Source organism: Macrosteles quadrilineatus, unplaced genomic scaffold (genome assembly GCF_028750875.1).
Source record: "Macrosteles quadrilineatus isolate MER2022 unplaced genomic scaffold, UCM_ALF_1.0 Scaffold_9__3_contigs__length_116548681, whole genome shotgun sequence".
Taxonomy (NCBI): Eukaryota; Metazoa; Arthropoda; class Insecta; order Hemiptera; family Cicadellidae; genus Macrosteles; species Macrosteles quadrilineatus.
This window is the reverse complement of record NW_026542602.1, coordinates 54,964,385-55,201,604: the sequence shown is the minus strand read 5'-3', so window position 1 is coordinate 55,201,604 and position 237,220 is coordinate 54,964,385. Positions and strand designations below refer to the sequence as shown.

The 237,220-nt window shown below is 36.0% G+C and overlaps 8 protein-coding genes across 12 annotated transcripts; 5 read left to right on the top strand and 3 right to left on the bottom strand.

Moving 5' to 3' along the window:
- The first annotated feature begins 4,079 nt into the window (after positions 1-4,079).
- LOC129002855 (tubulin polyglutamylase TTLL13-like) lies at positions 4,080-23,057 on the top strand. Its single transcript, XM_054430951.1, has 17 exons — positions 4,080-4,219; positions 5,362-5,573; positions 7,042-7,183; positions 8,150-8,306; positions 9,346-9,476; positions 10,935-11,091; positions 11,392-11,492; positions 12,196-12,324; positions 13,114-13,339; positions 14,223-14,413; positions 15,417-15,612; positions 15,787-15,888; positions 16,103-16,225; positions 20,793-20,963; positions 21,130-21,199; positions 21,878-21,994; positions 22,800-23,057. Exons 2-17 carry the CDS (start codon positions 5,393-5,395, stop codon positions 22,979-22,981), a joined length of 2,376 nt encoding a protein of 791 aa, XP_054286926.1. The 5' UTR covers positions 4,080-4,219; positions 5,362-5,392; the 3' UTR covers positions 22,982-23,057.
- A 1,412-nt stretch (positions 23,058-24,469) lies between these two features.
- Positions 24,470-35,045, top strand: LOC129004210 (solute carrier family 2, facilitated glucose transporter member 5-like). 2 transcript variants are annotated; one of them, XM_054432692.1, is made up of 13 exons: positions 24,470-24,534; positions 25,395-25,478; positions 25,914-26,018; positions 26,184-26,293; positions 28,743-28,867; positions 29,611-29,751; positions 30,586-30,723; positions 31,537-31,694; positions 32,107-32,310; positions 32,898-33,000; positions 33,558-33,714; positions 33,940-34,033; positions 34,940-35,045. In XM_054432692.1, the coding sequence occupies exons 1-12, from the start codon at positions 24,496-24,498 to the stop codon at positions 34,019-34,021; spliced, it is 1,446 nt and encodes a 481-aa protein (XP_054288667.1). In that variant the 5' UTR covers positions 24,470-24,495; the 3' UTR covers positions 34,022-34,033; positions 34,940-35,045. The 2 variants fall into 2 exon arrangements, with proteins under 2 accessions (XP_054288667.1, XP_054288668.1); XM_054432693.1 differs by lacking the exon at positions 24,470-24,534 and adding an exon at positions 24,623-24,660.
- A 1,677-nt stretch (positions 35,046-36,722) lies between these two features.
- LOC129002971 (arrestin domain-containing protein 17-like) lies at positions 36,723-49,209 on the bottom strand. 2 transcript variants are annotated; one of them, XM_054431126.1, is made up of 7 exons: positions 48,837-49,209; positions 47,676-47,831; positions 46,344-46,552; positions 45,637-45,819; positions 44,317-44,505; positions 42,905-43,106; positions 36,723-39,118 (listed from the first exon to the last, which is right to left on the bottom strand). In XM_054431126.1, exons 1-7 carry the CDS (start codon positions 48,949-48,951, stop codon positions 39,075-39,077), a joined length of 1,098 nt encoding a protein of 365 aa, XP_054287101.1. In that variant the 5' UTR covers positions 48,952-49,209; the 3' UTR covers positions 36,723-39,074. The 2 variants fall into 2 exon arrangements, with proteins under 2 accessions (XP_054287101.1, XP_054287100.1); XM_054431125.1 differs by lacking the exon at positions 36,723-39,118 and adding an exon at positions 41,659-41,823.
- A 4,840-nt stretch (positions 49,210-54,049) lies between these two features.
- On the top strand, positions 54,050-136,148 carry LOC129002512 (formin-like protein). Of its 3 annotated transcripts, none has more exons than XM_054430375.1 (21): positions 54,050-54,443; positions 78,514-78,597; positions 107,682-107,768; positions 111,192-111,271; positions 114,011-114,150; positions 115,307-115,500; positions 116,298-116,374; positions 119,629-119,800; positions 120,281-120,424; positions 122,470-122,586; positions 122,833-123,061; positions 123,637-123,899; positions 125,032-125,254; positions 125,791-125,918; positions 126,470-126,634; positions 127,439-127,546; positions 128,029-128,200; positions 128,630-128,898; positions 129,188-129,307; positions 132,312-132,525; positions 134,523-136,148. In XM_054430375.1, the coding sequence occupies exons 1-20, from the start codon at positions 54,297-54,299 to the stop codon at positions 132,522-132,524; spliced, it is 3,132 nt and encodes a 1,043-aa protein (XP_054286350.1). In that variant the 5' UTR covers positions 54,050-54,296; the 3' UTR covers position 132,525; positions 134,523-136,148. The 3 variants fall into 3 exon arrangements, with proteins under 3 accessions (XP_054286350.1, XP_054286349.1, XP_054286348.1); XM_054430374.1 differs by having other exon boundaries at positions 120,281-120,484; positions 132,357-132,525; XM_054430373.1 differs by having other exon boundaries at positions 120,281-120,484.
- A 1,934-nt stretch (positions 136,149-138,082) lies between these two features.
- Positions 138,083-143,913, top strand: LOC129002986 (uncharacterized). The gene is made up of 4 exons (XM_054431150.1): positions 138,083-138,177; positions 139,887-140,002; positions 141,025-141,091; positions 142,638-143,913. Exons 1-4 carry the CDS (start codon positions 138,147-138,149, stop codon positions 143,843-143,845), a joined length of 1,422 nt encoding a protein of 473 aa, XP_054287125.1. The 5' UTR covers positions 138,083-138,146; the 3' UTR covers positions 143,846-143,913.
- Positions 143,914-150,497: 6,584 nt separating this feature from the next.
- LOC129002890 (ras-related protein M-Ras-like) lies at positions 150,498-158,184 on the bottom strand. The gene is made up of 5 exons (XM_054431001.1): positions 158,067-158,184; positions 156,353-156,603; positions 154,576-154,729; positions 153,967-154,132; positions 150,498-151,680 (listed from the first exon to the last, which is right to left on the bottom strand). Exons 2-5 carry the CDS (start codon positions 156,540-156,542, stop codon positions 151,594-151,596), a joined length of 597 nt encoding a protein of 198 aa, XP_054286976.1. The 5' UTR covers positions 156,543-156,603; positions 158,067-158,184; the 3' UTR covers positions 150,498-151,593.
- A 29,463-nt stretch (positions 158,185-187,647) lies between these two features.
- Positions 187,648-189,036, top strand: LOC129003462 (uncharacterized protein K02A2.6-like). The gene has a single exon (XM_054431757.1). The coding sequence runs from the start codon at positions 187,648-187,650 to the stop codon at positions 189,034-189,036; it is 1,389 nt and encodes a 462-aa protein (XP_054287732.1).
- A 2,194-nt stretch (positions 189,037-191,230) lies between these two features.
- LOC129003461 (polycystic kidney disease protein 1-like 2) lies at positions 191,231-194,146 on the bottom strand. The gene has a single exon (XM_054431755.1). The coding sequence runs from the start codon at positions 194,144-194,146 to the stop codon at positions 191,231-191,233; it is 2,916 nt and encodes a 971-aa protein (XP_054287730.1).
- Positions 194,147-237,220: the final 43,074 nt, after the last annotated feature.

Below are 237,220 nucleotides of genomic sequence, written 5' to 3'. Positions count from 1 at the left end.
AATTTGATTCGTGACTTAACCACAGCAATAGGTACATGCCAAATTCTAAGTAGTGCTTTCACACCACAAGTAAATGGACAAGTAGAAAACTTTAATAACACGTTGATAAATATGATTTCTCATTATGTAGCTGAAAAACCAAACGCATGGTCACAATACATTGACTATGTACTTTTTGCTTACAATAACAGTAAACACCAGACAACCAAGTACAAATCTTCGTACTTATTTTTAGGCTTTGAGCCAAGTTTTCCAAGTGATACTTTGTTTGTAAATCCAAATGTAGAAAAAGATCTGTTAGAAAACTTAAGAATTGTAAATGAAATTAGGGACACAATACCTTCTATCATAGCTAGTGAACAAAAGAAACAAAAAATGTATTACGATAGGAATAGGAGAGACTTAATCTTACACCCAGGAGACCAAGTTCTCATATGGTACCCTAAAAATTTGAGGGAAAATCAAACCAAATTTTCTTACCGCTACAAAGGTCCTTATACTGTATTAAAACAAGTTACACCAGTCTCATATCTAGTGGAAATCTTAAAAAATGGAAAACTTGTCAAAGAAGTAATTCATGTCTCCCGAATGAAAGTTTTTCAAACAAGACTTGTAAATTAAAAATATTTAGTTACATTAGGTCAATAGATACTATGTTTATTTTATAAGATAATTTTGGTAACATACAATAATTCATAAAAATATTTCACAAGTTAGCTATTTAACTGATTTTGATTTATTGCTACACAAAATAATTAACCACAATACATATATGATTCATATGCTTTGACCTTACCTAGTATTCACTTAGGTTTAGTTAGTCATACGTAAGCAATGTGTATTCTAAGAAACAATTAGTACGTCTACTCCCGAAGCACACGCACTCCCGCAAACTTGTGTAAATATTATGTAAATAATGTGTAGCTACACAAAACTCAAGTGTTAAGTCGACTTTTAATACAAAGATATCGCGTGGCCACGCAGACACACACAGACAATCGTAATCAAGTATACCATTGTGACTGTATTTTTAGTTCTTATTACAAGCAACTAACTTACACGTTGGACACTTGTGATTTTACTAGTGCGCGTAAGAAGAATGATAGTTAGTGACATTTAGTGACAAACAAGCTGGTTTGGTGTACAGCACAAGGACAAACTCCACTCAACGAGAAGTAATTAAGGATTGATCACCCTTAGTTATTCACTCAAAAATGTCTTTACAACTCTCTAGATTATTAAGGAAAGAAAGGACTTTCACGCAAGAATTCATAAATAATTAAAATAAAACATTTATGTTCAAAACTCCTATAACAAAGTGTCGTCTTAAAGTAATTGTGAACCAAATACCATTTTGAACATTATGTGTCTAACAACATCAGGTATCATACAAGTGTCATATTTTAAGTTCCATGTAACATACATTTCAAACAACTAAATATTCATTACAATAAGTAGATAGATAGTCTTATTAGGGAAAGCATATGAATCGATTAAAATTGTATGTTACCAAGTACCAACATTTGTGAATAAAACTATTTCAACATGTAATAATTCCACTGTTAAGTAAGTTTCAGCAGTTAAAGAGTCCCTGAAGCCAACACCAAGTACAAGGTCACCGCAACACGACATGACTTCATCGCCATCGCATAGTCAGCACTCGCCGTCCATTCAACCCCGACGCCGTGATGCTGCCCATTTCACCGTCCCAGCTCTGCTCGCCGCTATCCTTCTCATATGGCAACCTACTCTATCAGCTGGCGCGGAAATTCCAACGCATATCGTGACCGGAATAATTTAATGAAGTCTCATAAATCGTAACTCCATATCATTCTGTTGCGCCACTAAAATAACCCAATCGATCCCTAAATCTCATAAAACATTTTATTAGTCTGGATAATAATATTAACAATCTTATTCATTATTTCAGCATATTTCATCCACAAACTCAATATTAAAATGAATCTAATCACAAAACCTCAAACCCCTCAGAAAGACTATTAATGTAACAAAGTGTTACCCAGAATAAACCATAAATAATCTCAACATCAAAAAATAATTTATAATAATAAATGTAAAAAAATAAAAACATCTTAACAAACAGCTAATATTTAAATAGTTCAAAATTAATGAAACAAACAATTAACTTAAGGAGACTCGATGGGGCGAAAGAAGACGTGAGCGACTATGAGCTATACACCACCAGCTCATTCTACCGCGTCGCTGGAAGGGTCGCGAAACAAGAAAATGCGCCGATCCTCAAGATCGCGTCGCGTCGCAGGAAGGGGGGAAGAAGAGTCGGAACGCACATCAAGATATCCGTTCGATTCCCACCTTCGCGATTGATGTTTCCGCGTATCTCCTTAAGTTGTTTTTTTTTTCTTTTTTATTGTCAACCGGTGGTAGGTTGACGTTTTAACCAGGGGGGTGTAAGAAAGGGGATTAACCCCGTACCCACGGTGCTCATCTATGCAGACACTCTGTTCACATTACACTTAGTCGACCAGTTGGTGTGAACAGAGTTGAACAGTAGCATGAGCATCGATTTACAAATTCCTTTCCCAGCTGATGTGAGCTAGGCGATGACCGGTAGGGCTGACTTCCAAGAAACACCGTTAACCTATTAGCCACACACCCTATCGGTAATCAGCCAATGAGAAGGGCTAATGATGAAGATGGAGGGGTCAAGACTCTTGGAGCTGGAGGATCTGAAGGAAAACATCGGGGAGATCACCACGGGCCACCGGAGAAAGAAGATCGGGAGTTTGGGAGTGCGTGTATCGGTGTGTGTGCTTCTGGGACAATAGACAGTATGTAGAAAGAATAAAATATCTAACTAACACTTTGTCAAACATAAAAGTCATATAATTTGTCAGTAACTAATTCTTTTATATTTTCAATTGATTTTCTTTTCTTGTAAATTTAACGTTGCAAATTAATTTATCTTATTATTGTTGTTTTTTGCATTTTCAAAGTTTTCTTTTGCTGTTGTAACACTTTTAACTTTTGTTGTTTTCGTAATTTAAATTTTTGTTCATTACACGTTGAGTAACACCCTTAAGCAGTCTTATGTCTCATTAACCTAACACCTCTTGACTAAGCTAAGCGAGTGAATCATTTTAGGTAACTTAAACTTAAAAGTGAGGCATGGGACTCGCAATATATATATATTGTACACAGAATTTGTATACAAGAAAAGGATAAATAATAAAAAACTAGTTTACAAGATAAATATATACAAAACGATACAGTGTATGAAAAATTAATGCACGCATATATCACGCGTTCAGTTTGCACGTTAAAAATGTAGGAAATTAATTAAGAGGCAATAGGTTAAAGAACTAAAATAGAGTATGTTTGAGTCGCTAGATTTGAGAATAAAGTGTCCAAAAATAAAATCTTTAACAGTTTCATGGTTTACTAACACTTAAATAATTTTTATTTTCATAAATTGATGTATTAACAAAATAATAGTAAAATATTCAGATCTTTCCTGAATGTCTGGGTAACATCAATCTTAGATTTAGTGGGTGAGCGCCATCAACGGATTGAAAATTATAATAGACCTAATCTGTTGGTGTTGTGGCTCATAAAATTACGATAAATAATAAAGGAAGTGGACAGTCAATGTAGGTATATTTCGATATGATTTATGCCTACTGTATTTGGGTTTTGTAAGATGTGAATCAAAATTTGAAAGTCCATGTATTACGTCCGTTTTAGGAATGAGATTATGGTTGTGCATTATGTGGCGTCTCCATATTAAATAATTGATTGATTGATTGTGCCTTTTCACGTCAGATTAAAAAGGTATAGGGCTTGGTGAAGTGCTTTACAATATTTCACAGCAGAGGGTTAGGATAAATAACGTAATTGAAAAACCAAGTTGTGCTATGGTAAACGATGAGTTGATTAGGTCGTTTTACAAGAAAGCAAGTTTATATACAGTAAGTGCATGTACTCTTTAGTTGAAACTTTCTTACTTTAACTTTTCTTTTGGTCTGTCTAACCTGCACGATTGTTTGATCGATCAGCTGGGCTGTGGCTTGTTTGGTTTGGTTGGATTTGTCATTGCCCAGGCCCAAACCCAAACAAACAAATTCAAACCGGAGAAATTAGAATGATAATTTTATTTTCTTTCCAAAATATTTAATTTATTATTGTATACAGAAATCGTAATCCAAGTTTTTTAGTTGTACAAACACAGAATACGATTTTGGTAAGTTGATATGGAACTGTTTTATGGAAATATGATCCCATCCTAGTTCTATCTGAAAGCCTAGTCTAGTCTGCTAAGTTAACAATAATAAACTATAAGTTAAGCTAAATGTACATAACTTTTTAAACATTGTGCTACTATCGAATGTTCATAAAACAGATTAGGAAAACAAGAGGCAGGAAACTAATCCAATTGGCCTAATTAGGAAGTACTAGGCCTAAGTACTCATCGCGTTCAATTATTGCTAACTTATTGCAATGCAATTTGTTTGTTAGTTCAATTCCTGGATAGGCAATTAAAGTCTAGGCCTAATGAGCACTTATGTTCTGTTACGGTTTACCTTTATTATACATGGTATTCGAGGTTAAATTTCTGCAAATTGATAGAACATGACTAAAACCTACTGAAAACTATTACCCATCCTCTCATTTTATGAAATAGGCCGAACTTATCATTTTCCCTAATCATAGACAATTTGAGCTAGGCCTATAGCACAACAAATAGGAGTTAAACAGAAGTTATGACTACATATACAGTACTTAGTATTCAATTAGTATTTGGAATGCACCTTCTGAGTAGCTGTTAACTGCACCTACTTAAATAGGTCCTAGCTATTTAAGTAAATTACGGTAAGTTACATTCCTAAAATAGGCTTATTCCAAGCAAAAATAATTTTATAATTTTTATGTGTGATATAAAATTTAATGTAGGCTACTTAATGGCAAAATAATTTGACAACCATATTTTGCTAGTGTTGAAAGCTAGGCCGTGCTTTAAATTACCGGTATATATGCACAGTAGAACCTCTCTCAGGACTAGGAGCGTGATGGTTAAGGGAATAGACAAACATCCCGTTAAGTAAGTTAGGTTTAACATAGATTTAAAAGGTTTTAGAAAAAATTAAACCCTGGTCATTAAGCTCAAGGTAATTACGGTAACCGCGGACAGTCAAGTTCAACCACAATGGTGTATTCACTTTCTGCTGTGCTGTGCACACATTAAGTGCTGTGGCAGGGTGACGGATTTAACAAAGAGACGGTTAAAAGGGTTACGGTTGAACAAGTTTCTACTGAACTTTTCAGATCATCTTTTCCACACTGAACCTTGTTGATTATAAGTTAGCCTACTGTTATTTGTTTAAGATTTGATGGAGAGTTAATATGGAGAGGTACAATGAGTACGGAGTCAACTTGTGATGAAACAACCAGCTCGAGCCAGCAGTCTACTACCGCTTCTACTTGCACCTCACCCAGCTTCCTACAAGAGTCATACTCGTACAGCTCCTCCAGCCAGGCTACTCCAGTGTCTGGGTCTTTACAATGCTACAGCAATATCAGCACTAGCAGGGAAAATGGTAAGTTAAGATGATTCATTCTAATAGGCCTAAGTTAAAGTCTCCTAACATTTTTATGCGGTTAAAATATGCTTTGCCTGAAGGTCACTCATCGCTCATGGTACTCTCGGTTGAATTGGCTTGTGCGATCATGGTGGAGGGTGTGGGCAACTGGGACTGCTGGTCGCAAGCTCAGAACGGTCTTTCTAGCTAAAAATAATTAGGTCTAAGTTACCTAGATCGATTTGCAGTCAATATCATACTAGAAATGAATGGTGAAAATTGAGTGAGCCCTGTAGGTCTTGGCAAACTCGGTCTAGTTATGATGAAGTGTGACAAGTGTTCCCAGGCTAGTAAGTATGATGTAAATATAAAACTATCCGGATACCATGCAAATGATATAGAAATATCTTCTTTTATAAAACTTAATGCAATCCAACAACATTTAGCTGATTTAAACATTTTATTAAATAAACAAAAAACTAAATATAGGTATTAATTTTTCCGCTTCAAATAGGAAAAGTGGGTCTGTGGTAAAGAATGTTTGTCTTAATGATTCCTTTATTGATGAAGTTAAGGAAACAAAATTCCTTGGTTTAACTGTTGATAGACTTCTTAGCTGGAACACTCATGTATCTCAAGTTTGTAAAAAAATGTCAACAGGTATTTTCATCCTTAAAAAGTTATCACCATTTTGTGATATTAAAACCCTTAAAGCAGTTTATTTTGCTTTTGTGCACTCTCATGTCTCTTTTGGTTTGTCGGTTTATGGTAACACCTCTAATGAAAATTTAAACATGATACTTATATTACAAAAAAAAAGCAATAAGAATAATAATGAAACTTAAGTGGTTTGAGTCAGCCAGAGAACATTTTTCAAATTTAGGAATAATGACAGTTTACAACCAATTAATCTATGATCTGATTCTGTGGATAAAAAAAAATCAAAATAGTCATTGTTGTTTTAATAGACATAAGCTAACATTTTATGAGAAGAAGCCAACATATTCAGGCATCGAATTTTATAATTCATTACCAGAAAACATAAAATGTATAACTGATTTTGGGTCCTTCAAAAAGAAATTGAAGTCATTTATTATTGTTAAACCTTTGTACAGTTTTAATGAATTTTTTTAAGCATATGTCGTCTGTAACAGTTAATTTAATTTCTTACAGTGATTATAATTTTAATTTATTATTGTATTATATATACTTGTACTTACTAGTTTATAATAGTACTTGTTGACGCCATTCTGTACTCTATGTGTACATAATGAATAAAGAAAATTTTGATTTGATTTGATTTGATTTGATTAAGTTAGTAGGCCTATCTGAATACCAGATGAGGTTTTTAGTGAATCGTCTACGGGTTGCTATGTCCATTCATCGAATATTCCTAAACAAAGCGTCTAGCTCATGAAATTGAAGCAATACTGTGAGTTTATTAAAACTAATTTTGTAATATTTAACTTGTTTTGTTTTGTTACAGAAATTTATGTGACTCTAAATAAGATCAAAAGTCCCAACCTCCTTGGACATGATGAGGAAAACAAACTCAAGCCCAAAAAGTCAGCGGCGTCGAGCAAATGTCCGAGTGCTGTGGCGCAGAGGAAAAAAAGGAAGAAGAAAAAGTATGTCTAAAAAGCTGTTCATATGCCAATTTTTCTTTTAAGGGTTTATGTAATGGTGTGCGATATTTTATATTTTTGTATACCGTACAGTATTATAATGGTATTATTTAAGATGATCAGTTCTATTGAAATATGTGTCTGTTTGTGACAGAAAAATTACATTGCTATTATTTAAGGGACCTTTATATCTTTTCAAAGTATTTTAAGACTTTTAAAATCAGAATTATTAATGTCAACTGTAGGGTTTTTGTGTAAAACTCAGCGAAACGTTGATTGTATTGGAATGTTTTACAGGGGCCCTACACGTATATATTTAACCTCAAATGTGACAGTAACATCAGTGGTTGTTGTTTCAAGTATGTAGCGTTTTTGGCTTGCTTGGTTTTCAGTAGGCAATAGAAATATCAGGAAAAATGCAACGTGTTGTACTTAGTACATCTGACAAACTTAAAATATAAATCAGCTGAAAAACAAGTGGTTCAAGCTTTGCTCGTGAGTTTGGTGTTGGGAACTTGACAATTACTGACGTAAAAAACAGTGCAGACAAAGCTATTGCCTGTGCTAGACAGTGAGGATAGAAGCCTGCACATTATACTAGCATAGGCCTACTATGCTTAACGCTTAGCTTATATGCAATACTGAGTGTGCTATGCTAATAAAGCTCTATGTAGGCCCTATCTAATCATGGTGATATGGTCATATATATTAAAGATCTTGATCACAGAAGCATTGCAGTAAATTAAAGTTTCTACAATGATCACAATTTTTGTTTTGTTTGTAGCTCAAATAATACACTTTATGCCAAGATTAAGAGATTGTAATTACGCTTAATGTATGACTATCCGAACAATTTATTATCCGAACATCCCTCTGTCCCAATTGTTTCGGATAACCGTCGCTCTACTGTAATACATCCCTGCCTATTACTAGTTCAATAAAGGAATGATGACCTAACACTTGTTTCAGAGCTACAATATGCACATCCTACTGCAAGTACGACATTATACGAAGGATCGCATCCAGCCTGGGCATGAGGGAAGTAGGAGAACGAGACCTATGGAACCTTATGTGGACTGACAGCTTCATATCTGTAGAACGAGCTAAGGAAATGAGGAGATTCCAGGTTATACATACAAATATGTGTAGAAGGGTAAAAGGGATACTGGGTAATTTTTAGCAAAACCAATCACTGTTTCAGAAACCCGAGAAATGACAACTTTGTTTCTTGCCTATCATGGACTAGAATGAATTTTTATATTATACTAGTTAGGGTCCACAGATTGGAATAGTTCTTTTTACCCTATTGTATATCTAAGTGTCCTGCCATTTTGACTGTTTAACTTTCCTTTGGGATATAAACCTACTGTAACGTTTCGTTAATAAATAGTTTGACAAGCGTAAAATTTTTTAGTTCTAAGTTTTAAGTTGTATTTGCTACACCTGATGTGACAACACCAATGTAATAGAAGTTAGTCAAATAATGATAACATAGGCCACATTTTTGACTTGTAAAGGAAGAGACATGTATCAGTATTCAGATTCGTAAATCCAGCTTTAAGCTCGTAAATTGTGGCACCAATAGGACCAAACGTAGTAAAATTTACACAAGGTTCTATATTAAGTCGTAGGTACACGTTTATTCCATGTTAGTTTTGTAAAACTAAAAACCATTACACAAATCCTTGTAGTATTATCAAATTGAAATCATTGTGCAAAGTAACTGCACTTGTGGAATAATGCGTAGAATCCTGCTTTGAAACAAAATCATCAACAAACAGCACAAGATGTCATAGAACACAACCACCTACCATTTCATCCACACACAAACATATTGTATATTGCTGTCAATCATAAACCATTCGTTGCTTAAATAAAAAATAAATTAATTTAACACCAAACACATTTTATTTTTTTACAGTGAGTACATTTTGGAAGTTTTTTTTTAGGTGAAAGGAACCTACACATATTTAATACACGGTCGTAACTCGGAAGATATTAAAATATCTTCCATTATAATGTTTTTATTTGACAATTTCCCTGTTGAAAGTAATTTCAACAAATTCATATTTAAAATTGAAATAGTTGTTAAAATTAGTTTTTGTTTAGTGAATATCATATTTTGAAAACTTCAACAATATCTGTACAGCTACTGATTTTTTCAGAAAGTAAATCATTTTCCTGGAATGTCCGAAATTTGTCGCAAAGATCTGCTCGCACGAAATCTTAATCGCATGCTCAAATTCTTTCCAAAAGAATATAACTTCTTTCCCAAAACTTGGTGTCTTCCTTCTGAGTAAGTTTTTGTAGGTCCAGAATTATTGTTTTATTTAGATTTTCAGATTTATTGCACATTTTCTAATCTTTTACATTTTGTAAATTTAGCTCTCACCCTTTGCAACCCATTTCATATTGCACCAGCTGTTCATTTTTAGTTTGATTGCGATTAGCAGAAAGTTATAACTTATAACATAATCGGTTTTTACGATTATGGCTAAAAAGTCCTACGATGTGAAGGAAAAACAATAAAAATGCTATTCCTCATATTTTCAATATTCTTATTGTTAACCTGATTTTTTCAAAATTTTAATCAAAATTCTGCTCACTATGCGACGGTTGAGAAGATATAAAACAGGTTATTTTCAGTAGGTATAAAAGAGGACTTTGAGCAGTTTTAGGGTTGTTTAAATCACAGAATGAAATAGCTCTGTTGCCTTGGTTAGGTTTGTAGTAACAATTTCTTAAAGTAAAAATATTAAATGATCGACAATCCTAGGCAATGGATTTTTTGCTCAAGAAACAATCTTGTTTTTCTAATCCAAATACTGATGATTTAAAAAATATTCATGCTTTTGCAATCTAATTTTGAAATTTAAGGATCGTTTAGAAAATAGTCTTCATGCTTAGATAGCTACATAATTGTTTGTGCTTGTGTTGTACAGTTCTGTAGATATGCACAGTATTGGATTTAATATGTAAGCTAGAACATACTAGTGTAGGCTTATATTAGTTAAATATTTGTTATTTATAAGCTCGGAAATGGTAAGTCATTTTGAAGTTCTCACTTTTTTTCATTAATATTTCAATTCCTGCATTGTTAAATTCTTCGTATTTTTAGTGTTTTTAAATAAGAAACATTTTATTATTCTATTTTAGTCTACTGTAAGTGCTTCCTTGAGAATACAAGAGGTCAACACAAATCTGATTAAAACTCACTTTGCACTTGGTTAGTTGTGGGTTCATAAACCTATACATATTTACTTACCCTTATTTAGTAGTTTCCAACAACGAAGGTCTTCTTGCAAACCGCTTTGGACTTCGATCCACTGCAACTTGTACTATCCACATTTGCTGGTGTACAAATAGTTTTACGGCTTCTATAGATTATTTTATAGTTTAAGCTGTAATGCTAAATACTTTTATCCTGTTGCTATCGTTTTCCGATCTGAAACAGCACCCTATCTTCCAACAATGGAATGTGGTCCAAACAATATTTGAGTGTTTGCAAAAGAATCGCTATTCTTAAAATAGGTTTCCACACCAAAACCACAGCATTAATAACCTCATACCACTATTGTTACTAAAATAGCATAGTTTGATTGAAATTTTAAGCACAGCTGATTCATTGTTGCATGACTATCATGTGACAACAATAAATGGGGTCTCAATGCCTCACCCTGTCTAATGACTTTGTTTTACTAATTCTCATCTCTTTCTTAACTAATTTTCAACTTGGATTGACTCGTGGTTTCAGCCTAGGAGAAGTGTTGCAGTATTCTAGATCACATCGCAACAAGACCTTCATTTTGAAGCCAGACTTGGGCTGTCGAGGACGAGGCATCTTCCTAACACGCAACTTGAAAGACGTCAAGCCATTTGAGAGGATGATTTGTCAAGTGTACATATCAAAGGTAAGAAGATCTTAGGTGAACTTTATATCAACGTTGAAGGAATATTTTGTGTCTCTCCAGTTAGTTGTGAAATTTAATTTCAAAAGATTTTGTAGGTTACAAGAGACATACTATGATTTTGCTTCATGGAATTGATACAGTTTTGCTAAACAAAGATGTTTGAAGGTTTTATTTATCCTTAAGTTATATATACGTTAAGTCAGCTTCGACTACCAATGGACTACCGTAGTTGCGTCTTTCCCGTTATACTTTAGTTAAGGAGTGTACCTATAATTATTTTACAAAAGTTTTCATTTCCAGCCGTTCCTAGTCGATGGTTTCAAGTTCGACATGAGAGTTTACACACTTATTTCTTCTGTGGACCCTCTGAGAATTTACGTATACAATGACGGACTTGCAAGGTAGGTTGGCTTTAAAAGTTAGAATAAATTAATTAATACATTTTGCCACAAGTTAAAGCCTTGAGTGCTGCCTCACGGTATCTGAATAAGTATATGCATGTTAATCAATTACAATTTGTTAAAAAATTAGTGTTTATATAAAATCAGATGTTCTAACAGAGATACAAATAATTTTTTTATCGATTATAGTTATTACATAAAGTAAGATGGTGACTTGGGCTTATTGGTGCACTAGGCTACTTACTCATGCCCTGTTTTTTCATCTTGATGGTAGCTAATTTTTTTTTTGTGTATCCACATCTTTGGCATGTTTAACATTTGTGTTAGGGAATAGTCCAAACCCTGATCTTGTTACTACCTAACGTCAGGAAGCGAGCTGGTCTAGTGGCAGATCGTGGGACTTTGGTTCCCTCGGTCCTAGGTTTAAATCCCGCCAACCACCAACGGATACCGTGACTCCCTCTAGACCTAGCCTGAAGTAACGTTGAAAACAATTATAGATTTGAACCTAGAGGAATTAAAAACAAGTTATCTATTGCTAGATGGTATTATTCATTGACGGCCCAATGACGGATGGCACATTCAGATTTGAAAGCGAGCACTATATCGGCTCAACTTCTAAATATTTCTTTACATGAGCTTCCATGCTGAGTGTTATGGCTCTTGAAAAATATAATCGCTCTTCCACTGTTGTCTATCGCAGGTTCGCCACCAGCAGATATTGTGACCCAGCGCCTCACAACATCACCAACATGTACATGCATCTGACCAACTACTCGGTCAACAAACACAGCAGGACCTACGTTGTGGACGAAGAGGCTGGCAGTAAAAGGTAAAAGCTTGAAAAAGTTGTAAATGCAGTTTTGTTGCGAGGAAAGCGAAAGATTGTCTTTGATCATTAAAAAAACTAAAATGCTCAAAAATCTTTTACTTGGATTATTAAAAAAAAATTCTGGCTTCTCATATACATAAGCATATACAGGGTATTCAGTAACAGTAGGCCTAAGTATCAAACTCCTAGAAATAATTTCAATGGGTCAAAATATAAAGATAGTTAGTAAATTATTCATACAACCTAGATTTCTACATTGACATTTGGATTCCACATTTTATCTGCAATTACAGGAAATTTAACTCACTCAACCACAAGTCATGTTACCTTCCAACTCTCCCGCATTATGCGGGAGTCTCCCGTGTTCTGATGTCCACTCCCGCTTTCAGTAGAAATACTCCCGCATATCTGATCCTATACAAATTTTACATACACAATAGGGAAATTTTTTGAAAAATCTGGAATTTTTTATCGCGTTAACGTTAGGTTGGTAGCTCTGCAGACTCGAAGTCTGCCCGGGCGGGACTGTCGTCTCACTCGTCTATCGTTCTGGCAAAATAGCCAAGTGAGTAGTCTGTTAGTGTTATCTAGTTAGTGTTAGTTTTGTTTTGTCGGTTAAGAAGTAGAGTAGTAAGTGTGTAATGGAGAGTGATTTGGATGAACTGGAACCAAAGGTAAAGCAACTAAGTAAAGTGAATCTTTCAAATACAAAACAAGATATGAAAATGAATGGACTGTTGAATGGCTGAAAGGTCTGTGTTAGATTTTTAGACGTCTGTTACTTTCTAGACGTATATCGACGTTGAACAACTGGTTAGAGCGTAAGCAGTACAACGTTTCCCAGATCTGGGCGAGTATTGACGACATCATAATCAAGACTGTGATAGCTGGACATCCCACTCTCAAACACTCGTATCACGCCTGCTTTCCTTGCCACGACTTTACCTTTGCGTGCTTTGAGATCCTCGGCTTTGACATCATACTCGACTACAAGCTCAAACCTTACTTGCTAGAGGTAAGGAAATATTGTAAGCAAGTGTTTGTTTCAAGTAAAAGTAAGGTTCTAAAGTTGTTTTGAAAGAATGTAACTCTCATGAGCATAGAGATATTCATGTTTTAGACCCAAACCACGGCTTCTTGTTTGAAGTCGTTCTCGTAATATCAAATTTAACATCATCAAATCATAAAAACTGTACAGATGCTTTATATTGATGTATTGTCATCAAGTTTCGAGATTGAAAACTTAAAACTGAAACTGGGAGCATATTTTAACCTCAAATATTGGGCAGTTAATCAGTGTTTTGATCTCATATTCATGCCATTACGTCAGTGTCAAAAGTTTAATTTTTTCAGTATTTGTTTTTTATTAAACTTGATGTTTTTTTTTAGGTTTAAGTGTAATAGTGAAATATTCATGTTATTGTGTCAGAATCAGGAGTCCAATTTATTTCAGATTTGACAGCATAACAAACTTAATTGGCCTGTATATTTTTGTAACCTTAACGAGGAAAGTAAAACAGTCATGTTGGGTTTAAAATTCAAGATTTGCAATTCAATTTTTTCATGTTTCGGTTTTGAGATTACAAATTTCGGGTTTCGACAATCAATAGTGCTTTTATTTCTAAGCTAGACTGGCAGTTTTACGTTTTTATAAGGGAAACGCTCCAAACCATGGTCTTTTTACTATCAAACCTCGACCTGTAGTTAGAAAGCATCATTATTTTTTTAATAAACAAATCTTTATTTTTCTTCGTTGTACATACAAAAACTACATAGATATAATACAATACAGTATTGAAAGCCCTATGACAATGGCATCTTGGTCTGTTAACGATCTCACTTGGTATTGAACCAGCGACCAGATTTGCGCAGCACTATAATGGCGATGCTGTGTACAGGTGAACCACTCACCGAGCTACCACACAGACGCGGAGCTGGATAAGGAGGTGAAGGAGAGTTTGTTGAAGGACACCTTCACTATACTCAACTTGACCAGGTGTGACAAGAGGCGGGTGATGGAGGAAGACAGGCAGAGGGTGAGGGACAGGTTGATGCAAGCTATCGCTACAAGGGCTAATTTACCTGACATGTGAGTATAAAATGTCCCAAGCTGTGGAAGTCTAGGCTTGCTTACATTGTTAGCACAATGTTGCAGTAAACGTCGGCTAATTCGGTGTATGATGGTCCGGTACCATCGGTCTGAAGGTGCAATTGGCAGACGTTGGGGTGGGATCTTCACAGACTTATGTAAAGATTAGCAGAATCAGGTGCGATCGTTCAGTTGTTGATAGCGATCTTTCCGACGTCGAGAGTGATTGTTCAGAGGACCTTAGCAATCGTTCGCAGGTCAGGATCAATAGTTCGGACGTCTGAAGCGATTGTTCAGACATCGGTCGAATTCTTTTTTCAGCAGTACTGTATTTCCACTTCTTTCGTAACAGCGGTAGTGTTTAGAAGACGTTCAACAGTCCAACCATGCCAGTGTACGGAATGTGCCGGATTAGCGTGTGTCTACTTTACCTTTAATTATTATTATGCTAGCCGTGATGAGATCTAGTAGACAGTCGATACCCGATTATCCACAATAATGAGTTGTGAGTGGTCCTGGATAATGCACACCTAACCTAAAATGAATAGGAATTAACTAACATTGACTATGAATAGTTTAGTAGTAAAGCATGATTAGTTAGGCCCTAAATACTAATTTAATGTAATGTAAATATTAATAAATGTAATGTATTGAAACCTTCACATTTACTCATCCTGTACATTTTCAACTTTCTTCCTCTTTATTGGTTCAACTTATTTACTTAGACCTATGTTGTGAGCTTGTGAATAAGAAATTCTTTCTGAGTGTCAAGTCAAAGGACTCTTTCCCGCAGCCAGTCCTTGTTTTTTACCAGTGGCTGGTTCATTATAAAATCATTAATCAAGTAACTATTTTAAGGATTTGTATATTTTTTCTGGTAATAAAAGTCTTGAAACTTACCTCCGATTTTTATACTGTTTTATTAATCTAGAACCTGTGTTAACTTACAAACATTTCCAAGGTCCAAACTGTTGTAAAACATGCGTGACCGTTGTGTGTGCAGGAACCCGCTCGACTCGCTGGCTACACAGATCAAGTGGGAAGAGAGTCACTTGGGCAACTACAGGCAAATCTACCCTTCACCCTCTGACTCCAAATACCAGGTGTTCTTCACACAGACACAGAGCTCGCTGTTCCAGGAGACATTCGCGTCACGGGCCAGGGAGGAGGCAGGGCGGCTGCACAGGGAGGAGTTTGAGGTAACAGACCTTGTGATTGGCAGAGTAGATTGAGTTTAATTTCGTATTACCAGCCATTAATGAAGCCATATTGTACAGCAAAATCTTGTAATAAGCTTTAAAACTTAACCCAATTTAGATATCGACACAGATTTATATTTAACTGCAAAGTTATAGTTAAGTTTGTCATTTCAGATGAAACTGCGAGGCGAAGCCAACTTGCGCATTGGAAACAAGGAGAAACAACCAAACCCAGAGTCTCCGCTGACAAAGCCTAAGATAAAAAAGATCCCAGTGGTGAGTGTATTTAATCGTACCTAGGTTAAAACCATCTTTAACAATGGCCTGGATATCAAGTACATCTCGACAGAGAAAACACTTTTCACTCTGACTTTGCGATTTAAAAAACTATTTTGAAAGTAATAAAACTTGATAAGAAAAGAATTCCTTGATATCAAGTTTCATGACTTCTCAGGTACCTGTATTTTGAGTATCTTTTTGTTTATTTTAGAAAAAGAAAGCTCCCTGCAATTCCTTTGATCCGGTGCCAATCATTGAGGAGGAAGAAAAGGAAAGACAAGCGTTGATGGCTCAAAGAGACTTTCTAGTCAGGAGTTTCAGAGTTGAGGATCAGGTGAGTGGTGCTTTCAGTAATGCTGCCATTACAGATAAGGCTTGTTTTCATTACTACCTACTTACTCCCATGACCATGGATACCCTAGTAGTACGGTGCAATTAGACCTAAACCGGGACATCCAAAAAAAAAGTTTCAAACCAGCGCCAAATTGTTGAATAGACTTCCCTCAATGTGTAAAAAAAAGTTACACTGATTTGAGTGTCGGGTTTGGGGGGGAGGGGGTAAAAATGGGGTTAAAATATGACTTTTTTTACTTTTTCACAAATACCTCAATAACTGTGCGTTTTTCTTCAAATACAATGAATTACAAAAAAAATCTACATTAAATTTCGAACAAAATGATACCATACAATACCTATCTACTATGAACGGGTCAGGAGATATTGGGGGGTAAATGTGATTTTTCCTTAAATTTCTAAAAAAATTTGGTTTTTAAATAGTGAAAAACCATGGACACCCATAGAAAAAGTTTCTAATGAGTGCCAAATTGTTAAATAGACCTCCCTTAATATGTGTAAAAAAGTTACACTGATTTGAGTGTCGGATTTGGGAAGTAGGGTTTAAAGAAAATGGGGCAAAAATAGGACTTTTTTTACTTATTCGCAAATACCTCAAAAACGGTGCGTTTTTCTTAAAATACAATGAATTACAAAAATAACCTACATTAAATTTCGAACAAAATGATACCATACAATACCTATCTACTATGAACGGTTCAGGAGATATGGGGGAATAAATGTGATTTATCCTTAAAATTATAAAAAAATTTGTTTTTAAATGGTGAAAAACCATGGACACCCAGAGAAAAAGTTTCTAATGAGTGCCAAATTGTTGAATACACTTCCTTAAATATGTAAAAAAAAGTTACACTGATTTGAGTGTCGGGTTTGGGGGGGAGGGGGTGAAAATGGCGTGAAAATAGGACTTTTTTACTTTTTCGCAAATACCTCAAAATCAGTGCGTTTTTCTTAAAATACAATGAATTACAAAAATAATCTACATTAAATTTCGAACAAAATGATACCATACATACCTATCTACTATGAACGGTTCAGGAAATATTGGGGAGTAAATGTGATTTTTTTCTTAAAATAAAAAAATTGTTTTTTTGGTTTTTAAATAGTAAAAAACCATGGACACCCATAGAACAAGTTTCTAATGAGTGCCAAATTGTTCAATAGACCTCCCTTAATATGTGTAAAAAAGTTACACTGATTTGAGTGTCGGATTTGGGAAGTAGGGTTTAATGAAAATGGGGTGAAAATTGGACTTTTTTTACTTTTTCGCAAATACCTCAAAAACGGTGCGTTTTTCTTAAAATACAATGAATTACAAAAATAATTTACCGTAAATTTCGAACAAATTGATACCATACAATACCTATCTACTATGATCGGTTCAGGAGATATAGAGGGCTAAATGTGATTTTTTCTGATGCAATAAAAAATTGGCTTTTTTAAATGGAGGAAACCCACGGACACCCATTAAAAAAGTTTGTAATTGGTGCCAAATCGCTAAGTAAACCTGCCTTAACATGTGTAAAAAAGTTACACTGATTTTCCTGCCGGTTGCGGGTAGGAGGGTGTGAAAACGGTGTAGGGAATTTTATTCATAAGTAATTTTGTAAATTTTTGAAGTAACACTTTTTATTTTCCTTTTTAACACATATATAGCGACAATTTAACTAATGACTTACCTACCTGAAACAACAAATCTACCTAGATACGTGAACACAGTGAACTTTCTACCGTTTGATTCATAAGTGTGTTTTATCATTGATTATTTATTAAGTAAAAATATCCGTGTTACAATAGTTATTTTCCTACAGTCACCCGACAAAGTGGGCTTCCTTGCACATATTATATTTAGCAGATTATAGTACAGAAAGCTGCTAATTGTTGCATATACTTACTTTTGTCGCAGTTTTTACGTTGTCGTACGGTTTTTTCCTTTGTCGCACACCAGTATTCCAACCAAACAACACAAAACAGCGTGCTTTTATTATTCACGTTTTATTTTATTAGTAAGCGTGTACGCTTGGAAATAGACTAGCAACACTTATACAAATTTGTAAAATTTTGTGTTTTTAGGGTCAAAAATGGGAAAACCTATCTTTACCCCATAAAACCCCCCATAAACCCCTGTTCCCATAGTCCGATCATGCTGGTTCGCGAACTCGTTCGAATAAATGTAGGTTTACACGTTTGTACCAAATTTCATCAAAATCGGATCATTTTTGAGTTTTAAAAATAAAAATAATTTCAGGGTACTGAGTTAGTATGCTTTCTTTATTATTTATAATAGTAGCCCTTTATCCAAACAATTGTGTGTATATATATATATATATGAATTTGAACGGATGGTGTTTTTTGCCTCTAGGGACCTCAAAACGAAAAAATAAATCGGTCCCGGGTCCAGGTCTTACAATGAGGACCACGGTAATAGCTTATTCCCTATATGGGAAATTCGCTAAAAAAACAACTTTTTTGAATTGAAAGAAAAAATCACATTTACCCTTTAATATCTCCTTACCCGTTAATGGTAGATAGGTAATGTAAGGTATCATCTTGTTCTAAATTTAATGTAGATTATTTTTGTAGTTCATTATATTTTAAGAAAAAGGCACCGTTTTCGAGATATTTGTAAAATAGTAAAGGACGCCCCATTCCCCTCTCATTTCTCAAAACCCTTCTTCCCAAATCCGACACTCAAATCAGTGTAACTTTTTTACACATATTAAGGGAGGTCTATTGAACAATTTGGCACTCATTAGAAACTTTTTCTATGGGTTGTCCGTGGTTTTTCACCATTTAAAAAACAATTTGTTTTATTTTAAGAAAAAATAACATTTACCCCCTAATATTTTCTGAACCGTTCATAGTAGATAGGTATGTATGGTATCATTTTGTTCGAAATTTAATGTAGATTATTTTTGTAATTCACTGTATTTTAAGAAAAACGCACCGTTTTTGAGGTATTTGCGAAAAAGTAAAAAAAGTCCTATTTTCACCCCATTTTCACCCCCTTCCCCCCAAACCCGACACTCAAATCAGTGTAACTTTTTTTTTACATATTTAAGGAAGTGTATTCAACAATTTGGCACTCATTAGAAACTTCTTCTGTGGGTGTCCATGGTTTTTCACCATTTAAAAACAATTTTTTTAGAATTTTAAGGAAAAATCACATTTATCCCCCAATATCTCCTGAACCGTTCATAGTAGATGGGTATTGTATGGTATCATTTTGTTCGAAATTTAATGTAAGTTTTTTTTGTAATTCATTAAATTTTAAGAAAAACGCACCGTTTTTGAGGTATTTGCGAATAAGTAAAAAGTCCTATTTTTGCCCCATTTTCTTTAAACCCTACTTCCCAAATCCGACACTCAAATCAGTGTAACTTTTTTACACATATTAAGGGAGGTCTATTGAACAATTTGGCACTCATTAGAAACTTTTTCTATGGGTGTTCATGGTTTTTCACTATTTAAAAACCAATTTTTTTAGAATTTTAAGGAAAAATCACATTTACCCCCCAATATCTCCTGAACCGTTCATAGTAGATAGGTATTGTATGGTATCATTTTGTTCGAAATTTAATGTAGATTATTTTTGTAATTCATTGTATTTGAAGAAAAACGCACCGTTTTTGAGGTATTTGTGAAAAAGTAAAAAAAGTCCTATTTTAACCCCATTTTTACCCCCTCCCCCCCAAACCCGACACTCAAATCAGTGTAACTTTTTTTACACATTGAGGGAAGTCTATTCAACAATATGGCATTGGTTTGAAACTTTTTTTTTTGATGTCCCGGTTTGCTCTTTTTTTAAGCTAATTGCACTGTACTATAGGTGGTATTTGGCCTCACCAATACATTGCCTCCATAAACACATTGCCTCCCTGTTTCCTGAATCTTCTTGCCTAGCTTTTGCAAATCTTTTTCCACCTGGTCCTTCCAATGATCCTTGGGTCTTCGTTGGGGTCTTCTTGCCACTGGGTTTTGCCTCCAAACTTCTTCACTTAGTCTGCAATCTTCCCTCCTAAATAGGCCAGCCCACCTTAGTCTTCTGCTCTTGGCTTCTCCTACTATGTCTGGGGAGTGGAACATTTCTCTGATTTCTTCGATGTGCCTGATTCTCCATCCATCTCCCTCTTTAACAGGACCAAATATTTTCCTCAAAATTCTATTTCAAAATTAAACCTACTTCTTTCCTGTTTGTTTGTCTGTAACCAATAAATCAATCTTTATTTGCCATAACCCATGTATATGCTCCATAAATGTTTCATTACACCCGAAAAAATTGTTCTGAAGGTTTCTTTTTGTTAGAAATCACCAATAAACGTTGTTTCTTTGGATTAGATTTTAATTTGAAATGGTGATTTTAGATTCTCTAAGTATTAAGTTGAATCAATGACTGTTGTATACTAACTATTGTATCAATCTAGTGCTCGCCTAGTATTCAGAAGGTTGTCGGTTAGATCCTGAGAAAAGTCAAAATCTTGTTAATAGTTTGAAACTAGAGCCAGATATCCTTGATCATTGGTCTTGAAAACACTTCTTTATTTCAGGTGAAGTCTGTTTTGAAAAACATGAGTTTCGATAGACAGAAAAACAACGAAGGGACAAATGATCACAGAGAAGACAGTTTGAGTAACTTCCATCCTCCGTTACCTCCGAGAAAGTTGTGTTCCTTACAAACGAAGCAGAACACCGTAGAGAACTGTTCAAACAACTCCCAGGTGTGAAATTGTTGTTTGATTTGTTAAAATTGAATTTGTAAATTAAAATTGTCAAATGAATTGTTTTTTTTTTTAATATTTTTGTTAATAAATTATTCTATTGTGTTTTTGAAATGAGTTTTTGATTAGTCTATGGTATTAGAGCAGGTTATTTTCATTGTTGCAGAAACTGAAAGAAAACTCAGTCAATTGTCAGCCAGTTAAAGGAACCGTTATTGAACCGCCTGTTTCATTGAGTAAGTATAATTTTGTTTTCTGTGAGGAACTATTACTCTTATAAGACCATAAAGAAAAATGTTTTCACATCCATTTTTACACTCCCTGACTCATGTCCGCATTTTACCCTTACTCATTGCAATAGGTCCATAACCTTCGGTCATCTGGTGACAAATGTCAGCATTGGAAAGGTCTCTCGTGTTAAAAAAAAATCGTATGACTGACCTTATCTTGCATGTGGTGGGACATTTAATAATTAGACAAATTTAAACACACACCAAATCGTACTTGTAACTACAGAGCTAATGTTGCTGTACTGTTCACAAATGATGCTAAGAGCAAAGATCCGCCTTGTTGTGGTGTACAAGCAAACTACGGAGACATACGCAAAAGCGGCCCTTACTTAAAAAACGTCCCTCATATCACGATCCACATTTATCAGATAGAATTATATGTAAAGATTATCTTAAGATCATCCACAACAGAGTATATCACAGCTGTGTCTAAGGAATATGTCGGCCTTAGTCACTAACAAGACTACAAGATCGCGCCACTCATCCTACACTCATCTCCATTCATACTTGGCTTAAAATACCTACTTTGTATGGTCGCCATTTCACTAAAATGTATTAAAGTAAAGTAAGTAAAGTATGCTGCAATATAAACGTTACTCGACTGATCAATACTGTGTTTTACAGATGCCAAGGGCAAGGCTGAAGCTTATTTCAACGACAGGTGGCACACTCCTAAGAGTCTAAGTGCCAAACCATCTTCAGTGTTTCCTCAAAAGTTGACTCTCAAACCATCTATCCCTGGTTCGTATTTGCCTTGAATACTTTTGATTTCTTTGATCCTATTGTGGATTCATTGAAAGATCTTTTTTCCGTAAGAATACTTATACTCTATCTCAATCGTCTCTATTCCCTACAGTTCTTAAAATATTTATTATCCGTTTTATTATTAACAATAGATCATAATAATAATAGTATTACACAGTGAAACCTCACTGACTCGACAATTTGTAGAACTAGAGGTTTTTGAGTTTTGAAGTCGATGAATTATACAGAACCTTGAAATTTTAATGTGTTTTAATAAATGAATACATATCAGACTATTTATTAACATAACAATTTATTACTTAGATGAATTTTTATATATTGAGTAATGTGGAATATTCAACAATTAAAACTAAATGTTCTAAACATTTTTTTGCGTGCACCTTGTCAGCTGTTGACTGTCGAGTTAGTGAAGTTTTACTCTACTGTACTTATAGTTTTAATTTTCTAAGCAGTTACAGTGTTTTGGGTAATCTCTTACAAACCTTGTCGTTATCATTGCCATGCAAAAATTCTTTGTAGCAATTTCAGAAGATGACTCATTTCTTGTTTTTATCCTTGTTTAGTCGTCTTTTTACACCACCAATTTTTTTCAATGCTGCTCGTAAATGTGTTTCTAGAGTGTACCTTGTAATTTCTATTTTTTGTCTGCTTGTCAACAATAAAGATGTCTGTCTATTAACTAGTCGATTATAAAAATGCTTGTACTAAATTGAGTTATCATTGTAAACTGGTTTTTTAAATAAATGAATTGAATTGTACAAACGATGTACATGGGCTGCAGGACTGCAGGTGATGTGTAACGAGGCGACCATCAGAGTGAGGCCTGACTTGCCGGCGTCGGCGCAGTGGCCCACAGTCGGCGCAAAGAGCACCAAGACTCATATCGCGAGACACTTCTCAAACACTGTCAAGATTCACGGACTAGAGCGACGACTCAGCAACGAGAAGTTTATCTTCCAATGACACTTGCTCAATTCATTTTTGCTCAGTGTTTTTACGTTTGTTGTATTGGATTTTGATGAAATTTACTGTTGAAATTAAAGAGTTTAGAGTTCAAATGTTTTTTTGTACCATAATTATTTGTGTGTGTATTTTTGTCTTTGTATATTTGACTCATAGACACCTAACCTAGCCTTTAATTTTTAGTCACATTTGCAAGAGAATTGGGGCTAGTCTTGTTTTTTGGAGGGGAAGTTGCTTGTTTTGAGAAGGTAGCCCTAGCCTTATTAAAATGTTTAGTAACAAGGTTTAATTACAATCTTTTTTTTAAAAGGTCGATGGCCTCTTTTACCTTGTATTTATTTGTACATGTCTACTAGGCCACAGAAGTGTGCGTGATACGTATTCAGCAAAGCAAGTTGTGAGCCGATCTTGTACAAGGGTGAAGTGTACTGATAAAAAAGTAGTGGCAGATACCAGGATCGAACCCACGACATCCATACCTTGGACCCGAAGTCTTGTGGACCCACTGAGCTACCGATTCATCACCTTGTGTTTTTTTTACTTTTTTAATTTTTGTGTTCTATATTGTTCGATTTTGATTATTGTAAGCTCTCAAGATGTGTAATCATACTTTTTATTCTTATTAATAACTTTTATGCTACACTAGCTAGACATGCACCCAATTTAGGAAGGCAAATAACCAATTAAGCTTTTCCTTTTGACAGCCTGAGTTCAGGAGTCTCAAAAAATTAAACATTACTATATAAACCCATCGACTACAAACTCAAACAACAATTTTGATAAAATAATACTTTTTTGTCTTACTGCAGCAAAAACAGCTGTTTTTAATAAATGCGTAGCAGGTCTAAAGCAGCTCTTTTACTCCCTAGGTAGTAGAAAACCTTTTTGGTCCTTAGAAAGTAAAAATCAGCTCAATCACAGGTGTCCATTGTTTTAATCTGTTGCAGCTTAGTGTAGCATTCTTGTTAATAGTTTGACTTATTGATATTGTAATATAGGCTATTCATTATAATGTAAGAAATCAAACAATCAAATCACTTCCTAAACAGGTGCTTGTTTACACTTAAAAAATGTTGAACAAGCTGGAAGTCGTACTGAAGGGTTATCTTTACATGAAAAATATTTTTGTTTTGTAACTTAGTTTGCTTAAATAATTATGCAACCGTCGTTCATTTGGAAACTTGAGATCGGATCGAAATGAGACTTTATGCCCTTGTGATGAAATCTACCTTTTTATATTTTCTAAGATCAGAAAAAAGTCAAATGCTTCAAAATATTATTTTGTAAAGTAAACTTTTAATTAAAGTGTTTAATTTTCTAATCCCAAAAGAATATAAGTGTAACAATTTCAGAGTTTTAATCACTACAGACAATGAACTATTAGAACCAAGCTAAATAGGTTTTAGGAACCAATTTTAAACACACCTGATGAAGTTGGACGTCACAAAACATCTGCTTCAATTTTCCCACACATTGAGTCAACCCAGTTGTGCAACCGGCGTGATCTAGGTGCTATGGAACAGGAGTCAAATATTTATGGAACAGTAGTTAAGGTAAATCAACATTTCAAGCAACTGTCAAAAATATTAGTTCTGTGAAATAATTAAATAAACAAAATTCATCAGTACTTTTCAAACGGTGATTTAAACTCGTTAACTATTGATCTCTATAGTTATTAGGTGTGTGTCTTTAAAGAATTAATTTATGTACTTAGTTTAGTAAAGTTAAAGTGAATAAATTCTGTACTGCAAGTTAGGGATTTCTCTTGAAGAATTTAACAGATAACAAAATACAGCAATATTCAACTTATAAGTTGAAATTTTCTTTTCTTTTCAAGTACTAAACGTAATAATATTTATGCTGCAGTTATTTATGTGATTATTTATGAATTACGCAACTCTGATTACGTAACATTTGATACCTATAAGGTAACCATTGACAGTTAAAATAATTGTAATTTTTTGTTTAATCAAACAAATATCTTCATAAAGAGTTTTGTTCTTTTATTCCAACTGTTAAATTAAATCCTAAATTGTTTTCAATACTCAATAATAGTTTTTTTTAATGTAGAGGTTTTTCATCAATTTAATTTGATGAGTTCGTTGAGTAGCCTATATCAGAAAAGGATGAAGTAAGAATAGTAATACTTAAAGAAAAACTATGAGGAAATTCATTAATATAGGTACTATAAAGATACAGTTACTAGGAGTAGGATTCTGAAACATAAGGTAGCCTATAATAGAGTTAGTTGTTTTGTGGGCTTAGACCTTAAAAAAAAAAAACTACTTTAGAGTAATCTATTTGACTTTTCAAGTTAATTAATTGTCTGAATTAAAACTCCTAAATTTGTTTAAATTTATCTCCTTTGGCCGATTATTGAGCAATGAATTAACAACTAATGATGTTGTTACAGAGAACTGTAATGGAGGAAGGACTATATTACTCCAAATGTTTTACTTGCACACATTCCCCTGACACTATTCATCACACAAAAAAGGTATTTAGTACTTTATGATTGTCTTACAAAAGAGAACTTCTGTGATTTATTTGTTAGTAATTAACTGAAAAAATAATTTCAAAGTTAGATGCACCACATCAAAGTATTAGTATATGTAAATGTTGACTTTCCCACTCTTCACGTCAGAATCAGCATTTGTTTCATTAATTATTAAGACAGATAAATAATTTCTCAAAATGGCAGTACGCTAACTTTTGGACTGTAATTTATATAGGTTTGGAGATGTACCATTTTGTTTAGAGAAGGACCATAACATACTAAATTTTAATCGAAATCCATTGAGGCAGTTTTTTTATGAAAATCTGATTTTTCTGGAAATTTTACTAGGGTTAAAAATTTGCTCAGACTCATGTTTGTGTGTGTGTGTGTTTTTGTTTTGGCCCTGGACCAAGTTAATGAATGACATGTCCACAGCCAGGGAAATGGTCTCATGTGTTACTCCTGTCTGTTATCTTCCTCTCTCTCGGAGGTTCGATCCCCGTCGGTTACATTTGTGGAACCAGCACCAACCCCTATCATGTAAGTGAACTTTCATCCAAGCACGTAACTTTTATATCAATTAATGTGACATTTACCTTAAAAACCTTTTTCTGGTTTCATCATGTTTGTATGTGCCATTCATAAAAAATATATTTATTTTACATTATTTTATTAATTTGCGTTTTACAAATTTACCCTTCCCAGGTTGAAGACTCTTGGGTAGAACTGCCGATGTCCAACCTCCGCACACTGTTGCTGGTGGGGGGAGTCGTCGGAACTGGTGTGTCGGCAATCTTGACTGACTGGGCGGGCAGGTAAGACATGGCATGCTTTTAGCTTATTTTGTGCTGTGTTAGCTAAAGATTTTTTTTCAATTCATAATCAAGTCTAAGTATGTTAACCTGGTTTCCGTTGGTCTGGCACTTTCAATAATCCAGAATTGGTCGCAAGGTTTGAATGGTTTTTGTTTTTTTTTTTTTTTGTATGAAACTTTAGCACAATAGGCAGGCATAGGGAGAGATCCGCATAGGTCAGGAGCTATCTTTCAGGCGTTGGTTTATTCAATGTTCAATAATCACTATTCTACATAAATAGGTATAAAGTTTATGAATATGGTTAATTAGCATGTATTAATATGGACAAATTACTAGTTCATTTGTTTTTTGTCATCTCAAATTATAAAAAAAATGTTGGACGCTCCAATAAAAATCGTGATACCGAACATTACTGTAATATGTTCTAAAATTACCAAAAATTTCTAGATAACATCGAAAGTACCTTACCCAAAAAAGAACAGTATAGTTTAACATAATTTTTTTCTGGTGGATTGTATATTCAAGTATTATTCTATATCTTATTTATGAAATGTAATTATTCATATTTGACGACTGAGATGTATGTGTCATATGTTTGTTATTATGTAATATTGATTTGATAATTAAGATCATCTGGAGGTTGTTGTATTTTTGTATTTACAAATAATTCAGATGTAACATTTTATTCCTAGAATAAAAGTTTTTAATACACTATAAAACTTCATTATTTGACAGTTTCGCTCCTTGGAAGCAAAGACCTCGACACAATACCAGCTAGGATTCAGAGATTCAAAATGCGATTGATGAAATTTGACTACTCCATCGAACACATTCCGGGAAAAGAAATGTTTACAGCAGACACATTAAGCCGAGCGCCGATCCCAGATTCTACAGATGAGTTCACAAAAGAGGTAGAGGCACACATTAAGGTAATATCTTTAAACTTTCCAGCAACACAGTCAAGATTGGAACAAATAAAGAATGCCCAGATCCTGTGTGAAGAATGTCAGATGTTGGTGAAATACACAGAAAATGGATGGCCTGAATATAAGAAGGATGTGCCAGAGAGAATGAGAAAGTGGTATACGTTTAAAGACGACCTATCTCTAATAGAAGACTTGATTTGTTATAAAGAAAGAATTATCATCCCATTTGAACTTAGAAAGGATATCATGAGTAAACTGCACGATGGTCATTTCGGGTCAACACGCACAGTCCTCCGAGCGAAACAATCTGTGTTTTGGCCAGGAATTACAACAGAGATCCATAACCTGATTGAAAATTGTGACACTTGTGCTAAACACCAAAATCAAAGGTCAGAAAAAATGATTCAATCAGACACTCCTGACTATCCATGGCAAAGAATAGCCATTGATTACTTTGACTTTGTGAAAGGCAAGTACTTGGCTGTTGTGGACTATTATTCACGATACTTGGAAATGATAAATGTGTCCACTATGACTGTAGATGAACTAATCAAGAAAATGAAAGCCTGTTTTGCTCGACATGGGATCCCTGAAATCGTCATTTCTGATTCTGGCTCGCAGTTTACAAGCTCAGAATGGAGAGCATTTGCAGCCGATTTTGGGTTTAAAACTATTTGTTGTAGTCCCTTACACCATCAGGCAAACGGTGAAGCTGAAAGAGCAGTCCAAACGCTTAAAAAGATGCTTACAAAGAACAAAGACCCCACTCTTGCATTACTGGAGTACAGGTCAACACCAGGTCCATCAGGGTACAGCCCTTCGGAATTGTTGATGGGAAGAAGATTAAGAACCCGATTACCGTCGTTGACAAAAGATCTTAAGCCTAAAATGGTAGATCACAAGAGATTTAGAGAATTGGACAAACTATATAGAACAACTCAAGCAGATTACTTCAATAAACGGCATGGAGTGAGAGATGAAAAGCAATTCACTATTGGATGCAACGTGTATATTCCTGATAGGAGAGAAGATGGGAAGATAGTTAATAAGGTAGCTCCAAGATCATACAGAGTTAAGACAAATGAAGGCATGTTACGTCGCAACGGGGTAATGCTAAGACAACTACAACCCAAAACATCTGATGACCCTGGAACTGAGCCTAATTGTTTTTCCTCGTTTGGTAGACAAATAAATCCACCAAGAAGAACATGTCTTTAAAAAGAGGAAGAGAAGATGTCATATGTTTGTTATTCTGTAATATTGATTTGATAATTAAGATCATCTGGAGGTTGTTGTATTTTTGTATTTACAAATAATTCAGATGTAACATTTTATTCCTAGAATAAAAGTTTTTAATACACTATAAAACTTCATTATTTGACAGTATGATTGTAACAAATTGTACCTATTCAGAGAATAAATAACTATATAGTATGGCTAATTATTTTTTTCTTAATTTCGTAAAGGCAAAGTGAAGTATTTTTCTTCAAGGGAGTCGTTTAAACTGTAACCCTTTGTTACAGGAGGTACACAACCCTCGTCAGTCAGATGATAGGCACAGTTGGGGCAGCGACACATCTTGCGGCCAGTCTAATGCAGTCAGAAACAATACTCATAGTTGCTTGGCTTATACTAGGACTGTTCATCGGTAGGTTCTGTTCAGTCATATGGTTGTAGTTACCGTACTGTGGTAAATGATCGGTTATGAGCTAAGTATAGCTTGCATAATGTTCAATATAGTTTTCATTTAATGTGTTTATCTAATTTAAATTTAACCTGATAAATTTTTTGAAACAATTTTTGTATATATTTACGCAAAACTACTGCCTTCATTTACCCAAACTCCCCCACAGTTGAAAGTAACCATCATTTTGGGCAGAAAAAGTTCAGAAAACTATTTGCAGGGCGGCTTTAGTAAGTTCTGGGCCCAACCATTTTTCATTGGGGCATTGATTAAGGACGCTTACAAAAGGTTAATATTCGTAACAACAAGACTAGGGTTTGAACAGTCCCCTTAGGAAAAGAATAAAGAATCAAAAATTCTTCTGGCTTTGAAACATAAAATGAAATAAATAGTAAAGGAAGTGTGGTAATTGATTACCTTTATTCTGTCTCAAGGGGGGAGCTTTCTGGTAGCTGGTATAGTGATAGAGTACGAGGCTTCTGTGTCCGAGGTCGTGGGTTCAAACCCTGCCAATCACCAATGTATTTTATCTATGTGATAATGCCACGACCCTCTCTAGTCTGAAGTAATGAGTAAAACAGTTCCTGGCTAGAACTAACATCCTAGCATGTGAAGATGGGACATAACAAAAACTCTAGTCCCAAGAGTAAGTGCAATGAACTATACACTCTCTGAGCGTTATTGTAGAGCAGTATTGTTGTCAACAGGTGTGGCTGTCTGTGTGGTTCCTCTGTACCTGGTGGAACTCGCTCCATACCCACTCAGGATGTCCGTAGCGACCGTCTTCACTGTAGGAACGTCCCTTGGTCTCATGCTCAGCGAAACTCTTAGTCTACACAGTGCTTTGGGTGGGCAAGTGTGTTTACCATTCATTAAAATGATTTAGAACATAAAAATTCTGGTCAACCGTTGTCTTTTAAAAAGAACATGGTTGAACGAGTGACTGACTGAGTGTGTTACAGTCTAAAAATTCTATTTCATCCCTTAGTTTGTGGTACTGAGATAGTTTAAGTGACATAAAATACCTTGGTTTACCATAGATTTTCCTTTCAGATACTTGGTAAGATAGTTGGTGTACTCGACAGATATCAGTATTCGGTAATTTACAATTCAACCATATATCTTTTATTCATCTGTTTAAGTAAACAAAATCTTTACTTCATAAAAAACACATCTGGATTTTGATGGCTGGTGGGCAAAGCCCGAGGACTTTTATTACAGGAATTGATGAAAGGGGGCGTCTACACAAAAAATACTTAATTTTGACACATTGCTTGTAAAAATCCGTCCATTATTAACGGAGGAGTAGTGTTTTGTAGAAATCTCCTTCATTAATATATAAGGTTTCATTGACTAACATATGTTGCGACTCTTGTTTACCTTTTTTTTTATTGTTATATTGCAAATAATGTCATGGCGATCAATTAACCCATAAGACCCATGTTAAATTTCTAAAAGTTTAAATTCACGCAGGGAAAAGCTCTGTGGTCCGATTTGTACCATTTCAGATTTATATCTTCCCATGGTTGGTTACTATGACTGTGCTAAATTTCGTGCAGATCGCTTCAACCCATCAGGAGGAGTATTTGTAAAACAAAAGCAGGAGTGAAGTATAAGAGCTTCGCTCGCTTCGTTTCGCTCAGCTCAATAATGTTAGTTAAGTTAACATTGTATTGTTCCAGCAATTGGGAAAGGACACTCATTTCTGGTGCCTGCATTTGCATTTCTTCTCTTTGTATCTTGGTTCTTCTTCCGACATGTGCCAGAAAGTCCTTCATATTTGTATTTTATAGTGAAAGATAAAAATTTAGCTGCTCTGGGTGAGTATATTGTGGATTTCTTAAGTACAATACCAGTAGTATTAGTTTTGCTTTTTACTTTGTTTTATCCCCTATACAGTACAGTTCATACAGTAGAGTGTCGATTATCAGAAGCCTGGTTGTCCGAAATATCGGTTAACTGAAAGGTGGATAGCGGTGTTGCTGCAATAACGAGAGACCATCAGCGGTGACGCTGAGACCGCAAGATATGCTCACCCATGGGTTTTGCTGCGGTCGTGGCCTCGTGGGAGACTATAACCATTCTGGCGGGGACTGCAAAATATGCTCATGGGTGTTGCCGTGATGTTAAGACAATCAAGAGCAGTAGCAAAAAAAATTGTAAAAATTTATTTAAATATTATCAACCAAAGTTAAAATAAAGCATCTCATTTTTACTCCCAATGAACAACTATCTTTAAACAATTTTTTTATCTGAACACCTCCAATTTTCAATCGTTTTGAGTACCCTCTACTGTATCAGGTTATTACTATTTATAATCATAACAAAATAAATTAAATAGTAATAACTTGACTCAAATTACATAATGATTAGGTTTGATATCGTAATTCTGAACTTCCTCACTTCTCATTGAAATACCAAAAGCTATAATAATAATAGATAACAGTGTAGAAATATACTGGGTCTTCTTTGAACATTTACCAATGTTGAGTAATTTAATGGTAACAGAAAACGTAGAAATACTTAAACTTAAAGTCACACTATCGTCTTCACAAACATGTTTGTTGATTTATCTCATAAATTTTTGACTGGACGACCAAAACTGTATGTCAACTTGAACAGACTATGTTTAGAGCTAGCGAAGCTGTGCGGAAGCGATGTGGCTTCAGCTGAAGCGGAGTTTGATAACAGATGTCTACAGAAAGAAACGTCTCATCCTTTGATGCATCTGATAGTGCTCTTATTGCTGTGTGGGGCCAACACCAGCCAAGCACTAGGGGAATCAGACCAGGTAAAGAATCAAAGAAACATTTAATTAATTATCAAAATTAATTTAATCCAAACAAATTTAATAGTATTAGTTCTATAGATTTTGAAATTTATAATACTGTACTCTAAATCATAATTGTTTTATAAAATAGAAAAAAGGAATCAGCCAGGCTCCTACTGGTAAATAAATTAGTACTGGTTTTGGTTTTGTGTTCGATGAACATCAAGTCATTTGCTTAAGTGAATCACGAATCAGGAAGGATTCCTATATCGGTTTGTCTCACAATAGGTTGATAGTCACAATCAACTTTATGTTAATTCTTGTGCTGCCCGTTAGTGAATAGGTTAGTTATTTATAACTTACCCTGATAACACTTAAATAATTTCCCTATATTAATCTTGCATGTATTTTTAATTTTAATCAATGTCAACAGTTGTACCACATCTCAGAAGCCCGGCCTAGACTATCAGAGTCAGACGTCGTAGCAGCTGGCTACACTGCTAGTGTTGTCAATTGCATTGTTGCGCTCATGTTGGTACAACTGATAACAACTGTTTCCTGGAGAGTTTTGCTCATAACCAGCTGTGTCGGCTCTTCAGTCCTGCTATTTGTCATGGCTGCTTTTGCTTTACTGGAGGTTAGATTTTAAATTTAGTAATAAATAGTGTATTTACAAGTTAGTAAATCATGAGGCAACTAAAATGTAAAAATGATTGAATTAAATTATTGTATACTGTTTTAACTAAATATTTATTTTATACCACAAAAGAAAACTAAAAACTGGAAAGCATGAAAAATCAAACAATTTTTACACAATAATTTTCAATACATATTTGCAAACTAGCATGGAAAGATTAAAATTTTAATATGAAATTGTTTATCAGCGACTTTTGTGTCATGTTTAGTCTTTGTACTCATATACAAATTACATTGAACAATGCAATCTTATAAGTTTATGACATCAACCTTTACTTCAAATAACAATCATAAGGTTGCCGGTTCAATCCTGAGAAGTCAGTAGCTTTCTGATGGTTCAAAACTTGACCCAGCTGTCCTTGATCATTGCATTTTCAATAAATGAATTTGACAGATGAAACAGCTGATATTATTCAGTAACAAAGCTACACAGATCATCTCACACCATCATACACTCATTCTTCACTCATATTTGTGTTAAAATACACACCTAGGTGGCGTCCTCATCTCAATAATGTTATGTTACAGGACACAAGTAACAAGACTGTTTACTTCATGTTGGCCACTCTACTCGTGCAGGTCATCGTCTTTGATCTCGGGTTAAGGGCAATCCCATGCTACTTGGCAACTGGTAATACTTTTGCAATTAAATTCATTATATTAAATTTTATAAATGGCTCTAAAATTGTTTGTTTTAATCATAACATTTTTTATAATGCAAAACAACTTCATTTTACCATACATAACATACTGTGCATGTATAACGTATATATCATAATTTTTAAAAACCAAATGATCAAGGTTTTTTCTTAGAGAGGTAGGTGGGGTTGTCAATGTTGTCATTTTAAAGATAGAATATATTAAATATTTGTTTGCTCAGTACTGGACAATAAATCCTTCTTTCTTAACACTATGTCTATTGTTTTCACATTTTCAATGGTGATGTCTACAAGACCAAAGGAGATGTTTAGTATTTTGCCCTGAAAACGGCTTCTGCCTTCTTTAACAACTATCACTGTAGTTTTATGTTTTTGAAATTCTTTCTTTATACAATATTGATAATCGGCTATTCAGAAATTTTGAGTTCTAGCATACCTCTAAAACAACATTATGGGTCCTACAAATTCAGGTATATATACAAATTTTAAAGATTATGTTCACAAATATATTTTCAATGTTTTGTTGTAGAATTGTTCGGTGCCAAGACCTCGACCATCATGATGAGTGTTGGAGGAGCTGTCAACTTCTTAGGACAACTCGTCTCAGACCAGATGTTTCTTCTCCTCGGAGTCGCATATTTCAGATTCATTGCAGCCCTGTTTTTGGCATCTTTCGCTGTGTTACTGTGAGTTTTGTTTTTCAAAATGCATACTAATAATTAAATAGTAGTATTTAGTGGATTAGCACTCATAATAATTATTTCTATGGGTTGAGGTTGAGTCAAGTCGCCTTTGGATCACTTAATTTGTTAATAATGATAGTATTGTTAGGCTAGGTGGGTAGGAAAATATAGATGTTTACCTTATTTGCTTTTGGGATAAAACGATGAGATAAAATTTTGATTTTATAGACTGATTTCTCTTCCGAAAGACTCAAGCTCTCATGACAAGCCAAAGGTCAACTCAAGTTTTAGCCATCTACCCAATCCTTAGTGACCATTACAGGTAATTTTATGTATTTGTCTGTATAATATAATTATTTTATTTCTTAAACTGGCTTCATATTATCTTAACTATGTTTTTTTACTTACCAAAGCCAAACTAACGTATTGTCTAAAAAAATTTTTTGTCCTAGGACGCTAGGCACGAGCCTGGGATTGTTTTTCACATTACTTCAGGCTAGACCTAATGTATTGTTTACATTAAAACCATAGAAAATGCTAGAATGTCTTTGACATATCCTCGTACAAACATTAAATATATTCTTAACTCTTTCAAAGTTTGGTTGGATGTGGTATTGGTTAGATGTGGTAAATTAGGTTGTGTGCAATTTTGCACATTGTGGCGATTTTGTTTTGAACAAGAAGCCTTTGAATTACCGTACGGTATTACTATTTCTTCTTCCTGTTAAGGATGATTTTGAACTCTTTTTATCCACGCCAGTGGCATTTAAGTTTTTTTTTTAGAAAACGGTCCAAACCCTTGTCTTGTTAATATTGTTGACCTCTTGTTAGGAACCATCATTTATTGACAGCCCAATGAAAAATGGCATGCGTGTCTGGAAACGATTCTAATTTATCTGAGGAAATCATAGTTCAGGGAATCTATCATTTCTTATTATTTTTATGTCCATTGAATTATTTAGCTTAAAATCATTTGCAATTTAGCCAGCTTCTGATTTCAATTATAAAATAGAGAATCCGAACAAAATTAATGCTATGGATTTAAAATACAAAAAAACACAGTTTTGTAGTTAAGTATAAGATCCTACTTATTATATGACAATAAAAATATACATAAAGAACTTTATAGTTATGTCTACTATAGAATATCATAAAGGTCTTGAAACATTTTGTAAATTTACATTCTTAAAGCCAATAATTGAATAAACTTTAGAACTTTGTATTTCAGGTCAGAAATCTCCTGGAGCCATCAAGTACGATGAAATGAGGCAAATCAGTGTACCAGAGACATTATATGACAAAAATACACCTAAACTATTTTTTATGACTTTCAAGTTTCAAGGTTTTATCTTTAAAATTCATTTTATGGACCTTTGATGCAGAAACTTTTAATCCCATGTCAACACAATGTAAGAAAGTTGTCCAGCGTCCTGTAATTGCAAAAAGGAGAGTGAATTCTAAAAATAATTTGTAAAGGCTTTAGAGTGACATCAAAAGGTAAATTAAGAATACAAGTTGAATTCAAACAGTTATATTTCAACAAGCATATTAAAAGGTATATAAAAGGCACAACGTACACTAGAATGTTAGTAGAAAACATAAAAAACATTAACATTATAATATAGGCCTATTTACTTAAAAATTCCTAAACAAGGTGATTTACCATTCTTATTGCTATAATTGATTTAAGCTCTTCCCCGTCCAAACACAATTTCTATAAACATCTATACTCAACAACTTATAACAACTTACACAAATTTGTCAGGAGGGTCTATATACCCTTTAACAGATCGACCAAGAGAGATTATATAAGTTATGATTAAATTGAATCAATACAGTAGATCAGAGTTAGGCTATGAAAATGTTAAGTTCCCGTTACTTGTACTAGAGAGCTAGTACACGAGGTCTGTTCAGAAAGTAACGAACGTTTCTGTCTGACGTCAAATCTTTCAGGTGCAAACATATACGCCTATTCATTGACTGTCCGGACATTAAGGGTGTATAATGCACGGAAAGAATATAAAAATGAAATTCTTGTCCATGAATGGTCAAAAGTCCAAAAATCTTCTTCTATCATTTAAACAGGAGGTTTTCCCTCAGCCGACCCTACAGACCACAACTGGCTCCGAGTGACTTTCACTCGGTTTGAGCATCAAAATGAAGACTTAGCAGCACAGCGCTTTGATTACGATAAGGACCTCTGATTGCGTGTCTAGTGTCTACCGGTGGCTGATTTTGTAGGTGGCAGAATTCAACGGGAAAAGAATTTCATCGCTCATCTATCGTTTTGACAAATTCGTTAATTTGTTCAAAAGATATGTGAAAGGAGTTTTTTGTTATTCCAAAACATTTGTTACTTACTGAACAGCCCTCTTTTCTACATTATACCTTTATAGCATGAAAGCACCACCATAATATCAGTCTATCAATTGATCTTACACCACATTCAGGGACGTTTTACATTAGGAAGACAATTCTCGTAATTGTGTCTAAATTATCAGATACATTTTGACTCTTTTGTGCGTACAATCCCTGTGCTATTTTCATCCTTATAGTAAAACTTCATATACATCTATAAACATCAACCAGTCACATCAGAAAATATAAATTGAAAGCAATCTTACTAATATTATAAATCTGAAAGTTTGTGAGTTTGTGTGTATGTTTGTGTGTATGTTTGTGTGTGTGTTTGTGTGTGTGTTGCTCAATCACGCATAAACTACTGGACGGATTGGGCTGGAATTTGGCATAATGATAGCTCACATTCCCGATTAACATTAAAGCATATTCTTATCTCAAAAACCCTTTCGGGCTCCGCCCCAGTGGCTCTGTAGTTCCCCATGTTAATCTTATGATTTTTCATATTTAAAAGGAATTAATGAATCTTAACAGCTGTTTCAATTAAACAAGTTGGTTCTGTTCTATGATATTCAATAGCATAAAAGTTAAAAGGATTACCAACAGGGTGCAGCACTATTAATTTTTTTTTTATATATGACAACAGCTAATTTCCAACCAAAAGGTGAGTGAGCGTAGCGAACAAACTTCAACCTGGAGGCGAGTTAGCGTAGCGAACGAGCTAACCTGAAGGCAAGTGAGCGCAGCGAACGAGCTCCAACCTAAAGGTGAGTGAGCGTAGCGAACGAACTTCAACCAGGACGTGAATGAGCCATGCGAATACTTATGAAGTTAAACGGGGCGAAGCCCGCGGGTACAGCTAGTTAATGTATAAATGTGGCTAAAGTAATGTTTCCAATTTAATTTAGTATTTTAAATCAATTTGACCGATTAAATTTATAAGAAATTTTATTTAAACATGATCAGTAATACAAGGCGTTCTTTTATGTACAAAGTGCTATGCCAAAATATTTGTGAAATTGTGATAAAGTTAACCAAATACAACAGTCTTTTGTCATTTTTCCGACAACTACATTTCAAACAGAAATTAAATCTTGCCTACTTAACGTTACATATTAAATTAAGCTACAACTAAATAGTTTTGCCATTAATTTATTGAAGGATTAGTTTTTATCTTATACTATTGTTCGCTCTGAATGGTTGTCTACAGTCAATGTATTGTCAGCAACCTTCACAAAATTTACAATCAAATGTTTTATCTGTAGGTTGTTTTAAGTTACCATTATCTGATTTGGAAGACTACAAATTCAATTTATTAAAAGCTTCAACTCTCTGTAATACCATAAAATATAATTATGAAACACAATAAAACAGTCCAACTATCAATGGTGGTGTTGAAGCCTCTAGAGTTTGATGCTTTTAGCGGTTTGACTATAATCTTCTCCCAGAGAATCGCCACATTACTGACATTAGCTCTTAAAGTTTCTTGATATTGATTCAAAATGTTGGCTTTGTAACGCATCAGCTGTTTTACCTCATTCTCAATTTTAGTGATTGTGACAGTAATCGCTAAAACCATTACTACCACATTACCTAATTGGTACTAACTATTACATTTAAAAACATCTATAATTATCTAGACTCATAACCCACATTTCACAACACACCACGACAGAATAAACCACACAACTAAAAAAGTTCATCTAAATCCAACAATCTTTTTCACTAGAATCATAGATAAAACTAGACATCTCATCCTTATGGATCAGCTGAAGATTATGTTATTGTTTGTTCCGTTTGGAGCACTGTAGAGCTCGTGTTTTGTTTAAAATTAGTTTCTTGTTATTTCAGTAATTTAAAACCTCGTTTAACCAAATAAAACGATCTACTCATAAACAATAACTCGTCCCCTAACCACACAGTAAAACACAAATCATGAACCATAAAATAATAGAAAAAAATTTAGTCAACGTGAACTATTCACAAAAAACGAGCTTCAAAATTTACAATGGGATGAGAAGTCTACTTGTGTTAGTCTATGCTACGATTTAACATCCTTACACGCTAAGGTAATATATGGTTTGATTCTGGAGTATTACAGTTACTTTCCAAGTCTTGAAAATTACAACCACATAGCTTTTAAAGTTTAAGATAAACATAAATCAGGCTATAACATGGTAACATGTGATGACGAAATAAAACTAAAACCCAACGTAAGCTACATGTATGTAAAAATTTGGCAAAAGCCAGACATAAATTGAGCCCTAAACATTCCTACAGTATAATAATAATAAAATAAATAAAATTGTAACAAAATATAAATAATTGTGGTTATATATTAATCTTTTCACTACATATAGATTCTAACTCCCCGATAGTTAGTACAAGCGTATATAAAAAGGCAGTACAATGTGTTGATGCCGAGGTTAACATAAGCAGTCTTAGTGATTAAGTAATTACGTTTTATATAACGCAGTGACGGATTTGATTCACATGATTACAATACAATTAAAACCTACAACAGTAGAGATAATGTGCGATAACCTGTGGAGTTATTAAATAAGGTAAAATCCACTTAAATATAGGCCTACTAAGTTTTCACTTAAGATATAAAATAGTTTTTAATTAAAATAAAATAAATATTTATATAATAAGCGTCACTGTTAAAGTGTTCAAAATATAAGGAGAGGTTGGCGTTTAAGCTGCCATGGATAAAGGAAATCAATTAAATTTAAAATTGTAGAGCAAGAAGGGAGGTAAGAAAATTTATCTTATCTATAAAAATCAAATTTAATAATTTTAGATCTCCATATAAGTTTAAAACTCCAATACATAATGAATCTTTGGCATTAATAGGATAAATATAGGTTATAGAATAGGAAGTAGGTTGGTTATACAATTTAAATATTAGATAAGTTGTAGCAATTTAAGGCAAAAATCGGACTTCGAGAATCAGCTTAACTTTTACAAGATGATATTTGGTGATTGGAAGATCTTTGGGAGATTTATTCAGGTTGAACAGGCTCGGACGGAATCTCAGGCATAGGAGCTGAAAAATTGTGAAAAACATTAAAAATTAAAATACTATACAGGGTGTCACCTAAGTACAAAAAAATTAAGAATATGTTTTATACTGATAAGTGATTAAGTGGTTATTAGTGAGTAGGCCTCGTTTTTTTATTATTTTAAATAATTTCTTGATACGGTTTATTAGATTTACGTAAAGGAAATAAAAGAAACCTACTGTGTTTGCAGAAGCCAACACAGTGCAAAAGACTGCAAACATAACTTTTTCTATTGAAAATTGACTTCTAAACTCTTCTCCTCTGTAATTGTAAAATTAAAAAATATTGTTAGTAAATAATTCAAAGGCAAAGTTTTATCTGATTCAAATAATTTGTTCAAAGCTTTTACGGATTAGGCTAAGGCATTCACAAGTTGACACTATCAGATCTTCATGCAAGAACATGTGACTCATAAGGGGTCGTTAACATACACAAACACACCAATGAACACATGTCAACTAAGAGTTGTGACACCCATTAGGCTAGTAACCAACTACAGTACTTGGCGAACTCAGATTAAATTGTACTTTCTTTAGCCATTCAAAGACAATGAAGAATACAAAGGTTTGGTGTAAATTAAGTATTTTGATTACATAGGAAGTTCTATGTATTAAATCATTTTTAGTTGTAACTTGTTAACAGTTAATTCCTTGAACTATTGCAAAAAAACTAAACGAAAACCATTTTAAATAAACACTAAGCAAAACTGTTAAATGAGTAAATTAATGAATAAATCAATGAGATCTCTAAATGAAAATTTGTTAAGTTGAAACTTGATCAACCACTGAATTAGCACCCTTTGTCCAACTAATCATCATGTTAATAATGTCAATTAAAAAGCAACTAAAAATACTTTTTTACGCCACACTACACTGTTTTAACGAGCTTCCCAACCAAGGATTTAGTCCAGAAAACAGCTGTTTGCCGCCAGCTTAATCAATAATCAATGGGGTTTAATGAGTTTTTACCGAACACCAACCAGCTCATTATATTTGGAAATGAGTGGTTAGAAACAAAAACATAACCTCACTTAAAATTGTTAGTCCTTTAATCGGTAGGAATATATGATGATTTGTACAGATTTTTTGTTGTTAAGATAACTTAAGAGAAGTATGGCGTAAAATATTGTACATCACTCGTCCAAAATGTGTTTACCGGACTCGTATGGTAATCCCGCACTCGACTTAGTCTCGCATGGGAACGACCACACTTGTCCGGTACACATCTATTTTCGGGACTAGTAACGTAATATACTATAACACAAACACACGTAATGACTACTGTCGAGGAAAAAATATGTGCACTTGAGTCCCGAAACACCATCTGTTAACATTCATTCCAGGTAAATGGAAATTCCCTTTTTGCTACGGCAGGAGGATTTTGTGATAACAATTTAAAAAATGTCTGCTAAACAAGAAAATTAATATAGGCTAAGTGAAAGTCCCAATAAGTACTGATTTTGTTGAACTCCACACATGAAGTTAAAACTTCAATTGTATACAAACGACTCTACCAATGATTTTTAAATTTTGCTATCTTTGCAAACGTTGTCATATATAATTTTTACATTCCTAGTTTTTATTTTATGCTTCTGTTAATTTTGCTAAAGTATGCTAAGACTATATTACACTAAAAATGTTTTTAAAAATATCAAGGTGCTTGTGAAAAAGGTGCACACAAGAAAAAACTTTGATAGGTATACAAGATTTATAATCCGTACAAAGATATGTTTTTTTGACCAATTTATATTTATTAATCAATTTCTTCCGTGACTGTCTGCCTGGTCTTTATACATTTTAAAATTGGGAGCGTGCGCGTCACTGTGATGTTGCAAATGTCTACCTGGCTACCACACAAAAACTTTAAAAAGCATTACTGACTGCAAATGTTACTGAACCTATCTTCATTTTGATTATTGCTTTAACACAATCATATAACTTCAGAGATGTAGTGCAAACTCAAGTGCACATATTTTTCCCTCAACAGCAGAAGTGCAATACCTTTCAAAGTGAGCAAAAACTGAAACTCCAACACCATACCACAAATAATGTGTTTGCACAAGGTTTAAAATTAACTATGGGCATGATGAATTAAAATAAAGTTGATCTTATTTCTAAAATATAATGGACTTCTATTCTAAGGTCCGTGCAACCCACTGAAAATAGGCTTGTTTGACTGCTGAATTAATACGATTGAGCTCAACTTTAAATCAAGAACAAAAGTAGTGAACAAATAGTTACTAGTATATGAAAACTTCAAAATCACAAATTTTTGGCCAGTTAGTATTTTTTGTATCGTTGCAAGGAGTGCCTTATGGAGCAGACCACCATAACACAAAAACTAATTTATGTTCTTCCTACTTTACCAACTGAAGTTTACCATGGATATGAGGCACACATTTTATGACTGAAACTAACACAAAGATAACCAAACAAATACTAAAATCTAAAGGATTGATTATTTAATTTACAATTTTTCTCTACACATAAACTATAACATCTTACGGGTGAAAAACAAACACACATAAAATGATATGATTTATTTCAATAAATAATGTATCTATAAATGTGCCCAAAAGCTCGCAAACACACCCACAACTTTCCTGAGTTTATTTGGAAATGTCCTTAAATCTTCTAAACTTCAGGGTCAGCTTGGGGAAGTTGTTCATAGGAAGAATTTCCTCGCCACCCTTGAGTAAAAACATCCCAGATAATATTCTACAAAATGTTAAATTAAACATACCAAAATCCCGAATATCAGGATTATCTGAAGAAATTTTACATGGGGGATTATTTTTGCGTTGGGTAATTATTTACCCATTGTAATTTTTTGTCAGCTATTAATCATTCATTGATAGCAAAATAAATGATAGTCTACCTAGTATTATTTTATCTTTTGAATAGGTTGAAAAATTTAAACCAATAATTCTTAATGTCATTAAATCGTTGAGCCCGATAGCTGTTGGGATAATATATAGGCCTGTATTGTACCTTATTGACAGAGTTCTAAATTTTATTTGTGAAAGTTTTTTTGAACATCTTCCAATTTATTTCATCTGGTGTGAAAGAACTCGTGTTTTTAAGACCTGGACTCAAAAGTCAGAAAAATGCTGCTAGGAATCATGTTTGGAATATAATATATAACCTACAACAATCGTTTAACGAACAATATATTAAAGTTACTTTTAGTGTAACCGAAATCAGTAACAATAATTATTCTTATGTTTTTTAGTAAAATTATAAGGTCCCAGACTTCCAAGGTCAAAGAAGAATTTTGACCTTGAACAATGACCAATGACTGTGTTGTTTTGTTAGATTGGCAAAAATACTTGCAGACTTAGATGAATCCAAAGATTAAATTGCTGCAATGCATCAGAAGCGTCAGCTACTATTTTTGCCAATTGATTGATGCAGTAATCTCTGAAGACCATGATTATATATTACATCTAATTAAAATTGTTTCCACATCCCCAAGGTTAATTCTGCAACTACAACTATTTAAAAAACAGATTAGCAATGGTTTATTTTTGCTTTTAAAAGTTCAACTTACATTCATGCATTCCTACCATATGGTAAGAAAACAAACAAAACAAGTAGCCTAGGCTACACTTGTTGAGCTACATTTAGGCGGCACAAATGAAAAAAACCTATTTTTTAAGTTCATTAGAACGTGTACACAAAGGGCAGAGTTATTTTTGGCCTAAGTTCTAAAATTAAAGACAGTTTAAGGTTAGATTAAAGCTATCATAAAGTAATAAATTAAAAACTTACGCAATGTAGGATACATGTTTCCCTCGGTGGGTCCTGGGTTGGCGATAAATCCAACGGGGGCCCCAGGCGGGGGAGCGGAGGGGATGGTGTCTGGAGCACCTGGTGGTGGGGCCATGGGGGCTTGGTATACCGGCACTGTACCCAGGAATATTGGCACCTCACCATACAAGTTACTATGGCAACCGCTGACTTCTGCTGTCACCTGAAATATTACATAACCTAGAATAATTTTGTTTAAGGAAAGGCTTTAGGCTAGGATTTTAAATTGTAGAAAAAGGAGGATAGCAGCTAGCTTACCTTGAAAGTGTGGGTAGGCCATAGAACAAGTAGAAAAACATTTTGCACACAATATTTCTATGGCCTACCCACACTTTCAAGGTAAGCTAGCTGCTATCCTCCTTTTTCTACAATTTAATAACCTAGAATAAGTTAAATATAGGGATTGTTCAGGTTTCATCTGATGCAACACCAAATACGCAAAAGGATTATAAGAGTCTAAACACTTTCTGAATCCATTGTTTTCTGAAATAAAACACTATGCAACCCTTATGGTAAAGAGTTTGTTGTGAATTGTTATATACCATGGAATGAAAATTTGGGTGTACTTCACAGCTGGTGAGTCAAAATAAGTTTAAGCCTTCAATTATAGAATCAAAACACTATAGTGATTTACCTACCTTAATCAGGTTACAATCATCAGAAAAAGTAGCTTAGGCAGTTTTAAACCCAATTTCATGAACTGTTTTGTCTATTATTTACTAGAAGACTGTAATTAAACCTTCACCTAAAGAGGGTAAACTGTTATTAAATTACAATTAACATTTAAAACTGAACTCGCTAGAGGGGCGAAGTACTTAGTGAAATCACCTTTTTAGTTACCAGTCATCACTCCACTGGATCATCAGCTCTAAACGAATTGTGGATATTTATAGGGATGCACTGTGGATGCGATGCTCCCTGGTGTGGATTAACGTCCGCACTAGTGAGTACTACGACTATCCGCAGTACTATTCTGATAATTAGACCAATTCGTAAATTACAAGGAAAAAATGTGGTTCGGATTCCACTATAAACTGTAGGTCCCTTAGTTGTCATTAGCTGTATGGGCTATTAATTAACAGCTGTGTCTAAGGAACATGTCGGCCTTAGTCACTAACAAGACTACAAGATCGTGCCACTCATCCTACACTCATCCTTCACTCATATTTGGGTTAAAATACGCACATAGTGGCGTCCCCATCTTAAATAATTGATAATTGATAATTGATAAAATGAACACCTAAATCGTAAAAGTCGGTTAATTAGGACGGGCGAAATAGGATGTTACGGAGAAAACCCTTATTGCAGCATAGATTTTGTGTAAACTAAACGATGCATCAGAAGACGTGCTCAGCATACTGGTTTAAACATACCTGGAGTGAGTAGCCGCAGTTGATGATAGAGCACTGGTCCAGATTACAAGGTGGCATCATCGGCACAGCTATCTGATGCGTGTAAGACTTGGAGCCGTTAGCCTCTATAGCGTCCAGTGTCAACTTGACAATCTCCACCTTGTCCTCGCGCTCCTTGTTCTTCGGCTCTCGAGCTTTCCATTTGAGCACCTACAGAGGCGTCAATTTACAAATTCATTATGGATGACAAATTGAAATGTCACTTAGACAAATGTAAAAGGTGTCAAGTAATGACAATATGATTGTATTTTACGTCATCAAGTAATCTGAATTGTAGAGATCAGTTGGTTGACCTACATATGTTTGGCCGTTAAGTAACTTATTAATAACTTTATTTAATTATTAAAGAGAGGTTGGCCGCCTCTTTTAACCTTGCATTTATCCTGCCACATAGGCTAAATTGGCATTGCGCGAAACTTATCTAGCAAAGCAAGTGGTGAACTGGTACACTGCAACGGTGTACTAATTAGAATGGGCCAGATATCAGGATCCGAAATCCTCTACAACGATGACTGCCCAACCAACTCTCCATTAAAAGTTCAACGCTTTGGGCACAATAACTGGTTTTGTCTTAGGTACAAATGAAACACATAGCTAAACCCTCATAGAGTTAAAATTTAATCAGTGGTATGTGGGGTAAAGAATCCTTAAATACTTGATTGTCGATCACAGATTGTCTTCAGTTTAAACTTTTTTTAAAGGTTCTTTATCAGGATCAGGGATGTAGCAGTATACAATATAAAAAGAAAGATTTTAAGGGGTCATGGTCATAATTACACCTATTTACAACGTAAATTGAGTTATTCTTTAAATAGTTTGGGCAACGTTTTACCTAGTGGGGTGGTATAATTAGAACCCATTTTATACATCCTGGAGTCCTTTTGACAGATTAGGCTTCCTTACTTTAATCTGTGGTTCAAATTTCATTCACCGAATGCTGCATGTCTAGTTTCATTGCAAGCGTAGCATTGTTAAAGCTTACAACGCATCAAAATATATAAAAAATATGAGACCAGCACAAAACAAAGGTAGAGCTAAGTGCTATTATAACGATTGCTGTTATAGAGTTTATTGCAGCTGCTGCTTAGAATGTTGCATTACATGCCTAATCAGCATTTTGTTTGTACACATAAATGTAATAGAGGGAGTTAAGGAAGCATATTTGTCACTAATATTCCTAGTTTTACATAATTAGGGTTTAATGAGCCCCCTCTCTTGAGCTGAAAGATATGAAGTTATAGGGAGCTTTGAATTTAAAATAACCCCTTAAAAACTCCTCACCTTCTCCAATCGAATGATCACGCTGTCCACCCGCACATTGCTGGCGTTATCCACCTCCAGGGTGACCGGGATGTTCTGTCCCGGAACATACCCGGAGAACGGGAGGTTGATGACCATAGTTAGAGGTCCGGACTTGCACCAACAGCAGCAAAAGTACTTCTCAATCTCCAACTTTACTGGTTCCTAAAGAAAACAATATCTGTTAGTAAAACCTGTAAAACTTTAGGCCTAATACTGTATTCTGAAATGGCCACCATACGAATTTAGGTATTTTTAGACCAAGTTGCTTAAGCAACCCAAATATGAGTGAATGATGAGTGTAGAATATTCTGAGATGATCTGTGTAGCTCTGTTAGATCTTCGGCCACCACCAATAAACATTAAGTTAGAGGGCGATTTTAAAAGATAAATAGATGCTTGTGATACTAGGGCATATTATAGGCCATCAAAATAGCAAACTTGTACAACTGCCATAAAAAATACTGTGGGAATGCAACTATTGGTAACTGTTGGTAACTTAAATAGGCCTATGAGGGACGAATAAGAAGTAGGTATCCTCGTAATCGGAGCTACATTCTTATTCTCACAATACAGAACATTTTACTAGACTGTACCACATTAAACTACAGACTACCTACCAATAAAGAAATTAGGCAAACATACTATTATTTAGGTTTTGCTAACGTATCATGACATTTTGTACACACCTTTGCCTTCAGATTGTAGTTCAGGTCAACCGGAGTGACTACTGTAAATACTTTCTCCACGTGTTGGTCGAATTTCCACGGTCGATCGAGGGTAGCCGTCACAGTATACCGAATGTTTCCATGCTCTCCCTCGAAAGACGAAGGGAGCATTGGCGGAAGAGTTGTACTGAAGGGATACACATGATCTCCAGGAGGAATCTCTATCTCACCTAAAGACCAATTAGAGTGTGAAGGACCGATTTCTAATAAGAATAGGAATAATTGAAAATATGTTGTACATTTTTCTCTATTCACTTGTTCTACATTTTTTGCAGTGTGTGGAGGACATTTATTCTCATGAACAAGTCGTACCGGTACTTTACCATTTTGTTATCCAGTCTATTCTTGCGGTTTAAACCGCAAAAAGCTTACCATAGCTCAAGAAATTTGAGTCAAATAATTAACACAAATAAATTTAGTGCCATGGTATTAACACCTAACAATAGCAGTAAAATCAGTAACATATAATTATGGTACTTCAAATTAATGGCATAACGAAACTCTCCCTATTTTAATGTGATGTGGAAAGTAAAATAAAAAGTAGGCATAAATAAAAATATGTATTAGCCTACAACACTTAAAACATAATCAATTACACTTATAAACCTACTGTTAACTCACAAAACAGTAAATATCAAAGAAGGTTTCAAGTGGTATTGTTTATATATATTTACCGCCTTGTGAGTAAATATGATTTGGGTTATTAGATGTATTTTTATTTGCTTTCCGTGAATCTAATAGCACATAGCATACAATGCTGATTAGGTCTGAGAAATAACTTAATGTGATGCACAATTTAATGGAGAAAAATAGGGTTTCCCCAGAAAAGGTTTGACAAGTTCAGGATATTTACAGTAAAAACAAGTTTGATTGGGCATAAAGAGGAGTGAACGACAATGCATTTTTGTTCATTTTCTAAGTTTTGTTAGCCTAGGCCTATATTGAATTTTAGCCTACTGATCGCATTTATTTACTGAATGAAGCGAGAAGACATCTGTACCAGCCTGACGATGACACTTATGTGAGTCAAAACCGCTGACAATTTAGCAACACATCGCATAAATACAGCTATTTACACCAATTCTAAGTTTTACATAATTCGCTCCTTCATTCTAGGCTACACAATTTAATCATGGATACATCCAGTAACTTACTTAAGTTAATTGTTATGTGATATTAAAAACAACATTAACTTTGAAGTTAGAACATACAATTAAATTAATAAGTTATTGGATACTAAAACTGCTGGTAAGAGTAATTGTTATAAGCCAGCAATAAAAATGTTACACATACTGTTTGGGCCTCCAGCAAGATTATATTTGTTGGAGAAATATTCCTCAGTTGCAGTGAAGGTGACTATTTCATTCCCCGTGTTGCCATCATTATTTCTGACGCTTTCAGTCTCACTCCACGATGTTTTCGCAACTCCCACGAACTGTATTACAATTGCTGCAAAAAAGAAATGACAAATTTGCCAAAGTAATTTAAACCAGGCTTAATTAATGCGCAAGTTAGGACTAAGATTTACAGTTTGTTTTTTACTATTATTTTTTTGACCCCATAAGTTATACATGGAACCTTCCAGGTTTTATGTGGGTACATGCATTATTCCAAAATCAAATTAAGTTACATTAATTGATCAGGGTGTCCACAGAAAATTTGTCATTAATTTCCATGACTTACCATGACTATCCATGACCATTTACCATTGATTTCCATGACTCACAAACTTTACTAGAAAATTATAATATAACATACACACACGAATGATATTGCCTAGACAAGTTATTTCTCAGAAAATACTGAAACATGTATTAACAGAAAACAATGGAGTATAATAGGTAAAACAATGAACTATTACAGACTCAAAACTCACAACTGTAATAGGCCTAAATTGAATTGTCAAACATTTGTGAAACATCCTGAAAAATGCTACAATAACTTAGTCCGACTAGAGCATTGAATGGTCCCTTAAAATCCATTCATCATTGGGGATTTTCATGACTTTCCATTATTTTTTGTCTATTTCCATGACTTTCAATGACCAGAATTTTTCCATGACTATCCCTGACATTCCAGAATGTGGACACCCTGACTGATGTATGTAGACGTTGCTTGCGCTAGCCTAAGTAGGACCTAAAACATTTGGTTTGGACCTGTCACTAGGTCTAACAAAAAGCGTAAAAAAAGCCAGTGATGTAACTTAAAAGTTGTGTGGAGGCACAATACAATATGAAAAACACTGGCTTTTATAAATCATAATTTAAAATAACCAAATGATTTGGAACCATTGTCTTCAGTGTTAGGCCTATGGTTAGGTTACCTTGGTGAGTAGGTAAAGATTTAGGATCTTAAGATCAGGTTAGAGTCAAAAATGTTCCTGTTTTAACTTGATGACTCAAGGTTGATGGGAGACGCCCATTTAGCAGCAAAAGTTACTAACTTTTAACTAACCTCTTATTTTCTTCGGTTTGTCTAGCTTAAATTGAAGCCTTCCAGTGACATTTGTACCAGCATAGTAAGCTCCAGTTGGGCTGTCAAGAATTATTTGAAAGTTCGTAAGGCCCATGATTCAAATTATAGTCTTATCCAACTTGATTGAAATGCAGGCAACAACTAAACAAATGCCAGACTTATTTCTAACTGTTAATAATTATCCGGTTACTCATTGAACTTAGTCTAGTAATCAAACAAATGCTGCGAATGCTTTTTTCGATCTATGCTCTTCTTCTATGATGGAATTTCAATTGAAATTGAAACCATTACACCATTTCTAAATATAAACACTTTCTCACAGACATGCACGCACTATTCATTCAATTCTTCAACCAACCAGTCCACGCAATCGCAATCTCCTACCCTACTTTCCTTGTTTGAAGTTTGAAGTTAGAGAACAGCTGATCATCAGCTGAGCAAATTGTTCTTATCCTGCTCTTTTCCTATGGTTTGTTTAATGATTTGCGCAGACTGGTTTGTTAATCATGAGGTTTTTTTTATTCACTACTTATTACATATTAATATCTTTTATACCGAGTGTTTGTAAAAACCTATTTTGATAAACATTGATTTTAAAATATGCTAATTAGAAGAAAACAGTAGATTAACGTTTTCTTTTTTATTAACTACATTTTACATAAGATAATTACTTAATTGTTTAATAGCCAACAACATTAAGTCAATTTAGTCGTTAAAGACGCACCCGTTTCCACATGAAATACACATTTGAGAATTCAGATTTTACAACAGGATTATAATTCTTTTTGCACTTTTGTAAATTATATAGTAAAAGCATTTTGTCGTCATCAGCGCACTCAAACATTTCCAATATGAATATTGTAATATTTTTACTCATTGGTCAAATATCGTGTTCTCTTACCCTATTCATAGCTTTCAGCTTTGGGTAAATATATCTAAATGTCGACTTAAAGGTTGTCTAGTAAGTTCAAATTAAAATACAGCTAATTTAAATATTGTTTGTTTATTCCTAAGCACCGCGGGAGACCGAGCCGTTGGCTCGGTGCAGTGTGTAGTTTATTTCGATTCTATTCAATTAGTTTATTAATGGCATAAACCAAAATACAATGCCATAGATAAAACATACCCAGTAGATTCATGGACTAGCCAACAAAAGTAGACTTCCCATCCCATTGTAAATTTTGATGTACGTTTTTCGTGTCTAGTTCATGTCCGGTGACACTGATGGTGGCTATTGACGATGAAATGTTGTTTATATTATTTTAGAGTTAATTTCATGATTTGTGCTTTACTGTTTGGTTATATAACTAGCGGATGAGTTATTGTTTATGATTATATCGTTTTATTTGGTTAAACGGGGTTTTAAAAGACTCTGGAATAACAAGAAACAAATTGTAAACAAAACACGACATCTACAGTACACCGCACAGAACTATAACGATAAAATTGGCTCCAGCTGTTTCATAAGGATGAGAAATCTACTAAGGGAGTATGTTTTATCCATGGTAGATTTCTCGTCCTTAGAACAGCTGGAGCCAATTTTATTGTTACAGAGTAGTTCCGTCCGGTGCACTTAAAAGTCGTGTTTTGTTTTTACAGGTTTTTTTCAACGTTGTTTGAACCCAGAGAAGGTTTTTTTGTTTTTTTTTTTCAGTAATTTAAAACCGCGTTTGACCTAATAAAACGATCTAATCATAAACAATAACTCGTCCCCTAGTTTCACAAATCATTAAATTAACCCTGAGACAATAGAAACAAAATTTCATCTACACTGGCAGCAACCACATGTCTGACAGTCACCAGACATGAACTAGCTATAGGAAAAACGAGCTTCAAAATTTAAAATGGGATGAGATGTCTACTTTGTGTTGCTTAGTCTATGACTATATAAAGACTTAAATGAATATAATCATTCAACAATAAAATTATTGACAAGAAAGATTTCTATTGTAAAAGCAATATAAAGGAAATTCACGATTTATTTTAAACTGATAGATTTTGGCTTTTATTAAGTTTTCAGTGGAAGTTCAATTTACTATGATAGAAATTTTTAGCCTATTAATTAGCCTGGAACTGAAAAATTGGACCTATGGCAGCGGGAACCAGGAAGTCATTATTTTATGCGATATTTTACAAAATACAATATTTTACACCATACTATTCTATAAGCTAACTTAACAATAAATCATAACAACTAAACAAAAATATTTACAACATTTGAAGAAAATCGTTGAAGCCGCTTTAAAGCCACTCAAACAGGTTTTGTTTCAGAATGTAATAACCTGAACATTATATTTAAAGGTCCAACGAGAGTAACACCTGATTGTATAACTCAGCTTGACTATTTTATTATTGACTCGTGTGTTGCACATATGTTTCGTGCCCCCAGTGCCAAACCTGTTTTTTTTCTGACCACCATTTGTTATCAGTACACTTGTTGTGTGAACGTTTTGGAGAGGGAAATGTAAATAAGACAGTGAAGAGGAAATTTACAGCCTCGACTTTTGAAGCCTTCAAAATTTTATCTAGCAATGAAGCTTGGATGCCAGAACCTAATTTAAGAAATATTACCTCTAATGATTTATTTGACCATTTCTACGATTCGTTCATGTATGTTTTTAATGTAAGTTTCCCTGTGTCTACTTCAAATACAAAGAATGATCATAGCCCTTCTTGGGTCAGTCATGAGGTATCGCAGTCGCATGAAGCACTCTTGGACCTGTACTGGAATACTAGGTCGCCTCACTGTTCTGTCAATGGAAAAAATGCCTATCGCGCAGCTAAACGTCACCACTCTGCACTTGTTAACAAAACAAAAAAGGCCTTTTTTGGTAACAAAATATTAAATTCCAAAAACACAAGCAAGGAATCTTGGGCAGTGGTCCGTACACTGTGCGATGAAAAGTATCAGACCCAATCAAACCTGATTCTTATGATCGATGACGTGGAAGTCAAAAATCCTCAGACAATAGTAGACTATTTCTGTAAATCTTTTCACCAGGAAATATGTACGTTGGCTAAAGATAATGTAGCCCCTGTGTTGCCCACTGATCTCGAAGCGAGTCGCTTTGTACTGTCTCCTACTTCTGCGTCTGAGGTTCGTGAAGTCGTCTTATTAATAGGATCAAAAAAAAGTTCTGGCATTGATGAAGTCCCATGCAGCCTTCTCAAACTTTGCAATGAAAACATCTTTGAAGCATTGGCCTGCGCTATTAACAAGTCGTTTGAAACTGGTTGCTTTCCTGATTCGTTGAAAACTTCAAAGGTTGTCCCTGTATTTAAGAAAAATGATCCTCTTAACGCAAGTAACTACCGGCCTATTTCTGTCCAGCCTTGTTTTGGTAAAATCTTTGAGATTATTTTTCTTAAAAGATTGCTAAGTTTTATTGAAACAAATAACATCTTGTCAAATAACCAATTTGGGTTCAGAAAAAAACATGTCTACCTGTGATGCCATTTTTGCCCTTTTAAAGGAAGTATATAACCACCTTGACATATCTGACAGCTTACTATGTCTCTTTTACGACATGACAAAGGCTTTTGATCTTCTTGACCACAGGATCCTTCTGGATAAGCTGCGAATGCTTGGCATTTCTGGAAACCCACTGCGATGGATTTCATCGTATCTTAAAGATCGGCACATGATTGTATCCTTGAAGCACAGAGGCCCTGACAACATCCTTCGGACATATAAATCGTCTCCATCACCAGCTCTGAACATCGGTGTCCCCCAGGGATCAAACCTTGGGCCCATCCTATTCCTGTTATACGTGAATGACTTGCCTGGCTCCATATCATCTGGAAATTTATGGCTTTTTGCCGATGACGCCTGTCACCTAGTCCCAAGCCCAAATCGGAACATCACGATTGAAAACGCCCAAACTGGCTTGCTTGAAATGTCAACTTGGTGTAGCAAAAATCATCTGGTCCTTAATTCTAGTAAAACTAAATTAATGGAATTTTATAACAGGAAGAAGCCTGAACCACCTCCGATATTGACCTTGGACGGGGTGTTACTTGAAACCTGTAGTGAAACCAAATACTTGGGCCTACACATTACGGAGAACCTTAATTGGGGAACACATGTCGATGCAATAGCGCCCAGACTGTCATCTGTCACCTACCTGCTGTTTAGACTTCAAAAGCTGGTTGACATCGAGATTCTCCTTAAGGTTTATTATGGCTGTTTTTATAGCATAATCTCATATGGTTTGGTATTTTGGGGTGGTTGTAGTGAGGCAAAACGCATCTTCATCCTTCAAAAGCGTGCAATTAGAAGAATATGTGGAGTCCATAGACGGACACACTGTAAACCTTTGTTCCAAGAACTGAACATCCTCACACTTCCGTCCCTCTTTATATTGGAATCCGCATTGCTTGTTAAGAAGAACCCCAATATTTTTGTAACAAACAGCATGGTCCACAATTACAATACAAGAAGAGCAACAAATCCACATGTACCTCAAGTAAATTCCACCCTTGCAAGCAAGAGCCCTTACTTCAATAGTATAAAAATTTTCAATAAATTGCCTCAGTACATCACACAAGAGCCCTCTGTCAACAAATTCAAGAACCTGCTAAAAACATTCTTAAGTCAAGTGGCCTACTACAGTGTTGATGAGATATATGTCTAGGCCATGTACAATCTTGAAGAGGAAATGAATCCATCTATATAAATAAATATGAAGAAATGTATACAAACCTGACGACCACGTCGCTGATGCGATACCAGTGGGAATTCTCCAAGTATCCAAGTAAGTATCCAAGTAACAATATCTGGCATATATCTGTCGAGGAATACATGCAACATTTCTACTTTTGAATGCCTCTAATATTTTGATGCACGATTTTTAAACGGCTCCTAAGCAAGCTTTCCACGTCTTCCTAGGGCCCATAATTATTATGGATTATATTGATTATCATACAGTCAACTTTGCATGACATAGTTATACATATATATATATATATATATATATATATACATGTATATATATACAACTGCTGACACATAATCATTGGTAACGTCACGATTATTATTTTAGACAGTTTTTTAATCGTGCTTCACTCAGCTAGAAAATACAGTAAACGGAGATGCTGATTGGCTCGGTAAACGCCAAACGGTAGTGTCTGCATGCGCCGCCAGAGTTCTTCTGTCTGTTTTGTTTTTCTCATTTCAGTTTTCAACAGTTTGTAGTTTGTTCTTCCAACAACAGTTCGTCTGTCGCAAGTTTGTCAAACGAGGTTCGTGTCCGCGTATGCTTGTTTCTGTCGAGTTTTGATAAATCTGGTTTGTGTTGGTATGAAGTTAAGTTGTGCCTGTGAATCTTGATTAGCTACGCACATGTCTGTGTGAAATATCAAAGTGGTAGTTTGTTTTTGTACTTCGACGAACGAGGTAATGTGGGTGACAGTGCTTTGTTGTGCCGTTTCAGTGTAAACATGGGGAGTACTCAGAGTTCGAAAGTTGAAAATCCTCCTCTTCCAGTTGAGTACCCAAGAACTAACAATGTTAGGGCCAGCATACGATCGGCAAGAGTGCCAATGCCAGACCAGAATGAACTTGAGAGAAGGTTCAACAAAGTTTTGGTAAGCAATGGAATATTATCCTAACCGTAATATACTGTAAGTTAACTTAGTTATTTATTTGGCAGAAGATACGCGTGGATTAGGCGTCCGTGGATTAGGCGTCCGGCAGTTACTGTCATAACCTAACCTAGAACTAACCAAACTTGCTGATATTAAAAAAATCGAATGAAGGTTAAATTCTGTTCATAAAATGAAATTATAAATGCCTCACGTTCTATCAAAAGATGTACAGTTAAGAAGAAATGGCATTCTGAGCAAAATCGTTGACAAAATGTTAGTGTTGCCGATAGGATTTGATCTAGATAGGCCTACTTAGGCCTACCTCCTGTACATCAGCCGAGTACTCTATACTACACCAAGAACACCGATGGCTGTACATTGTATCGGTTGTGGTACTGGTAATGGTGTTCCAGGGCCCACAACCCGCTGACGGCACTGCCGGACGCCTAATCCACGTTCTGTCACCAGACGCTTATCCTCTGCGTGTTTATTTTTGTTTCATCGGTGTAAGCAGCTTAAAAATGAATTAAACATTTTAAGATAAGTTTAAAAAGCACGATGTCTATCTAACTTGGTTTCAAAAGCTGTTAGTGTGTTTGGCAACTGAAATACACTCTTTCAGAACATGAAACATAAGTAAACTTGTAGACTTACTGATAAAAGTTACTAAACTTTCAGGTACAATACCGGTAAACTTACTCAGTTCACAAAATTTAACTTGTGGTTTTAGGGAATACCCCCTCCACGTCTTGATTCTACCATTAAGGCATTGCTCAACAACTGAGATTTGTCAAAACGTCAATCAGCTGAACCTTAGATCAACACAAAAAAGTGGTGGGAGAACTTTCTCTCAAACCGCCTATATTTTTAGAACGGACAATAAGTTAATACAGAAAACAACAGTAGAGTGATTTAATGATCTGGATGACTGGGATTGTTCCGGGTTTTGTCACAATACACTTAGATTTGTCTCGGAAGAATATTTTTCCTGTGACACTAAAAAAGATTCCAGTAACTTTATAGGCTAGTCTATTAGCCTAACTTGGCCGTGAGGGGGGGGGGAGGCAGAGAGAGACAATAATAGCCTATAGTGCCCCGGATTTTCTCCAAAATGATTTTAACACAAGTGAGAAAAAGACAATGCTCATTAGTTTTTACATCTCATTATTTGTGATCAACACCTTTGTAACTGTTCCTAACTTGATACCTATGCACTAATTTAAGTTTTAAAAAGCTTTTCAAACAAAGCCTATGAGGTAAAGCCTGTTAACTTAAGAAGTAGGTTACGTACACTAGAAATTTGGCTTGTCAATTTAATATGAATATAAGCTGTATCGTCAGCTGAATTGACCATGTGTATGCTACGGTTTTTTTCAAACGATGTGATGTGCGATGTGCGGCGATATGTGTTTGAACGATAGGCCTATTTTAGATGGATCCAGTCTTGAAATGAGAAGCCAAATTGAACAAGTGTAGGTCTAGGTTTAGTAGACTTTTAGAGTTTGTCAAAATTGTGCCCTCATTGAGTTTGTATCTTGCTACAACTTAGGCCAATTGTTTTAGGTAACCTAATAATGTTTTGAGTCTGATTATTACTTGAAGAAACAACTAGTCAGCCACTATAAATTATTAAGGATCCAAGCCTTTCTCTTTTTTAAGCCTACCCAATTGTAAAACCTTTACAGTAACTTAACTCTAGAAGTAGGCCCTAAGTTATGTCATGCCTCATCCCGATCTTATTTTACAATATTTTTCATAGTGATTGTAAATAATTGTCCAAGACTCTGTTTTAACAATAACTTAATAGCCTACTGTACACTTTTGAATTTTTCACACTTTCTGTAATTTAAGATCGTTTTTAGACCCAGATGTCACTTGTCAGTGGATATCAGTCATAAGGTCGACATTAGCTTACATTGTAACTACAGAGTCTGGACTGTTCCCTTAGGCCTACAGTAGGTGGCACGGTAAGACCTAGACCCGGGACCGATTTACTTTTTCATTTTGGTGTCCCCAGAGCCAAAAAACACTATTCTTTCAAATTTTCATGTAGGCCTACGTATATTATGCATGCGTGAACACGATTAACTCGAGTAATTTTGGCTCGATTTGGTTTAAATTTGGCTTGAAGGTGTATGGCGGGATGAACTTAAAAAGTTCTATCATAAACTAACAAGATTGGGCCATGAGAATAAAGTACTTTGTGGTTTTTAAAAAATTAAAAAAAAAGTTGAGGTTCCTTTACATTCAATTTTCCCGTAAAATATGAAAATGCCCATATTACAGCCATCGTGCAGAGTGTAATAAACGAATAAGGTACATTCCTGTAAAATTGATGTGTTGTACTAGGTAACGGAGAATTCCAAAAAAGTGTATCGGTAGCCTATATATTTTAATTCCTATGTTATTCTAATGGAGAAAAAGAAAACTGTTGTTAAATTTTCTTGTTTGGATGTGTTATTTAAATTTGAAAAATGTATTCATTTTTATGCTATAGGCATTAACGTTTGGTCAACTTTTTTTACCTTCCCCATGGCCGCAAACCTAAGCACTCTTGTAACCTGTTTAAATGGGGAATAACAACTAGCCCATGTCTTGTTTATGGAAATATTTTAGTCAAAATCCAATCAGAAAAATTGAAATTCGCTTAGTATGCAGGTTTGCTGCGATTGACATATTTGTTACCAAAATTTGATTTGTTCATGGGCGGGGGGATGAAAACAATGTCAAATGCTATCCATAATGATGAACATACTTTGCTGCCAATGTTAAAACGTTGTAAATGCTTAATGTCGTCTTTTCACCGGGGCATGAAAGACATTAAATTGTGCAGCCTATGTTGGGACTAGAGGACATCTATTGGGCGCCCAGTGCACGATGTGGCAACAGCGCTCCGTCATCGTTCGTTCATCGTGCCCCCGGCATGGCAATCACCGCCCGGCATAACACCACATAACATCACACCCTGTAGCGTCCACGCCTACAATCGACACCTAGTGCACAATTTGTATTCAAGGGAAACTGTGCTCGAACTTGTGTGCTCGACTGCGATCATTAAGTAGGGCCTACAAAACATAAACATAACGGAAATGTTAAGAGAAATTTATATGTGTGGCATATGCCTATGTGGGTTATAAAACCCATAAATTTATTAGCAAAGGTTTCTTTTCGGTTGTACACCTATCCCTGATAAAGTTACCGTTGTATGCCCCATAAAATGATGATTCACTTTCCAATCATTACTTCTCCAAATAATAATTTTACAATCAGGTTTGGACGATTATGTCGTCTGCAATGGTAATTTGTAAACAAATTAGCTGGAGACCAGAAACACGATTGAAGTATGGATTCAATATTCTTCGGGGGTATTCACCTCCGTGGTAGTGTGGTAAGGTCATTCAAGTTTAAAAACTGAAAGTTCATCGTATTTTTGATGATTTTAAAATTTTGGCTAAGAGAAAATTGCACTGATATTGAATCGAAATTTCGTGTTAAATAAAAAATACGTTAACCATAGACTTTGGATAGGCCTAGGTACTGTACTGGACGAGAAGTAAGTTCCTAAAAACTCCGAATTGATCTGTCATTTTGTTCAATTGGGGTATTTTAACACGCGTTTGAGCGTCGTAGGGATGGCCAAGTTATGGGGTCGTTCAATATCATAGCTAATAATTGTTATAATAAATAATGAAATACATTTCTATCAAGATTTCGTTGCACAGAGTTTAGAAAACCATCCAAATATCGTTTTAAGAGTACTCAAATCCTAAAACCCCCAACATGTGGTCTTCCTCGGAATCGTTCTGTGTCAGATGTTCCATGTAAAAACTCGTGCATATTGTTGGCGAGAGTAAGAAGAAGGTGCATGTGGGAGTGCCGGCAGATGGCGTTGCAGCCGGATGTACTCTTGTACGCACGCGCGCCCACCAGCTAAATGTCAGGTTTAATGCTAGCTTGACATTACGAAAATTAAATGGGATGAGTCTGACGGATTCGTTAAAGCCCTTGTGGTAAACTGATCAGGTTTCCGCTCCGATGTCTTTTCGGTGCCTTTGATGTGGGGGCTGTGGATATTTTCATCAGCTGTCAAGCTTATTATTGACATCTCGATCGATGATTGTATTTTCTGAACACTGAATCAAAAAAAATCCACCACTCTCAACGTACTTCAAGCTTTAGCAATCGTGATTTGCTTTTGTCGTGCATTTATAAAAAAAGTGGTAAGAAATGTAAATACAGATAACGTTGGAACTATGTTGCCATCCTCTTATAAGAGCTGATAACAATGATTGTGGATTTTGAGTATGGAGGTTCTAAATTTGAGATGAACATTGAATTTGGTTCATTATTTTGGACCATTGTCGTTAGAAGTTTTGTTTTGGAAACAAACATTCCCTGGAGCAATCATTCATGTTTTGTCATTCGTTGTTTTTACCTGTATTCCATATCATGTTACATTGTAGCCCTATGTGTGGCCCTTCCCAAAGGGTTAATTCACCATAACAAATACAAATCGTCCTTTTGTGCAATACATAGCTGAGATTTTTCAGGAAGATTTTAACTGTTACTTTCACCATAAGGATAACTATCAAGTTGATATAGGAATAGTATTTCCAGTTAGTAGGCTACCGTAGAAAGGGTTTCAAAAATATTTGGACAAACGAACACGTAGTTATTGCACCCGAGGAGGGTTTTTACTCATTGTCACTCAATAGTTAATTTTAAAGCTATAAAACCCTCGCACCCTCTTAGTTTCCAAATCGTCCCCTTCCTGAACGACTGTCATAAAACCTGTAGTAAGTGTCATGTAGGGGATGGGCCAAGGGTGACACTGCAGGAGGTTAGGTCGTGATTTATTTTCTACGTACGACCACACACGTTTAGATGTGCAAGATAAGTTGGACAAGTTTTATCTATGACAATAGTTTCTTGTTAACTGGACGACCTACGTTTCACGTAAAAATACGTAGTTCGCTTGAGTGTTTTTTGACATAGGCCTATGAGAGAAACATGTAAAGTTACAACATGATGGAAACTTATATTTAGAGGGAATAGAAATATATATTGAAAATGTTGACAACAGTTTGTGTTTTCATAAATATTAATCTCAAAGTATTGAGAGGCTTCAAAAGGTCAAGAAAGTATGAGAGAAACATGTGCAGTTACAACAAGATGGAAACTTATATTTAGAGGAATAGAACATTTATTGAAAATGTTGACAACAGTTTGTGTTTTCATAAATATCAATTTCAAAGTATTGAGAGGCTTCAAAAGAAGGACAAGAAAGTAAAACGATTGAAAAGAAGGTTTTCATGCTACATCTTCAAGAATTTTCGTCAACCCATCTACGTTTTTGCAGTGGAACCTCGATATCAAGTCACCCTTGATAACAAGTGTTGTTTTCAAATCCTCTAGATTTTACTTAACCCTAATCACATGTTATTGCAAATCTCGATAAGAAGTTTAGTATGATGACAAGTGTCTGTTTCAAATCCTCTTGATTTTATTTAACCCTGAGGCTAATCACATTTTATTCTTTAAACCTCTTTGAGAAGACAATCTTGATAACGAGTCCTTGATTTAATTATCCCCATAACAGTATTTTTATCGAGGCTCTACTGTTTAGACAATTTAAACCTAATCTTCCAGGTAGGCTTAGGGTTGGCAACAAATCAATGCAGTTTTGTCGTAAATTTAAATTTGAAAAAAGTAGTTATGCCTACATATTTAAAAGAGTAGCTTAAGTCCGATAGTGTTAACTTTTCCTCCGTTGTTAACCCATTCAACTCGGTTGTCATTGGACGCTTCCGTCTCAGCAGTAGATGCAGCAAGTCAGCGTCAGCAATGCAGAATGCTCACTGCTGAGGTAGCGTTTTGTAACCGACTGTACTTGGTTTGCGCAGTTCACCTAGTGGCATTAGTGCTATGAACATGTATTTGCATATATTCCATAACTTTCCGCTGCAAATTTAGGAGTTAATCGGGTTCGTTTCCGGAACATCTTGAGCCAATAGACAGGCTAACATAACAGAACGATTATTATCTTATTCACCCAAGAAAGTTAGATGTTTCACCTGAAATAGGTACTAAGGTTGTTAATTAAATTTATAGTTGTTCAGTATTAGTTCGGTCGTTTTGACCTGGTTCAAAAATTTAGCCCACAGAGAGCCTGCGTGCTAGAAAAATACAAATCAACACGGATACCTCATATTTTGTTATTTGTGTGAGCCGAAACAGTTTGTTAATGAAATACTTGGATCCATTTTCATCTCGTATAATCCGCTCTTCACTTAGACATTGAGTCCTTAATTTACACAATACTGTAGCCTAATACAAATCATTTTCACTCTTCGAACACATTTTCCAATAATTTTGTTAGAGCTAAAGAAATTAGAAGTGACATTCAGTTAAAGTGGGAGTACTTAACTGTGTGATTGTTCTCAAAATACATAGGTACTGATTTCACAAGAGCTGTACTTAGAGAGAACATAAAACATATGATTGTCCGTTGAATATTGATTGTAAATATAATCAGCTGTCTCCATTCCCATTGTTTTCATATCTTAAGCCACTCACATAGAATGGTAAGAAAAAGAAATACAGTTGAGTCTGACGCTTCAAATTAATACCACTATGTGGTGTAAACAGTAAATTCGCGCATCATCAAAATTACCCCACGTTTTGTAATCAAACGTCCAATTAAATTACGCTCCAAGCTGAATGTTGATATTGGTCCTGAACCCACATCTGCTCAACATCTGCCCCCCCCCCCCAATCGATCTGTCTGGCTGTCTAGTTATTGCTGATCGAATCCCTCCACTAGCAGAAACAACAGCTGTTTTCCGATATCGAGGTTCAAAGGGGGAGCAGTATTGCTTCCTTCCAAGATTGGTTCAAATGTCAATTAGAAGCAGCTTGATATAAATTAATCAATAGAAAAACAGTTAATTTTTCTTCAAATAATAATGTTGCGATTGAATAATGGTTCATAATGTAATAATATTAACACAAATTAATCTTGAAAGTGGGACAACACTTCAAACAACATCTTGGACAATTCAGTTTCTTAATGTTTTATGTTTTAATTTATGAACATTATGTAAATTTGTGGTAGGCTCCAACTGTTGATCGTGAGATACTTTTAAATCATTCATCGATCGTCCATCAGATTATTTCCGCGATAAGGTTGTCTATAAACGCCGGAACTTATTCTATGTTGTAATAAATTGTAATTTGAGTATCGTTTTTGGACCCAGATGCGGGTTATCAATTAATTAATAATGCTCTAACAAAAAGATGACTTAAAACGGTATTGATACCAGGGTTTGGACCGTTGCCTTGTCTCCAAAGTGTAAAATGCAACGGATTAGATATACACACAAAAATAAATAGAAAAACAATATGTGATGTAGATATAAGTTATGAAACTATACAGTATCAAGAATGTAATGTTAATAATGGACCCCCCTTATGTGTAATAGGGAGCCCCCCTATTTTACCTACTGAGGTTAGGTTGAAAGTTGTTCAATCGGAGTTTCGGTCGATAAATTACAAATATCAATCGTGGTTATTGGACTGCACAAGTTTAAACAATATGTTGGTCTCCAAAAATGTAGTAAAATGTTAAAAGTTCGCTTAAAAAGTGAGCAAGTGACTACCACAACGAATTTGTCATACAATTAATTGTCAGACAATAAGACAAGCTCCCACGATTGTGATAAAGTGTACAATTATTCATACAATGCAAGGCCGGCCTGTTCACATGTAGAACTTTGTGGCTTCATGCACCCAACGCGAGCCATCCTTGTGTGTCTTGCCCTTGCATCGAACACGACTTCCGGTTAAGTGATTATTGCCTGTTTCCGGTGTGCGAGAGGGAATAGTGAGTGTGGAAGCTCAATAACGTGTGACGCACAAAGAATCCTCTCGTGACTGTAGGAGGATTATATCATGCGTTATTAATTTACAGGAGTGACAGGAATAGTACGACAAGTATATCCTCCTCTAATCCAACACAAGGCCGAAAAAGGTAAAAGTGGCAACACCGCAGTAGCGGCCTATTGACACAGCTGTTGCATGATAGCGCCTGGGCGATGTTTTTGTTTACACAGTAGTGCCTAAGCCGGCCGATGCGACGTTGCCACACACCAACGCCTGCCCTGCATTAGAGGAGGTTATGCTTTTACCTATGCTTTGGGTCTAAGATATCCTCATTTTATGTACTGGTTTTGATGAGTTTGTCCACTAGGAATGTGGTTTGTGTGGTTATACACCTTAATGCTTACTTTTCATTACGAAAATTGAACTTACCGCATTTAAAGTTAATTAGGCTAGTTGTTGCTCACGATGAGTGAATTGGACAGATGTAGAAATAGTGTTTAATTTAGGAGGTTATACATGTCTAAGGTAGCTACAGTAATTGACAGATTTTCTGTCTGTCACAAAATTGCACGGATCTTTAAAATCGTGAAATTTATAGAGATAGTGATCACTTATCAGATTCTTGCTTGCTTAGATCTTTTAACTACCTGATTATCCAACTTATCAATTTTTCAAGTCTCAGTAGAACCGTTGACATTGACGTGAACGATGCGAAGAATGCAGCGTTATCACAAGTCGTGATGGAAGTAGATAAGATTCCCGTTCTATCGTATATTTGTGACAAGATCCAGACAAGAGTATATTATCACTGATTATCACTACGTAGGATTCCACGCAATCCACTGTGGCAGGTTCCTTATCTCTGTATGTTGGAATCCAGTGGATAGTGTTTGTAGATGTTAATTAGATTTCTTATCATTCGTGAGAGATTACGCTTCAGATTCCATAGTCTGTTATCACTGATCATCTGGTGGATTCAGTTGTTATTGCTTTATTAATTCTATTTAGATTCTGTCGTGAGAAGTTGTTGTTTTTCTTATACCATTTGTTAACTCTGAATAGTCGGGTTGATTACTTGCTTATGATACGATACAATATCATTGTGATCGACTTGTGATGCTGGATATTTTAGTTCTTAGTTCAAAATGGGACTTAAAACAAATTATGCATTTTTTTAAGGAATCTTATAGTGAATGTGTCCTTGCATACAAGTTTAATAGTTTACCTTCTTACACCATTAGTATTTACTGATTTCTTTTCGTAAATGCGAAATTTGAAACGAAAACGTTCGTTGTACTTATTGCAAGTAAAAATGTTTGATTATTGTTAGCTGTAGACCAAAATGTCACCACATACTTCCTATTTGACTAGGTTTCAAAACAGGAACGAACCATTTGATCTATCAACCTCAGTGTGAGATAATAAAACCGTCTATCTCGCTAACGCGAAGGCCGAACCATGCACCTGAAGGCGCGGAAGCGGACCGCAACCGCTTCAATTTGGGCTAATCGTCCTTCGCCACAACCTATTACTGGTGCAACCTATTACTGCCGCAATTAACCAAATTTGGACGGTTCAGCTTTCTGTTTGCTCTATTTGACTAGAACTTCCGTGAAGGTATGATTTTGATCTGTAAGAAGATTTCCTGTGCTATGTTGGTGGCTATATGTACCTATTTGAACATAGGCAACAATTGTGTTAACTGCAACATTAATGCATTATTTTGTTGGAATTCAGAGGCAATGCGTATTTTAACATATCAACGTAGGTACTACTGTACCATTGAATGACGACCCAAAATGCATATCCATGGGTAATTTTGAAGCACTAAATTTTTTCATAATCAAGTGATTTTACAATTTTAATGTAGGCCTATGTTTCGCCTGGATCGCACGAGATACGCTCATGTCGAGTTGAGATATTTGACCTCGGGATATTGCAATAGCGTGTGAGGTCAACCCAATTTGTGTCTATTAAAGCAGTAGGGGAGCCGCATATGCGCTGTTGTGCATGTCAGCTGAATGTCCCTTTAAACGGGTTTAAACCGAATATTGGTCAAAGGAATGTAAACAAACAAAGATCAATCATGTGTTACTGTAATATTTAAGGACACAGTATATGCATGTAATAAAACTTACTAATGTCATGTTGAATCGCTCTTAGTTTGCAGACCCAATTTTACCAAATGCCTACAACGGGTGGGTAAAATGATTTACTCAAATTCCGAAGTTCCAAAGTTCCTTAGTGATTGAGCAAATCAAAAAATACACTGCCCACAATGTGGTGTGAGCAAAAGTGATTGCCCACAATGGAATGAGGGAATGTTTAGTTGAGCTTTACTTTATAATTGTTAGTAAATACCCAGGGAATTTACCGGGTATAAAACTCTAATTGCTGAGTAGTTCAAGCGAAACTACTGTACTAATTTTTGTCGAATCTTTGTATTAGTGTATAGAAGTATAGCCTCTATTATACATGAGTCTTTGCAAAGCTCCTGACGTGCCTCCGGTATCTTTGGGAGGATAAGGATTTTGGAATTTGGGGCTGGGCTACTGTGCTGTGTTGAGAACTAGCCGAGTATAGCGGAGACCGATACGAGTTTTTGTCGCGGTAATCTACCCACGGGCTGACACATTTCAGATTATACCAGCTTTCACTTGGGGATCTGTTATGTACTATTAGTGAGACGTTCTATGGTGGGTTGTCAGCAGCTTGACAATTTTCAGTTTGACCTCTGGATTTGTTGTTCGATTTCGTGCTCAATGAGGTATGATTGGATTTCCACGAAATAAATGCCTGACAACACTATATAAACATCTACAGCACCACATGTTACGCCGAGCATTTCTCTGTACAAGAACATGGTTCACCCATATTGACAATATGTGATGTGTAAATAGGCAACCGAGTTTGCTTAAACACTACAGTACAGTACATAGTAGTTCTCAACACTACATTTCAGCAGAATTAATATTCTGTACTAGTAGCAGCGACGGTTTGTTTCTGTAGAAAGGCAAACTGAAAAAATAATTATTTTCGATTTTAATTTCAGCATAACCTTGTTCTTATCAGGTTCATTGATATTATAACAAATAGTACAACTTTTAACAAAAAAACGCAAAAAATTAAGATGGTAAATTAGTTTCAAATCAATTCCTAATTTAAAATCCAATTCTTTTCATTGATCTCTACTTCAACAATTTTCTTGACGCTACAGTTTTTGTTTTGCAACATGTACCCTATCCAACAAGCCACACTATCTATATGCATAATTAATGTAAAAAAAACTTATTATAGTACCTACATTTTCGGGAACAAGATTCTCCGTTATATTTTCCAAGTAAATTACGGTCTTGTTAAAACAAGTATGTCAAAACTATCCTCACTTGCCAAGATATTTTCATGCCTCGTCAAGCCAGAAATACACTTGCGGTTGTATCAGTTTGTTTATAATTCCAGTGTTGTTTCAACTATATTTAGCAGATCTGGTTCTTGTACGCAAATAGTTTATTCTCTGTCTCGTGTTATGTTTATTTTGTTAATTGCTTGGTTATGATGTTGCTCTCTTGTCTACACACTACTTGAAACAGATTTAAGAGAATAGACTTTATTGTACACTTTTTATTCTGTGCTAGTAAGTTGCTGCTGCCCAATTTGCTGTGTGTTATTGAGAGTACGAATTAACAACTGTTTGTAAACATCTATATATAACGAGTTGAAACGTCCAACATCCATAGTGTAGAAAAGTCAAAATCAACGTACACCATTGTGTTTGCTATGTTGACATAGGTACTTGGGGGTGTTCAGCATGTTTTTCGTCATTTACTACACAATAAATTTGACAATTTTATATTTTAGGATTGGACCACTTTAAAATCTAAACATAAATACAATACTCCTATGTATCCTCAGCAACAAGGATGAGTCATTGAACACTTAAAATACATTCATGAGAACTCCAATATTGCTAAGGATATAATTACCGAAATATTTCAAACTGGTTTTGGCCATATTATTTAGCGTTTCACAAAATTCATTCAGGTTGTGAAAACAATTTTTGTTTTGTTCTAGGACGCTAGGCACGAACCCGGACTTGTTTTAGCGAATTTCCCTATAGGGAAGTAGCTATTACCGTAGGTGGCACGGTAAGACCTAGACCTGGGACCGATTTATTTTTTCATTTTGATGTCCCCAGAGGCCAAAAACACCATTCGTTCAAATGTTTATATATGTATATATATATATATACAGGGTGTTGAAAATGTCTGGAACCAGCATTATATCTGGTGAGTGGTTAAAGAAATACAACTGATATTTTGTGTACGGATATACTATGGTTTTACCTATCTTTTTGTGCCTTATGACATTTTTTACCACTTATAGGGAACGTCCTGTGGAGGATGCAGTAAAAAGTTTTAATGGAAGCCTATGGTAAATGATACATCATTTAAAAGGCCATTTTTTTCTGAGTAAGGAGCCACAAGTTTCATCTCAAAAGGACCACCCTAGCGAAAATGGTGACTGTTTGAAGTTTTTGAAAATAATTGAATTTTAAATTTCAAACAGTCGCCATTTTTGCTAGGGTGGTCCTTTTGAGATGAAACTTGTGGCTCCTTACTCAGAAAAAAATGGCCTTTTAAATGATGTATCATTTACCATAGGCTTCCATTAAAACTTTTTACTGCATCCTCCACAGGACGTTCCCTATAAGTGGGTTTTTAAATTTCAAACAGTCGCCATTTTTGCTAGGGTGGTCCTTTTGAGATGAAACTTGTGGCTCCTTACTCAGAAAAAATTGGCCTTTAAAATGATGTATCATTTACCATAGGCTTCCATTAAAACTTTTTACTGCATCCTCTACGGGACGTTCCCTATAAGTGGTAAAAAATTTCATAAGGCACCAAAAGATAGGTAAAACCATAGTATATCCGTATACAAAATATCAGTTGTTTTTCTTTAACCACTCACCAGATATAATGTTGGTTCCAGACATTTTCAACACCCTGTATATATACGTCCGTGAACGCGATAACTTGAGTAATTTTGGTCCGATTTTGATGAAATTTGGTTTAAAGGTGTAAAGCGAGATAAACTTGAATGAGTTCGCGAACCAGCATGATCGGACCATGGGAACGGGGCTTTAGGGGGGGTTTTATGGGGTAAAAATTGGTTTTTCTCACTTTTGACCCTCAAAACACAAAATTTCCCAATTTCTTTTTAGACCTTTTTAAAGACCTTAAAAAAACAAATAATTTAGTATATTATAGTATTTTTGTTCGATTATTAGTAACGGAGAAAATTAAAAAAATTGTAAATTTAAAATTCCCATGTTATTCTTATGGAGAATATTGTCAAATGTTGTAATTTGCTTGTTTATGGATATATTTTGATCAAACTTGGCAAATTTATTTATTTTGTACTAAGCTATCAATATTTTACTCAAAAACACACTTTATTAGGTTTCTTGTAGCAGCAAACCTAGGTACTCGTCAAACCTAATGTTATTAAAATATATTTAATTGAAAATCAATTCAGACAAATGGAAATTTGCTTAGTCGGCAGGTTTGCTGCGGCGGGGGTATTTCACATTACTTCAGGTTAGATCTAGGGGTTGTGGCATTGTCACTTGGATAACATCCATTGGTGATTTGTCGGGATTTGAACCCGGGACCCCAGGAGCCGGAGTCCCGCGCTCTACCACTAGACCAGCTCACTCCCCCTGTGAAAACCATTTACAGTAATGAATAGAAATAGTTGACCAAGGTATAGCTTTGATGGTCCTGACTCTAGCACCCTCTCAATACAGAAGCCATGTTCATGGTCGATGACTACTGGACACATTCTCCCTAGGAACGGTCGTAAGGACCATTTGGTCGGTGGCTGCTGGGCAAGGCGGGTCGCATTCCTTGCCCACATGCCCCGTGCCCAGTGCCCGGCCCAGCGCTGTGAATCACGGACCGGTCTTGCCCGGTATTATTGTCTATTGTCTGACAGTCGGTCATGTTTGGTACGCTACGTTGTACACCCGCCGCCGCTATCTCGGGTAGAGGTCAAGGGGATTGACACTGATGGAAAACACTTCGAGTTATACTTTTAATACTTTACAATGAAATTGTGACCGTACAAAGTAGGTATTTTAAGTGTGAATGGAGATGAGTGTAGGATCTTGTTGTCTTGTTAGTGAGGCCGACTTATTCCTGAGAGACAGCTGTTAATTAATAGCCCATACAGCTAATGACAAGGGACCTACGGTGGAATCCGAACCACATTTTTGCCTTGGTATATACGAATTGGTCTGCGGATAGTCGTAGTAGGGTAGACCCTTACTGCGCCAGGACTAAATAATCCCTCTCTAGCAAACGCCCGTACTGCGCCAGCACTAGTCCAGGTAGGCGAGGGGGCGCCTTCTGGTTAACCTACCCATTGGAATTTGGGATGTAAACAAACCACACACCCTTACGCACCATTGGTATTCCGAATGTAAACAAACATCACAGCTTTCGTTATTTGGAGTTCATATTTTCAACTTTGTTTTCCCAACTTATTATTGGTCACATATTTTTACATTGACGTATTTGATCCCCCTCCTGAAATAATTTCAGTTGTTCATTAGTTGTCAACGAGAGGAGTTGTAGTTGTTATTTTGTTTCAATGTGTTTTTAGTTGTTGAGTTTCGTTTTGTTAGCGTGTTATTTATTTATTTGAATTAAAGTGTTTAGTTTGTAATCATGAAGAAAAGTTTGAGTGAACGGGGAAAAACTTTGATAGTGTTGGACGGATATACTTATAGAAACATTTACGTCAAAGATCACCCTAGAGGAACGGTGGAGATGTTCAAATAAACGTAAGTATACTTATTTTTTAATAACAACTTAATGTATTTTCTTTATACTTGCCGAGCTTTTTGTTAGTTTTTTTAGTTATTTATTTAACGTCTCCATATACGTGCAAAGTTAAGAAAACTTTTTTAATGCTCTTAAGTCAGGAAAAATTGTTGAAATTAGTTTAAAGTCAGGGACATTTACATTAATTTTGCGGGATGGTTTGTTATGTTGAAATGAAATAGTTGCTGCAGAGATTAACAAAAGTTATGAAAAAATGGTGGCATATAATATGTAATTGTTATTACAATTTTTCTTATTTCATTTGAAGCTGCAAGTACATAGAATTTGATTTCTTACTAGGTATTGTTTTAGCCGATAATTAGTCATAAGACCTGTGGCTATGGAGATGGTGGAGGGCATATTAAGTAATGAAAGTTTTTACTAGAAAAACAGTAATGTTTAAATATTAAGACCACTCACAGTTCAATTCATAAAATAACAGGCGTTGAAAAATTATTTAGTCCATTTCTACATGAATACTAAACCTTGATCATACATACTTGGATTGATTCTACAGTACTAAGACAAACACTACTAATTTGATCACTTAGGTTAACTAGGATAATCCATAAATATTAAAGATTATATGTTTGCGGTCCAAAATGTTGAACGCATTCAAGGCAATGGACATACTTTACTAACCCAAGAATAAATAATAATAATTATTAATGGTTTTAATCGATTATCCGGCATAAATTAAATTAAACGAGAGCTAGAGCCCCACGTTTGAAAACTCGACCGAAAGTTTGAAGTGTGCAAACTTCTCTATTTTTACCCCACGATGTTAATAAAAAAGTGATTGAAATTTCTTTCATTTGTTTTGATTTTCTGTTTATATTTTGTTGTTATTTCGTCACCAACATGGCAACCCATAAGGTCCATGTTAAATTTTAAAATTTAAAATTCATTTTTTGTGCTTTTTTATAGCCTATTTTAATTTATAAAGGGATTCTGCACATCTACAGGAAAATATCTTTTGAATCTGGTCGAGTAGTATGGACAGATTAGCTGTCATAAGTTTTGCTAAAGTTTTTTAGTATACAGTATAAGATCAGTTTATCTGTCTTAATTACTTCCTACGGCTTTGATCGGCAAACTAACCTAATACAAAGCATTTTTTATAGTTTATATTTTAACATCCACTGATTACAGTGAGTATTTACAGTCTCTACTTCTACTCTTGAACCATGTCGGCCGTTTTTACCATAATAATGGTCAAATTTACATAACATTTTCCACATTGACAATTAAAATGCAATCAAGTTCGATAAGTAAAAAAAATAAAATCAAAATTACGTTTTAGCACAAAATACAGTAGGTATTATCAGGTATTATGATTGTATAAGTCACAGAGTGTTTATAAATAAGTGGATAAATAAGTTTGATTTGATTAACACACTGAATTTAGGTATACGGTATCACACTGAATGAACTCTCAGACTCATTATTACGACAGTTTCTCTCAGAACTATTATTACAAAGAAAACACCGCTCTGGCGCAGTACAGTTCTGATTTTAGGGGGTAGATTTAAGTGCTGGCGCAGTGAGGGCCTTCTACCTAGCCCTCTGGCGCAGTAAGGGCGCCCCGTCGTGCGGTTGTTAATCCACACCAGGGAGTACCGCATCCACATTGCATGCCTAAACATTTCCACAATTCGTAACCTCCTAGTAGCTGGATTACAGGACGACGCCACAGTCTGTGGCATATAAGTTTGTGTGGTTAACCCCTATAACATAACCGTTAAAAATGAATTCCCCAAGTGCCAGGATGAGCTTTAATTTTCTTTAGGTCTGTTTTGGTGAAACGAAAATAGCAAGGACAACTCCTAACCAGTCCTAAAACAACCCTAGTAAACTAACAACCCCATTAATCGTCACTGAACAAAAACATCGCCCCCAAGCCTTGTTCAGTGCTGAGAATGACCTCTTTGAATTGTGTGCAGTTAATATTGTATACAGGTATTTCGGTAGTGTACTTTTCCACGTTATAGTTTTTGTTCAAATAATGGTTTGGTGATATCATGTTTTGATGTTTTATAAGGATTTCGTTTAGCAAATTTGAGTTTATGGGGTTGGATACTCTATTTTATAAGGTGTTCTGAAGTATTGAAACGGTGTTACTTTTTGGTTGCTGGCTTAGTCTACCATGGTTTGGTTTCATACTATTCATACTAGGAACCACCAACATTACAACAGAAACGGCACGGATCATAAACATACACATGGGTTGGACGTTTTTAACAACAATACAAACATGTTTGTGACGTCATTTGTTTACGTTTATGATTTATACAGTTTCTGCTCTCATTTTCGTGCTAGAAACCTATGCATCTCATAGACTGGGTAATTTATTTTTGAATACACCAACAGTACATTGTGGTATTTTCACAAAGCAAGTGTCATAACAATATGACAAGATCGAGTGCGGTTTAACCATGTGGGTATGTTTCAATGGTTTTCGTGAATAGTTCAAACTTGGTCTTATGTGATCGTTGGTTCAAACAGAACTATCGAAATCAAATATTGATAATTGTGACTTCCGTTGCATTTGGATTGGCTTTCCTACAAATTGGCACTCATTTGTGAATGTTCACATTAATGTAAATACTCCTAGGTTCACACCTAATTAAAGCACGTTATAGTCTGTTTGATGGAACCTGTCTGACCCTCCGTCTACTTGGGACAGGCCCATAACAAGGAGACGGGTTCCACCATACAGACTATAGCCGGGAATTGAGTTACTATCTCTTGTATCGGAGTGTAGACGAAGGATGTAAGATGAAAGCACCAACATCTGTAGAAGGGTGCGAGCGCAGCTGCCGTGCTATTTTTGCCGCGTTTGGAGCCAGAATGAGCGGGTAAACACGGAAACGCCGAGGGCGATCCTGAAATACAACGAGAGTTGACACTTCCGCACATCTCTGCGTGTACATAGAGTAATGACTCGATACGTTGGTCACAGAGTAATAAATCCAGCTCAACTTTCCCATGGCGTGCTAACTGTTGGAGCATTCTTTCACACAGGAGAGTTGTTGCAACATTCCAATTTGTAGGTTACATGCTGTATACGTCTTTATTATCAATATTGTACATTGTAGAAAGTAATTGATGTTTCCTTATGGACGGAAACTGGACGTATCAATAATGTATATGAGTAATGTTTCGTTTAGCGAATTCCCTATGGGAAAATCCACTACCGTAGGTGTCATAGCAAGATCTAGACCCATTCAATATTTCATTTTGATGTCCCCTGAGGTCAAAAAACACTTTTCGTTCAAACATTTTTGGTCTGATCTTGATGAAGTTTGTCATGAACGTGTTGGGTTGGATACACAACGAGGTTATGGGTACAGAGTGTTAGGGTATGTTAGTTGGAAGTTTAAAACATAAACATATACAATTTTCATTAAAACAATCATGTAGAGCTTTTAAAGAGTTGCTGTAGAATCAAAGATCAGAGAAAAATGAACATTTTAAATTTCCATTTATTCTTACATGTTCTTGCGGAGAAAATGTAAACTGTTGTAGTTTGCTTGTTTATGGATACATCTTGTGTATTACATTCTATACTGTTCACATTTTAGATATAAAAATTCTCTTCTCCGTAGCAGCAAACCTAGGTACTCGTAAATATAATTGTATTTCAAAGGTGAATAAATATTTCTTGTTTAGGCCTACTTAAATATTAGCCCATTGTTGAAATCCAATTTGGCAACATTGAAATTCGTTCAGTCTGTAGGTTTGATGCGGCGGGGGTAGTTTTGACACAATTGGGAGGTTTAGCAAGAGGCCAGTAGCAATAGCAATAGCGATAGCCTACAAAGGTACTCCCACGATCAATTAACATAAGGTAACGGAGCCGTTTGTCAGACGTCGCATGCATAATGTATGAGTGGCGAACTTCGTGGACCATCCCACAACCTCCGGGCTCTGTGCTATGTGCAGTATCAGGACGATCCTTTGTGTTCTTCTGGACGTTGTGGGAGTGTTTACGGAAGCGCTCATGTCAAACTGTCTCAGGAGAGGTGGACTATGGTAGCGGGTCGCTCCTCTCAAGTTGATCTGATTCTTTAGACAAGGGGCAGCTGGGTCCAGACTCAAAACTTCGAAAATACCGCACATGTCCAAATTTATCTTATTGATAAAAGAAGTGCCATACGACCTGTGTAGCCCACAAGTAAGCTCTCGTTCACCACATCTTACATGAATGATTCCAAGAGTGACGTCATCGTTTGTTTGGTCATCGCGGATGATTGGCGCCGTCAATGCGGAATTCCGGTCCTACACGCGCCGGTCAACCTTGGGCTACTTGTACACACTGGACCATTCAATATTGTGGTGGACTACAGTCGGATACTTCTGACATTGTGCTGCTTGTAAATCCTGGACTATTAAATATTGTGGTTCATTGTGGTAGGATACTTATGACGTTGTGCTACTTGTACACACTGGACCATTCAATATTGTGGTTCACTAAGGTAGGATACTTATGACGTTGTGCTACTTGTACATACTGGACCATTCAATATTGTGGTTCACTATCATGGTAGGATACTTATGACGTTGTGCTACTTGTACATCCTGGACTATTTAATATTGTGGTGCACTATAGTCGGATACTTCCTACGTTGTGCTACTTGTACATCCAGGACTATTATTGTGGTGCACTCCAGTGGGATACTTCTGACGTTGTGTTACTTGTACATCATGGACTATTTAATATTGTGGTGGACAACAGTCGGATACTTCTGACGTTGTGTTACTTGTACATCCTGGACTATTAAATATTGTGGTTCACTACAGTCGGATACCTCTGACGTTGTGTTACTTGTACATCATGGACTATTTAATATTGTGGTGGAATACAATCGGATACTTCTGACGTTGTGTTACTTGTACATCCTGGACTATTAAATATTGTGGTTCACTACAGTCGGATACTTCTGACGTTGTGTTACTTGTACATCCTGGACTATTTAATATTGTGGTTCACTATAGTCGCATACTTCGGACGTTGTGCTACTTGTACATCATGGACTATTTAATATTGTGGTGCACTACAGTAGTATGTTTTCTGTGACTACAGTTGGATACTTCCTACGTTGTGCTGCTTGTACATCCTGGACTATTAATATTGTGGTGCACTATAGTAGGATACTTCTGACGTTGTGTTCGGTCAATCTTAAGCCTCTTGTACACTGGGTAATTTAATATTGTGATGCATTATAGTCGGATACTTCTGACGTTGTGTTAACATACATGTTTTTTTACGTTGTGCCCCTGAACATATGTGTTTTACCCTGTTCAGAGGCAATCCGATATTGCTAAGATGGATCAAAAAGTCTGTGATTGTCATATGTCTGCAGAGCGAGTGGTAGAGTGCGGGTCATCGGCCCCCGAGGTCCTGGGTTCAAATCCCGCCAATTACCAATGGATTTAACCTGAGTTATAATGCTGCGAGGGGGATAGACGTAGTCTGAAGTAAAGTGGAAAACTCCGATCTAGAATCTAAAGAGGAACAACTATCCTAGTGTCAAAGTTTGAATTCGATTTGGATGTTGCCAATCAGAAGGCTGGTCACGGGTTGCGGTGCTCGCGGCAGTTAATGATTACTCTATTTCTCCGTTGATAGATCAGTGCCCGGGGAGGTCGTCTTTATTCTTTTAAATTAATTCGTTGGGAGGGCCTTGGAAGACAGGTCCTTGATTTATAACGCTGGTTGAGTCGTTTTACACGCAATTCTAAGGAGGAGGCGTTTTGGATTGATGTGGGGAAATTGAAATTTGGAAAAATATTGATAGCAGAGGGTCTAGCAGGCACTGTTTTGCTGAAATAAAACCTGTTTACTAACAATGGATATTAAGGGGTGTTAATTTACAGAAAATTATATTATGTTTTTTGAGAGCAGTCCGAAATCCGTGCACAAAAAAAATTATTTACAAGGACTTTATAATCTAAAATAATGAAGCGTGATGAATTTAGAGTAAATAGGGGTCCTGGCCACTGGTCGCAAATTCAGTCGCAATATTTATACAATCTAACCTAACATGACCAAACTTCTATATGCAGATTAGGGCCAGAGGTGGGTGGTGCTCCGTTTCCCATACATTTCACCAACTTGGTAAAAGTCATTAATTTATTTTGATTCTTGATTCAGGGTTTCAAGTGAAGTACACATTTTCGTTCGCAATTGACCTGCATCCATTCCGACAAAACATTATCTAAAATAAGCTTTCTTCGGTGTATTTTTTAATTATTTCAACAAAGATTTATTTTTAGCATCGATTCGTTTCAGGAAAGAGGAGGATAGTTAATTTAGTTAAAGTTTATCTGCCGTTGCATGTTAAGCAAAGTACAGTGAAACGTATCTTCTCGTCACGCAAGTGAGACCGTCCAACACAGTTTATTACCGTTGTAAAATATAGTGAAGTCAAACATAAACTGAAACTACTAGAGAAGGCAGCAGTCTTGAAATTACTTTGCTTGAGTTTTGAGTTAAAGCACAGAGAAGTAGTATTTTCTTGATTGAGCACAGCATTTTCTTAATTGAGTAGCATTTTCTTAGTTGTGACTACTGATTTTTCTTAATTTTATGACAACACACGTGAGATATTAAGTTTTTCTGAACCTGAATTAGTGCATATAACAAAGAGTGAAGCATAGTACGATCTTTAAGCGAGCAAAATTTTAGGAAGAAAACTATTAGCATTGACTATGAATTAGCTAACCGATTATTCCGCTCGTTCAAGAAAACCTAAGAGCATATTTGTAAATTATTCGCACAGTGTTATATATTCATTGGCCGCTTATGACAAAATTGGCGTTTATTTAAATCGCATGTAAATACATCCATAACTTGTAGCCGATTAGCACAATATTCATATCGTAACTGAGTCATTTGGTGAAGGCCGACTTCTTCATATCACCACTAAACATTAAGGTACAATGTTCAATGTTTAATGGTTTATTGCTTGATAATTAGTTGTTTCGAGTATAAACGTTTAAATTTTAGTTTACGATTCCTTCTTTTTACTAAGTATTAAAATTAACATGAAAAAAGTTAAAGTTGCAACACACTACCTAAAAACTAAATACTAAATACGTGGTCGAATTTTATGGTTTAATAAATTAGTTTTAGTTACACTTCTCTGTGGTTACTTGATATAAGTTCACAAATTATATATATTTTTTTAATTCGACCTTTCTGCTACAGTTTTCATGGATAATAACCGATACACCTCAACAATAGATGTTTGAATACTAGTAGTCGTCCCATTTAATTGACCATCTGTAGGCAATTTGTGATTACAATAGAACATACAGTACAGTACAGTAGTTAAATGAGCAGCACAGAATGTGCTACCACCAAAATTAAATTTTTCTCTTATAGGCTATTTCTATACTTTTATTATTTTTAGGACATAAAATACGTAGTTAAAATTGTTTTTCTTTTGGTTTGGGTAAAACACTTGCCCTTTTGACACTATTCAGTAACTTTCATCAACGCAATCTGTCAGTGACTAAAACAAAAAATTTGTTTCATTCTAAAACTTCCTTTAACTCTAAAATGTGAATGTAACGTCTAAATTTATTGACGAATAATAAACCTAACACGAAAAACATTAGACAACAATGCTACAAAACAGCTGACCGTCACAAACAGCTGGCCAATGCTGAATGTACTGTATTGAACCAGTTGGAAATGTCTGCACTTTCTCCATTCTATTTCCGATACTTAGCTCATCCGTTATCAGTTAGACAGTCCCTCGGGTTTCTGCTGAGTGGGAAATGCTGTTAGCTTTCCAAAGGGTCCTTGTATTGTGAGTGCTGGGAGGTAGTTTTGAAACGAATCTGCACAATGGTGTAAAGACAAATTGGCATTGCCTTCGTTTACAAGTGTTTGTTTAACTGTAATTTGACAACGGTGGCATATTAGTAAATAAATAAGTAATGTCGGGGTAGAGTATGTTGTATTGTGGATGAGGTTGTATGGGGTTTGATTAAACTAGTTTGTTAGGGATTTTTCGGATTTGTTACAACAGTTTCTGTATATTTTATAAAAAAAATCGATATTGTATTTCTCGGTTTTTCTCTTGCCGATTTTGATAACTATACTCTGTATGATGGAACATATCTCCTGTCCCTACGTCTTGTACCTGGGGAATGGTCAATGGTTTAATGCATGGTAAAGAGCCAAGTTCCACCACACAGAATAATATGACAATATATATAGATATCCATCCATGTCGACCACTATACTTTGTTCAATTATCGAAGGCAGTTGGTGATGGGATATACTTGTGGATACAATACTACTAATACAACCCTCATTCATTGGCCACAGATACATCCCATGCCAGATTTGCCTTCGTTATTTGAACATACTATAACTGAAATAAATGAATTTATGACACTTACCTCCATATTGTGAAGTAAACATCTGTATTCGCAAAATGTGCATACAAATAATTTGTATTTTCCTACACATTCTATATTTTTGTGTTTAATGCCACGTGGCCAGGTGACAGGTTTAATTATTGATTTCGGTTTTATTTTCTTATTTTTCTATAATATCTAACCTTGGGTAACATATTCCATAAATAAACAATTTTCGTGCCAAACGATCATTTATACTACATCTTCAATTTCGGGACAGTAGGACAAGCTACGTATTGTATATGAACAGCTGATGTCAGACGCAGAGAAGTTGTTGTGGGAAGCCTCGAGGACGGGCGAAAGTTCAATGCCGACCTCTGATTAAATCATTCGACCTGTCGTTCAGGGCCCCTCATCTTTCATGTCTGAAAGGTTGTTGTTCCATATTACTTGGGTGTGGAATCGTCTTGCTGTGGAAGAACCCGTTCCAGTTATAGTCTGTATCATATGGCCTGGAACCTGTCTTAATGACCCTCCTTTTTGGCATTTAATTTTTTTTCTTAATTTTGAATTTTGAATTGAACCAAGTTAATTTCTATCTAACATAGGTCTCTTCTACCTTACCATACCTTCCAAGTTTCATAGAGATCGGTTAGAAGAAACGAAAGATTAAAATGTCTTATGTAAAATTACAAAATGGCGCATAACTGGTTAACGAAACAAGTTGGAAAAACGTTTCAATCGTGATTTTTCTCTTTGTTTTGACCCATAGAAATATTTCTTGGAGTATGGTTGTTTACTTGCAGGGAATTCTGTAGTGTTATTACTGATTATTGTTTTACAGTTATCTCCCTCATACTTTTAACGGCATTTTCACGATTATTGTGTTGGGTGCAGCATTTGTTTGACAGGTGTGTGTTTTGTTGCAGGCCTCCATGGACCTTCCTCCTGACAAAGCCAGGGTCCTCAGGCAATACGATGACGAGAAGAAGTGGGATATCATCTGTGATCAGGTCAGTTGTATTTTTGTTTCACTGAGTTTGTTTTGGATTTTGTAGAACAATTATCTTACAAGCTCAGGGATTTTCTTGTCAAGGTTCGTTTTAAGTGTTAAGCCCATAAGTGGTTTATGAACCATTTCCTCATTTGTAACGACACATTTAGTTAACTTAGCTTAGCGTAAACAGAATGATTCGATTACATGTTGGTTGCTCGTACATTTGATTATGTGGTAAAATTTTACATAATTGTTGACCACAAAGTCACAAGATTTTCGATTCTGGTGGAAGATGTGTTTAACTAATAGAGGTAACAGATAGTTGAAATAGAAACCTTTTTGATTCATTTTCGCAGATGTGTTTATCACGATCGTGAAATGTCATTAGGAAGAACCACTGAAGTTACTCTAGTGCACAGGTTAGTTAGTTTCGTGAATTTTCAGTCTAGGCGAGCCGAACTTCCACCGGACTGAGGCTGTTCTAAGACCATGTCCTCTCCAGCCTGCACGCACAGGTTCTCTTGACGTGATATTGTTCCAGTGGTCGATGAGCCATCTCGGTCTGGCCTTAGGTAATCTTTTTTATGTCCCTAAGATGATTGGTATGCGGAGGACCTAGTGCGACAGGATGACAGGACTGAGCAGGATATGCAGGACAATGGTCTGGAGGAAGTAGCGGTGGACGCCCTTCCACAAATGGTACATGCGTAGCCACTAATGTGGTGTATACAAATGGACAACTGTAGGGTGCAAATCTTCGAACGCAGTGGAAATATTCGCAGGTGGAAAACGTGGGGTTTTAGCCAGAGGCTGTGATTGGTTCAGAAGTGGGATGAATCATGCTGAAGAAGTATTTAAAGGACCATTCTGTTACGTCCCAAGTGAAATAAGATTTTGATGTGAAGGATTGGGAAGGGTATTGACATTTCGTGGTTTGAAGGCATAAGCCCTATAATTATCCCAAACTGGTCGGTTACTCATACTTTACTAAAATAACTCTTTATCGACAATTCATATACAATCTGACTAGTTTCGATATATACAGTATGAAGGATAACTGATAATAGATTAATCATAAAAAACAATGATCACACATGGGGGTTTTCAACTTTGTGTGACGCACACTACTCGGGACAAGTGGTGACGTGACAAATATATAGATTACACATTGGAAATTCGATTCGAAAGTACAATAGGAGTTACAAAATCCTTGATTTGTCCAAATAGGAAAGTAGTCACACAAATCATGTTTAAATTCAACGTTGACAAGGTAGCAACGCCTTTATTCCCTCTTGGTCGTCTTTCTTTCCATTCTTTCTAAATCGTTAAAAAGCCGCAGTTTTTCGAAAGTAGTCACAAAAAGCATGTGTAAATTCATGCTATAGTTCGGCCGCTTAGAAAACGACCTGCGCGCTAATGCTAAACCAATGCTAGAGGAGGTCGCTTTCTAAGCGGCCGAACTATAGTCCATGCGTTGACAAGGTGGCAACCCTTTTATTCCCGCCTGACCATCATACTTTCCATTCTTTCTACAATCTCCACAAAAGCCGCAGTGTTTCGATAACGACAAATTGACAATCGCACAGTTGTGAGAAACCGCAGACAATGACGAGTCGTTTCTCCACGGTGACGTCCGGACGGTTGGTTGTGTCAACAGATGACGTGGCGATGAGCGGAACAGAAACAGCAGGTCTCGGTCCGCGGCGCAGCTTGTCGGACAAAGCGCGGGCGAGAAGATGGCATCGCGGAAATTGCTCAAGCGATGCTTTCACGCTGCAGAAGGTCCATGGTAACTGGGGTCGCCACAGATGTAATATGTTGTGATGACAGCTTCCTCTGGTGACGTCACTGGAGATGGAGAATTGGTTGAAACTCTTCAGTTAGGAGTGGATCGTGCTTCAGGTGACTGAAGCATGGTCCTAAAACAGGCCCAGTCCAGTAGGGTTCCAGCTCACTGGATTGGAACATCACGACGACTGCGCTTCAGAAGGGTTGGTCGAAGTGCAACATCGTCTTAGATTATTGGGCCGAAATGTTGGGTGAAACGAAAAGATCGAGAATATATTTCAGTTTTGATACATTTTTCATATTGCCTTTCAACAAGTTCTTCTTGGCACTTATTGGAAACTTTGCATTTCGTTCAATTCATTTGAGGCCTTTCCAGGAAGATGTGTCTTTGGTATGTTTTGTATCTCCCTTTTGCTAAAATTAACCCGTTTAGTAACATTAAGACATTTTATAACAGCATCTTCCACGCGTACTCTGGGTTTGAAATGAGATTCAGATTCCGCTATGGATATCGATTATTTACTTAGTTAAATTTCTAACATTATTCCTTGCATGCAAGTGAAAGAATGTAATTGAAAACCGATCAACCATTGATATTTTAGTTTCAAATGTTCTTCACGACGAGGCCCATGAAAAAACACGACGTCTTCAATGGTAGATTCTGTGACCTAATTCAAAATGTGCATTTGATCGCCGATCATAAGAGGTCTCGGATGCTCAGATACCGTGGGAAGACCTATTTCTCACTTCCTTCCTCCAATTCACCAGTTAAACTAGATTTTGATCGGTTAAGTGCCGAACAGGTTGTGATTTTTCATTGAAGTGTTATCTACCTACTTCAGCCAATATGAGCAGATTATTCAAGACGTTATAGAGGTACTTGCTCTAATCTCGTCGTGTAGTCGTTTGTTCAATCACATTTTAATCGCTTAAACACTTACAACCCGTTAGTCTTAAGTACATTGTCAACTTAAGCGATTAAAAAAATGAGTTAAGGGGATAGCTTTTTCTGGGGCACAAAAATAGTCTACATACCTGCCTGTATCAATGAACAATTTAACTATTGTTAACTAATATTACTGTATGTTGTGATGTTTTGCCTACTTATAAAATATTTAGTTGGTGTGCCAAACTTCAACATGTCAAACTTCTAAGACATACTCAGTAATTGCAGTTCGATGCTGTACCTTACAAGTTTTCGCAAGTAAAGTTTAAGTAATACATTTAAAAAATACATTTTTCACGGGTACAAATGTTTGAATCTAATGTTAATTGAAACCTCAGCCGAAAATATTAAATCACTGTTGATACTGATGGTGTTTTGGGAAATCGACTTTACGTTAGGGTTGCGTTGCGTTAATTGCTTCCCCTGGCAGGAAGTCCCGATTCGTCTTGTTACACTAGTACATATTACACTTGTATATAGATATGCAGGAAATTTGATATTAGATTAATCATAAAACAATGATTACACATGGTATTTCTTACTGTCATGTGTCGCACATTACTTGGGAGCAATAGTGACGTGGCAAAGGTCTAGATTAGATACTTTGCAACTTCGATTCGGAAGTCGAATTAGAGTTGCACAGTCGAGAACACACTGCTGCACCTTTTTTGATTGGTATTCGCCTTTACGGAGTTATTATAATGTCCGTGATTTACTGTGTCCAATGAGAGAATTCGTTTATGTCTTAGTTACAAATCGTTTTCTTAATCGATCGATGGCTTTGTCCGGAAACCTTGTCGGAGTTACGAATGTGGTGCATCGCATCACATTGCAGGATATTCGGCTTACCTCATGTTTCATTGTTGAATAATGTTTTGTCTAGGAGTCACTTTGTCGAAGCTAATCATATCTGTGATTCATTTTCCCATGAAAGAATTCCTAGATCATCTCGTATTGGACTTGCTCAATTTTTGTCTGGAAATTGCTTTTGTAGTCGCGACTGCGTGGTTAAATGATTCTTTTGAAAGAATCTGACGTATATTCTCCTTTTGCACCATTGCATTGTTTTGTCTAGGAATCACCTTGTAGTCAAGACTGCCTGAGGTACGTTGCATCACAGGATCTCCCGCTTAGCTGTGACTAATCGCTTTCCCGGCCACGGCTCGACGCCCGCGCTTTCCTCGGGTCTTTACACTTTCTCGCCTCCCGACGGGATTTGGACAAGAAAACTACTGTCGATTTTTATCTTCGTTGGTTATGCAATCAATGACAAGTTTGATTGCAGTATTTCGTAAAACACAATGGAAAAAAAAACGTGACAGTAGTCTTGTAGAATTACGGATTGCTGTTCTGTCAATGCTAAAAGCCCCAATACATTTTTCTGTTTTCAATTGAAGGCTTGAATGTGACTATGTTTCAACTGTGGTAATAGTGTCGAGGAATTAGATATCTTTCATTTTCCACTAGATATAATTTCCTCTCGTTGCCTACTATGCCAAGGAACATCCATTTAGGATGACGCGGGTTTTCCCAATTAAATTTATTGGTTGGCTACTGGAGCTGATTTTGAAATTAGTCATTTATGTTTACTACTACTGAACCTTCAACCAAATCCTCTACATTTTTCAACAACGACCCAGTCTTCTACAGTATGAACATATTTAATCTATAAGCGCTCCTCAGCCTGGCTAAATGAGTTGTTATTACTTGAAGTCGAAGTTCTCTTTTAACATTGAGTCATCGTTATTCTTTCCTGTTTTCATAGTTTTTAGGTGACAAGATTGTTTATAGCAGTAGTCATTCAAAGCGCACTATTGCAACAACAATGTACGTGTGTTGTGAGCCATCCATGGATAATAACATAACTTGTCCATGTGTTGTGTTACTTGTATGATTGACATGCCAAGGCCTCGCCAAGATGGCAGCTCACTGTGTCATGACTGACATGTGGTGTTCATTTGCCATCGTGTGTTTGTTTTGCATCACCGTTGTCATGTCAGTTTGACAAGTGTTTTAGCCAAACAGCGGAAACAACACGTATTCCAGGCAATTTCACTAAACGTTCCTACTAGTAAAGTGACGTTACTTACTTTTCTGTTGGGATTTGTTGTTTGTCAATTATATTTTAAACGTGAATTTTTTATTGTATGAATTGATTTGGGTTATTTGTTTGATTCTTCTCTGTATTAGTAGAAGTTGTTGTATGTTAACCTAAGATTTGCTCATATTATGATGTTTGAAAATCTTCGATTCCTATCTAGCAGAAAAATTGTTTTGTGTAGGCCTACTACATTCATAAATGTCATGTACTTCCTTCCAAACACTTAAATATCACCAATGTTTGCTAAAAAATAAACATCAGTTTCACCAAATATAGTCAAACGTTTCCATCAAACATTATAAAAGATTCCACTTATGTTGACCTCCAAATTTAGTGTATTTTACTTTCATTCAAAACAAAAACCAATTTTACTTTTGTTTACTAAAACGTCCGATTTCCAAACTAGATTCGACCATGATAAACCAGATACCTGCGGCGTCGGAAGATAATTTAAAATCTCAGTGGGTGTCCAGTAGCTAACTGCCTCCCAATTTGGATATCTTACGTTCAAATCAGCAGCCAATGGACCACAACCTTTCCTCGAAGTGATCCCACTCTTTAAATATTTATCCTTGACTTGCGTATACAAAACCCGTTTTATACTTGAATTTTGTTTGGGAATTCCCATTTTCCCCTGCACTGTAATTTAGACTGATTTTGAATTTAAACATGATGGGTCCAGATTAGTAGCTATTGGAATACAACCTCTCTTAACGTAATTATTGCACGTATTAACATATTCCGAACATACACCGTTCACGATATAAACAATTTGACCGGGAAGATCCCAGTTTTTTTTTTCAAACACATTTCAACAATCGTCTGTTGTACACTCAATAATTTCAAGTTCGTTCGATATCAACACACTTTTAGCGAATTTCCCTATAGGGAAGTAGCTATTACCGTAGGTCTCATGGTAAGACCTAGGCCCGGGACCGATTTACTTTTTCATTTTGATGTCCCCAGAGGCCAAAAACACCATTCGTTCAAATTTTTATATATCTATATATATATATATATATATATATATATATATATATATATATATATATATATATATATATATATATATATGTGTCCATCCGCACGATAACTTGAGTAATTTTTGTCCGATTTTGATAAAATTTGGTTTGAAGGTGTAAGGCGGGATAAACTCGAACGAGTTCGCGAACCAGCATGATCGGACTATGGGAACGGGGGTTTACGGGGGGTTTTATGGGGTAAAAATTGGTTTTTCCCATTTTTGACCCAAAAAAAAACAAATTTTGCAAAATCTTTTCAAACCATTTAGTAGAGCTTAAAAAAACAAATAATTTAGTATATTGAAGTGTTACTATGCGCCTAATGGTTACGGAGAAAATTCCAAAAAAATGTAAATTTTAAATTCCCATGTTATTCTTATGGAGAATGAGTAAACTGTTGTAGTTTGCTTGTTTATGAACATATTTTGATCAAATTTGGAAAATGTTTTTATTTCTTACTAACTATTAACATTTTACAAAAAAAAGTTTTACCCTCCCTGATGCAGCAAACCTAAGTACCTGTTAAAATAATTCTATTTAAATAGGAAATAAATGTTAAATTTTTAAGTAGACATTTTAGTGTAAATCCAATCAGACATATGGAAATTCGCTTAGTCTGCAGGTTTGCTGCGGCGGGGGTATTATATGTTCAAAGGGGTTCGGGTGATTTGCGTTAGTTAAATAATTTACTATGAAAATTACCCAGAAACAGCTTAAATACCCGTACCAGGGATGAAATACCCTTGGGTAAGTTGATATTATCCCCTACTTCCCTGAAGGCCTCCCACTCCCACTGCTCCCGGTATGAGTCATCGTCTCCCACGATTCGCGACCTCCTCTTGTGTTTGCCCTCTCTCACTCCCCCATATCTTGACAACACTTTAGGATTTGTGTATGTTTTGTCTCTAACTTAGATGGTTTTGTTGGGCATTTTCTTTTGGAATCTTTGGTTTACCAGAAAGTAACGTGGGATATCTGATAAATTCATGTCGTCGGCCTACATCTACTTCCCCTTGTCTTTCTTATAAAATATGACCCTTCCTCGAAAGTGATTTTTGATGGTCCCCGTGTTCCTGAAATCGATAACTATGCACTCTATTATTCATTACTTAAAATAAGATCCAAGGCAACCAAATTTGCAAAAAATTCAAATAAACAACATATTCATAGTCAATAATAAGGTGACATAATAACATAAAACAATCTATCAATGCCTTTCCATCCAGAAAATAATACTTTCACCTCATGAAGTCGTTTCATTTTGTAAATTTTTTTTGTTGAGTTTAACCCTTAATTATAGACAGAACGAGACAATTTATTCCTAGGTTAGTTTTGCCAGTTATATGACGAAAATATTACATAGTTTACATTTTAGGGCGATGAATTTATTACTAATTAAGCCTCAGAGAGTGCGCTGTTTCCAATCAGTGGTTTTTTCTATATACATATATGTAGGTATATAAAATCTTCAACCAAGTTAACAAAGATCTTTGGCGATATTAGGGCTCTTAATTCATATAAACTATCTTCGTATCAAAACATAAAAGAGTGAAAAAAACAAATAAGATACAGTCTTAAAGTGGCCCATTCAACAGTTCCATATTAATGGAATGTCACATTCAGTATCCAAGATTCAATGGTGTAATCATGTGAAATTTGAATTAATGTTCTAGTTTTGGTGTGTGAACTTAAATTTTAACATGTTTACCTACTAAACGTTGGATTAAATCCGTGTAAGGTTTGAAGGTGTCTCAATATGTACTGTGGTTGTTACGCCTAACCGTGTCATGCAACAGCTGGTCCACAGGTGTTGTCGATTTGCAGTACATACTGTACTGTACACTATTGTGACTTGTGTTTGTTTTAGCCTCGCTAAATGTAAGCCACGCCAGCTGTGTTGGAGCGAACAACGCAAATAATATACCTCACCTAGAGGAGGGAAAATCGCATATACCTCACGTTGAGGAGCGAACGATGCAAATATACCTCACGTTGAGGAGGGAACGACGGAAATATTCCTCACGTTGAGGAGGGAACGACGGAAATATTCCTCACGTTGAGGAGTGAACGACGCAAATATACCTCACGTTGAGGAGGGAACGACGCAAGTATACCTCACGTTGAAGAGGGAACGATGCAAGTATACCTTACGTTGAGGTGCGAACGGCAAGTATATCTCACGTTGAGGAGCGAACGTCGCAAGTATACCTCACGTTGAGGTGCGAACGTCGCAAGTATACCTCACGTTGAGGTGCGAACGACGCAAATATACCTCACGTTGAAGAGCGAACGAAGCATATATACCTCGCGTTGAGGAGCGAACAACTCAAATATACCTCACGTTGAGGAGCGAACGACGCAAGTATACCTCACTGAAAACTGAGCGAACAAGTTAATGTAAAGAACTGTGTCGAGTCAGCTTACGTTGAAATGATTGTTCACGGTTGCACCGGTTTTGCAGTTATGGTGATAAGGATTTATGATCGTGTTGTAATTGCTTCAGAGAATGGTTCGTTAATGGAACAGATTGCCATTAACTAAGTCTATACGAGATTGAACACGATGCTGTGGTAGGTAACCCTTTAAATGGTTGGGAAACGAAAATTTAAAATAAACATCCACAAATTGTTTAACAAATGTTATTATTTAGTAATGATGGAGGTCCAAGATTTGTTCGCACGTGTTCTGTGGTTTTAGATGGTAGTTTCACTCATGCATGACGTTAACGGATGAATGACTTTTTATCTGATATTAATTAATCAGATTGATCAGAATGTCATTACTTATCAGTCTATTAGGTCTGACGATGGGAGTCTCCTATTCAAACAACGTTTTACCTTATTTTGTATTATTTTTTAAGTATGTAATTTTCGTGGTGGTGGTGTTTGAAAGAATTATTGCGGAGATTTTCTATCACGATTTGAAAAAAAAAACAAGTTTTCATGACGTTTCTCGTTCTGAAATCTGATCCCGTCCTCAGATGAGGAAGTACCTAAGAATATGTCAGTAGAAATCCAGCCATGTAAATGAAAATTCGCTTCTGCAGGTTTGCTGCGTCGTCGGCGGTATTATTTGTATAATGGAGAATAAATAAACTGCTGTAGTTTGCTTATTTTTTCATTTATATTGGGCGAATACGTTCATTTCGCACTAAGCTATTAACATTTATTTCCCTAAAAACACATTTAAATTCTTTGTAAAGGCAAACGTGGTAGAAGAAACCGTATGACGAATTGATATTTAAATTTTAAACTGAACATAGTGTGTTTACGAAATGTTTTTTCGTAGTCCAATACATTTGATCATGGCGTGGAACAATGTGCAAAAATGTTGGAGAATTTCTTTGAAGGAATATATACAAACACTTTGGAGCACCCTCCCAATTTCTAGCTACTAAAATTATTTTTCCTCTATGGAAATAAGTATCTATCTATCTATCTATCTATATATTAATAGGCAAACACGTTTCTTTAAAACCTTTTTTCTCAGCTTGTGTGCATCGTGGGGTAAATCTGCGCATACCGTTAGAAAGCAATTTTCCTGTAGGTGTGCAGAATCCCTTTATAAATTTAAATAGGCTCAAAGATAAGCACAAAAAATGAGTTTGAAAATTTGAAAAAATTAACATGGATTTTATGCGTTGCCATGCTGGTGACGAAATAACAACGAAATATAAACAGAAAATCAAAACAAATGGAAGAAACTCCAATCACATGTTTTATTTACAGTGTGGGGTGAAAATAGAGAAGTGAGTACATTACATATTTTTGGTCGAGTTTCGACCACTGGACGACCTCTCGTACTTATTTAATACGCAAGCAGGATTTTTGTGACAATTACTCCTCCGAAACTACTGAACCGATTGACATGTTTTTGGTGTCATTGTAAAGAGCGTAACGTGAAGTTGTGCAGGAAACTTTCTTTTTAGGTAAATAATTAGAGAGTGAGGCCCTGGGGCCCTTTAAAGTTTCGTATTTATCCATAAGATTAACATGGGAAACAAAATTTGTTATGAAACTCCAGCTGTTGTCAGAAATTAAAAGTGAAATATTTATTTATGGTATCCATGGTAACAAAGAACAAACCCACAAAATTTAAAAATGTAAACAATCAGAACTAACTGTCAAATTAATTTTGTTTTCAAAATTCCACACAGCTGGTCCAAATATATTAAATACTGCATGATTATTAGAACAGGAACTGTATGGATCATAAACATAAATAAAATATGCCACTCGCCCGAATGTAAACATTTAACATTGATTAAATGGAACTACTGTCAAACTATATGTTAATGTCATTAGTATGGGATTCTTTCAGTTACGTCATTTGTTGACCGAGTCTGTCCAATATTTTTTAGCTGTTATTTTACATTTACAACAATATTTTACAGGAAATAATTGCTAGATAAACTCATGGGTATAAGTAATAATTCAGATTCTACAATCATTGCTGTTGTTATTAAAACTGTGCATCCGCAGCAAACCAATATTTCCATTTACCTGGCTTAATTTCTACAAACATATTCCCTGAAAATGGTCATTGTTTCCTACATAAATAACAATAAGTTAATTTTAATATGAGTACCTAGGTTTGCTGCTACAGGGAAGGTAGGTGTGTTTTTGTTGAAATGTGGACAGCTTAGTATGATTGTTATTGGTTTGCAAATCCTAATTGCTCGAATTCGAGCAACATGTACACTAGTACTTATTTAATACGCAAGCAGGTATTTTGTGACAATTACTCCTCCGAAACTACTGAACCGATTGACAAGTTTTTGGTGTCATTGGAAAGAGCATAACGTGAAGTTGTGCAGGAAACTTTCTTTTTAGGGAAATAATTAGAGAGTGAGACCCTGGGGCCCTTTAAAGTTTCGTATTTCTCCATAAGGATAACATGGGAGATACGCAAGCAGGTTTTTTGTGACAATTACTCCTCTGAAACTACTGAACCGATTGACATGTTTTTGGTGTCATTGAAAAGAGTGTAACGTGAAGTTGTGCAGGAAACTTTCTTTTTTGGGAAATAATTAGAGAGTGAGGCCCTAGGGTCCTTCAAAGTTTTGTATTTTTCCATAAGATTAGCATGGGAATCAAAAATTGTTATGAAACTCCAGCTGTTGTCAGAAATTAAAAGTGAGAACAAGAACACATGTTAATTGTAAACAGTCAATAAATTTGCTAATTTAACAGTTTACTACAAACTTTAACTGACTTGGTTGAAATGAAATATTTACTACCTATTTGCATTTGGGTTGGCATAAATATTACAATGGGAAAAAGCGAGAGAGCGTGGATAAATTGATATAATCTGTTATGTACATCTTTAGTATTTCCATAATCTTTGAGTCATCAGAAATTCACTGTTGTTCGTTTTAAAATAACGCCTGTTTAGCAATTGCTCGAATTCGAGCAACAGGGACACTAGTTATCTAAAGTTTCAAATAAACTAAGAGCTACTGTACAGGAGTGAAATAATCTCCATTAGTTTAAACGTGTTTCTGAGCGGTGCGGTGAAAGTATATTAATCCTTCTTTATTTATTAGTGGGGCGTGCCTTGGCGTGCGGCTATATTGATAACAGGCGGCTCTGGACCGGCTACGTTATGTCATGGTTACATGCAAATGTGTTCAATGTCGACACCTTCACAGTGTGGGGTCGGTGAGTCAGAGTGTGGCTGGCTCACACCTTACACTGTATACTAATTGTGGTTATGCAATAATTAGTGTTAACTCTAGGTTTAGCACTGTTGTTGAGGGCTAGGGTCACCTTACTGACTGATTTAGTTTTTAGTGAATTTCCCATAGGGAATAAAGCTATTACCATAGATCTCATGGTATGACTTGAACCCGGGACCTTTAATTTTTCGTTTGGATGTCCCCAGAGACAAAAAACGTTATTTGTTCGAATTATCATATTTGTGTGTGTGTATACATAATGTATCATGATATAATGTAAATTTATCGCCACTTTTTTCATTTACCACTATAATATTTTGTATTTTGGATGAGTGAAGTGTTGCTATCAAGCTATACAAAGATCTTAACTTAATTATGAAAATATTTTTGTTTTACTTAATGCAGTCGACTTCAGTTAAGTTTCTTGGTCACACGTCACTTCTACTTTTATAACCATTATCTGAAGTTCCTTATTAAAAATATTAAAATGTATTTATTTCGATGTATTTGAACTGAGTCTTCACTTGTATTTACTTCCTTCTTTGATATAGTCGATGTATTATGGTACTTGTCTCCAAAACTTCTTTGTACTAGGCTACATAAATGGTGCCGTAATAGTATGACTGGATCGAATGCATTTTGAACCATGTGGGTTAATTCAATTCAATTCAATTCAATTATTTAAGATGGGGACGCCACCATGTGCGTATTTTAACCCAAATATGAGTGAAGGATGAGTGTAGATAGTGGATGTTATGTGTCGATAGTGTTTGTATTAATTTAAAACAGAACTAACGAAATCAAACAGATATTGAAAACAAATTACTTTCATTGTATTACTTTTCTACAATTTGGCACTCGTTTAAAAATTTTCTTTCTTCGTTATAGTCTGTATGATGGAACCTGTCTCCTCACCCGAGGTATACCCGGGTCTTAAACCATTTGCCAGTCCCCAGGTAGATGAAGTGTCAGGGGACAGGTTCCACCATACAGACTATAGTGCCATATCGATTAGTCGTTTCGGAACTGTCAATTTCGGCTTAAGTGGTGTTTGACCGGATTGTGTAGGCTGGGCAGAGACCAGGTAATGTTTACTTCTAGATGATGTAATCTGTAGGTTACCGGAGTTGATGTCATCTGCCATCTGCTGACTCAGACTACCTCCCCTCTCTCCCGCCCCTCCACTCGAAATATTCCAGTCTGCTGGCTCCAGTCGCGTCATTCAATGGTAATAAGCCAGCATCCGTCAAGGCGTCACCATCCCATCTCATCATGTCGACATGTGGATGCATTATGTCCTCGGTGTAGATGCAACGCTATGGTTTAATTGGACTTGGAGTTTTTTGTACGGATTGATATTTTGTTACAAAAACAATGTGATGTGGTATTGTGTGATTTTTTGTGTTTCAACGTCAGTGACGCTTTTCGAGTGTTTTGTTAATTGTTAATTTTCGGTTTATAGCACAATTAATTGACATTTCAATGACAAATGGGGCAAAATTGAAACTGGTTTGTAATTGAACTAGTGATCCTCAGTCTTGAAAGTGTGCACTACCACCACTACCAGCCAAGTATGCTATCCAGACAATTTATGTCGGTGATGGTTCAATTATTTATAAACCACTATTTTCCCTAGTCGTCTACGCCGGTGATATTTTTACAAGAGAATTCCAAGGAGGAAGTTTTCAAACGCTTTTAGGGAATGTGGTCCTAACCTATATATATGTTGATGTGCCGTGAATTGAACCCGTCCCTCCTAGGGCCTCCCTTTACCCAAGTCCGAGACGCTAACCACTAGGGCACTAGGGGTTCTCTCAGAAGCATAATTAATTATTATAGTATTGGGCAAAAAGCCACTGGCGTACCAAACCAAAGAGGCTGGAACCGGTGTTGTTTAGTTTAGTATATACGAGAGCGCGCGCAAACTCGTATTTTCATCCACTGTTTGGTTTGTTTATGACTGTTTCCGTTATCATACGCGTGCGGAGTGTAACATTGTTATCTTGTGCGAGAGGGAGAGAGAATGAGAGAAGAGTATACTTCCTACCTGTGGAAAGGGAAACTGAGTACGAGTATCGACTAAAGTTTGTATATAAAAAAAACTCCAAGAGCCTGCTGAATCATATAGGTGAATACGAATGCAAGGGGTGCAATGTTGTTGTCCTAGGACGCTAGACACGAGCCCGGAATTGTTTTTCACATTACTTCAGGCTGGACCTAGGGCTTACGGCATTACCACTTAGATAAAATCCATTGGTGATTTGGCGGGATTTGAACCTGGGACCCTAGGAACCGAAGTCTCTCGCTCTAACCACTAGACCAGCTCGCTACCCGCAAAAGTTGCAATAGGTACGATATATATCCGTAACGACAATAATAAGAGGGTTGTTTCCACATACAAGAAATTCAGCACAATGTGTAAAGTTTTTCTCAGTAATGTAAAAAGTTTTAGTCACACTTCATGTACACTGCATTACAAAATTGTGGCTACAACTATTATTGACAACTTGTTGTACAATACTGTTTTCACCGTGTCAATACTATTGTCATTGCTACCAATCTTCCACTGTGACAAGTTTGAACTTCCCATGGTTGTTTGGCGGTCTGTCATCTCTGTTTGACCAAACCCATTGGTCAGCCTCTACGCAAATATTAGCGTCCGTGATGACCTTCCAGTGATAGTGATAGCGTTATCACCAACTAATGAGTGCACAGCACACTGTTTTGACCCTTCTACAGTAGTTCCCGGAACGGTTGATTTAGAATGTTCTATGTTCACTGGTTTGTCTGATATTCAATGAGTGATGTAAAAGAGATTATGAGAGAAATTGTTAATTGAAATGGGTAAATGTGGCAAACTACGTATTTAGCGTTTTAGAAAAATTTTTGTTGTAAACTGTTGCATTTGTAATAAAGTATTGTTGATTATTATTTTAGCGTTTTGGGAATGAAAAATTCATAATTAATAGAGAATATTGATAGTGAAGATCCTTGAAAATGATAGAGAATTAAGAATTTTTAAAGTCTTGAATGTTTAGTATTTACTGTATAGTCTTCATTGTAGATGTTAGCTTCCGGATTGTCAAATAATATCAAGTTTCAAATATCTGCTATTAGACAACCCAGTGTTGCCTTTGAAAAAAGAAACCCATAATTGTGAACGTGTGTGATGGAATAACAAAATTAAAGATACAGTGCACATCCTGCTTGAATAAACAAGTTTGGAGGCAAAAGATCTCGGAAAGTTTAATAGAGTACCTGAAATAAGCTTTACATTTAAATATGTGTTCTTTTACACGAGTTGTATCAGCACCTTATCGACCTCAGGTTCTCACCGGTTTGTATTCCTCGCCTGCCTCGTCTATGTGAGTCAGGCCAAGGCGAAGACGTTCTTTCTCTATTCCGTAAACGGCCAAGTGGACCTGCCTTTCTGTCACATCGCTGTTGTGAAATTCCCATTGAGGAGAATTCGCTTTGTAATTACCAATTCCGCAATAAACCATCGTATATTCGCTGCAAAATTCATAACCCCCTCCCACTAGATACGAAGGGTGTTTTTCAGATCAGGGCCACCACTATTAAAAACCACAGTTTAGGTTAAGTGATTTTTTTAGTTTTTGCGATTATCTGTTTAGTAAAAAAAAACAAAAAAAATGGTAGTAAAGCTTTAAACTAACCTAACCTAAACTTGTGGTTATTCCATACTATAAAAAGTGGCGGACCTCTTCTGAAAAAGTTTCCATACGAAAAGCATATCAGGAAAAAACTGAAAAGGGGACTGTAGAACTGACTTGAATCTTAAATCAACTAGTGTTGTACTCAATCGGGGAGCGAGAGCTGGTGTAGTGGTTAGAGCGTGGGACTTCGGGCCCTGAGTTCCCAGGTTCAAATCTCGCCAAATCACCAATGGATGGTTGGTTGGGAGTGATACTGCCGCAACCCCTAGGTCTTAAGGCGGAAGAATGTGAAAACAATCCCAGGCTCGTGCCTAGCGTCCTAAGACAAAAAGTGTCCTCAATCAAGGAATTTTTTGTCTTAAACAGATAATGGGAAACTAAACAAACGAAATAAATATTCTAAACAACTTTCTAAACCATGTATTTTGACGCTAATGTATTTCTTTAAGATAAATACAACCAGAGATGATTGTGTATTCATCGTCCGTGTATGTTATAACTTCTGAATATACCGTGAAGTATAGGCTACATGGTAACATTTTGCTATATAATCAACGCTATATTGTGCCATGTAGCCCTGCGGTCACGGTAGCTACTGTATATTCACCAGTGACCTCGTAGACTGTCTGTGGTCGGTGTCATGTTTATTTTTGCCGCTTCGCCGCGTCCGCCCCCGTACTGTATTATGTGCTAAAATATGAGTAGGAAAGTATATATACGTCTTATGTGCCTTTGTGAACTCTCAGTTTCCATAAACGAGTTAAACTTGGTTCAATACTGGGTTTTCTTGCTGTGGAAACAATGCATGTTGGGACAAGCATTTAATTCGACTTGAGTGCTTGGTTTTGCAGTTTACTTAAAAATTTAAAAGAAAAATCTCAAGTTCGTGAAAGTATGGGTTTTAATAGTACGACCCCTATAAAAAAGTATTTCTAAAAATTACACTAATAACGATCACTATTTGAAAACAAGGGTTTTTCTAATGTAAATGTGAAGCTCTAAATAAATACGAGGTGTAAATGTGATGGAACCGATATAAGTCTACTGTGCACAATTTTGTATCTCTTCTCATTATGTTTTATTAGAAAAATAAATCATCCAAAAATGAAAATGGAAGGGTTGGTCCAAAATTTAAAAATAGTTTCACACAATTTACTTACAAAAAGTTTCAAATTTGAATAGGTAAAGTAACTAAATCGTCCACTGATCTCTCCAGATGATTCAACACTAGATATTTACAGACAGATGATTGACGATGGTTGGTGTGTCTGGAGGGGACCAACTCGTCACTTTGGCGCCAACCCCCCCCCCTCCCCCCCTAACGGGCCAGACTGATAGTGGCCATTGATAAAAAGCTTGGCAACATTCTGATAAGTTACTGCCCCCCTGTATCTTTATGGGTTAACTCGCCCAGCGCCAGATACATTAGAATGATCGGTCCCAATGAAAGTACTATTTTAATGCATTAGGAAAGGAGTGTGTTCAGATTGTACAGTGAGAATTAAACAGGATATTTTAATTTTGTCCCCGTTGACAACGTATTTATGGTTCGTTGAAAATTTTACGTGTGCTTGCTTAAAGAGTGTAGTACTTGCTTGCCGCAGTGTAGTACAATTTAATAACCTTTTGGAAGGAACATCGTTAAATTACTCGTTGGAAGTTATTATTTGGAAATTATCGTATTTTGTCCAAAGATTAAAGTATTTTTTCTCTAGTGACTCGAGTTCGAATCCAGTCTTTCGCCAATTACGATTTGCTGAGTGACAATGCCACGATTATGTGGTTGCAGATACGCGGTACAAAAATACTCACTCACGACAGAACATTTTAGGGTAAAATTGCTCGCGACGATAAAACCATTCAGAATGCCTCTTATTTCAAATTCCTATTAAATTCGTAGGTGTCGCCTTGAGGCAGAATTTAGGTTCACTTTTAAACCTACGTTATCCCCTGAACTTAACAATTATTGATGTATTTAAATATTTGCACAAACCGCCTTCGTATATATGTCGGCCTTAGTCACTAACAAGACTACAAGGTCGCGCCACTCATCTTACACTCATCTCCATTCATACTTGGCTCTTGGCTTAAAATACCTAATTTGTATGGTCGCCATTTAAATGAAAAAGTATTAAAAAAAGTATAACATCGATGAAGATTTCTTGAACACAAAGAACTTGACGTACATTAAATATGGATGGTTGCCCTTTTCTGTGTTGGTAGTGTAACAACTAAAATACTTTGCACCCTAATATGTGTGCTCTTCTGTCGGTGTACTTATGATAGTGAAGATTTACATAACTTAGTGGAACTTTACAGATAATGGTATATTTAAAAGGCCGCGTTTGATAATTTAGTTTGGTTTAAGTAAAGGTTTATCATTTACTTGTTGTTGCTATAGGTCCTATATCCTATATCCTATATCCTACCAAGGTTCAGTTGTAGCCTTTTTGTATTGAAAAAGACCACACTTTAATCAGCCTCGATGATATTGGAAGGTTTACTCGTTAGTACCAATTTTTATGAAGGTTGGATAATATTTGCTTGAGTTACTGTGCCAACCGACATATGAATTTGAATGGATAGTGTTTTGGCCTCCGGGTTCATGAAAACGATCATGTAAATCGGTCCCGGGTAACGGGTGTTACCATGAGATATTCACTACATATTCCCTACATGAGATATTCAGTAAACACTTTTTTATTATGTTATTAGGTTATGTTTGTATCGTGGTCCTTACGCGTTTCTGTCAGCGAACACAGAATTCTGTGTTCGCTGGTTTCTATGGTCATTTTACCAGTGATATCCCCTGTATACGTGTAACCGTACCAGTAGCGTGTACAAGAGAGTCTGTGTAGGATCCTCCCGCACGCTAGCAAGAGTACGGTCGATTGAAATCGGGAAATTGCTTCCTTCCTTTCTTGTCTTGCCATCTTCTAAAGCGCCGCTATGGAGCAGTTAGTTTGTAGGTATAAATCAGAAACATACAGTTTTGTAGCAACCCTGAGATAGTTTTATTTTATTTTAACGCAATAGTATGTGTATCGTTTTTAGTTATTTAAGGAATTGTTAATCTCTTTTATGGTTTCAACAACGGATAAAAAGTATACTTATTGGTTTAAAATGACATTGTTTGCAATAGAAAATTGCTCTCAGCAAATAAATAGTATTGACAACTTAGAATAAACGTGGTAAAATGATTTTGTTGAAGTCAATTCGCTATATATTTATATTGTAGTTGGATACCAAAAATAACGGTCCTAGGTGGTTTATTTTGACAACTTTATTGGCATTCTGAAGAAGCAAGCATGATCAAGAAACGTGCGCTCATGTTATCCAAAAACCACGATTTGGGATACCCCATGGGCAAGTGGTAGGAGGAACTATGATATTTTATGAGGAAAATCGGAAAAGTTGCAATGACTTCGGAACCATTATTTTCTTATCATTGTTTTTTTTTTATAGTTATGTTTAGGGTTAAAAAGGCCATACTCGTAAACAATCAAAATCGATTCAGTCGTTTTGGTGAAAATCTGATTTTCTGTAATATTATGGGGTTTTATGAGAAAATCACCATTAAAAATAAAAATCACCAAAAACGGCATACTACGAATCATATACCAATTTTCATCAAAATGCTCTGTACACAGAACGTACACACAACATCACTTTTTGACATCACAAATTTTGACGAAAACAATATTCTCTCTCCTTACACCTGTTTTCCTAAGTAATTTCAACTCCCCTCCTTGTTTACCTTGCTTACTATTTATTGTCATGATCTATTGCAAGGTTGGGCGCGCTCTGCCCGCGTGGCGTCGCGGCGCAGTGTCCTTGCGCCTACTAATTAACCAAACCAGCTGATTGTTATCCTCCCGCCTAGTTTCCGCCTGTTTAATTATTTCAATGTCGCGTTTCAGGCTCGTCGCTCGTTACGTAGGAATTTCACACGGACAATTATCTTGTGCGGATTGTAATTGATTTGCAATTCCAGCGTTTTTGGAGGCTGTAATTAGCGGTTCGAGGCGTTTGTTGTAATTATGTGTTTTAAATGGTAATTCAGTAATGGACTAATTTGGAGATCGTGTAGGTAGTTGATGCTTAAATTAAGCCTAATTGAATACATTTCGCTACAACATCGATGTGGAAGTAATCGTTTACTCTTTTACAACATCGGACCCGATTTATATTCATGTGAAATTCTCCTCTCATACTTTCCCTCTATTTATGGGCAAACATTTTGGGGTATTCACAACATATCTGATGAACAGATTTATGGTTATAGGACATTGCGAAAAATTTTAAAGGGGTGAAACAAATAAAAAAAATATTCAAGCGATCTACTAATACTGTAACATAATTTAAATTTGTGTATGAAGTTATTTGTTTACTGTGCAACTGGTGTGGCGGAGTTCTTGTGAAACTTCTAATTCTTGATGATTTGGTACCAACATACAAACAGAAAATAATTTGTATCTTGGACAAAATGCTCCTTTGCTGCTTGCACAGATGAAACGCCATTAGGATATAAGTTTTGTTCAAATGGATGATAACAAGATTTTACACGCTGAGTTATCTGTCGCCTGTCAGGTATGTCGGCGTCGAACTGACCACAACTAGGTGTTTGGTGACATTCGACCATGAACGACATACCAGAGCCTCCGTCACAAGTTACTAGCAATAGACACTGCAGTAACTACAGTAGTTAGTAGGATAACTTCAGAGGTTTAGGGTTGACTTATCAAACATTGTATCCAACAATGTATAATCTACTGCTCGGGGATCCTCCCCCGGAAAATTTTGTATTTTTAAAGCAGTTTGGTGACTGTTCAAAGCTTTTTTGACGTCTATAATTCTTGTATGTTGTAACTTATATTTCCAGGATCTATAGGTAAGGGGGGGGGGCTTTAACCCCTATAACCCCCCCCCCTTTGGAACCGCCACTGATAAACCTCATGTAAACATCACTTTTATTGAACAGGTTTTAACTGTCGATTCTTTAATCACTTTCGAAACTTCCGAATAGTCTTCAATGGACGGATGTCTTTGAACTGCCGTATGAAGTACACGGTCGATTGAACCAGAGAAACAATAGAGCCGTGTGTGAGAGTGTTGATTGTTGAACAGCTGTGAATGACGACATAGCAACAGCTGTTTGATGTACACAACAGTGACGCTAGGCTGCTGTGTTGCTATGTAACTTTCAACCTGAATATGCATATTTTTACCACTACATTTAATGAGTCGCAAAGACGGAAACCATTAGAAGATTAACTATTCATGAGAAAGTTCACTGGATTAGGTTCTTCTGTGGTTGATTTAATCTGGAAAATAAACCGCTTTTACCTTAAGTTTTAATGGTATGTTGCATGAATTAAGTTAATCTGCGTGGTAATCAACTGAATGCTTAACAGTTCAGTGTTTAATTAAATAAATTGTTTATTCCCAAAATTTGAGTTAGATTGAATTATATCTTAGCACACAAAGTCTCTAATTAGGATTGTGATTAATTTGGTGATGACTAATGTGACTTTTCGATGTTGATCGTCATTGTGGCATATTTTGCGTCTATTTACCATTTATTATAGTCTTGGCATTTGGGTTGACCATTGATCATGTATATACTGTTAACGCCGACAGAACTCTTTACTACGACTATGTAATTGAACTGTCAAACTTAAACAGACACTATAATATATTATAATTGTTCGTATTTTGTGTGTACATTTTCCTACTAATAACTCTCATTTTAATTAATTAACATCAAAACTTATGCGCTGTTTTGAACACATTAAAAAACTTATATATATAGGTCCATCATCCTTAAATCAGTATTATAGTAATGCACCTCTAACAATTTCATTGTGTAATGACTACGTTAATTACATTTTTTGTTTATTAGGGACTTAAGGGCTATTCAAACTTTACTCTGGCCACATACAATTCTTACTATCTTCACCATGTAATAATATGCTGGTGTTTATTTTTTGTATGCTATCACGGTTTTTACCAACACTCATATGCTATTTGTTTATCAATGTTGTCTTCAGATTTTGCCGATTCTCACAGCATCGCCTAGGCACGTGTTATGTATGGGCGCCAGTGATGGGTGCGCCGTGTCGACGGCCGAGGGGCTTACCGAAGTGTCGGGGGGGGGGGGGGGGGTAATAGAACAATTTGGTGGTACAAAAGACCGGAAGTGTCACGATGCGGGAGCAACAGTTCCGGTGCGCCCCTTTTGCATTGAGTATAGATGGCTTGTTATAGAAACAGCTGTTGATTAGCACGCAATGTGTATTTAGAAGTCAGCTGATTTAAGTCAATTAGAACTAGGATTGTCTTGGAATATATTTGGAATATATTTACGTACTATTACTGTGATATATAGTCCGTTCCCAATGTATTTGAAATACATGTATATGAGACATCACTAACCAATGCGTTAGTGTCCATGCAAGTGCATAGATAACATCAGTATACACTATCAAGTGCACCGCCAGCCCGCCACTGCAGTATTGCAGTAGTGCAGTATGTCACCGCAGACCCGCCATTGCCGTATACAGTAGCGACGTATCATGCAAGGTCGCACTATCGACTAACCTCAAGGTCGATTAAGAATGTTGTAGGCCAAGGTCCTTCCGACATCGCGATCCTTCCGGAAATTCCTGCGGTGCAACGCGGGGGTTCACAGTTTGGATTTAAATTCCAACATCCATAATCATTTCATATCTAGTTTTTGTTTGTGTTGTCCATCCAAGATGGAATGGAATAATCCGTAATCATTTCGTTTATACTTTTTTTATTGTATTGTGCTTCCAGCCTGGAATAAACTGTCATAATTCCATACTTTTTAATTTTGTTGTCCTTCCAGCATGAAATGATGGACGTGTTTAAAATTTTCGTGGTATTTTAACAACATTGAGGTGTGTGTAGTCCTCGATTGCATTGTTATGCAGCAATTCTTTGTCTAAAGCACAAAGCTCGCGATTTCGTTGTATGGAGGGTGGAATGTTTTTCTGTTTACGCCCCTTAGCACGTATGTTACGACCAGCTGATGTGATAAGTGATAAGACACGTCTGTCACACGCGTCTGATACCAGTCAGTTTATCTACCGGCTGATAAGGAAGTTTCATACAAGCAAACCTGCAGACTTGTGAATTTCCACTTTCCAGAATGGATTTTTACTGAAATATTTCCTGAAACTAATCATATTTATTCCCTGGATTCCCCAAATAGGGAGTATAATAAGAGCCTTTCAATATATTCCCTTTAAAACGTGAAAATTTATAGTTTTCATCACAGCTTTCAGGAGCTTAAATACCTTGCCGCAGCATAATAACGTTATACAATTACGTTGCGTTATACGAGTACTTAGGTTTGCTGCTATGGCGAAGGGAAATGGTTTTAAATCGAATGTTAAGTACTGAATAGGATAAAATAACTAAATTTGTCAAATTTGATCCAAATATAGGCCTTTCAATAAAAAAGAGAAGTAAAACAGTTAAATTTTCTCCAAATTTTTAATGCATAGTACAGTTTTTTTTTAAATTTTCTGCGTAATCTATAATTGTACAAAAATGCTTTGGTACACAAGAATGTTTTTTCTTAACACTTACTGCAATGAAAATTCGGCACTCTCATGTTTTAAAGGCAATCATTTGAAAAAAATAATTTTTTTTTAAAATTTCAAAACTTTATAATACCTTGTATTAATTATTCGATCTTGATGGTTTGTCTCATTCAAGTTTATTCTGCTCTACACATTCATGCTAAATTTTGGAACGGATAATGTTTTTAGTCTCTAGGGACATTAAAATGAACAGTTAAATCGGTCCCGGGTCTCGGTCTTGCCGTGCCACCTACGGTGCTTCCCAGAGAAGAAACAAGCTAAAAATATAAACCTTTATATATTACAATGCATTTTTTGTTTTGTTTTTGAGAGCCCCTCCATTACCTTTAGTAATTTAAATTCATCAGCTAAATTCCATTCGGTTTTAAGCCAACGATTACACTATGCTTTCATGATTGGCACTATGGTACTTGACTCTGACTGTTCAGATGAAGTGTTATACAGTCTAGTGTCAGAGTTGAGCTATCAAATCAGCTGATAGGTGATAACTCCAATGACTCATAGGCTATCTGTCTTCCTCTTGTACTTTGGTGCACTTCACAATGTTTATTGTTATTCAATGCCCTCATTTCATGACTATTGTGGTTCAAGTGTACTCGATTAGAATGGATCAATTATCAATTGAGATGGGGACACCTAGGTGTGTAACCCAAATATGACTGAAGGACTAGTGTAGAATGTGAGATTATCTTTGTAGCTTTGGGTAACTTAGGAATAAGTTAAAATAGTTCTGCATGGTTCTGTTATTAGTAAATGCTTATTTTGGGCAGGTTTCAGCAGTTGGAATATTATTGTTTAGGTCTTGAATAAAAAAGAATAAAAGAAAACACTTTTTTGACTCAATATTGTTAGTTTTAATGAAGAAGTTTAAACATCGGAATTTCAAAAGAAGATGATCAAAACCCAATTATTTGTATTTTTTATCAACCTAGGTCTATTTGACTATTATTGCTAACTATAATTTTTAAACAAACATTTATTTAGTATTTTACAAACATGAACTATATTCCATAATCACTCCATTTTTTAATGCCTACTACAGTTCTTTTGTTTTTTATGTTGTCAAAAACAGCATCCATTCAAGTTCATTTGTGTGTGTTTTTTCTATTTTGACTCTCAAAACATAACATTTTAACATTTCTTTCTAAACCATTTTGTATAGCTTAAAAATCTACTGATTTTTTCATTGAAGCATTCTTGTACTGTTATGTTTACCAAAGAATTCCAAAATCCATAAATTTTAATTCTCCATGTTATTCTTATGGAGATTCTTATTATGGATAAATTTTAGCACCTTCCCTGTGGCAGCAAACCCAATATCCCATTGACTTGGTAAACTAAATGTCATTTAAATCGGGAACAAATCTGACTTTTTAAATGAAATATTTGTGTGAAAATCCTATAAGAAAGGAAATTGGCTTAGTCTGTATTTATGCTTCGGCGAGAGTATTTAATTAGGAGGTGAACACTCTTTATCATAACCTCTGGGATACCAACTATGAAAATTATAATTAATGATGATTTACAGTTTACTGGTCCATCAAAATATGATCTTGCTTAGATAAACGTTGTGAAACTGTATTTCCAGTGGTGTAGTGGACCAGAATGCGTCTGCTTCTTAAAACTATCCTATATATAATAGGCAACCTGTGTTTTTCCCGAGATTGTAGAAAACGTTCCGGCATTGGAAAATCTACCACTGATAATTTCCCAGTAAGGCTGTTGACTGTTATTGGTATTTGTCACGATACAGTTTTAACCACTGTGAGTCAGTTGTGCAGTGTTAGTGTCAGATTTGATATGAGAATGTGACTCAGACACTTGACACAAGTGGTATAGACAAGTGGAGACCTAGAATGTTGCGAGTCCTCCAACTCGTCAATGTTGAGTGGCCGAATATCACCAGTTTGACTAATTGTGAAAACTTTGTTGAAGTTTGTCCTAAATACAATGAAATATTGGAATATTTGGATGCAAATTAATTGTAAATATTCCTGCCGCAGCAAAATTTGCAGACTTAGCAAATTTTAATTCGACTGATTGACTGATTGGATTTGTACTGAAATATTTGATTAAACATGACAGATTTAGTCTCTATTGAATGATATTAGGTTTAACGAATTGCTCAGGTTCACCAATTCAGGGAAGTTAAAAGTGTTTTTTTTTAGTACAATTTTAATAATATACAATAAATTGTAGTAAATCATTGTATCAAATTTGATAAAAATGTAACCACCAACAAGAAAACTACAATAGTTTACTTTTTCTCATAAGAATAACAAAAGACTTTTAAATGTCCAGTTTTTTTGGGGAATTTGCTCCGTAACAATTAATTGAGCATCGAAGATTCAATGTACAAAATTGTTTGTTTTTAAGCTCTACAAGAATGGTTGTATTGAAAATGGGTCATTCCCCATAACAACCTGTTTCCACGATCGGATCTTGCTCGTTTGCGAACTTACGGTATTCAAGTTTATGCCTCTATTCTTGGTCATGCCAAAATCCATAAAGGTTGGACCAAAATTACTCAAGTTATTGTTTTTACGAACACACATATTGGTCTTTTTATAGTTTGCCAAATTTTATGTAACTAATTAATGAAATTGTCTTGGTTTTGGAAGGTATTTGTGAAATCACGCCTGTGTTTTACAAAACATACTCAAAGCCTGTATTTTAATTGGGTGTGATTGACTAGGCCAGAGAGACTGGGGGTCGGAGATTTCAACAAACACCAGACATTGTCTGCGGAATTGTCTGGCGAGTGGGCAGAAGTAGCCAGACACTAGACACTGGCCGCATATACCAGGCTAATTACCAGAGAACAACACACCTCTGTTATCTCATCTGTGAACAGTTCTCAACTTTTGCACTGTAATTAGTGTGTGTGACTGTCACGCCCTTGACTTAGTAAAGCAGATTGATTTTGGCTTTAATTCATGTATTCATATATTGGAGTTAAAATTAAGAATGTTTAAAAAGCTTTTATTAATGTGATATGCCTCTGATACTTCATGTTGATCAAACTATCTCTAGTACTGTAGTATAAACTAGCTGTACCCGCGGGCTTTGCCCCGTTTAACTTCATATGTGAGCTTGTTCGCATGGCTCAATCACGTCTTGGTTGGAGCTCGTTCGCTGCGCTCACTTGCCTTCAGGTTAGCTCGTTTGCTACGCTAACTCGCCTCCAGATTGAAGTTCGTTCGCTACGCTCACTCACTTTTGGTTTAAAATTAGCTGTTGTAAAATATTAAAAAAAATAATAGTGCTGCACTCTGTTGGTAATCCTTGTAACTTTAATGCTATTTAACATCATAGAACAGAACCAACGTGTTTAATTGAAACAGCTGTTAAGATTCATTAATTCCATTTAAATATGAGTACTCATTAGGTTAACATGGGAAACTCCAGAGCCACTGGGGCGGAGCCCGAGAGTCCGATCAGAATAAAAACCACTTAGTTTTCCTATGTAATGCCTAAAGGATCAGTGTACCAAATTTCAGCCTCTAGGTAAGTGGGAAGTGGGAGAATTAGTGATGAGTGAGTGAGTGAGTCAGTCAGTCAGTCAGTCAGTGAGGGCTTTGCCTTTTATATATAGGGTGTCCCACGAAGGGGTTTAAACGTTTGATTTTATATTACGTGCCCATTCATGCACCGAACCTTTTGAAACTTTACACAGTTTACAAAGTAGGTTCTAAAAATATTCTGGAAAAATTTCAACTCCCTAACCTTAGTAGAAACAAAATGGCGGCTTATTGACAAATTTACCAAAGTGCTTTCTATAAAAACTACTTTCATGATTTATTATTAGTTATTTATTTATTATTATTATTTATTAGTTATTTGATTAATTTTTAGTTTTCCATTTGGCTATGTTCTAATTTTTTCTTGTTTTAAAGTCTTATGCTTTGGAAAGTAACAATAAAAATATTTGGTACTTCAGTATTAAACGGAGGCCACATTTTGTCAGCGCGCTGCGGCGGTTATGTTAGGTTGGGTTATCGTAAATATTATGTGTGTAGGACTTTCCTCGCTTCGTTATGAATCGAACGATACTTTCTATTATGATAACCCAACCTAACATAACCGCCGCAGCGCGCTGACAAAATGTGGCCTCCGTTTAATACTGAAGTACCAAATAGTTTATAAAACCAAAAATACCTTTTTTAATGTTTTAAAGTAACTTTTTCAATATGCCGCCATTTTGTTTCTACGAAGGTTAGGGAGTTGAAATTTTTCCAGAATATTTTTAAAACCTACCTTGTAAACTGTGTAAAGTTTCAAAAAGTTCGGTGCATGAATGGGCGTGTAATATAAAATCAAACGTTTAAACCCCTTCGTGGGACACCCTATATATAGATTGACGTTGTTGGACTAGGGAAACATTAAAGTGATAGTTAGTAGGGGTTTCAAGTGTCTTACAATTATTATTGTTTGTTTCAAGGACTCAATTGAAAAAAGAGGAGCTCCTCTTTTTTTCAACTGGTTTGATTCATAGCACAAATTTGTGACTTGGGGGTTTTAAACAGTTTATGATTAATAGCGTTTGTTTTTTCTCATAGCCGCCAACATAAATAAACTTGTGTGGTTAAATCAGAAATTAAGCATATGTAGTCATAAAATATTTGATAGTTTAGGGTGTTCACTGTTCAATCAGTAGTAAATTTAAGATTTCCACCAAATAAGACCAGAGTTTTGTTGATACTCTTTGACCACTAGTTTTTAGGACAAAGGTAGTCAATGAAATATAAGTACACATTAATTTGTTAATCGGTTAGCTCGCTATTTACGGGTATTTAACAACAGCCGCTTATTTCTGTCACTGCCCCAGGTTGAGTGTGTTTCCTGGTTGTCGGATGAGGACAGTGAAAGTACAATACAGAACACAATTGCATTACCACGCCAACAACTAATATTTCAATATCGGTATGCACTTTCTCCAACTCTATCGCTACCAGGAACGAGATTAGAAAATGCTGTTGTTCTAGTCAATAATTCTGTTATTATGTAGTGCTGTGGTTTTGAAAATATACTAATTCTTTTAAGGTCCTTTTAGCGAATTTCCCATTTAGGGAATAAGCTATTACCGTAGGTCTCAGTAAGACCTAGACCCGGGACTGATTTCATTTTTCGTTTTGAGGTCCCCAGAGACCAAAAACACCATCCGTTCAAAATCATATATATATATATATATATTATTTTCTTGCATGTTTAGGGCTACTAATATAATAAAAAATCAAAAACATATTTAACAAAGTACCCTTTTCGTAATTTTTTTTTTTTTACAAATTAATAAAAATAAAATAATTACTAAAAGGGTACCTTGTTAAATATGTTTTTGATTTTTAATATAAATGTATATTTATTTATATATGTGTCCGTTAGCGCGATAACTTGAACAAAAATGATCCTTTTTTGATGAAATTTGTTACAAACCTGTAAACCTACGTTTATTCAACCGAGTTCGCGAACCAGCATAATCGGACCATGGGAACAGGGGTTTATGGGGTAAAAATGGGTTTTTCCCATTTTTTACCCTAAAAATAAAAAAATTTGCAATTTCTTTCTCAACCATTTTGTAGAGCTTAAAAAAAGAAATAATTTAGTATATTGAAGCGCTGTTGTATGGCCTAACGGTCACGGAGAAAATAAATAAAAAGTGTAATTTAAAATTCCCATGTTATTTTTATGGAGAAAATGAAAACTGTTGTAGTTTACTTGTTTATGGATATATGTTGATAAAATTTGGCAAATTTATTTATTTCATCCTATACTATTATGGTCAAAAAACACTTTTTACCTTCCCCGTAGCAGCAAACCTAAGCACTTGTTAAATCTAATGTTATTTAAATTGGGAATAAATATGTCTTATTTATGGAAATATTTTAGTAAAAATGTAATCAGACAAGTTGAAATTCACTTAGTCTGCAGGTTTGCTGCGGCGGGGGTATTAGTAAGTTATTTCTGAAATTCTCAGGGTACCAATCAGTGGTAGTTCTGTAATGCAGGGGGTCTCGGGTCCTTCTGCGTAAGATTTGGTATTCTAAACTCAGTTTTGTGATTTTCCAAAGCCAGTTTAACATCATGAACTGTGACAAAAATCCTCAGTTACATTTCTAGGATAAAATGTATTTTTCCAGGGTCCAAGGTTGGCTTTCGCCCCTGTAGCCTACACCCTTGAAACCGCCACAGCTGACCATCTTGATATTTAGACTATTTTGGTGAGGTGTAATTTGTCTAACCTCTCTTCTGTTGTTGCAGGAGAGAGTACAAGCCAAGGACCCACCGGCCCACTATCTCAACAAACTGCGGACATACTTGGACCCCACGGCATCTCGGAGCTCTAGGGTGAGTCGATAAGTAATGTCCTGTCCAGTGTCCGATTTGTAAAAAATGAGGTGCCGGAACAGTAACCTATTTAATGTGATCAGTACCTATTTATGCCAATATTTTTATCTTTCTGAAGAGGTACCGGAACTCTGTTCCGCCACGATCCCTCACAAATCGAGCACTGGTGTCGTCTATGTAGTCGACTATCAATAGTCTCGAACACTCTTGACAGTCAGACGCAATATCTGATGAAATTAATTATGAATGATTATCCTTTACGGTCTCTCCATTATCAGGTGGAATGGCTCGACTCTAAAACCCAGGTGAAGCAGGACTGATTTAAATAAGATACGTGGATCATTTTTATTTATATTTATCTTATTTACTTTATATAGGTCTTGAGACCATAGTAAATTTAGATTATGTATATTTGGTAAGTTGCACTGTACAACTAATATTAATATTACCAGACAAGTCTTTTATTGTGAATTGGCACTCTGTTTGTTTCAACAGGGGTTAGTCTAATAGACCTTATACAATTTTTAAAAGTTTTTTTAGGCTTGTATTATTGTAAATACATAACATGACATATTTAGTCTTTAAAGAAATATTAAAAGAAATACACATCAGCAGTGTTAAAGCTACAACAGTTTTAAGTAAAGGTTGGAGTTAGAACAGAAGATTAGTTTGAATGAATCTTTATCTGTACCAAAAATATCAATATTTATTTCCCGGATACTTTGTGACTGGTAGAAAAAAATTAAGATAGGTCAACAATATATTTATTTTTCAATTTTAGGTGATAACCTAAAAATAGATAGGCTAATTGTAAACATGTCTGTATTTACATAAGGATAAGACTCCCATTTACACCATACTGAAATTTAAATCACAAAACTGTGATGAAGCTGCTAACAAATGGTGTGACCAAAGCATGCTTAGTGAGAAATGTTCCTCAATTTTTCCACTAAACTAGACTTTTTTTTGTAGTCTGTAAAAATACAGTTTCAGTAGGCCTATACCTTTCCAAGTAATGAGCTTAAATTTGATTTGCAATCTATATTTTTAATTTATACATTATACTGGTACTGGTGGGAGCGAGCTGGTCTAGTGGTTAGAGCGTGAGAACTTTGGTTCCTGAGGTTTCGGGTTCAAATCCCACCAAATGCCCAATAGATTTTATTGAAGTGATAATGCCCTCAACCCCTAGGTCTAACCTGAAGTAATGTTAAAAAAAATCATAGGCTCCTGACTCTCGCCACCCTAAGTTGAGGCAGCCAAAGGCCGCACTAGATACACGCCTGGCGAGGACTATAGCGCCCTTGGACAGCAAAAAAAAAAAAAAAAAAAAAAAAAAAATTATACTGGTACTACAAAATAAAACACTGAACTAAGACACTTATACACTGAAAATCCTCCTCATCTTGACATTGCGTCTTAAAGCACAAGTGCAAGCATTGTGATTGAAGAGTAATGCCCATAAAAGAGGAATCAATGCTGGGGGACATTATGTGCCAAGGGGGAACCAGGGGAAAATAGGGGAACCACCCTAGTGTCTAGGGGATGATCCCTGCTCTTGGCAGATACATGTTCATTGTTCCTCCCTCTCTTGACCCCTGTAAGGAGGAAGGCGAGACTCGCTCGTTGATTGAATCGTTCCAGCGGGTAAAGAAAGGCTTAGTGTGAGAAAAAAGAGTTAATTATTTTGTAGAATTAGGAAGTTTTAAAATTGTGCAAAGCAAGTTTAAAACTTCTTGAAATTTGTTTTATTTTTTCAAAATAAGCGCAAGTCCCTGTAAATTATGGTAACTATGCCTATAAAACATTGATACCTTATAAAGATTGGTTAACATCTTTAAATAAGCAATTTTTGGTAAAAATTATTAATTTGAAAAACAAATTTAAGCCTTTTTTGTAACTAAGTACAAATATTCTTGGAGGCTAATATATTAAAATTATTAAAATATCTGGTTTTACATTACCTTTATCAGTTCCAAAATTTTGGAACTGATAAAGGTAATGTAAAACCAGATATTTTATATATTACAGTTCCGGGGCTACAACAATGAATTTTAAAAATTATTAAAGTTAAAATATATCGTAGTAGACAGGCATAATTTATAACCATATAGGTTGAATTGTATAAAAAAAAAAAAAAACAGTAAATTGTACTAGAACAAAGAATACAAAATAATAATATTTTTTTGCCAACTTCAATACCTTTGAGCTGATTAGCTCTTTCCAATTTTTTACAATGAATTGAACACATTTAAAAGGATTTATCCTTCAGATTTTATACAGATGTCTGACACAAACTGATTTAAAATCCTAGTCCAGAAATAGCATATTTTTATTCCACTAGTAATTTCTTACTCATTAAAATCTCATATTTTATTTTTAATTCATATTTACTATCCTATTTTACGTGACTGACATTTGTCATGTGTTTTAAAATATTTACTTATCTCTACTCTTGTTGGAGTTAAGAAAAAGCAGATTAATGGTCCACATCTGGTTAGTAGCAACTGTAAATGACTTCTCACACCATTTAGAAATAGTGAAACGGTGATGGAACAGTAGGATGCACAACCGTTTCTACTGTTCCGGCTAATTGTGCCAATTAGCCGTTTAATTGACTGATTCAGCCAAGTCAATGTGAGATCTGAATGTTCATGTAACCTAACGCTTCAGGGTCTGTTCATGACCTGTTTATAAATATTTTGACAGTCTTTACAACAGAGTGTCTTCTGTCCATCAAAGCCATTGACGTAAATGAAACTCTGATATTGATGTGTGGAATAATTTGTACTTTAAAAGATGTATGTTTTCTAAAAAACACGATGAAGTTAATTGAACTACTAATTGTTAACGTGAAAAACGTGCCCAAGATATATACTTTGTAAGGTTAATTCATTGTTTTAAGTATGTATTTACATGAATAAAATTTGATTAAACCTTTATACTCCGTTGACAAAATTTAGGCCTTTTGAGGGGAAGCGATTCCACCCCCTCCACCTCACTCTAACTTTGAAAAAGCAGACAACAGCTTATAAGCTGATATATAAATAAGCTTAAAAAGTAGTTGGGGAACCCAGCAAACCTTCCCCTTAAAGGGCCTTAATTTTGTGAACAGACTTAAACAAGTTGACATAAACTGTAATGATCTTTTTAAAGCATTTAGAGGGAAGAGTTACAACCAAATTTGAAGTTTTGAGGTAGAATTTGGTCATACGTTAGATTTTGTTGTAAAATGTCATTAACTACAGGCACAGTAGATGATTTTTTTCATATGAATGTACTTTTTATCTAATAATAGTCGATAGTAATAAATAAATTAAGTAAATTTCTCTTTTAAATTCCCCAAGGTGAAATATTTGGTCACAAAATTTATTTGGAAAGCTGTTTTATAAACTACAAATAACTCAGTTTTTACTGTTGCAGAAACGAAAGATAGTTGGGGACGCAACATCTACACAAGTCCTGAAAGATTTGGAAATTTCTCTGAGGACTAACCACATAGAGTGAGTATAAGAGGAGTCGTTAAAACTTGTACAATCATGACTTAAACCTGGTGAAATACGAGCTAATTCTTTAATTCATAATTCAGGTATTTACAACGTTCAGCTTACTCGCTCAATGGGCCGTAACTGACATAACAACTCCCCTCCTCGTTGGCAATTCTTCCATCCATAGTGGAATTTACTGGTTACCACGAATAAGTGGAAGTAATTATCGCTAGCCCGATTGTTGTATAACTAAAGATTAAGTAAATACGCTCGAGACACCCGACTTCTGACTTTGATTGTCAAAAATTATCATGAGTGTTATTGTGAATAATGATATGTTTTCAGGATGTTCGTTGTAAAAGTAGTGATGTTTTAGCGAATTTCCCTATAGGGAAGTAGCTATTACCGTAGGTGGCACGGTAAGACCTAGACCCGGGACCGATTTACTTTTTCATTTTGATGTCCTCAGAGGCCAAAAACACCATTCGTTCAAATTTTTATATATAGACTTATATATATATATATATATATACGTCCGTGAACGCGATAACTTGAGTAATTTTTGTCCGATTTTGATGAAATTTGGTTTAAAGGTGTAAAGGGGGATAAACTTGAATGAGTTCGCGAACCAGAACGATCGGACCATGGGAACGGGGCTTTACGGGGGGTTTTATGGGTTAAAAATAGGTTTTTCTCACTTTTGACCCTCAAAACACAAAATTTCCCGATTTCTCTTTAGACCTTTTTAAAGAGCTTAAAAAAACAAATAATTTAGTATATAAAAGTATTTTTGTTCGATTATTAGTAACGGAGAAAATTAAAAAAATTGTAAATTTAAAATTCCCATATTATTTTTATGGAGAATATTGTCAAATGTTGTAGTTCGCTTGTTTATGGATATATTTTGATAATACTTGGCAAATTTATTTATTTTGTACTAAGCTATCAATATTTTACTCAAAAACACACTTTATTAGTTTCCTTGTAACAGCAAACCTAGGTACTCGTTAAACCTAATGTTAATATATTTAACTGAAAATCAATTCAGACAAATGGAAATTCGCTTAGTCGGCATGTTTGCTGCGGCGGGGGTATTTCTTATTATCTACAGCTAAATAAATTGACAAAGATTTATCTATTCAACTTTCAAAGATAATAAAAAATGTCAAGTATGTTCAAGAAATTGAGCTTGTACTAATAATGTGACTTTTAGTCCTTTTTTATCGCTTTAAAACACACTGTAAAAAAAGCTTCCGTTATAGCAAACATGTTTCTTTCTGAGTTTATATATGTGTCAGTATTTAGTAAAGTTTTTTTAGCTTTTGAATGTATTGACTTTTTGGCTTAAAATTAAGGCATTTTATACCGTTAAAATTGAATGTTGTAGAGTTTACTGGATGTTTTAAATTTGATTTATGAACGATTCATTCATCAGTATTGAGTTGGGTTCAATATTTATTTATTTTTTAAATGGCAATTTTTACAAATTTTTACACAATGAATTTAGTTATTTCTAATCAAGAAAATATATTCATGTTTGCATAAGATTAGAATGTCAGTAAGCAGATATGAAGTATGAAGTCGCAACTAAATTTATGTTAGGACAGAATGAGTCTGAATGTGTTATAAAATGTTAACTGGTGTGCAAAATGGCCATAGAGATAAGATATAGCAAATAAGATTGGTCTTTAAAGTTTGAAAACATGGCAGTTTGTTTTTATACACCAATAAACTTAGTAACAGAACAAGTTGCTGTTATTATGAAAGACGTCTTTATTAATTTTCCCATTCATATTATTCAAATTAAGATGTGAATACGATTTTAGTTTTTCTTTATACATACTTAATTTTAACATTAGTAACAATATTGTTTTCAAACCAAAAACCTATTATTTTCTTTTTAGTTTAAAAGTGGATGGAAAAATCAACTCTTAGACTAGGATAATGAAATAACTTACAAATAAGTTCTGCTTGTGTTTAAATTATTATTTTTATGAAACTGTACGGACTCTCAAAAACTAACCTTATGGTATATCGGCCTTTATCGGGTTATTTATTAGTTATTACATTAAGTTTTAGGTTAAATGTACTCATTCTAATCTAGACATTTGACTTCAGAAGATAAAATGTTGTTTTAATAACATGCTTTGAGGGACAGTAAAATTGTTTCAAATTGTTAACTGTGCTGTTATTTAATCCACACAACTATAAGTTTTAAGGGGAATCAGTATTTTGTTTGAAAGAATTACACCAAAAAGAGCTACTTTGGAATTAAGTTTTAGACTTACGCTTTGAAGGGTTAAACTGTTTGTGAAAATAATCAGTTTTGTACCAAAATTGGCATTTATGAATTTTTTTAGAAAGTGGTCCAAAATATGGTCTTGTTACCATAATCTAGAACTCTTATTAGATAATGTTTTCAATTCATAACCCAATGACCCAATGATTTGAGTGTGGTGCTAGCCTAGTGGTTAACGTCTCAGACTTCGGTGTGAAAAGGAAAGGGTTCAATTCCTGACACATTCCCAAAACATTGGTTTGGACTGCTTTCCCAAAAATAATTTGAATAACACTCTCTCTAACATCTTCTATGAAAATTACACTGGCGTAGACAAGAACAATAACAAGAATGAAAAATTGCAAATGGCATCAAGGCTCAGATTTGGCTTAATTTGGGATCAAACCAACAGCCTACAGATTGAAGGCGAGCAGTTTTAGTCTTGGTCAGTGGTCAGTAATGTTCTGCTGTTGTAGATGGGTGCGAGAGTTCCTCAACGAACACAATCAAGGACTGAATTCGCTTGTGGACTACCTGAGCTTCCGACTAATCATGTTACGGCACGAGCAAGAGTCCCGATCACCATCCGAGGAGAGAATCAACGCTTCTATCAACGGTAAATATCGGCTGACTGTTTTGTGATTGCTAAATAACAGTTACAGTAGACTCCCTCTTATCCGTACACCTTTTAACCGGACATCGGTTTAACCGGACTACACTCGGCGGAAATGACATCTCTTTAATCGGACAATTTTTATCAGCACATTGGTTTAACCAGACTAGATCGGCAGGAAGTGGGCAGTAGTGAAACGACTGTTCTCGTGGGAAAGATTTGAGACCAGTGATCACGTGTCTAAATACAATGCTCTCCAAAATTTAAGTCGAATATCACAGTAGGCCTAAACAGTCCGTTTTTAACGAGCTTTTGGGGACGTCGGTTTAGCCGGAAAACCCCTTATCCGGACTGGCATTGGTCCCGAGGAGTCCGGATAGGAGGGAGTCTTCTGTAGAAACGATAAAATTATCAAGTTAAATGCTGAGTAATGTACACCATTACCTACATCCGTGTTTAAACTAGCCTTTTCAATTAAATTTTTTGAATTGTAAAGATTTACTTTACTGCACTCTTAACTTACTTTACAGCACTAGTGTGGTAAAGTAACGGACCAATGGGATTCAAGGTTTGAGGGAAAAGAAAATTGTAATGTTATGAATGCAAACTTATTGATGGTAACGAACGACCAATTCATTCGTTGATCTGCTGCCTACCGCTGGAAACTTGGGCATTCCATAACCACTTTTGACCACAATTAATGTAGTTAACCTAAAACTCACCTGAAAATTGAAATACACGATTTGCTAACCAATAGTTGCAGGAAGGTTCATTGGAAGATTTTGAAATCGTCAAATAGTAAACAATGCGGTCAAGTGAATTTTTTAAATTTATTAAATTGAATTGAGAAGGCTAGTAAAACAGTCGTTGGTGATGATTTTAGCCTAAATCAAAGGTGGATGGTTAAAATTTAACCCAAACATTGGTTGGTGTTTTCACCAGTTCAACACAACGTGGTCATCTCCCAAAGCTCAAGACGCAACAGTCTATTTCGATCATAGAAGCTTACCTTATGGTTTCCATTCGCTTTCGGTAACAGAACTGTCAGAAAATGAAAATTGGTGCCATTGGCTCACCCTGTAGATTCCTTATTCAAAGCAAACATGTTAGATAACGGAATAGTGGGTGCTGCTTGCCAATATTACATTGTGTTGTACAGGCAGTGCCGGTGCTGGAGTGTGTTCTCTACTGTCAGCCACTCTACCCAGCAGCCACTGTCGGACGCCGCTCGAGCCACTCGACTCCCCCGACGTGCGGAAACGCTCGCGTCACGCAGCCAGACTACGGATGGGCGACCCTCGAGATGACATTCACGTCTGCATCATGTGTCTGCGGGCAATCATGAACAACAAGGTACCCGAATCTTACTCAACCCATAGATGATAACGTATTGCTACCACAATATTTTTGTAAATTTTACTCTTAATACATTTTTTTTAAGTTATGTCCTTTATGTCTTTTGTAATCTATGTTTTTCAACACTATGTCCCATTTTAAATCTAAATAAAATCATAAAAGGAAAAATCGTGTCCACATCTATACTAATGGAAAAAATTAGAAGAAAAAAACACAGGTGTTGTGTGCAATCCTTATTGATCTCTCTAATGTTGTGAACTTCCACCCAACCTGGACACCGTTTATCCAAGGTGGTCCTCTCCACTCCAGCCAGCTAAGCCACACATTAGTAAGCTTAATATGGATTGCATATCTAGGTAATTTGAATTCGTGAATGTAGAAAGACCTCAACAAAACACTCGTCACTGCAACACCTTAGCCAACTGAGATACCATGCCACCCATAATATATCATCCAAACGGGTCGATTGCCACTATGAGCAGACAACGACACAAGCGCTTATAGATTGGATTTGACTTGATTGCCTGTGTAACATAGATAGATTTTTAGGATTTTTTGGGGGGATAGCAGGCGTATCTGAATGGTTAAGAGGAATATGTATTCTAAATAAAGACCATTTTGGCATACATATTTTGTCTTTAAAAGTTTAACTTAAGTTTGCCCCAATAACAAGTGATTTTAATTTTCCATTCATTTAATTTTAGCTTTGTTGTTAATATTGTTGTTGTGTGTTTGTTATTCTTGTATGTAACTCTGCACAAACTCGTGTGCTTAGTTTATTTTTTTTGTTTCAGTACGGATTCAATATGGTGATACAGCACACGGAAGCAATAAACAGCATCGCCCTTAGTCTGATACATAAGAGCTTGAGGTAATTTGGTAATTACTCGGATATTTTAGTAAATTTATTTAGAATTTAACTACTAGACACTAGTTTAACACATCTAACTCCTAACTGTAAACAAAATGGTACAACCTCCAATGCTGTAAAAAGTAGTGTTCAAAAGTTATTGCAATTAATGATTTTACCCATAATGTATCATTGTTACTCCCACTGCTTACCTATTATAAGGGGTTTTGACAGACTAATAGTAGAAAGTATGTGTCAGTTTGCTGATACAGTTTGTATTATTGTTGATGTAGATTTGGAATATTTTTGTTTCACGACAAACGTTATATAGCTACTGACAGCTCTCTGTGTATATGTTGCTAATCACATGATAACCTCCTCTTACTCAGTTGAAAACCCTCCTTTGAAATCAGATCAAACCAAAAGAACAGAACACAACTCGTTCTCATGGTGTCTACTCTCCGGGAAATTCGGGAAAACCGGGAAAACTCCGGGAATTTGATCTTACCTTGAAATGTCCTGGAAAACTCCAGGAATCCACCCGAACCTCCGGGAATCCACAGCCCGGTCATCGGAATCGTCGGCTAACCAAACACTACCGCTTTTGTTGCCGAAATCGCGGGAGACGATTATCGGTGTCGCCGAAACCGCGAGATATTCTCACGGGTTTTGCCGCGATCGTGGGAGACGATTATCGGTGTTGCCGAAACCGCTGGATATTCTCACGGGTTTTGCCGCGATCGCGGGAGACGATCATCGGTGTCGCCGAAACCGCAAGATATTCTCACGGGTATTGCGGCGATCGTGGGAGACGATTTTCGGTGTCGCCGAAACCGCAAGATATGGTCACGGGTATTGCCGCGATCGTGGGAGACGATTATCGGTGTTGCCGAAACCGCTGGATATCAAATCAAATCAAATCAAAAAATCCTTTATTCAAACAGTACATTTCTATACATGAATTGTGTCAAGTCAAGAATAAACATAACTATACATTTGGCAAATTTACAGCACTAATTAATTAAGAGCTATAATCTATATACACTTTCTCCCCTACAACTACTTACTGTTCAACCATTACAACTAACTATTGATTTGACATACTAATAGCTAATTGAAAAAGTCCCCAATCTTGTAGCAGCATTTATCTGACAACAATTTGAATAAACTGGTTTTAAATCTTTTAAAATCTGTCAAACCCTTTATGGTGCTAGGCAGGCTATTATACAATTTTATACCAGAGTAGTATGGAGAATGTTCAATGGTGGAGGTATTATGTCTAGGGTATGTAAGGCTATTCTTTTGTCTTGTGTTATAGTTGTGAAAATCAGAGTTACTTGGAAAATTTGATAAATGTTGTCTTATGTACAAAATTAAATTATATATGTATATACTGGGAAAAGTAAGAATTTTGTGATTTTTAAAAATACTCTTACAGGATTTTTTTCCTTTAAGTCCAAAAATAATACGGATAATTCTCTTCTGCATTTTAAAAACTTTTTTCCTCCTATCTGAATTTCCCCAGAAGATCACACCATAATTAAACAAGTGATAGACATAACCGTAATAAACCATCATAAGAGTGGATATGTCAACAGATTTAGATAAAATAATGAACATAAAATGTGCTTTATTTAATTTTTTTACAACTTCACCAATATGATTTTGCCAAGTCAATTTTTGATCCACTGTGATTCCTAAGAATTTAACTGAGCTTACTGAATTTAGAGAAAGGTTCAAATCTAATTTTGTTGATGAGTCTGATTTCTGGTAGTTTTTTTGGAATTCCATCAGAAGAGATTTATCTTTATTTAACGCCAAACCATTTGCTTCAAACCATTTTTCTAGCTGAAGGAAATCTTGTTCAGCTGTTTGCTGCATGACAATTTTACTATGATCAGTGAAAATAATGGAAATGTCATCAGCAAACATTACTGATTTTGACTTTAAAATCAAAGGTAGGTCATTAATATAAACCAAAAACAGTAGTGGACCCAGTATTGAGCCTTGTGGCACACCCTCTGTGACTAATTTGAAATCAGATTTCAGATTTATTAACCGTAGGTCCACACACTGTTTCCGCGTTGATAAAAACGAGGTTATCCACTTTATAGCCATACCTGACACACCATAAAAGTTTAGTTTTTGTATTAACAGGCTATGGTTTACACAGTCAAATGCTTTTGACAGATCACAGTAGAGACCAGCTACTGCCTGTGATCTGTCAAGAGCACCTGTGACTTCGGTAATAAAGCTGATATGCTCACGGGTATTGCCGCGATCGCGGGAGACGATCATTGGTGTCGCCGAAACCGCAAGATATTCTCACGGGTATTGCCGCGATCGCGGGAGACGATTTTCGGTGTCGCCGAAACCGCAAGATATGGTCACGGGTATTGCCGCGATCGCGGGAGACGATTATCGGTGTCGCCGAAACCGCAAGATATGGTCACGGGTATTGCCGCGATCGCGGGAGACGATTATCGGTGTCGCCGAAACCGCAGGATATGCTCACGGGTATTGCCGCGATCGCGGGAGACGATTATCGGTGTCGCGGAAACCGCGAGATATGGTCACGGGTATTGCCGCGATCGCGGGAGACGATTATCGGTGTCGCCGAAACCGCAGGATATGCTCACGGGTATTGCCGTGATCGCGGGAGACAATTATTGGTGTTGCCCAAACCGCAGGATATGCTCACGGGTATTGCCGCGATCGCGGGAGACGATTATCGGTGTTGCCGAAACCGTAGGATATGCTCACGGGTATTGCCGTGATCGCGGGAGACGATTATCGGTGTCGCTGAAATCATAAATGCGAACCTGTTTTGCCACGATCGGTTGCCTGTGTTGACGAAACTGCAAGATATGCTCACCAGCATTCCCACGATCGCAGGAGATGATAGCTGGTGTCGCCTTACCTACTAGTTATACTGTTTTATATTGTTGTATAAAATATTTTTCTTTGGAAAAGTTTTGTTTTAAATTAAAATAATCATTAATAGTAATAATAATTTATTATTAGCGGGTTGCGATTAGTTGAACGGGTTCCGATAGTAGTTCTTAAAATTTAGGAATTTGTCTTGAATTCTCCTGGAAAACTCCTTGAATTTTTCAAACTAGGTTTAGTAGACACCATGGTTCTCCATTTTAAACTCAAACACAAATCATCTTGTCATAGTGGATGTTGCGTGCGTCCGGTTTTACTCTAACTGACAGAGATCGGTAGATTCATAAAACACAACTGCTGGAAGGCTAACTTATGCTTTTTTTCAGGACAAAAGCTCTGGTTCTGGAGCTGTTGGCGGCCATCTGTCTAGTCAAAGGAGGACACGAGATCATCTTGTCCGCCTTTGACAACTTCAAGGAGGTCTGCCATGAGAAGAGACGCTTCCAGACACTCATGGAGTACTTCATCAACTATGAAGTGTTTCACATTGAGTTCATGGTAAGAACAAGTTTCAAATTGTACCCACTTTGAAGTTTTTTTTGCAATTTATTCAGTGTTGTCACAGAGAAGTGCGTTACAGAGGAAATGCACCTTGCATTTACCCGCTGCACCGGGTATGTTCCATGGGCTTTGAGGTCCATACCTCAAAGCCCATGGAACATATCAAGCAAAAGCAAAGGGTGACCCGGTGCAGTACAAAAATGAATTTTACTTATAAAATTAAATTAGCGTTACTGGGACGCAAACCAAAGACATCATTTCCTTGGTTTCATATTCTGTCGCAATAGTGACTTGAGCCACTAAATACCTAAATTGTTAGTCCTACCTACCAATAAGCTGATTAAGCTGAATATATGTTACTGAATAAGGATATTCATGTTTTAGATACAACTTGCAGCTCTTCAACTAGAATACAACTTTCTATACCATCACCTAAGATTGTTCTTTAAACTCACTAATGGTTGTTTTGCCGAGCAGGTGGCGTGCATGCAGTTCATCAACATCATTGTCCATTCCGTGGAAGACATGAACTACAGGGTACATCTCCAGTACGAGTTTACCAAACTGGGCCTGGACGAGTACCTGGAGAGGTTGCGCAACACGGAGAGCGAAGATCTCAAGGTATACATTGTAGGGGGTCCCCTTACGTCGAAAATGCTGGAACACTTCTTTAACACTCCGGTTGGTACTCTATGTGAATTGTGAATGTTGCGGGACGAGGTGGGAGCGGAAAACTTTGGTGTGTATTTCCTCATTTTCAACTCGATTGTAAGGGGACGGACAAAACTCACTAGTGTTAGGAATCAGGCTGTGTTTGGTGTTGTGTATGTTTTCATGTCATTTATGTTCATTATTTTTTTTTTAACTACCAACCTTTTGAGATTTCCTTGTTAAATAACCATTTATGTTTAGGTGTTTTATTTTAAATTCAAAATTTCTTAATGGTTTTAATTCAAATTATCATTCGTTGGGTGTATGTTGAATGTTGTTTGTTCGAGAATGAAGGGTTTTAATTAAGATACCAGGAACTATTTGTAAGATTATATTCTCACTGGATTTGAGCCTGAATCAAGTAAACAAGTCTAATTTTTAATCTCAATGCTCATAGCTCAAGCAATATTCGCTGAGTTCCATTACAATAGTATGGTTGAAAACTATACAAATAATGAAACTGAGGGCGTATACGGTATGGAATTAGTCTATCTATACATTTTTAAGTAAAGCTCTCCAGTTTCCAGTAATTTGGGAATTGAACTTGCCCTTGAGAGTTTTGATATTTTAGACATTAATATTGAGTTAGAAATAAACCTACACCACACATTCTGATTTCGATAAATCAGATTAAACCTAGCCTTTTTCATTGGCCTGGATAGCTTTACAAATGAATAGCACTTATAAGAAAGTTATTGCCTACTAAAATACCTAGAACTTAGACTTAAGTTTTGTTTGCTCATCTTAGTCAAATTAAAACACGCTTATTTAAATTTGACTTTTTACATCAGTCATGTTTTGAATATAGCAACTAAAAAGTGCAATACAAATCTGTTTTGTTTGGTGAATTGATTTTGTTCAAGAACTAAAGATATCTGAAACCATCCCATAGCTTTCCTCCACAAGACAAATAAACATAAAATAAAGTATTTGTTTAAAACTATAAAATCAACAAACATGAACTTTAAAATTAGCGTTCTGAATGTTTTGTCATCCAAATACTGTAATATAGCCTACAGGGTGTCTTGCAACCATATGAACAAACTTGTCACGTTATTCAGCATGTCAAAAGAAACAAAAATGTAATATAACATGTGTCCTTTCTCATTCCGTTTTCGTTCTATCTGTCTGCCTGTGATTTTTACAAAAACATTCATAACTCCTTAACTGTTTGAGCACTGTTAAAAAATAGTTGCATCAATTTAACATTACTTAAAAGGAAAAAAAAACTAAATGGCAAGAAAATAGTTTATTTCTCAGTTATTCTTTGTCCAAACTAGGCTTATAAGATATCGTTGTAATCTGCATAAAACTTACTAAATTTTACGTATTCTGCAAATATTTGGTAAAATTAATATTTTTTTTTTGGAATTTGGCATCAAAATTTAAAAAAGCAGCCATTTTTAATACTGTTTAAGAGTTTTTATTCATATTTTGCAAAAAAAATAGTGCTCAATAGGATAACAAATTTTACAGAATTTCAACACTGTAGTTCAAGCAATTAAGGACTTATGAATGTTTTTGTAAAAATCACAAATACACCCAGATAGACCGAAAACTGAATGAGATAAGACACATGTTATTACATTTTTTGTTTCTTTTGACATGCTGAACGTGACAAACTTGGCTCATATGGTTGCAGGACACCCTGTATACAAACTAATATGAATAAGATTACGGATATGTGACATGTTTGATGTTTAGACATGTGACTTGCGGTAAATATTTTTGTTAGCTTGTAGTGGCTTAGAAAAAGCTCATATAACTCTCCCCAATTCTCTTTAGTTGTGTTTTTGTGTTCAAAATACAAACAATATGACAAAAGAACCCTAAAATGAGTTGAGCATTTTTCCAAAACTTCACATGATAATTGGTTATTTTGTTTTCAAAACAATGACTCATTGTAAAACAACTTAACTATTTTTTTTAAACTTGATACGAGTTTTCCTCTACAGGTACAATTCTCTGCTTACCTAGACAATGTGTTTGATGTGGCCGCTCTCATGGAAGACAGTGAGACGAAAACCACAGCGTTGGAGAGGGTTGCCGAGCTCGAGGATGAAGTTAGCCATGTGAGTGTTGTTAAAACTGTACCAAGGCCTTTGTTAACATCTATCAAGTTTTTACACTCAACATTTCTATTAATTTAGTGAAGATAGACTAAAACCAATTTCCACTTATATAGATCCTGACCTAGAGCCATTTACCAAGATTAATCTACCCTATTTGGTTTACCCTTAGGCTATAAATATAAATTACATGGATAAGTTGATCAACAAGACATTATTACGGAGTGTATAACATGTTTGTCGGCGCAGGCTCATGACAGGCTGGCAGAGATGGAGAGGGAGAGCCTGGCGCAGTTGGCCACACTGGAGGCGGCGCTGGGGGCGGCCAGGTCAGAGCTGGAGGAGGTCAACGAGGGACGGCGCAAGGTGGAGGAAGAGGTACATACCCTGAGGAAACAGGTCCACTCCCAGAGCAGACAGTCCAGCATGCTGGAGGACAAGATACAGGAGCTCATCTCCAGGACATCTCCTGACTCTGGTAAACCACATGGACAAGATGTTTTCTTATCACATGGTAATTTCACCTAAGTGGTCAAAGTGGGAATTTTTTAGTGAGAGTCAATTTGTTCGAGTTGAAAAAAGACACTTTGAACACAAGTTGTACATTATATTTTGTCCTCAGTTTTTAGTATGCGACAAAAAAAACTTTGTAGGGGGTGCAGTACAGAAAATTTAGGGTTAGTTTCGGTACGTTACATTGGTAACCAACACACGTTAACATTAGTTCTCGGTACAAAATTAGTACGATATGCTGTTACCAGTAGTTACGACAGAACCCTAGTACTTTTAGAAATTAACTAAGAAAGTAGTAAATGAAGGTTTGTGTTTTAGTTATTCTTCTCTCTATAATAAGTTGCGGTTCAAAGCAATTTAGAGAGAGATGAAGATACAGAAAGGAGACTTGTTGCGCAAGTCGTACTCTCAAGTTGTATATTATCACTGTTTAACAAGTCTAACAGTTTTTTATTAACATTAGTGTTCTATTGACCTTTAACCATCGTACAATATTAACTTTCTTCAAAAAACAAATCTAAAACTTTTTATTTTGTTCAGGTGTCAGCAGTGCTCTGTCGTCTTGTTCGACATCTTCCACCAGTTCCTGCAATAGCAACTCCACCCCTGCCCCGCCACCCCCACCAGCAGTCATTTCACCGCCTCCCCCTCCCCCACCACCTTGTAAAGCCTTCTCCCCACCTGCCCCGCCACCACCTGTCGGCATGATGCTGCCACCCGGGGATGCTACGACCATCAAACGCAAAGTCCAGACCAAATACAAGCTGCCTTCGCTCAACTGGATCGCACTCAAACCAAACCAGGTAAATGTTTTGTTTTATGATTACTAAAGGTCGCCCCGTGGTCAAAAACTCCACCAATAATATGTATTTTGCAAACTTCTCCATTTTCACCCCACGCTGTAAATAAATCCTATGATTGGAATTTCTTCTATTTGTTTTGATTTTCTGTTTATATTTTGATGTTATTTTGTCACCAGCATGACAAACCCATAAGGCGCATGTTAATTTAAAAAATATTTTAATTCATTTTTTGTGCTTATTTTTGAGCCTATTTAAATTTATTAATGGATTCTGCACATCAAAAGGCAAATATCTTTCTAACAGTATGTGTAGATTTTCCTTGCGATGCACATGAGCTGAGAAAAAAGGTTTTAAAGAAACATGGTTGCCTATTACTATGTAGATGATAAAATTAATGTTTGTTGGATTGTGACAGCTTTTCACTTTTGTTTGGATATTTAAGTAGACATCCCACCATAATACCACCATACGGATCAGCTGTATGTAACTTTGTGTCCAAAGAGAATTGGCCACTCACAATTAATGAGCCCTTTGCAGAATGAGCTGCTGTCAAAATCATATTTTTCTAAATCTTAAAACTGTGAATAGGCTTTTATTTTTGTTAACTGTGAAAATACCTCTAATCATTAATTTTGCAGTTTAATTGTTGATAGGGTGGGCTGATTCTGGTTCTCAATTCCAGAAAACTATGGTGTAACGGAATCTTTGGCTCTCATCACCTCTGATTCGGTACCAGTTCCAGAATCTCCCCCTATGGTGGCAAAACCACAATATTATTGCAAATTGTGTTTGCAATAATATTGTGGTCTTCCACAATCATGGCAATACCATGAAGTCTGATCCACTGTCACCAAAAATTGACTGAACATAATACAGTGGAACCTTGATAACAAGACCCTCAATAACAAATCACCCTTGATAACAAGTCTTATTTTACAATCCCCTTGAGAGTCTTGTTATCGAGGCTCTTCTGTATTGCTTATTTTGGGTTTTCAAAGGTAGAATGGAGATTTAATGTCTTTTAGATATGGGTTATTATTATTGATATGCTATATTTGCTTTACCTGTCTACCAATACACTCTGACTCAAACACTATGAAGTTAGGCCTACTTAGTTGTCCGACTTGTGTAGGTGCGTGGAACGCTGTTCAACGAGTTGGACGATGACAAGTTGTACAAGGTAATAGACTTTGCGGAGTTCGAAGAGATGTTCAAGCTGCCTGGCAGCGGCGGCAACATGCTGACCAACGGTTCTCACGAGGTGGACGGGCTCGGGCTGTCGTCACAAGCAAGCAAGCGGTTCAAGAAACCAGAGACTGTCTCGCTGTTGGAGCACACTAGGCTGAGAAATATCGGTAAATATACACTTTTGTGAGAGTAGAATGATTAGTTGTTGATATTTTGAATTTGGAACAAACGTTTGAACACCGCTCGCCCGTATCTGATCAGATACGCCCGCAGTGAATGTGTTAAGTGATTTAATGTTCAATTTTTGTTAACGTTGTGATTTTAAACAATACATTTTTTATACTCGTATTTGAACCAAGATTTATGACTTAGACTATCATTTTGATCAAGTATTATTGATTGTGAAATGTTATTATTTCGATGTAAACCTGCAAATAATGAAATTAATTATTGTCTATTTACACAAGATTACGTTGTTTTAATGTGTTTGTTATGTCTTGTTATACCATGTTGGATATACAGTACCGTGGTTTTCATTATTCGTGGCTCCGTACAACTACCCCGGATTTAAGTTCTATTGTTTTTAAATTATCTTGGCTAATCTGAACAATCAGCTGATCTGAACATTCTGTCCCAGTTAGTCCAGGTTAGATGGACTCAAGTAGTAGTTTATCTTTTTAATCTTGTTCATTTCCTTTCACAGCCATCTCTAGGCGGAAGATAGAGATGCCAGTTGATAAAGTGATTGCAGCCGTTAACGCTCTAGATTTGAAACAAGTTTCTCTGGAAAACGTCGAACTGCTTCAACGAATGGTTCCCACCGATCAAGAAGTGAGTGATAATCACAATAACGTGAATAAGTATCTTGAGTTACTGTATGTTGCATCAAATGGGAATTTTAAGATTTCTAAAATTTCATCATAAGCTACATTTTTATATGGGTCTTAAATGTACATTGTAAGTATTTTCAAACTCAGTACTTTTGAGGTTAAATGTGATTAATGTTGGTAAATTTGTAGAAATATAAATGCCAGTTTTAACAGTCAAAACAGGAAAGACTGCTTTTAGCAACAAACAATCATTTCCTAATTGTTTAGTTTCCAAGTTTCTTGATATTAATCTATTCTTGTACAGTTTTTGGTGTAATGCACTCAAATAGCAATGTTCCTTACTTATGAGGCCACTCAAACCTATGAAGGTTTTTGGCCTCGCTAATAGCTCTCGGCCATCCATCACAATCTTGACTTTTTTATTTTACCTTTAGCGGGAGAAACAACCCGAGCCGGTTCATTCAACCTTCTTCAGTTTTACATTGAAAATCATCATGTCTTCCTGCACTTGATCATACTGGAAGTTTTTGAACTCTATTTGTATTTCTCCAGGCCAAGGCGTACCGGGAGTACCAGCTGGAGAAGAAGGACATTTGCTTGTTGACTGAGGAGGACAGGTTCCTTATGCAGCTTACTAGGGTGGAGCGGCTGTCCAGCAAACTGGCCATCATGGCGTACATGGGCAACTTCCTGGACAATGTGCATCTAATTACTCCGGTGAGTGGTTCTATGTAGCTAGTAGACATCGTAGGCTGTACATATGTAAATTTGTCACTAAAATCCACGGAGAGGTAGGTTACAGAGGAAACATTAAATGACACACTTAGTGGTCCAGCACTAGTCGCTGGTGTCTAGCGCAAAGTCCAACACTGCCTCTGATCTTATGTACTTACAACACTCACGGAGGAGGAAGACCCTGTCCAATAGGACTACTGCACTTTGCTCGCTGCTCTGGCTCTTTTTTGCTCGTCACGAGTATATTTCCAGCACAACATACTAGAACTGGAAGCACATCAATGATAAGCTCGTTTCCTCTGTACCTTACTTCTATGTGACATAAGAAAGATGAGCTACTACTGTCAAAACTATATTTTCTCTGCTAGTTCCTGTCACTAATTGTTGATGTGTCAAATTACAAGCTTAAGTTTACAGTTGTTTACTTTAGCTTGGTCAAAGAGTTGCTTCAGTTGGTTTCAGTCAGTGTTCCGTCACTTTATTCGCAGGGATGTTACAGTCAAGAACTTTTTCATTTAAACAAAATATTCTATCAATTATTTATCATTCATCTCAATGACTGTTACTAACAGCACTTAAGATATAAACACAATCAACTAATAACTAAAAACAAAGATCCTTATTATAAATCAATTTTTTTAAATCCAGAATCTTTGCTGCATTTTGACATACAATATGTAGGGGTTAGTTTATTAGATTACAGGACTGCTCAATTTTAATTTCAAAGTGTTCCATTTAGTTTTTCATCAAAATGTTCCTAATAATTAATTAAACTGTGATTTTCAGCAAGTGCATGCAATCATCTCAGCCTCATCGTCAGTACGAACATCGCAGAAGCTGCGGCGAGTGCTTGAAGTTGTTCTGGCTTTTGGCAACTACCTCAACAGCGCCAAGGTATATTTGTAGTCTTTAGTATTTTTGTCTTCATTATTTTTTGTCTTTGGTGTCTTCATTATTTTTTGTCTTTTTAGTCATCAGATTATGTTTTTAAAAGGCACTTGTTTTGTAGGTAGATCAGTTAACCAAACTCCAACAATAAGCTTTTGTTTAGTTAATTAATGAAAATAAGTGTAAAAGTAGTTTAAGGATTCTTTTTTGGTTTTAAAGTTCAAAAGCTCCTCTCATTTTTTCAAATTAGGTCTAAATATTTATTTAAAATAATTTTAATTTTGTCACACAAGTTACACAATTTAAAATAACCACCAATTATAAATAACTAACCAATAAGTGTAATAAATGAACTTAAAAGTACAAGAGGCAAAAATCTTTAAATTACTCTTGTTCATTAATTAGGTTTTTTATTCCACTGGTAATGATGTTAACAAACGTATTTTGTCTGAATTGTTTTTTGGTCACCAACGATGTTGTTTGTACAGCGAGGACCAGCCTACGGCTTTAAGCTGCAGTCGCTAGACACATTAGGTGACACAAAGAGCAGTGACAAGCGATGCTCCTTGCTGCATTTCATCGTAGACACCATCAGAGAGAAGTTCCCGGAGCTGCGGAACTTTGACACAGAACTGCTGCATGTCGACAAGGCAGCCATGGGTAAGGGTTCTACCTAAATTAGTTTCTCCTACCGAATAATTCTTTATGCCTGTTACAGTGTTTGTAAATATAGTTTTGAATTCTCAGTCAATGTGATTTAGTTAGACAGTGATGTTTGTGACAGGTTTGGCAAACCCTTCATAGCTAATTCAAATGTAGATTGGAATTTTTTTGTTTTTATATCTCAAATATGTCATCACAAGGCACATTGGTGAGTGCCATATTCCTATCAGATTCTTACAACCTAAGAAGATAAAACTAAATAAATTTACAGGTCAATAAATTTGTTTCTATCCTGGAAGTTAGCGTCTCAGAGTCAGACTTCCCTGTGAGAGAGATAAGTTCAAACACTGGCTTATCAAAATAAATATAGAGTTGATCAAGACCCAATTACAAAAATGGCAATTCTAATCCGGAATTCTTTTCCAGCGTCACTCGAGACAATAGTGGCGGATGTGGCAGAGCTGGAGAAAGGCATGGAGGCTGTGCGCAAGGAGTGCAGCAAGGAGCGTGCCAACGCCACGGTGCTCACCGACTTCCTCACAAACTCGGAGGAGAAACTGAAGAGGCTCAAGGCGGAGACCAAGCTTGCGCAGGACAACTTCAAGGAGTGTCTCGAGTACTTCGGAGAGTCCACTCGCACATCGGACGCCAACACGTTCTTCTTACTGTTCGTCAGGTTCATCCGTGCGTTCAAGGTAAAGGTTGGATTTGGTTAGACACTATGCTGTAAGCATCTAGTAAAGTTACTTAAGTTTGTATAAGAACAATAGTTTCTGCGTTCACTCAGTACAAAAAAACAGACACCACCTCTTATTTACAATGTTATAGATTGTATATGCCAAATATTTTAATATTAGACTGAAACGTTAATAAATTTATTTTCTAATTTTGTTAAAGGTAATTTAATTTGTGAATACCTCCAAATATCCTGTTACGGCTCATTTACCCCGCTTTTTAACTTTTAACATCATTTACGGTTTTCAGGCGGCAGAACAAGAGAACGAACAGAGGCGGAGGCTAGAAATGGCCGCTGCTCAGTCCATGCAGAACAACAATTCCGAAGAAGTCATCAAACGTAACAAGCTCAATCAGAAAAGACAGCAGGTAACATATGGCATTTGAAGCTCGGTGAAATGTTGCTGCATGGTGCTCACTATTTCCTGACTTAGTAACTCATTATTAGCTTTCTACCTGAGCTAAGGAGAGTATTTATGCTTGTTGTTCGCTATACTCGCTAGCATGCTTACTTAATTTGCTAGTGATCGCACAATGAATTAGTATTTTGCTTGCTTCATTATGTTGCATTCTTAGTTTTATAGCTTTATCAAGTGTGTTTTAACCCTCCTTTTATACTATACATGATAATTATATTTTAAATCAGTATTTTACTGAATTATTTCTTATATTGCTGTATATTACAGTCTTGTTATCAATTTGGTTTTACAATATATTTCTTCAATGTATTTACATTTGTTTTCTTTCCCTTTTAGAGGTCTGGTTCCAAATTATGTTTACACTTTTCACAAACCCTAACTTTTTTGTAACACAGTTTTTTTATTGCATCATGCTTTACCAAATTTAAAATTTAATCTCTTTTTTTTTCAAACAATTTTACTTATTTGAGTTGAAATGGGTTTAAATGGGCATCACAAATGTTTTTAAGGTTGTGAAATAATGTTAAACTTTCATAACGTGATATCCCTTTTATTGTGTTTTTCCCTTGTGAACAACAATTTACCTAATTTTAAAACTAAATAATTTAAAACCATAGTTGAAAATCCTCTAAGCAGAATTGAACTTTTTTACTTTCAGTTCCGATTTGAAAACTGCAATTCAAATCTATGGAAATTAATCTCAGTTTTCTTTATATTAAAAAAAACCTAGATTAATAACTTCAAAATAAAAATAATATTTGGTTAATTTTAAATTCTGTACAAACCACAAACAAATAGCCTACATAGCTGAGTTCTATATGGATAAAAATTTAAATGTAAATTTTGAAATTTAATTGATATACTCATTTATTAGTTATTTTTTATTGCCTCATGAATTTTTGAAATTTTATTATACTTTGCTATGTCATCATTATTATCAACAGAGTTACTTGAAGATTTCCCACTGGAAGCGTCCCTGCGCCGTGGTTGTTGTCAGTCATTTGTCTTAAATTGAATTCTGTTGTATGTTTGTTTTATATATTGTGGAGTAGTTTGAACACCAGTATCTAATATTTTATGAGTGTTTAACACAATTTAAAATTTGTAATTAATTTCTTAGCTTGCTGTACATTGCTTGTAGTTTCTTATGATTCCTTGTAAGCTTGTATCCTGTTGAAATTACTGTTTATTTTCCTTTCAGTTTCCTTCTTGTGTAAGTGTTAACGATTTGTGACCTTGTATTTAAGATCTATTTTTACACTTTGTTTACACTGGATTAACTGAATTATAGATTCATTTTTTACATTAAATAACTTTGTACCTAATGAGTAACAAGTAAGTTTCTGTACCTATTTCTCTATTGTTGACTCTAATCCAGTGTTTCAATGTAGAAAGTATAACATAACTAATCAATAGCATGGTAATGTGTATAACTCGCATGGACTGTAACTGGTAACCAACTAGACTTGCACGTAGCTAGCTACAAAGTTCAGGTCTCTGGCTTCTTTAGTTCTTTTACTATTTCGTTGTTATTTTAGTTTTTAGTGTTTAGTTATTTAGGTTTATTATTTTAATTTCCAAGAATATAAAAAAATTTGGCAATTAGGGAAATTGTTTACCTTTTTCACTGTTATATAAAGTTTTTCAGTTTTTAATCAAACCGGTCCTTACTTTTATACTTTTGTCACTTGAGTTTCAAGTCAATAAATTTAAGAGATTAATTTATTATGATTTTGGATTCATAGGTGAGGGATGATAATTGGCCTGTTGTTATAATATATTATGTAACCTTATTTGACTAAAATTTCTATAAAAGTTGAACTAACTTGGTACTAAATGTTGCTGTGATAAGCAATTTTGTTATAAATCGTATAGTTCAAGTAATGAGAGTAACAGTTAAATTCACTTTAGTAAAGCAATAAGATCAAATGTTCATTAATGCATACAGACAAACACTGCTCCTTTAAGACTGTTAAACTGTTGTTTATAGTCTATTGTTAGACTCGATATTTTTTTAATAAATCGATCTAATTCTCAATAAAAAAAATAATTGAGTGAAAAATGAATTCACCCACCCCTACTAATTTGCTATGTTAAATTAGCAATTGATAGGTCAAAGTAAACTATTCAATTCATTATTAGTTTAGGAGTTTATTAGTTTGTGTTAGTTATGCTATAGATTGTCTAGTTTTCAATTTTATTTGCTTTTTATCTCAGGAAATGGCCATGGTCGATAATATTATGTAGGAAATTGAAGTTTTAATATAGGCTACTTACAACTGTTGTGCCTATAGTAGGGTAATTATTTTTAAACTCTCTTTGTGAACATAATCACCTGTGTTTCCCGTAGCAAAATAACAGGTGACACTCACTAATCCGGCTCTGTTAAGACTTTAGAGGTGCCAGATTATTGAAAATGCTGGATTACTGTGCATTTTATAAAAATATCCTTTATTGCAAGTTGAGCGAAAATACCGCTAAGTTTGCAGCTCTTTCCGACGGTTACCGACTCTTATGATCGCTACAGAGGTCTGCCAATTGCTCTCAACCACTACGAACTCTTCCGTTAATTTGGTCAGTGTCTTCCAATCGCTCCCAATTTCATTTTATTGGTTCTGATATTTGTTAATCGCTTTTGATATCATCCGTTTGCTCTCAATGTCTGTCCATTGGTCCCTATGTTTGTCAATTGCTCCCGACCGCTACCAACTCCATGGTTAAAACTATACATTCCTTTCCCATGTTGATTTTAACCACTGACAGACTGAGTTGATATAAATGACTTTCTGTCGAATACGCCAACATTTTAACCAAGCCGAATTGAGTACCTAAATGAAATTATAGTAGGCCATCTCACTAACAATAGTAGCAATTATCAGTGTTTGAGTGTGTCGACCATGGCCGGGGTAGGGTAAGTGGCTAGTAGCGTTGCACGGTAGTCTGTTGGTTGCCAGGACGCAGTGATCAGCGAGCTGAAGACCAAGTCTCGTCTGGTACAGGAGAAGAAGCTGTTGCACCAGGACGAGGTGTACAACGGTGCCTTGGAGGACATACTGTTGGGACTGAAGAGCGAGCCGTACCGTCGGGCGGACGCGGTGAGACGCAGCCAACGGAGACGGATAGACAGCAACCGGCTCAGTCGCACACAGGACGAGCTCGAGATATGAGGTAGGACGAAATTGGTCAGTTAAAGTAAGCTGCTATGTTAATACAATTTCAATTTCTCAGTGGGATCAGAAATTGAAACAATTACTATCATTACACACAACCATTTCCCATTTTAGGGATTGGATTTTTTTCTTAGCATTATAGATGGGAAATACCGTTATACATAAAAAATAGTCAGGAATGTTCCTTAGCTTTTTGGTAGTAGATAAAATAATACTATTATTTTTGTCACCTATTACTTCCTCGTCAAAGACATTACAGCTGGTTAGTGTTGAAATTAATAAGAAAACATGATCAGCGTTATCTCCGTTTCAGCGTTTCACCTACTCATATTAACAGTTCAGATGACATTACAAAAACAATCGTATTACCAAGATACTTACTATTTTGTGATACTCGCCTTTAACAGGAAGACACACTCAGCGTTATTTCACTCACCCGTTCTAACGGTTCCAACGACTACAAAAGTAATCGTATTCTCAGTAAGTGTACTACAAAGGTACTATTTTCATTTTGTGATGCTCACTGTTATTAGGTGCAATAATAATAATAATTTCAATCAGTGGGACAGTTGTTTTATTTATTCATTTAAACAGTTCTGATAACGTTAACAAAATAAAAGGGTATTTTTGGTAATCCATTACTAAAAATAAGTATAACTTGGGAACTGGCCACTAGGGCAGAGCCAAGGTACTTTTTTGAAAATGTAAGGTCAGTTTGCAAATCTACACACCTAGACAAACATTTTGGTACATAGTATGTGGGGTTAAATCTTAAAACAAAAAAGCCTTATTGTTTACAAAGTTCTATGCTATGTAGCGTATTGATAATATAGATTAATTATTTCAAATACTAACCTTCTATAGAATATTTCGTACTTTTTGTATATATCATAGTGTGTTTGGGAATGTACTTCATAACACATCATTATGACTGTGCATCTTTAAAAATCATCTATGTTCTTGTCTGTGGTATGCATGTAACGATATTCATAATCTCACAAATCACATTTCATTTGCCTGAGGTATTTTAGACATAACCAGTATGACAAGAAAATGTCTTTAATGAGAAAAAAATTAAGTTTTTCTGTGTCTTTGAAAAAACATCATTCTGTAGGAGTAATCTTAGTAAAATACACTTTAATTTGAGATTGTTTTCAAAGCAAAGAATTAAATTGCCTTTACAACAATCAATAAGTTAATTCATAAGAGTGTTGTTTTATTTACTAATTTACTTTGATATTTTTAATATCTTAAAGTAGCCTAATTAATTCATTTATATGACTTGAGAGTTATTTTAGTTTTTCTTTAAACTGATTCTGAAATCCAAGAAAATACATAGAATTTTTAAGATGTGCCAAATGCGTTAGCCCATCTTTAAGTTTAAAATTAAGTATAGTATGAGTAACATCTTTGACTATTAATACCAACTTCAGTATCCAATAGTCAATGGTAATATTCATCTCATAATTCCATATTTCTAATTCATATTGTTATTTAAACATCAACTAAAATTGTAGCTAACAAAAATGTTTGAAGTTAAAAGTCAACAATATGTGGCATAGAATTTAAATGCTTTTTTCCTATTCTATGGGCATATTTTCAAAAAATAAAAATTTTTAGATATCGGTAAAATCTGTTGAAAATGGTCTTTTATTTAAATTTTTTTGAATGAATGGGTTTACATTTCCACTAGCAGAAAAGGTCTAGCTGCTAATATTTTCTATATTTGCCAAAATAAGGTGCTGTTAACTTAATGTTGTAGGTCTAAATTATTTCTTTTATGAAAAACTGTACGGACATCCCTAAAAATCTAAAAAAAAACCTCAAAACGCAAAAGAATTATTAAACTAGGATAAAAAATATTAAAATCTGTGGTTTAAGAATCAAAAACCTGTTGGATATCTGTTTTTAGTGCAAAAGATTATTTTATTTTATTATCAGTACTGCTTACATGCTTACATGTTATTTTTACTTAAATTCTAATATATTTTTCAGATAGATGAGCTTGATGTCGATTGAATCCAAAACGAGAGACGGACGTGCCTTCACAGCCTATCTTGCCTTTTGAAAAGACTGCTGAATTATCTACGCACATTCCAAGCACAACTCAAGTTTTATACAAGTAGTCTTGTTTGTCCAATTGTGACAGTCTAACATTTTAGACTTGATTACTTCACTATTTGTGACGTACACTTTTTAATCTACCGGTATATTGTGTTTACCATTTAAGCACTGCAATAATCTTTTGATTATGGCGTAAAGTTATGTACAAATTTTGTGCAATTGATTCACAGTGGACAAATTAATATACTTGGCTTGAAAAGTATCTTATGTATTAGGCTTAATATTAGAGCTTATAAAATTTTGTATTCATAAACTTTTTTACAACTTAACAACGCACAATTGAAACTATTGAATGAAACGAATAAGAATAAGCAGAAGGCCTTAGTGCACAGTATTTTTTTTTTCAAAAAACATATTATTGTACATATTTGGGATATATTTTTTTACGGAAGGTAGTTTTAAATACTAACCTTGAAATTTACTAATAATTATAAATAAGAATATGCATAAGGCATTTTACACAGTATTTTTCAAAACAAGAAAGATATTTTTGCATATATTAGGCATATATTTTTACTGAAGACAATTTTAAATTAAAAATTTTGATGCTTTATTTTATTACAGGTTACCAAAGAGAAATATGTTTTATAACTCGTTTTTAGTAACTTTTTGGCTAATTATGTATCTTAAACTGATTTCTAACTATAATATTTGAACTTGCTAGTAATGCCTAAATAAACAGATCTGAATGGGATATTTTAGATCTATGAAGACATGATCTTATTCGCTTTGCCTTATAACAACTATTGTTAGAGAGACCTATTTAACAACATAAATTAGTGTTAATTTAAGTTTTGTTGGTTAAGTTACTCCATGTGAAGTACTTTATAAGTAAATATTTCTTTCAATAGAATGAATGACTTAAGTCCGACAAGGACTTTGAATGTAGGTCTAATAATGCTTTAATCATTCATTTAACGATTTTTTTAAATACAGTTCTCACAAACTTTGTCAATTAAAGAGCTGTCATAATTGTTTATATTTGCATTTGGAAGTACACATTCCACAACTTTGTACAAATGTACTATATTGGATTAAGTTACCTGGGCTCCTTTTGATGCCATGCATTCATTTCATTAGACAATGAATCTCATATTTACTTGATTGATTTGTAATAAGTGACGCTTGTTGCACAATGATCTTATAGCAATTTTGTAGTATAGATTTATAATAGTTATTCATGTAGAATTGCTTTAAATATTTATTTCTAAGGTGCTATTCCGAGTTGTATTCCAATTTGTAATTTGTTGCCAAAAGAGAGATTATGAATTTAATTTATACATAATAAAAAGCGTTGTAACATGACATGATTTTCAAACTTTCAGTTCTAATCAAAACAGCCAAATTTTGTAATTTTTGTACATTAAGGATTTGTATAAAGGCCCAAGTTTATAGTTTTTAATAAGATTATTTTTGTACATGTTGTATAGATAAATTGTGATTTATATTTTGTAGTTATGTAAATAAGACATTCCTTATTATATTATGTTCTTGGCACATTGTTGTCTTATTTAAAACTTCCTTCAACACATTCTACACTTTGTCCATTTAAAAATTTCTTTTAGACTTTCGCATCCTTTAAAAAGAAATTATGCAAGTTTCACAGAGTTAGTTGATAAATTATTGTTAAGTTTTACATCAATTTTTTTGAGAAAAAATAAAAAAAATTTAGAAAATCAAGATGCTTACTCTTACTATACGGTACTTAATCCTTGTCATTGCTACATCTTCATGTAAGACGTTAAACCAAAACTAAGAACAACACAAATTTACTATACTAAATAAATATATAGGATGGAGAGGACACAGCTAACTCACCTGATGAAAGGTTGCAGACGAGTCAAAGAACACATAAAACACACACATAATAATACTTGATATTTCGCCTCTTTCAGAGGCTTCTTCAGAAGTAGGCCTAGATGGCAGTTACAAGAACAATCTTGAAGAAGAATTACAAGAACATCTTGTAACTGCCATCTAGGCCTACTTCTGAAGAAGCCTCTGAAAGAGGCGAAATATCAAGTATTATTATGTGTGTGTTTTATGTGTTCTTTGACTCGTCTGCAACCTTTCATCAGGTGAGTTAGCTGTGTCCTCTCCATCCTATATATTTATTTAATCCAAGCTAAATGCTTTTTCCTAAAAACATAAATTTACTATACTGTAATTTAAAGCAACTTCATGAAAAATATCACAGAAAATATTATAAGAATACACCTCAAAATCGAGCATACATTTTGTCTTCACCTACAATCCAGTTGTGGAAAAACTCCGCTATAGATCCAAAAGTAAAACTGTCTTTTTTCAAAGAAACTTGAAGAGATGGTCTCTGATGAACTCCGTGCGGCGCTCGATAGATGGCATATATTCATTCTTGATTCTTCCATCTGCATGCACCAAGTTGTACCTACGATGTTGTACCAAGTGCATATGCAGACAGAAGAATCAAGTGAGAAGATACGCTAAATTAGGCCTACACTTGGACATCATTAATATGGCTGTTTTACACTATCAAATTTTCCCAACTGATAAAACCTCCATGATGAATGACCTTTGGATCACCTGAATTAGCTAATAGGTGTTAAAATTACCTTGTTACTGTCAAAACGACCCTTGGTAGTTTACAAAGACTACAGCTGTTCTGTGAAAGGGATGGAGCATGTATCAGTTCAGAATGTGTATATCATTAAGATTTTTTTCATATTGTAAATTTTTTCAAGGGTTTAGGTCTTGGTTTTGGTACTTTATAACATTGACCTTTTGTTAAATAGCAACAGTAATTGATAGACCTTTGACAAATGGCAGCTTGGTTCAGAATCAATTTCATTCAGGATCGAACCAGCAGACTTCAAATTTGAACTGTGAACATATTTTCAAGTCTTTGAACATCATACTTATATTTACATGAGAGCTCGCCCTGAGGTTGAAAACTTGACCAAAAGTATGTATTGTGCAAACTTCTCTATTTTCAACTCACGCTGTAAATAAAACATGTGATTGGAATTTCTTTAATTTGTTTTTATTTTCTAATCATATTTTGTTGTTATTTCGTCACCAATACAGCAACCCACAGGGCCCATGTTAATTTTTTTTAATTTAAAATTTATTTTTATTGCCTATTTTTGAGCCTATTTTAATTTGAGCTGCCATAAGTTTTGCAAAAAGACTTTTAGTATATAAGATTGGTAAGTAATTGTTTGGATAACATAATCACATTTTATACCTGATGGCTCAGCTGTCAACCTTTTTGTCTCAGTCACAGTATTTTTAATTTTACCAACATATTTGTTTAGCTTTACATTTTGTCACGAAGAATACTGAGCAAATGTGAAGTATGTTTGCTCGGGCTCCTTTCATTTATGATAAAATCAAGAACTTCTGTTTACCTCTGTGTTTATTGTTCAATAAATTACGACTGATAAAGGGGTGATATAAAACATTAGCTGATAAGGGATCTTTTGGGTCAATAATTATTGTCAATGGTGCCCCGTCATCATGTGGGACAGATTTCATGTTTTAGTGATAGGTAAGCTATTTTTTATATTTTTAATCCCATCCTAATCTAATTAGCATAATTCAGTGTTAGCATAGTTCAGTCGCAAGTGGAGATCTCCACGGACAAACATATCAAATAAACTATCAATAGCTGTTGAAAACTATGGTTTACTAATTTCAGTTTGGTTATAGATCATTTTTTTTGTGTAGCTTGCAGGATTCATAATAGTTTTTATAAATAAAAATGTTTATTAATGAATTTCTTCTAAGGGAAATGATGAAAAGAGTCGATACAATTTAAAGTTGTGCAATTAGACCAAAATATTTTTTCATCCACAAGTTTCTAACTTGCTTTAATAAATTTTAATGTTTCAAAAATATTTTATTACTTTATATCCCTTATATGGAAAAAATATTTATGATTAGATTAGTATAAGAAATAGAGAATTTTCAACCTTATTTTTTTGCGCTTTGTTGAGTACACTTAGTACTACAAGTACTTCAATTCAAAAAGTACAAAATTTTTTTTAAGGAATTCTAAAATTAATCTGTGCTCTTGCAACCATGAAATCATGTTTGACAACAAACACATTTTTGTAAAAAAGTTACGTATTTGTGCACTAAAATATATCACTTGAAATCCATTTCAATAATATTCCCAACCAGAATTCAGAGTCAGAAAAATTTAGCTATCTTATTTTTCATCCTCATCTTGAGAAATTGTGATATACCTAAATATTATAATTTAGGTTATCAGTAAACAGTTTATGCTAGACAATGTAGATTTACAATAACGTTAAATTCTTAAGATCAAAAAATTCTATTTTGGCATCCAGTTCTAAATATAAACTACATAAATTGTTTTTTAATTTAAAATTTGCAACTAAAAATCAAAAACCTTTCGGTAGAAATAAAAACCAACTCCAGTAAAAATGATATATATAAATACTTCATAACCATTCATGGATTGCAAAATAGTATTTTGAAATAGTAACGAATTGCCTACTTGCTTTTAAGTTAACAATACAAAATACACAAACACAAATTTGTTCATCATGACCTATGCTCTAACCATGGAATCAATGTTTATTAAAGATCAGTTTTATACCACCAACTATCTACTAAATAATTGGTAACTACAAAATTGTCATCATCCTACCCGGTTAAACGGTTTTGAGTTACATTTCAGCTGGGTTCAGAGGGTTCTACCCGGTCAATTCAAGATGGCGGCTAGGCTACACATGCTAATGTTCCTCAATATGCCTCTATGGTACAAGCTCTCAACATTCTAAAACTAATTTCTTCCCAATGATTGTGTGCTTGTCGTGTCCTTAACACATCAGAGCTTGCAGTGGGTGGCTCAAAAATAATTTTTAATTATTGTTTAGAAGTTAAAATTGCATGTGAAAAAGACTAATTTACGGATTTTCAAAATGATTTTATAACTTAAAGAAACAATTAGGAGATTTCAGTTCAGCCAGTGTATAGTTTGGATCTTTGTGAATATTTTACAGTTCATTTCAACTCGATAAACACTTGAATAATGCCAGGAGTTTCTTGTAGGACCATGTGTATGTGGTAAACAGCTGCGGGTGGAACTCTCTTAAAATATTGTATTGCATTTTAACAAAACTCTTAGCATTAGGGTCCAACCTGATATTTCGGGGGGAAACCATCCCCCCACCGCCGATGAACCATGGTATTCTTGTATGTTTTGCTAATAGTCTCTGTTGGTTTGAGGTTTACTGGTCTCACACAGCTCGCTCGTAGCCCCGCAGTACCTCACATCATTTGACTTTCCCGGGGGCTTTGAGTTAGCCAACGGATATGGCTTAGGGGCTTGCTCCACAGATGTCGTAAGTACCGTTTGATTGCTACTCTTATTATCTCTCGGTGTATTGATTTATAATTGGAATTAAGATCTTCTCTGAAGCTATAATTAAGATCTTCTCTGAAGCTATATCAGTAAGATTGGTTTTGAGAAAAATAAGTAGTGCTATTGTACAAAACTGGACTGTATTTATTTGGACAGTTGATACTAGGCCTTTGGCGAATGCTTATTTCTTTTACACTCGTGTTGTAAATTATTTTGCCTATAAGAATATGGCAGTTAATATAACTGTAATGGTTATGTAAAACTGTAAAAAAAACGTAAAGAAAACTGTAAATCCTTACTTTGTCAATAAAATGTTATGCATCCTTACGGCAAGTAAAGATTGATTGATTGATTGATTCAGGTTAGAATATACAGAATTGTGTACCTAACAAAAAGTAAACATAAATGACTTGGCATAATGATGTAATGATCACTATTCAGGCTGTTGTGTTTTAACACAACCCAAATATAACAAGTACTTTGAGGTACTATTTAACAACACCGTTCAAGAACAATACACAGGTCCCATTAGCAATAGTACGCATTACAGTATATACAGTATATTAAATCATTGGTTTTATACCATGAACAGTTTAAAATTAATGTGAATCCAGTATCTAACAAATGCACTAATCATAGAATTGTCAAAATTTAAAGAAAGCGAATCTATAGAAAACCTATAAAAAAGAATGTTAACTTGCAGCACATATTCTGTTTGTGCTTGCGTGAAAACCTTGAGATTTATATACAATAAATTGTTAATATCACTAAACCTTTTCCTATGCAACAATGCATATTAGGTGAACAGCAATGAAGTACTGTAAGGAAAAAGAGGGATACCAACATATGAGATTGTTTTATCACTAGTGTCTCACAATAATTGTAATTATTTGGGTTGCGTAAAAAAAATACCCTAAATCATGACAACTAAGCAGGGGTTTTAGTAATGATGTATATGAATATCAAGATTATTTGTGTATCTATGTTGTATCAATGTTTTAGTGTGGACCTGTAGAGGCCTGCTGTGCGGGTTTCAGGTGCAATGAAGGCCTCTGCATAGACCTTGTGGGTAAGTATATGATTTTAGTGTCCCACCAAACTTTAAACTGTTCTCCATATATGAAAATTTTTCTAACCTTAATTGCCTGTCACCATGTACATTTGTGCACCTTAAGGCAGTCAAGTACCACAATTGTATTAGTCACATAGGTGGCCAATATAGTGGTTCTGATACCAGGAACCTCTGGTGGTTAGCCCAAGACAACAACGTTACCAGATTTGATTAAAAAATCACACCTAGGAAATTGATTTATAAATTAAATAATATTCAACTTTTAGTTTGAAAAACAGCTCAGGTTTTGTAACTTACGGTAATTATTTTGGTCCATAATATAAATTTAAATAACTAAGGATATAGCTAAGAACCATTTTTGAATACCTCGGTAAAATGCTTTTCACCTCTTTGACTAAATATTTTCATCCAGATGAAAATATTCAATAATTTTAAAACTGAAGAATGGACTTGCTAGCATACATTTAAATGTATATAGGTACAATAATCCCTTAACATGAGTGCTAGAAAATTATCATGTAATTCCTTGTGTTTGATTTTATAATAGTTACGCTGTCAGGTTTTGGATTTTAAATATGCTTAATTACTCCTAACAAATATTTCTGTATACTTTTTTATATACAGAAATAATATTTTTAAATAATGTATCACTTTGATTCGATGTTCTTGATAAAAATCTGTCACAATCTTAATAAGAAGTGAAAACCTTGAAAAGATGGAAATTAGTTTCTGGGACAGAAAGTGTCAATAAGTATTATTATCATGCTGATAAGTTTTTCATTCTCAAACTGTGTAGCTCAGCCTGAGATCGCTACTGGGCCATATAGAAGGCAGCGACCCTATACAAGTAAGGAGTCAATGTGTGAGACTAACATTTTGTGTTGTCATTAAGTGAAAATAGTTTTAAATCATTAAACAAATCAAAGTTCAAATTTAAAATATTGAAAGATTTCAACTAGTTGGAAATAACTAAAAAGTAATAAAGTTTTCACAAAACTAATTAATTTAGGCTGTTCAAACGTTCTAAAACAGATCATATGCTAGGTACAATAATTAAAGTGAATATAAAAAAATTGAGATAATATATAACAATATACAAATATATATAGTTTCTCCTATAATTTGTTTTACCATACAATAAAATAATCATATATCTTGTCGAATTAGGGGGTGAATCTTTTTACCACTATACATCATTAACTTTTTGAAAATGAAAAATTTATGTGAATTGTAAGGCCTAATCTACTTAAAAATATGATTTGTCATAGTTCCATAATTTTTGTACAGACATTTAAATACTATAATTACTTTATAAAAATAAAATAGCATATCCCATCAAAAGATGAGAAACTTTACACAATAAATGCCTCTTTTGATAAATTTTTGCCAAAGCAAATATAACATTCCATAATAAATAATAATCAAAACAATTAATCCAACAATTAATTAACCACATGTTTAACCTTAATATCTTGCACTCAGTGTAACCTTAACCCAAATGGTTAACCACACAACTCTGTAAGCTTTTAATTGACAATTTCAGAGGTGATCGAGCCGCCCCACTACAGGCCGGGGCCCATCTTTGCGCCGCCTCAAGTCTACACAGACTACAATGTGATTGAGATTGAGAGGACCATAGTGGAGCCATTGCCGCCCCCACCTCCACCTCCGCCTCAGGTCATTGTGCCACCCCCGATTGTCCGCACTCAAGATGTGTACCAGGTCGACACCACTGTTATAAAGGCTATTCCACCCCCACCACCACCACCGCCTCCAGTGGTGCTGCCCCCGCCTATCATCAACGCCTACGATGTTTACAACATCGAGAGAACCTTCGTCGAGGAATTACCTCCGCCACCACCGCCTCCACAGCCTATCCACTTGCCTGCTCCTATCACCTACGAGTACGACATCGTGCAAGAAAACAACAGGCTTATACAGCATCAGCCACCCCCACCACCTCCACCCCCACCAGTGGTTCTACCTCCTCCTCTTCACAACAACTACGACATCTACAACTTGGAGCACACGGTCGTGCAGGAGATCCCCCCGCCACCACCTCCACCACAGCCTGTACATTTGCCTGCACCTATCTTCCAGAACTTTGAGATCGTTCAAGAGAATCTGGCCCATTTCACCCACCAGCCCCCACCACCACCTCCACCCCCACCTGTGGTTCTACCTCCTCCTCTTCACAACAACTACGATGTTTACAACATCGGGCACACTGTGGTCCAGGAAATACCACCTCCTCCTCCCCCACTACAGCCCGTTCATCTCCCCGCTCCTATCACCCGGGAGTATGAAATTGTCCAGGAGAACTTGGCGCACTTCACACATCAACCTCCCCCACCCCCACCACCACCTCCAGTGATTCTTCCTCCTCCTCTTCACAACAACTACGATATCTACAATATCGGACACACTGTTGTGCAAGAGATCCCCCCACCACCACCCCCACCACAGCCCGTTCACTTGCCCGCTCCTATTTTCAACAACTACGAGCTGGTACAGGAGTCACTTGAGTTCTTGACTCATCAGCCGCCACCCCCACCACCTCCTCCAGCTGTTCTGTTGCCGCCTCCGATCCACAACAACTACGACCTTTTCAACTACGAACACACCATCCTGCAGGAGCTCATTCCCCCACCACCACCCCCGCAGCCCATCCACCTGCCCGCTCCTATCTACAACGAGATAGAAGTCATCGAACCCCTGCCATTCGCCTACGGACATTACAAACACATCTGATTTGCTAACACTTTTAGAAACATGTAATTTATAGATTAAACTTTTTTATTATTAGAGGTTTTTTGTTACTGAGGAGTTTTTTTTCTAAAGGCACCTATATTGTTCAAAGATTATAGATTATGGAGTTAATATTTATTGAACTATCCTTTTTGTACATAACGTTTAAATTATTATTGTGAGACAATCAGAGTTAACAAAAAAACAAAGAAATGTTCCAACTCTTCTTTTTATTTATCCTGGAATTAGATGATCAGCTTTATTACTCAAATTATATTTGTAATTTTAGGCATGACAAGTTTACAGCACTCTACTTAAAGTATTACACTTTATATTTTGTAATAATGTTTCTTTTAATTTTTTATTCCAACGCAAAACCTATTACATTCTTAACAAGTCGAGAGATATTAAAAACCTCCGGGTTGTTTCAACAGTCAAAATATCATAAGCAATGATAGAAAGAAAAAAAATCTACCAAAAGGTTTCTTTAGTGATGAGGGCTTTTCTTGAATTTGAAAGGGAAATCTTGATTTAACAGCTGTGTAGTTCTCCACGTCTCAAAATATTCAAACAAATTTTTTTAAAGGCTCTAATTTAAGAAGGTTAAAATATTAGCTTAAAATATCAGAGCTTCCAATGGATGAGTATAAATTAATGTTTAACTATTATTTAGAAAGTAAAATCATATGTGAAAAAGATTAAATTACAGATTTTCAGATTGAAAATTGCATACGCAAACAACTTGTGTAATCACACATTAAATCTAACAAGAAAATCAGGTGGAAAAAAAGTCGTAACTAAAAAATACAAATATTTTTATTTTGACACAGTTTAGTTTGTACACAGAAACACATAATAAGCTTGGGTCTCTGTTTTTTGTGCACATTTCTAACATTGAGCTCTTTGTAACCATTGCCAATTGTTATACCATAGACAACCAGCACATTAATTACTTAGATGTTCATACCATTATTTAAGCGGTGTAGTGATTAAGGGTTCGATCCTGAAGGCTGGGATTAAAATTGCCAATAGTTTTAGATAGGTGATTATGAAATAAGGCCGGGGCCACACTCATCTTATCTCACTGAATTTTTTCCACGGGCGTTACCCGTGGGTTTGAGAGATACATTACGGTATATGGGGCAGGCCACACTAGAGTAAAAACGTCCGTGAACGCGTTTGTCAGTCTCACTGGTTTTACCAGCGAGACTGACAAACGGAATTGCACGTGTATTCTCTACTAACATCCCACGGGCGTTGCACGTAAAACTAGTCGCGGGGCATTGCGGCTTATATTAGTGAACACACTCATCTTATCGCGCTGAACTTTTTCCACGGACGTTTCTAGTTTTAACCTGTACAGAGAGCGTGGAAGGGGGGGGTGCGTATCACGGACACGGACGATTTTTATTGCCAGTGTGGCATGCTCTATCAGTCTCGCTGGTTTGCCCGAAAAACCTATCTCGTAAGATGAGTGTGGCCACGGTCAAACTGTTTCACGTGCGTCGCACGTGAAAACGGAAAAATCAGTCTCGCTGGTTGAAAATTACAAGTGTGGCCCCGGCCTAACATGGTCTATCAAAGCTCCCCCATCAAGAAAATGACTAGGATAAGTAATTAAAAAGAGAATTTTCCTTTTGCTGCATAAATCGTTTAAATTCTACTAAAATCCACATGTCGATTTAGTTATTTAACATTATTCATAAATAAAATGATAAGGAAAGGAACTTTTCATCTTTCTAATAAGAAACAAAAGAAAACTCAAAGACTAATTGACATAGATTTCAATGGGCGCCTAATGTTCAGCGAACGTAATTTAATCAGAATATGAATAGTTAATATGTATCGGTTATTAGTTAATACAATTTTTACAAGAAATCTAAATTTAGATTAAAATCTACTCTCTTACAAGAATTCTTTAGCAATGAAGGCAGCCAATAAGAGTTTTCTTGTTTTTCAAAAATTAGAGAAAATGATGTATTATAAAATATACAAATTTTATATACTTTAAATGTAGCCTATATGAGCTTAATACTATCAGGAAAGGAACTTAGATTTTTTTTAAACAACTGAAAACCTTGCTGCAATTTTAGTAATTTATCATAAATTATGTAGGAAACAATACATATTGACACGTTTATGCTGAATTGACTGTACCTCTTCATAATTGTGTTTGTTCTTAGCCTTTATAATTTATCTACAGCACTGCATTTGATAATTTTTTTATTTTGTTTGTTTTTTTTCCTTTGGTTAGCCTTATCATTAACTATTTTGCATTCTACCATTTGTAATTTTCTCCATAGATTTCTTAGCCTACAACTCTGAAATGTACCATTTTTCATTTTGCTTGCTTGTATAATTGGGACCAGTATACAGTTAACAGTTTATTCATGGTATCCTCTATGTTTTTACCTAGGGGCGTTTTTTAAAGTAGCCGTTTCAGTTCAGTTCTTGGAATTGAAAAGTGTCCCATAACAGCATTGTTTACTTTCATAACAGCATACTTTTACTCATATCAACACAGATAACGGACCAATGAGGTTCAAGGATTTAGAGAGAAGAAGTAAAATTGAGAGTAAGAAATAAAATTGTCTTATACAATTTTATTATTCAAGAAGTGATCCTGGACCAAAGAACATCAATATGAAGTAAAATTGTATTGATTCAAACAACTAATCAGCTGTTCAGGCCAATTTAATTGTTGAGTGGTGCAATTAGTGTTTGGTCCAATGTTTCAATGCATCACTGTCAGTGGCGATGAGAGGTTATAAACAAAAACACTATTCTACTATTCCCTAGACTTAACTGATTGTTATCAATCTCACTTTAATCCAAATTCAAAACGTTAAAATCTTGATATATCTTAAATGAATCAGGACCAAGAATACATGTTTATTTGTGATTTAGTTACAAAATAAACCTAATACATTAATTTACCTGAAAATAATGGTATGAACATTGTTATGAACAGTTATCACAATAAATTACATATCCAATAACACACAACATATTCTACACAACGTAAATTATAGTTTTCACGGTTAGTGTGAAGTATAACTACTTTCTTAGATCTAAGACATATACAAAATCAAAATTTGCATAACCAATCATTACTAAACATAATTAACTCATTTAATAAAAAATAAGACAAGTTTTCATGTAATTTTACTTTCAATAATCTTGGAAATAGTTTTTAAAATTGCTCAAGAATGAACAGAGAATTGGTTTTACCACAAAAAGTGTTAAACAATTTACAAAGAGTGAAATAATAACACAAAATAAGTTAGGTTTTAAAAAGATAGATCAATACTTATATTTTACCATCAGTAAATACTAAGTAGTTTCAATTTTATCAATGTTAGGGTTATGTATTTTGGATTGTAGTACTCCTATTTAATCACAATAAAAAAACAAACTTTAAATGAGTTCAATTAGAATGATTTTAATTAGAATTTACCATTGTTTGGACTAAATTAGTGTAGTTTAAATTGTAACCGTATTAAACAAATCCAAATATTCTTTACGCACCATTGGTCCCAAGTTTGTGTTTTCAAAAAGAAAAAGAAGTTTTGCTTAGGAGTAAAAATGTTAATTTGTTATGTTTACTTGTTGACAAAAAATACGTAAGGAAAAAATTAAACTGTAATACTAAGATACAGTTTTAAGAAAGCACGGCTAAAAATATTACTTTTATCGTAATATTTACACGTACACTTCAAATAAAAATAGTGATTTTATATATTTTGTTATTAAACATATATGTTTACTACATTTTGTACATATATAAACCTTACTTATTGTACTAGAACATGGTTTGTTAGTGATACAAAACAAATTGTAACAAAATGTTACAGTTGTAACAATATAAAATAAATAAGCAATAGATAAACAAACAGTTAAACTCTTGCTGTCACAGGAAAACAATCATAAAATGCAAAGCATTAAAACAAAGTGTACAATAATACCTCTCTAGGAAAAAAAAGCGATATGAATGTAAGAACTATAGTAAAAATTTTCACAACCAACACAAAAATAAAGACCGATTAACATAAAATATATAATTGGTGGGTATATACACCCTCTATAGGAAGCGTTTTATAAAACATAATTACATAAAGATGAATAAAATAGCACCATGTTTTACTTCACTTCAGAAGTGAATTCCCGCTGCCATTTGTAAGTAACTTGGTATGCATAAGTCTTTCTGAATTATAATGCGTCATAAAACTTCAGTATCGAAAAATAATAGGTTTCTGCTAACATCTAAATTTAACTGTTTACTGTCTGTTGGATCCATTTTTAAGTCGCCGGAAGTCCGCCCCTGGATAACTAACCACCCAAGCAGGTTCCTACGTAATTTTTACGTCAGAGATGGGTGGGGAGGGGGCAGTTTTCAAGTCACGGACACTCAAGTTTCCTTGTCAAACTGTTCTAAACTAACCTGACCAACTAAACTTGCTGTAAGATTCCAAAATTCTGTTTGATATTCCTCACATACCTTTTCTGTTATCAAACAGAATTATTTGAATTAAAATTTCAATATTGCATCTCATTTTGCTATTTTTTTTGCATCTTATATATTATTTTGGGTAGTATTCCAGTCACAGACATGGCTCCCATATTGATTAGGTGGCAGATTTTGTGAGTCACATTTTACCTGGGTGGGTGGTTTTCCAGGGGATAGTATTTGGCATCCTCCTGTTTTTGGGGGTTTTCTTTTATAAAAGTCATGATAACTAGTTTACTGTAAAAATTAGATTTCAAGTTTTTTAAGGGGTTTTATAGCTAAAATTTTGTAAATTTTCCTTAGTAGGAAGGTTCATGGCTATACCAAACTAAAAATATCTAAACACCTGAGAAAGGTTTTGGAAAAGCACAAACTGACATACCTTTCATCAAAGTAATTCAGAAACACTGCAAACATTTGAAGGGACTCACAAAAAGACAATGTAAAATATAAAATAACACAGCATAAATTTAGGTTAACATGACAAAATTATTGTTTTGTAGAAATTATAAAGCGTTCATATTTAATAATACTTATCTTATTACAATACCAACCAAAATAACAGGGTTGGAATTACATGGTTTAGTAGTATAATTTAAAACCAACATTTTCTACGAAATTAGGAAATAAGATTATACAAACCATAAAGCATTTACTGTTATGATAAAAAATTACTAGTCAATAACATCTATAAAATATTTTAAATGCCGAAGTTGTTCAGACTGATCTCATTTACTTATTCAATAATCTTTATCTTTCTTATAGGTAGAAACATTTTATGAAAAATATGAAGTCACAGTAAAAATTGTTCAAGGAACTAAACAAATATTTGACTATAAGGGTGTGTTCGTGTCAGAGCTGCGATTAACGATACAAGCTCCGATCCTAGCAATGCGTAGATGAAACAGACGTACTTTTGTTTAAGTCTGAGGTCTGTTCCAATAGAAGCAAAGCACTACTTATAACAACAGAACTAATTGACCAACATCCCTGCTCTCATCGTTTCGTTTATCACAGCTCCACTATGAACGCACTTAATAACACAGCATACACAGCATCTGGCCTTAAAGGCCCCACAAAGATGTAACAAATACAGAGTAAATATTCATAAAATAGTACCTCATACTCGCGTCTCGTTTCAAAACCGGTAGGTGTAACAAATGTACTTAACAGAAATCGGTAAAAGTCATACACTTTTGATTGATAGGAGAAACACAATCAATGATGATATTTCTGATCCCAACTTGCTTTGACGATTAATCTGTATTTAGTGTATTTATTACTTCTCTATGAAGCTCCAAGCTTATGGAAAATAAAAAAAATTATCCTTAATGTTTCCTACATTTCTTGCATCATGTTAGCATTATTCTCCCTTCACCAAATAGACAGATAATGGACAATTTAACAGTACGTACATTACATTACCCTATAATGAATAAACACATTCATAACATGAGTTGACAAAGAAGTTAAAAATGTTTGGCTAAAATTGTATATGGAATAAAAAATTTAAACAATATGTAAATAAATGCAAAATTTGTAAGGTTAAAAACTATTCTGTTTAAAAATAGTGATTTTTAAATGTAAAAATATATTAATGAGTAGGAACATTTTGGCCACCGCATAATATTTTATACACTACACCAGTTTCCTGCTAATCCGTAAACCTCAAAGAAAAGGTTATTATAAGCACGGAGAAGTAAGGTAAAGAGGAAACTTGCTTAGGATACTGTGTGCTTTCAGGTCTATTATGTTGTGCCAGGAATATCCTTGTGAGGAACTAGGAAGCAAGTACCCCGAGGTAATTCCGTGATCGTTGTAGTACATGATGGCGAGAGGGGCGGTGTTGGACTTTGCCCTAGACACCAGCAACTAGTGCTAGACACCAGCGACTAGTGGTAGACACCAGCAACTAGTGGTAGACACCAGCAACTAGTGGTAGACACCAGCAACTAGTGGTAGACACCAGCAACTAGTGGTAGACACCAGCAACTAGTGGTAGACACCAGCAACTAGTGCTAGACACCAGCATCTAGTGCTAGACACCAGCAGCATCTAGTGCTAGACAACAGCAACTAGTGCTAGACACCAGCAACTAGTGGTAGACACCAGCAACTAGTGCTAGACAACAGCAACTAGTGCTAGACACCAGCAACTAGTGCTAGACACCAGCATCTAGTGCTAGACACCAGCATCTAGTGCTAGACAACAGCAACTAGTGCTAGACAACAGCAACTAGTGCTAGACAACAGCAACTAGTGCTAGACAACAACAACTAGTGCTAGACACCAGCAACTAGTGCTAGACAACAGCATCTAGTGCTAGACACCAGCAACTAGTGCAAGACACCATTTAAGTATACCACTGAATGATTCCTCTTTATCTTACTTCTCTGTAGTGGAGTCATAGAATCTTGCATTAATTTTATGGAATATTTCATCATGAATGTGGGCTTAGGCATTAGGTTTTATTAAAACCAAACAAAGGGCAGTTAGCTAATATTAAACTCACAAACCCATATTAAGTCGTAAATGACAACACTTAAATTCAATCTTTGGTTGATGGATTTTTTAATGTAATTAATTGGTTTATATTGCATTCATTAAACTAAAGGATTCTACTGTATATTTCTATTATTCATTAATTCTTAAATCACCTCAACAGATTAAAATAAACAACAAATTTAAAGTTTGTAAATACTGTTAAAATTAGAAAATAATAAAATATTGAATTCCCACCATTTTTCACACTTCCTCAAATAGGCTATATATAATAAAGTCACTCTTACACAACCCTTATTGTATAAATGAGACTAGAAAGTCTGACTATCAATGGACAACAAACAATAAAATTCTTTTTGGATCAACTATTGACTAGAAAGCATTTACGATTCAATTTTTGTACAGTAAAATACATGACAGAAACAGTTGTTACAACTGTAGGCCTATATATTACTGATTTAATAGCAACTGAGTAACAAAATATATTTCACCATCTGGTGATGGTTAAAATAAGAAAAGTGTACAATAATAAATGTAAAGAAAATGTCACAAACAAATAAAAACAGTATAAATATGGGCAAAAATAGTAGGCTTACAAGAAGCAGATTATCAAACTCTCAATGGGCGTTAAAGCTCATTTTGATGATGAATCCTTATACAGTTTCTTACGTAAAAACATTATAAGAATACCATACCGGCAGACTTGTAGGTTTTTGAAGAATCGGAAGTAGGTTACATTCCCTTTACATCAACACACATTTTTTGGATCGGCGACGATGGCGGTTTTTCTCTGCCTCTGCCGGGGGCTGATTTCTTATTATTCTCACAATCTGAAATCCGAACATTTAAAATCAGCTGTGAATGTGACGACAGGAATATTGCCTATGTGTAAGGGTTGTGATTCAGTTTACCTTTCAGGCATCCAAGCCTGTTAGGGAGGTGAGGCTGGTCTAATAACTATGACAGCATGGAACTCATTTTGTGTATGATCATGGGCCAAATACTGATATTGGAGAAGCAAAGAGTGGAGTGGACTGGAAATGAATCAAGGAAAAAATACAATATATAAAAGTAGTCAAAACGGCAAATGAGCATAATAAACTAGTAGTGTCAGAATTTAAGTATACAAATGATATTAGGGGGCCTATACAGTAGAACCTCTATTAACTAAAAACCTTTTAACAGAAATACTGATTAAAGGTCGATTCACACACATCAGTTACAGCAGCTCCAGTCACATCAGACTTGTCACAGTTAACAAAAATATTCGTTAATGGATTTTCTATGGCGCTATCTACACTCACCCATTGCAGTTCAGTCAGTCGCTCTGCCGGCATCCGTCAGTCAATTGCAGATTTCTTTTCACCGATATCTTTGGATTGTTCGGACGCCTGACGGACGTGTTTGAGATTAGAAAAAAGTACTTTTTATTTAAATGATCAAGTTTATATTTTAACTTTAAGTAATGTTTGTAACAATCAACAAGACGGACGATGAACATTTGATAGAATATTGTGTTTTAACTAAACATTTTTGACTGTAAATAAAGTGATGGAAGAGTGACTGCAACCAAATGACTGACAGTTTGACTGAGAAATTGCGGATGCAACTGTGACTGGACTGTAATGGAACTGTGACTGGACTGATATGTGTGAATCGACCTTAACCAAAACAGCCCACAAAATCATTTTACAGCTATGGCAGAATGCAGTGCTGGCACAAAAAAATCTAGCTGCCACATAACAAAAAAAAAAGGTAAGCGTGTCGGGAGCACGCTATAGAGGGTTATGAAGGGGGAATGATAACGTTTCTGTTTGAGCGCACTACATATTCATGATTTTGCCGCGGCTATGGAATACATGCGAATGTAAAAGAGACACTGTTACATATTTAGGATTTTCCTTTGACTGTGGGCGACAATTATGATGTCCCCGTCACCGTGAGCGATGCTGTTAATATCACCACGTTTGCTGGAGTCAATGATAATGTCTTCATGATCGTTACAGCTTGAGATTTTGCTGCGATCGTGAGCAACAATGATGACATCTCCCCAATCATGGCAGATGTTTCAAGATGTTCTTGCACTCGGTGGAGACATTGAAGATGATATACATTGCAGGAGATGTATATGATTTTGCTGGATAAAATGATAATGCCTTCATGATCACGGGAGATGTTCAAGATTTTGCTTTAAACAAGGGAGACGATGATTATTAAAGTCTTTACGATTGCTGGATTATATTCATGACGACATTATGGTAATATTACCACACCAAATTTATGGATCAAAACCATAAATTTGGTACTGCTTTTCCATTAGCATCAAATCCATACAAGACAAACTTTACATAGTTATGAGTGGTTGGAAATAAATATTAACTGATTTTATTGTTATTTGTCTGCGATTATTGCATACATTTGTTACAAACATTTTATTGAAATTAAAGTTTTACCTGCAATTATCCCAGTAACAACATGAAACTACCTTAACTAATAGCATACCTTGCACAAAGAAAATGATAATTACTGTGGCTTTGGCTAAAATATACGCTAAGTGTATGGTAATTTAATTCATCAAAAAACATAAACTAACTACGGATAAAACAAAAACCAAATCTATATACCATCCTAAACGCAACTACCACCGTAAGTACTAAAAATAAGTGGCCGTGGTTAAATACAAAACCCAGGTGGTTCTTATCCATTAATAAAGCTAAAATGAGCATAGGAGTAACTAAGATGATCCTAAGGGGGGGGGGGGGGGGGGGTTACACCAAGGGGCGCTCTCCTGGAAAATGTCTGAAAATTATACCAATAAACTTAAGTTTTTAGGCTATTTAGAGACACATAAAACAGGTTTTTCAATTGTAGAAACAATTTTAAATGTCAATTTTATTGTTTTTGAGGTCAAAGGAGGGGGGGATCAAACACCGAATAACACCCCCCCCCCCCCCTGGATACGCTACTTACAATGAGCATCTCACCTATAACACACATCTTTGATTGACACTCTTGGCATGAATACACCTGTCTGCATACCCATTTCAATTGCAATTTTTGAGGTAGCAATAACAACATTGAAGTTCAAGTAAGCATATAACTTTAAGAGCTTTTACCTCCTGGAAGGCAGTGTCAATGTTGAGTGGAGGGTCCTTAGCGCTAGTCTCTATGTAGGCTGGGACGCTCAGTCTCTGCGCCAGCTCACGACCATGGTCCTCAGACACCTTGCGTAGATGTACGAGGTCTACCTTATTAGCTACCAGGAGCATCGGGTAGGTATCTCTGCGAAAGAGGGTAAACATGTAGAAAAACATGTCTAAGCTGGGATGATCAGTCTCTGCGCCAGCTCACGACCATGGTCCTTAGACACCTTGCGTAAATGTACGAGGTCTACCTTATTGGCTAAAATTTGCACTTTACATCACCACAAAGCATACAGCAGTATCTCAAAGGGATTTTAAAGACATGAATTGGTCTAACTTAGGTGGACCGGGTCCATCATCTACCTTTGCGTGAAATTTCCGACAAATTTTTTCAGTAGATTTAGCATTCGACCGTAACAAATACCCAGACCTTTTTTTATCAGGTTTTTTTAGGTTTAATCAACTGTTATTTTAAAGTGTTTAAGGCTACTGATAACCTCTAACAGTGCAGTGGTCCCAGATAGGCCTATAGTTAGCTGACAATAGCCTAATATGCATAAGCAGTAAGCATATTACACTTACCTGTCTTTTACTCGGAGAATCTGTGTGTGGAAATTTACTATATTTTCGTAACTTTGCTCATCAGTTACAGAATAAACCAACATGAAGCCATCGCCTTTCCTCATATACTGTTCTCGCATTGCACTGAACTCTTCTTGCCCAGCTGTATCTAGCACTGTAAAGGTTTTTAATAATGTTATAAAAAAAGTATAATAATGATCTACCAAGTATAGTTTTTAAATTTTTATATTCAAAGGGACAAACATTATTTTGTTGTATGGCTTTTGTTTGGCATAAATAGACTGCTGTATACAAGGCCATAGTGTTGGCACCGGCCGGCTTATTTCCATGATGATAACAGGAATAACATGTAAGTAAACATCCTACTATAATAATATATATATATATATATATATATATATATATATATATATATATATATATATATATATATATATATCTAATATATAAAATTCTCGTGTCACAGTGTTTGTCTGCAAACTCCTCCGGAACGACTTCACCGATCGTTATGAAATTTGGTGTGTAAATTCTGTAGGTATGCGAATCGGACGTAAACTATTTCCCGTTTCGAAATTCTTAAAAGGGCTCCGCCCCAGTGGCTCTGGAGTTTCCCATGTTAACCTTATGAGAAATGGAATTAATGAATCTTAACAGCTGTTTCAATTAAACAAGTTGGTTCTGTTCTATGATGTTCAATAGCATTAAAGTTACAAGGATTACCAACAGGGTGCAGCACTATTATTTCTTATACATCAATGACAACAGCTAATTTGCAACCAAAAGGTGAGTGAGCGTAGCGAACGAACTTCAACCTGGAGGCGAGTTAGCGTAGCGAACGAGCTAACCTGAAGGCAAGTGAGCGCAGCGAACGAGCTCCAACCTAAAGGTGAGTGAGCGTAGCGAACAAGCTCCAACCTAAAGGTGAGTGAGCGTAGCAAACAAACTTCAACCAGGACGTGATTGAGCCATGCAAACGAGATAATCTTGAAAATTAAGAAGTTTAACGGGGCAAAGCCCGCGGGTTACAGCTAGTGATAATATATTGGGCAGAATGTATTAGTGCAACAGCTGTTTCAGTAGTAGGCTGCAGTGTTGCCACTTATGTGTAGGTAGCTAGAGTTCGTGTGTTTCCTGGTGAAGCCTGGAGGGTGGGTGGTTAGAGTGGCTCTAAACCGGTTTTGTATGGGCTTCAACCCTACCCCCAGGCTTCACCAGGAAACACACGACCTCTACCACCTTTCATGCTTCTGGTGGAGGCTCAAATACAGGGTGATTTGTACTCAGTGTGACAAATTTTTTAATGTAGAACTTGAAAATGACATTATCTACTCAAATCCATACACAGGTAATTGAGAAATCGCTGTATTAAGTTTAAAAGCATGGTTATTTTTAAAAACATAAAATAATTTTTTGGGACGCTAATTTTGAGACTTGGAACATTTGATATGCATCATCACACTTCATTTACTTTGCACTTACATAAAAAAAAAATTTGTCACGCTGAGTACAAATCACCCTGTATAAAAATGCTCTTCTCACCTAAACGACCTACCTTATTTCTGTCACGAGCTTAATGGATCAGACTCATTAAAAACTTAAAATATCATGAGCAGTGTAACTTAGGCTATTTACCTTGAGCTCAAACTGAAGTGACTGAGAAAAAAAATAGGTTTTTTTGTTTTTTACTTAGTTAAGATTGATTAAAAACTTATTTCTGCAGTCTAAACTAAAGGTGAAGATATTTTTCAATTGGTGATACCCATTTACAAATACTCACCATCTAATATACACATTTGACCATCCACTTCTATGTGTTGAATGTAGCTGTCTTCAATAGTCGGGTCGTAATCGGTAACAAATAGCTTTTGGAAAAACTGGATGGTTATTGCACTTTTGCCAACACCTCCGTCTCCGACCACCACCAACTTGTAGGTGGACAAATTGTTGTTGGGAGCTGCGCGCGCCATGCTAGCCCTTGCACGTCTTCTACCTATTGTTGCGGCTGCTACGCATCAATCAAAGATCAGTCTGAAACCAAATATTTTAAATAAAATAACATTTTTTTTAGAAGTTGGCTGCTTTTTTAACCTTACATTTGCCTGTACATATGACTAAGGTGAGCCGGTACAGTACAAGGGTGAAGTGACTGATAAGAAGTAGTGGCAGGTAGGCCTACTAGGATTTGAACCGACAAAATCGCTGCCTTGGGCCCAAAGTTCATGGCGCTACCGACTAACCTTACAATAACTTAGTAATGCTACAGAATAACTTAATTTAACAAAGGTTAATTTAATGTAACACTTTAAAAAATATTAACTGCTAGGCCAATTGTACATTTTAAAATTTTAATAGGTCCTTTTAATTAATTAGAACAATTTTCTTTAAAGGATGATAATTGTGTAGGAAGAAAGTTTAAGATATGTTAGAGAAAAGATAGTTTTTTTGTCGTCGATTGTCAAATGCTAAGCTATTTCCAGATTGTCTCAGGTAGTGGTTCCCAGCCTGGGTGGGATTGCCACCTATCACACAGTTTGGGTTGTCAAGGGGCAATGATAATTATAAACTTACGGTGTAAAACTAATACATACTATTGAGCCTATCTCTTTTATTTCTTTAACATGTTCGCTACCGCAATAGTACTACATTTTTCATTCATATGGACCAGCAACACACATATGCCACAGCTGGTTTCTATCCATAGACTGCATATATGCGACAGCTGGTCACATTTAAATAGACTAATGTCACCAATTTTTGTGTTACCCAATGTTATTAAAACAAGCTTATCTTCGTAACAGTCTATTTGAAGGGCCCCAAATTCTCTGCAGCGGTCTACAGTGATGTATGTCACATATGTGCATCACTTGGTCTGCGGCTTAAGTTATAATGACATGTTATGATGATTAGTGACGTCATATGATGGTTGGAAAAACTGATTTTTACTTGGCTGCATAACTGGCCCGCAGTATGTGTGTACTGTTAACCAAGTGACACCTGGTCTATGAGTAATATTAAAATGTATATATACCACGGGCCATGGCAATGACTTTGGCGTCGCAAATAGCCTATGTGGTGACAGGTAGCGTACGTGTTAATTAATAGCTTATAACCAGTTGGATTCAAATGTGTATGGATGAATATTTAAAAAATCTTCTGTCAAAATTAAATTCGTTCAATAGGCCTATCTAACTTACAAAAGTAAGTCCCTAGCCTGAGGCAAATTGAGTCCCCTAGGTTCTTAATGATACATTATGTAAATTAAAGCATTATAAAATCATCCTAAAGTAAACCTCGCTGTTCAAATTGTTATAAAGTATAATTAAAGCGTTGATGATTCAAATTAAACAAAAGAAAACATTGTCTACCTTTAAACTTACTTTTCAATAATTATGGTAGGCCTATTTAATAAATGGTATTTAAAATCCAAAACTAAAATGGTATACAGAAGGATCCACTCACAGTTATGGAAATGAAAAACTAACTGTACTCACCTTTCTAGTTAATCTTTTTAGATGACAAATATAAAAATCTAAAATAATATAAAATATAACTTTTTCTACTTCCTAATTAAGGGCTGTCGACATTTGTCGTCTGCCTGCAATGTACAAGACCTCAGCCCAAGACGACGATGCTTTGCTTGACATTTGGATGAGACAAGGCCAATAAAAAAGACACCAAAAGCTTAAAGCATACTGTAAAAAGATGTTAATGTTTAATGATTTTCAGTATTATATAAAGTATTTGTAGTTATATTAAACACCACATTACAATCCTTAGTTAATTTTTAGCTATTATTGCATGTTAAATGCATATATGGTTAATGTTTAATACTTTAATCTGAAATTGTGACCATACTAATGTATGCATTTAGATCACCTACAATAATTTGAAACATTGATTGAATCTATAATTTCATACTCGTTTATAAATTCACTATATTTGGATCAGCTGAAGTGAAGTTAGTTTTAAGGTCAGTTCTGTCATTGATTATGTATTTATATAATGTATACATATAAGCAAGAAAGATAATATAATCAATGGTTCTGACCAGTTAAAGTAGAAGGCGTTTTGTTTTTTCATGAATCAAGAAGTTTACTTTATTTCTTGACATTTGATCAATTTCAAAACTATTTTGGCCGAAAGACTAATCATTTACAAAATTTGATATTACCGTAGACTAACCAACAAAAGTAGACTTCTCGCCCCATTGTAAAATCAGAAGGTTGTTTTTCATGTCTACCGTCCATGTTGGTTGTGAGGTATTTTCTCGAAGTTTACCTTACAAGTTTGACAAACTGTTTACAAGTTTGAGCGGGGGAAGCACAATTTTTATTTCAGCTGCAGTTTTTAAATACGGACAATATGAGAGTTAAAAAATGAGAAATTATAAAACAAATTTTAATGATAAAACTAAGAAAAAATATAAATATAATATTTGGTTATAAAATTGAACTGTCATAACCTAACCTAACTAACCAAACTTACTGATAAAGAAAAATTCGAATGAAGGTTTAGGCCTACTAATCGAAAAAAATAGTTCTGTTCATATAAAATAAAATTATAAATGCCTCGAATTCAATTTTATGATTTTTAATTATAAAATTAAACTGTCATAACCTAACCAAACTTGCTGATAATGAACAAATAGAATGAAGGTTTAATAATCGAAAAAAATAATATTTTCATAAAATAAAACTAACTATAAATAGCTCAAAATCAATTTTATACTGTTTTAATTGTAAAATTAAACAGTCATGACCAAACCAAACTTGCTGAAAATGAAAAAAAATATTAGACAAAAAGTTAATTCCACCAATGTGATTCGAACTGGCTACCCCAGTTTCTCAGCACCGCACGTTATCAATTAGACCACCGAGGCCGATGGCTCCAAACCGTATCGTTGCGGTAATGGTGTTCCCTCAGCCAATAGAATGCTCTCATTATTTTGTCCGTATTAAAAAAACTGCAGAAACTGTACGAACTGTCTATAGGCAAATATGCACTTTTCTTTGTTAAGTGTAAGTCCTGATTCACTCAGCTTTGTCATTACTTCATTCGTGATCTTTTGCAAGTCTCTTTCATTGTTACTGTGAATGAGTATATCATCCATTGAATACTCTACATTCTTAATTTCTTTGAGCAAGTCTGACATAATATACTGGAACACTTCAGGGGCCGATACCAAACCAAAGGGCATGCGTAAACAAGAGTAGCGCCCCCAAGGTGTTGAAAAAGTTAGTAGTTTGGATGTTCTCTTCGTAACTTTTATCTGCCAGAATCCTTTTTTACAGTCAAGGATGGTGAATAAAGTAGAACCATTCAATCTAGCTGAGATGTCCACTAATGTAGCCAATGGGTAATGTCTACGCTTCACATTTTTGTTAAGATCAGTTGGGTCAATGCATAGACGTATTTTGTCTCTTTGTTGGACTATGACCATAGGAGACACACAAGGAGTAGGCTCACTTACCGGAGTAATAATCTTGTCTTTTACCATTTGGTCTATTTCTGCTTTCACTGCGTCACGTATTGGATGGGGTATTCGCCTGGGTGGGTGTATTTTGAAACTAGGATTTTCCACAAGATCAATATCATACTCAAAAGACTTTAAACACCCTATTCCATCATATAATCCACTTCCCAGACAGCACACTTTCTCCTCAGGACATCCCACGGATATTGCGACAGGATATGCAAGATATCCCATAGTGGTCCTATGGTCAACTTGGGATATCACAGGATATCCACAGGAATGCGTAATGTCCCCGCCCGGGGATGTCCTACGGATAAGCTCACATGCATATCCGTGGGACATCCGAGGTCATCCCAGGGTAGTCCTCAGGACATATGGGACTACTATGGGATGTCCCTGGGATAAAGTGTGGTCTGGGCCTGAACATAAAAAACACAAAATAATATAGATTTAGTATGAAAAGCTTAATTATAAGTTTAGTAAATTGATTAAATAGTTAATAAACACAAATTTTGAAGAAAAAAACGAGAAAAAAGTTTTTGGCCCAGACGGGTTTCGAACCTGGTACCTTCGCCTTGTGAGCCTCTTACCTTACCTCCTGAGCTATCTGCGCTTGTTGATTATGGGTGTTTTCAAGTTGTTAAAGAGTAGCCGACAGTTGCAATGGTCGCAATACTTAAAATATTTTTGATACTACAGTATAGGCTATATATGATTCTGTTAATCTGTTTAGGCCTCAAGTAGTTGAATTGTTTTTCTGGTAGTTGGAGAGGATACTGGTATTTGAATATAGATTATTTAATCACCATTAGATTAGCACTGTAATAATTGATTGTTATATGATTAAAATTAGTTTTTTGTTGTTTTATTAATTTAAAGTTAGAATTAAATTCACATTTCACACAACTATGATAGAACTCTATAGTTTTCCTGAACTCAGTGGTAGTAATATGTCAGTAAAGTAAAGTCAACCCTTGCTAGCCATAGTATTAACAAGACATATTTTCAATCTGGGAAACCTTAAACTTTTAAAATAAATTATAAAACCTCAACATCTTAATGCGTGGGAATCTTATTTTTAGAAAAAAAAAAAACAGACCAAAATTATTTGTTAAATAATGAAGACGGCCCAATTATTAATTCGGAATTACTGAAAATAATTACATGAAGAACAACACTGTAACATACCCAAAATTCAAAAGATTAATTTTTCTAATATTATTTTTTATTTTTCCAATATCCTTTAAATCATCTGTTTTAACTTTGTTTAAAATTAATTTATTAAGTAAATATTTACTTTCTGTACTTGTGTAAACACAGCCTGAAGATGGAAACCAAGTTTCTGAAAGCACTAGTGAAAAAAACAAATTATTATATATTGGCCTTGTTGAACATTTAAATTTAGATATACGATATACTGTACATTTCATCAGTGGTAGTATTTTTTTCTTCAGTTTGTTACCGGGACATTACGGGGCATTACAGGATATCCAGTGGATTTTTTACATGTCCCGGGATGTCATGGGACATTCTGGGATATCCTATGGCATTCGTACATATCCCGGGACTTTACAGGATATCCTGAGGTTAACTTACAAATCCCGGGACATTACGGTATATTGTAGGATATCCTGTGGATTTCGTACTCGTCCCGGGATTTTGCGGGATATCCTGAGGATAGCGCACATATCCCGAGACATTCTCAGGACATATGGGACTACTATGGGATGTCCCTGGGATAAAGTGTGCTGTCTGGGTTATAGACTGATCAATTATACCAGCAATCCGTTTTACGAACCCTAGGGTTTCACATGATACTCTTCCTAATATTGATTGATGCCCATTTGGAACTATTACAAACAAGACAGTGTCTTTATGAGACTTTTTGGTTACAACTGGACAAATGGCTTCACCAAAAACTGGCGTTTTTTGGTTGTTAAAAGAAACAAGGCATTTAGTTGCAGAAGGTACAATTTTCAGATTACAAGCTAGTGCCAAATCATGGGAAATAACATTGCACTGAGCCCCAGTATCTAATTTAAACTGCACAGTTTTGTTATTTGGCAATTCTAATAATTCCGTCCAATCTTGATTGTTGACTGGGTTAGAGATGCAATCAACATGCAACGGATAATCAGAATCTTCAATCTCTACAACCTCTAAAATATCAGTATTTTTACTCTTACTAGGGAGATTCTTTCGAGTTTTACACATCTTAGCAAAATGACCTTTAGTCAAGCATTGATTGCAAGTTCGATTAAAAGCTGGACATTGGCCTCTAGAGTGTTGTAAACCACAACGTTTACAGTCAAAGACTGAATTTTGTAACGTAGGCCTAGAAAAGGAATCGTCCCTTTTAACGACATTAACATTTGTAGGGCTGTCAGAGGCTATTTCTGCTAGTTGTTTCTTAGCTTGTTCATGTGCCCTACACTTACTAATTGCATCATCTAGGGTAAGCTTATCAGTAGAAAGTAGCTTTTCCCTTAAGCTAGAATCTGATATGCCAATAACTATTCTATCTCTTATCAAACTGTTTTTTAGTTGCTCAAAATTACAAGAATTAGCATGGTTAACCAATTTTGTAAAAAAATCTTCAAAACTTTGATGGGTTTCTTGTGTAATTTTGTTGAACAAAAATTTCTCAAATACTTCATTAGATTCACCAACAAAAAACTTATCAAATCGTTGAACAACTTCATCTAATTCAATATCTTCATCATCCATGAAACCAAAACTGTTATATATATCTATAACATCTGGGCCTAAACTAGACATAAATGATGCTACCTGTACTGCATTGGATTTCCTATCAAGGCCAGAAGCTGTGTAGTACCAGTTCCACTGTTGCTTCCATTTCTTCCAAGAAGGAGCCATCTGAGTACTTGAAACCACAAGACATTTTGGTGGTTTTACATTATTATCTTTGTCTTCTGTATGGTTTGTATGGATATCATCATCTTCCTTAAAGTCATACCTCTTATTTCTATTCCGTGTGGGTTTCGGCACCATGTCATTAGATTAATTATTAAATAATTGTACTGAACTCAAGAAAGGTTGTTTATTTCTAATTTAACAAAAACTCAATCAAAATATAAAAACAATAACACAAAACATATGTAGAACAATTACCATATGTTATAAACATATTAACTACTACTGTCACTAACTATGGAACAACGGAACAACAGGAAATCAGCTGTTTCCCCGTCCTCGCTCGCGCGCTCGCAAGGGCGGTCCTAGACATATATTTTGGGGCGGGGGGTCACCGGGGGGCCTGGGGAGTAAAATGAGTGGTTTTTAAGCTATTTTGAGGACCTAGTTTAATAATGTGTTCAACCTTCCCAGTTTATTTAAAGGTCAAAGAAATGTCTAAAAATAAACTTGTATAATGTCATGTTTTTGCATTATTGAGACTTGTGGTTTTAATAACAAAGGAATGCCGCAACATTACAACACATTCAAGCATTATATTGATTTACGAAAACACCCTTTCAACTGGTGCCGATGTGCATGCTAAACAGAAAATATCCAAAATCAGACCAAGATTTCAAAAAAGAGAACTTATTTTATCTAAGAAGTGTTTAAGAACTTGCACCAAACACGACTGCATTTTACCTGCCCAGTAAGCAACAGTTAACCTACACAAAGTACACTACCCAACTAACGTTGCGTCGGCGTCCCGTCACTGCTACCGCCTGAAGAATTGGTTCTCAGTGCTCTCATTTTTTTCTACGCCATTGCCAGTGGCATTTTACAAGGGGTCAACGTGGGAATAAAGATTTTGTGCAACGTTTTTGTGGTTGTGCCGGGAATTAAATCCGTCCCTTCCGCATCTAAGTCTGAGACACTACCTCACTACCATTTTGTTGTTGTTTTGTGGCTAGCAACATGCATATTGGGTTGTGTTATTCTTATGTATGATATCAGGTGCTCTAAATATGAATACCATTTAATATTGAAAAATTTGAAATTTGCTACGGTTATCATTGAATACGGTTACATTGAATATCATTGAATGTAATTACTGTAATTACAATTTCCTAACGCTGAACTCAGATAAATTAATATTCAACTATCTTTCAAACTTTTACTATTGATACAACTTCTTTTCTTTATCCAATACCCAATTCAAGTTTTCAATCATCTGGGTTAAAATGAATTATAACATTAAATGCCGAAAAATTAAATAAGAAGAAGAATGCAGCCGAACGTCGAACGTCAGCATCGGACACTGTTGTTGCCATATGTGGCTGAAAGCGTCAGTTGTCTGCCTATCTTCCCTACTTTTCATAACGTACAAAAGCATAGTCAGACTTGAACGATCCAAAGTTTTAGGTTAGACTTTGTAATTAGTCCTTTCGTTCGCTACAAGTGTAAAGACTACAACGAATTTGAATTTCGTAAAACGATTTGCAATAAAAATTATTAATGTTTCCCTGGTATAATAGTTTATGTATATAAAAAATATTTTGGGGGGGTCATGACCCCCCCCCCCTGGGACCGCCCTTGCCCGCTCATTGATATATAACAAACATGTTGTGTTTATATATCGATGTGCGCGCTCGGCGCTCGCCTTTGCCCTAGCATGTCAACAGCTGACTGCTGTAAAAATTGGATGATGAGTACAACCTTCCATAGCGTAATATTGTTTTACGAGTGCAGCTGTTGCTCGAATTCGAGCAATTGCAAAGTATTTCAGGCATTCAAAACTAATAACAGTTGCAATTTCCGATGACTTAAAAGAGTCAACTCAATGATTATGTAATCAATCACTCTACTCCAGTTATCGAAACTGGAAACGAACTCACTCTGAATACGAAAGCTCTTGTGTGTATCGTATTTACTATGAACAGCTGTAATTAACACAAATAATTCGTCTGTTTAAGTAAGCAATAGTTATTTATGTAACTAGTGGTGAAAGTGGCACTTTGCTGCACACGAGAGCAATGTTTACGCACGAGCCGCAGGCGAGTGTGGAATGATCTCGAGTGCAGCAAAGGCCTTTTTCACTCGTGTTACACATTATATTTTTCCTACAGTCACTATAAAGCATATAAATAATTAGTCTTTCAAACACTATGCAACACGTTTTTAGGTTCAGCTGGCAACACAAATGGTGCCCTAGAGAAAGTAGTACCCAGGGTCCATATCATTCCGCTATTTTTCCTCGGCAAGAAATGTGCTTCGCGTTTTGAGAATATAGTTCCGTATGTTTTTGTAATTTGAAGTGGTTTCCGTGCCTAAAAAAAAAATGCTTAAAAGGTATTTTCTTGTTTATTAAGATCGTAGGAAGGTTTTAAAAACGTTTAAAAGAAAAGTCCAGAAAGTTCAGAAATACCGAAACTATAAACACGAAATGACAGGTTAAATCGTAGTTATAATAGTCAATCAGATGCTCATAGGATAATTATCCAACCTATTTGTTGCCAACCTATTTCCAAGCGTACACGGATTACGTGCATAATGGAACCACGCTGTTTTGTGTTGTTTCGTTGGAATCCTGATGTGCGGCAAAGTATAAACCGTACGGCAAATTATAAATATGCAGCAATTAGCAGCTTTCTGTACTATAAACAGTACAAGGAAGCCAACTTTGTCGGGTGACTGTAGGAAAAAGCTTTTCTTCATAAGAAATACATTGGTAATTGGTATTTTGATGGCCTCTGGGGCAAAGCGGCAAAGGCCGAGGACTTTTATTACAGGAATTAGTGAAAGGGGGCGTCTACAAAAAAAAAAAAAAAACAAAAAAACGTTATTTTGACACATCGTTTGTAAAAATCCGTCCATTATTAACGGAGGAGTAGTGTTTCGTAGAAATCTATGATAAGCTGGATAATTTAATTGCTGATGTTAATAATGTATTTGAAATCTAAGGAAACTAGTGCTACAAACATATTTTACTAACTTGGTTGAAATGAAATATTACTGTTTGAATTTGGGTTGGCGTAAATAATACAATGAAAAAAAGCAAGCCTGGACAATTTGTTATACTATGTATTAAAATAAAACTGAATTAACACTTTGCTGCATTTCTTGAACTATGGAAACAAAGGAAAGTCATGGAACACCAAGTAGAAGAAATTTAAATGATGGTTTTTAGCGAATTTCCCATATAGGGAATAAGCTATTTTTATTTTCAAGAGTAGTAAAAAAAAATTAATCGTTATTATGAACAACTTTATGAGTGGGAAACATTTGTAGAAAACTCTAAAAAATAAGTTCAGCTTTTGAAAAATGATAAGATATTTACAAGAAATGTTGATCATATCGAACTGTTGTGTACATCGTGAGTATTTCAATAATCTTTGAGTCGACTCTTTTAAAGTCATCAGAAATTATGCCTGTAATAACGCCTGTAATACTTCAAAATTTCTCGAATTGGAGCTACTAGTACACTAGTAATTGTTAAATAGTGCAATGAGCAATTAATCAGGAATATAATTATCTTTAATAGCGATCGCAATAAAACAAAAACTCGTGTTACAAAATAAAACGGATTTAATCATGAACTTAATATAAACCAGTAAACATTTCAATAGGCTTGGGATTGCATTTGAGATTGAATTTCACTGATCAATTTTTGTTTTCTCGCTTCATGTCTGGCCACCATCGTATCTGTGAGTTTGTGCGTCACCCGAATCACTGGGAGGGACAGATTCCTCTTGATCTCTTGATATAAAGTGTAAAAATGATTGTCATCATGCAACGTCATTAACTCATACCTGACTGACTTGTAATGGTGCACAAAAACACAAACAAACATCGCCATAGCAACAACACTGCTGCGACTCAACATGTAACATAACACGTACAATCCGTTCACTTCGGTACTGCAGGGGAAGTATGGATAGTTGTATATTATGTAGAACATGTTTGAGGTGGAATACACATTGATGATGTTAGTCGAGATGTACTTCACAGGGAATGTTAGCAGTTGAAACAACATGAATGTTACAAATATCCAGTATATGTGCATAAAGGAACGAAGACCAGTTAAGAAGAATCTGAACACTGTACGTCCGAATCTCCAAAATGAGTAGAAACGAAGCAAAATCAAAATATACAAGGTGCAAAGTAACGCTCTAGTAGTAAAATAATAATGCGTGATCTTGTAGAAGTCGAAGGAGTTGAGTTCGTCAGCGTGCAGTTGATACTCGGTGACGTAATGAAGAGCGGTAAGTTGATGAAGCAACAAATAGACAAGCACAGCCAAACCGTTGACTGTCATCAGCAGCTCGTGCACGCGATGCCAGTTCTTAAACAGAGCCAACACTCCGACAAAGTTTGTCAGCACGACGATTCTGACGCAGAGCATAAACACCATTAAGATGAACACTGTGAGCCACCAGTCCAGTTGCAGATTAGGGTCAACCGAGTGGACCACTGTTTTAGGCAGGATCTGCCCTGTGACTGTGTGTTCTGCAATCAATGTAACCTCCGAGAACAGACGTGTGTTGGTGTTGTACACCTTGATCTGAGCAAGGACCGCTCTGGTGTAATGTCCCAGCCATCCCTTCCGCAACAATTTGTTCAAAGACGCGCTAAAGTCTTCTCTAGACGCCTTAAGATCCCGTTTGTACCCTCCACTCGTGTAAGTCAATCCTGTTTCACCGTTGAAACTGAAGTTTGGATCGTCTAGAGGCCTGGTGTAGGACCAGTTACCCAGTAGTTCAATCCCAAGCCATTCGTCTGTTTCATTTAGATCTCCACGTCTCAGCCAGTACGGAATATAATCATTTGTGTCTTCAGATCCTCTACCGAATGGAGCTGCACAGTCCTTTGACGAATTCAAGTACGTTTTGCAATATTTCGGTTTCACTCTAAACTGTCTCAGTCGAAACTTCTCAATCATCCTACTGACACTGTCATGCAACCAGTCTTGTCTAAAGTACTTCAGTTCAGATTCTCGACTAAGAGGTATGTAGTTGTACCAAGAGTACCTAAAAAGATAAGGCTCGCAGTGTTCCTGCAAGTAGGAGTAGTAGTCCGATGTGTTGTGAACTTTGTCAAAATCACCCATCAAAGTGCGCAGATGTGCATTGGTTTGGTAAACAATGGACATATTTGACGTTAGTATCGCACCGAGCACTATGAGGAACAACAACTGTACTAATAGTTGGTACAACCTTTGAAGCCTGCCAGTCCTTAGCATCTTCTGTCTGTGTTCTTCATGGAAGACTTCATTCGGTGATCGATAAGTGGGTTGAGATCGTAGGTGTACGAGATTAGACAAGTATTTAACATTTCCAAATAAATTAGTCTGTTTGCCTTCTGAAGGGTCAAAGGTGTAAACGTCCTTGTAAATTATGCGTTTGAAGAAGACTGCTAACAGAGCTGAAATACATACAATTTTTAAAGGTAACAAAATAAACACATGGAATATTATTGAAAGAGCCACAACTGTTAACCACTTTTCAGTCTTTACAGGAGGAAGGTTTTTTGATAAAAGAATACTCATTGTTAAGCAACCCAGTGTGATTAAGGAAACTGTAATCCAAGATGTGTATAACCAAATCTTATCAATAACAACGTTAGGATCATCTCTTTCCAGCCGGACAGGAACTAATGGCTTCGGCATCAACATCAAATTAACAGATTCACACAATGTCCTCTTCTTCAGAACCCCAGTCTCTAGTTGATGTCTCCGGCCGTAGTGAATATAAGTCTTGTCTTCAGTCAGCGACATAGTCGAGGGCGAACACAAATAATCCTCATGTATACTTATTCTAGTGACTCTTTTCGTATGTGCTTTACCTTCTCCGTGTGTTTCTATGTAAAATATTATCTTGTATATCTTTCTAAACAAATGCATCAATACAAATGCTACAATAGCAGCAATGATACAGGTATACATGCCCATTTCCACCATCAACCATGTCAAAGAATAAGAGAACTCGTCTATTTCCAAAGCCTCGTCGTACATGTTGATAAGTGTTATGCTAGCAGCCATTGATACAACTGTGTAAGACACGATGATAGCTAGTCTGTCTACCCGAGTAACTGGGTCTCTTGCATGTCTTGTGACTGTGGCGAGCCAAACATGGGAGAGATGAAACTCCAACTTTAAGTAGTCCAGGAATACTCTCGGTGGACTCTTTATTGCAGAATATGTTGATGGTAATAAACTCGCCTGAGGGAACCTCTTTGAACTTAAAGTGATCCAGTCATTTACTAGGAAATAGTAGCAGTTCTTATGGTGTAAATCATAAATAATTATAGAATCACAAAACCAGTGAGGTCTGGCTCCTGCATTGTCATGCCAGATGTCCAAACAAGATATTTCTCCAAGAGATTCAGCTTCGTAGATCAAAAACCAGTCCTCTCCTCTTGTACCCATGACCTCGTGTGTTTTACTTGTCAAAACGTGTCTTCGACCATCATTCGATGTCCCATAAATTTTTACACCCACAGCTGCGTCCGTGCCAGCTCCGAACCGTGCTCCAGTCATAACGCAGACTAGATATCCATGACGCTCACCTGGTAAGTTATCCGGTAATATTGATACTAGTCCTGCAGTTCTTTCATAACGGTCGGCCTTCCAGCAGATTAGTGCAAACAGAAGTAGTGAGAGCAAGAGAATTAACAGCGTTAGATGTAAAGTTGTATTAACTCCTCTTAAGGTAAGGAACAATGATACGTCACTCACAACATCCAGAGATAGTGAAACCTCTTTTACTAGTCCACCAATCAAAGACAGTCTGCTACACCTACATGCAAGATTGTCTGTTAGGTTATCATGCGTTGCTAAACATCCTCTAGTTTCCCACACGTCATGAAAGGTGTAACAATTCTTTGAATAAATTTTTACACCAAAGCTTATTGTACGAGTTTCATTTATGTGTATCACGTCGCTGGGTTGAATCGCCATGTAATAAAGATGCTGGACATGCGAGGATTCAGTAACAATATGGAGCTTTGGCCTAGCAGCCGAAATATTCTTTCCCTCCGTCATAAGCATTTCGTAAGTAGGTCTGATGCCTTTCCTTATAAGCACTACTATATCCACGTTGTCGTCCAATTTAAATTCAGCCTCTACAATCGCTGAAGGCATTGGATCAAATCTGTAAACAGGCAAGTTCTCGTCCAATACATGTCCTACCGACGGATTCAGCCTTGTGAGTGAAACGTTTTTGAAAGGTATATTTGAAATCAAATTAGACACATTAAATTTTATCATTATTTCATCTCGTAGAAAAAATGGTTCACGACAAGTGTGATAGTTCTGGATCCTATAACAAACCGACACATCGATTGTGTATTCCGTGTTTGTTTTTATCACCCAAGTTGGATTCTGTCGAAAAGTTGTTATAATCAAAGTCAATGTGTTTTCTATTTCTAGTCTTGATTCTAACTGAATTAATTTTTTGAGTAGTTCTGGGTAGTCTGCTTTAACCCACAAATCAATTTCCCCCACACTTGTTTTTATCACTTCATGCAACTGTGAAGGAAGTTGTCTGTACATTAGAGATGATTTTATGAAAGACAAGGTTTTCTGAACATGTTGACAGATATTCTTTATTTTCATGTATACATTTAGTATATTTTCATGAATGTGTAGGTCAAACTCGAGTGGTGTTGTTTCGCTTCCATCGTAGAATTCTTTAACTTCCAATTCAATAAAAATACAATCCAAAACATGTCTTATGAGTTTGTAAAGGACCTGAAATGTGCACAAGCGACCCTCTAATATCGCGCCAAACAAAGTCTCTGATAAAGTGTGTAGGGTTTTAGCCGCATACCAAGCACTGTCGAGGTTCAGAAATCCTCGACCTGACATCAGTATATCGTGCAAAGTAAAAATACCAATCTTTGCATCGTCAAACCTGGTAATTGCCTGTAAACTCATGAAATGGAGTAGACTGTTATAAATGTCACTTTTCCTCAAATGGTAATCACTTGCTGCATATAATAGATCCGATATGATAGAGGCTGTTTCGAGGGAATCGCCAACACTTTGTTCGCTAGAGTATTTGATTAGGTCGTCTAACATAGTTTTGACATCCGCAGTTGTGTAGGTAATCATTAAAAGGTAGGTTTTAACAATAAACATGGAATCCATTCCGTAATCATCAAATGATATTATTTCTAGCCTACCTCGTGTAAGAACGAATTCTTCAATGTCACTAGTCTCTTGCGACTTAAACATTCTAGTCCTTGAGCCTGGCTCATATGTGTCATAGAATTCGTATAGTTTAGCCGAAGAGGATGATGAACAAGATAGTCTGAACTTCGTTAGTCCTGTTGACCCTATCTTTGGTTCAATCTCGCACTTTAGAGAAGTGTCAGTCACCGTCGTAGTTATTGGATACATGGCGAACTGCGAAGTGTTGTTGGTGCGAACTTTGAATTGATACGTTGAGTTTTCCTTTAGTTTTCCACTATCTATTATAAGTATGAACGATGGCGAGTCGCTTGGCTGCCTTAGAGATTCCGCAGAACTTTCCTCTACTTTGTTTTCAACGAACTTATAATCAGTCCATTCAAATTTCATTCTTAATAAAAGTCTCCATGGACCATCAACTCGCAAGTAAACTATATCATTAGGGTTGGTTTTGCTTCCACAGTTGTATATGCAGCTAATGATAATGTTCTTCAAAACTGTTTCGTTCTTTCCCAGTTCTCCCACGAAGATGATTTGATTCGCGAAGGCTGGATTGACCTTTGTACTGTCCCTAAACGTCATCATCAATGTAAAGTTGTATACTCTATCATTTTGCAGAACCATAGGGTCGATTTTGTAAAGTGTGTTGGACTGAAAGTTCGTCGAGTAAGGTTTGCAGACAGCTTCATCAGTCCAGTTGCATGTAAATGTAAATTGACATTTAGACTTGCCCGGAGCTGAGTTAAAGTCTTTGGACTCGGAAGCGTCCAGCTCCAAACCGTGTTCTCTGTAGACGAACCTGGATATACCCCCTGAGATCACAGCCACCAGGGAAGAAAATTCGACATTCAACAAACAAATGTTGAAGTTGGTCTCCCTTCTCTGTCCATTGTTGATGATACCAGTCGCTGACAGATTAACAAGGTAAAGTCCTTCCCATCGAAAAGGTCCTACGTTCCACGATAGTGATCTGAAGTAAGACTCTGCAACCTTTTGCGCTAAGGAGGTGTCACCTTCTAATTTATAAGCTTCCCATTTGAAAAAAAGGTTCTGATTCAACTGTTTCTCTGGATATTTTGTTCTTGTGTAGTTTTTCACGTAGTAAATATTAGCTTTCAAACTAATGTCGTCCCCGAACTTATACTTTTTAGTAGTTTTCAAATTATGACCACAATCCGTGAATCGAATGATGGGTATGTCCTCGTAGTTCTCTGGATACCATACAAGGTAGTTGCGGACGTGATCACCCAAAAATATGCCCTTCCAGTACGTGTTCAGTTGGATCTGTCGAGTGAAAGACATAATCTTTTCACCTGGTGGCGTGGTCCAATCAAACGGGATTGTGAAACTAGCCTCATAAAACTGTTGTTCGCTGACTTTTTCACCGACTTTGATAAAATCACACACGTCATTTTTAAATGATTTTACACCTAAGAAATAATATTCACACAATTCCATTGCATTGTCCACTGCATTCGAATGCATTCCAACATTGTCCTGGTTCACCTTGTTTTGTATCGACGCTACGTATCCTCCGATCTGGTCGTGCACTAACAACGTAGGGGTTTCGGAAGTCTTCAACATGCTTACTAGCAGTTTGGCCGGTTCGTTGAAAAACACATGTATCTGGGGAATGAGCTGAAACCCGCTCGGGTAGGGATCCCCGCTGACTCGATCCACATGCTGGAATTTATCTACTCGCCCTCTGTAATGACATCTGGGCCCGTACCATCCTGTCGGCTGCCCCAATTTGTTCAAACAGAAACAAATACAGTCCCCGTAACCCTCGAATTCCAGGGTGGAATAAGGCCAATTACATTTATCCATGAAATTTTCGCAGTGCTTCCTGTTGTACGAGCAAGGCAATTTGTGTTCGAAGAGATTCGGGTCAATAAGCTTACAAATCCCTCTATCACAGTAGCCACATCTTATGTATAGAGCGAGGGGTCCGTTGCAGTCCAAGTCTTTACTGCACGGACCCCCTAGAACACTTTTTAATTGTCCAACTCCAATGTAACTACGGGAAGTTACAAACCGGAGAGAACACAGAAATAGTAAGACAGTCGTCAACTTTAAAACCATAACAAATTAAAATAAAAAACGTAAAAAACTAAATTAAGAGAATAACATTGTTGACAACGTTGTAAGTAAAGAAGTGCGTATGTTTTGTTTCCTAAAACTGACAGTATTTTTAACAAATTTTAAACATATGTTTTAAGTAATTAACTGAATAAATCCCCTATGCTTGCCATAGAAGAGCAATGAATATTTTTGTTTGAGCTAGGAGTCGTGAAGAGTCTTTAGTCATGATAATAGAGTTCTTCAACATGAGTTTATGAAGTGACGAACCTAAATGGCTGAGTTCAAACACTCTAATGGATACAACAGATCGTTCTACGTCCCTTGGTAAAAACCGAATCAAAACTGATATAAAAAGTCATGTTTACGGGAATCTAAAAAATACCCCCGCCGCAGCAAACCTGCAGACTAAGCGAATTTCCATTTACCTGAATTGAACGAGTACCTAGGTTTGCTGCTACACAGGGAATAGGGAGGCTAATCAATTGTGGTTTTTAGTAAAATATTAGTAGCTTACTATAAAAAAAAATAAATTTGCCAAGTTTCATCAAAATATTTCCATAAACAAGCAAACTGCAACATTTTACAATACTCTCCTTAAGAATATCACGGGAATTTACAATTTTTTGAATTTTATTCGTAACCAATAGCCATACAAAACACTTTGGTATATTAAATTATTTGTTTTTTAAGCACTTTAAAATGGTCTGGAGAAAAAGGTGTTTTGAGGGTCAAAATGAGAAAAACTATTTTTATCCCATAAGACCTCCCGTAAACCCCTGTTCCCATGGTCCGATCATGCTGGTTCGCGAACTCATTCAAGTTAATCTTATAGCCTACTTATACTTTTCTTTGAAATGGCGACCATACAAATGTAGGTATTTTAAGCCAAGTATGAATGGAGATGAGTGTGGGATGAGTGGCGCGATCTTGTAGTCTTGTTAGTGACTAAGGCCGACATAATCCTTAGACACAGCTGTTAATTAATAGCCCATACAGCTAATGGCAACTAAGGGACCTACAGTTTATAGTGGAATCCGAACCACTTTTTTGCCATGGTATATAGGAATTGGTCTAATTATCAGGATAGTACTGCGGATAGTCGTATTACTCTTTCGTGCGGACGTTAATCCACACTAGGGAGTATCGCATCCTGCCTTTAAACCAAATTTCATCAAAATCGGAGAAAAATTACTAAAGTTCATGGTTCACTGACGTATATATATATATATATATATATATATATATATTGTTATATATATAACAATTTCAAAGAATAGTGTTTTTGGCCTTTAGGGACTTAAAAATGAAAAAGTATATCGGCCCGGCTCCAGGTGTTACGTACTTTTTATACTTGATTGAAATGTCACAACTATGTGTGGTCGTAAATCCCAACAGTCACTAATGGGTTTTAGTTATGTGGCAATGACGCAATACAACATATCTATGGTCTGTATGATATAACCTGTCTCCTGTTCCTACATCTACCTGGAACTGACCAATGGTAAGTTAATACAAATAAAATAAACTAAATTAAAAAATAAAAAAACCAATGGTAAAGCACATCCACTGACCTCTTTTGTGAAAGTGCCTCTGGCGTGGAAAAAAATGGTTTAAGGGTTCAGGAGATAGGTTCCATCATACACACTATAAATGAGGTTCCTTAGGGGCCTCGGCCCACCACTTCTAGAAAAACGGTAGGCCTACTCATAATTTTGACGGAACCTACTACTTATGGTACTTTCCCATCAATCAAAAATTGTCAGTTTGACCTTGAAAAGCCAAAAATATGTTTAGTGGTTTGAAACTGGACCCATCCGTCCTTGATTATTTTTTGAGCGGAGCGAGCGAAGCTCTTATACGTCGACTCTTATGCAGTTCGTAATACGCAAACTCCTCCTAGACGGCTGAATCAATCGTTTTCAAATTTTGCATGGTGATAAAGACCATATCGGTGAGTGCCAACATCTATATGGCGTTAAAAAAGTCTCTCAGGAATCCGCCCCACTGGGTCTCAAAGTTTCAATGTAATCCTTATGGAAGCAGTATTTGACACAAAAACAAAGACATATGATCAGCTGTTGAATTTGAATGCAGTAAAGAAAGAGCCGATAGCATTATTCCACAGATATTAGAACAGAAACGGTATGGAGCATAAATTTAATCAAATAACGACACTAGCTTGAGGTCCGTGACGTAGGAAGTGGTGAAGGAAGTAGTAAAGGTGAGTTGGTTGGAGTGTGGGATCTGTTTATGACGATTAGATTAAGGTATCTGCAATCCTAAAATGCTATGGAAAGGGAGGGAAACAGGTCCGTGACGTAGGAAGTGGTGAAGGAAGTAGTAAAGGCGAGCTGTCCGGACTGTGGGATCTGTTTATGACGATTAGATTAAGGTATCTGCAATCCTAAAATGCTATGGAAAGGGAGGGAAACAGGTCCGTGACGTAGGAAGTGGTGAAAGAAGTAGTAAAGGCGAGCTGTCCGGAGTGTGGGAACTGTTTATGAGCAATAGATTTAGGTATTTGCAATGCTAAAATGCTATGGAAAGGGTGGGAAACAGGTCCGTGACGTAGGAAGTGGTGAAGGAAGTAGTAAATGTGAGCAGTCCGGAGTGTGGGAACTGTTTATGACGATTAGATTAAGGTATACACAATTTAATAATTCTATGGGAAGAGAGGGAAACAGGTCCGCGACGTAAGAAGAGGTGAAGGAAGTAGTAAGGTGAGTAGAGTGGAATGTGGGAACTGGAAACCATTTGTAGCAGTTAGATTAATGTATCTGCAATGCTGAAATGCTATGAGAAGGGATGGAAGCATACCCACGACATAGAATATGGTGAAAAAAGTAGTAAAGGCTAGCATTGCGGAGTGTGGGCAATGTTTGTGGCAATTGGATTAACGTATCTAAAATAATAAAATGCTATGGAAAGTGATGAAAACAGGTCCACGATGTAGGAAGTGGCTGAGGAAGTAGTAAAGGCTGGCAGTGCAGAGTGGGGAAACCGTTTGGACAGTTAGATAAATGTATGTAATACTTAAATTCTATGAGAAGGGAAGGAAACAGGTATATGACTTAGGAAATGCTGAAGTAAGTAGTAAGGCTGGCCATAATTCAATGTTTTTTGAACCCAGTGACAAGACCTGTATTATATAGTAATTATTTACCTATTTTGCCTGAAGGTCTTGTAGTTAACACTCGATTAACACTCGATGCGCATTTCGCCGCTCAGTGCGGCATCTTCATGGAGTATCTTCTTAAACACTACTGTTACTATGTACATATTTACAAAGTATTTTCCAATCACTAACCGGTCACATTCGCGGTCGCGGTTGCCCGGCGGCGACACGAGCGGCGGGGTACATTTCGTTCCGCACTGTTGACGTGATGGACTTGTACTGGATCAAGTCCATCACGTCAACAGTGCGGAACGAAATGTACCCCGCCGCTCGTGTCGCCGCCGGGCAACCGCGACCGCGAATGTGACCGGTTAGTGATTGGAAAATACTTTGTAAATATGTACATAGTAACAGTAGTGTTTAAGAAGATACTCCATGAAGATGCCGCACTGAGCGGCGAAATGCGCATCGAGTGTTAATCGAGTGTTAACTACAAGACCTTCAGGCAAAATAGGTAAATAATTACTAAGTAGTAAGGCTTGCAGTGCAGAGTCTGGGAACCGTTTGGGCAGTTAGATAAATGTATCTAATACTAAAATGCTATGAAAGGGGAAGGAATCAGGTATATGACGTATGAAAGGTGAAGGAAGTAGCAAGGCTTTCAGTGCAGAGTGTAGGAACTGTCTTTGGCAATTACATTAATGTATCTGCAATCCTAAAATGCTATGGGAAGAGAGGGAAACAGGTCCATGACGTAGGGGGTGGTGAAGGAAGTAGTAAATGTGAGCAGTGTTTAGTGTTTGAATGGATTAATGTATCTGCAATGCTAAAATGCTATGGGAAGAGACTGTAGACTGTAGGTTAAAATGATTACGAAGTACGAATCGATACATATTTCGATACATGCAATCGTTTACAATAGAAATTTACAACTGATTTGACAACAGCTGATTTTTAATCCATAGAGGCTAAAAACTATTTTTACTCCCTAAAGAGTAAAAATGCTACTTTAGACCCGCAACGCATGCATTAACACCGACTGTTTTTACTGCAGTATGACAAAAACAATATAATATGAACCCTTGATGACTCCGCTCAATTTTGTGGATGCCTCTGCGAACGCCACCTAGTAATTGAGCGAAGCTCTTATACGTCGACTCTTATGTATTTCGTAATACGCAAACTCCTCCTAGACGGCTGAATCAATCGTTTTCAAATTTTGCATGGTGATAAAGACCATATCGGTGAGTGCCAACATCTATAAAAATGGCGTTAAAAAAGTCTCTCAGGAATCCGCCCCACTGGGTCTCAAAGTTTCAATGTAATCCTTATGGAAGCAGTATTTGACACATAAACAAAGACATATGATCAGCTGTTGACTTTTAAATGCAGTAGATAAAGAAATAACTGATAGCATTATTCCACAGATATATTTTTAAACATTTTATTTCATTTACAATCTGTTCAACAAAAATAGAACAATAAGCAAATATGATAAAACTAGCTGTACCCACGGGCTTTGTCCCGTTTTACTTCATAAGTGAGCTCGTTCGCATGGCTCAACCACGTCCTGGTTGAAGTTCGTTCGCTATGCTCACTCACCTTTATTCTCTGTATACACTAACTTGGCGTCTGAACCCTTGACTACCTGCGGACGGACCGGGGCCGTCCCTTGCTCGCCCACTGTTGAGCAGCTGTTTCCTTAATTAGTCACCTAGTAGCACCTCCACTGCAATTATGAACTTTTTTGTGCGGGACGGAATTTTAATGTTTTTCCTGCACAATCAAAAAGTTTATGAAATTTTAAGAAAAGTGATACTAAACTTGACCATATTCCGTTAAGTTAACCTTAAGTTTAAATTATTTTTAATTATTCATATTATGAATACTGTTGATATTGTTATATCTTTAAACCAACCCCCATGTCTTCCGGGAAATGAGTGATTCACGTCCTAAGACCTCTGACGAGCGACGACGACTCTGACGTGGGATATCACCATTAGATTAATCGCGTATTGGGTATTGAAATGCTATTGATGAAATATTTATAATCTGCCGAAAAACTACGGTAGGCCCATCGTAGGCCTACACTTTATACAGACATTTAATTAATAGGTTGGAGCTCGTTCGCTGCGCCCACTTGCCTTCAGGTTAGCTCGTTCGCTACGCTAACTCGCCTCCAGGTTGAAGTTCGTTCGCTACGCTCACTCACCTTTTGGTTGCATAAATCACTCAGCTGTTGTCATAAATTAAAAAAATAATAGTGCTGCACCCTGTTGGTAATCCTTGTAACTTTAATGCTACTGCACATCATAGAACAGAACCAACTTGTTTAATTGAAACAGCTGTTAAGATTCATTAATCTATCTATATAAATAAAATTACAGTTTTGTCTGTACATTGCTTAGAATCATTTTGGTTATTTTTACGTTTCATAGCCTAAGAAAGCCGAAACGAGTCTTATCTCAATTTCTGTCTGTATGTCTGTTTGTCTGTCCATTCTGTGACTTCGTCTGTAACGCCAAAATGTCATTTTACGCGGCCTACTCCTAGAAAACTAGAGTACCGATCAAGGTTCTAATCATTTTTCTGTATTTACTGGATTGGTGAGAGTGTCTTTGGCTATAAAAACATGGCCTCGCTTCTTTGAAAACAAAATAACGACCCACCAAAAACCCAATTTTGTTTGATTTTTGTCAAATTTTCTCCCAATGTTTACTATTACATTTTATGAAATAACGATCAGCTGTTTGGATTAGTTCTCACTTCTAGCTGTCACTGATATGTTTACATTAAAAGTTGTTTACAAATACCGCAACCATTTCCGATTAAGTTTAATCAGCACATCCAAACCAAGTGAGATTAAAAACGTTGTGCCTTACTTAACCGGTTTAATTAATCGCAAGTGCAACGATTGATTGTTCTTGAGTTTTGATAGCGGGGAAAATACCATGAATCAGTGTTGTATTAGTGCAAGGAAACTTATATTTTTTTAATCATCGCCACCAATACCGTAGCTTACAAAGGTTTCCACTCATTGACGGCGCTTCAAGGACAGTTGTGTAAAGTGCAAAGTAAAAAATCACAACTGCAGAAATCAGAAAGATCTTCCAAGACAGTTTTTTTTAAATCGTACCGTAACGGAGGTTTAACTTAACAGATGTAGCTAAACTCGCTTTTCCAATATGTCACTTTTGGTTTCTACTTACTTACATTTCGACAACGATATCGGTACTTTTCCTACTTAGGAAATAAAACTACAAACGTACAAAACCCCAGATTTGTGTGTTTATTGTCACATTCCCTCCGAATGTTTGCTAGATATATGTACCGATTATCGTTTACGTAATCTTTTAAATAAGAAACCTTTGTTTGGATAAAGGTGGTTTCTTCAAACTGCCATTAATATGTTAACATTAAAAGCTGCTTACAAATAATGCTATTAATGGGAAATACTGTACCTTTGATTTTCGAAAACTAAAAAAAAAAATTAAAACCAAAGGAGATTAATAACTTCGGTACTGCACCACATCAAGTTAAAGTTTTTTTAGCAAACCATAGTAAGTTTTCAAAGCTTTGTAGTTGTTAACGTTACATGTTACATGTTTTGTGGCCTGTGTATTTATTTATTTATACGAGAGGTCGTCCAGTGGTCGAAACTCGACCAAAAATAATTAATGTACAGACTTCTCTATTTTCTCCCCACACTGTAAATAACACATGTGATTGGAATTTCTTCCATTTGTTTTGATTTTCTGTTTACATTTTGTTGTTATTTCGTCACCATCATGGCAACCCATATGGTCCATGTTAATTATTTGAAGTTTTCAAATTAATTTTTTGTGCTTATTTGTTAGCCTATTTTAATTTTTAGAGGCATTCTGCACATCTACAGGAAAATATCTTTCTAACAGTATGCGTAGATTTTCCCTGCGATGCACACGACCTGAGAAAAAAAGGTTTTAAAGAAACATGCTTGCCTATTAATATATAGATATTTGCCAAACAGATTAATTAACACCTATAATACAGTTTGATTAGAAGGACGGTTTGAATAAGTCGTAAGTACTACAGTTCTTTTCTCAAATGTAAACGTTGGTTGTTGTTACTGCTACTTTTCCTTAGAACCGGTGGTAGCAGTAAGAATCATTTTTACATACAAATACATCACTATTTTCACTATTTATTTATAAACACTGCACCTTATTGCTTATTAAATTTAATTGATGTCTTACTGTATAATTTTTGGCGTTTTCTGTCTGTACTCAAAAATGTGTGGACTCAATTCTGTATTTGTGTGTGTATGTCTGTTGGTAACGCATTAATGTCCTTATTTTTCGTGGAAAATACGAGAGCACCATCGTTAATAAAAATTTCAACCCGAATAAAGTGTGCAGTAGTGAGGTTGAGGTAGTGTTTTAACTACTTTTAACCAGTGTGAAAAGTAACTTTAAATTACAGGCCTACCTTAGGGCTATGCCTCATAGATCCATACTGTAAAGCAATTCCTTTCATCGTTTGATATAAAATATGGACTAACACGATCGGGTGACATTTAATTGCGAAGCTTTCGTTTTGGCTTTGAAACTGTCAGATATTGTATTTGAGAAGGTTTATATGTATTCCTAAACAGTTATGGTTTTGCCATCATATCTGGAAAATTGCACACTAAATATGCAAACCAACTCCTGTTCTGAATATAAGGTTTTAACTTACTACTAGATTCCCGTACGTAGAACGCGCAAACAGCTAGTTCCATTTAAATATGAGTACTCATAAGGTTAACATGGGAAACTCCAGAGCCACTGGGGCGGAGCCCGAGAGTCCGATCAGAATAAAAACAGCTTAGCTATTTAATGCCTAAAGAATCAGTGTACCAAATTTCAGCCTCCTAGGTAAATGGGAAATAAGAGAATTAGTGATGAGTGAGTGAGTGAGTGAGTGAGTGAGTGAGTCAGTCAGTCAGTGAGGGATTTGCCTTATATATATATAGATTTCAACACAGTAGTTAGTCTTTATCCAACAATAAAGCTAACACACAAACTTTGCATATTGGTACAAAGTTTAAAGTCCATAAATCTCTAAAAACGACTACTCAGGCCCAAAACATGGCATCTTTTCAATCTATATATATACAGTTGCTGTTGTCCAACAAATTCAAAGCAAGGTAGTTGGGATGGTATTCTAATTTCTTTGGGTATTTGGCACTTAACCTTGAAATTTCTTCTTTGACCGTTGGGGTTCGACTGTCTCTATGGAGCACTTCGTTGTTAACGAACCATGGTGCCTGGAGAATGTGCCTTAGAACCTTGGATTGGAATCTTTGTATGACGTTCAGATTTGATTCACTGTATGTCCCCCACAGTTGGATACCATACGTCCATACTGGTTTTAAAATAGTTTTATATAAAAGTAATTTATTATCTGTTGTTAATTTAGAATTTTGATTTAATAGCCAAGAAAGATTTTTAAATTTTAAATTTAACGAAATTCTCTTGTTCCAGATGTGGCTTTTCCAAGTGAGTCTTCTATCAAGGGTCAAGCCCAAGTATTTAACCTCATTGCACTGTGGGATTTGAACGTTGTTTAGGGTAACTGGAGGACACGTGTCTAATCTTGTTGTAAAGGTTGTATGGACAGATTTACTCTCATTTACTTTGATCCCCATTTTTTCAGCCAATCGGAGATATCACCGAGTCCAGTCTGCAACATTTCTGTAGCTATAACAGGGTTTTCACGAGAGGCTATAATAGCAGTATCATCAGCGAAGGTTGCAATTTCGACATTAGGATTTTCAGGGTGGTCCGCCGTGAACAATGTGTAGAGAACAGGGCCCAATACAGTTCCTTGGGGAACTCCTGCTTGAATTTCGTGAAGTGGGGGAACAATATCACCAAATGTTACTCTAAAGTGTCGGTTGGAAAGGTAAGACCTCATGAGATTGAAAAATGTGTGGGGAAGATAAGGTTTTAGTTTGTAGAGTAAACCAGTATGACAAACGTTGTCAAACGCTTGACTCACGTCAATGAATACAGCAGAACAAAACTTCTTGGTCTCGATATCCTCTTTGATAGTATCCACCACCCGATGAACCTGCTCAATGGCAGAATGTTGCAAAATATTGATTAAACGTAACTCAACTTTTCAACATGGTTTGGATGTCGAAATTCCCCAAAAATCTTTATTAACATAATCAAAAAGTGACAACTTTCAGTTATATTATACATATATAAATACATCTTAGTTGTTCAAATTTCATAATAAATAGCCAGGATGAGACAGTTAGCCCTATTTATAAAAACATTACTAATTGAAAATATTAAAAAATGTCTATTGTAGATCCATAACGCAAGGAGTTTAATTTGAGAACATCAGTCCTGTTTCAATCCATTTATCTACCGTATATATAATATGCAAACCAACTGATGTTCTTAATATAAGACGGTTTCAAATGACTGCGATAAGATCCCCGTGCGTAGAACGGGCACACAGTTTATCAATAAAAGTAGTCTATCTATATAAATAAAATTACAGTTTTGTCTGTACATTGCTTAGAATCATGCAGTTTTTGGTTATTTTTACGTTTCATAGCCTAAGAAAGCCGAAACGAGTCTTATCTTAATTTCTGTCTGTATGTCTGTCTGTCTGTCCATTCTGTGACTTCGTCTGTAACGCCAAAATGTCATTTTACGCGGCCTACTCCTTGAAAACTAGAGTACAGATCAAGATTCCAATTATTTTTCTGTATTCACTGGATTGGCGAGAGTGTCTTTGGCTATTAAAATATGGCCTAACTACTTTTGAAAAAATATAACAAACCATCAAAAACCCAATTTTGTTCGATTTTTGTCAAATTTCCCCCCAATGTTTACTATTACATTTTATGAAATAACGATCAGCTGTTTGGATTAGTTCTCATTTCTAGCTGTCACTGATATGTTTACATTAAATACTGTTTACAAATACCGCAACCATTTCCGATAAAGTTTTGTTAGCACATCCAAACCAAGTTAGATTAAAACCGTTGTGCCTAACTTAACCGGTTTAATTAATCGCAAGTGCAACGATTGTTCTTAAGTTTTTATAACCGGGGAAAATACTGAGAATCAGTGTTGTGAATCAGCGCTGGGAAACTTACATTTTTTTAATCATCGTCAGTGACGAATGATTAAATGTGATAATGATTTATTATATCACGAACTCATTATATTTATTATGAATGAATGAATTATATATTTATTCCAACAAATCGTCACCAATAGTTTAAAAAAAGGTTTCCATTCAATGACGGCGTAACAAAGACAGTTGTGTAAAGTGTAAAGTAAAAAATCAACTGCAGTGGGTGATCGTGGATGTTGCTGTGATCTTGGAAGATCTTTCTAATTTCACTGTGATCGTAACATATGTTTAACTTACAGATGTTAGTCCAGTCAATGAATGATCCAAAAGTAGGTGTAGAGTGCGTGAGCAGGTAACTAAGCGATTCCTTCAGAAACTTGTTCAGGGGGCTTAGGGTGTTAACATACCAAAAGTCCTGACTCCTAGGTGGTGAGCCAGGGGGTGGAGGGGGGAAAAAGGGGGGGAGAAAGGTACGCATTTTGGGTTTTTTTATTATATCTCGAAAACCATCAACTTTTTGTATACTATAGTAAATTATAAAATTGAAGAAGATTAAATTTTCTACAAGAAAAGTATATAATGTGTTTATTTTGGTTCAACAGATTACGAGTTATAACTTATTTAATTGATATCTTTAATAAAATCTCCTTCCATAAGAAATACATGTAAATTAGTATGCGAAATGGGGCGAATCCTACCCGCCCAAAGGAAATATAAATGATATTCTGGAAATCTTGACAAAATTTCCAGTAATTTGACACTTTAATCATGAAATTTTGTCAAAAATTAAAGCGAGGGTGAGCGTTTAAAAATGGGATGATTTAAGTTTTTTTTTTATATTTCCAATAAAAAAAAACACCAAAACTCGACATTTTGTTACCTCGCCCTCGCCTTAATTTTGGATCAATTTTAATGATTAAAGTGTCAAATTACTGGAAATTTTGTAAAGATTTCCAGAATATAATTTATATTTCCTTTGGGCGGATAGGATTCGCCCCATTTCGCATACTAATTTACATGTATTTCTTATGGAAGGAGATTTTATTAAAGATATCAATTAAAAATAAGTTATAACTCGTAATCTGTTGAACCAAAATAAACACATTATATACTTTTCTTGTAGAAAATTTAATCTTCTTCAATTTTATAATTTACTATAGTATACAAAAACTTGATAGTTTTCGAGATATAATCAAAAAACCCAAAATGCGTACCTTTCTCCCCCCCTTTTTCCCCCCTCCACCCCCTGGCTCACCACCTAGGAGTCAGGACTTTTGGTATGTTAACACCCTAAGCCTCCTGAACAAGTTTCTGAAGGAATCGCTTAGTTACCTGCTCACGCACTCTACACCTCATTCCTTGACTGGACTATGTAGCTAAAATCGCAACTCGCTTTTTCCAATGTGTCACTTTCGGTTTCTACTTATTTCGACAACGACATCGGTACTGTTGTGAGAACAGTTTATTTCATAACACCTGTTAATTTCTATTAATTATTATCATATGTTTATTTGTTATTCTATGTTTGTAAAAAGGTAAATAAAGTGAGTTGAGTTTGAGTTATGACATAAAACAGTGCATTCACTTAATTCTTAGTAAAATAGTACATGGTGGCAGCGGTTTAGAGCTATGCCTCAGAAGAGAAATCCAAGAAGGAAACAATCTGACTATGAAGATAATGAAAATGAAAGAAGCAGAGAAAATGAATACAACAATTCAACTAAGAAGTCAATCATTGTATCAAACACTCATTCAGTTATTCAACCTCCAGCTAGTTTCTCCTTTGTACCAGCAGATTGGCCAAGATGGAAAACACGATTTCAAAGATATCGGTCAGCATCTGGGCTATCTGAAGAGTCTGAGAACAAACAAATCAACACTCTTATATACACATTAGGTGAGAAAGCTGATGAGATTTTTGCATCTTTTAATTTAGCAACCGAATCAACGCTAACATTTGAAGAAGTCTTAGATTTATTTGACAAACATTTTATTCCACGGAGGAACTTAATTTTTGAAAGAGCAAAGTTTTTGAAGAGACAACAAAAAATTAATGAAACAGTTGAAGAGTTTATAGTTAGTCTCCATTCCTTGGCTAGAACCTGTGACTGGGGTTCACTTAATGATGAAATGGTGTTGATGGTACTAATACTGGGTTTAAATGATGAGAAACTTAGTGATCGCTTGTTGCTGGATCCCGAGATGAATTTAGACAAGGCCATTACAGTAATAAGACATGCAGATAACGTAAAGAAAGAGAAGGCAGATTTATGTGATGAGAAAAGAGTTCAAATTTAAGCAACTACGTCATCGAGTTCAAACCAAAATCAAGGATATAGGTTTCGTCAAAAGAAACAAGAATACCCAGCGCAATGTATCTGGTGTGGTTATAAACCGTCCCATCCAAGAAGCACGTGTCCAGCAAAAAGCGCAACATGTAACTTATGCAAAAAGATTGGTCACTTTTCGAAGGTCTGCAGATCTAAAGAAGCACAGGAAGTAACTGACGAAAATGAAGTAAGTGAACTTGGACCTTCAAATAATAAAGTATTCATAGGTACACTTGGGGATGGGTCAAAATGTAAGCCCTGGAAACTAGAATTAGTATTTGAGGGAAAACCACAAACATTTAAAATTGATTCAGGGGCTGATGTAACAGTAATTCCCCCTGGCATAGTTGATCCAAGTAGGATCCAGCCGACTCTAGTTGAGTTGTTTGGGGCTGGTAGAACAAAATTAGAAACTGTAGGTTGTGTTAGAGCTAATATCCAATACAGGGATGTTAAAATAAATCACATGGTATACGTAGTGAAGGGACTCATAACACCCTTGCTTGGTCGTCCAGCAATACAGGACTTAAAAATTTTAACTTTTGTTAATTCAGTTGCAGAGGTAGACAGTGACTTTTTTACCGAATACCATGAAATGTTTAGTGGTCTGGGCGTCATTCCTGATCCCTACACAATAGCACTTAAGGATGGCGCAAAACCATACGCAATAACCACTCCTAGGACAGTACCTTTACCCCTAATGTGTCAAGTGAAGAAAGAACTAGAAAGTATGGTACAAAATAATGTAATCACACCAGTTGAGCATGCTACTGAATGGTGCTCAGCAATGGTAGTAGTGCCTAAATCTAATGGAGATGTCCGCATATGTGTTGACTTAACAAAGTTGAATGAATCCATCCAGCGGTCTTATCATCCGATTCCCAAAATTGAAACGTCTCTCAGCTCAATCTCAGGAGCAAAATGGTTTTCAAAACTTGATGCAAACAGTGGTTTTTGGCAAGTCCCCTTAAATGTAAATTCCCAGGATCTAACTACTTTCCTTACCCCTTTTGGACGTTTTAAATTTCTCAAACTTCCATTTGGAATCACATCAGCACCTGAACATTTTCAGAAATGCATGAACAAAATCTTAGACAACCAGTCAAATGTCGCAGTCCATATGGACGATATTCTGATTTGGGGCAAAACGAAAGAAGAACATGATACAGTTGTTCGGCAAGTACTTGAAAAGTTTAAAAATGTAGGAATGACACTTAACAAAGACAAAACTGAGTTTGGTAAGTCAAGTATTAAATTCCTCGGGCATTTCCTCTCATCCGATGGAATTTCTGTTGATAAGGAAAAGGTTTCCGCCATTCTCAAAATGGACTGCCCAAAAAACGTAAAAGAACTTCAAAGGTTCAATGGGATGGTAAACTTTCTTGGTAAGTTTATTCCTGACAAAGCTAAGATTTTGGCCCCAATGAATTCACTACTTCAAGCTAACGTTCCATGGATATGGGGTCCAGAGCAGGCGAAGGCATTTGATGAAATAAAACTCATTTTGACTAACTCTCCTTGCCTAGCCATTTACGATGTAAATCGGGAAACAATTATCTCCTGTGATGCCTCGCTTCAAGGACTAGGATCAACTCTTTCTCAAGTTCAAGATGATGGTTCTATACGACCAGTATCATTTGCATCCCGAAGCCTTCTTCCTTCTGAAAAAAACTATGCAAACATCGAGAGGGAGGCTACAGCTGTTGCTTGGGCATGTGAAAAGTTTCAAGAATTTATTATTGGCAAGAGAATAACAATACAAACAGATCACAAACCACTACTTCAAATTTTGAAATCCAAACATCTTGATGAATTGTCTCCAAGAATTCAAAGAATTCGATTGCGTCTCATGAGATATGATTTTTCAATTACTTATATTCCTGGAAAGCAGCTTCTAGTTCCTGATGCTCTTTCAAGAGCACCTCTCCCATTTTCATGTACTGATGACCGTGAGTTAGAAGAAGAAACTCAAGCGTTTGTTCAAATGGTTTTGTCGTCCATCGATATAAACGACTGCATAGTTGCTAAAGTATTGGAGGAACAAAATAAAGATCCGACTTTACGTGAACTGAAAAAAATAATCATCCAAGGTTGGCCTTCTAAGACATCATTACGAGATGACCTAAAACCGTATAATTCAGTTAAGGATGAGCTAAGTGTTGATAATGAGATGATACTACGAGGTTCAAGACTTGTAATTCCGCCAGCTCTGCAGTCTTGGGCACTTCAAAGAGTACATGAAGGTCATTTTGGAATCACCAAGTGTCGTTTACGTGCAAAAGAGTCAGTCTGGTGGCCAGGAATTTCTTCAGCCACTGAAAGTATGGTGAAATCATGCCCTACTTGTATTAAACATTCAAGGAACAGTCATGAACCATTGCTTCCCACACAATTCCCTGACAGGCCATGGAAAACACTTGCGATGGATTTGTTCAAACTTGAAGGCGTTTGGTTTTTGACTGTGACAGATTATTACTCCAGATATTTTGAGATATCTGAATTAGAGTCATTAACATCACGAGAAGTAATAATGAGATGCAAAGCCTTTTTCTGTCGACACGGCATTCCAGAAGAAATTAGGTCTGACTGTGGGTCTCAATTTCAAGTCCTTGAACATTCAGATTTCAAGACATTTTCCAAAGTTTATGGCTTCAAGCATATAACAAGTAGCCCAACATTTTCCCAAAGCAATGGAGAGGCTGAAGCGGCAGTCAAAATTGCCAAAATGATTCTAAAGAAAAATGTGGAAGACCCTTATTTAGCGCTTCTAGCCTATCGAACGACACCCCTCTGGAATGGGTTCAGTCCCTCTCAGCTTCTTATGAACAGGCGATTACGGAACACATTGCCTCAGACAGGACATTTGCTTTGTGGAAAACCAGATCTAAAGGATCTTAAAGGGAGAGAAGAAACATATCGTGAGAAGTACAAACACAACTATGATAGAAGGCACAAAGTGCAAACTCTCAATCCTCTTCATATAGGAGACCCAGTTTGGATTGTGGACCTTAGAAGACATGGCAAAATTGTGAAAATCCTGGACAGCCCTCGTTCATATATTGTTGAAACTGATAAGAGGAATGTGAGAAGAAATCGATTCTACCTCAAACTTGCCCCTTATTTAAGAGAGGAAAACAGTGAACAAAATTTGTCAGCGAATACACATCAAACAGAACCATACAACCGTCCAAAGAGAAATATACACAAACCAAGCTGGTTGAAGAACTTTCAAACTTAAAAGGGAGGATGTTGTGAGAACAGTTTATTTCATAACACCTGTTAATTTCTATTAATTATTATCATATGTTTATTTGTTATTCTATGTTTGTAAAAAGGTAAATAAAGTGAGTTGAGTTTGAGTTATGACATAAAACAGTGCATTCACTTAATTCTTAGTAAAATAGTACAGGTACTTTTTCTACTTAGGAAGTAAAACTACAAACGTCCAAAACCCCAGATTTGTGCGTTTTTTGTCACATTTCCTCCGAATGTTTGCTAGATATGTGTACCGATTATAGTTTAGAGATTACGTAATCTTTTAAAAAAGAAACCTTTGTTTGGATAAAGGTGGTTTCTTCAAACAGTCATTAATATGTTAACATTAAAAGTTGCTTACAAATAAATGGGAAATAACTATAATTTTCGAAAACTTAAAAAATTAAAACCAAGGGAGATTAATGGCTTCGGTACTGCACCACATCAAGTGAATGTTTTTTTTAGCAAACCATATATAATAATATAATAGTGAGTTTTTAAAGCTTTACGTTGTTAACGTTACATGTTTTGTGGCCTGTGTATTTATTTATTTATATATTTTCCAACGAATTACCACCTATAATACAGTTTGATTAGAAGGACAGTTTGAATTGGTCGTAATCGTAAGTACTATAGTTCTTTTCTTAAATGTAAACGTTGGTTTTTGGTACTGCTACTTTTCCTTAGAACTGGTGGTAGCAGCAAGAATAATTTTTACGTACAAACACATCACTATTTACAACTATAGTTATCGTTAGTGCTGTACCTTATTTCTTATTAAATTTAATTGATGTCTTACTGTATATCATTTTATTGCGTTTTCTGTCTGGACTCCAAAATGTTACTTTATGCTATGAAAATGATAATACATTAGTGACCGATTTATTTAGCAAACCATCATGCATTTTTAAAGCTTGGCGTTGTTAACGTATAAATGTTTTGTGGGCTGTGTATTTATTTAATTATTTATATATTTGCCAACGGATTTACACCAATTTTACAGTTTGATTAGGCCTAAAAACGGTTATTATAAAATTTGATGACACTATCAAAACTTTCAAATAATTGTAATTTGCTTTGGTTAAAGCGTAGTAAATCCCCTAATTCATTTCTGTATTTGTGTGTGTAAGCCTGTTGGTAACGCATTAATGTCCTTATTTCTCAGTGTTTCGTGAAAAAAGAGCACCTTTGTTAATGCAAATTTCAACCCGAATAAAATGTGCAGTAGTGAGGTTGAGGTAGTATTTTTACTACTTTTAACCAGTGTGAAAAGTAACTTTCAATTACAGGCCTCCGTAAGGGCTATGACTCATAGATCTATAGAGCAGTTCCTTTTATCATTAGATATAAAATATGGACTAACATGATCGGTTGACACTTAATTGCGAAGCATTCGTTTTGGGTTTGAAACTGTCAGATATTGTGTTTGCGAAGGTTTATTATGTATTCCTATACAGTAATAGTTTTGCCAGCATATCTGGAAAAATGCACACTAAATATGCAAACCAACTCCTGTTCTGAATATAAGGTTTCAACCTACTACAAGATTCCCGTACGTAGAACGGGCAAACAGCTAGTTTAACTTATTTTTACTATCTCTTATGTCTCTTGTTTACAATCTGACTGTTGTTAAACAATTAACTAACGTAACCAGCTCTTAATCTAATCCACTTGAAAACCCGTTATAAAGAAAGTTACCTAATCATTAAAACTGGACCTTTGAAAGCATTCTTCAGACATAAAACAAAGCTAAGTGGCGAAAGCAAACATGTGTCTTTTTAATTACCACTCATCAATTCGCCAGATCATTAAGCTTTCAAATAACACCTCATTCGTAAAAATCAGTATACACCAGCACGGCCTGTATATCAAGTGCAGCCTTATCTCACCATCAAAATTTTTATTTAGTTTTTCTCAAAACTAATAAATTTTAACTAATATTCATTTTTACCTTTTGAACAATACCGTGCGGGAAACTTAAAAGATGTCAAATAAGGAAAATTATAATGCAGCTCAAGAAATAATTGTTAAATGCTGCTCAAAAAATAATTGTTGAATGCTGCAATAGAAATTAATCAGGAATATAATTATTTTTAATGGCTATTGTAATAACACAAGAACTCGTGTTACAAAATAAAACAGATTTAATCACGAACTTATATAAGCCAGTAAACATTTCAATAGGCTTGGGATTGCATTTGAGATTGAATTTCACTGATCAATTTTTGTTTTCTCGCTTCATGTCTGGCCACCATCGTATCTGTGAGTTTGTGCGTCACCCGAATCACTGGGAGGGACAGTATCCTCTTGATCTCTTGATATAAAGTGTAAAAATGATTGTCATCATGCAACGTCATTAACTCATACCTGACTGACTTGTAATGGTGCACAAAAACACAAACAAACATCGCCATAGCAACAACACTGCTGCGACTCAACATGTAACATAACACGTACAATCCGTTCACTTCGGTACTGCAGGGGAAGTATGGATAGTTGTATATTATGTAGAACATGTTTGAGGTGGAATACACATTGATGATGTTAGTCGAGATGTACTTCACAGGGAATGTTAGCAGTTGAAACAACATGAATGTTACAAATATCCAGTATATGTGCATAAAGGAACGAAGACCAGTTAAGAAGAATCTGAACACTGTCCGTCCGAATCTCCAAAATGAGTAGAAACGAAGCAAAATCAAAATATACAAGGTGCAAAGTAACGCTCTTGTAGTAAAATAATAATGCGTGATCTTGTAGAAGTCGAAGGAGTTGAGTTCGTCAGCGTGCAGTTGATACTCGGTGACGTAATGAAGAGCGGTAAGTTGATGAAGCAACAAATAGACAAGCACAGCCAAACCGTTGACTGTCATCAGCAGCTCGTGCACGCGATGCCAGTTCTTAAACAGAGCCAACACTCCGACAAAGTTTGTCAGCATGACGATTCTGACGCAGAGCATAAACACCATTAAGATGAACACTGTGAGCCACCAGTCCAGTTGCAGATTAGGGTCAACCGAGTGGACCACTGTTTTAGGCAGGATCTGCCCTGTGACTGTGTGTTCTGCAATCAATGTAACCTCCGAGAACAGACGTGTGTTGGTGTTGTACACCTTGATCTGAGCAAGGACCGCTCTGGTGTAATGTCCCAGCCATCCCTTCCGCAACAATTTGTTCAAAGACGCGCTAAAGTCTTCTCTAGACGCCTTAAGATCCCGTTTGTACCCTCCACTCGTGTAAGTCAATCCTGTTTCACCGTTGAAACTGAAGTTTGGATCGTCTAGAGGCCTGGTGTAGGACCAGTTACCCAGTAGTTCAATCCCAAGCCATTCGTCTGTTTCATTTAGATCTCCACGTCTCAGCCAGTACGGAATATAATCATTTGTGTCTTCAGATCCTCTACCGAATGGAGCTGCACAGTCCTTTGACGAATTCAAGTACGTTTTGCAATATTTCGGTTTCACTCTAAACTGTCTCAGTCGAAACTTCTCAATCATCCTACTGACACTGTCATGCAACCAGTCTTGTCTAAAGTACTTCAGTTCAGATTCTCGACTAAGAGGTATGTAGTTGTACCAAGAGTACCTAAAAAGATAAGGCTCGCAGTGTTCCTGCAAGTAGGAGTAGTAGTCCGATGTGTTGTGAACTTTGTCAAAATCACCCATCAAAGTGCGCAGATGTGCATTGGTTTGGTAAACAATGGACATATTTGACGTTAGTATCGCACCGAGCACTATGAGGAACAACAACTGTACTAATAGTTGGTACAACCTTTGAAGCCTGCCAGTCCTTAGCATCTTCTGTCTGTGTTCTTCATGGAAGACTTCATTCAGTGATCGATAAGTGGGTTGAGATCGTAGGTGTACGAGATTAGACAAGTATTTAACATTTCCAAATAAATTTGTCTGTTTGCCTTCTGAAGGGTCAAAGGTGTAAACGTCCTTGTAAATTATGCGTTTGAAGAAGACTGCTAACAGAGCTGAAATACATATAATTTTTAAAGGTAACAAAATAAACACATGGAATATTATTGAAAGAGCCACAACTGTTAACCACTTTTCAGTCTTTACAGGAGGAAGGTTTTTTGATAAAAGAATACTCATTGTTAAGCAACCCAGTGTGATTAAGGAAACTGTAATCCAAGATGTGTATAACCAAATCTTATCAATAACAACGTTAGGATCATCTCTTTCCAGCCGGACAGGAACTAATGGCTTCGGCATCAACATCAAATTAACAGATTCACACAATGTCCTCTTCTTCAGAACCCCAGTCTCTAGTTGATGTCTCCGGCCGTAGTGAATATAAGTCTTGTCTTCAGTCAGCGACATAGTCGAGGGCGAACACAAATAATCCTCATGTATACTTATTCTAGTGACTCTTTTCGTATTTGCTTTACCTTCTCCGTGTGTTTCTATGTAAAATATTATCTTGTATATCTTTCTAAACAAATGCATCAATACAAATGCTACAATAGCTGCAATGATACAGGTATACATGCCCATTTCCACCATCAACCATGTCAAAGAATAAGAGAACTCGTCTATTTCCAAAGCCTCGTCGTACATGTTGATAAGTGTTATGCTAGCAGCCATTGATACAACTGTGTAAGACACGATGATAGCTAGTCTGTCTACCCGAGTAACTGGGTCTCTCGCATGTCTTGTGACTGTGGCGAGCCAAACATGGGAGAGATGAAACTCCAACTTTAAGTAGTCCAGGAATACTCTCGGTGGACTCTTTATTGCAGAATATGTTGATGGTAATAAACTCGCCTGAGGGAACCTCTTTGAACTTAAAGTGATCCAGTCATTTACTAGGAAATAGTAGCAGTTCTTATGGTGTAAATCATAAATAATTATAGAATCACAAAACCAGTGAGGTCTGGCTCCTGCATTGTCATGCCAGATGTCCAAACAAGATATTTCTCCAAGAGATTCAGCTTCGTAGATCAAAAACCAGTCCTCTCCTCTTGTACCCATGACCTCGTGTGTTTTACTTGTCAAAACGTGTCTTCGACCATCATTCGATGTCCCATAAATTTTTACACCCACAGCTGCGTCCGTGCCAGCTCCGAACCGTGCTCCAGTCATAACGCAGACTAGATATCCATGACGCTCACCTGGTAAGTTATCCGGTAGTATTGATACTAGTCCTGCAGTTCTTTCATAACGGTCGGCCTTCCAGCAGATTAGTGCAAACAGAAGTAGTGAGAGCAAGAGAATTAACAGAGTTTGATGTAAAGTTGTATTAACTCCTCTTAAGGTAAGGAACAGTGATACGTCACTCACAACATCCAGATATAGTGAAACCTCTTTTACTAGTCCACCAATCAAAGACAGTCTGCTACACCTACATGCAAGATTGTCTGTTAGGTTATCATGCGTTGCTAAACATCCTCTAGTTTCCCACACGTCATGAAAGGTGTAACAATTCTTTGAATACATTTTTACACCAAAGCTTATTGTACGAGTTTCATTTATGTGTATCTCGTCGCTGGGTTGAATCGCCATGTAATAAAGATGCTGGACATGCGAGGATTCAGTAACAATATGGAGCTTTGGACTAGCAGCCGAAATATTCTTTCCCTCCGTCATAAGCATTTCGTAAGTCGGTCTGATGCCTTTCCTTATAAGCACTACTATATCCACGTTGTCGTCCAATTTAAATTCAGCCTCTACAATCGCTGAAGGCATTGGATCAAATCTGTAAACAGGCAAGTTCTCGTCCAATACATGTCCTACCGACGGATTCAGCCTTGTGAGTGAAACGTTTTTGAAAGGTATATTTGAAATCAAATTAGACACATTAAATTTTATCATTATTTCATCTCGTAGAAAAAATGGTTCACGACAAGTGTGATAGTTCTGGATCCTATAACAAACCGACACATCGATTGTGTATTCCGTGTTTGTTTTTATCACCCAAGTTGGATTCTGTCGAAAAGTTGTTATAATCAAAGTCAATGTGTTTTCTATTTCTAGTCTTGATTCTAACTGAATTAATTTTCTGAGTAGTTCTGGGTAGTCTGCTTTAACCCACAAATCAATTTCCCCCACACTTGTTTTTATCACTTCATGCAACTGTGAAGGAAGTTGTCTGTACATTAGAGATGATTTTATGAAAGACAAGGTTTTCTGAACATGTTGACAGATATTCTTTATTTTCATGTATACATTTGTAACGAGTTATTTTTCCCAGGGGGGTATATTTTCGTTATTTGGGCCGCGCGTCTGTTGAGGTAAGCAAGCGGCGGCGGCGAACCTGGCTAGCGCTCTTTGACCCGGCTTATCAGTTCGGATAAGCTTGGGTATCCCGGGACTACTGGACAGCGGAGAACAGACATTCTAGTGGTGGATCCCGGACAGTGAAGAAGGCAGTGTTGGTGTCCTGTGTAAACGGCTGGCGTACGTGGGAGGTACAGAGTGTACGTGGTGTGATCGCGCCGAGTATTGGTGTAAGTTGGGTACAGACGGTACAGACCCACTGTTGGTGAGTGGACGACGTTCCTTACACTTTGGTTTAAGATTTGATTTAATATTAATCTTACACTTTATTGCGAGAGTTAGAGTTGTAACCGTGCTGGTCAAAGCCTGACGGTAGTTAGGATTTATATTAGTCAGGAATAATATTTAAGTGTATTCCTGACGGTTCTGGGCAGGTGCTAGAGCGCAAATAATATAATTTAATTGACTGTAGTAGTTATTATTTTGCGTTGTACCTAGAGTTAGTTATATTACTAATAACTCTGAGGCCCGACAAACCTAGGCTGCACGATTTAGCGTGCGTAGTTGGAAGCACGAGGCCAGTAGGCTAGTAGCTAGTTTTATTAGCCTATTAACAGAAGCCCGGCTAAGCAATATAACGTTGATATAGTAGCAGTAGTGGTAGTAGCAGTAGGGTTGGTATTGAGTAATCATTTAATTATTTTAATTTAACCTGAACCGCTTGCTTAGTAATCCAACACGTTAGCTTGGTAGCTTGGATAGCGGAGTACCGGCTATCAGATAATATATTTATCTAGTGTTTGGAACGTATTTAATATTTATTTATCTGCTACTAAGTAGCTCAATATTTTAATAGTGCAATTGCCATTTAGTTTTGCTTGTTTGGCTTGGTATTTATTGAGACCAGCTACTAGTGGTGTAGTCACTCTACCTATAGTGTACTTGTATATTATTATGTGGTACGATTATTGAGTGAACTGTTTGATTCTTAGCTTGGGCATTAGAGTTGTGTATTGGATTATAGTGGCCTAGTAGACCCCGCCTGGTGATAACACGCGTTGTGGTTTTTATTGGCAAGTCGTCGTGTAACTCACCGTGTTTTAGGCACTCTGGGCTTAACTATTGGATAGTTAGGACGAAGCCCGAGTTGCGTAGTCAGCAACGACCCCCTAGGAGTGTGGAGAATCGGCGTAGGCCTGGTAGTGATTATTGCACGTTTGTTTTGGTGACTTGTTTTTGACTTGTTCACAGTGCCCGTGTATGAACCAGTCCTATACCGGTTAGACCCGGCTTTTGGCCTAGTGGTTTCCCTGACCTTGTCGCAGACCCTGGAATTTTACCCAGCCATTGTAGGCTTCGTCGCAAGTTGGCGCCTGCGAACAGGGACTGAGGTTGGCAGGTTGGCAGTGGTGCTGAGTTGCTGACGTATTAACGGCGCCCGAACAAAATAATTTTATTTGTGCAGATTTGCTGCGGACTTGTGCAGATTGGCTGCGGACCTGAGCTGTTGAGCTGAGTTTTAGGCAGACCTGCTGTGATTTTATAGTCGGTTGGGTAGGCCTAACCTGTTTTCTGTTACAGCGTGGTGTGTTGTGAACCCTAATTTATTTAGTGGTTGTATACATAGATATTAGTTAGTAATTTTAATTTTGCTAATTAATTGAGCCTTATCATTGAATATTATTTGAGTGAGAACCCTTATTGTGTATTTGTGGTTTGACTTTCACACCTATAATTGGTTTGATTTATTATAACGGTGTTAAATATATTTTAATTGGTTACGCCCTTATTTTTGCGGATTTGTTGTGGTGTTTTGAATTTTAAATATGGTTGTGACTACGAGTACGACGTCTGTGCTGGGCGGTACGCCTATTACGTCTGCTATTGCTACGACGAGTTCTGGGGTTAGCTCCGAACTGTCGGTGATGACGACATCGTCATTGTGGCCGGCGTCTTCGCCCGTTTGGCCGACAATTTCTTCAGTAGTGGCTACGACGGTGACAACTTCGTTGACCTATTCCGCGCCAGCGACTATGTCCTTGGGGTCGCAGCCCCGGGACAGTCGCGTGGGTTGGATCTATGACCTCTCGAAAGGGGAGCTCATGAGAACGATGGACCAGTATGGTTTGGTGACCACTGGTACTTCTGCGGAATTACGGCAGCGATTCTCGTCGTTTTGGAAGCAGCGGAATGCCCGTCGGTACAGCGATGATAGGCTGTGTACAGCTGGGGCTGCTGCACCGACATATTTACCGCCCGCTACTACAACTGTGGAGCTTCCTAACCCCCCGAGAACCGTACCTCAGGTACTGGGTAATACGGAATCTAACAAAATAGAGATAGGGGAACTTAGCAGGGAGTTAGAGGCGGTCAGAGAGATTCTTGGGTTGTCTTTGGAGACTGATACCCGGACTCTTCGAGAACAACTTGCATTGGTGGTGCGACAGGCGAGGGGCTCGCCGAGTAATGAGGTCGGCTATGGGTTCGAAAGACCCGCCAACCCTATGTCCCCCGTTGTGGCTGCTCCCATGCCTACCTTTGGGTTACCAAGTAGACCCGAGGGATGGCAGCGACCTAGTGATCATTCGGAGAGACCAGTCCGTCCTTCTAGCGAGGAGGTGCCACGTGGATCGGATATGCTCTCGAATGAGGCCAGCAGGCTGGAGCCGAAGGACTGCTCCAAAGTATGTAACACGGTACGGAAGTGGGGTTTGAGGTTTGATGGCCGACGAGACCCTGTGTCGTTCCTGGAGCGTCTTGAAGAGCTGATGGTCTCGTACTCTATAAAATCAGAGGACCTGCTCAGAGCGCTGCCGGAGCTGTTGCAAGGCTCAGCGCTTCTATGGTACAGGAATTGCAAGGAGCTCCTGTATTCATTCGAAGCTTTTCGGCATCAATTTGAGATCCAGTTCCTTCCACCTGGTTATCAGAGGAATTTGGATGAGGAGATCCGGAAAAGGACACAGGGTGAAGGCGAGCACTTCCGGGACTACGTTGTTGCCATAAGTACCTTGCTTAGGCGTAGCGGTACGTTGTCAGAGCATGGTAGATTGGACTTGATCTACAACAACATGCGACCTGAGTACAAACTCATGGTGCGACGGCGGGACTTCCGCAATCTGGCCGAGATGGTTGAGTTGGCCGAAGACTACGAGGCCTATCTGCGAGAGAAGGCGGCCTTTAGACCTCCTCCTTCTCCGAACGTAGCGCTGGTTTTGGAAACCGCCTACACACCCAAAAAGAAGGTGGAGAAGCGCGCCGAAACTGCCGCCGTCGAGAAGCGGAGTTTCGAGAGACCATCTCCGGAAGCCGAGTCGCGTGGGCGGGTAGCTTTGAAGTCGGATCGGGTCCATGGTCAACGGCCCGTGACAGCAGCTAGAGTGCCTGAGGGTCCAAAGGGGACGGTGAAATGTTTTAGGTGCCAGGAGATTGGTCACTTTGCCCGAGAATGTGGTAAACCAAGGACCGTCTCCTGTTTTGGGTGTGGCGAACCTGGTTTGACGGTGAGTCAGTGTGGATGTCGTGCGGGAAACGGCAGGCCAGCTCAGATATCAGGAGGTCAACTGGGCAAGGCCACCCAAAACGAACGACCTCAGAAGAGTGGTCCGAGTGGCTCGGAAAACTAGACAGCCTGGTTGGTGGAGTAGACGAGAACCGGCTGGTTTCGGAGACAAGGCCCTTTGTTGAAGTTGTGCTGATGGGCAGCGTTTTTAAGGCGTTATTGGACACTGGGTCCGTAGTTAACCTGGTTGGGCGAGAAGTCGCCGATCATCTTCAACGCCAGGGGGTAGAACCTTTTAAGAAACCCTCTCCTCTAAGGATGGCAGATGGGTCGCGGTCTAGGGCCGAGTATTCGTTCCGATTGGCAGGGGAGGCTGCGGGAAGACGGTGGGTTGGAGACGCCTTGTATGTTCCCACTCTTACCACGGATATGATTTTGGGTATGGATGTCATACGACATCTCGGACTTGTGACGGTCGTGACGGAGGTGATAAGAATGGGCGTGGGTGAGGACTGGTCTGGTCAAGTGGGCTGCCTAGATACGGTCGAAATTAGTGACCAAGACCCCAGAGGCCCTGACGATGGAGATCCCCGTCTTATTCCTGAAGCCGAAGTATCTGACACTTCGTTGGCTGGTAGTGGCGTGGATTATGATCCCGCTTGTGATGACGTCAAGGGCGAAGGAGTGATAAAGCCGTTGACGGAAACCCAAAGCCAGTCGTTGGCGATATTCTTGAAGGGAGAGCTGTCAAAATTTGACGATGTGGCCGGGAGGACCCATCTCTTGGAGCACGTTATTAGGCTGAAAGAGGTAGTGGTTCCGGTGAAGCAGAGGCATTACCCGAGAAATCCAGCTATGCAAGCTGTGGTTAATGGGGAGGTGGATGTTATGTTGAAGGATGGGATTATAGAACCTTCTTCGTCTCCATGGAGCTCACCGATCGTGCTGGTAAAAAAGGCCTCGGGCAAATTTAGGATGTGCCTTGATTTGCGAAAGGTTAATGAGGCCAGCGTGCCGGACGCTTACCCCCTGCCGAGGATAAACGCCATTTTAGAAAAGCTTCGGCGGGCCCGGTACATAAGTACTCTCGACTTGTACCGTGGTTATTGGCAGGTGCCTCTCAATGAACGGAGTCGCCCGGTTACAGCCTTCACGGTACCCGGGGTTGGCTTATTTCAGTTTAAAGTAATGCCTTTTGGTTTGCATTCAGCGGGGGCCACGTTTCAGCGTTTGCTGGACAGGGTGATCGGCCCGGACCTAGAACCATCGGCGTTTGCGTATCTGGATGACTTGGTCTTGGTTTCTGAAACTTTTGAGAAACATCTGGAATTGTTGAGGACCGTCTTCGCCAGATTGAGAGGGGCGGGATTGCGCCTGAATCCTGACAAGTGTCATTTTTGTAAGACCCGGTTAAAATACCTGGGTCACGTAGTCAGTGATGCTGGAATCGCGACCGATCCAGAGAAGGTCAGGGCAATCAATGACTTTCCTACACCGCGAAGCGTGAGGAATCTTCGAAGTTTTCTTGGGCTGGCCAGCTGGTACAGGAGATTTGTCGACGGATTTGCGTCGTTGGTCAGGCCTTTGACCAAGTTGCTAAAGAAGGGGGAGAAATGGCAGTGGGGCTCGGATCAGGAGATTGCTTTCGAAGCAATGAAGAACCGCCTGAGCTCAACACCAGTTTTGGCATGCCCGGATTTCTCGAAGACGTTCGTGCTGCAGGTAGATGCCTCAAACGATGGCCTTGGTGCGGCTTTGACGCAAGACCAGGCCGGTAAAGAGGCCGTCGTGGCATACGCGAGCCGTCTGTTGACAGACCAAGAGCGGAAATATACGACTACCGAGAAGGAGTGTTTGGCTCTGGTCTGGGCGGTGCGGAAGTTCCGACCATATCTGGAGGGTTATCGCTTCGTGGCCATAACGGACCATGTGGCATTAAGATGGTTGATGAAGCTGCAGGAACCGTCCGGTCGGCTTGCTCGTTGGGTTATGGAGTTGCAACAGCATGATTTCGAGATCCGGTACCGTAAGGGTACGTTGAATCGTGTTGCAGATGCTCTCTCCCGTCAGCCCGTGGGTGGTGAAGATGACGATACCCCGGCTGACGTAGCTGTGATGGGAGGAGACCCACGAGAGGCCGAATTAGAGACCGAGGGTATGCAGCCAGAAGATGGCACATGGTACCAGCGCACTAAAGAGTGTGTGTTGTCCAATTCCAGACGTGTCCCGAGTTATTGTATTAGGGATGGGAAGTTATACAGGCGTCTTGGGAAAGATAAGAATGATGAAGGCAGAGTGGTATGGAGGACTTGTGTACCACCATCTAAGGTTAAGGATGTGTTGGTAGAGAACCATGACTCTCCTATGGCGGGCCACCTGGGAGTTAAGAAAACAATTGCCCGGGTTGGGGGAAAACTATTTCTGGCCGGGTTGGCGTCGTGCCGTGAAAGAATACGTTAGGTCCTGTGCCACGTGCCAGGAGTTTAAGGTATTGCAGCAGAAACCGGCGGGACAAATGTATTTTCGAAACCCTCAAGGGCCTTGGCATTCGGTGTCGGTCGACTTGATGGGTCCATTCCCCAGATCCAAAGGTGGGCATCGTTTTCTTGCAGTTTTCCAGGACCTGTTTAGCAAGTGGGTTGAAATAAGACCCCTGCGGTCAGCTACGGCCAAGGCTGTAGCTAGTGCATTCAAGGACGGGCTATTGCTGCGTTTTGGCTCCCCTGTGATTTTAATGAGTGACAATGGAACCCAGTTCGTCTCTAAGGTGTTCCGAGACCTGACGAAAGAGTGGGGAATCGAGTTCCGACAGACTGCCCCTTACAGCCCGCAGTCCAATCCGGTTGAACGGCCAAACCGGGTTATCAAAACTATGATAGCCCAGTTCGTTCAGGATAATCATCGTACTTGGGATGCACTCATTGCCGAGTTCCAGTACGCGATGAACACCGCCGTTCACGACTCCACTGGGTTTTCACCTGCCAAACTGTGTTTTGGGAGAGATCTCAGGCTACCTAGGGCAATCGGGTCGTCTCTGACCACAGGACCGGAGCCTGGAGATGACCGTGAGAGAACCGTGGATGAGCTATATAGTGACCGGGAGCGGGCGTTTAAGAGGTTGTACGATAGTTGTCGACAGAACTTGAGGAGGGCTTTCCAGCGCCAGTCTAAATATTATAATCTTAGACGACGTGAGGTGCAATACCATCGAGGTGATCAAGTCATGAGAAGACTACATGTCTTGTCCTCAGCGGCTGAAGCTATAGTGGGCAAACTGGCCCCTAAGTTTCAGGGTCCTTGCACCGTAGTGAAGCGAGTGGCCCCTAATATGTATGAGGTAAAGGACGAGGGTAGGAGAGAGACCCACGTCGTCCATGTTAAGGACCTTAAGACCTACCATGAAAGAACCGAATCCTAGTTATTCTTGGTTATGCATGGTGGTGGGTAGTCAAATAGCGATTTGTGCATGGCTTGTGCTTGCTATTCTTTTTATGTTTTTTGCAGGTGAACGCAGTTTCTTTGGGCTTGGGTAGTCGTTGCTTGGTTGCTTGCTTGTTTGCCTGCTTGCTTACCTTTGGCTTAGTATTAAGATGTCTCTGCGTTCGGAGATTTTTGTTTTGCCGGAAGACATTGAGACCCTTCGTCCCAATTGCCTAGTTAATGGGATTGCGATTAATGGGTACCTTCGCCTTATTGAGCGCAGGTGTTTCTATTACCGGAACTTACCTACAGTTTGGGCGTGTGACAGCGAATTTAGGTCCGACTGGGTAAGGGGAGGATATGAGGTGACGAAGTGGCGGTTGCGAAATATAAACCCGTTTAGTAGAGAGCTTCTGTTATTCCCAGTACACCTGCCGAACGTTGGACAGCATGGACATTGGTCGCTGATCGGTGTGTGGCCCCGGAAGGCGGAAATCGCTACTTTCGATTCTGTCGGGCATCGGCGAGCAGCAGCGAGACAACAAATGGAGGGCGTGCTAGATTTTCTTCGGCTGTACGCCAGGTCCGAGAACCTCCCGTTTGACGCGGATGGTTGGACCCTAGTCGACTCCCCGGCAAGCTTGCCTCGCCAAGAAGATGCAGAGAGCTGCGGAGTGTTTGTGTGCGTATACGCTGACAGGTTAGCGAGGAACGCCCCTATCACCGAACCTATTGACGACAATGCAGCACGCTTGGCCATCGCTGAGGTCCTGGAGAGAGGGAAATTCGACAGGGAGGATTTCCAAAATCGCCGGAACGTCAACCCCGTCCCTCCTCAGTCGTCAGCCGTTACAATCGACCTCACGCTGCCGGTTGACGGACCCCCATCGGAGATCTTCGAGGTGGTGGAGGAGGTGACTGGGGAAGTCGAGCAACATGCTGACAGGGGGGCTGCGGAGGAAGCGAGGCTGTTAGGTGACGAGACCTCAGCCATGCTGTTAGACGATGTGGCGGAGGATGAAGCTTCGATGCGGGAACCCGTCGAGAGCCAAGAGCCCTGTCTAGACCTGGAGGATGGCGAGTTGGTGGTGGAGCTTGACGCGGAACCAGCCGCCAGACCAGCGGTCCAGTCGAGATTGGGTGGTTGTCAGCGAGGTGAGGATCGTCGTCAACACCGTCACCCAGGATCCCGTCGAGAACATAAGCGAAGGCTCGAGCGGCATCGCGACGAGACTCGAAGGTACCAGGGAAGCCAGCAGCGACAGGTGGTGGAGAGGAGCCGTGGTCTAGGTGGACACAGGGTTCGGAGACCTGACCACGGGGTGGAGGCGAATCGGCGCAATCCGGAAGGAGTGTCTACGAGGAGACGCCGGGAAGGTGGACCTCAGCAGCAGGAACCTGGTCGACGCCGGAATGAGGAGACCCGTCGTCGTGCTCACGTCGACTTGAGGTATAAGCTCCTGGCCCGACGGTGCGAGAGACTGCATTCTCCTCAACGGTCTGGGCGGAGCGGTGACATGGCTCGCAGGCTCGAGCGACGGTTCACTGAGAGGGCGGAGAGAAGGCCGCCGGCATGCTCTCAGTCGGACGTGCGGGTGGTTACGGAGGCCAGCGGTCAGCGCGGGTTCGAAGTGCCACAACACCTGCGAGACCGTTTGGCGGAGTTGGAGACCCAAGGGTGGTCGAAGACGGATCTGAGGAACAAGCGCTGGGTGGTGACCCGGGCCGATGGGTCCAAGTTCAAGATCCGTGCCGCCAAGCTCCGGACCCTAGAGACACTTCATTGAGTGTGATGCGGGTGGGGCTTTACAATATTTAATTTTAGTTTACTGCTCGCAGTTGGAGTGGGAGTGATTTATTTGTTTTTGTTAATCTAGTAGTTTGGTTTTTGGTTTACATTGAGACCCATGGTAAAGGAGGTATCATTGGGTGAGGGGCCGGAGTGTTTTGTTTTGGTCGGAGTTTGGAGATTTTTTTTCTTTTGGCCGTTTTCTTTTTTTTTTACCCCGATGTAAGTGGGGGGTGTAACGAGTTATTTTTCCCAGGGGGGTATATTTTCGTTATTTGGGCCGCGCGTCTGTTGAGGTAAGCAAGCGGCGGCGGCGAACCTGGCTAGCGCTCTTTGACCCGGCTTATCAGTTCGGATAAGCTTGGGTATCCCGGGACTACTGGACAGCGGAGAACAGACATTCTAGTGGTGGATCCCGGACAGTGAAGAAGGCAGTGTTGGTGTCCTGTGTAAACGGCTGGCGTACGTGGGAGGTACAGAGTGTACGTGGTGTGATCGCGCCGAGTATTGGTGTAAGTTGGGTACAGACGGTACAGACCCACTGTTGGTGAGTGGACGACGTTCCTTACACTTTGGTTTAAGATTTGATTTAATATTAATCTTACACTTTATTGCGAGAGTTAGAGTTGTAACCGTGCTGGTCAAAGCCTGACGGTAGTTAGGATTTATATTAGTCAGGAATAATATTTAAGTGTATTCCTGACGGTTCTGGGCAGGTGCTAGAGCGCAAATAATATAATTTAATTGACTGTAGTAGTTATTATTTTGCGTTGTACCTAGAGTTAGTTATATTACTAATAACTCTGAGGCCCGACAAACCTAGGCTGCACGATTTAGCGTGCGTAGTTGGAAGCACGAGGCCAGTAGGCTAGTAGCTAGTTTTATTAGCCTATTAACAGAAGCCCGGCCAAGCAATATAACGTTGATATAGTAGCAGTAGTGGTAGTAGCAGTAGGGTTGGTATTGAGTAATCATTTAATTATTTTAATTTAACCTGAACCGCTTGCTTAGTAATCCAACACGTTAGCTTGGTAGCTTGGATAGCGGAGTACCGGCTATCAGATAATATATTTATCTAGTGTTTGGAACGTATTTAATATTTATTTATCTGCTACTAAGTAGCTCAATATTTTAATAGTGCAATTGCCATTTAGTTTTGCTTGTTTGGCTTGGTATTTATTGAGACCAGCTACTAGTGGTGTAGTCACTCTACCTATAGTGTACTTGTATATTATTATGTGGTACGATTATTGAGTGAACTGTTTGATTCTTAGCTTGGGCATTAGAGTTGTGTATTGGATTATAGTGGCCTAGTAGACCCCGCCTGGTGATAACACGCGTTGTGGTTTTTATTGGCAAGTCGTCGTGTAACTCACCGTGTTTTAGGCACTCTGGGCTTAACTATTGGATAGTTAGGACGAAGCCCGAGTTGCGTAGTCAGCAACGACCCCCTAGGAGTGTGGAGAATCGGCGTAGGCCTGGTAGTGATTATTGCACGTTTGTTTTGGTGACTTGTTTTTGACTTGTTCACAGTGCCCGTGTATGAACCAGTCCTATACCGGTTAGACCCGGCTTTTGGCCTAGTGGTTTCCCTGACCTTGTCGCAGACCCTGGAATTTTACCCAGCCATTGTAGGCTGAGCTATCCCCGGCAAACGGTTGCGACGACTGCACTTTTAATATTTTTTTCCAGTGCAGAAAGCATCGTCGCACATTTAGTATATTTTCATGAATGTGTAGGTCAAACTCGAGTGGTGTTGTTTCGCTTCCATCGTAGAATTCTTTAACTTCCAATTCAATAAAAATACAATCCAAAACATGTCTTATGAGTTTGTAAAGGACCTGAAATGTGCACAAGCGACCCTTTAATATCGCGCCAAACAAAGTCTCTGATAAAGTGTGTAGGGTTTTAGCCGCATACCAAGCACTGTCGAGGTTCAGAAATCCTCGACCTGACATCAGTATATCGTGCAAAGTAAAAATACCAATCTTTGCATCGTCAAACCTGGTAATTGCCTGTAAACTCATGAAATGGAGTAGACTGTTATAAATGTCACTTTTCCTCAAATGGTAATCACTTGCTGCATATAATAGATCCGATATGATAGAGGCTGTTTCGAGGGAATCGCCAACACTTTGTTCGCTAGAGTATTTGATTAGGTCGTCTAACATAGTTTTGACATCCGCAGTTGTGTAGGTAATCATTAAAAGGTAGGTTTTAACAATAAACATGGAATCCATTCCGTAATCATCAAATGATATTATTTCTAGCCTACCTCGTGTAAGAACGAATTCTTCAATGTCACTAGTCTCTTGCGACTTAAACATTCTAGTCCTTGAGCCTGGCTCATATGTGTCATAGAATTCGTATAGTTTAGCCGAAGAGGATGATGAACAAGATAGTCTGAACTTCGTTAGTCCTGTTGACCCTATCTTTGGTTCAATCTCGCACTTTAGAGAAGTGTCAGTCACCGTCGTAGTTATTGGATACATGGCGAACTGCGAAGTGTTGTTGGGGCGAACTTTGAATTGGTACGTTGAGTTTTCCTTTAGTTTTCCACTATCTATTATAAGTATGAACGATGGTGAGTCGCTTGGCTGCCTTAGAGATTCCGCAGAACTTTCCACTACTTTGTTTTCAACGAACTTATAATCTGTCCATTCAAATTTCATTCTTAATAAAAGTCTCCATGGACCATCAACTCGCAAGTAAACTATATCATTAGGGTTGGTTTTGCTTCCACAGTTGTATATGCAGCTAATGATGATGTTCTTTAAAACTGTTCCGTTCTTTCCTAGTTCTCCAACAAATATAATTTGATTCGCGAAGGCTGGATTGACCTTTTTACTGTCCCTAAACGTCATCATCAATGTAAAGTTGTATACTCTATCATTTTGCAGAACCATAGGGTCGATTTTGTAAGCTGTTTTGGACTTAAAGTCCGTCGAGTAAGGTTGGCAGACAGCTTCATCAGTCCAGTTGCATGTGAATGTAAATTGACATTTAGATTCGCCCGGAGCTGAGTTAAAATCTTTGGACTCTGAGGCGTCCAGCTCCAAACCGTATTCTCTATAGACGAACCTGGAAATACCCCCTGAGATCACAGCCACCAGGGGGGAATATTCGACATTCAACAAACAAATGTTGAAGTTGGTCTCCCTCCTCTGTCCATTGTTGATGATACTAATCGCTGACAGATTAACAAGGTAAAGTCCTCCCCATCGAAAAGGTCCTACGTTCCACGATAGTGATCCTATGTAAGAATCTGCAACCTTTCGCTCTAAGGAGGTGTCACCTTCTAATTCATAAGCTTCCCATTTGAAAAAAAGGTTCTGATTCAACTGTTTCTCTGGATATTTTGTTCTTGTGTAGTTTTTCACGTAGTAAATATTAGCTTTCAAACTAATGTCGTCCCGGGGCTTATACTTTTTAGTAGTTTTCAAATTATAACCACAATCTGTGAATCTAATGATGGGAATGTCCTCGTAGTTGTTTGGATAGTTTAAATGGTAGTTACGGACGTGCTCTGTCACTTTTCTGCCACTGGAGTACGTGTCCAGTTGGATCTGTCGAGTGAAAGACATAATCTTTTCACCTGGTGGCGTGGTCCAATCAAACGGGATTGTGAAACTAGCCTCGTACAACTGATGTTCTCTGATTTTTTCCTCATATACGTTAAGAAATGTATATGATAGGTTTTCAAATTTAGTGATAATAGCACACACTCCCGGCATAAAGTGTACTTCATTTGCCAAATAAGATTTACACAAGTCTGTTGAAGTCTGTTTGTACTTGTTCACCTTCTTTTGTATCGACGCTACGTATCCTCCGATAGGGTCGTGCACTATCAACGTAGGGTTTTCGGAAGTCTTCATCATGATTACTAGGAGTTTGGCCGGTCGGTTGAAATACGCATGTATCTGGGGAATGAACTGAAACCCGGTCGGGTAGGTTGCTCCATAGTATTGACATCTGCGCCCGTACCATCCTGTTGGCACTTCCCAGTTGTTCAAACAGTAACAAACACAGTCCCCGTAACCATCTAATTCCACGAAGGCATAATAAATAGGACGGGTTCCTGCCCAAGGCGATACACATTGTTTCCCGCAGTGATGATTCTTTAACTTGCAAGGTAAGTTAGGTTCAAAGACATCCTGGTCAATAATCTTACAAATCCCTCTATCACAGTAGGCACATCTTATGTCATGCAACCATTCGTTGCACTGCAAGTCATTCCCGCAAGTGCCATTTATTTCACTAATGAAACTAGTTACAAACCGGAGAGAAAACAGGAATAGAAAGACAGTAGTCAACTTTAAAACCATAACAAATTAAAATAAAAAAAATACTTAAAAAACTTACTAAAGAGAATAATATTGTTGACCACTTTGTAAGTAAAGAAGTGCGTATGTTTTGTTTTCCAAAACTGACGGTATTTTTTTACAAATATTGAACATATGTTTTTAGTAATAAACTGAATAAATCCCCTCTTCTTGCCATAGAAGAGCAATGAATATTTTTGTTTGAGCTAGGAGTCGTGAAGAGTCTATAGTCATGATCATAAAGTTCTTTTAACATTGGTTTATGAGGTGACGGACCAAAATAATGGCTTAATGAGTTCAAAAACTCTAATATATACAACAGAGCGTTCTACGTCCCTTGGTATCAAAAGTGGTATAAACCGTTTCCCGTCGGTAATAAATTTGACACAACAGAACCATTCATTGAAATCTGTAATAAAGAAAAGATAAGAGGTGATGTTTGATGATGAAATTTTTAAATATAATGGTTGGTAGGATGTCTAATGGTATGTAAAATCTAAAGAATCCATGCAGTTCTTACTTTTAAGCTGTTTTTGTTTAAAATTCTTTAAAGTGAATAATAATATTTCATATCCTGGGTTATTTATTGTAGAAAGCACAGACTAAGTATGTTGGTCGTCATGGATGAGGTAAAAACAAATCAATTGGATTTGAAAAGTAAATATTAGTTTGTTTTGATTAATTATTTTCTTACCTAATCGTGTGAAGTAAACATGTCCAGTCTAAGTTACTTGCAGAATGATATAAAAGATCATTTTTATGGAAAATTACAAAAAAGGTTTTTGTATTAAATTCTTCTGGTTTAGTGGGTAGAAAAGCTTTAAAATGTCACCTCGTTTATTGAAATTGTCGAAGAACGAAGGACGTTATGGCATACAGATAAAAAAGTACTTAAGAAATTACAATAAAGTAACCACTATAAACCCTCCCTTGCAACAGGGTCAATATTCAAAAGATACTATTTTGGTACATTGAAAATGCCACATCCAACATTTAATAAACGAAATTGAACTGCAATCTATTCTATAGAAACTTCTAGACAAACTTTGTCGGTCGAACTCCTCCGCCATTTTATTTTATCCGCCGATTTTATCCATTGGCGTCTCATTGGAAAGAGCATGTCGCGTAGATTTGCAAACTGGCCTTACATTTTGAAAAAGTCCCTTGGGCTCTGCCCCAGTGGCTTTGAAAGTTCCCATTTTATCCTTATGAAGAACGTAATTTACTGTATTATTTATTTTTCAATTAAATGAAACGCATTGGCTACATTTACTGGTTTTGTTGAAGTTAAATATTTACAATTTTAATGTACACTTCGAAATATGTTTTTAAAATGATCTATTTTATGTTACTAAAACAGTGTTTCTTGTTTTATATCTTGGGTTTCCTTCCGTTGGAGTCGTATATTAGTTGCTTCTGACGTGTCAATGAAATACAATTGTAAAATAATGATTAAATCAATAACACAACATATTAACAAATGGAAACGTGCACACGGTTTGGCCTGAGCCTGGAGAGCGACGAATCAGAGCTGAAATCATACAGCCAAACTTGGATATCATTTTTAGTTTAAAATTGAAGATTTGTTTTGTAATCTTACGAATTCTGTTATAGTTTCCATTTTGAGAACCAAATGTAAAGGTTAAAATTATTATTAATTATTATGAAGGCAACTCCCCATTTCGCGGTAGTAGGCCCTAATTCATAAATATATCTATTAATTTCGTAATATATCGTTCACTTATGGTCATGATTTCGTCCTTAACTGTAGGCATCTTAAGGTCTTGATGTAGTGTTCTATCTCTATTGCTGACACATTCAAATATAAATGACAAAATATAAACACAATTCATTTTAAAACATTTTTTACCAACATTGACTTTTGAAATAAAAGTAAACATTGCAAATAAATAAGTAACAGCTGATAGAATGCACACGTTTTTTCAGTCCCCATGCATTTCTTATGGTGGATATTTTACGTTATATCTCGTTTTCTGGTATGTTTATGGGAATTCTGCTATTTTTCCCGAGTCCCTGGGGTCAAGACCTTTAATTTAAGACCTCTCCCAATTTTCTGCGACTTACCAGGCGTCCACAATTTTCTGGTAAAAATTTGGTCTTACAGAATTATATAGATAGATAGATAGATGTAGATTCGTACATATTACGACGTAAAAAAATCGAGAAAACCTAGACAATTTGATATATTTTACCGAATAAGAAAAATGAATCGACATAGTACTGTATTTCTTGAGAAATCATTGATAGAACCGATTTGTTAACCATGGAAACATAGCCAAGTCATAGAACGCCACCAAGTAGAAGAAATAGAGATAAAAAATAATTACCATCGTTATCAACCTTAATTATGTACACCTACAGCTACATTATGAAGATTACTACAAACAATGAACAAGGATGTTGCCGAAGTGCTACTATTTTGTAAGAAACATGGACCTAACTTTATGATGACGAGCTGTTGGCCCGTCCTACGTACGGGAATTGAGTAGTCCATTAAAACTGTATATAGTGAGTCTTTTACTAATTCAAGCATAGTTTAAGCAGTTCAAAAATTTATTGTAAAGAAAAAGCTGTCAAGTTCAGTTAAAACATGTGATCATTGTTATTTCCCAACCTGTCCCTAAAAAGTCTGGTAGTAGAATAATTTGCATAGCTTTCCTTTTGTAAGCTTCGATTCGTATACAGCGATGGTTATATAATCAAATTACTTATTTCCTATAATCAATGACAAATCACAGAGTAAAGAAACTAACCTCATAGTTCTATAGAATATTTTTATATTCAACCAGCTGTTAGTTATAACAAATTATATTGCACTAAAACAAACGTAAGGTTTTAAAGACTGCTCAAAAAATAAATTGGAACATCTAGGATTTTACTATGTATATTTCCTGTCCTCTTAGCGAAAAAATTAGCGTATCAATGATTATAGCATTACACATAGTATAAATAAGTCGACCCTATGTCATTTCATTTTCATCCAATTGCTGAATTTGTGTCGAATACACTGAATGTTTACAGCTGTGATAAGCGAATTGTATGATACCAAAAGCTTGGGACCTAGAGTAGAATGTTAGCGTCGGCTGCTAGACTTTTTAAAATTTTAAACTGTCTAAAAATATGAAACCATAAACTAAAATTATGGCTTTGACATTCCCTAGTTCTCAAAATTAGTTTTCTTTCAACACAAAAATCATGAAAATCCGTCGAGTGGTTGATTCAGAATCGTGAAATAAAAAACCATGTCACGTTTTAATATTAGTACCTGGAGACCTAGCTTGCTCGGGAGAAATCGTTGGTTTACTCTGAAAGAAGTCTTAGTACTGGTATTGCAGATACATTAATCAATTCACACACTACGGACAGCTCGCCTTGACTACTTCCATCACCACTTCCTACGTCACGGGCCTGTTTCCCTCCCCTTCCATAGCATTTTAGGATTGCAGATACCTTAATCTAATCATCATAAACAGTTCCCACACTCCACACTGCTCACCTTGACTACTTCCTTCACCACTTCCACGTCTCGGACCTGTTACACTCCGCAATAATGGTTACCGTCACTTCAATGTATCGAGTAATCTTCATTATAAACTTTGCTCAATAGCAACAACTGATGTTTTTCCTTTTGTACCGTTTGTAATTTGCTAGTACACTGTGGGTAGATCAAAACGGCACACGGAAGATTTCTCAGGTGCCGTTTGACGTCACTAACTGCTGACGTCACTTTGAGGGAACACCATTACCGCAACGATACGGTCTTGACCCATCGGCCCTGGTGGTGTAGTGGATAGAGTGTCGGGCTGATAATTCGAGTGAAACGGGATCGAATCCCGCTGGTAGCACTAAGTTTTTCTCGACAATTTCTTTCATATCAGCAAGTTTGGTTGGGTTGGTTAGGTTAGGTTAGGTTATGACAGTTTAAAATAATTATAAAATAGAATTTTAGGCATTTATAATTTTATTTTCCTACAGTTACCTAACAATGTACATGTTCTCTCACTGATTTGAGAAAGCAAAGTGGCCAATTCGCTCATCAGTGAGACAATGTTAACATTGTCTCACTCTAATTACTTTGTCTCACTCCAGATTTGCAACGTGAAGGCACGAAATAGTGAGCGCGTAACATGCAGGCAACGCCGTATGCGCGCGAAATACGTTGGCAGCACTGGCTGTAAATCAGCTGGTCAGCTGTTGTACTGTTGCATTTGTCACTTCACATTAAATGTTGTATTAAAAGTTCACTTCTGTGTAAAAATAGGTTATGTTTCTTCACCAATTTATTTGTTTTATGGTAACTGTAGGAAAAGTATAATGTGCAACTCGAGTTCAAAGTACAATTGCCTCACTCGAGAAACCATTCCTCACTCGCCTACGGCTCGTGAGTAAGGATTTCTCTCGAGTGAGTCAATTGCTCACTTTTCTCACTAGTTGCACAAATAACTATTTATGAACAAAACTATTTTTTAGATAAGTAAACCTTCTTTAGATTTTTTCATCATCAGCACGTTTGGTTAGGTTATGACAGTTTAGTTTGATAATAGAAAAATTATAAAATTGTCTGTTTCTTCAGACGCAGCAGTTAGTGACGTCAAATTGCACCTGAGAAATCTTCCGTGTGCCCCACCGGTGGGTAGAGGTAGAACCTTTTTATGAACACACTAGCTGTACCCGCGGGCTTCGCCCCGTTTAACTTCATAAGTGAGCTTGTTCGCATGGCTCAATCTCGTCCTGGTTGCGTTGGAGCTCGTTCGCTGCGCTCACTTGCCTTCAGGTTAGCACGTTCGCTACGCTAACTCGCCTCCAGTTGATGTTCGTTCGCTACGCTCACTCACCTTTTGGTTGCAAATTGGCTGTAGTATTGAATTTAAAAAATAATAGTGCTGCACCCTGTTGGTAATCCTTGTAACTTTAATTCTATTGAACATCATAGAACAGAACCAACTTGTTTAGTTGAACCAGCTGTTAAGATTCTTTAATCTATTATATTATTAAAGTGATACAATCAAATTTCATGTAAACGGTTAAGGTCATTTACCAAATAAAAATATAGGCATATGGCACATCAAAATGAAGCTTAGAGTGTGTAGATTTGCCGAAAAGTGTTGATATGGACAAATTTCCTAAGGGCTCTGCTCCACAGGCTGATTTCCAAAGGGCTACGCCTGGCATGCTTCTAATGTTTAAATGATTTAATTTAATTTAGTTAATGAAACAGCTGGTCAGTACAGTGAACTGGCGTTTGTTTATTTACTCGAATAAGATGTTTGTGACGCTCTATGTAGATTGAGGAGGGTTATGTTTGGTTTTATAGTGAGGTTGTATATACGTTTTGTAAAGTATTGCTCATAGTTTCATTTTTTAATTTATTTATTTTTTTTCATTTTTTAGTAAGCTACATGTGAAAAGGCTTGACTTAAATTGAAGAATTATGGTAAAACATGTAATTCAAGAAGCATCAATATGAAGCAAATTGATGATATTGCTACACTAAGGTATGTTGTCATATTCTTATGGATCTATTAACATCAAAAGTAGGGGTTTGAAAGTAAGTAGGTTTACGCTTCTAAATCAGTTTATGTTTTCAAACTAAATCATAGAGTTGCTGTATTTTAAAACACAAACCAGCACTACTTTAATAGCTCTCTAGGTCACATTTTCTTCCCGTTGCAAAGCACGGGTATAGCAGCTTGTTCCTTTTAAATATGAAAAATCATTAGGTTAAAATGGGAAACTCCAGAGCCACTGGGGCGGAGCCCGAAAGCCCGATCAGAATAAAAACTACTTAGTTTTCCTATTTAATGCCCAAAGAATCGGTGTACCGAATTTCAGCCTTCTAGGTAAATGGGAAGTGGGAGAATTAGTGATGAGTGAGTCAGAGAGTGAGTCAGTCAGTCAGTGAGGGCATTGCCTTTTATATATTTAGATGTTACAACTTAAAAGTTTTTTGTTTACTTTCTCAATGTTATTCAATTCAACCAACATGGTTACTTAGCAACCCAGTAAGACTAAAGTTAAAAAAATGTGACTTTCAGTTTCATTTCCTAATTAGATTTTTGTTGGCAGTTCTAACTGCAGTAAACTCGTTTAAAGCCAAAAATAAACTATTCACAAGATTTGAAGAAAAATTGTCGGAGCCGTTTTCAAGATCGTTCTGCAAGCTAGCAAGCAAGCAACAATACATACATACAAGCAAACATTGCTCATATTAGAATATAGGATAGATTGGCAAAGGAAACCCCTCTAAGTCGGTATTAAACTGGTACGGCAAGGACATAATTATTAAATATATGTTTTAATAAAAGTCAAGTGATTTTAAAAGAGTGTGACTGCATCCAAGAATTCTTAAAACTTTCACGAAAGATTCACATTATTCACATTATTATTCACATTTAAGGGAAAAATAACTATCTGAACGACATTAGGCCTTTCAATTCTGTATTTTTTCCCATCGATATAATAGTAATTAGCCAAATGAATGCCTTTGAGGTAAATAAAATTGCGACAGAGGTTATGCAGAAAATCATGTAGTTCTTAGTCATGTAAACAAAATGTTATCGCTATAAAAAGTGACTGAAATTTGTACTGAAACGTACTGGTGACAATGGGTGGTACCATGCAGACTACATTATCATTGACGAAGATCAACATAGACAACCTAATACGGCTATAAGTGGGAAACATTAAAAAAACAGATCAACTTTAGAAAAATGATAAAATATTTATAAGAAATGTTGATTATATGGAACTGTTAGGTAGTTGAGTAGTAATGTTGAGTCTTTTAAACTCATCGGAAATTATGATGACTTTTATTTGTTTTTAAATAACTAATTTACTTCTTTGCAATTGCTCTATTCGAGCAACGTGTACACTAGTGTATATAAAACTATGTCATGCCCAAGTTAAGTAAAAATAAGATTAACTATTTTCAACAATAAATGACATACATTTTTTAAAGCATGCATGAAACGCAAGTAAAAAAGCTTAAGATAACAATAGGATGCAGAACATAAACTTCTGTTTTTTGCAGTATCCAAAATAAATTGCACATTTTAAGGTATGATCAAATAACATGTTGAGTAGTTTGTACTGTAAACTAAAAGCTTTCACAATGGTTCCAAAACTGGTAATAGAATAGTTTAATAACGTTTTAAAGGAGACATTTTAGTGAAAATATAATCAAGAAATGGAAATTCGCCTATTCTGCAGGTTTGCTGCGGAACGGTCATTTTATTACTGTTTCCACAAAAATATACCTAAAAAATAGTTCTCACAAAACTCAAGATAACAGCCGAGGTTGATACGGCAACGGTTATAGAATCTGACTTATTTAATCAATAAATAATTTCTTTTATCAATCACTTCACTATTAAATTTGTTTAGGTCAAATGTGTGGATTGTTTTATCAGTGCATTTGACGGTTCTGCTTGTTACATAAACATTATTAGTTTGCTTTTTGTTGCCATGGATAGGTCTCATTCAGGTAAGTAACTAGATATTCTTTGTGTATACAATTTTTCACCGAGGAAAAACCTAGAACATCGTTCTCTATTATTAGAATCAGTGTTGTATAGGGCTGGGAAACTTACATTTATTAAATCATCGTCACCAATAGCGAACAAGGTTTCCACTCATTCATTGGCGGTTGTGTAAAGCGTTAAGTAAAAAATCACAACTGCAGTGGGTGATTGTAACAGAGGCTTAGACCTACGGATGATGCTAAACTCGCTTTCCAATGTGTCACTTTCTGTTTCTACTCGCCGCTATGATACAGCCGACAGGCCCATAGCCCATCTTATGGGTACGTATGCCTACCAAACTATTCATAACAACCTTTTCGACGACGATCCTTGATACCTGTACTATTCCCAAGAATAGGCCTACATGGCTACCTATTTAGAAAATACAATTACAAACGTCCAAAAACCCAACATTGTGTGAGTTTTGTCGCATTTCCTTCTAATGTTTACTAGATATACCAATAATTGTTTAGATGTTTAGAGAATACGTCATCTATTTAAAAACAAAACTTTTTTGTATAAGGTTGTTTTTTCGAACTGTCACCGATATGTTAACATTAAAAGTTGTTTACAAATAATGCCATTAATGGGAAATAACTTTGATTTCCGATAACCTTTTGTGAGAAAATCCAAAACCAAGGGAGATCAATAATCTCGAGACTTGATTAACGAATTTAATTGGTCGTATGTACTATAGTTCTTGGTGTAAACGTTACTTTTCCTACAGTCACCCGACAAAGTTGGCTTCCTTGTACTGTTTATAGTACAGAAAGCTGCTAATTGCTGCATATTTATACTTTGCCGTACGGTTTATACTTTGCCACACATCAGGATTCCAACGAAACAACACAAAATCACGCACTATTATGCACTTAATCTGTGTACGCTTGGAAATAGGTTGGCAACACTTAAAGATAATAATACTATGAGTAGCTGATTGACTATTATAACTACGATTTAATCTGTCATTTCGTGTTTATAGTTTCGGTATTTCTGAACTTTCTGGACTTTTCTTTTGAACGTTTTAAAAACATTCTTACGATCTTAATAAACAAAAAAATACCTTTAAAGCATTTTTTTTAGGTGCGGAAACCACTTCAAATTACAAAACCATACGGAACTACATTCTCAAAACGCGAACACATTTCTTGCCGAGGAAAAATAGCGGCGTGATCCGGACGGGGTACTACTTTCTCTAGGGCACCTATTTGTGTTGCCAGCTGAACCTAAAAACGTGTTGTATAGTGTTTGAAAGACTAATTATTTATATGCTTTATAGTGACTGTAGGAAAAATATAATGTGTAACACGAGTGCAAAAGGCCTTCGCTGCACTCGAGATCATCCCACACTCGCCTGCGGCTCGTGCGTAAACATTGCTCTCGTGTGCAGCCAAGTGCCACTTTACCCACTAGTTACACAAATAACTATTTCAGTATTGGCTCTTTTCCTTGGTAGCAGCAAGAATCATTTTTACGTACCAACACATCACAATTTACAAATTAGTTATCTTCGGTGTTGCACCTTATTTATTACAGTCGTATTCAATTTAACTGATGCACCAAACAAAACATATTTTCCTGAAGATGTGCAGAATCCCTTTATAATTTAAAATATGCACAAAAATAGGAAACAAATGGACTTGAAATAAAAAAATATAACAATGTTGGTGACGAAATAACAACAAAATATAAACATAAAATCAACACAAAATGGAATACATTCCAATCGCATGTATTATTTAAAGCGAGGGGTGAAAATTGCACAAATTTGCATAATACATACTTTTAGTCGAGTTTTCGACCATGGGGCGAGGTCTCGTAAAAATCGAATAACATTTCCAATGTATAAAATAAATACAAATAACTTTAACTAAAACACCATTGACGGATTAGTAACAATTTATTTCTTTATGTGTTGTTAACCCGAAATGTTGGTTGTATGGCAACACCACACAGTCCATTGGTCATATTTACAACCTCATTCGCATTACCGGTCGCTTCTAATTGTATTTGTCGTTCGATTGTTTGGTTTGCCTATTAACGGCTCTTAATGGTTCATGTATAACCACAACACAACATACTAATGTACATGTAAATTAAATTATGCAGCAAAAATTGTGATATAAGTATTTCCGTAATTTGAAAATCAGTTTCACTATCTATATAAATAAAATTTAGTTTTGTCTGTATATTGCTAAGAATCATAAACTTTTAGGTTATTTTTACGTTTTTGACATATGGGAAATTCGCTAAAAACATTAATGATATATATAGAGTTGTGGCATTATCACGTGGATAAAAACCGTTGGTGATTGGTGGAATTTGAACCCGGAATTTCGGGATCTGAAGCCCCACCCTTTACCTAAGAACAGTAAGAATATATCCGGCTTACCAACCCTTATCATCGATCTACTGTGTATGACCATGGTAGATACATCTATTGTTTATAGATAAAATACCAATTCCAATTTACCAATTTACCAATTCAAACAATGTTGTATAAATATTTTCTTAGAAATCATTTTATAAACAATTGTTAATAAAATTTACTCTACATTTTGTTTTTAGTTGTGGACAGCAGCTCTAATGTAGATGTAGTGCCATCAGTGAGTGTCATGTGATATAACATTAGACAATCTGTAGCCTCATCACTTGCTCACTGATTGGCAAAGCGATTTGAATCATGGTAAGTATAAGCTTCGACTAGAAAAACGATCTTAATTTTTAAAGACGATTTTATCATACGAAACAAATTTACGAAAAAATTAAACTTTGAAAAATATATATACATTAATATTTTAGAAACTTATTAATTGGAAATATGAAACTTATAGATTTTCCATTTCCCACAAATATTTAATTCATACAATTTTGCTCTGAAACTAAGGTTTGTTTTTCTACCCAACAAATCACAATGGATAGCCCCATTTTGGTAAGGATATAAATAAAATTGTATCATGACCATCTGTTTTGATGTAAACAAATAAAATCTTGAAAGAGTTCAGATGATTGACAACAGAATTCAGCACAAACTATGAAACATTAAAAGCCTATAGGACGAAGGGCTTTCACGGGATATCTTCAAAACCTGCAAAAGGCATATCTAGAGGATAAGAGATTTAAATTGATACCCAATATGCCAAAAAAATACATATTTATGATTCGATTTGCTGCACAAAAAAATCCAATATATTATTTTAATAATATAGATTGTATCACTAGGGCCTAACGTGACTCTTTTTGAGCCGAGGTAAAGTTTCATTTACATGAGCCGAGGTAAAGGTAAGTTACATCATTAATTAACAAAAACAAAGCTAGAAAAATAATTAATTTGTATATAAAGATAACCTCTCAAAACGACTTCCAGCTTGCTTTAAATTCTAAGCAGCTGTTTAGTAAGTGATTCAATTATTTCGTCTATTACGACTGTGTTATTATACCATCGGTATGTCGAGCAATCGATAACAATAGCCTAAAACTTCAAATGATTAATCAACCGATAAATCATTTCTACCGATACGATTGCCACGATTTAAATTTACAACAGGTGATTTTTACTCCCTAGTAAGATACTAAACATGATTTTTCACCACACTATGATGTTTTAGCTGTTTTACATACGTTAATTGGTGGCTGAAAGCTACGTTTTGCTGGCCATGCCAGCTGTCATCGTCATTTGGGGACCAAGCAGATTTTTGCATCCCTAGGGCCGCAAAATCAGCTGCCCGCTTACTTTCTTAAAACATAAATGTATATTAAATACACAATCAGTATCCATAGCATTGCAATAGAATTGTTTTATTGTCACCGCTGCCTAGCAACTATTTATTATTATTTTTGCTGATTCCTCAAAATATTTCATCACATAATCTTAAAGTTGTAGTTGTGATGACTATCAGTGTGCATTATTATTGTGGTGAATAGTGGTAATAGGGATTAGTGTGGTGAAAAATAGCGTTCGTACCACGGACCGAAATGGTTTTGCAGCTCTCGATCGTTTCAAGTTCTCGACGACTCATTTATTTCTTGATTTTTAGATATACACTTTCTCAGCACTAGATTTTTAACAACATATAATCATTGATTGTTTAAAATTATGGGTTTCCCGGCATTCGTATATATTGTGCATAAGATAAGTTTACCTGATGTTAAAAGCACTTTGTCGAACGTAAACCTCCAGGGTGCAATTTAATTAACGTAACATTGTCTGATTCATGGCGCGTCGTTCTCTCCCTCGGAATAAACGCGAGTGTAATTCGGCAGGTCATTGTAAAACACAGAATGCTACAATACTTTTCAGAGGAAAGCTTTACTTACAAGTATTATTGGGCTGAATTATGGATTTTAGTGAAGGAGTCCTCCAAGATAAAAGAAGGGTTTCACCTCCGTTACAGACACATATTTCGTATTTTCTGAATAGATAACCACGGGTCTACTAAAGCTCCAAACTACAAGACTACGACATTAAGTTTTACACAAGAATACTGTACTGTAACCCTAGCTGTATAGGATTGGTAATGCTATAAAAAAAATGGTTTAAAAATGAATGAGCTATGACTTGATGGGGGTTTATATTTATAAATTTTTAGTTGCCCCCCCCCGAATCCCCCCTTTCGGGGTACTCTGAAATATTTCAAAATCATAAAATAAAACTTCCTGCTAAGATTGCACGACCACCAAAAGGATATCTCTGTATATTTACTTAGAAAAATATTGGAGGGGGTGGGTCTTGACTTTTATTCACCCTGTATTATACCTATAACATAGGTTTATATTAAAAGCAAAAATATCCAACACCTGATTAAAATTTAAAAGCTTCAGCTTCATTATTCCAAGACTTACCGAGGCAGTCTTCTCTCACAGCCTTCTAATTAGATGATCAGGTTGCACGTAACGCGTATTAAAACTACTAGAAGGAAATATGTAGTTCCTTCAGCATATGCTTTAATTGCAAAAGCCGGAGGTGTCCGTATTGTTTTATAAATTTATCGGTTTTATAGGGTAATAGAATAACCATTGCCATTTTTTCTATCAAGAGAATATCCATTCATCATAGAGATTCCGTTTTAGTTTTCAATGCATCATCGAACTTCCCAACTTTAAAATTACAATCAGCAAAACAGCAAAATCGAACGGAAAAGTTGGATAGAAGTGTTTTCATCCTTAACACAGTCAACCACTAGAACTAATCTAAGCCAAACATTGCACCGTTCCGTTTCATTTCAACTCAAAGCCCCTGTCTAGGAACATGCTTTTGTTTAAACATACTTGTATATAATTAGAACATACAATATACAATAGATAGTATACAATATAACTTCCGTTCCGTTTCAACTCACAGTCCCTGTCTAGGAACATGCTTTTGTTTAAACATACTTGTATATAATTAGAACATACAATATACAATAGATAGTATACAATATCACTTCCGTTCCGTTTCAACTCACAGTCCCTGTCTAGGAACATGCTTTTGTTTAAACATACTTGTATATAATTAGAACATACAATATACAATAGATAGTATACAATATCACTTCCGTTCCGTTTCAACTCACAGTCCCTGTCTAGGAACATGCTTTTGTTTAAACATACTTGTATATAATTAGAACATACCATATACAATAGATAGTATACAATATAACTTCCGTTCCGTTTCAACTCACAGTCCCTGTCTAGGAACATGCTTTTGTTTAAACATACTTGTATACAATTAGAACATACAATATACAATAGATAGCATACAATAGAACGTTCGGTTCTATTTCCACTCAAAGTCCCTGTCTAGGATCATGCTTGTGTTTTAATATACTTGTATACATTATACAATAGAAAGAATATCATATTTTAGTTTGGTAATTTGAATCTCACTCTAGTAAAATTACATTTGTGTCTTAATTTCTCTACTTAATGAATTGCATATTTTTGATATTTAAAGAACTTATGTTCTCCTAATGTGATTTACACTCACCCAGGGTTGTTGTTGTAAAACTGCGTATTAATAAAGACTAAATTCAACTTTAAAACAGCATGAAATGTAAAGTGCTACTCAATGCATGTTTCTACAGGGTGAGGCAGTTTAAAAACCCCGATTTTTCGTTATTACATAATAAGTAAAAAACAATGAATGAACAGCTGTGCTTATAACATGAATCAAACTATGCCATTTTAGTAAACATGGTGCCTGAGGCTTGTAACACTGAGAGTTTTATGTAGGAACCTATTTTTAAATTAGTGATTCTTGTACCCAGAGATTGTTTGGACCACATTCCATACTTGGTCTATATGGTGCTGCTCCATATTGGAAAACAATAGGGAACTGGGTACAATTATTTAGGATAACAGATTTAACTTAAAGCTTTACCCATAACAATTGTCGGTGAAGCTGCAAAACTCTTTGTACACCAGTAAATGTTGAAAGAGAGTGAGTCGCAGTGACTCAAAGTCCAAAGAGGTTTGCCAGGATGCTTTCGTTGTTGGAAGCTTTAAGTTGGCTCTTTGCTTTCTTTTTGGGTTTCCCCATAAGCTACTTGAAATTTAATGTTTTTTTTTTCACAGTTACCCTAGAGATTATCTTGAATTGTCCAAGAAACTAAAGTGATTTCTAAAGAAATATTGGATGGAGTATGTATTGGCATTTTCAAGTGACTGAAAAGGAATGTCAAGTAGGACAAGGACGCCACTTGAAGGATTTTTATTTAAGAAATGGAAAAATGACTTTGTTAAGTTAAATTGGCAAAAGATAAACTGTGTTTTGATGCGCTATTTATATATATAGGGTAAATGGTATTGGATTTGTACTATTTATAAATTAGGACGCTTTCATTGCCTCACCCTGTCTAAATTGAAATTATTCGTAACAACATATCTAGGCATATGTTTACAATTGATACATTTTTCAGTAACAAAGTTAATTAAATATATACATTGTTAGTTAAATTAATTCATTAAATCCACACACAATTTGCCCCAAGCTATCAAACTATTAGCTCAGCTGGTTAGAACTGATTGAGGTTGAACCTCAAGGCGGATATGGGATGGAGTCCTGATTACTTATTAGGATTACCCAGAGTGCCCTTCAAAACTGACAGCTGTGATATATAAACGGTATCAATATATCACTATGTATTATGAGAATTGGACACATCGAATTAGTTTAACCCAATTACCAATGGAGACAAATCTCAGTAAAAAATCTTTTCTCACCTTTCCATCCTAGTACGCTAGGTTTACTATTATATCTGGAACTGTTTTACACTTTAGGCTAGACCCAGAGGGTTGCGGCGACATGGCATAGATAAATCCATTGGTGATTGGCAGGATTTGAACCCGGGACCTCAGGCTCTGAAGCCCCACGCTCTACCACTAGACCAGCTTGACCCCCCCCCCACTACTTTGTGAAAGATAAAGATAAGCTTATTATCCTGTCAGGACCAAGAATTGTCAAATATAGAACAACAATTATTAACTGTTCCGTGTTTGTTGTTGGAGTTAAGCCCCCTGCAGACGGGGACAGTAGTGGCGTCCAGTAGACCTAGCCATTAATGGCGGCCAGTAATTGTCCGCCTACTGTCTACGTGTGATGAGGTACTGGACGCTTCAACGGCCAGTAGCTACTGGCCGCCAGTAAAGACAAAATAGTTTGAGTTTAGTGGCCGCTCAGAGGTCAGTAGCGTGGTCACGTGACCTACTGACGGCCATTTTTCCTAACCTTAAATGTTCTAGTCGCAAATAGAGCACAGAGGAAACTGTTGTCGATCCGTGATTTCCATAACGAAATGTACAATCTAGGCCTATTATTATGTTGGTAACCTATAATATTACATTAATATATTATATTAATGTAACCACCATGCTAATAATATAATATTAATATATTATATTAAATATCCCTATTGAAAGAAAATTCTGACGATTCCCCGATCTTGATGACCGTGGAGAAGATGAAGTGAACCTATGAACTATAACTTGTAGACTCTGGACACATTCATTTAACTTACTATCAGACATGAAACTTGACATTGTTTGCTGGTTCTCGAAAAAAATATTGCGAGTGATTGATAGGAATCACCACTGGCTAAAAATCGGACTATGGGAACGGGGGTTTATGGGGGGTGCTTTATGGGGTAAAAATAGGGTTTTCCCATTTTTGACCCTAAAACAAAAATTTCACAATTTCTTTCCAAACCATTTTGTATAGCTTAAAAATAAATAATTAAGCATATCGAAGCGTTACTGTGCGCCTAATGGCTACGGAGAAAATTCCAAAAAATTGTAAATTTAAAATTCCCATGTTAATTTTATGGAGAATAAGTCTACTGTTGTAGTTTGCTTGTTTATGAACATATTTTGATTGAATTTGGAAAATACATTCATTTCTCACTAAACTATTTAACATTTTACAACAAAAACACTTTTTTACCCTCCCTGTTGCAGCAAACCTAAGTACTCGTTAAACTAATTCTATTTAAATAGGGAAGAAATGTGATATTTTTAAGGAGGCATTTTAGTGTAAATCAAATCAGGCTAGGACATTTGCCTATTGTCTGCAGGTTTGCAACGGCGGGGGTATTTACTATATCTTCCAATTCTTCACTCAAAACATTAATTACTTCATCGACAACTTCTTCAACAACTTCATCCACTGCATTTTCGTATTCCACGTCGAATTCATCCATTTTGATACTAAACAAAAACACTGTGGTGTCACACTGGCCGCCACTAAAACAGTTTCTGTGGCAGCCAGTACTGTCCCCGTGTGTAGGGCTACTGTCTTGACAGTACAGTGGCCGCCACTTGTGGATGCCAGTACTGGACGCCACTACTGTCCCCGTCTGCAGGGGGCTTTATTGTTGTTGCTCTTGGAAATGTCCAATAATCAAGAACAGACAACCATCGTGGAGCAAGATTTGCGATGACTGTTTTTTAAAGTGTGTATCTAGTAGCTTAGATTTAATATTTTGTTTTCATATTGATTTACACAGACATTCGACTCGCAAACTTTAGCATTTTTTTGCTTTTAATCTTTTAGTTTCTAAGATTAAAGTTTAAGTTCTAGTTTGAAGTTTTCCTGAAAAGGAACAACTAATGTTTGTCACCCCCGATCTTTTTTTCAGTTCATGGTTCTGTTTTTTTAACAAAAAGATAAATGTTTAAACAACATCTTTTTTCAAACTCATCCCTAACAAGTGACTATGTAGGCTACATAGTCTATTTGTTACATAGTGGCTACATAATGACTATTTGTTATACATAATAAAAAAATGAATAAATAGTAAAAATAACATTATAAAAGAGGGTATAGTCATTTAATATAATATTTTTTAATGAATAACCTTCAATCTTGTCAAAGACAAGTGATTTTCAAATCCGATTATGCTCATTTCAGTAGTGAATTTTGACAGGTTTGGAAAAGTTACAAAGGCGTCAAATGTTTTAGAAATTCCGATCCATTGATGTTTCTATTTGTAGTCTTAAGTATTTAAGTAGGTAAAAAAATGGTTTAGACGAAAGAAAATAATTTCGATTCCTTTTCAATTATGTTCCAGGGAGAAAACAGTTTTTATTAATACGGTTGATGAAATGTTGTGCGTCTTGATAAAAATACTTGTATAGTTTTCAAAGAATGTGTTTCTATAATATATGGCTAAATTTTCTGTTACAAGAAATCGTTACAAATAATATATGCAATTTTCTTATGTGACACTGGTTTATTAATCTGCACATTACAAAGTTAACAGCAAAGTAATATGTAGAAGAGAGCAGCTTTGTGCCATTTTTCTACTGTTTTTGATGATTTATGTTGAAGGAAATTATCACGAATATCTTCTGGAATTTATTTGGTACACAAACTTCTAATCATCACATTTTAAATTTGCCCGAAGGTTTTGGCTAAGCTACAGCTTTTTCATTTATTTTAAGAGGAATATTTTTTAGTCCTTACTGTTTGGAAAGTTTTACATAAAATATTATAAAACAAACTATTCTTTCATAAAAAAATATAATATCAAACTCATCCTAGGTATAATAGTATGCCATTCTTATAAAATATTTGAAACTTAGATATAAAACGTAATTCTAAATGGGTAAAAGTAAAAAAACATCTCAGCATAAAATTTTTAATAAATGTTTGGTATTTAGATGTCAAGCCAAATGTGTACTTACGAACGTGTTACGTTTGCATCCTTTTAGAAATATTTAACTTATCTGCTAAATACATTGAACACCCTTAATGATATGGATGGTTCAAAAAATATTTTGATTTAAGATTTGAGGTAGATAACTGGTTGACATAAAAACAAATCTCAGTAAGCAAAAGTAACAATCGAATCCAACTACGGACAGTAATCAAGTAGATTTCTCCAAGGAAAAGAATACTTTTGTCATTTGTCTTAAACTGGCGCTGAAGATGGGCTCTCCCTTGGGTTCATTTTTCTTTTCAAATAATGTTGTGCGAGTTTTTATCTAAATGTCTGGCTTACTGCATACAAAATATGATATGAGCTTTAAATTCTAAAATACAGTAGTTTATTTTATGCGGTTTACAGTGTATGAAGATATTTTGTGGCAAGACTGTAGAAAAGCTAGAGCATTTCATTCGTTCCAATGATTCAATTGAAGATTCCAGTAATGCAATGCATTCATTTTATTCTTTGATTAATTCTTGATCAGAATTTTATTCATATAAAAAACTGAACCGTGACGGAAAAAATACAAAGACGAAATAAAATATATCTTAAATTTACTCTTATTCTGTAACCATTTACAAAACGGGATGGCTGTTTAAAAAATAGCTATCCATTTTTACCAGCCTGAGTAAAGACACCAGCAGGAATTTTCTTCAGGCAGGGGAAACCGTATATTGTTCAATGGGTCAGGAAATGGTCCTTCGCCACAAAAAGTCAATGTAAAAGATTTAAGTCATGGTTGAAATCATTGAAAAAAAAATTTAATTCTTTGTAGATACATTCTGTTTAAGCCCTTACTGAGTGTCCTGAGTGTCCTTACTGGGTGTACTGAGTGAACTTTAATTAGTAAACTAAAACTTATATGTCAAAACCAAGTTCTAGCATCTAATTGTTTAATTTTGTTATGTTTTGAGTTATATTTTGTGGATTAATGTTCTCTTATTTTTAATATTAATCGGTGTTGTTTATTCCTGTATTAATTAGGTCAATTTCTTCTTCCTTGTTTCTAGATGCTTGAATCACCGGCGTAGTCTCCCTTGATACAAGTTCACAGCGCGGCGTGTGGTGTGGCAACGTCGCACAGGCCGGCTATTAAGTAGAATGTCTAACCATAAACAGCTGTTTCAGTAGGCCGGGGCAGCGGTGTTGCCATTTTTGTCTCGCCTCGGCCTTGAGTTGGCAAAAAAGTTGCTATCTCTGTTGTGGTCAAAAAATTCAGCTAATTGTGTTACAATTATCATTGACTCGTGGTGAACGCATTGAAACATTGTTGGGTTTATATTTATTTTGTAAATTAAAGCATTGATTAGAAGATAAAGGCAAGGAATTATTTGATGCAGAAGTTTGAACGTGAGCGAATCGTGACCAGATGATTAAATGAACAGCTGATTGCGTACTTTACGACGTTGAACACGTAAAACAGAATAGATTTCATTTTATTTTCAGTTTATGTCTGAAGATTAAATACAGGAACACGTAATGCCAATCTGCTTCGATTAAATACAATAATATTTTGATGTTCGCAATTCTATTGAGCAAGATCATTAATTATTGTACCCTAATGTTTCTAAATATTTATTTAAGTCTCAATAATATTCGAACCAATGAAAATTATTTTAATTTGAAAAAAAAAAACTAGTTTGATTTAAGTTGCCACAAAAAGTTTCAATTCCAACATGTACACGAGTACAACTACACTTTGTTCTTTAAGGCATTACAGAACCAAGAACCGAAGTGAACTTAATTGTGTTGTGTATAAGTTCCGATTACTAAAATAAATACTGGTATCTGTTTACAAAATATGTTAATTTTTGAAAGGTAACAAGTTTTGCCTTCAATGTGAATAATTGATTTCATATTACTTTCATCATATTACTTTGTTATTAAGTTCCAAGTACATTGTAACTGTTTTATTACATCTAGTGATGTAGACATGCTGTGTAACTGCTAACGTACATGATCACATGAGGTAATATTGTAGTGTAGTCCATGTACATAGAACATGTTATGTACACAGTGTCTAGACACCAGAGAATTTACTCGTATCCGATAATATACGGAGGTTTGTTTGGTAGTGTGTAAATGGTTTATAATTAAAGGATTAGTATTGTTTCCCATTAAATAACCGCATGTTCAACGTAAAATTCTGTATTAGCTTAAACTATGTAGTGGTATACCAACAATATTATAGCCTATTTTCATATCCGTGCTTTGAAATGAGTTATGACGAAAATTAAAGGGTTGTGTTTTGAAAAAAACTACTTCAGACAAACACTTATAAGAATAGATCCACAAAAGAACACTATGTTGGATTTTTAATTAATGCTATCTGCAGAATGCATAGAGGTTAAAATTTAATTCCTCTAACAAATTATGTAATTTTACTTTACACCATAATTTTATGGATAACTGGGCGTTTTAGAATTGTTTGGCCTAAGGAACAAATATTTCCAGGGAGTTTGTATACACCCTGTAGATATAGATGTGGTCCTATAAGCTTTAAGTCAGAGTCGATATTATTGTAAATTCCTTCTTAGCCTTGTATAATATTTTATACATTAAAATGTATAAATTAAGCTCTACTAGGTCTTAATGTGTTCCTGATAGCTCTGAAAAAGTCCAATATTGAATGAAAACCTACCAGAATTATACAATTAATTAAAAATAACTTCTTACCCTTTCCTCGAAGGAAATGAAAAGTTGGCCAGCCAGATGTCGATTTCTCTAATTAAAATTAAAACAATCAAGATAAAACTTTTCTGACTGGAATAACTTAATCTTTGCTTTGTCATTTGGTTCTTAAATTCAAATTTCCTTAAAAATACTCTTGTCTGTTTGCTATTATTACTGTACTGTATTTAAGAAATATGCTAAAACCTTTGCAGTGTAGTTAATTTGTACTGTACAGTAATACACGTAATAAGTTATCAATAAGCAGAAATATTAATAAGCAGATAATAATCGGAATGTGTATCTGTGAACAAGTTTACAGCAATTTTACTAATTCAAACAGTTAACATTATTAAAATACCCGCAACACAGGAAACCTAAAAACTAAGCGAAATATGTGAAAATACATATTCTCTTTTATAAAAACATTTCCTCAAACTTGCCAAATTTATTCTTTTTTAAATAACATTATATTTAACGAGTGCCTAGATCTGCTGCTAAAGAAAAGGAAAAAGGATGTTTAGTAAAATGTTTAAGGTATAAGTTTGACAAATTTGATAAAAATTGTATCTATAAACAAGCAAACTACAACATTTTATTTTATCTCCATGAAAAATAATGGGAATTTCAAATATACAGCTTTTTAGAATTATCTCCTTTATTTGTACAGTTCTATATACGAAATTAATGATTTTTAATAAAAACCTAATGGATATTTTTCTTTCTTTTTTTCTTTTTTTCCATCATGTTTCAAGGGTAAAAATGTGGAAAATCAAATTTTAGAAAATTATTAAAAGCCCTGTTCCCACTACCCAATCTTGTTGATTCGCGACTCATTCAAGTGAGAACAGCTGTAGCTTTACACGTCCATGCCAAATTTCACAAAAATCCGGCTAAAAGTACTAAGGTTTTGGTGTTCACATACACACAGACATATTACAGGTATATACATGTTAGCAATGTTAGAATGTTAGCAATGGTAGAAATGTTAGCAAATAGTGTTCGTAATCTTCGGAGACATCAAATACCCCCGCCGCAGCAAGCCTGCCGTCTAAGCGAATTTCCATTTGGCTGAATTGATTTTCAATCGATCTATTTAAATAACATAAGGTTTAACAAGTACCTAGGTTTGCTGCTACAAGGAAACTAATAAAGTCTGTGTTTTAAGTAAAATAATTATTGCTTAGTAGAAAATGAATATATTTGCCAAGTTTGATCAAAAGACATCCATAAACAAGCAAACTTCAACATTTTACAATATTCTCCATAAGAATAACATGGGAATTTTAAATTTACAATTTTTTTAGTTTTCTCCGTAACCAATAACCGTACAAAAACACTTTGATATACTGAATTGTTTGTTTTTTTAAGCTCTTTAAGAAGGTTTAGAGAAAAATTGGGAAATTTTATGTTTTGAGGGTCAAAAGTGAGAAAAACCAATTTTTACCCCATAAAACCCTGTTCCCATGGTCCGATCATGCTGGATCACGAACTCATTCAAGTTTATCCCGCCTTACACCTTCAAACCAAATTTCATCAAAATCAGATAAAAATTACTCAAGTTATCGTGTTCACGGACACATAAATATATAAATCTATATAAATATATATATATATATATATAACAATTTGAACGAATGGTGTTTTTGGCCTCTGGGGACATCAAAATGAAAATTAAATCGGTCCCGGGCCTAAGTCTTACCATGAGACCTACGGTAATAGCTACTTCCCTATAGGGAAATTCGCTAAAAACAATTGGTCCCGAGAGTAGAACCGTGTCACCTACGGTAATAGCTTCTTTCATACATGGAAATTCACTAACAATAAAAACAAACACTAATGATATCGTGTTTGTTTAGAATAAAAAGATATGATTATACAATTAATAATAAGGAGATATAGAGATTGAGTGACTTGTATCTATTACTATTACACCTATAAACCACAAAACTTTCATTTTCAGCTGTCACAAGCAAAGTCTACTTTAGCTAAACACAAAAAATACATAATTTTTCACCCAGCTTGTCTTATTCTACAAGCCGGAGATGGACGAAGGTCGTTTGTAACTCTCGGCTTCACGTTGTCAGCTCGGGTGAAATATCAACATCAGTCTGCCTCTGTAACTTAGCCTGATTTATATCTTCGTACAGAATTTTTAATATAAGATTGTATATAAGAGTAAAGAGAATGCTAACATAACTGTTGTAGTGTTGCACTTTGCTTATAGAGGGTTATTTTGATATAATTTGCAAAACTCATTAATTTTTTCTCAACAAACTCTGTATTATCTTCCTGTGGAATAAAGCTTCATTTCGTTAATCCCTAAAGTTGCTTGGACATAGTTTAATTTCTTTAGGAAATATCTGACTTTAAATCCAATCAGGTAAATGCTTGTTTTTTAGCCTGCAGAATTTCCGCGAAAGTTATTTAATATTACTATGGATTTTTTTATTCATTAGTTAATCTTCAAGATGAGGTTAGGCTACCAAATGTCCAAGTAGATTGCGTTGAATCTTTTTCAATAAAGTTAACAGTCTGCTTTAGTTGTTGTGTCATAAGTCTTAAAGGTGTGCAACTACTGCCAACCGGCGCGTCTAAAACTTTCCAACAATAATAGTTTCTTATGTGAAGACAACAGTTACTTCTTAATCCTGCCCATTCACCTGTCCTGGACTAACAAGAGCTGGAACAGTTACAAAATGATAATTACGTGTTTTTCTACAAGGGTCTACCATGACATTATCTTAACACTCCTCAGACCTTAATATAACATAAAACTATGTTTCGTAATTGTCTGGATATCTGATATCTCACAACTCAATTAAATTGTAGCGGGAACCGATGAGTTGGATATAGATATCAGATATATTCAACACGTTTAACGTGTGGACAATTATAGTGTATGTAGCTTATTAAACTATTTTTTAATACTTAACAATTTGATTATTCAGTATTAGAAATACAAAGATTTGTCAATTTGATTATTCAGTATTAGAAATACAAAGATTTGTCGATTGATGTTGGGAATTCTAGATGCAAAAAAGTGGCACTCTGAAATGTTGTAGTGTGGCCTTTTATTTCCCCAACATCCAAATCGTGAGCCATGAAATCCTGTAAAATAAGTTAATAAAAAATATCAACACGGTTTATTGTATTGGCTAAATGCTCGAGCTTACGATATGTAGACATTGTGTAGAGTAAGATAATACAATACAAAGAAAAACATTTGCCAGAGTAATATTAAGGACTTGCAAGAAATAGAATACAAGTATACACAGATAAAAGGTTGAATTGCGAGTATAGGTCGCAGCCCGCTATTTTTTTGACTGCTCAAAAATGGCGACCTATAAAAAAAGTTATCTTTGCGGTCAAATGGCGAGTATAAGTCGCCGTGTACCATTTTCCCGACTACTCGAATGGCAAACTATACTCGTTGAAAAATGGGAAAAAAAGTTTGACCTCAAAGGGTTAACATAATCATTCAACTAATACCTTTGCCTTGTGTTTTGAATTCGATGTGGCAAAATCCAGGTTCAGGAAGAGTGTTTGTACCGTATTGAACACCTTCCATCCTTGAATAATGATTTTCCTTTCTACTAGAAAATTTAACTTGATTTTATGTTGACTTTAATCACAAATCACTTTTGTTGATACTTTTGTCAGTATCATAAAAACTAGTGATTTTATACTAGGAACTAGTTTTTATGGATACAAAAACCAAGAGATTTTCATATTGTTAAATATGGATTTTTTCGATGACAGTAAGGTACGTATGTACTTTGCCTTGTTGTAATGTATGAACATATCACAATACACTTTCTTTAATCTTATGCACCTACAAAACCAATTTAAAATTAAACATGCAAAAAGATAGAACGTAAACGAATCCTGATCAGACGATTGATTAAAAGTTGATTGCGAATTTTACGATCTCAAACACGTAAAACAGTATTGATTCAACTCGATTTCCAGTTTATACCTGAAGATTTAAGACTGGAACAGGTGAGGTAATAAAAGCTAATAATAAAGGTAATAATAATAAAGGTAATAATAAAGGTAACTAATAATAAAGGTAATAAAGGTAATAATAAGCTAATGTAACGTTGAAATACAATCAATTTTTGACGTCTTTATTTGTTATTAGAGGGAACACTCTTATTACTGTACTAATGTAGATCAACCTGAATTTAAGTTTAAGAATACAACACGTGTAAATAGACCCAATAGGTTATTTTGCATTGCTAATTACGAGTGTCAGATAATAAGGCTGAAAACATAGTTTGAAGGTAGTAAAACATTTAAAATCCAGGCAATATATTCAAATCAATTTATATTTGTTTACTTTAAACAATGCTATAAACATGGTGGAGTTAAAGGGTTTTCTTCGTTTTTTTTATCATAAAAAAAAGTCATCTGTGATTTAATATCAAAATAATATTAGTTATTTAAATGTAAATATGTTGATCTTAGATTACATTATTATATCTACTTCAGCATTTTATACTGAATCAAATCAAATTCACAACTAAATGCTTGCAGAGGCTCAAATGTTTTACACTTTAGCCAAAATATCACCGGATTTCATTAATCTGTTATTGAGCAAGCTTTGCATTTGACAGATTTTAATTTGAAAATAACGACAGTGATGACGACTGTTCTTTAACATCCATAAATTATTTCCTTACATCTTTTTTACATTTAAAAATATTAGTTCTTTGCCTACTTCAAGTTTCATGGCCTTAAATTAGCCATGTTTGATTAGTTTTGTGAACAAGTACCTGTTAAATTCCTTATAAATTTCAAGCATAGCGAATTTGTTTGGTTTTATAAATAACAAATACCCAGTGTTGAAACATAAATTTAAGAAATTTTTGAAAATATACTACATATTGGTAATTTTTTCTATTTTACAAACAATTTGTAGTTGTCTCACTGGTGAGATTAAATAAAGGATTTAAAATGTATAGAATTTCATATATTGTTATAATATAGTTTTTTAATAGGAGCGAAGAACTCCCCACACCTCATTAAACTTTGAAAGCTTCAGCTTCATTATTCCAAGACTTACCTAGAAAGTCTTCTCTCAGGCTTCTAATTAGATGATCAAGTTGCATCTCTTATAAGTATACAAAGTATTAAAACTGTAATTGAGTCCCTTAAGCGTATACTTAATGCCAAAAACCCAGATATACATGCTTTGTTGAACAAATAAAGACATTTATTAATTGAAAAAATACAAATTTGCTATCAACTAAGTAGGTGAATATTTTGTAGGTCTTTGCCTAAAAACACCATCTAAGTTTTCTATTGTTTTTTTTTTCACAATAAGAAGAGGTCACTTACTCCTGAACTAATCTAAAACAGGTATAACTCTATTTTAGAATACTTAGTTTGCGTACATTTTAAAACAATACATTTAAAACCCCCCAAACACCCAAACTAGAAGCTAGTTAGTTTTAGCTACCAAAAACCCTTTTTTTAATATTCACGTTGAAGAACGAAGAGAGCAAAGTTAAAGTCAGGATTCAGATCACTGAGTTATTGAAACTTCTTTAGCATTCTGTTGCCAACAATTCCTTATTTGAGAAATAAAAATGTGCATTCAAGTTAAAACCAATTTTAATTTTAATTCGCCCTAACCAAACTGGAGACTTATTTAATAATATCTTTCCGTCCTTTCGGCCGTCTTGACGACGGAGTGTTATTTAATTATCTTGAGGTCAATTTACTGAATGAAATTATCATTGCCTTAAAAAGTTGCCCATCTTATCCAAGATAATAATAATTTGTTATACAATATTTACTTAATTTTTTCTGATACAACGTGTATTTTCACTCCTGGTTTGTATACCCTACATAGTCTGATAAATTATAAACCATTTATTTTTTTAAGTTTTTTAAGATATCGTAAAAAACACATCAAATCATAACCAGTAAAACCCTAGTTCAGTGAGGAATGTAACGTAAATAAGTTCCATTTTTTTCAAATATATTTGAGCACCTTTTTTAAAGTTACACACATTATTAATAACAGAATATCATTTAAAGATCAGATTTTACAAGTGATAAGCCAGTGTAGGAGCTCCTAAAATTTGGGTCGTCAATATGAAAATTAATGACTTTTTGGTGAAAAAAGTGTGTTAGTTTGCTGTCTTTTGTGGGAGAAGTAAACTTATATACGATTTTTTTACTGATACATTATTAGGCTGGCTAAATACTACTCTAGACTGGCAAGTATTAATATTCGCTACACCAATTTTTAAATAATCAAATTACTAAATAATAAAAACGAACAAAGGCTACAATGTTTATTTTGGAACTTACATGAGTTTATTTTGTAAGCTTTTTCGTGTTCACCTTGCAAGAATGAAATGAAACACGTATCAAATATTAAAAATAATATGTTTTATATTTAAAATAATCTTTAATTTTATAAACCATACACTTACAGTTGCTTTTGTCTCTTTTTATCAAGGGGTTTTCTTAGAATTACATAATTCAGTGTTTCGTGCATTATGATGCTTTTTTTCCTTCCGATTTTGTTATAATATTTGTAAATTAAGGCATGAGAACCATTTAAAAGTAGCTTTTCATGACTACAATTAGTTGACCTTTTAAACATCATCAAAGATGTATTGAAGAACGGGTCAAATTCACAACCTCAATGAACTTTCTTGATGATTTCTTTAGGGGCGACTTTATGAGACAAGATTAACTTTGATTAAAAGTTCCATCAGGAAATAATATCTTTAGATATAAATATGTGACGGTGTTTATTCTTTATTTTTCCAATGGTGTTGTCCAAATACTTATAACAATAGCTATTTTACTTTTGCGATATGAAGTGTTGGTACAATAATTATCATCAGAATTAATTGATCTTCCCATCATCGATATAGATAGAATTACACAATTCTATCCAATATTTAAACCCTTTACTTTAGTACTAGTAATACTTAGGACTTTCAAAAATATGTAGTGTAATTTGTAATCTTATTTAAATGAATATAGGACTTTGAAACAAACGTTTGGTTTTTGCAATGTTCAAAATGTTTCAAATAGGTTTTACGGCTATTTAAAATGAACTCTTGTGGTAAGATCACAAAAAATTAAAAATAACGAAAGACGCTTAAAATATAAATCAAACAGTAATATTAAATTATTTGTCAAGTTTTCATACTTTTCTAAACAAAATATTTAATTGGCACTATTTAATTGTATAACAGGAAAGAAAACGAAGGACTGTTAATTGTTTTCATCGATATTGCTTCAACAGATTCTCCAGTAATATCTTCTTTGGTTGCTGACAATAATCTATAGAACTCTTTTCTTCAGTGGTGTAAACCCTTAATTTGACAGCGTGCCATTATTGGCACATGAGGATTCAAAAAAATGTCACGTTCGCCTGTTAACTTTTTAATTCCAAAAAACGGCGTCCAAAGGTTCTTTGCCTATTGCTATTATGGTTTAGTGCACTATAGTGGATGTTTTGGAAATTACTATCACTTTAGACCAACATATAGAAAAGGAAGTATGGAGCCTTAGTGTAGAAGGTTAGTAAATTACTTCTTATTTCAATATTTTAGCTTGTTTACTTATATATCTAAGCGATTTGCACAGATTAAAGATGAGAAAACATAACACAGGTCAGTAATTAGCTTAAATATGAATATTGATTTTTTTATAAACTAAACAATTTGAGTGTGACAAAAATGGCACATTGCCAAAGAACCAGGGAACAATGAAAATTGTTGGGCGTGCTAAAAATGGCACATTACCAAAGATGGAGTTATTTTTTTTAGTTTATAGAAACAGGGAAAGGTATTTATATTTGTAAATGTATGTCTCTTATTTCCACAAATTGTAAAATAAAAATGTTTTTGTGAGGAAAGATTTTATAGACTGTTTAGAAAAGACTTTGGCTTTACAAAAAATCCCGACCATCCATGGCAACAAATATCTACCAAAAAGAGTTTTATTTCCTGCTGAAAGTGAATCTTCTTATATGAAAGTTGATTGTGCATTCCGATAAAGACTTTTGGTACTTACAAATATTTGCTCACCGTATCGACATATCGTGGAATAACGCATTGCTGCCACGTTGAAAATAATTAAACTGAAAACCAGCAAGACAATATGTCACTAAAAATTTTTAGTTATGGGATTTTTGAATCACTAACCAAAGAAAGGAGTAAAAGACAAGTTCTAAAAGACAAGGATTTACTCCTTCTCACACCAGCTGCTCTGATGTATGTTGAAGATGTACGATTTGATGGTGTTATGGACACTACCCTTTCATTGTATACATCAAGAGGTCGATGCAGATTTTTCAAAAATAAAAAATCGTCGATAGAGTGTTCAAAGTGCAATGCGAGGCTGTAACTGAAAGAAAATAGCAATTGTTTTGTGGGGTTTCACCAAAAGTAGATGACGTTTCTTGATGTACATACTCTAATGAAATTTAAAAATATTTTCCTGATGGGCATGACTAATGAAATATCAATAAATTATA

Excerpts from the sequence above, each read along its gene's own strand:
- LOC129002855 (XM_054430951.1), top strand. The coding sequence starts at position 5,393 with ATGAGTACGGAGTCAACTTGTGATGAAACAACCAGCTCGAGCCAGCAG. Across the intron at positions 7,184-8,149 it reads AAAAAAAGGAAGAAGAAAAA|AGCTACAATATGCACATCCT; the intron begins GTATGTCTAAAA and ends CACTTGTTTCAG. Across the intron at positions 13,340-14,222 it reads TCAAACCTTACTTGCTAGAG|GTGAACCACTCACCGAGCTA; the intron begins GTAAGGAAATAT and ends TGCTGTGTACAG.
- LOC129004210 (XM_054432692.1), top strand. The coding sequence starts at position 24,496 with ATGGAACAGGAGTCAAATATTTATGGAACAGTAGTTAAG. Across the intron at positions 26,294-28,742 it reads TTGACTGACTGGGCGGGCAG|GAGGTACACAACCCTCGTCA; the intron begins GTAAGACATGGC and ends CCTTTGTTACAG. Across the intron at positions 29,752-30,585 it reads TAGTCTACACAGTGCTTTGG|CAATTGGGAAAGGACACTCA; the intron begins GTGGGCAAGTGT and ends GTATTGTTCCAG.
- LOC129002971 (XM_054431125.1), bottom strand. The coding sequence starts at position 48,951 with ATGGGCCTTACGAACTTTCAAATAATTCTTGACAGCCCAACTGGAGCT. Across the intron at positions 47,832-48,836 it reads CAAACCGAAGAAAATAAGAG|CAATTGTAATACAGTTCGTG; the intron begins GTTAGTTAAAAG and ends TCTTTTTTGCAG. Across the intron at positions 43,107-44,316 it reads ACTGCGGCTACTCACTCCAG|GTGACAGCAGAAGTCAGCGG; the intron begins GTATGTTTAAAC and ends GTAATATTTCAG.
- LOC129002512 (XM_054430373.1), top strand. The coding sequence starts at position 54,297 with ATGGGGAGTACTCAGAGTTCGAAAGTTGAAAATCCTCCTCTTCCAGTT. Across the intron at positions 123,062-123,636 it reads CAGGACATCTCCTGACTCTG|GTGTCAGCAGTGCTCTGTCG; the intron begins GTAAACCACATG and ends TATTTTGTTCAG. Across the intron at positions 129,308-132,311 it reads TCAATCAGAAAAGACAGCAG|GACGCAGTGATCAGCGAGCT; the intron begins GTAACATATGGC and ends GTTGGTTGCCAG.
- LOC129002986 (XM_054431150.1), top strand. The coding sequence starts at position 138,147 with ATGTGGGACAGATTTCATGTTTTAGTGATAG. Across the intron at positions 138,178-139,886 it reads ATTTCATGTTTTAGTGATAG|GTTTACTGGTCTCACACAGC; the intron begins GTAAGCTATTTT and ends TGTTGGTTTGAG. Across the intron at positions 141,092-142,637 it reads CCTCTGCATAGACCTTGTGG|AGGTGATCGAGCCGCCCCAC; the intron begins GTAAGTATATGA and ends TGACAATTTCAG.
- LOC129002890 (XM_054431001.1), bottom strand. The coding sequence starts at position 156,542 with ATGGCGCGCGCAGCTCCCAACAACAATTTGTCCACCTACAAGTTGGTG. Across the intron at positions 154,730-156,352 it reads TCAAATGTGTATATTAGATG|TGCTAGATACAGCTGGGCAA; the intron begins GTGAGTATTTGT and ends AAACCTTTACAG. Across the intron at positions 154,133-154,575 it reads ATTCTCCGAGTAAAAGACAG|AGATACCTACCCGATGCTCC; the intron begins GTAAGTGTAATA and ends CCTCTTTCGCAG.
- LOC129003462 (XM_054431757.1), top strand. The coding sequence starts at position 187,648 with ATGAGATATGATTTTTCAATTACTTATATTCCTGGAAAGCAGCTTCTA.
- LOC129003461 (XM_054431755.1), bottom strand. The coding sequence starts at position 194,146 with ATGACTGGAGCACGGTTCGGAGCTGGCACGGACGCAGCTGTGGGTGTA.